This window comes from Camelus dromedarius, chromosome 27, assembly GCF_036321535.1.
Source record: "Camelus dromedarius isolate mCamDro1 chromosome 27, mCamDro1.pat, whole genome shotgun sequence".
Taxonomy (NCBI): domain Eukaryota; kingdom Metazoa; phylum Chordata; class Mammalia; order Artiodactyla; family Camelidae; genus Camelus; species Camelus dromedarius.
The window spans coordinates 3908859-4192286 of NC_087462.1; the positions used below are offsets into that span (position 1 = coordinate 3908859).

Here is a 283428-nt window from a genome sequence, read left to right on the forward strand (position 1 = left end):
TTTTCGGGGAACACCTCTGAGGGAGGGACCGTCATCCCCACTTGCCAGGTGGGGGACGGGGACAGAGCCAGGGAAGAACCGAGTACTGGGACTCAAACGCAGGTCTGGGAGCCCAGAGCCCTCTGTAGGGGCTCAGACGGCCTCCTGGGCCCTCCCCTCCCAGCCCACGGGCCAGGGCATCTCTAGCCTCTCTCAGGGGCTCCAAGTCCGGGCACAGGCACTGAGGCCTGGGCATTAGCCCGAGCAGGCACTCACTCCCGGGAGGATGTGCTGGGCGGGGGCCATGAGGAGCCAGCGGGGCGAGGCCAGCCCAGCGCGCCGGGACTCTGCTCTTCCCACGTTTAGTCTCAGCGGCTTAACACCAGGGTTAGTTACCACCTGGGGTGGACAGAGGAGGAAAGCAAGGCTCCGAACTCGGCTTTCAACCATGTCCAGGCCCCTAGGGCAGGCTTGAGAAGACGAAGGAAACAGGACAGGGCCAGACACTGGCGAGGGGGCGTGTGAGGGCTGCAGCCAGCCCAGCCTGTAGCCAGCCCCCAGACCACCTGTAGCGCCCAGATCCCCCACCAGGACCCAATCCTGCCCTTGCCCAGCCCTTCTCCCTAGGGTGGGGCCTGGGAGAACCCTAATTTATGGCCCACTGAAGCGTGCTGGAACATGCCGGGCCTTCCTTTCTGGCTGCCAGGACGGACAGAGCCAGTTCTGCAGAAGGCCCGGGGGCCGGGCCACGCCAGCATTCCGGGGTGGCCTAAATCACTGCGCCTGACAGGCGGGAGCGGGTGCGGACCTCGATGCCCTCCTTTCAATGCCACTGTGGGCCCCTGCCCAGCAGGCTCCTGGTGGCCTGTCACCCACCTGTCATATGGGGATGTGGCTCTGGGGCCAGGCCATCCGTGCCTCTCCGCTCCAACGCCCAGGAATTTGGAAGTGAGCCGTGTGTGGGGCCTGGGCATGTTTCCCACATGCTGTTGGCTTTGGGGGGAGGCCCAGAGAGGGGCCGGCCTGTGACCTGCACGGGGGCTGCAGGAAGGGCTGCGGGTCATGGGGCCCAGCTTCCCGGACAACCGGCCGGCCACCTGCAGGCTCCTGCCCGCCAAGGGAAGTGGCTGCGGCCCGGCGACCCCTGCCTGATGCCCGGCTGGCGCCACCGGCCCTGTAGGGCACAGACCCAGATGCCTTATCTCCCTCTCCCGTCGTCGTCTGCCCGAGCCTTCCTGGTGCCGGCCTGAACCCCAGCCCTCTCTGGCAGGGCTTCGCCCTGGAGAAGGAGGGGAAGGGGAGGAAGACTCACACAGACAGACACAGAATTTATTTTCAGACGAACTTCAACCTGCCCAATGTCCCGGGGAGGCAGCGGGGCTCACACCTTGGGCTCTGCGAACACCTTCCAGCCCTCCAGCTGGCCCATCTTGACCAGGGCAGCCATGATGCCCATGTACGCGCAGCTGGCGGCTCCAATCCCGAAGCTGTGGGCTGCGAGAGCGGGAGAGGTGGCATCAGGTACGTGGTGGGGCTTGCCCATGCCCGTCCCGGGAGCCGGGCTGTGACCCTCAGAGGACGGCCCTCCCTCAAAGAGTGGGCGGCTGGCACGACGGACTCCCCGGGGACTGAGTCCCTGGACCCTCCAACTGAAGATGTGTGTGGAGACGGAGGCAGGCTGTTGGGTCCAGGAGCAGGGGTCACGGGTGACATGTGGTGGGTCCCAGCCCGGGTCTGCCCTGTGGGCCATGAAGCAAAGCAAAGAGCACAGGATGCCTGCTGAGGAGAGCAGGGGGTGTGGGGGTGCTGCCTCCTGGGTGCGGGGCTCACACCCCACCGCAGACGCAGAGGCATGCGCCAAACCCAGACCTCAGCCCAGGTCTCGGAGCAAAGGCCAGGACAGCGCGAGCCTTCTTCCTCGGGGCCCTCCCAGGGGCCGCAGTGGTTTATCTGCATGGCCTCCTTTCCTCCCGCCGCGGCCCGAGGCTGTGGGAGGCGGCAAGAGCGGTGTCTGCTTCCTATTCCCTGTGGCTCCGTTGTGCCAGGCTGGCCTGGGGGCCCCGCCCTGCCTCCCGTCAGGGTGGCATCCTTCCGCTGGTTCCTGGGTGACCCGGGACCACCTGATCCCCGCTCTGAGCCTCAGTCCCTGCACGTGTAAAGTGGGGGTGGTGGGAGTAGCTCCCCAACAGGCTGCGCAGTCAGTCAACTAGCACCGCCATCCCTGTGCTCAGGGGCTGGTGGCGGAGACAGGCAGTGACCTCGTGTTCTCTGACAAGGCGCAGCAGACAGAGAGATCAGAAGTGAGGGCAGACTGCACATCGGAGGGTCAGGAGGGGGAGAGGGAGCTGTGCTGACGTCGCGGGGAGGGCGTTCAGGCAGGGACACAGCTCGTGCAAAGGCCCTGGCATGTTGGAGGAACAGCGAGGAGGCCGTGTGGCTGGAATGGAGTGAGCGAGGAGGACAGAGGGAGGAAGCGAAGGCAAGGAGAGGACGGGGCAGGTCGTGCACAACCCTGGGGGCCACGCTGAGTGTCATGGAGCCACGGGTGCGCAGGAGGTGCTTAGATGGCGGCTGTTATTACTGTCAAACCTGCTGGGGGCCGAGGTTCAAAAGCACTGGGAGCTTTCAGGACGACTGTCCTCCCCTCTGCTGGGGTGAGCATTCTGCACACCTGGCCCCTCCTGGTCCCCAGTCTGGGAGAGAATGGAGAGGGAGGAGGGTCAGCAGAGTCAGGGGTGGGGGTTCACTCACTGCGCGCTCCCAGGGTCAAGCCTCCGGCGCAGCCTCCAATGAAGTAGTTCAGAGGGTCATCGGGCTTCTCTCGGACCTGGGCGCTGATGCAGGAGGTGAGGCCGAATATGGCACCGATGGCGGCTGCAGGGGCAGAAGAGTCCGAGTCAGGGGCCCAGAGGGGCGTGATGACCAGATTGGTGCCAGGAGGACCCCCAAGAAGCCAAGAGGCCCGCAGGCCCGCTCACCTGCGGTGAATGTGTGCTGTCCTGTCCTCGCCACTCCCTCCAGGAAGGAGCCCGGGGGCCAGAGTGCGATGCTGTAGGCAGAGACCATCAGGCCTACAGGACAAGAGGGGTCAAGGGGGTCAGACCTGGGCCTCCAGCAGCAGCCCAGCAGCGGGAGGCTCCTCTGCCATCCTACATGCCAGCTCCCTTCGTCCCCACGGCACCCACCATGGCAGCTCCCAGCACCACCCCTTGGCCAGGGAGGGGCTGTTACAGGGCTCACCCAGGGTCCCACAGCTGCTGAGCTGGGACTCGAACCTGGCTCTTCTGCTCCAAGGCCTGAGCCCTCACCCTCACCCCAAGCCACCAGGCCTGACCAATGCTAGCTCCTGCAGAACACTGCCTGCGTCACCGTCGCCGGCCCTCCGCCGGGCAGCAGCCCAGCACACGGCAGACACAAGGATGAGCCTGGGGCCTTGGCGGCTGGGCTGGCAATCTGGTCCCCCTCCCATCAAAGGCTCCATTCTCCCGTGGGGCCCAGGGCTCCTTGGCAAAGGCTGGCTCCCGGGGCTGCCAATGCCTCCCCCTCATGGCGGCTGGGCCCTCTCTGGGTGGGCAGCTCAGCCTGGGCTCATCCCTCACACCTGGCTGGCTTGGCTGGCCACCCTGGTCAGCTTTTCTGACTCTGCTGTCGCCCTGGCTGCCCTGCCCCTGATGTTGGCTTTTATGTGTGAGGGGCTCTGGTCGAGGAGGCGGTACCTGGAGCCAAGTGCCGGGCGGGTGGCAAGGACCAATGTTCTGCCCAGGGGCATCCTGAGTGAACGCTGACCTGGGCCAGTGTGTGGGTTTGGGGAGAGGCTGGGGCACCCTCGGGCGGCTTCCCCAACGAGACCCTCCTTGGTGGACAGGTAGACCAAACCCACTTGGCTGGTTCTTTGCCACCAGGACAGTCCAACACAGGGCTCTCCATCCGCCAGCTGACCCTGCTCAGGGCAGACAACCACTCCCCTCCTTACAGACCCCCAGTGTGGCCCAGTTGCCAGCAGAGACCCTGGGACTAGCCCATCCCAGACAAAACAGAACTGCCATCTGCCAGGCGGCTAGGGCTCCCACCACCCCATCCACCCCCTCAGGGCCCAGGGGGCTCAGTCTCCTCTTATCTATCACTTGGCGGGAGGGGAGGGGCCCTCAGACATGCAGAGCGACTTGCCCAACGTCACCGGCAGAGCAGCCTGGAAGCCAGGTGGGTCTGATCCAAAGGCCAAGTGCTACCCTTCAGTGGTGCCCAGGGACGCAGGGCCCACCCAGTCCCCAAGACTCTATCTTCTATTGCCTGCAGGCCCCCAGATGACCTTCCCAGCTGAGCAGTGTCCCCCCAGCCTTGGCTGGGGTTCATCTTCAGAGCAACCCTGAGGACGGCCAAGATAGCCCTCACCACTTCACAGATGGGGAAACTGAGGCCCAGGGATGAGGGGGAAGGAGCCACATACACGGACGGCTCCCATGGGCAAGGTGCCCATCTGGGAACCCCGCAGACCTCATTTCTCCCAATCCCACGATGAGCCCTAGGGTCCCTGCTCACCCTCAGAGGGGCTGAAGGCTGGGAAGAGCGTAGTGGGCTGGAGTCTGCTCTGGGGCTCCCTGCCTCCCGCGCCCAGCAAGCTCCCATCCTCAATCTCTCACACGTGCCCCCACCCAGCTTGTAAAGAGACTTAAGTAGAAGGGGCTTCCTGTCCCGCCTGGACCTGGTGAGGCGTGATCTCCAGAGCTGGGCCAGGAACGAGGGAGCCACTGACAAGACTCAGCAGTGGTCCCTGAGCCCAGTCATGCAGCAAGCCCTGGGGGAACCTCATCCACCTTGCCCACACACGCCTGCTGTCCTGGCCAAGGGACGCTCGGTTCGCAGGCCACGCTGGACAGAGAGAGGGCCGCCACCATCCCACATCCCCTCACAAGTCCTCTAACTGGGAGTGGATGACCTGGAAGCCCCGGATTATCTCTGGGTCCAGGACTGTCCCCCCCAACCCCCAGCTCTCCTCCAGCAACCATTCAGTAAGTGATGCCCACCTCTGCTCCAGGAGCCCACCTGACACCTCTGACGCCACAGCCTCCCTCAAATGAGGGTCTCAAACAGGCCCCCATCACCCCCTGAGAAGAATCCCCCCAGCCTCTCCACTTGCTCCTGGCTCCCCATTGGCTTCCTGAAGTGACCTGCAGACACAGTGTGCATTCATTCATTCACAAACAGTAACTGTGTGCCCACATTCACTCATTCATTTATTCAAAGGCACTCATTCATTCTAGTTACTATGTGCTGGGCTTATCATCTCAGGGGAGTTCTCTGGGGTGAGGACCAGGGGAGGCAGGGGAGGGAGGAGGGGCAGGGAGGGGAGGATCCAGGAGCACGTTTGAACCAGGTCTGGTAAGTTGAGTAGAGCTGGCTGGTGAGAAAATGCTGGTGGGGAAAGTGAGCAACACACTTAAAGACCCCTGGGGCACAGCCGGGCTCACGGAAGCCAGTGACCACCCCCAAATTTGAGTCTCTCCACGACTGCCCGACACAGCACCTCTGTCCAAGGTTCCCACCCACATCTGCTCAAACACCCTCCAATGAGCCCCCACCTAGAGACTCCTCCTTCACTCGGCAGTACGCCACTCCTGGGACGCGCTGTCTTCCTTAGTGGCCCCTCAACGGGGTGTGCATCTGTGAGTGTGCACGTGTACTCCCTCTCACAAATGCCAGCCTTATGTCCTTCTCAGTTTCAACATCCCCTAAACCCTTCACTACTCCAAATCTCCCTGCAGGCCCCAAACGCCTCTCAGGTGACGTCCTCCTGCTTTAATCTCCCCTGAGATGCCACCAGGACCCCCCATCAAGTCCTGTGGGGCGCTCCCCAATGTCAGCGTCCCACAGTACGAATCCACCAGAATGACATACTCCGACAGTGACCTCTCCACACACGCTGCCCAGCCCTCCAGGGCTCTTGAAGTGCCCCCAGAGAAGTGCCCCTGACCATCCTAACAAAATGTTATTCCAGCAGATTGCACATAACCCATCCCCTGGGACTCCCTCTTCAGCTTGCCCCTTAAGACCCTTCATATGGACCCAGGAGGCACATTTCTTGCCCCAGTAACCCCCAGGAGCAGATTAGCAGGCCTGGATTCGCAGCCCTGGCTCCAAAAGGCCCCGGGGGAGTGAATACACCTCCCTAATTTTGTTTCTGCCTCTGAGAAATAGAGATGGTAATCCTGGATCTCACTAAAGATGCAGAAAATGACAGGGATGATTAGGTCTACCTGAATGCAAATGCTGCCCAGTGTAGACTCAACTTCTGCCAGGCCCTGCTTCAGGAGCTGGAGACACAGAGGTGGCTGAAACCATCATATCTACACCTCAGGCTGAGACTGGAAAGGAGCCTGGAAGAGGCGAGACCTTGGGGTCTCCCCTGCAGGAGAATGCCAGGGCTGTGGGTCCCCACACACCCTTCAAGGCTACCCTTATAGTAGCTACTGACCCACTTCACCTATCGTTTCCTCAGCACTCCTACCACCCCTCTGGTGGCCCCAGTAAAAGCTTCAGATGTCTCTGACCACCCAGCTCTCCTGGACCCTAAGAAGACTTCACCCTACTCCAACACCTTCTCAAATGTCTCCCCTCAGACACCTCAAAAATAACCCATAATCCTTCCAAATAATCTCAAGTCACCCAGTTGGGAAATCTCAGAATCTTCCAGCTCCTGTGACCTCAATAATGGCCTTGTCCTACTCAACCACTTCCCCAGAGCCTGGTGAGTGCTTCAATGATAAGCTCCACATCCCAGCACCCAGAGATTTTGATGACCTCATTGACCACCTTGTCACATGGACGACGACCTCCCAGTGCCCATCCCCCAACCAGCCAGACCCCCCCCCCACGTCTATCTCTCACAAGAGTTCCCCGTGGTCTCCCCAGACACCCCGACGACGACCACGTATCACTCCACGAGATTCTCAGCCCCATGGGACCCCCTCGGACAGCTCCCAGGGACCCCATGATCTCTCTGCGCCTTCTGAGTTAGTCCGTCATCCCTACAAAGCTTATCTTGCACAAGAGCCCCCCAGCATCCCAAGGCCGCCCCAGACACTCCGACGACAACCATATGCCACCCTGCAAGATCCGCAGCCCCTCCGGGACGTCCCCGTGCAGCCCCCAGTGACCCGGCGACCTCCTGGCGCCCTCAGCCCTCTGAACCCGGCCGGCGCTCACCAGCGGCACCACCGATACTGGTGCTGGCGTAGGCCTTGCGGTGGCACTCGGTGCCTTCGGGGATGTCCAAGTACTGGTGAAGAATCGTCTTACGCATGACCGCGCACCCCAAGTCCCGCACAGCAAGACCCGCCGGCTCCCAAAGCCCAAGGGCAGATGCCGCTCGCTCTCGCGAGACTTCCTGGGCGGCGCGCGCAGCCTCCCGAGCGGGCGGGCCGGCAACAAGCGAGCAACTTTATTGGGCGCCGCGGATGTGGACACGGCTTTCGCTCAGGCGCTGGGTTCGGCTGGCACAAAGGAAGAGCGCGTGCACCCCTGGCCGACTTCTGGAGGGGAAAACTGAGTACAAACAGGATCAGTAAAGACAGGTGTCGCTAGTTCCAGTTCAGAAAGTCTTGGATCAGGAATGGTTTGAGTCCCAGAGGTAGGGCCTAAGTAGGGGCGGGACTATCAGAGATACTAGGCCAATCCACAGGCACGAGATTGTACGAGAGCGCGCCCAAGTGATAGGAGCGAGACGTCGTTATGGGGCGGGACATGGGGAATGCGGCCACTCCCAGCACCAGAATCTGTGGGGAAGCGTGGTCACGCCCTACGGCCCGTCTTAAACGGCAGTCTGAACAGCGTGTGACTATTTAGGGGCGTGGCCAGGCTCAAGGGCTTGACGCGAAAGCGTCCAATCCCAGTGCTAGGATTCTTAGCGGCACGTAGTCTGTGCCCAGTTTGTGGCTAGTCCAACCCCTGGGAGGGATGGAGAATGCTCTACGCTTGGGGTGTGGCCAGACCCGAAACATAATCTGAAGGGGAATTTGACCAATCCGGAGTTGTATAATTGTCTGAGAGGCGTGGATGTGGCCAATGGCGAGAAGCGCAGCCGGTTCCGGGGGCCTTGGTCAGGCTTGTGGGCTCTGACCAACAGGGCGCGTTAGCTTCTGAGTAGGGCGGGGCCTGTCTCAAAGGAGTGACCACTCCTGTTGCCAGAGCCTGAACTGGGGCGCCACCAGAGGACCAGGCCAATCTGGGCGTGGCTTGTCAAGACCTTGGCCAATCTTGGAATTAGGCCGGGCTCAGGGGCGGTGTTTCGAGTTGCCAGAACCAGTGAGGGTGTTTGGGTTTGAGGAAGGCGCGACCTAGTCCTGGGGGCAGAGCCTGATTCAGGGGGCGGGGTTGAGGATGGTTCCTGGCCTCCCGTGGGCGTGGCCAGGCCTGGACTGCGGCTGGGGCCATGTCAGCGCCGCCGCCCCTGCAGATCCGCGAGGCGAACGCACACCTGGCGGCAGTGCACCGGCGCGCGGCGGAGCTGGAGGCGCGACTGGACGCGGCGGAGCGCACGGTGCGCGCCCAGGCGGAGCGCCTGGCCCGCCACGACCAGCAGCTGCGTGCCGCCCTGGACGAGCTGGGCCGCGCCAAGGACCGGTGAGGCTCGGGGCCGGCCAAGTTGACTTCTCGGAGGAGGTGGGCAGAGATGGAGCCGAGATTGGAAAGGAGGACCGGCAGGGGAAACCGTGTGCATTCGCGTGGAGCTGTACTATTGGTGGGATTGCAAAAACAAACACAATACTTGAATTAGTCATCAGTATGTAAAGTTGAGAGTTGTCACACAAACGTGGATACCTAACTTAAACAGGGGCCATTTTTATCACTAGGCAAAATCAGCTGGTCCTGAGTGATGCAGGGACCCCACCAACCACCTGCTATTGGAGCCATGGCAGGTTCTTGAGGAGGGGAGGATGGGATCATATCAGCAGTTTTGAAGAGTCCCTCTAGATGAGGGTTGAAAGAGATGAGACAAGTACCTAGGGAGGAAGGAGGCGCTAAGGATTGGGTGGGAAGTAATTCAGAGCTTGTTGGATTCATTACATCTTCACTGAGCACCTACTATGTGCCATGCACTGTGCTCGGTATTAGGGCACATCTGTAAGACCTATGCAGCCCTGCCCTCAGGCAGACACATTGCTAGGCACTTACAGTCTGGGGTGATCGGGGTTCTGATGGAGGGCCACACGACTCTGAGGGGGCCTGGGGAAGGCTTCCTGGAGGAAGCGCTGTCTAAGGTGAACAACAGGAAAGGATGTAGGGGGGAAAGGGAACTGCAGGAAGAGCTAGAGGGATGGATGAGGGAGTGTGTTAGTCGACTGAGGTTGTCGTTATAGAATACCGCAGACTGGGGACTTAAACAGCAGCAAATTATTTCTCACAGTTTTGGAGGCTGGGAAGTCCAGGATCAAGGTGCTGATGGACTCAGCTCTTGGGAAGGGTCCTCTTCCTGGCTTGCAGATGGTCATCTTCTGTGTCCTCACATGGCACAGAGAGAGCAGGCTCTCTGGTGTCTCTTAAAAGGAAACCCTCATGACCTCATCTAAACTTTACCTACCTCTCAAGGCCCCATCTCCAAATACTACGACATCGAAGGGGTAGGGATTTAACACATGAATCTGGGAAAGCGAGGACACAGACATTAGGTCCACAGCAAGGGGAGGGGTGCTTTATCCTGACAGGGATGGAGGTTGGGGGCAGGGGGAAGAGGACCTCTGGTTCTAACTGCCCCATCTTGCCTTCCTGCCAGTGAGATTGCGGCTCTCCAGGAGCAGCTGCTGACCTCCGAGGCTGCTGTCCAGAGCCTGCAGGCAGCTGTGCGCCAGAGGGACAAGCTCATTGGGCAGCTGCAGCCCCGGGCTGAGCTCCTGCAGGACATCTGCCGCCGCCGGCCACCCTTGGCTGGGCTGCTGGCTTCCCTGGCTGAGGCCGAGCGCCTGGGGCCTTTGCCGGCCAGTGACCCTGGCCACCCACTCCCTGGTGGGCCCAGCTCACCCCTTGCCAACAGTACTGGGGAGGAAGAGGACAGGGACCACCTCCAGCCTGCGGTGTTTGGGACCACTGTGTGAGTCCCAGAGCAGATTCCAGAATGGAGAAAGAGGGCCGTGATGGGGACTTTTTCCACTACCATGGGCATCCTTGGGTGTCACCAGTATCCCAGAGAGGACCTGGTGACAGAGCCATAATCCTGTCCAGGCACCAGAGCCTGCTATAAAGTCACAGGTTTCAAATGAGTGGCCTGTGGGCCAAATGTGGATGTTTAGCCCGGACAGAAGTTTTTTTTTTTTTTAAAAACCTAAACTTTGAATCAATCACTCTTGTTGAAAAACTGGCAGCGCTTAAGCAAAAATCTGGATTTCTGGCTTCAGACTGGACTGTGCCTGCCTGGATCAGAGTCCAGGGCACCCTCTTCAGGCAGAGTGTGAGTTTCTTGGCCCCCTTATCTTTTAGGGCCAGATGTCTGGCTGCTGAAGCATCTGTCTGCGACCTTTCTCCAGTGGAGGCAGATGGCATCAAGTTCCACACCATTTGAGGTTTTCTCCCTCGCCCCCTGTTGCCTTGAGTTTTGTTCCTTCTGAAGCTCTCCCCATCCTAAATCTTTTTCTAGCTCTTCATCCCAGCCCAGAATTGGAACTCTCAAGCCTCAGGACATTTTTCAGGTTGTATGAAGACAAACTTTAAATTCTAGGTATTTTTTCCCCTAATTCTGTCCTTCCCTCAGTCCAGGGAAGAGTGTGCACACGGGATACGTTGAGATGCTGGCTTTGCTGCCCAGGCAAACTTTGGGCATCCTGTAAAGCTTTCTCTGATAGCGTCCTGCCTCAGGGCCTTTACACAGGCTGTTCTCTCCTCCAAGAATGCTTGGCCCCAGATGTCACATGACTGGCTCCTGGTTACTCAGGTCTTTGCTCAAATGTCACCTCTGAGGCCTTCCCCCTGATCACTTTATCTGAAGTAATCCTTCCCCACTCCACTCCCACTGCCCCATTTTATTTTCTTTATGTTAACTTCTTACCATCAGACTGTAAGCTCCATGAGGACAGAGACTTTGTTGTTTGTCACCAGCACCTGGCACACCCTGGGACCTCAGTGGGAACAGGATGGGTCTAGGGGCCCTGCAGGGAGCCAGGGGTCCTAGCACATATGAGATCCTCCCCTACACACCCCAGCCAGTGCAGCTTTTGTAGCAGTAACTGGCTTATTTTTTACATTCCCTAGAGAATCTATTTTTTAACTCCTTATCTCTACTCTGCCCTTCTTGGCCTGAGACATTTGGGGCACTTTGCTTTTATCAAACCAGGGAACCCTGTGCCCTCTGCCCAGCCCAAGTGCCCAGCCTGGTACCAGGACAGCTGTCTCCTGGTCTCCTGAACTCAGGGAATTGTCCCACCAGGAACCGCTGTGGGGCACAGCCCCCTCAGAGCCCAGAGCGCAGCGTTGATCCCGGGCCCCGAGGAGGGTGCCGCCTGCTGTCTAACAGGGACCCCTCAGCATGGTTAACAATGGCCCAGATGTCTCCTCGGGATGAATAAGGATTGGAGCGTGTTGCAGTCTGTACGAGGGGAAGGCAGGCTGGGGCCTGTCTGAGCTCAAGAATAAACCAAATGATTTCCTGGCCTTGGTTGTTCCTTTCTTCCTGGTGCAGGGGCTGCAGGTGGTCCCTGTGCAGTTCCTGGTCCAGGTTGGGGCCCTGCTGGGTGGGAAGACATGAGTTACAGTCCCGGGAGGTTGTGCAAGGCACCCTACTTGCCAGCATACCGTGTATCTGGTGTCCTCAGCCACCCATGGACACAGGCACTGCCCCATTTTACAGCTGTGGAAAGTGAGGCCTGGAGAGGTAAAGTGAAAGGCCCCCAGGGTTGGGAGGGCCCCAGCCACTTCCAGTTTTTTATTGTGGAAGTTCTGATTCTCTTAAAGATGTGGAGATGCCAAAACAGAGCTATCATTATTGTGGTTACATCTTAACATTTGTAATCCTCATAAAAATAACACAATGGACTATTTCTTTGCCTACCCAAAGAATTTTGGACTGCAGCAAGCCACAAGAATTTCTGCAGTAGAAAGACACTGCAGTTTCTCATAAAAACGATGGTGCTGCATCAGCTGTGGCTGGAATCACAGTGCCTGTCACACGTGAGCCACAGCTTGGATTCTGACTGCAGCAGCAATTTTTGACACCGCCTTTGTGCCATGTCCAAGTCCAAAGTTTGAAGAGCCTCTGATGAGCTCTGGGTCTCTGGGTGGTGGGTCCCCCAACAGGGCCCACGTTTTAAGTCCTGGGAAATCCAACATCATTTGTGATCCTGCCTGTTGGTGGAGCGCTCTCAGTTGGCAAAGATGTCCAAAGTCCCCATCGCAGGCGCTCTGGGATGGCGGCCTTGGTTCCTCTCGGGTTATGTGTGTCGGGGGTCAGGGCCGCTTCTCTGTCCAAGACCGCAGCCCCTGGCTCTGCTGCTTGTCACCCACCAAGTGACGTTCTGAGAACTAGAAACCAACCACCAAAACACTCATATTGACAAAAATACCAGGAATTACTCTGTCCAACTCAGCGCTGAGTCTGGAGGGCCCAGCTGTTTCAGCTCAGCCAGCACTGGTCTCAGCACCTCCTGCTGGACGTGGGCCTGTGCCACCTCAAGCCCTTTAAACTCGGATCCCTCAGCAGCTTTGGCTGCTGCCCTGTGAAGAGCAGGGAACTGGTGAAGCCCAGAGAGGGGAGGGGACCTGCCCCAGGTCACACAGGAATTGGGCCTTGCCTCTCTCCATCCAGGACAGTGGTTCCTACAGGGCTGTGGCCCAGCCCTCCTCCCTGTGGCTAGGACATGACTGTCCTCCCCCGCTCCCCCCTCCTCCCCACTCCTAGTCCGGGTCTGGCTCTATCCCAGGCCTGGGCACTGCAGGGCTGGGGGTGAGTGAGCAGGACAGTGGGTGGGCAGAGGTAGCAGCAAGAGCAGTGCCCTGTCCCTCTTGGCCTGCCATAAACCAGCGAGAGGGCTGTGCCTAGGGCCACGAGGCCCTGGCACAGAGAGTGTTACAGCTGGGGCCCCTCCCAGTCTCCAGGGCACTGTCCCTTAGCAACAGTCCTGCTGGGTGCCAGTGTTGGGCAGAGAGGCCATCCGGAGGACTCCAGGACAAAGGCCAGGTGAGTGAGCAGGGGCAGCTGGCCAGGGTGGGCTGGCAGCACCGGCCCATAGCCTGGCTGGCTGAGCAGAAGGCCCCCGGATCTCTCCCACTCAGCTGCCCAGAGATCATGGATGCTGTGGACGCCACTATGGAGAAACTCCGGGCACAGTGTCTGTCCCGAGGGGCCTCGGGCATCCAGGGTTTGGCCAAGTGAGCTGTCCCCTCACACCTTCCTGACCCCCCAGGCCCACAGACTGCTTTCTAACTGCGCCCCCGCCCCCCAGGTTTTTCCGCCGCCTGGACCGGGATGGGAGCCGATCCCTGGATGCGGGGGAGCTCCAGCGGGGCCTGGCTGAGCTGGGGCTGGCGCTGGACACGGCGGAGGCGGAGGGTGTGTGCAGGCGCTGGGACCGCGATGGCAGCGGGACGCTGGACCTGGAGGAGTTCCTGCGGGCGCTGCGGGTGAGGCTGGGCTGCGTGATCACAGCCAAGTCCCTTCACCCTGCCGCCCGGGGTGCCGAGCTCTCGTGGGCTTATCTGTGGCAGCGCTGAGCCTCTGACAGCCGCCCGAGCTCTGCACCCCCGGTCACCACTCCCCCCTTCCCAGCCCCCCATGTCCCAGGCCCGGGAGGCGGTCATCACAGCTGCATTTGCCAAGCTGGACCGCAGCGGGGATGGCGTGGTGACGGTGGATGACCTGAGGGGGGTGTACGGCGGCCGCGCTCACCCCAAGGTGCGGAGTGGGCAGTGGACGGAGGAAGAGGTGCTCCGCCGCTTCTTGGACAACTTCGACTCCTCTGAGAAGGATGGGCAGGTGGGTGCCCGGAGGACCGCCCCCGCCCAAACCACAGGTCCCCTCTTACGGCCTGTCTGCCCCCAGGTCACGCTGGCCGAGTTCCAGGACTACTACAGCGGCGTGAGTGCCTCTGTGGATACGGATGAGGAGTTCGTGGCCATGATGACCAGTGCCTGGCGGCTGTGAGCAACATGCACCCCCTCAGCTCACCCCACCATAGCATAGGACCCCCCCCCACCAAAACCCCTGAGCCAGGGACCGTCTCACCTGGGGTTTGAGCTGAGCAGCCCCCGGCTGGGGGATGGAGGGGAGTGTGGGAGGCTGCAGAACTGGCTGGACTAGGTCTCCGAGGGCTGCTTGGCCACCAGGTGTTAATGGGACAAACGTCCCAATGATGAGTCACTGGCTCAGGACCCCAGGGAGGAAGGCCCTCGCTGCCCACGCTGTGCTGACCCCAGGCCTCACCAGGTGCCACAGGTGCCCCGCACCCCAGATGCCCTGCTCAGTGAACCCTGCCAGCATCCCCTCCCTGCCCCACCCCCATGGTTCCCCGGGAAGCCAGGCAGCACCTGGGTGGGGAAGCAAACGGCTCTTCTGTGAAGCGAGGCTCTGCACGGAGGTGGCCACTCTTGGAAGGCAGCTGAGCTCGGTCACCTGCCCGGGTGTGGAGCGTGGGGCAAAGGCCGCAGCCCACAGGCAGGCCAAGCTGCTGGAGGAACTGCGCCCGGAGGAGCGGAGGCCGTTCTGGGCCAGGTCATCCGGCTTCCTGAGGCCCCTGGGGCACACAGGAGGCCAGCGTTTTAGTTAAAAGTTTTAATGTAGTTCCCAAATACATTTCATATGACAATCTTACATAAATGTTCCAAAACACATGGGCGTTATCTGGTTTTACTTGTCACTAGTTGGCTAAGGCTTAAAGCAGAGACGTGTGACCGGATCTGCTGGGAGGCCCTTTGGTGTCTACCCCTGGCTCGGGCTCGGGCTCGGGCTGACCGGGGCCAACCCGGGGTGTTGGCGGCACAGCTGTGGAGACGGCCTTTTCCTGACCCTCTGAGGGTGAGGCCGGGCAGCTTCCTCTGCAAACCCTCAGAGCCCTGTGCACGGAGACCTCTGCAGGCCTCTCCAGGAGGGTGGTGCCCGGCTGGCTCTCAGCCACGCTCTGGGTAGGGATGGGCAGAGGGCACCTGCTCCTGTGTGTGCTGTGAGCATGGGTTCTGCCTGTGGTCTGGAACCAGTCCCCCGTCCCCTCCTCAAAGGCCCCGCTAGGGTCCCCCTCTGCCTGTCACAGAGGCCCCCAGCCCTGCATGGTCTTGAGGGGCAGAGATGGCCAAGGCTGTGAAGGAAGGAGTAGCCAACAGCAGGAAGCAGGCTTGCACCTGGGTGCCCGACGATGGGTGACCCGTGTGGGGCAGGGCGGACAGGAGGACGGGGCTAGTGACCCTTTTCTCGATAGGCTCTCTCCAGGCCTGGGGCCCAACCCCTCAACACCCCACCACGTCGCCTGGAGGAACCCTGGTGGGGAACAAGTGGGGGCTGGCTCCTCGAGCAGCCCTCTGAGCACCCCCAGCGCAGGGCCGGGGCCGCAGGGTGAGGATGCAGCCCACGGCGGAGCTGTGCTGCTTACAACGCGGAACCGCCTTAATCTAGGAAGCCGGATATATAGCCTGGGGAGGGGAGGAAAGGAGCTACAAGTACAACCCCCAGTCAGAACGCGGGAGATGGGAGGTCAAGGTAGTAGTTAGCAGGACGTCCAGCAGGCCCAGTGTTTACACTCGTGTGGACAGACCCGGTGGCCTGGGCAGGCGGCGGCGGGGAGAGGCCGGCGGCATGGGGAGGTGGGGTGAAGAACACGGTGTCCCAGTCCCAGTGAGAAGCCGTGACAAGTCTTAATGTGCCATTTCAATTCAAAGGGGAAGGGAAGAAATGTTCTTTTTCGCTTTGCTCATCAATATGATGAGGTCTCGTGTCCCAAACCACATTCAGGCAGTTCCCGAGTCTGCTTCTGAACGGGACGTGCGGATCCAGACTGTGGCCAACCCAGCGGGGAGTGTGGTTCCCGAGCCCCGCACCTCGACGCTGCCGGCGGGAGGGGCGGGTGGGCAGGCGGACAGACGGACAAAGCAGCAGGCTCGCGGGCAGCCGGCTCCCGGCGCTATGTGCTCCCGGCTGTCTGCCCGTCCCCTTCGTCGCCAGTGCCTGTGGGAAGCAGTGGCCTCACCATCAGGTCCCCACCCTGGACAAAGCCCCATTCCCTGGGGCCAGGCCCCCCACGCCCAGAGGTCAGTCCTGGGACAGCCCGGCTCACCGCCTCCGGTGGCCCCCGATGGGGCCAGGACATCGTCGTCGTCACTGTCATCCTCGTTGGACGGGGCTGCTCCTGGCTCTGGGGCGGGTGTCTTGGCCTCCTGCTCCTGCTCCACACGGCTGCGCAGGGCCAGGATGCGGTGGTGCAGGGCCGCGTACAGCTGGCCTGTGTCCTTGGAGCTGGCCTGGGGGAGGCGGAGGCAAGTGCCAGGTTACGAGGCCGCGTGGGGAGACCCCCTTCCGGTCGATGTGGTCAGTGTGGCCGCCGCCCCCACCATACTGGGACGCCACAACCCCCAGGCTGGGACTGGGAAGCAGCCTGACCTCTCCTCGCCAAACCTGGGGACCACCAACCGAAGCTCCCTCAGCCCCTGAGCCTGTCTTCCTAAGGGGTTCACAGAGCCTGCGGCTGCGCCAGCCCTCAGTGAGCCAGCCCGACCCACTTGTTTTGGGGACTGGCCTGCCTAGATGCTCCCTCCTCTCCCTGGCCACACCACAGCGCAGGCTGCAGGGTGCTGTGCCATGGAGCTCCCCTGCAGAGGGCCACCCCTCAGTCCTGCCTGGTGGAGCCTCCCTTCTGAAGGGGTTCAGGGGGGCACCACCCTTGTCTGGGGGGCTGTTTGGGCAGCTCCCTTCCATGAGAGGCTGGCAGCAGTGCAGCCTGAGCCGGGGCTGCTCACCGAGATCAGGAAGACCTTCACGCCCTGGTCCTCGGTGTCCATGGCCGTGATGCGGATGCTCTTCTCACTGGCCTTGTCTATCTGCATCTGGGCCCACAGCTTGGTGTTGAGGATCAGCCGCAGGCTGCCCTGGGTCCGCATCACTGCAACCGACAAGGCTGCTCAGCCCTGGTCCCCCAACCACTGCCCACAGCCAGCTATGAGGACACACAGGGTCTGGAAGGGAAGCCAGCACCCCAGGGCGAACTACCACGATTCTCCCAAGGTCCGTGAAAGCCTCCCACCTGTCTGCTGAACAACAGCCTTGGCACCACCCGCTCCCTGGCCCAGAACCAGAGGCCACGCCCAGTGCATGCAGCAGGTCGGGGCAGCTTCCCTGGGGAGGCGGAGAGCAGGAGGCAGCAGGAGGTGCGCTGCATGGAGGTGGGACAGCGTGGGCTGCACACGGGTGGCACGGCATGAGGCTGATGCCCTCTGACTGTCCCCCACCTGCAGGCCAATGCCCAGTCTCTGCCCTATGTTGTTTTTTTCAGGAGAAAGGTCGAGGCCAGCTGCTGCTCAGAGCTCCCATCAGGAGGGAGCAGACAGACTGAGAGCAGTACATGGTGGAGAAAAACAGGGGCAGACCTTTCCTCTCTGGAAATGCATGGGAGACCCCAAGTTCTACCCACAGCAGGCCCAAGGCCAATGTCACCCTGCCCGTGCCCTAACCCCTGCCAACCGCATGGACACAAGTGACCCCACGACTTCCTGCCAGCCCAGCTCTCCCCACTGGAACAAACCTGGAGAGGGTTAGCAATTGTCACCCAAAGCCGGGGCTCCAACTGACCGGATCTCCTCCCACTCACCCCCGAGCCCTCTGAGCCTGGCCCCCAAGCCCAGTCTGCCCCCTGGGGTGGGGCTTGGAGGGAAGGCTGTGTGGGGGGAAAGGAAAGCGCGGCTGGGATGGTCTCAACCAGGGAAGGGGCGCAGCCACAGCAAGGCTGGTCACTGGCTGATGACTGAGGAGGGGAGCCGAGAGCTGGGGCTCAAGACACTGCTCTCCATCCACGTGGGCATCAACAGTCTCGCAAGGAAAAGTGAAAAAGAAATCGAGGGACGTCTACAGGGGGAAAAGGAACGGAGCCCAAACAGAAGGGCCATTGTCATTTCTGTTCCAATCTTGGGATGATTCTGAGCCCAAGTGCATAAAAACATTACTGAAAGGATGCAGTGGGAACTAGGCCTGGGCCAGGAACTGCTCTGTAAAGGCCAGAGGGCAACTTTAACTTGGGAGGGTAAAAAACCAAAAAAACCAGAAACACACACATACATCTCACACATCTACACTTGATTTTCTTTAAATGTGTGTGTATATAAACACCCTCCCCGACACATGCACCCCTGTAACAAACACACTTCTGGGTATACGGTTCACATATAGGAGGCCCCAGGACCACTGTTCACAAGACCAAAAAATTAGGAATGATCCAAATGTCCATCAATAGGGGAATGGTTAAGTACATTCACTGTCAATAGAGTATTAATGGAGAAGTTTTTCAAAAACAGCCACGTTTTAAGGAAAATTGAACGACAAAGGAATATACTCACAAAATAGCAAGTGAAAGGGCAAGAGAAAAATTCACCCCCACTTTCTTAAAAAAGATCCACAAGACAAGAAGGGACTGCCAGAAAATTCTTAGAGATTCAGGGATTTTAGTGGATATCTGACTTCCTCCTTTTCCTTTCTACCGCAAAACAACTGGCACATTTATTATCAAAGACTAAGTTAAAAAGCCATGAAACCCTTTTATCCACTTGCACACTGGGCAGGAGGAGAATCACAGGGGCCCGCAGTGCCCTGGGCCCCCCGCGGGAGCCGGCCGCAGCTCACCCAGTCGGGACTGTAACGTGCCGTCCTCGGTCGAGGCCATGTCGTTGAGCCTGAGCAGCCCCCGGCCTCGCTCCACCCACGACTGCGAGGTCTTGTCAAAGACAAACAGCTTACACTGGATCTGGAACACAAGGCGGGCCTCTGGGTGAGCAGGGGTCCTGGCTGGGCAGATGGACCCTGGGAACCTGCACAAACTACCAGGGTCAACAAGCTATGGTCTGGGGGACACACCTGGCCCTTGGCCAGTTTTCATCCTGCTCTCAAGCTAGAATGGATTTTACATCTTTAGAGAAGAATTAAAAAAAAAGCAAGAATCCTGAAGGAAATGCAAATCAAAACCACAAAGAGATACCACATCATACCCACTAGATGGCTATAACCAGACAACAGACGGTAACAGGGACTGAGGAGGGCATGGAGAAATCGGAACCCTCAACCTCGCTGACAGGAATGTGAAGTGGTGCAGCCACTGTGGAAAACAGTTCTTCAAAATGTTAAAATGCAGTTACCACACGGTCCAGAAATTCCACTTGTAAATATCTACCCAAGAGGAATGGAACACGTTCCACACGGACACTTGCAGGTGAAAGTCCGCAGCAGCACTGTTCTCAACACCCTCAAGGTGGAGGCAAACCCAGTGCCCCCTGACAGGTGAACGGATCAGCAAACGTGGTTCATCACCACAGCCATGCAAAGGGGTGGAACACTGACACACGTTACAATGTGGATGAACCTTGAAAACATGATGCTCAGTGAGAGAAGCCAGAGATAAAAGGCCACGTAGCGCACGATTCCTTCCACGCATAAGAAGTGTCACAGCAGGGGACATCCACAGGGATGGAAAGTGGGTGAGGGGCTGCCGGGGGCTGGGGAGTGGCTGTTAACGGGCACAAGGTTTCTTTTTGGGGGACTAAAAAGTTCTACCTTAGTGGTGACGTTTGTACAACTTGTGAATATACTAAAAACCACTGAGCTGTATGCTTTAAAAGTGAATTTCATAGCATGCACTTTTCCTCGATGAAACTGTTACACATGAGAAAAAAAAAGCAACAGAGACCATATGCGGCCCTTTACAGAAAAAGTCTGCAGATCTTTAAAAGTCACTATCTCTCAACGTGGATGGATTAAGAAACGCCCGTGAGCGATGTAAAGAAATACCACTAAAACTGCCTTGTTAACAGCTCCCTGATGCTGTGTACAAGTGGTGTACAGATACACACAGGCACGTGCAAGAGGAGGAGGAGCAGAAGGAGGCTGGGCACACTGGCCGCACTGCCCCGGGAGAGGAAGGCGGGTGGGCAAGCCCGCAGGATGGCTGGGCCACGGTGACTTCCCCCTCATGACCGAGCACAGTACCCACCCTCGCTGTGACAAGAGCAGCACAGCTGCTGGTTCTGGGTGGTGAGAGCAGGCGTTACCACAGCCCGTAATTCCCTGAACTATTGAGAATGTCTCGAAGAGCGCCTTTTGCTCCAATACAAGGAGACACAAGAAGCAGGGAAGCACCTGCTAAGCTCTCAGCAGAACTGTGGGGAGGTGGCTGAGACGCCCCCTGATCTGCCTCACCTGCAGCACGTTGCTCTCCGCCTCCTCCCCGGTGATGACTTCCACCTTCTCCAACAAACACTTCCGCGCCGTCGCCTTGGTGTAGGCCGCAGCCGACTCGGCCAGGGACTCTGCAATGTTATTAGCTAAACGACATTGACTATTTATTTGGTGGGGGGGAGGATGCACCTCAGAGGACACCAAAAGGGGTGGGTCCGGCCTCAAGGGTGCCAGTGACCCCCGGCCACCACGCCTGGGTCGGAGTGGACCTCGGACATGCCATGTAACCCTGCCTCGGAACCTGCAGGGAGACCACCTGGGAGCGGCCAGCGTGTCTCCAGATTTCCCATTTCCCACTTGGGACAGGACAGAAGTCAGAAAGACTTCTGAGAGGGCTGTGAGAGAAGCTCCCCTCCACTGCCTCAGGGTGTGAGGAACAGGGTGACAACCACCTCAACCCTACCCCGGGTCCCCGGGCAGCAGCATGGGCCTCACTGGTCTAAGATGAATGAGTCCCCTCCCCACTCCTGGAAAACCAGCATGGCTGGAGGATGTCTGGTTCACGTGTGGTTGCTGCCGCTGCGGCCAGGTGGTCCTGTCCCTCCATCCCTCCATCCCTCCAGCGCAGGGTGGGCATGGACAGCCTCATCACTCTGTGCCCCTCCCGTCACTCTGTGCCTCTCCCGGAAGCCAGAGGACGCAGGCATACCTTTCTCGGGGGTGGCCTCCTGGGATGAGGACTCGGACCCAGACTCGGCAGCTGTGTTTTCTCTGTTGGCATCTGAACTGACCTCATTTAGTTTGGGCGGGCTCTGTGGGGAGGGGAGGCACATGGGAGGAGGGCGTGTGTGGGTGGTGCCGGTGGGCGGGTGGCTGCGGAACAGGAAGCCCCTCCTGGCATGGCCCTGCCTGGGTGAAGGACTTCTCTCTGCTGACAACAGCTTCTCCTTCCTAGCTTCTGGGGCCTGCCCAGCCCTAGCTCCACGCTCACTCAACGCTCCTCAAGTGTCGTAAGATGGCCCCTGCTCAACACCTTCACAGAACAAGCAGCTCTCAGTCCTCACAGATCGCCCTGTATGCCATACATGCGCTGCCCCTGGGGCCCCACGTGGGGCCCCTGTGGCATCACTGGGAGGTGTGTGCCACCAGCTGACCTCAGGCTGCCCAGTAATCTTGGCCTGTGAGGCAGGTCTTTGACTACTTCATCGAAATTAAAAAAGGACAGTGCTGACCCTTGAGAGAAGTAGGGGGCTCCTGAGTGCAACACACGGAGACCAAGATGGCAAGAATTAGGTGGGCCCCAAACAGCACCTTAGCCACACTTACCATGGACCCAGCGGGGCCATGTATGATTGGGGAAAAGGAACACAAATAAGGGAGCGGGTCAGCAACCCTAGAAGCCTGCCCTGGGCTGGCTGGGTCCCCTGGGACCAGGAGACGGCCCGAGGTCACCCACGTACCTTGGCTGTGGTGTGTCAGGAGTGCAGGGGACACTGCAGGGGTCCCTCCAAGACCCCCAGCCCCCATTCTGGCTGCAGCCTTGTGGTTGGGGTGGGGCTGCCCCCCTTGATTCCAGAGGTGGCTCAGGGTGGTCCCAGTAGCACATGGCTAAGGACTTCGGCCTGATGGCTGTCCCCACCACCGCTCTTAGCCAAGAGGAAGCGTGACCCTGGCTCCTGGAGGGCCTCCCTGGGCTGCCAGTGCCCACAATGCTGCCCTGGTTTGAGCTGCTTCTGTGCTGGGTCTTCTTTCTCTTACTTTACTTGCAAGACAAAGGGTTCTACTTTCACAGGAGCCGATGCAGCAGCCACACCCTACACGTGCCCTAGACCCAGGGGAGGCTCTGAAAGCCTCCCGGCCCCGAGGAACACCAGTCCCCAGTGGGGCACTCACCAGCACACGCTCGCTCATGTTCTGGCCAAACACGAACTTGCTGCTGGCAGCGTCGGCGCTGTTGGCTGAGTTCTCTAAACTGAAGAGAAGATGTGCTATGAGTGTGTGGTGTCACACAGGACAGCGCCAGGCAGGTGTGCCGCCTGCACGTGCCATGGGCGCACGGTCTGAGTAAGTGAGACCCAGACACCTGGTGTGGAGAGCACAGTCGAGGCCCCACGTGGCCTTGCAGGATGGGCCTGGCTTGCCAGGGACAGGTGCCTGCCCCACCACCTCCCCTGCCAGGCTGCACCGCGCAGCAAACACAGACCCTCAGCTTCCACCGCCCAACACACCGGACACCCGCCTTCCCCTCACCCTCAGCCTGCAGGTAGGGGGCACCACCTTAGAGGCCGAGTGCGGGGTGTTCCATCCATGTCCAGGAGGGAAACCCGCTGGGCAGTGGGCTGGGGCGGTGAGTCTCTGCTGCTCTCTGGCCCCCTCCCCTGGCCCACACCAAGGAGGCGACACCTCCCACCAGGCTGTGGGGGGGACCACATAGGACAGCCTGGGTGAGCGCTAGGCCAGCGGTGGCTGCTGGGGCTGTCACACTTCATCCAGTTTAAGGTATCACAGGCTGCACGTGCTTCCCAATTTGGGAAATGCTGAAGTGCAAAACATGCACCTTAAAATATCTGATGCACTCTGCAGACGGGTCCAGGCAGCCAAGCAGCAAGGTCACTGCTCATGCCAGGCCTCCTGGAGCTGAAGCCCATGTCCTACTGCTCTTTGTGGGTGACAACAGGCTGCTGAGCTGCCACCAGCCCGCTGGGTCGCATTCTGGGCACGAGGTCTGGGTGACAGGGGTCACTCTGAGGGCTAGACTGGACAACCCCACGGAACTGGGGTGTGGCCCCAGGTGCCTGAAGCCCCCCATCCCGGCCCCTTAGCATCTGCACCCAGAGGGGAGGCGGAGGGGCTGGAGGGGGACTGGGCTTCTTCTCTGAGGGAAGGCCCAGGATGGCTCCTGGCCAGGGGCTGCCTCCTCCCTGGGCCCTGAGAAGGGGACAGTGGGTGGCTATGGACCCCTCTGAGGCCAAGGCTCTCCCCACGCAAGGCTGGCACCAGGCCCGAGGCGCACACCTGGAGCTGATATACTGAAGGAAGTAGTTGGTCGCGGCTGGTGTTTCTGAACTGGGGTGTCCAGTGTTCTCCATGTCCGCTACTTCAGTGTTCTCGTTTATTAACTGTGAAGCAGAGAGGAAATGCTCAGTGCTCGGAGGACGGCAGGTCCTGGAGCTCTAGCACTCAGCCTGTCTGCACAACCCTTATGCTGCACCGCAGGGCTCTGTCCACGTGCGTACCCTGGGGTGCGGGAGTCCACAAGGCACTAGGGAGCGTTTTCCATCTTATCTAAAAAAAAAACACACTCAGGCTGGCATCTGGTTGGCATTTTCATCAATGCTCCTGTACCGCGAGATCACAGGTGGCTCACGAATCTCATATTCTAAGGGATTTATTACAAACGCACTAGGAGCAGGGTTTCCTGAGGGCGTCCTTCATGCTGCTGAGCCAGCTCTGTCATGTGCTAGCTGATGTGATTCTCTGGGGAACGCTGAGGGGGGGATCAGACCCTTGTTCTTAGGCAGAAGAGGCTCAGAGGGGTTAAGAAACCATGGCCGCAAGCTGCCCTCCATGGAGAAGCTGGGATGCGATCGTCTCCAGACCCTATGAGACATGGCCCCCGCCCCAATCTCAAGGCAGCGAGGAAGACTCAGCCTGATGGCCCAGGCCAGGCCCCCACCTCCTGCTTCCTCCTCCCGGGAGGGAGCAGCCCTCAAAGGACTCATCATTTTGCTAAAGCTGTGCAGTATCAACGCCTGTTTTCTGCCTCTCAGGGAATCTGTGCTTCTGTCGGACAGTGAGCACCAAAGGATGAAGCATGCGGCATGGCTGGATGCTTTCTCTGCACAGGGAAGGCTTTTGTTTCCTTGTTTCAGGTGTTCTCACCCTCTGTGTCACTGTCCCCAGGCCTGGATTGTTCCCTGAGGGGCCATCCTGGGCACCGTGGGATGTTGCTCAGCATCTCTGGCCTCCTCCATATCAGTGGCACCTACCCCCCCTGTTGTGACAAACACGAATGTCCCCAGACACCACCACTACACTGCCCCTCAAGTTTCCAGAGGAGCTTCTTGCCAGATGAGCTACTGGAAATAGCACAGAAAGACCTTCCGGCCCCATGGCTGGGAAAGGTCTTCCCAGAGGGTCAGGGCGTGGGGTCCAGAACCCAGGTCCCTGCCACTGCCAGATGCTCCCCGCCCCCGACTCAAATCCAGACTAGACCAACACACCTGGGGGCAGCCAGGAGGTGACAGATCCTGACGCCTCCTGTGGGAGAGAAAACAGTATCTTTTCCACCTGCCCTACTTGAAAAAGAGAAGGTGACGGCTCTCAGCTGGGGGTGATTTAGTCCCACGGGGAACATTTGGCACCATTCGGGGACGTTTACAGTTGTCACAACTGGGGACAGGGAGAGCTGTGCTCCTGGCATCGGGGGGAGGTGGGTGGGGTGGGTGCTGCTCAACACCCTACAGTGCTCAGGACAGGCCTCCAGCAACTAAGGATCCAGTCTACACCTTGCTAGTGCTAAGACACAGAAATCCTTCAGTAAGGAAATAAAAATCTCTCCGGTGATGTCGAAAGCATGGGATCTTTTGCTACAAAAACATCAGTTCTCAGGGCCAAGTTGCCCCCCGCCGGCCTGACTCCTGGGAGAATGAGGAAGCCTGCCACCAGGAGCCACTGCCGAGCCCCAGGTGCGGGGCAGGGTGGGGCAGGTGGCTGGGCTGTGTGCCAGGAGCCGGCCAGGGCATGGAAGGGAGGAAAAGCAAGCAGCTGCTGGCTGCTGAGTCATAGGACCACCCCAGAAACGGTGCCCCCCACCCCCAAAATCCTGGGGAGGCGAGAAAAGATCAATTCACTAGGTCAACAGCTTGACCAGCCCCTGGTTATGTACCTTAACTCTGTCCCGCAGGTTCTGCCCAAACACAAATGCCTGCAGTGCGGCCTGCTCTCTCTTCCCACAGTCCTCCTCCTCAGAAGTACTGTTAGATGCGTTCTTCTGGGGCTCCTTCTCCTGGTGAGAACAAGCAAGCACGACAGCTGAGAAGACGGGACAGAGCAGCCTGACAAGCAAGACGAGCCACCTCGCATGACTGCATCTGCCCAGCGCGTCTCCACCGCACGCGCCCTGGGCAGAGGGACCAGCAGGACCCCTGGGACCGGCTGGGCCAGCCCTCTCCAGGGAGGGGAGAGCGCTCGGTGGCCGGGACGCTTGTCACCGGGGACCCAGGTGGAGGTCAGGGCAGGTGGTCTCCCTCCAGCTCAGAGCTGCACGGCTGACTTCCTGCCCTGGAGACCCCCAGCCACCGCTTTCCGAGAAGCAGGATGTTGAGGAAATGACTCTTTATCCAATTCCAGTAACTGTGGTTTGAGGGTGGGGGCTCAGGGACATTTGAAAACTGGACTGTAGACCATCGATTTCACCATCTGGGCCTGAATATCTAAGTGGGGGTGTGGGGGGCACGGGACCTCAGGCAGCAGCTTATCTGCTGAGAGGGGTGGGGCGGGAATAAACACAGGTGCAACCTGGCTCTGTGTACGGAGGCCCTGCTGCGGGACTGCTACTCGGGTTTCAAGTCTGTCTCTGCTGACTGCAAACGCAGGCTCTTCGTTAAATGCCCCTTATTTTCCAGCTGCTATGCAACGCTACAAGAAAACATATGCTTCTGGCCTATATAATCCCAGGGCCCCGAAGGACTTTTTTTTTTTTTAAAACAAGCAATTTCTGAGCTGACTCCCCAGGCACAGTCCCTCTACTAGAAGTAGCACATGTATGCAAATCCCTGAGCCGCTCGGCTGCAGAAGAGGGAGGGGAAGACGCCCCTCCAGGGAGAGCAGGCCGAGGCCCTGTCTGGGTGGGAGCGACTCGAGCCCTGGGCAATCCGGCCCTCCGTGCAGAGCCCTTCTCATGGCCCCTTTCTCTCAGAGCCATGGAGTTCCTGGCAGTCTGGCTACTTGGCCAGTCAGCTGCAGGGACACAGGGACACCTCTGAGCAAATCCAGACGCCTCAGCACAGGCCGGCTCGGGCACTGCTTCGGGCAGCCAGCAGTCCACGTGCTCGGCGAAGCCCTCCCCGCCCCGTCGCGGACGGACCTCAAGCGCTGGTGCCTCGTCAGAGGGACTTCTCCGGGCAGGGTTGTCTGGCGAGGCGGATGCTGTGGCTCCCGGGCAGTCTGCTGGGACGCTGACCCCATTGGTGCCGCTGCTCGGGACTGCGGGCAGAAGGACAGCGGGGTCTCAGGGGCTAGTGCAGTACCCCCTCAGTGCTCCCTCCGAACCCTGGGCCCGTAGTGTAAAGTCTCCTTTTTTAAGGAAAGGATCTGGTATCACTACTGAAAGTCACAAATTCTTAGGTTAAAAAAAAAAAAACCCCAAACTAAAACTGAAACCTCAGAAAAGTGAGAATACCTTAATGCTTATTCCACAAAGAACCATGTGAATTTTCAGTGTATTCACAAACAATAGCATTAAAGGAAAAAAGAAAAAAAGAAGAAAATATATTTTGGGAACAATTACGGGTTTTATAAAACCAGGTTTACTGACAGTCTTTATTTTATGCACTTTCCCTTTTTTTAAACAGTTGAGATTATACAACACGCACAACTTTAAATCTGGCTTTGACTGTTTAAGCGTTGGACCAAAAAATCTCCCAGGTAATTAAATGCTCCAGAAATGTTCAGTTTCTCCCAGGTGGGATGCCACACCGCTTCCGATCAAGGTTTTGAATAGCAGGGGAAGATTAAGAGAAAGAACAGCTTGTCAACAGCGAGGAAACAAGGAAGAACTGAAACCACTCCCTGTGCAAATGTAAGAGACGGGCGGTGCAGGGGGTGTGTCTAAGGCTGCCAAGTAAGATGGCAAAGCACATCTGATCAAATCACTCTTCCAGGCTCTTAGACACACAGAGCTCAGTTTTGCCTGCAAACACATAGGGACAAACCCGCCCTGCTCCGGGGGGGCCAGCCTTCATGATGCCAGCGCGCGCACAAAGCACGTCCCCCCAGCAGCCGCAGCCTCAGCGCTGCAGGGAGACGTGAAACGCCTGTCCCCCTGGCTCGTCAGGGATTTGAGGATCGTTTCCCCAGCGCTCTCCTTCTCCCCCAGAGTGTTTGGCAGAGAGGGCCAAAGCCACCATGTGGAGACCCAACCGTCCCAGGGAGATGCTCCCGGGCCGTGCGATCCCAGGCGCCAGGCCCGGCTTACTCACCGGGCTGTGAGAGTGCCCTCGGCTGAGGGGCCTGGAGCACCGCCGGGCGGAGCACGCTCCGCTGCTGCTCCTTCGGCTTCTGGCTCGGCAGACCTGGGAACAGAGATTGGCGTGCCTGGGCCCTCAGACCACATGGCAGAAAGGCCACCCGTACCCTCGCTGGCTCTCAGGTGCTTTACAGAAAAATCAACCTCAGCAACCCATCTGCTGTCCCTCCTGGGCTGGACTTTCCAGGGAAGCACATTAAAAACAAAAACAAAACCCAAGATATTTCCCTTCCAGACCAACTCTGGCTGTTGCTATTTTTACCTGTGATTAAATGAATCCCCATGACGCTGATCCTGTCTGCAAACTCACCCACTAAGAACAGTAACACTACAGAGGGAGCCAAAGGATAGTTGTTCTCAAGTGTGGGGCTCAGGGTGAAGTGCAGACAGTGGGGGAAACAGTGATGCCATAGCTGACCGAGTTCAGGACTTTGCTCGCGGTCACGTCAAGGTACCCTTTGCACCTGCTTCGCCAAATGCGACTCTGAGAAAATCCCTCTGCCAAACATACAGGACAAGGCCACAAGAAGGCTCCCGGACCTGCACCAGCTTCCCCGCTGGACCTGCTGCGCTCGGACGGCGCCATCGCGGGGCCCTGCTCACCAGCAGCCACTAAACTGTGCACACGCTGCTGGCTGGGGTGAACGGTGTGGCGTGCTGTGGCCAGAACGCTTTGTAGAGGCAGTCTGAACCAACTGAGCTCTGGCCAGGCACAGAGCCCAAATGTCCCACACCAAGCTGAGCCTGCCCCCTGCCACTGTCTCCGCAGGTGGCGGGCTCCCAGGTAGGAGAACCTTCTGGGTCTGACAGGCTGTCTGAGGAGGCTGTCTGGGGCTCACATGTCATCAGGTATATGAGACGACCCAGAGAGAGGCAGAGCCCAGAGCACAGGCAAGTTGAGGCTGCCAGGCCCTGGAAGGGGGCGAGAAGGCCACTCCACGCTCCTCTTCAAAAGCGGACACCTACCTGCACTGGGTGCCTGGCCATGGATGAGTGTGGGCGGCTTCAACCGGAATCCACTGCTCTTTTCCTCTACAAGCACAACACAGAAGATAAAAGCATGCCTGCCTAGGCTGGGGCAGCAGAACTGGGAGAGGTCAGGGGCAGGAGAGGACTGTGGTCTGGGCCTCAAGGGAGAACCAGGAGAAATATCTCCAAGTCAAAACAGCAATGTCGAAGCCCCCTCTGATTCCCTAGTCTGTAAGGCAGCCTGGGGCAGGGGGTGGGGAGAGGTGGAGGGCTGCAGGCAGGGCCGATCAACCCACGGGACACCTCCTCAGCTGCCTGCCAGGGGCTGAGGGGCTAGGAAGCTGTACTGCACTCGCGGGCCCTGAGGGATGTCAGGGAGCCACAGAGTAAAGGTCCCTGGGGCCTGAATCCCTCTGCCGGAGGACATGTCTGACATTAGGAAAAGCCTCTGTGCTACCAGCAGATGTCGGGGAAATGAGACACGCTTTCTGAGGCAAAAGAGCAGATGCGGCAGCCGGGCAGCTCGCCCTCTCCAGGTGTGCCGGCGCGCACGCCTCCCTGCGTGTTTATGAGAGCACAGGGAGGCCCGGGAGCAGGAGGCGGGGTCGCCCGCAGGCCTGTGTCTGGGCTGGCACCCATGCGGGGCTGACAAATACAGGGGCTCCTGGGGCGGCTCAGTCTGGCTGAGCTCAGCCACGGTGTGCACAGACCCCTCACTCCCTACATCTTGGTGACTCTGCCCTCCTCAGAATCGGGCAGTGGGCGGGGGTGGGGGTCAGTCTAACGCAATCCAGGACCAGAAGTATCAGCATAAAAAGCTCTGTGGCTCTAACAGCACAGTCTGCCTCTGGAAAAGCACAGGGACAGCAGCATTTTGCTCCACCAGAGCAGCCGCGATTTTGTGTTAAGGTCTAACTCATGGGAAAAAACCCTTGTCAGGGCTCAGGGAACAAGATCAATACAGAGAAACCAGTTGTGTCTTCCTACATACTATCAATGAACAATCTGAAAGTGAAGCTAAGAAAACAATTCTGGCGGGGAGGATGTAGCTCAGGTGGTAGAGCGCATGCTTAGCAAGCATGCTAAGGTCCTGGGTTCAATCCCCAGCACCTTCTCTAAAAGTAAGTAAATAAACAAACCTAATCCCCGCCCCAAAACAGGAAAACAATTCCATTTATAAGAGAAAAAAATACTTAGGAATAAATTTAACAAATAAAAACTACAGAACACTGGTAGAAGTACAGATTTAAATAAATGGGAAGATACCCCAAAAGGTCACATGGTACATGGTTCCACTGACATGAAACGTCCAGAACAGGCAAATCCACGGAGACAGAACTGCATTCATGGCTGCCAGGGGCGGGGAAAGACGAAACGGGGAGGGACTGCTCAGGGCACAGGGTCTCTTTTTGGAGTGACGACAATGTTCTAAGGTTAATTCCGGTGATGGTTGCACACCTGCGGATATACTAGAAACCCTTCAACTTTACACAGAAGCATACCACAGACACACCTTGTCAGCCCAAACTTTCAGGTATGAAACAAAATCAAATCTGGGTTCCCAATCAAACAAGAGGCCCCCTTCCTGCTGTCTGCATGTTCGTGAGCCAAACTGCTCTCCTTGGGCAAAAACAAGGTCATAAGAACTAACTGCTAGCTTGTTAGTACAGAGGAGCTGAGCCTGAAGGGCTTCCAGGGGCCTGCGCTGGTGGGGTTGGTGTCTCTCCCATAAAAGAGGGGTCATAAAAACCCCTGAGGAGAGTCAGACAGCCCAGGATGCGTGGGAAGACGGGCTGCCAGATGTTCCTTTGGGGAAGGGAAATGCTGAATTATATTTCCAAAGCTCAGGATTACTCAGAAGATGACTGGCAATTTAGAAACATAAAAAAGAATGAGATGAAATTCATAATTTAGGTAAGTTTTAAAAAAAGTCCTTAGAGCCAGCTTTGCAGTGTTCACACTGAGGCTACAGACTGATCTCCACCACTCTGCTCTGATCCATTTGACCCTTGGTATTGACCCAGGCTGACCAGCAGGGGCGACAGGCCCAGACAGTCCCTGCCACTGATCATTAGTCCCGGGCATGGTGCCTGGCCCACCCCACCCTGCAGATGCACAGGAAATCCATGCTGAATGCTGCAGTAAATTGACACACAGACAGACAAGGTGTGCCACACTTCTGATGGCAACTGGGGCCCTGGGACAGAAGGGGCCCAGAGCAGCAGGGAGGTGTGCTTTTGGGGCAGCTGGAGGCCCCCGTTGCAAGCCCCATCTCCACTAAAACAAATGCAGTCTCTTCTCACAGCCTCCGGAAGCTCACTTTCCCTGCAACGCAGTCAGGGTGCAACGAAGAGGCACTGTCTGGTGGCCAGAGCACCACCATGCACGCCAGGGTCACAGCGGTGCAGAGGCCACTGTACTGGGGTCTTCTCAAGGGCACATGCGTGCCCGCCCCATGAACTTGCTGGAGGAGGAAGACACTCCCTCTGGGGCAACCCCTGCCCTCCTCCAAATCATGCCTGAAGCAAGCAGGCTTCTTTCTCAGGGCGCATTTTGCCTGACCTCAGAGACCCCCAAATGACGTCGGAGGCAGGCAATGCTCACCCTTGAGGGAATCCTGGATTAAACCAGGAAGACAGATCAGAATTTAACCTGATGTGTCCCAGAGGTTAAAAAGAATCCAAGAGAAGGCTGTCTGGTGGGGACTGGAGCAAAGAGTAAATGCATTGAGGACAAAGGGAGCCAGGTTTCTTACTGTCAGAAAAGAGAGTTAGAAATATAAAGGGGGGAGCCAAAATGAACCGTGTTGGCACAGGACTGGAAGCATCTATGTGAACCTGGGGTTCCCTACACATGCAGATAGAGAGAGAGAGACAGAGTCAAACCAACTGTCAAAGTTCTAACAACTCGCCTCTTCCCTTGACGGCGCCCTCAAGCCCAGTATGACTTATCTCGCCCTCTTTTGAAGTCGGCAGTGAATTTATATAAGGCAGGTTAAGTTACAGAATTCGGGTGGTTACACTTGCTCATTAAATCTTTTATGAGGAATTTCAGCCACGTGGGAGAAACTTTCAAGAAATCCTGGGGCTGGTTCTCTAGTGAAAGACCAAAAAAGGAAGGCTCCACATTCTTTGGAAAGGATCACGCTGTTTTCCTTAAAGCTTTAAAGCTGTGATTAAATATATTTATCCAAACGGATCTAAGTGATATGAATGAATGTGAAAATTTAATACCCAGAGAATGGGTCTGGAGAATTACACAAACATCAGAGCGGTTACCGCGGGGATGCGGAGCGGGAAATAGGCAGGCAGATACTCATACTCTAAGTATTTCCAATTTTTTAATGATACTAATGTGTTATTTGTGTAAAATTTTGAAAGATGAGTATCATATTAGTGGTTTTTTTTTAAAGGACTCGAAACCCCTCGTACCCAGGCCTGGCTTGCAGAAACAGGAGTAAGGGCTTATGAAGCCTGCCTCACACTGGATTCCAAATCTACGAGCTGACGAGTTAGGAAACATTTAGGAACTGAAAAAGAATGCTGATATCAGACTGCCCATTCCTGTTTAAGATCTTATTTTGCAGTATCAACTGCTGTCCATCCCAGGAAACCCCCAGCGACTGGCTGTGACAGGCAAAGGGATGGGAGGGCTCACCTGGTTCTGAGTCAGAATTGCCTGCAGATGGTTCGCAGAAGGTTGATGGCATAAAAACATTGTTTTTTGATACTGTTGACAAGGAGGTGCAGGCAGGGGAGGGAACAAGAGGAAAAACAGCATGAGTAGGCGGGCAGACATGCACGGGGTCACTGCTCCCACCTGAGGGGTCATCTCCAGGCCCCACCGTTGGGGCGGGGGGTCAGCACTGCAAACCTGGCCTTTAGCTACTTCCAGTAAAAGTGATACCCTGGGACTCTTTCTACAGCAAAAAAAAGTGGGTCTTCAGTGGAACAACCTCAGTCTGTCTGATGTCGAGCAGTCGACTCTGGTCTACTGTGGCCACCTGCCTCGTCCTCGTGCCGCTGTGGGCACAGCCAGGAGGGGGTACGCGTCGGAAATTCTGAGTCTCCCGTGGGGCTGAGCCTCAGCCCTGCTCCTTGTCACCAGCTGGGGCTCACAGGTTGGCTGCAAACCCCCTCCCCTCACCTGTTTAGGGCCTTACTTTACAACCTCAAGTGCTTCCTAGGGTGCGGCCCAGGCAGTAACAGCGGGACTGAAGAACTAACTGTGCAGACAGAGGCAGCAAAGAGGAATCAGAGCGCAGTGCAAAGACCATGCTGTCAAGTGCGGCCCTGCTCATCTCTCTGCTCCCTGATGCCTGAGAGCCCAGTGTCCCCTACACGGTGACACATGAGAGGACAGGAAGAATGCCTGGCAGTCCTTTGCCCCTTCAGCCTATGACCACAGCACAAATCACCTCCTCTCCTCTCTGCCACACCTTCTTGGTGCAGGAAATGTGGTTCCGCAGGGGACAATGAATGGTAGGAATACAGTCAGTGGCCGGAAAGTGGGAGACCCTCCTTCCATAGTAAGGCCCATGCAACAAGTGTGCAGAGACACTTAAGAAAAGGATGTCAGCTGCGGCCTGGACTGCAAGTCGTCTGCAGGGCCCCCCAGGCCACAGCCTGCCCAGCAAATGACAGTGCCTCTCTTCAGGGGGTTGTGAAAGAGGATGTGGCAATGCCCCAAATAAGCAGTCAGGGAAACAGGTATGAAATCAAACTCGTCACAGGGACGATCTGAAAAAGACACTGTCTACACTGTACACCCCTGTGACGTGCACATCACTCTCGTGAGCAGAAACAAAGCTTCCAGGAGTGTCTTTCTCCCTTAAAGGGATATCCTTAAGGCTTACAGCTGTAAATGTTTTACATGAATTCCCAAGAATGATCTTCAAGCTGGGTAACTGGAGAGCATCTAAGTCAGTACTGTGGAACTCATGGGACTTTGGCAGAGGGGACCGAGCCGGGGTAGGGAGCAGAGGGGGCAGGCCCTACTGCAGCTTTCACCCTTGAACGTGCAGAAGCATGCCCAGGCTTGCAGAGCCTCCCAGTAAGCAGCCCCAGCATCTCCCTCTACCCTGGGAACCTGCCTCTTTCCACACCAGCCTTTGTACAAGCCCCCAGGCTGGTCTGCAGGGCTGTGTGTGAGCAGAACTTGTCCCCATCTGGCGCTTCCATGCCCTGGGGCCCGGCCACCTCCACAGGGACAGGGTCCCAGCCTGGGCTTCTCAACTGGGCTGCTGAAGTCTAGGCTCGTGGCTGAAGGGTCAGGAGAACACCCTACTGCCCACACCTCAGTCTCCAGACACAGCCAGCCAGCAGCCTTGCAAGGCAGACACGCACTGGTCAGAGACCTGATGGTCCTTTTCAGAGGGAGGTTAGTCCACTAGGCCCCACCCCTGCACAGTGTCACGGTCCCGCGTGCGGGCTGGGGAGACCTGGGCTAGGCTCGGGCGGCTCTAACCTCACTCCCAGCGGAGACAGAGTCTCAGGTTGATTCTAACTGGATGAGCGCAGGAGACGGACGATGGGTCTGAGACACTGGAGGGGAACAGCAGGCCCACAAACATGGATGCTGTTACTGTCCAGTGAGGGTCTGCAACTGTTACCTGACTGTGAAGGTGGGAACTGGGTTAAAGAGGACGTCCTTTCTCGCTTGACAGGAGGGCAGTAATTTCCATCTTCTCGGTCAGAATCTACAAAATATGAGGAGCGGGAGAAAAATGAGGCTGCTTCCACTTTTACAACCAAAGATGGTAAAACATGTGAGAGATTTCCTCACCTTCTCCACCTTCGGGGCTGGAGCCTCCGGCTGACCTCTGAAATGAGAACACACGTCAGGGCAGTCAGAGGGCCGGCCGCCTAGGGCCCAGCAGCTCCTGAGTCCCGCCACGGATGGATCCAGAAACGGGGTGCTGAGGGCGCACGGCCTGAGCTCAGCTACTCGAGTCACAGATGGACTTCCAACCTAACACTCAAAAGACTCCCCCCGGGAACCTTCCGCGTCTGCCTTACCAGGCCTTGTGCCAAGGAATCCTCTTAATGGCTGGGAAGGCACTCACAGCACCGGATCAGTTTCCTCGTTTCTCCACCAGGTACAGCTAAGTGGCGTGCCACCCCCGAATTCAAACAGGGAAACTAGATTGGATGTGGCCAGAGTTCCTTTTGCCCAGAGCTGGAAAGCGACCCTCTCTCCACTCTGGGGGGCAGCGAGACACTAGCTGTGGTGGTTTCACTCCCTGCCGCAGCACACCCTGCGGTGTGGAACCCTGTTTCAAGGTGGCCTATTGTTTCCAGAGCAACCAAGAGCTTTAGGCCTTGGACCAAAGCGTTCAGAACAGAATCACAGGTACAACTCAAGACTACAGACCCACTGAGCAGTCACAAGCTGAGAAAGCTGGCTAAAGAATTTCCTCCTTAACCTTTGGTTTTAGAATGTGAGCAACCAGCAATTGAGAAGACTTAAAATGAGCACCCCCCGCCCCACCCCAGGATAATGCACAATCCCTCTGGGACTCAAAATTCCTCAGAACCGAGCAGCCAAAAGCAGACTTTGAAGGGTGGACATCATTCCACCGGGGGCACTGGTTTCAGAGCAAGCAGGGAAGCCAATTTTCTTATTTTCAGAAAAGCCCCTCAAGGCTCAAGTTTAGCCAAATGAGGACCACCTGCCTCGAGCAGCTGTTTGGGGTTAACTGAGATGACGCCTGTGAAAGTGCTCTGCTGGCTGCAGGCAGCACGGGGGAGCAGTGACCGCTGTCAGACAGGGAAGTGCGGACGACCAGCCGGGGGCGGCACATGGTCCCCGGAAAGGGCTGCAAAGTATTTCCAGCTCCACAGGCCACATTCGGGCCACGTGTTGTAGATTCTTTATTTTTGTTTTTCCAATCCTTTAAAAATGTAAACACCACCTTAGCTCTCAGGCTGGAGGAAAAGAGGCCTCGGGCCAGATGCGGCAGGCCCATCCTCAGGATGGTGAGCCCGCAGGGTAAGAAAGGCACCCAACTGGTCTCCGCTCTCCCCGCCAGGGACTGCCCATCAGAGGCTGGGAAACACACAACCTCAGGGCCCAAAACAAAGTAAAGCACCCGAGGAATCAAGCAGGCTGGCCCCTGATGGGCACAAAGGGGCAGCCAGAGCTCAAAAGCCGAGGTGAAGGCCTGTGGAGCCTAGTCAGCATCTCCCTGCTCGGCCACTTCCTAAAGATGAACCCGGGCAAACTGTGTCACTGGGCCAGGCTTCCCCTTCCTCCCATGGAAAACGGAGGTGCTGGCGCTTCCTCCGCAGGGGGTGCCACGGGGCAGGTGGAGCAGGGCTGCAGCTCAGGGTGGGTGTGAGGAAGTCAGGTGAGGGACCGGGGCAGGGACTCTCGGAGGGGTGAAGAAGAGGGTCCGGCTCTCTGGGGGCTGAGCCGCACCCCTGCAGCACTGTCCTTCTGCCGGCCACACTCACATCCCGGAGCCTCATCCCCAGAACATCAGGCCTCCTGTCCAGACCTTCCCTGCCTCAGATGACACCCTCAAGGTGAAGCTCCAGGTACCTCCCCCTCCTGAGCCCAGCGATCCCCAGCCCGCCCCCGCCAACAAGCATTTTGACTCTACCAAACCAGCCCGCGGCAGCCTCAAGGGGCCTGTGGGATACGCAGCTTCCTGCATGGCCGAGAGGGGACAGGGGCAGAAGAGGACTGTGGTCTGGGCCTCAGGGGTCACGGGCCTGGAGAACCAGGAAAAATGTCTCCAAGTTAAAACAGAAATGCCGAAGCCCCGTCTGATCCCCTGGAGACGGACACTCTCTCTGGCCTCTGCAGGCACCGCTCCCTCTCCCGCTGACACACTCCTGTCTCTCCACTCTCTCTTCCCGGACCCCCCAGATGAGAACAAACCCTTCGGGCTGGTGGCCTCACGGCTCCCTGAGCTTCTTTCTCCGTGGTCCTTATCCCAGTCATGTGGTCTGTGTCAGGGTCCCCCAGGGGCCTCTAAGTTTCAAAAGCGTCCTGGCCTCCAGGACACTGCGGGGGCTCGCGTGGCTTGGGTTCAGTGAAAGCACGTGGACCCTAGGCACTCCGCCGGCCAAGGAGAAGCAGCCAGGGCACACATCCCCCAAGCTATACACAGAGCAATGGACCTGAGAGCTGTGAGGCCTGAGGCTGGCTGCCCACCACCTCGCTCTCCAGAGGCCTCCTCGCTGGCTCCCTAGGTTCATTTCCACACGTGTGATGATCCCAGGGTTTTTCCTGCTACCGGAACTAAATGTATCATGTCCTGTTTTGTGGCTGAGCAAGTGGCCTGTCCTGGAGCCGTCCCCCATGCCCTCAGGACTGCGAGCTCTGTGGCTGTCAGGTCCTCTCTGCTGCGTCCTGCTTCTGTCTGGACGTTCAGTGTCTGATCCCTGAAACTGGGGCACTGAGTCTCCAACACTGTGACCAAATCCTCTCTTGTCCGTTCCTCCTCCGTGCACTCCCCCACGCTCACGGGCCACTCCAGCCAGGGGAGGCAGCTCCTCTCCACCCAGCCCTCCAGCCTCTCTCGGGCCTCTACCCTGCCTGAGTGTCACAAAACTGGACGCTGTCTACTGTGTCTGTCTGCTGCCGCCGTGAGGCCCTGCCCTATCTGTTCCGCTCGCAGCCCATACACCCAACACTCAGGACACCACACGAAAGATGCTTGGCAAGTTATCTACTGCACGAATGGAGCCGTGTCCTCTGCCACAGCCCTTTGGCCACCTGGAGAGGAAAGGGCACCAGCCAGAGGAGATCAGATGCTCCTAGACCCCCAACCCCAGGAGACCTTTAAACCCACACCCTGAGTCTACTCAAGAACCAGCCCACAAGTCTGTGGCAGATCTCCTGGTCCTGGAAAGGCTGGGAGGCCAAGGCCTGGGAAGGACAACACAGGAAAAGTTCCCTACTGGGAGGACCTTCCAGAAGCTGCTGGAACCCCCTGTGGGGTCTGAAACAGCCGATTCAGAAGCAGTGAGCAAAGTGACACCAGCAAGTCTGCTCAACAGGAACTAGTACAAGAGAGCAGAGAGGCAGAGTGCAAAGCCAGGTCATGTCTGCTTGCCTTTGGAGATGCCTACCCGACAGCTGACATCCTCCACAGCTGCGCCTGCCCCTGCCCTGGCCAGGGAAAGCCAGAGCTTGCCACCCGGGCCCAGCTGCTTCACGCTGCCTTCCCCCAAAGCAGGAAGGGGTCTGGCGTGGCTACCCTGGCCCCACACAAGGCCAAGGCCAGCTCTGCCCGCAGACACAGCAGCCTGGTGGACAGGGCCTCTTCCACGTCACACTCATCTGGGGGCCACCCCTTGCCCAACCAAGGGAGCTGTTCTCCAGGGGTCAGTCTGGAACATGCCTGGACACACATGGGGTCAGGCTCTGCCTGTCCAGCTCCTCGGACCCTAGAAGCCTGCAGCCCAAAGCCCAGGGGCCACACTACAGGGACCCCATAAAGAGGCTCTGAAGAGCAGGCTTTCTGGATCTGCACGTCTGGGAGGAGCGAGGACACAAGTAGGGTGTGGAAGCCCCATCTCCTCCGCGTCTTCCCACCCCAGAAGCCACCTCTGCGAGGATTAGGGCTTCAGGATGTCACCTGGGGGACGCTGGGCCCAGCACCCATTAGGGACACTTTGATGAAAACATCCTTGGTCAACACTTACACGAGGAGACAGAAGAGAAAAAGACCAAAGACAACCCTTGAATGTATTTTTCCGGTGTCAGGACAGCACGAACAAATCAGCACGCCCGGACTGTGTGCTGGGGGTGCGTTAAGCCTGGGGGCGGGCGGGGCAGGCAGCATGCGCTCTTCTCCCCTCAGAAGCCACTGGAACCTCGGGAGGAGCAGCCCATTCTATGAAGTGTGCAAGTCCCTATCGTAAAGTACAAAACAGGGAAAAATGTCTAACCCAGGATGGGGCAATCATAGGCGTGAGATGCTTCTGTTCTTTGTATAAGGATGAAACAATGAAAATGACAATTGTTCAGTTTATTAAGGATTGCCCCTTTCCCCCAAAACGTGGCTCTCCAGGAAACAAGGTGCCAGGCCGGTCTGGGAGCAGTGAGGGTGCTGAGACACAGACACAGACAAACGGGCAGTGAGCAGGAATGAATGAATGGCGCTGCCTCCCTGACAAGACCAGAAAACAGGGCCATGTCAGGGAGATTCCTCCCAGAAAATGCCAGGTACCATCTGGTCTGCCTGGGACCCGGTAACCCCCACCTGGACTGCCTGGGACTTGACCCCACCTGGCCGCCTGGGACCCGGTGACTCCCACCTGGACTGCCTGGGACCTGGTGACCCCCACCTGGACTGCCTGGGACTCGGTGACCCCCACCTGGACTGCCTGGGACCCGGTGACTCCCACCTGGACTGCCTGGGACCCGGTGACTCCCACCTGGACTGCCTGGGACCCGGTGACTCCCACCTGGACTGCCTGGGACTTGACCCCACCTGGCCGCCTGGGACCCAGTGACCCCCACCTGGACTGCCTGGGACCCGGTGACCCCCACCTGGACTGCCTGGGACCCGGTGACCCCCACCTGGACTGCCTGGGACCCGGTGACCCCCACCTGGACTGCCTGGGACCCGGTGACCCCCACCTGGACTGCCTGGGACCCGGTGACTCCCACCTGGACTGCCTGGGACCCGGTGACTCCCACCTGGACTGCCTGGGACCCGGTGACTCCCACCTGGACTGCCTGGGACTCGGTGACTCCCACCTGGTCTGCCTGGGACTCGGTGACCCCCATCTGGTCTGCCTGGGACTCGGTGACCCCCACCCGGGCTGCCTGGGACCCGGTGACCCCCACGTGGGCTGCCTGGGTAGAAAGCTTGTGGGCTGCGTCTGCAGGGAACGAACGCCTGGGGAGAAAAGCTACTCAAGGGAGGGGCCTACTAAGGTGACTTCGTCTTCATGGACTACAGGCCAAGACAATGCTGTTTATTCTGTGACTGAGGGAACCAGGTCAGAAATCTGTACCAAAATGGGAGACACCGAATAAAGGAAAACAGAGGCGGCCTCCCAAGAGTCGAATGTTGGGCAGGGTGGGACGAGGGTACAAAGCCCATGCAGATGCCAGAGGGTGGGGGTAGGCTGTCCTGCAGGGACTCGTTCCAGACTTTCTAAGTTTCCTGGTGGGTCTCATAAACATGTTTTAGGCTTGACAGCGCCTTGGCTCAGAGCTTCAGTCCAGCGGACTTCAGCCAGGCTCGGAGGTAAGCACTGAGAACGCTCACTTTCTCTGGATCAAACAGAGAACTTAATCTGGATGTGGTTTGGTCTCCTTCAAGCTGCCTTCTGGGAGCCAGGAAGTCTGATATATAGAGACTTTTTCCTGGTACTGAGCCTTCAATGGCCAGAGTTCTGATGAGACTGAAAGATGATAAGGGCCCTTTATAAGCAACAACCTAGCAAGCCACCATTTATTACAAAGAACTCGCACCTTTAATTCCCTGGAGGGATGGCGGAATAGAGAACAGACAAGACTTGAGGGATGAGACCTGCTGGGGAAAGTGGGCGTGTCCTGAACTCCAGTGTGGTACAGAGACGGCTCCAAAACTGCTCTGATGCAGAAGCATCTAGCCCGAATTAGCCACAGAAACACATCAACCCCCGAAGAAGCTGGGATCCGGGTCCATCTGCCTTGGTTAATGCCCTGACTGACCTAAAAAACAAAGCTGACTTTGCCTTGAGCAGGCCCAATCAGTAGAGAAGCCAAATGACGGGAGCCGCTAGCAACCAGACAGGGTTTTCTCTACTGAGTGTGTGAGCTGACTCAGAGCTGTCACCAGAGGATGATGATGGCGGGGCTGGACTTGACGGAACTGGGGATTCCTAAAGCTACGGATGTTAAAACTAACCAGCCCATGTGTGTACATCACACACACATGGCCTTGGCTGCTAGGCTCGTACATTCAGAAATTGCTCCCCAGTCCTGTACCTCTCCCACAGTGACTTAAGAACCCATCTCCAGTTCCCTGCCATCACGCTGGACCTTGCATTTGTCAGGCTGGGCACTGCTCGAATTTCTTGGAATTAGAGCTATTGACTCAAAGTCCACAAGAATGGAGAAGCCGAGTTCCACAGGCCAGGCCTCAGAAATCAACGTCTGGCCTGGCCACAGGCAGAAGGTGGGCCCCCAGGGTGCTTCCTGCACAGGCCTCTTTCGGGGTGGGGCCCAACTGCTCTCACCAAGTGGGCATCAGACAGAAGACGGGCCCACGATGGCCTACGTGCCTCTCTGGAAGAGCAGCTGCGTGACACAACCTCCACTTGTTTGCTGCTCTCAACAGAAAACCCCCACCCTCTTCAGCTGGAGATGCCCTGGAAGCTGTGTTTTTAAATCCGGGCAGCAGCAGAAGGCCCGGAGCCTCTCGGGCAGATCCACACGAAGATCATGGAACCGAGAACACGACTTCCTGCGCCTGTGAAGGCCAAAGGCACAATAACCTGATTCAGGAGAAGGTTCCAGGGGCTGCTCTGCCCTCAACCCAAAAAACGATCGCCTCTTAACCCTTGCTGTCAGCCCTCGTGTGAGGGCTGCACTCCCAACACTCTGGTGTAAGCACCTTCTGGCCTGAATCTTCACTGGGCTTCTGAAGACACTTCGCTGCCCCGAACCCACTTCTGTGCCACAAAGGACTGCCCCCTCCCCACCCCAAGCACACAGTAAAGACTGTTTCTTCTTTTTCCACCACACACCGATTTCTCCAAAATATTAAAACACGACTCCAACCTCACCTTGACCGAGCATCACTCCGCGTATTCTAGGGTTTGGTGGCTCTAAGTGAATTTTAGTGGTCTCCTTGAGGACACAGGAGACTGGGGATGTGACACAAGGAATCATGAAAGGCCTGAGGTAAGGCCTGGGGCTGTGACACCATGAAAGGCTGCCCAGGGTTCAGTGTGGCAGAGTGGGGTCCTCTGTTTTCTTGTTAAAGAGTAATTTGTCCCTGTTGTGAGAATGGGGGACTCTGTCACTAGGTACCGAGAGGACGAAGGTTTCGATCCTGAGTGTAGGATAATGTTTACCTTTCCCAATTTATCAAACTCCAAAAACTCAAGACACTTCTTGTTCTCGAGAGTTCCCAATCTTCTCCACCTATAATCTTCAAAAGCCTTCTTAAGACAAAGATAAAGGGTTCAAGGGATTCCCTCTGGATTCAAAGGAAGAGTCTTTTCTTCTTCCTGCTTTGATTGAAGACAAGCAGTTCACAGCCTAACCACAGTCCAAACACAAACGGTCTTGCAAAGCAATCTGTGTCAGACACCTCCCCTTCCTACAGATCAAGGAAGCTGGATCTATTTGCACTTCTAAGGCACTGAACTTGAATGCCCAAATTCAGGGAGAGGAGAAAGAAAAATGGAAGGAGGGAGAAGGGGCAGAATTTGACCTGGACACCTCTAACCTGCTACTCAATTCCTCTTTTGACCCCTCATGTCTCTTTCAGGAAACAGGATTAGCATCTTGCTATGGGTATGTACTCCCACAACGAGGAAAGTCTCAATGTGAAAGGGGACTTGCTCTTTCCCGACTTTCTAGCAGCAGGAATTAAGGGAGCTGAAGAGATCCATGTCGTCTTCTCAGTTATCATCAGCTGCTTACGATCTGGGGTCTGGATCTGAGGGACGCGAAGGGAAAGGCGCTGGTCTGGGTTGGGAGCCCCGGGCCGTGGGATGCCGGGAGGAGGCGGACTTACCCCTGCCAGTTCTCGTGGAAAAGGAAGCAGCTGGGCTTCAGGAGTGCTGGCGGAGGCGCTAGCGGGGGCAGGAAGCTCTAGGGCATGCTCACCAGCTGACTCGGGGTGACCCGTGCCATGGTGGGGGGCCTCAGCCTCCCCCCGAGGCTCCTCTCCCGAATCCGACAAGTCTTTTTGCTCTGCAGAGGACTGGGAGCAAAAAAGACAATTTTCCTTCAATGTAAGTACAGCCTGCAACGTGGGGCGGGGGAGGGGGCAGGGATCAAAGGTCTGGAGATGCTCAACTGTCAGCAGCTCCTGTCGGGGAAGACGGGCCAAGAAAGCCTGCATGTGCCATCGACTTGTGTGCAACCAAAGCAGCCCCCTGGACGGACCAACGGGGAATGGACGTGGACTTGCTGCTGTTGGACTCTGCACGGAGCTCTGAGGTGTGCAAGAAGTCTGGACCCTCGTTTTCATAACTGGAAGGTGGCCCCTGGGGCATGGAGATACTCTGCTGATGGGCAGTGAGTAAGGAAAAACACTCCTGGTGATCAAATTGGGGGCGGTGCCTCTATCAAAGGGGGGACAGGGGCCATATGTCAAACTGTTTCCTGGGGTCAATCACCCATCTCCTCAAAAACATGCAGGAGGGGAGGTGGTCTGCCCACTGGGACGCCACGCGGCTACAGAGCGGGGCACCTAGGGTCAAGGGCTTGTGCATCTCGCTACAGTTCCTCCAGCACCCTTCCACTTTGTTCTGCTTAAACCTGAGATGAAGGAAACACATTCTGGCTTCAGTGAATGCAGGTGTGGGCAGACCAAACGAGCTAGCAGAAGTTCAGCTAAAGGAGGGAGCCCCTTGGCCTAGGATTCTCCCAGGCCCACCCCAAACATCTTGGGTAAGGGCTTATTTAGATAAGAGCTAGGGTGAGAGAAAGCTGGTCCCGGAAGTCTTCGTCCTTGAAAGGACAACACCCCTGGCATCCTTCTGGGGATTCTGGAGAGCCTTCTATGGGCGGACGGCTCTGTGGCCAGGGCTCTTCTTAAGAAGTGGGTTATGAAGCCGGTGTCCTGGAACAAACAGATGGGCTCCGGTCCCCAGACCTCCCACTTGGCATTCTCCAAAGCCTGTTTCTATCATTTTGTGAACCAATGACCACAGGGCCACCCTGTCTCCCTGCAGATGTGGCTGTGTTTCTCCTGACTGTGAAGTGACTGAAACGTCGTTAGATAGGGCTTGGGGACTATTTTAAAATTTGTGAGCCTGTTGGATAAAAGGAACTATATAAAGAGGATTTATGAGAACTTTCAAACATTCTTAGAAAAGGAAAAGTAACACAACGTTAACTCATCCATACATCTTAAAGTCACCCAAATCCACACTCCCTATGCAGGGGAGACCTGCGGACACAAAGACCTCCTCCCTAAGCTGGTCCTCAAGCCTGTCCCAGGGCACCGAGGAGGCCCACGCACCAGTCTGCTGCTGCTTTACGGCTAGAGATTTAACACCCGACGAGAGAAAGTTAGACCCAGAGCTCTGTGGGAAACTGCCGACCTCTAATCAGAACCACTTGAGATTTTTTTTTAATCCCTGCTTTTAGAACATAAATGTTCCTATGCCCTGTGCACGGCAGACTTGCAACGAAGCCTACATCAGAGGACCGAAGAGAAACGCACGTGCCGCTCTAGCACCCCACTGGGTCTGAGCATCTTGGCAAAGCAATGGGCCCTAGAGAACCAAGACGGAGCTTGCAGTTTTTCAGCACATGTGTCACAGTCAGACACCAGGATTTTGGTAGCCTTTGACATCATCCTGAAAGGTATGTGGCTGATAAAAAAACACACACAGAGGAGATGCCTGTTACAGCAGCAGTACGCTTCCGGCATTCCCAGCAGACTGCTGCTGGGGGTGCTGCCTGCCTCGTGACTACAGGGCGTGACCTTGCCGGGCGGCCTCGAAGCCATCCGCCTTCAGAGAAACAAATGTCTGGAAGCCAAAGGAAAGGAAAGAAACGTTTAGTCATCACAAACACTGAAACAACCTCCAGAAGGAGATTCAAATTCTCTTCATGTTGAACAGGAAAAAAACTGTCTCCATTCAAGGCAGTTAAGAAAAGAAGGTTTCACTTTTGGCCCTCGAACACAAATGCAGGGAAGCTCAAGCATTTTGCGGACAGTGCCATCTTGAGGAGGCAGGGGAACACGGGCGGATGTGGAGACAGTGCCCGTGCTGCCAGGCTGGCTCTGGGTGTGGGATTCGGGCATTAGGACTTGAGCTCCAGCTGCTGACTGCTCTCTCCAACAGGGAACAGGAGGGGGATTCGACACCTCGTCCTGAGACTAAGTGATGCCACGGCAGGCCACCGCCACCAAGCTGCGGTTTGCTGCCAACGCAACTCGAACCGTCTGTGGGACTGACAAAAACTCTTGTGTGGCCACACTGCCAAACCAAACCCCAGATGCCTGGGCTGGCGGCCTGACTTTTTCTTTTCCACTTCAAACCTTTTCTCTCAATCACAAATCGGTAATAACAGCCGGGCCTGCGGAGTGTGCATCTTCGGAGGGGACGTGGGCTCTTTGAGTGCATCTCACTGGGCGGCTGAGAGGCCATTTACTGAAAGACGTTAATGGTCCCGCAGTTGACAATGGGACTTCTGGATCTTTGTGGATCAGAAGTGGCTCAAAAAATAGCTGTATGGGAGATTCTGGTGACAATTAGGATAATTTCAATGTGGACTGTGTTGGAGGGTATTTCTGAATGCAGGATCATTTCCTCAGGATTGACAACGGCACTAGGGCCATGGAGAGGGATGGCCCTACTCCTGGGAGATGCCTGCAGGAGTACTTGGGGGAGAACTGTCAGGAGGGCACATCTTACGGTCGGGTGTTCATGATAAAAACGCTAACCGTGAAGCCAGGTGAAGGACACCCAAGTGTCCATGGTACCGTAATTTTAATTTTCCCAAGGATCTGAAAAAAATTCCAAAATAAAAAGTTGAAAAAGGGAGAAAAGCTCACTCAGAAAAAAGACAACAGCAACCTGAACAGATCCTCCCAACTCTTGCCTCCGTGGTGTGAGAAGAGAGGGCTGAAATCGCGCAGGCGAGAGGAAGAAAAGGCGAGGGTCTCAGGTTCACATTTTTGTCAGAAGCGTGGTGGCCGCTCCCTGCAGGTGTGCCTTCCCGTCGCCTCCCCTGACTCGGGAGACACGAGACATGGGGCTCGAGTCTGAGCCGCAGAGAGAGGAGCAGGGCTCCAGTCCACGCAGCCACCCCCAGCCGACGGCTCAGACTCCTCTGGCTCCCGACCTTAAACACAGAGGTTTTTGGCGTCCTTCCGGTGATCATGTCACACGAGCGTGACAGGAGCAGAGGGCTGAGTGTGAGGAGCCGGAGGCCAGTTGTTTTTAGAAGCCCATCTAGAGCTGGCGCCGAGTCAACACTTTGATTTGCACGTTGTGACGCTGACGAGCCCCCTCCTCGCTCTCCCTCCGGGCCAGCCTCGCCCGGTGTACGTAATTGGCACTCACCTCCTGAAGGTGAAATACCTAAGTCAGCGCTGGATCACAAAAGCAGCAGAACCACCTCAATGGAGAAAACAGTACTGAAATAACAATTAGCAACTTAAAAAGGTTTTAAATTCAGCCAAACGTCACATTTTAGTGTTTCACCCTGTTGGCTGTCCCAAAGTCTTCAGGTTTTAAGAATTATTCATTCCTATCACCTGTTTCAAATCTGAGTCGACTAACCTTTTCTGTAAAGGGCCAGATACGAAATACTTTCGACTTTGCAGGCTGTACGGCTGGTCCAAACCACTTTGCCTGCTGTGTCCAGTGTGACAGCAGCCTCAGCTCATGCGCAGGGGGTGGGTGCGGCTGTGCGCCAAAAACCCTCATGTACAAAAACAGGCAGTGGTGGCAGGCCTCAGTTTGCTGACTGACCCCTGTTTTAAACTAAAAGTGGTTCAAAAGATAATCATAATAACATTCAAAATTCGAGTAAATCCTGATTTTACGGAAAATGTCAGAGAAGTGACTTTTGTATGTGAAGCAGAAACCAAACACATCCATTTCTAAAACCCAGAAAAAACGCAGCAGCCCCTTCACAGAGACCGAACTTCAAGAGGACAAACGACAAAACTACACGCCATCACGCTGCACGTGCTGGTCAGGGCCCGGGGCAGAGGAGACAGCGGGGGCTGGTGTATTTTGAAAACAGCACCTGGAAAACTGCAGCAAAATGGGAAGAACACTTCCTTGGGTTTTGTGATGCCTTCTTTAGTAAAAGAATCAACAACGGCACAGACCAGTGTGAGAACAAGCCTAGCAGATAAGCCCGGCTAACACCGAAGGTAACCTGCGCAGGGGCACGGGTGGGGCTTTAGGGCAGCTGCGTCCCCCACCCCGCCCCGCACAGACACACACACACACACACACACACACACACACACACACACGCCCTTCCTGGCACAGCACCTGATCACAGCCCAGGAAAGCAGGGCCGCTCAGAAGAGAAGTCTGGCCTCTCAGACCGACGGACAGGGTTTACAAGCAGAAGCTGGGTGGCCAAGAGTCCCAAATCACCAGGCCAGCGGCCCCAGACTCAGAGCCAGCCACCCTGCCAGGGGACTGGAGATGGACTGGAGCACCTCGTCCGTGGGTCACAAGGCCCGAGCCAACAAGATCCTCAAATGCTGTCCTCGCTAAGATACAGACGGGTTTCAGGACACCCCGCGTCAGTGCAGTCCTCTAGTCACCCTCAAGTCTTGCTAGGGGGAAGAAATGACACCTGCTGTCCTTGGGCATGAGGGGAGGGACCTCCCATGTTTTGGACAGATGGGGAAGTCCTCCTATAAGCTTGGGAGGCATCACCACAGAACATCAACCACTCTGGACACAACCCTGAGGTTCCACACTGCTTGTCAGGGAGGGCCAGAACCCCAAGGACTGCACGAAGCTGGAAGGCACTGCCGCACCCACCAGGCCCCCGACAGGCTGCTGGCTCATCACTAAGACCGAGGCAAGGTTATTTCCAACATGGGCACAATCCAGACGGTTAGAACCCAAGAGGGGGAAGCAACCATCAAAGACGGGTGCTGAGTATATAAAGCAAGCTGACTAGTAATTATTCTAAATGCATTTACGCCAAGTTGGTTGGGGCCAAAAAAAAAATTCCCCCCAAATCTTTAAAGATCTTACATTCCCCTTTCACCTCCACACTCTCTCCTCTCCTTTCCTTCCTTCTTCCCTCCCTCCCTGCCCTCTTCTCCTCCCTCCTATCTCTCCTCTCCTACTGGTTTACCTGAAGTATTTCTAGAACAAATCATCAGGAATCAGAAAGACACTTTCTACCACTGTTTTTTCAAGCAGGGTTTCTGAGCCTAGTCCACACACACCCTGTCTCAACCTCCTGCTATGGGCACCTGAAGGCTCTGGGCCTTTCCCCTCCAAGCTCAGTGTGAAGACTGAGAAGGCAGAGGCATCCTCGGCCGTGCGACCTGGGGAGAGAGGGCTCTGGGGGAGAACAAGTCAGAGTAACCCCGTGAAGAGAGAACATAGCGCCCCTTACCTTTTGTCCTTTATCCTTCTGAAACACAAAGACGGGCGGAGCAATGGCAGGCTTTTCTGCAAAAAGAAAAATTGGTGTTTTTCCCCCCAACACTATATTCGTATAGTAAACACAGCTACATTTGTTTGTAATAAGTTAAAAGTAAAAAACAAACCCAATATAAAACCTGTAACTCGAATGAACATCAGATCGCTTAGAAAACAGTTTCTTGACATGGATGAGTGTAAGTGTGCGGCTTGTGAAAGTTCGACGTGATGGGAGGAAACGTGCACTTTTCCGTGTGCATATGTACATGTACAGATAAGAAGGCTTCAAGACTCACTCAGGACAGGCTGCAGCACTGACGGAGGGAGCGCGGCAAGCTGCAGGGTGCCCAGGCGGCCGCTGCTCAGTGCTGCCAACCGTGGCACTGCAGGAACCAGGCACAGACGACACGTCTTTACATGGCAGCTCCCCAATTTCAAATGCTGGAGACTGGTTTAGGTTTTTAATTTTTACGTTTTCCAAATCTGCAGGCCAGCTGGGGCCAGGGGGCAGCCAGTCTGCAACCTCTGCCCACGTGGTACCTGCTCCTTGGAGAGCTTACTCCCCTCAAGTCAGCCCAGCATCCCACCTGGATCTCCAAGCCAGCGTCCATTTAAAAAGAAATGTACGGAGCTGTGCAAAGTCTGAGAGCCCGCCATGCACAGCTGCTGCTGCAAGAAGAAACACTGTGGGAGGCTGTCACACGGCTGGACCAGGGGATGCGCCCGTCCTTCACAGGCAGCACCATCTGTCTTTCGTCCAGGGGGAGCTGAATCCAAAGCCCTCTGCCGCTGGCCCCTGAGTGAGCGGCAGCTCCAAAGCCAGCTGCCAGCCAGGGAGCTCTGGATGAGGACCACCTTACCTCGCGGGGAGGCTTGGGTGCCGCCTGCCTCACTGCCTTGGGCCTGGGTGCATGAGCCCTGCAGGTGCACCTGGGGCCTCCCTCAGCAGCAGAGCCTGGTGGGCAGAAGGTGGATAGGAAGCCAGGGAGTCCTGAATCTGGGGGCACCTGCACAGCCCTGCCCTTCCCTCAGTCGGGGAAGCTGAGGTCCAGCAGGAACCTACACTCAAACAGCTTTAACAGAGCAGAACTGCCACCCAGGAGGGGACACAGTTAGCCGGCCATGAGAACACTCAGGGATGCGGTCAGAATGTCTGGTCTAGAGCATCAGGGAGACACCCGAGAAGAGGTGACTGTGCTGAAGTCTCAAGGGGAAGATCCTGGAAGGGAGAGGGGCAGGCTCGCACAGTGATGGGGTCTGAGGGGTGGAGGATGGCAATGCTAAGGATCTGGGACAGTTGTAAAAGGAGAGCGGGAAGCACAGAGAACAGTCTGGGGAAAGGGGTGATGTGGGGAGTTCAGTCAGGAGGCAATAAAGAATAAAGAAGATGGGCGGGGATGAGGCTTGAGAAGTAGAAGGGCAAGACTGAGATGGTCAAATGGACCCCATCCCACTCCCCAGCCTGCAGAACCCCCACTCCATGGGGGGGGGTGTACGACAGACGCCTGTCTTGACTCTGTGGCCACAACCCACTGACGGTGACCATTCCCTCCACTGTGCTCCCTGGGTCTTGTGGAGCAGTGACTGCGCGTCTGTGCTGGGGGTGGCTGTTTGGGGAAGCACAGGAGACCCTCCTCCCGTGTAGCACTTTGGTTTCAGATGTCACTCACCCCAGTGTTCGCCGTGGGCGCTGCGTGTGAGGACTGTCATGAGACTCTGCCGGGGTCCCCCTGTGTCCCATGGTACCTGGCACCCTGCAGGGATTCTACGAGCATTTGATGGGGGTGGGTGGGTAAGGGAGGGGGCACTGGAGAAAGCGACTGCCAGGCTATCAGGAGGGACGAGAATGGAGACAGAAGCACCGGGTGCAGAGGAAGAGCCCTCTGTGCTGAGCTGTGAGGGCTGCCTGCCGTGCACAGGTCCTGCCCAGCGCCTTGCGGACGGCGTGGCAGGTCCAGGAGCAGGCTGGCAGAGGTCCCACCTGCAGGAGGAACGATCCTGCACTGCAGCTGGGCGTGCAGCACAGCCGGGGCAGAGGGAAGCGATGGAGGGAACGCGGGGCTACTGAGCTCTGAGAGCAGATCACCTCATTAACTCCGGGCTCCTGTCTCTCAGCTGACCCCTGCCAGCACTGCCACAGCTGAGACCTCCCTTCTGTTTCTGCCTCTCCGCTCACCCCTTTATGTGCAGCCTCTGCAGAGAAGCCAGAACCACTGGTGTGAAACTCATGCTTAAAAGTGGGCAACATCCTCCCAGATGGTCAAAGGCCCCTCAAACAGGCCAGCCCCATCGGCCAGGACTGTGGCACTGAAGAGCCCCCTGTCCCTGGCACATCCCACACTTCTGTCCTGCTTCTGGACTCCTGCCTGGCTGAGTCCCTCTGCCTAGAAGACATCTCACCTTCTCTTCTGTGGCCAACACCCACTCAGGTGCAGACCCCACCCCCTTCAGAAAGCCCCTAGTGTGAACTGTGCCCCCGAAGCACGCTCTGGCTTCTGTCCTGCCTGGGTTACACCAAGGCTACCTGTCAGGGAGGCTGAGAGACCACAGACACAGCATCCGGCACAGCTCTGCATCCCCACCCGCCACCCCGTCGCGCTGGGTAAGAACCGTCCAGTAAACATTTGAACTAAACCCCCCGTACTTCTTCACATGTGTAACACCAGCTGCTATGTAACCACATAAATATTTATCCAGCCCTTGTTCGTGCAGGGCATCACTGGGAAAAGGGGAAGAGGAAGCCGGAGGCAGAACACTTCAGGATAAAACATCTGCTTAAAGGTGGGGAGGGGGGCGGTGTTTGCCTACTTGGCCTGGCACCGTGGAGCCGGGAGGTCCCAGGGAGAGGGGGCGATCTGTTTCCCTGCTCACTGGCAGTGTTTACCCCTGGAACGGAAGCTCTGTAAGAATGGGGCCTCTGTTGTGTTCCCTCTGCATCTTCACAGCCGAACACAGAGTCTCAACCATAAATGTGCTCAACAAGCAGTTAAAGTAAGTGAAACATACGCCACTCAGGCTGGGGCTGGGGAGGCCCGGGCCCTGGCAGCCCACCTCGGCTGCCGTAAGGATCCCTGCTGAGAGAAGGTTTGGCAGTCATGAACTTCAGTCAGTTCTCCACCAAAAACACAAAGCATCAGAGTCATGCGAGTTTCATTTCTGCTCAGCTCCAGCAGGGCCAAGTCCATAAACTGCAAATCAGTACTGATCACAAGACGACAGCACACAGGCACCCTGCTCCTAGCAGGACTGCCCCCGACTCAGAGAAGCCACAGGTTGCTTTTTAACCATCCCACGTCACCACTGCTGGTTGTCACCGAATAAGAAGCATCGTTCAGCTACTGAAACCCAAGTTTAGGGAATGATCTGGTGACGGAGGCAACGAGGCCTCTACGACCTGCCCGAGCTCCCAGCCCCACTGCTTTCATGAGGGAAGGGAAACCACCACCAGAGATGTGGTGAGAGACCCAGGCCAGCACAAAGACCTGAAGTACTGAAATGTGAATCAGATAAATGCTATTTGATCCAGACTCTGTCCACTAGGTGATTTTTTGTGCGTTTTGGTTCTGTGAAATGCTCCATGATCAAATCATCAGTCTGTAAAAAGCAGCCAACCTGGAGCACTGTCTGGACACATTGGCATAGGAGGGTTAAGAAACCCTTCACCAAATGTCCCCCAAAGTTATCTGACCAGGGAAGCCTCCTTTCCAGGAACACTCTTGACAAGGCCTGAGGACTGTGGGAGACTGTGGCCAACACTTGTATGAAGTGGGGTGGGATTCAGACCCCCCAGTCATCCCAAACAACAGCCCTGCCTCTGGGGAGTGCAGGCACTACCGTCTGGGATGCGTTGGGTGCTTGGGCCTCACCTGGACTTTCCGAGGTGCCCGGTGCTTGGTCTGAAGCCCTCTCCTAATCCTCCTCCGCACGCCCCTCCTCAGCTCCTGTGCCCCATATGGCACCCTGCTTGAGCCCAACTGCAATCCCAGATTCCTGCCAGGGAAAGTCCCCTGCCTCCCGGGTTCCCCAGGCAAACAGTGTGTGTGTGTGTGGGGGGGAGGCCGGAGGATGGACCTGGCCAGAAGCTGAAGGAGCAGCCCCCGATGACATCCAGCTCATAGCGCGGGCTCTTCCTCGGGTCCCCTGCCACCCTCCACCTGCCTGTGAGGTCTGGATGCAAACGGGGCAGCTCAGCAGTGATCTCCAAGGACCTGGCCTGTGTCCCAGGTCTGTGTTCCAAGTCCCGGTGATAAGCACAGACAGGTAAGCCCAGGTGTGGAAAGTCGCCGGTCTCTGCTCTTGTTCCATACCTTTACCAGATGTCTGGGACCCTTCCGTACACACCTGTTACCCCATCCTCTTCTGGGCTCCATTCCCAGAGGCACTGCTGACGTGGCTGTGACTGTCAGGGTGCTCCGCCCACCTCACCCAGCTGCACCTCCTGCTGTTCACAGATTAAATCATAACATGCACCTGGCAATTACAACTTCCAGAGATCCCACACATCTAGGTGCCCACTGCGCACCAGGTACCATGCTGGGGAGCAGTGGTGATGTGGAGAGATAAGTCCTCTCCTGCCAGGAGCTGACATAAGGCAGAGTTGAATGTTACAACACAGGGGAAGCCCAGACTGCAGAAAAGGAGTGGATCAGGGAGGGCTTCTTGAAGGAAGTGCCATCTAAGCAAAGGGATGAGCAGCATTTAGCCAGCTCACCTGGAGCAGGGAGGAATGATGCAGTGGAAAGCAAGGAGCACTAACAGACCTGCAAGAAGGTCAGGGTGGTACCACCTGACTCCTGACCCTTAAAGACAGAGGGGAAGCACCAGGGCCACAGGACTGGGTGCCCCTCTCTCTTTACCTGGTCCCTTCACACCTGCGTGGCCTAGTGCAGAAGCTCCTGGAAGGTAAGCACCAATCACACAGGCAGTTCCTTTCCTGAGCAAATGAACCAAAGATGGCTCCAAGGAAGCCAGGGGTTCCAGAGGTGCAGGCTGCCTCCTGACCCAGGGGGCCACACTCCACTCTCCTTGCAGGGAGCAGAGGTCTCTGGGTAAGAAAGGGGTCATCTTTCTCCTAAAGCAGAAGCTACTGACCAGGGGCCCAGGGACGAGGGACAGCCCTCAGATGGCGTGGGAAGTTCTAGAAGCCCCACCCTGAAGTCATTGCCACAATTTGTGTATGACGTCTCTGTCAGGGAGAGGGCCTGAACACTGAATCCTCAAACAGTGGGTAAGGAGGGGCAAAAGGAGAGGAGCCTCAGGCTTGAGAGAAATCTGGACAGTGGGCTTCCTAACACCACTGCTACAAGCAGGCCAGGCTACAGGGCTCAGGGGTTTTGTCTGTCTTTTCTGCCCAGAGACTGACTGGCAGTAAAACCAAAGTGACTCATGTCTCTATTTCAGACATAGCAGGGAAAGGGAACGGAGACGGGTACTGCCCTGAAGCCAGCCTATGAAGGAAGCACCCCCTCTAGGGACAGTGGGATTGGAGAGCAAGGAGCTAGTCTGGACCCCAGAGGTGGCCCTGGGGTGGAAGGGTGTGTGTGCCAACCCTCCAGGATGACAGAGGTCTTGGGATGCCATCTTTGGACTTCCCCGGCCTCTGCCGCAGACTCACTGCAAGGACAGTCCCAGCTGGGGTCTTCCGAACCCAGGGCAGGCTCCGTTTGCGGGCCAGCAGTCAGCGAGCGCCGAGGATTGACAGGCAGGCAGGTGCTCAGCGCTTCACCCACATCGTAGTCCTGAATCTTCACAGCCACCCAAAGAGGCAGGTCCTCAGTTTACAGAACAGGAAATGGAGACTCAGGGGGAGCAACATGTCCAAGGTGGGGCTGGGTCTCCAGCCCAGGTGGGCCTGACTCTGAAGCTCACACCCTTGACTACGCTGTGACTCACACATCACAAAGGCAACAGAGAGAAGTCCTGACCCTGGTCTGCTTCCTCCCATCTTTGCCGCTCAACTGGGCCTCGAGGCAAAGACACCGACACACTCTTCTTTTGAGAAGTGATATCAGGAATAAAGTGGCTGTCAGTTAACATTCTGGATAAACATCTATGGAAGAATACAAACGAGACTAGAGGGCGAGCGATGGGTTTTGGGGTGTGCCTGAGGCTCTCCACAAGTCATGTGACCACCTGCATTGGACAAATGTGCAGTTAAGCCAACAGCAGGTCCTTACGATCCTCAAGGGGAGAATTAAGACACACTCCAAGGTGTCTCTATTTGTCAAACGCATCACCAGGGGATGCTCTGTATAACACATTCACAACCTAGTCCGAAAACACATGTTCTCTGCACAGCACCCTCTCCAAAAAAAACCCCCAAAAAAACAACTTTCCTTTTTCACGCTGTGCAGGGAGCCACGTGCACAAACCCCCTGGGCAGGCCTGCCCTGCAACAAGCTTTGGCACCCCCCTGGCTGCCTCCTACCTTTGTGTCTGTTAAACTAAACAGAAGAAAATACGTGTACCCAGGAAAACACCCAGAGAAGGGAACCTGGAACATCTTTGTCTGCTCTGTTTATTCCCCTCCTAAATGATGACTCGAACACTGGCCAGGAAACAGCCCCCATCTGAAAAGCCACTTAGAATTCTTGACCAAAATGTCAGCCAGGTACTTGTGCAAAATGAGCTTTAATCCTGGGCTGATGTGTCTTAATCTTCTTATCTGGGCAAAAAATATGGAAAGCATTTCGCCAACACAAACAACAGTCTGTTAATACGTGGCAGCTGCTTCAATCCTGCGACACTTACTATCTCAGTTCTTCGAGTCATTTCTTTTCTCGGGAATTATTATAAACAGTTCTGTGCAGCAACAGAAAGGTGAGTTTGTCACCGAAGTGTCAACTGTTCGCCAACTAACTCTCCTGTGAAGAATGAAAGTGATCTCAATCATGCCGTTGCTAGGCGATGCCTCTCTCCACCTCAGTGCACCACATGCCCAGCTAGTGGGTGGTGCGCCCCTTAATTCTTTTTTTGGTACCGGAATATATTTTTCCTCAGACAACTCTCAACTGGTCTCATGGAGATCACGGGAGGGGGCACAGTCTTGGGAGGTGATGGTATCTTTCATTTTACATCTTTCTTTCTGGAATGCTCTTCATCCTGCCATTACCTTCACCTACTGAAAGCCAAGCCACTTTTCAATGCTCTTAAACTCACCCCACATTTCTAACAACAGAGGTAATAAGCAACTCAAAGTTGTTGAATGGTTCTTCTTAGACCTGGTGCAGCGGCAGGCACTTTAAATAGCCTGTCTCACTCAGTGTCATCACAGCCCCATGGCACAGATATTATTTATCATCTCTGATTTACAAATCACAAAACAAGAATGAGAGGCCTTGGGCGGGCAGGTGCCCTGTCCAGTCATAAAGTTGGTGAGTGGCAGAGGTGGGACCAGAACCCTAAGCCTGACTTCCAAGCTGGGGCCTCATGTCCCCTGTGACCCTTCTCAGGCCAAGCCACATCCCACCTCCTTTACTTCTAGAAGTACTGGCCTGCAGCCCTTTCCGACCCCTCCACCCCTCATCCTCCATCCACTCACATTACAAGCTGCTGGGGCAGACCCTGCACGCTGGATACCTTTGTGCCTTAAATCCAGGAGAAACCCCATAAACCTATTAAATAAATCACACAAAGTCAGCAACCTCACCAGAAACTACTGAGAAATTCAGGAAACCAGCACTTCCCTATTCTGCCACTAGATGGCGTGGTATGAGCACAGCCGAGGTGAAGTTCAAGTGGCTGAAGGTTCAGGGGAAAATTCAGTGAAGACAATGGAAAACCCTGCAAAAAGGAAATCTAGGGACCAAAAAACCACTGCCGAGGCTGCAGACCAGCTGATGAAATCCAGGAGTGCGGGCGCTGGTCTGTGTGTATGTTCAGATCGGCCTCAACCTCCTGTGGCTGGGACCCCAGGCCGGGGAACTCACTTTCTCCACACGCTGCCTGTGCCTGTCCGACAGGGTTGATACCTGCCCCCAGTCAGTTTTGAGAAGGACTGAATGGAATGATGCACATCAGGCACCTGGGGAGGGGCTGGCAGGCACTGTCCCTGTCACTGCAGCTCTATGGGGAAGACTGCAGGCACACCAGCACCACCTCAAAGGTATGTCTGGGCTGGTCGCCAGGCCCCCAACAGTGATAACCACCTCACGGTTTGGCCCCTTCCAAGAGCTGCCTGGACAGCAGACACCTCAACACAATTGCTCAGTTACTCAGAATCCCGAGCCCTTCTGAGGCCGAGGGGATCACTGAGCTGAGGTCTGACGGAAGACCAACCAGCCCAGCCACGATCACAGCAGCATGGCTTACTGAGCACCCGCTACGTGCCAGGCCCACCCGAGACAGGATCAGAGGTGGACGAGGTCACAGCCCTCTAGCGGGAAAAGAACAGAAAAACAAGCCAGGAGCCAGAGGCATGCAGGGATAATCAGATGCTTCTGGAGAGAGGAGCTGCAAGGCAGGCACCGCAGGGCGGTGGGAAGCAGTGACTGGGCAGCAGGGGACCGAAAGGGGAGTGGTCAGGTAAGGCCTCTGCGAGGTGTCATCTGAGCCTCAGACACAGAGGAGCGAGTCGGTGAAGGCAGAGTACACCGCGCAGAGGGAACCCCAAGTTCCCAACAAGGTCCTAAGGACAGAGAGAACCTGGAGGCCAAGGGCGAGTTTCCTTACGGGGAGTGGGGAGGTGAGTTTGGTGAGGGGCCAAGCAGGGGGGATGATACAGTCTGATTTGTATTTCCAAAAGATCGCCCCAGCAGTGGTCCTCATGCAGTCCTTTCCATTTCTGTGTGTTAAAAGCTCTGTCATAAGACGCTGGGGAAGGTCACCCTGGGAGGGGCAGGAGTAGTTGCCAGGGGACCAGCAAGGAGCCCTCGGGTTGCGGTCCAGGTGAGAAGAAGTAGCAGTGACAAGGTGGCTCAGGTAAGCCGTGTGGCCTCGGAGATGGCACAAAGTGGACGGAGCCTGCTGGTGCCTTAGTGGAGGGAGGACTGAGATGACTACCACGGGGTGTGAAAGTGCGTCTTGCTCACTCAGCAGCAGACGCTACTGGTGAACACAATTCTCACTCCTCTGATGAGAAGACCCCACAAGCAGGGTGTCCCCTCCACGTGGCACTGATGATGAATAACCAGGCCCTGGACTCTTAGGTCCCCAGGGGCCACCACATCAATGCTGCGAAACACCCTTTCTCCTCTGAGCAAAGGGTAGCCTGCTTTCTCACTCTTGCTACCTGAGAAGCCAAACTCGCAAGGTCTGTTTTCCCTACTCCAGCTCTGCTGTTACAGATGCAACACAGGCATGAATGCAGGGCTGACCTGGGGAGTTTAATTTAGCAAAGGCATTCTGAACTTACTGCAAAAGCAAGGCTGCCTCCTAAACGCGCTCATGGAGAAACCACTGTTGTCTGTCAGTTTTCAGGGGAACAAGTGCCCAGTGAGTCAGCACTATTGACCCACTGGAGGGATGAGCTGGGCTCCGAGACGGGCTGGAGGTGGGCACGCTGGACAGGCTCTCTTCCTGCAGACATGGCTTGAGCTTCAGCCCCTATGAAAGGGCAAGGCCCAGACACGGAGCATCTTGGGAGGTCCTCACCTTGAATTTGGGAACAGTGCTGAAGATCATGGAAAACACCATTCCTCTTTAACAGGGATGTGAAGTCCACGATGCCACAATGCCTACGGCTGCCAGAAAGCCGTAATGGAAATAACAGGTCAGGAGGATGAGCTCTAAGATCTGGCTGGCAAATAATTCATTCCTGGATGGTTTTATTTAATCTTATAACCCAGTAGTTCTCACCAGGGTTGATTCCCCTCCCCACCCCCGCCGGGCAATGTCTGGAAACATTTCTGGTTATCATGATGGGGAGAAGCTACAAATGCCATCTAGTGGATGGAGATCAGTGATGCTGATCAACACCCTACAGTGCACAGGATGGTCCTCCAACCACAAAGACTGATCCACTCCCAAATACCAACTGTGTTGAGGTTGAGAAACTGTGTACTAGTTATTCAGCAAAAGACTGAGTCAGATCCCTAATTCACATTACACACCAAAATAAATTCTCAGTGCATACAAACCAGGTGTGACCTCCACCCTTGACAGCTTCTGCGAATTACCTCCTCTCTCCCTCCCCGCTCAGTTTGTGTGTTTAAATGTGTGCAGCATTCTACGGCTTTAGATCAGATGATTATGTCACACAGAGTCCCTGGGCGGGGTTGGGGGGTGTGTGGTCAATGGAATCCCCTAACTCAGGGGTTCTCACATGGGGGTGATTCTGTCCCCGAGGGGACATCTGGCAATGTCTGGAGACGGTGGGTGCCACTGGCACTATGTGGGCAGAGGCCAGGGACACAATACACAGGACAGCTCCCACTGGTGCCAATGTCATTAATGCTGAGGTGGAGAAACACGGCTCTAACATGAAAGGAGGCATCCAAACCAAGAGTAACAGTCAGCAGTAACTGACACGTATCTGCACAGGCCAGTGGGCCAATCACCCGCCATATGTCCCTTTCACACAACACTCCCCGGACCTGATTAGCACTGTTCCCAACCTACAGATGCAGGAACTGAGGTCAAAGAACCTGCCCAAGCCCCTGGGCAAGGAAGTGACAGAGGCAAGATACAAGCCAAGGATGCTTCCAACTGCGCCACAAGCTATTGACCGGAGCCTGCCGGTCAGTTCCTGTCTAAATCCTTCCAGGCTAGAGACAGGAGAAATGCACGTGGATCTCCCGACAGGCCCCGCTCGGGCCGTTTACACTGGGGCTCCACTATCACATGCCAGTGGTTCCTAAATTTTTGGGCCTTGGGACCTCTTTCCATACTTGTAAATTACTGAGCATCCCCCAGAGCTTTTGTAAATGTGAGTGACAGCTATACTTACTGTGTTAGAAATTAAAACTAAGAAAATGTCAGAAATTAGTTAATTTACTTAAGATAATTACAGTCAGTTTACCTAGATAATACACTTTTATGAACAATAACTATTTTTGAAACCAAAAAACTAGGGACAAAAGGGGTATTATTTTACATTTTGACAGATCTCTCTAATATCTGGTTTAACAGAAAACAGCCAGACCCTCCTATCTGCCTCTGCAGTCCATCTGTTGCTCCGTCATACTAGCACAGCCTCCAGGAAAAACTCCACTGTCCGTTCACAGAATTCCTGTGAAAAGGGCAAATGATGTCTTTGTGTTGTTAGGAAAACAGTTTTGAACTTGTGGTCCCCTTGAAAAGGTCTTGGGGACTCCCGGGGCCCTGGACTGTCTTGCAGAACCACTGCTACACGCTGCTGTCTGAGCACCAACAGTCTGAGGACACTGAATCCTGCATTAATCAGAGACCATCAAAAGCCTTCTGCTGAGGTTCTTGGCTGGTGTACCCTGAGTGCAGGGAACGCCACAGCTAAGAGATGCTACGACAGGGATGAAACCCAAATGCCAGGCGAGGTCAGGCAGGCACTCGAAAAGGAGGAAGTGGGTCAGGTCTCAAGAAACTTGGGGGGGACTGCTGTCCAGGACGGTGCACAGTCTGCCTCAAGGCGGCAGCTGCTCCTCAGTCCTGGCCCATCATTACTGTGCAGGAGCGCAGGCGGAGGCTGGATTGTTTTTCAAGAGAAATCAGAAACCTGGAATATTTCCCCCCCTGAAATCTCAGAATTCTTAAGTATTGGCTCCTAATAAAAAGCAAACAAAGAAAAACCTAAATGGGCCAAATTATACGTGTCTGCTTGCCCCTGAAGCAAGTTTACAACTTCTGCCTGTGGGGTTTTCCCCCTCTTCCATTACAGTTTTTCATAGGATACCTAAGATAGTTCCCTGTGCTATACTGTAGGACCTTGTTATTTATCTATTTTTATGTACAGTAGTCTGTATCTGCTAATAGTCCCAAACCCCTAATTTATCTCCTGCCTTTCGTAACCATAAGTTTGTTCTCTGTCTGTGAGTCTGTTTCTGTTTTGTAAATAAGTCCACCTGTGTCAAATTTTAGGTTCCACGTATAAGTGATGTCATATGACATTTGTCTTTCTCTGTCTGACTTTCTTCACTTAGTATGATCACCTCTAGGTCCATCCATGTTGCTGCAAATCTGCCTGCGTTTCTGACTCTGGCTTCATGTCGTAAAATATCTGTGGGGTCCTAGACACCCTGGGCCTCCTGCAACAATCTCTGTAGTGCAGCCCAGACATCAGTTTTTATTTTCCTCCACAACCTCCTTAAACTTAAGCGTGAAGCACAGTCAGGGTTATGATTCACAGCAAGTGCCATGCAACAGTGCCAAGCGCCACGACAACCAAGATGCAGTGGAGAGCGGACACGCAGGGGCTTTACTCGGAGACCGTGTCCTGTGTGGTTTTCTACCAAGTAGTGCACACCCACACCTGACACAACTCCATGGGACCATAGAAGGTGACTGCACAGAGGTGGCAAAAACAAATCCCCCTCAAACACCACAAGGAACCCCTGCTGCTTGCCGCCAGCACTACTGCCAGATCCCGACTAGACAATGATACAAACCCATCTGCTCCTGATTGCTTCAGAGTACCATGGAGAGCTACCACGGCTCGGCCACGTCAACACCAGCCTCCTCTGCCGTCCGCCTTTCCCACGTAGTTTTCATTATGTGACAAAGGCCCTTTCCAGATCCCCCAAATGCAACCCACTGCTTCCCCCAAGCGGCCCTCATTTCCCACTCAGCCCCAGCTTATTCTCTGTGCCTGAACTCACTAGGCCAGAATTCAACCGGTATCTAAAATGCCCCCTTTGCCAGCCCCCAACACTGTCCGCCCCTCCCAAATGCCATCCTAAGCGCACCTGCTCTAGCCGTACCAACTTCCGCTGCCTCCACTCACTCCAGCTCCCTCCGAGTACAAGCACACAGCAGACCCTGACCAGCCCGAACCCCTGAGGACGCAGGAGGGTAATGGGACTGCGGGGGTGATTCCATTTTCCAGTTAACTGAGAGGCAGGCTAAGCACGTGGTTGAAAAGTTTTAAACTTGCAGAACTACAAGCTTTTGTGTCTCTACACAGGATCCCAGGCAAAACTTAAATTTTCTTCCAAGTGTATAAAGGTTTCTGGGTGGCACCCCAGCTGCAACCAGACTGCACCTGCTACAGAGACAGGAGGCACCGGAGACTCAAAAGTACACATTTGGATCCCAGGACAAACCCCAGAGTTAATGCTTATCGTAACTTCACGAAAAAATGTTAAAGTTGCTTCTCACTTAACCTAAAAATTAAGCTTAGGGCAGGGGAAGAGGGAGGTGAGAATCGAGTGAACTGAGGATTCCAGCTGTCTTGAGTTCTAGCTCATCAATAAAAATCCACTGCATCTCAGCCTCTCAGGGGTTAGGTGAGAACTGAGAAAAGCCAAACTACCCTTGAAAAATCTCTGGACTGATACTTGGCCAGGCCAGGTCAGTGGGTCTCAACTGGGGGCAACTGTGGGCCCCCCCCCACGGGACACTGAGTCATGACTAGGGGCTGGGGGAGGGTGCTACTGGAATCTAGTGGGTCAAGACCAGGGAAGCAGATCAACATCCTACAATGCCCAGTGCAGCCCCACAACAGAGAATTACCTGGTTCCAAAAGCCTGTAGTGCCCAGGCTGAGAACGCATGGCCAGATGATCACGCAGTGAAGGGCAAGACTGGCCTCCCACCCTGGGCGCACCCCAGGGCCATCTCGTTCAGTGGAAGTGGATTCACTCACACTGTTCAGACTCATTTCTTGCTCTCTCTTGCCTTGCTGAGCACTTGAGCTAAATGTGTCTATAACATAAGTCCACCATAGTAAAAATAGCTACCATTTACTGTTTATTATTGTGCTGAGATAGGTGCTAAATAATTTATATGCATTCATTCAGTCAAGGCTCAAAGCAACCATGAGATAAATATGATCAGTTATTCTCATTTTACTGGTGAGGAAACTAAGGCCCAAAGGGGTGAAGGATATGCCCAAAGTCACTCAGAGTTTAAGGCAGAGTCAACACACAAACCCAGATCCCTACAAGGCAAAGCCTGTGCTCCACCATCACGTTACACCAGGGGGTCTCAACTGAGGGTGACTCTCCCCACCTCCTGCCCTGGGACATTTCCCAATGTCCGAAGAAAGTTTTTGGTTGTCATGACCCCTGGGCTAGGGGTGCGGGGGAGGGTGTGCCCTATGGGCATCTTACGTATAGTCAGGGATGCCGCTTCAATGCTCAACAGCCCACAAGGCACAGGACAGCCCCCTCAACAAAGAATCATCTGGTCTAAAGTGTCAATAGGACCAGAGCTGAGAACACTGCTTCAGACTGTCTCTCAGGTTCCACAGGCCAGGAATGACTTGTATGTATGCGGTATCTTTTAAGGCTGGAGTGTAGAATCCATGACTTCCCATAGCTCAGATATGCTTTGCTAACACTCTTCTCAGTCTTCTTTACAAGGGACACAATGCTGCCTTCAAACCTTGATGCTGGTCTACAAGGCAGAATAACTCCAAAGATAGGATGATAAACCACTTTGGGATAGATCAAGAGTGAAATCCCAAGGAAAAGAAATATCTCAAGACACAAGTGTAACACACACACACACTCCCTCTCTCTCTCTCCTGAGAGAGAAGCATTCCAACTGGCCTTTAGAAGTCACAGACCACAGAACTACCACCAAAGGGCTTTGGGAGTTGCTGTCACCATCCCTGAAGAGATCACCATCCAACAAGGGCCAACAAGATGCTGTACTGGATACACAACTGGAAGTGTTTCTTTGTACACAAGCACTCCTAAGCTGTACTACTCAAGCCAGGGTTCTCAACCCCAGCCACATATCAGAATCACCTGCACTGCTTTCTGACTCTACAGATGCCCAGGATTCAGAGGGCCTGGGTGTGAGGAGGGATAAGTTTAGGATCCCAGCCTCCAAAGACAGAAGCCAAGAGGGCATTTGAGGTTAAACAAGAGGGAAAGCACATGTCTGGGGCAGTCCCTAAAGCTTCAAAACGCACAGGCAAGGAAGTCCTAGCCTACATAGAGAAGAAGAAATCAAACGTCCCACTGGGCTGCACTAGCCAAAACCAGATATGGAGCTGAGAAACATCTAACGACCAATTAAAGGATGGCAGAGATATACAAGGCACAAAAAAGCACTAAGATTGGATTTTTTGTAGACAGCTCTGCCAGACCTAGTGTCAAAGGCAAAGTGCTAGATGAGTGTGGCACTCACTACACTTCAAGTACAAAACACTCTGTCTTCTCTATTTTACGTTTACCCATTCAACTATGCGATTTACAATCGAGCCCTCAGGTGTCAGTGTGTGTGCTAGAAATGGTATCCGTGGGACCCAGGAATCCATGACTTTCCCTTTGTGCTCAAAGGCATACCTCACAATGAAGGGCCTCACTGATGAATTCACTCATTCACTCAACAAACACTTCTTGGCTACCTACTTCATGTCAGGCACGAATTCTAGATGTGGGGGAATCCATCAGTGATCAGAACAGAGATCCTCACTCCCATGGAGTTTATATTCAGGAGAAGGGTAGTCAAACAAACAAGTAAACCTGCATGCCAGCTGGCGATCAGTGCTGCGGAGTAAAATAAAGCAGGATAAAGGGGTTAGGGAATGTGGATACAATTTAAAAACAGGTGGCCAGGGAAGTTCTCAGTGATAAAATAACAACTGAGTAAAAACCTGAAGGAGGTGAAGGAGTAAGCCATGGGGGTGTTTGGAGGAAGACTGACTCAGGCAGAGGAACCAACAAGTCCAAAGGTGTAAAGGAGGGAGGAGATAGACTACTCAAGGGACACTGAGAAAGCCAAAGTGCTTAAAGAAAAGTGAGTCAGGGAGAACGGTGGGAGAGGAGGACAGGGAGGCATCAGGGTGTCATGCTGGCTTCCAGCTGAGAAACTGTTAGGTGGGTAAAGGTGGAAGGGAGGCCCAAGCAGGGGCAGCACTGGCGGTGAGAAGTGGTCACCCTCTGGAAATATTTCTAAGGCAGAGCTGACCAGATTTGTTGTGGCATATGAGAGCGGGGAGTCAAGGATGACTTTGAGGTTCCTGGCCCGAAAAATTCAAAGAATGGACCTGCCACTTACTGCAATGGGAAAGACTGTGGGATGGGCAGGTTTGGGTAGAAAGATAGGGATTTTGTTTGATGTGCCTATTAGACGGCCAAATGGAAATGTTGAATATGATGCTGGATGTATGAGTCTTGAGTTCAAGAAAATGAATGGGCTGAATATGCAAATATATAAAGTATGCCATACTGACTCCCATTTATCCAGTCCCCATTCTGCCTTTAAATGGATCTTATGAATGGAATGCCTCAACCCTCTTATAAAAGAGATGTGGCATAAATGGGGGGGGGGGGGGCCTCTGAAGCCAGACCACCTTGATTCACATCCCAGCTCCTTACTGGCTTTGTGACCTGCCTTGGACAAATAACCCCTCTAACTCAGTTTCCTCACCAAGAACGAGGCTAACGGTGCCTTCCTCAGGGAGCTTCTGTGAGGAGTGAGTATTCCTCCAGATAACACACCCAGGACTTGGAACAGGACCTGGTACCATCCCAAATGCTCTGCCAAGGTGAGCACTCATAGTCATTCGTACACTCGTGCAGCTCAGTATGGAAACCTCAGGACAGCAGGGAGCATGGTTTGGGGGAATCAGGGCCAGGCAGGTACATAGGTTGCCTGGAGTTGTGCACCTAGAAACAGAAGGAGCTAAAAATAGGCCTCAGACGTCCGGAAGCTACAGCGATATCAACACCACTGTTGATTTCATCAGACATCAGCTTATGGAGTGCTTTCTCTGGGCACTGTAACCTTGTCAAAAACGCTCAGGTGGGGTGTCAGCGCTCCCGAGAGGTGGGAATCACACAGTCTCTTTCTCTCTCTGGAAGCGCAACAAAAAAGGGCCGAAAAGCAGCACGGCTTTCGGCGGCTCACATCCTGTGGCCGGGCCTAAATGAGGGGAGACGAGGCGCGACTCTCGGGTCGCCACGAAGGATCCTGGGGAACCGGCGGGAATAGGGGGACTGAGCTCGGGTGTGGGGAGTGAATACAAACCGGACCATCTCCATCCTGGGAGTAGGATAGGCCAGCGGAGGATGGAAACCCCACAGGATTAGGGGGTGGGCGGGCTTGGCAGTTAGGCGGGGGAAACGAGGAAGCCCGGGTCCCCCAGAACGAGGGGGCGGGGAGCGTGGCGCGCTGGGCCCACGACCAGGCCCTGTCTATTTACATCCGAAGCCAAGGCGCTGAGGCCGAGCCTCCCGCCCTATTCAGCCCCCGGCCTGGCCTGCGAGGCAGAAAGGCTTCAGGGCCGCGGTCCCGCGGTCTCCCGAGCCGTCTGGCCAGACGGTGGCACGGCCGGGGCTGCCGGGAGTGATGGGCCGGGCCGGTGAGCCCGGCCTGAGGGGACGCAATGGGGAGCGGCTGCGGGGCCTGCTGGGCCGTTCTTCCGGAGCAGACAGGCCCCCCGCACGCCGGGGTGCTCACCCTCCGGCCCTGTGGGCCCTGGGCCTCCCGCCGCCCGTTCCCTGGCCGTCAGCTGGCCCCCGACGGCGCCTCCCCTACCTTCGTTCGCCAGGTCCGCCATTTTACTTCCTTAAGCCCTCCCACAAGGCCCCGCGCCGGCCCGGGCTCGTCTGCTTTCTGCCAGAAAGTCCCGCGCGTGCGCACTTCTCAAGCCGACTCCGAGCGAGGCGGGCAGCTCGCGCCTGCGCGCTGAGCCCGGCGCGGAGCGGAGCTCGGGATCGCGGTCCCGGCCAGGCCAAACTCGGAGCACGCGCCTGCGCATTAACCACCCCCGCCTCCTTTTCCCGCCGACAGAGGGGGCGTGGGCAGGACAGGGCGCATGTGCAGTGGGCCTCGCGCGCATGGCGGGCGAAGCAGGAACCGCCGTTCTGTGAGGCGGTGAGGCCGGAGTGGATCTTGACACTCCTGCTCTCCGCTTGTTTTCCGGTCCTGTCCCCGCGGCGGAAGCGTGAGCCGCCCAGGGCGCTGCGGCCGAGGCCTTCATCAAGGTAAATCCTTGGGGAGGGGAGGCCTACAGAGGGTCGGGGGACACCCTGTGTCACCCGAGGCCTCAGTTTCCCCTTCTAAGGGACAAGTACTTTAGGCAAACAATTTCAGAGGCCACGTGGAGAAGTTGGGGATGGTTGGGAAGGAAGTAGAGGTCAGAGGTTGAAGATCACTGCCTGGGGGGTAGAGGCGGGACAGGTGTTGGTTGGGGGACTTGATCTCACCAAGCTATCGGAATGGGAGCTGCGGGACCCCCAGACCCCGATATCCCGGACCAGACAGCGCCTGGCACCGAGCCTCAGTTGAGTGTCTTTGTCGGGAACATGGGCAGATCAGCGCTGCAGGGCTTGTGGAGAGTATTGGACATGCTGGACTCATTCGCGACTCACCTGCTATGGATGCCTCAGAACATCCCGTGGGCTCTGCCCAGATCCACCCATTGCCCCCAAATGGGCTCTCCCTACCCTAGGCCAGACCTCTTCATCTCCTGGAAGGCCCGACAGCCTCTTCCCCTCTCTGCTCTTTTTTTTGGAAATAGGCAGCACACAGAGGAATCTTTAAAGAGTAAATTAGATCAAGGGCACAGCTTTCCTCAGTGGTTCCAAAGGGCTTTCTGCTGAACTTGGAATAACTTCTAACCTCTTATTCAGGCTTACAAAGCCCCCCTAGTTTTTGCTGCCATGCTCTGCCTTGCTCCTTGCAGCTCAGACACATGGGTCTTTCTGTGTCCTGGAAGCTCACCAAAACTCCTTCCAGCCTCAGGACCTTTGCACTTGCTGTGCATGTCCCATGCCTTACTTAGGTTTGAGTCCCAGCCCCCCTCCTTCTGCTCCAGTATGATCAAGAGCCTGTGGGCCACATCTGGCTTGTGAGCTAAGGAGGTTTTATGATTATTGGGAGAAAATTAAAAAAAGAATAATCGCCCATGATGTGAAAATTGTATGAAATTTAAATTTCAGTGCCCGTAAATACAGATTTATTTGGAAACAGCCATATTTATTCACATAATGTCTGTGTCTGCTTTTGAGCTGCAACAGCAGAGTTGAGTCCTTTTAACAGACTGTCACACCAACAAACTTAAAATATTTACTCTTTATAGAAGTTGGCCAACCTCTAATCCAGGACACGTGTATTTACGTGGTCCTGTATGTGTCTCTACAACCAGTGGTGTGTGGTGGATGTTTAACAACTTTCTCTGGGGAGAGAATGTGTGTTTCTGTCTGTCTGTATTTATTTATATGTGTGCCTGTGTTTATATAGTTTATTGTAAATTTTACTTTTTCCCATCACTTGAGTCTGGAAGACAACAAAACAATAAATTGAACCCTGAAACAGCAGTGTGATAAATAAAACATAAATACATAAAGCGAAACATAATCTCAAAAATGAATTGAGCTATGGATTGTAGTGTTGATTTTCTTGGTATAAATACTTCAACTCTGGCCAATTTCCAGCTACCAACGTGAACGTCACTAACCAGAGTTGAGAAGATGTGCGGTAGGACACTAGAGTTTTGTGTTTTTTTGTTTTTTTTTGTTTTTTTACCTCTAGAGCTTGCTGGGTTTTTTTGCTGCGGTCGCCAGACGGCAAACAAGAATCCCAGATCCCAGCTCAGGCTTGAATCAGAATCTGTATTTTAGCAAGATACCGGGGCTTCCTATGCTCATTAGATCTTGAGAAGCACTCTTCAGGAACTGTTAAATGGAACTTTGATTTATTGCTGGGGATGGGGCATATTTAATATTACTAAAAATTTCCCCAACTTTTACGTAACAGACACCTGATTCCGCTACCCTGGGTTTTTGCCTCCAGGCTATAGGCACAGGCCGCAGAGCTTGAGTGAGAAATTCTCCAGAAATAGCTAGAACGTCGATGCTGGAAAGGACGCTGTGGTCATCCAGTCCATCTGGTTACCTGCAGTGCGTAGACTCAGGTTTCCTCATCTCTTGCTTATGGGTATCACGATCTTCATTATATTTCATTATATATCGCTTTTGGGTAGGTGTTCTTGGCATTTGTCATATATCTGAAGCCTCTGGCCTTTAATAAACTTAATACTTTTCTGTATATGGCTTTTATTTACTTATTAAAAAATGTTTTTAGGGGGAAGTGTATAGCTCAAGTGGTAGAGCACAAGCTTAGCATTGCACAAGGTCCTGGGTTCAACCCCCAGTGCCTCCTCCGAGAATAAACAGGTAAATCTAATTACCTCCCTCACAAAAAAACAAAAAAAATTTTTTTTTTAGTGAAGTATAGTTGATTTACAGTGTCATGTTAATTTTTGGTGTACAGCATAGTGATTCAGTCGTACATATATATTCCTTTTCATATTTTTCATTATAGTCTATTACAAGGTATTGAATATAGTTCCCTGTGTTATACAGTAGGACCTTCTTTATGTTACATATAGTAGTTTGAATATGCCTTTTGATAGTTTTAAGTTTACATTAGATACCTGTAGATCACCATTTCAAATAGAAAACCACTAAGCCATGAATAGGAGATAATTGTGAAAAAAAAATTTGTTTTCATGAAAACAAAAGAGTGTGTTAAGATTCTGGGTAGACCCTGTTGCCTGCCCAGTGCCGAGGCCTAAGCCTGCTTTTCCTTTGATGGGGAGGTTAGCAGAGGATCGGAGCGGGTATTAAAGGCGTATTATCACTCAGCTGAAACTTCTCGACACGATGAGAAGCGTGAAAGAGAACTGAACACGGGTGAACTGTGATCCCTGAGGTTCGGTGCCACTTAACGCCCTGCCTCCACGTCTCCAAAAGCCATGTCATAGCCCACATCCAGCTCCCATCTGGGGAGCCTCCCAGCAGCACGTCATCACTTGCGAAATATAATCCAGCTGTGGTTTTTCAAGGGCCGTCGGGAAATGCTCAACCTGTCAGCCTGAGGAGCCACTAACTTGCCCGCGGCTTCACGGTTCTCATCCTGCTGCCCCAGCTCTGTCTGGTCTCCTCTAACAGATTAACTTAGTATTTATTTATTAAACATATTTGTTGACTACCTAGTGTGGTGGTTTAAAAACATGGCCCCAAACCCTTTAACCCTCTTCCCATCAACAGGGGCAGGCTTATTACTGGTCCATTGGTGGCCGTGACACCATGTGATGTATGAAGTTAGGTCATAACAGTGACAGGATGCATCTTCCTCCTGCTTTGCTGGAACACTTGCCCTGAAAGCCTCCGCTGTCATGCCCTGGGGTCGCCATGCTGTAAGGAAGCCGGAACAGACCAAAACGCAAAGCCCTGAGAGCGACCTAGCCCTTCCCCTTCCTCACCCCCATGGAAGATAAATGACGGTTGCTGTTATAAGCCACTAGGTTTAGGAATGTCTGTGACACAGCAATACACAGCCACTGCACTGACGATGCCTCGGGCCCAGGATGAACATGACAGACCTGCCTCCATGGAGCTTTGCATTCTTTTGTGAGGAGACCGACAGTGACAAGCAAAAATAGTCTGAGATAGTGACCAGGGCTACAGAGAAAATACAACAGCGTATCATGACAGAGAGGGGATACTTTAGATTGGCTGTTCAGAGAAGTCCCCTCTGAGGAGGTGACACTCTAATAGAAGACCTGCAGGAGAAGCACTCTAGCCAGAACAGTTGAGTGCAAAGGTCCTGGGGCAGGAACCAGCTTGGTGAGCTGGAGGGGCAGTGAGGAGCTCAGGATAGCCAGGGCAGAGCGAGCCAGGGGCCATGCAGCTGTCAAAGGAGTATGAGGTTTTTCCCAAGACAAGGGTAGGAAGTGGGAGATGGGTCCAGATGGTTTACCTTAAACTGCGGATCGGCCCTTCTGCCGCCTGCTTCCTCCCTGGCTCACCAGGAGTCAAGTCCGAGGACCCCCATCATCCCCAACCTCAGCCCGGGCTGGGCTCTGAGAACTGGGAACTGCTTTCTCCGCAGCCGAGTTGGAAATGTCTTCCGTAGCTGGGCCCCATAGCTGTAACTCAGCTCTCATCTTCCCACTGCGGGCGGGGGCAGGCATGTGCTGTATCTGCTCTCTGGCCAGCCCCACGCTGAGGGCGAGGACCTAGAGATGAACCAGCTGCGGCTCCTCTCCTCCAGGAGCTGAGTCAGGCGAGGGTGGAGGGAAGCCACTCTGGGCGGCCTCGGCTCAGCACCCTTCCCTGCCCTCCTGCCATCTGCAGGGTCGAGTTCTTGATAGCGGAGTGTCCCTTGTGGACGGACACACAGGCCGAGAGGGGGACCCCTGCCCCAAGCTTCCCTCCCTTTCTTTGCAGCAGCTAAATGTCACTGAGTCAAGCTCCTACTTCTCTCCACATGACAGGCAAATAAATTGAGAGATGAGTTGTTGGGGGAAAAGTGACTTTATCTGGAAAGCCAGCAGACCAAGAAGATGGTCTAGTGACTAGTGTCCCAAAGAACCATCTTGCCCGAGTTAGAATTCAGGTTTCTCTTGCACTAAAAGGGAAGGGAGTAAAGTTAAACAGTTCTTGGCTCCGATCAGCCTCCAGAGGGCATGTGTTAACTTCTTCCTGACCGCAGTCATTCACAGCTGGGCCTGGTTAGGGTGTTTCCTGTGAGCTAAACAAAGATATTTTAGCTTAATGCTCATTACCTGGGAGGCAGGGGTCCCAAAGAATGGGCCATCAAGTATAATTTAAGCTTATAGGCAGCATCCCTTTAGTGATTAACTTGCAGCAAAAGCAATACATAGATTAAAGTAAAAGAAACAGATCCAATATGGAGTCAGATTTGTTCTTTCCTGTTACATAAACAGGGTATGTAACCATACTACGCTTCTCTTACTCTGTTTCATTTGTGATTAGGAAATTTAACTTTTAAAATAAATTCAGACTTAATAAAGAAGTTGCAAAAATCATACCAAGCAATTCCATATAGCCTTCACCCAGCTTCCTCAAATATTAACATCTTAGGTAAACAACATAATGGTCAAAACCAGGAAGTTCAGACGGGTGCCATGCCATTTACTCACGTACATACCTAATCCGATCTCATCTGCTGGCTGCCAGGTTTTGTTCCTGTTCCAGGATGCAGCCCAGGACCCCTTGTTGCATTCAGATGTCATTTCTCCTCAGTGTCCTTTAGTCTGGGTTAATGCCTCTGTCAGGTCTTTTCTTCACCATGACGCTGGTGAGGAGCACTGCCCAGCTATTTTGTAGAATGTCCCTTAGTTTGGGGTTTGTTTGAGGTTTCCTCCTAATTAAATTCAGGTGGTGGATTTTTAGTAGGAATAACACGGAGTAGCTCCTATCAGAGGCAAATGATGTCGTTTTGTACCATTAACTGACAACAACTCAGATCACTTGGAGATGGCCAGGCTACTTTTCTGTTTGTAATCACGGAATATCTTGTGGAGAGATTAAAAAAAATAAAGATACTATTTGAGGAAGAGGAGGAGAGACAGCTGGGGCAAAGGGGAAGCTAGTCCTTTCATTCTGCTGCTTCAGTAAGCAAAACAGCCTCCCTTCTAAGCGAAGTCGGAGCTGGCGGGTTTCCCGGGTGAAAAGGAAGAGGCTGTGCCACACAGTGACCACACGGGGGCGGCAGAGGACTGGGGTGCGATCAAAACTGGGCCCAGGAGAAAAAGCAGTTAGAGCCTCCCAAGCAACTAGACTTGCGGAGACTCAGAGGCGCTGCACCTGCTGAGTTCTGGCACCTTCCGGGAACCAGGTCGGCTAGGCGCTGGCCGGCGTTACTCCCACCAAACATCCAGCATCTGAATTTAACTTGCAACCCCCAACAACACCTCTATCAAATGTAAGCAGACAGGGAATTTGCTGGAAAGCGATGAGGATGCTCACAAGCCCAGGGAGGAGAGATAAGGAACTGGGCAGCCCCAGTGGGTCTGGGGGGCTGGGACCGTGGAGCAGAATCAGCGGGGCGCCCCCCGAGGAGGTTGCTCTCAGTCTTACATTCAGCTCACAATTCAGATTCTGAGGTGTCGGGTGGGTCCAGCATGACGGCACGTGCTTAATCCCTGCCTCCACCCACTTTATGCCTCCCTCAAGAATTTATTGAGTGACAGCCTTTAGCTAGGGGGGTCCAGTGGGCAGCTGTGCAGATGAGGGCTGATGGAGGGGAGTTTGAAATCCACTTTGAGGCCACAGGCCTCACACTCCTGGGCCATCACTTCTAGAATGACACCCCCAGTCCTTGCCAAGATCTAGGAAGCCCTCTGTCTTCCTCCCAGTTCCCCCTCCAGCCCCACCCTACCTCCCATCCTCCAGCTCGCCCTGCACCACCCCACACACCAAGCCTGTCCCCTCCAGCCCCTCCGTCCCTAGCAGCCCCCTCAGTGTGTGTGAGCGCCCTCAGAGAGATGCCATTTGAAGCAATGGGAGACAGGTCGCCCCTCAGAAGGAATCAGGGTGTCATCCTCGAAGACGGTGGAATGGATGCCAGACAGCCAAACCCCACAGGGTGTTCACTACAGAGATTCCCGAAGGGACCCATGACCTTAAAGTAGTGGTGAACCACTCTCCAGCACTGTGGCTTTCAATACGTGTATGTGTTCAATGTTACCTGCATGCGTGCATGTGAATATGCACATATACACTAGATGAAGACTTTACCAAGCCATGTTTATCTTTGTTAATTACACAGACACTCCTGATCTTTTCTTTCTATCCTGGCCTATCAAAAAGAAAAACATGTCCAACCCACCAACATGACTTCATAACCCCCCTGGCCTGCGGCTGGGCCCTCGGCTCTGCCCCACCTCCAACCCCACCACCACACTTCAGTCCGACCCCTCCCCCCAGCTTGTACCATCTTCACAAGGACCTAATTGACCCCCTTGCTTCCATTTTCTTCCTGTGTAATCCATCCACCAGAGTAAGTCTTTCTGAAGCCCAGCTTCTATTTTATTTATAAAATAATTTTGGTGGTGATCCCCTGAATGAATTTGACTTTCTTAATCTGTCCTAGATTTGGGAAATACAGTATGGAGTAAGACAAATCAGAGCAACTCACCCCCAGAGCTTATGGGAAGGATGGATTTGCCAGCCATCACAATAAAGTATGGCACAGGAAATATGGGGTAGAAGGGACTCTATAATCTCAGGGGTCTTCCAGGAAGGCTTCCTGGAGGAGGCATCAATTACGACAAATGCTAAAAAGGAAGGAGTGTGTGTATGTGGGGTGGGGGTGGGGTTAGGCAGGAAGAGCAGTGAAGGTGACAGAACCTGAAATGAGACAGGGAGGAGTTCCAGGAGCAAGAAATCAGAGAGTTGAGTGGGTGAGGGCTGGTGTGGGTACAGGATGAAAAGGCAAGTGATAAGTGACGTGGTTGTCAACATTTCAAAGATGCAGAGAACTGGTAATGGTATTAGCCAGTGGTTCTCACCTGGGTGGATACCGCTCCCCAGAGGACCTGGGCAATCAAGATCTGGAGACATTTCTGGCCCACGCTACTCTGGGTGGGGCACTACTCAATGCCTCACAGTGCCCTGGATGACACCACACCCCCGAGACTTATCCAACCTCAAAGGCCAATAGCACCAAGTTTGAGAAACAGTTGCTGAATGCTTACTTCAGTACTTTCTACAAACCAAAATTAAATCTCACAACACTGCGAGGTTGGTTTTTTCCAGATGGGGAAATCAATCTAAGTAATTTACCTGAGGGCACAGCTGGTGTCCTCGCTCCCTGCTGGGCTGCCTTTCCAGGCCTGTAAAGCTAGGGGAGTGGCAAGGAGGAAGCGTTGTGGGCATTTTGAGAAGGCAGGAGGGGTGGAGCCAATGGGGTGGCCCTGGGTTCCTGGCTCAGGCAGTTGGATGGCCGGTGAGGCGGATACTGTAATGTAGATCTGGGGAGGTCTGGGTGGCCAGATGCTGAGCTCCTGTCTTGTTCTTGGGAGGGCGAGGCACTCACCAACCTCTGAGCAGCGGTGGGTGGGCAGCTGTGGAGCAGGTCAGCAGCACATGGATGAGGCCACTGAGGGTGTGGAAGGGGCAGGACCCAGGTGCCAAGGGGCAGCGGCCAGAAAAGTGGGAGGAAAAGGGGGAGGCGTGACACTCCCAGCCAGGGGGACTCTCCCTTCGTAGCGCTCCTGCAGCTGGTGTGTGTGTGTGTACCTCGCATCTTGCTTCAGAGTTCCTGCTACCAGAGAGTTCTTGGAGGCAGGAACATCTATGGGACCCCCTGCATCCTACCTGTGGCTTACTGAACTCTGACTGGAGGTCATTAGGGTTGTAATGATCACCAGGAACCCAGGTTCGTTCTGTTTCATTGCTTTGCTGTCCTTATTTTATGACATCTTCCTCGAGGTTCAAGATGGCTGTTGGTGCTCCAGCCATCTCACCTGCATTCCAGCCAGCAGCCTTAATTTTCCCATGTGTACAATGAGTTGGGAGTGGGAGTAACACCTACCTTGGAAGGTTGTCAAAAAGAGAAGAATGGACGAAGCATCTAGCGAGAAGCCACTGTGATTAGTCAGAGCCCTCCAGAGGCTCTTGGTAGGATGAGGTCCTCTGTGCAGTGCTTATACCTGGGGCCCTACCTACTCGTTGGCCAGTGGGCCTTCAGCGGGCTCCCCTCCTCATCTCTCCTCCAGTTCCTGGGGCAGGAAGCACATGGGCATCACCTGTGCTCACGAGCCTCTCCAGCCACTCAGATCCCGGGTCCCAACCCTCATCCCACAGGCCAGTCTATCTGTAGATGGGGCCCATGCATCGGCGATTTTGAAACAAGCTTACACACTGATTCTCAGGGGAGAAGTTCGGCCCTGCCCCTGTACCAAGCAAGCTCTGAGAACTACCAGTGTGCTGCCTCAGCGGCTGAAGCGTGGATTTATTCTGCTGAATGAGTCTTGTCTGCTTACAGTCTCACCCTTCCTGGGCTGAGAGTGCCTTGCCCTCTCTGGCCCAGCGCTGGCCTTGCTAAATGAAGCTGGGGAACCCGCTCCTTCCAGAACACTCCCCAGAGAGCTGGAGGAAAGCACCACTGCCTCCCCTCCTGCCCTGTCCTGGGGCCAGGGGACTGCAGGAGGGAAGGCTGCCTCCTCCCGGGCTGCTGGGGGGGGGGGGGCTGGAGTGTGGATTGTGACCCCCAAGACAGGGATGTTCGATGTGTTTATTGCAATGAAAAATGAGAATGGGCTTGGAAAGCTCTTTACTGTCATTTATATTCCTCCTCGTGGAATCCTGCAAAGAACTAGACAGAGCGTAAGGCAGAAACATGTGGAAGAAAAGGCAGGCGTCACAATCCATGAGCTGTGAACTTGAGTGTCTCCTGGGGACGGAGATGTTCGTTTAAAGACATTCCTTCTGTCTGATTTCACCTGAGTCTGGGGCTCTCAGGCCAGACGAACGCTGCGGTCATTCCGGGCTTCTGGTTTCTACAGTGCGGTTTCTCGCCCTCCCCTCGGCTCTCCCCACACACCTGTGAGGGCCCAGGAGCACAGGGAGCTCCTGCCTGTCGGGAAGCAGGCTTTTTAAAGGCCACGTGAGTTTACACTAGTACCTTCTGCATGAATGAGAAAACAACACTGGGGACCGAATGTACTGCAATGTACACATTCATAAGAAACGTTCTAATAACAGAGCACAAAACTATTGTTATAAACATATTTCCAAAAAGAGAAACTATTGCATTTCAGAAGACGGTGCTTCCTAGACCAGACGTTGGTCTTTCTTCTTTGCAGGTGCTTTGGGGGCAGAATTCTTGCATGGAGCTCACTGGTGTGACGTGTTCCGAAGGGTAGATCCGGAGCATTCAGAGGTCAGGGCTGGGCAGGTCCTTGGGCCTCGTTTGTCCCCAGACAAGAGTTTTGACTCTGAGCCATCCAGGACGGGACTTGCTGGGGTCACAACACTCCAGGATCACGACTTCAGAGGCAGGCGTCCCGGAAGGTGCTGTGGAGCGGGACTCGGGCACGGCTGTCAGGGCGCAGACTTGGGACGGCCGCTCTCTGTGGGCGCTGCGGGAACACTGACCTTCCGGCCCCCTTGGAACAGACTCACTTCAGACCTAACGGTTCAGCTTGACGCTGGCTGTGACCTTGCGGAACCCCAATCCCTCCAGCTGCTGCTAATGCTTCTGGGTTTGATTTTTTAAGGACAGCACCACGTCTTGGTACGAGCAGGCCTGTTTCGGTGACTTGTTCTAGGAGCCACGAGGGGCCGAGGGCTGTGTGCCGTCCAGGGACGCGGCGATTGGCTGCTGCCTCTGGGGGCCTGGCCTCTGTGCCTCAGCGACCGGCAGGGCAGAGGCCGCGGGGTGGGCTCTGAGACGGCCCCTCCCCACCACCGGGCACCGGGGGGCTCTGGGGACGCTGGCCAGCTCGGCCTTGCCCGCCGGCTACAGGACATCCCTCCCTTCCTGGGAGCCACGGTGAAAACTGGAATCAGCTGAATGGAGGAGATGCCCAATGTGGTGATACCGACTTGGCCCACAGGGCCCTGCAGGCTCCGGAGGTGGGATGTGTGCAGGGAGGACAAGAACATTTAGAAGAAGGGAAAGACGGTCTAAGTGGCCCAGGTGAGCGCCTGGGCACCGGGCGCCCGACTTGAGCTTCCGGTCACAACTGGTTTCTTTCAGAGGAGCAGCGTGTTCTGGAAGGGCGCCCTGGCCTGGGGCCCCGGGAGTCAGCGTAAAGGTCACTTCGTCTAAGAGGCACGATTGCAATGGAGCTCGGGGAATCGGGCCAGAGCCAGGGAGGCGCCGCCGGGCTAGACGCCCTGCAGGGAGTGGTTGGGGTCACTGCGCTCCCGCTTCACCCGCGGCTCGCCCCGGCCGCGGGCCTCCGAGGGGGCCTCTGCACTGTGGTCCTCACCGATGTCATCTGTGGGGTCAGTGGTGGGGCGGGGGGCACGGGACGGGGAGAAGGGGGAAGCACGTCTTCAGAGGGTACGACCAGGCTGGGTGCAGGGTGCCGCCTTGGCTCAGGGCTGGGTTAGGCCAGTTCACCTGGGGCCCTCCTCCCTGTGCCCACCCTTGGCTGGTACCCATCAGCTTGGGTCAGGTTGCCCTCCATGGTGGGTCCCCTCACCGTGCCGGGCAGGGCATGGGTCCCCAGGGGCAGTGCTCACTGGCCCACCTGCCCGCCCTCTCCGGACATGGGTGCAGGAGGCCCGTGGCCGCCCTAGTCCTATCTATGGCCCTGCTCCTCAGGGCTGGTGGGGAGGTCCCAGGATTAGATGTAATCCAGGAGGAGGGGGCAGGGCCTCTGCTCTGAGCCCTCAGCTGGGACGCCTGCTGCTGCCCATGTGCCACCCCACCACCCCGGGGTGGTGGATCGGAAAGCCTGGGACACACCCACCTTTGTCGAGCAGTGTCAGTGACAGGGAGGCGAGGTCGTTGAACTGAAAGACAGAAGTCCAGAGTGAGGGGCCCCCGCAGGGCGGGTCCCGGGGAAGTCAGCAATGTCTTCATCCACCGTGAAAATGGGCTGTTGCTATGTAAGCGAGAGGGGATCTGCCACGAGAAGTGGTCCTGATGCTGCTGGGTGTCTGGGCGTGTCCCCTCTGACCCTCTCTGGGCTGTGCCTGGGAGCGGCCAGAGGGTGGATGGGTGCCTACCACCCAGGCCAGCAAGGGGCCAGAGGCTGTGGCCTCCGAGCAGTGACAGTGAAAGACCAGCCACTATTCATCACAGGCTCACCGTGTACTGAGAGCTCTAGAGCATCACCTCATCCTCCTCAAAACAGCGCCATCACGACCTGGCAATTCCGTTCCCACGTTTATACCCCAAAGAATGGAAGCAGGTGTTCACACAGAACGTGGTCGTGGATGCCCACAGCGGCACCAGTCACACTAGCCGACAGGGGGAAGTGACCCCAATGCCTATCAACAGAGGGTGGCTGAGCAAAAGGTTGCCTATCCATGCAATCAAATGTTACTTTGCCGTCAGGAAGAAATGCTGATAGGTATGGCCACACAGGTGGACTTGAGGACGCAGTGCTCAGGGAGACAAGCAGACACCAAAGGACACATGGCGTGTGACTCCATGTACGTGAAGCATCCGGAACAGGCCAGTCCACGGAGACAGAAAATGGGTTCCCAGTTGTCAGGGGCTGGGGGAGGGGCTGGGGTGACTTGATCAGGGCTGGTTTTATTTCGGGGGTGAGGGAATGTTCTGGAACTAGAGAGGTGGTGGTTTCACACAAACTTGTTTACTTTAAGGGGTTAAAATGGTAAATTTTAGGTCATGTGTATTTCACCACAATGAACTCCCCACGTGGGGGTGGATTCAGAGGCGGGACGTCCTGCCCGGGTGACACGAGCAGGTGACAGGGGCTGATGGGTCCGTCGGGCTCCCCCACCACACGCACCCCCTGCAAGTGTGTTCTCCCAGCTCCCCCCGCCCGTGCCGGCCCCTCCTCCTGTGCCGGCCCTCACCTCGCCCATGACGGCAATGGGCGTCTCCCCGGTGGCCTCGGCGACGCGGTGCTCCACCAGGTAGAACATGTACTCGTCATAGAGCAGGCGGATGAGGTGGAAGGAGCCGAAGCTGGCGGCGCTGCGCAGGGTCAGGTCCCGGATCACCATGGAGCTGGGGCGGCAGACACAGGCTGGCACCTCCGCACGCCAGGCTCCCCTCCCACCCCGAGCTGGCCTGGGGGCCCCAGACCTGCGAGGGGCCTGCCCGGCATCCTGGCGCGACGTGCACCTGATGGCCTGGGACCCAGGTCTCCTCAAAGCCAGGACCGAGTCCCCTCCAGCCGTAGCCCCACCCGCCCCCCTGCCTCTCCTGGGTCAGCGGTTTCAGGCACCTGAAAACAAGACTCAAGTTCAGGGTGCTTTCACCTCCTTCACACAAAGCAGGGGCTGGCAAACCTCGGCCCCGCCCAGACCAGGTCCAGCCTTAGCCCGTGAGCCAAGTTCACATTCCAGTGTCCATAAATAGACTTTGACTGACCATGCCTGTCATACACGTGTTGTGTGTCGTGTGCCCATAAAACCTCATGACTCGAAAATACCTACTATCCAATTCTTTACAGAAAAAACGACCCCTGACCTAAAGGGGTTATTTACATGGTACCCGACCCAAAGCTCTGGCCTACAGACACCTCCGTCACGCAGTGCCAGACAGCGGACGCCCGTCTCAGAACTCACTCTCTCTGTGACGTCTAATCACTGTGGCAGCAGTAAAAGAAACAGGAAGGGACAAGACAGGAGTGGAGCCACGATGTAACAAAACAAGGGGGCATCGCTCCAGGGTGGCCCTGCTGCCCTGGAGTCCACGCGTTCTAAACCCAGCGGGAGTCAGTGCGCTCTGGCCCCAGGGGGAGACTTGTGCACAAGGGACACAGACGGCCAGCCAGGCTTCCCCAGAGAAGGCGGCCACTGAACTGCAGCCGTCAAATCATTTCCTTCTTTGTAAACCCTCTCTCTCTCCCCCTGGGGGAGGTTCCTAACCACTATGGCTTTGGCGCTGCCCGATTCAAATTGATGTTTGCTCAAAGAATCTTCTGGAAATGTAATGTGCCTTGGTTTCTCTTTTAACAGGTTAAAACTGTTGATGCTTGTGTATTAACAATGGGGCGTGGGGGCAAGTTGGTAAAGACAGCTGACAGCAGATGGGTTTAACTTTCTTTTCGCATCTTCCCGGGGCCAGTGTGTAGACACACTCCGTGGTAGTTTTATTCGGCCCTGGAGAGAGCTGGCTCCAGGCGGCTGGGCTTCGAGATGCCCTGGAAGGGTAACCAAGGAGGGGACCTGGGTGGTGTCTGCCTGCATCCAAATTAGTGCCTTCGAAAGTGAAGGTCACGTGAAGCACGTCCATGAACGTGAAGACGGCGTCGGGGGGCAGAGCGAGCAGGCCCGGAGCTCGGGATGTTCTGCTCAGAAGCTTCTTTGGCTCTGAAAGGCCGACCCCCTCAGCGAGTGAGCGAACATGGACCATGGGTCCCTGGGAAGGGCCCGTCACCCCTCCCTCCCGTCTCTCCGCCCTGCCTCCCCCGTCCATCTGGTGGGTGGTGCTTGGCTCTTATGTTGCTGCGGTATCACAGGCCAGGGAAGGAGCCGTGGGCCAGAAGCCGTGCTCTGAAGGAGACCCCAGGCCTGAATGCTTCGGCTCTCACTCTCCCTTTGTGCCCGCCCGGTGGGCTTCCCAGCCCCCCTTTCTCTGAGGCCCCTCTGGATCGGGCACTGGTACCCAGCGCCCCTACCCTACAGTCCCGGTGTCTGGTGCAAAGCTCTGGCTCCAGGTTTTAGCTTTTCTGAACCATCCTGGTGGTCGCCTCTGCGTGTTCTGGGTTCTCCAAATGGACTCACAGCTTCCTGCGGGGGAACATCAGTGGACTCCCCCTGGAGAGGCTGGCCGTGAGCCTGGCCGTCACCCACCAAGCCGCTGCCCACCGCTCTCCGTTTGCTGGTGGACGCTACAGAAACCAGTCCCTTAAACCTAACAAGATGGAGAGAGGGAGAGTCTGGTCCGGACAGAGAAAAGCACCCCCTCTACCGCAGGACCCCTCTCCGCAAGCCCGGCCCACATTCTCTGGGCCAGGCCCCTCCCGCTCCCGCCTTCCCGCTCCGTCCGTCCGTCCGCTCGGGGGAGCACGGCAGCATGGAACCGGTTTCCCCTCGGGATTCTGACCACCCTGCCCTCCTGCCTCCCAGCCTCCGAGATGCTGAGCGGACGTCTGGCGCTACCCTGGTTCCTGGCCCCGTGGTGTGACCTGCCGTTTTCTCCCCGGAAGCCTTTCCAATCGCCTTTCTCTTCTCCTTGGTGTCCGAACTGCACAGTGAGGCTGGGAACCTCGTTCACTGGGCGGGGAACCCGGCAGCTCTCGGCAACTCCAGCCTCAGTTCTGGGAGACCTTCTTGATGTTTCTTTTTAGTTTCTTTCCCTCCATTTTCTGTCTCTTAAAAAAACCTCTGCCGGCCGGACAGCAGACCTCCCGGGTCGGCCCTTTCATGTCTTTTTCTTCATGCTTCTCTTTTATGAGTTGTGGCTCCCAATTTTCTTTCTTTCTCAGTATTTTTTTCTCTCTCACCTTTACTTCCTGTGATGCTCAGTCTTCTCCGTCAGTGACCGGCGGCGACGCCACCAAACGTCGGTCTGGGTGTTGCCGCGGTTCCCGTCTCCCCTCCGTCTGCTCGCCCTCCCACCAGGGCTGGGCCTCGGCTACTCAGCTCAAGGGCCTTCAGAGCGAAACTGAGGTTTCCCTGAGGAAGAGGGAGCCCCACCCGAGGACAGCAGCATCCGCTCCCACCGGAGTGTCCTGCCCGCCAGCCCACCCTGCGGACCTCAGACGTGCCGGCTCCCCGATCACGCCAGCCGGCTCCCCGATCACGCCAGCCGGCTCCCCGAACCAATCCCCTTACATTCATTCACACCCACACACCAAAGTCATGTAATACAGTGACACCTATCATTTAAAAATCCGTCCACCTGACCCTCACCCAGGACCATCCCGTGGGGACAATGAGACGCTGGGAGCGGATACCCGTCCCTCCCTCCTGCTTGCACCTGGCAGCGAGGGGACAAAGGCTCGGTGGTGCTTCCCGTTTTGCTGGGCTGGCTGTTCCCCACCCTGGTTCCCACCCGCGCTCCTCTTCTCCCTAAACCCGTCCTGGACTCACCGTGGACTTCGCCCCGCGGGTCACACCAGGGAGCAGAAATCAACACCCATGCTCCAGCTGCCGTGCTCCTCAGCAGGCAGGCCCGAGACAAGGGTTTCTGCCTGCGGAGGCCTCTGCAACCCAGTTTGAGACCCCAGGGGGCTCTGGGGCTGCCCCTGGGAGCCCCGGGAGGGAGGCCCACTGGAGGGGTCTGTGGGTTCCTGCCTCCCCTGCCCACACAGCCCTCTGGGAGGTGAAGCGGGCATGTACCTGTAAAAGGACCATTTCAGCAGGAACTGCCGGGCAGCCTTGGGGAAGCTGGGGCTGCCTGCGTGCTGCTTCAGGACCTGGGTGACCACGTTGTCCAGCCAGCTGGCCCACTGGTCCAGGGAGCTCTGCTGCTGCAGCGTCAGCTTGAAGTCCTGCTCCAGCCGCTGTACCATGCTCTCCTCGCACTGGCACACCCACGAGGCCTGCTCCTGGGGGGCGCGGGTGGCCGGCGGGTCAGGGCGGGGGCACCGTAACGGCTCCCGAGGGCGGCCCTGAGCCGGATGCACTGAGCACGAGTGCCTGCCTGCCCTCGGCCTCTTGTAGGGCAAGGTCAGCCCCACTCCACGGGCAGAGACGGATGGACACCCAGAGGGAACCTGCCTGCTTCCAAGGGCCCAGATCCCGGCTGCCTGCCTACAAAGCCCTGACTGTACTGTGCCTTCGCACTGTGTTATTTCTAAGTGGTCCTTCCTCTACGTGTGTGCATTTACTCAGTGGATGAACCCAGGACCGGGCCTGGATGCAGATCTGGTGGCAGGACCCATCTGGTGGCGGCCTGCACTTTCCAAAGCCCTGAGGAGAGAGCCGTGAAAGTGGCAACGGGAAGGCAAGTTTTTTAAGAAAATGGACCAAGGTGTCGGTCTCGGTGCCCAGACGCCAGGGGGACATGAGTGATCTCCTAGTGGAGCCTGGGGCCCCTAGGTGCACTGCAAGGTTGGGGAGCTTCAGTCCAGACTCCTTTCAAGCAACAGAAGCGTGGGCCAGGCATCGGCTCGGCTGTGGGCAGCTTTGTGGGCCTCTGTGCATGTTTCTAGAGGGCGGAAGCCCAGGCCAGCGGAGAGGGCCCCGTGCCTGTCCGGGCCGTGGGGAGCCGTGTGGGAGGTCACCTGCACGTTGGCGAAGTCCACGCGGTTGAGGTCGCTAAGCATCTGGCTGATCTGGGAGGTGTTCTGCAGCACCGCCCGGGCCGCCTGCGCCAGGTGGTTGAGGGACGTGTAGCGCCGCAGAGTCTGGGCGAAGGCGCTGACCACGCCCACCTGTGGCCGAGGGGGGTGCGATTACTGGGCGAAGAGGGGCCCGCCCTTCTGACAGTCTCAAAGCCCCCGAAACAGAATCAGTGAGGGGCACAGGTGCCACCAACACGTCGAGCAGCGCCACAGTGGACGCCGCAGCACAGGTGAGCGAGGATTCAGGATGGCGTGGCTGTGCCCCCGCTTCTGGGATCCCTCGGGCTCTCTGGGGTGGGTGGTAAAAATACAGATTCCCAGGTGCCTCTGGAGCAGACTTTGCAGGGGTGTGGCCCCGGAATCTGCGATTTCGAACAGCTACCTAAGCAATTCCTATGCGTCCCGAAGGTCAACCCCGGGTTGAGGCAGGCAGACCTGCTGCCCGGATCTGGCCCCGCCTGCGTGAGCCGGCTCTGCAAGGATGCTCGAGAGAATGGAAGACAATCATCTCTTTTTCACAAGGAGGCCAGATCTCCACATCTGACATTCTGATCAGTGGCCAAGACTATAGCGTTAAGGGTGATTGTAAGGAGATTAAATCCCCCTCCGAAGATAAACAGAGAAACATTCAATCTGTTCTGAGTTGACCCAAAAGCTTCACAGCAATGAGATCTTCTGTCGCACCCTCCCGGCCAGCGCCTGTCCTCCACCTGCGGCATCCTCGGCCTTCCTGGCAGGACCACTTATCCTCGGGACACAAGGAGCAGCCTGCTTTCTCTGGGGCCCAGCGGTCCTCAAGATCCCCCAGGGCGGAGGTGGGGGAACCCCTCCTCGGACCCACTTCTGGCTCCCTCGTTTCACCGCACAGCAGGGCCCCAGGGGGCCCCAGGCCAAGGCCTCTGCCCCCGGGGACCAGCGTGGTCTGGAGGCCCAGGCCCTGCTCGCACAGTTACCTTGGTCTGGATGACCTGCTGTGGGAAGTCGCTCATGGCGTTCGTCAACCAGCCTTCCAAGCTCTTGGCGAAATTACGGATGGCCTGCGTCAGGGTACCTGGGAGACACGAGCCACGTGCTACTGTGAGAAAGGCAGTCTCGCCGTGAGAATCAGCCTGTGTAAGAGCTGCACGTGCCGTGGGAATGACCACCCTCGAAGTCCGAGCAACACAGAGGAGAAGAGACAGTGAGCTGGTGGTTCTCGCCCAGAGTGAAGGGAGCCTGCAGCACCTGGGGCAGTGGTTCAGGAAGAGTGAGGCTCAGTGCCCCACATCCTCGCATCCTCACCCTCAGGGGCCTGGGAGCCCCAGGGAGAGCCCACACGTAGGCCACGCAGGTGGGGGTGGGGGCAGAGGCCCTGGGACAGTCCCCCAGCGTGTGTCTGCCCCGGGCCGGGTGTAGCCATCGAGGCCCCCCATTTCCTTTGTCCTCTGCCGGAGTAAATAGGACCTGCTCTTTCCTGCTGAAGAGTCGCAGTGCTGGGAGGAAGCTGAGCTCGGCGTCAGGTCAACCCGATGTTGCTGGCGGGGGAGGGCTGTCCCGAGACCTTGGCGCCTCTGGGAGTCTCCTCTGGGGAGGTCCTGGGACCCCTGCAGCGCCGGCACCCCCGACCCCCAGCCCAGCCGCGCCAGCGCAGGCTGCTTACTGGGCACCGGCCGCAGCACGTCGGGGATGAGGATCTCCACCAGCGCCTGGTACAGGATGTGGTCACAGGTCCTCATCCACCTGAGGACGGGGTCGCATTTGCACAGAGACACCAGCTTGTCCTTCGGGAGGACGGCGCCTTCTGGCTCCTCGTCACTGCGGGGGAATGAGTGGCACTGAGGGACACAGATGAGCCTCGGCCTGGCAGCTGGCCGCCTGTCTGGGGCCCGCAGAGCTGCAGGAGGCACCAGCTTTTGTGGAACAAGCTGAGTGAGGCTGCAGGACCGCCCATGCAGGGCTGGGGGGACCCTTGTGGCAGGCCAGCCCCCCACCCCATGATCACCCCTAAGTTCCTCGTGCTGGAAAAAGTGGATGGGGGTTGGAGGGTCGAGCTCAGTTGTAGAGCACGTGCTTAGCACTCACAGGGTCCTGGGTTCAATCCCCAGTGCCTCCACTCAAAAATAAAAAAATAAAAAAACACCCAAAAAACAAAAAACAGGGGACATGCCATATGAGTCACAAATCAACTTGGTGTGAAGACCACACGGGCCTGAGGGGGTCTGAGTGCCAGTTCTTGGGAAGTGGGAGTGCTTGTCTGTGGGCCACAGTGTGGGTGTCAGCAGGCGACGGTCCGCAGGGTAAACCCGGCCTGTGAACAAGGCCTGTCTGGGGGACAACGGGTGCTACCTGGCGGGGAGGGAGGCAGGGCCGTCGCCGGAGGGGGCTTTAGAATTCCAGAAGGAAAGCCACAGCTTCTCGATGTAGTGAAACTGGAGGTTCATCACGACATCTAAAGTTGCCTGGGAATCAAAGCAGCTGGTTAAACACGAGTGTGCGCACACCACGCGTCAGAACACGCTGGGTGAGCGGCCGGGATCCAGGCTGCGGGGGGCCTTTCCAAACCCAGAGAGACCCCGGGAGGGGATGAGAGTGAACGAAGGGGCCCTGGTTCAGAGCAGAGTTCCCATCTGCTCCTTGCAGAGGGAGGAGGCGCCAGTCCTGTCTCCCCTGTCACGGCCTGAGGGACACAGGTGATGTTCTGGCTCTGACTGCATGCAGCTGACCACCAAGGCCTGGCGGAGGTGCACCGAGGTGCCCACGGAGCCCCAGGCCCAGGCTAGGGGGTGGGAAGAGGGGCTGGGGGCGGTCACCTCGCAGTGCCGCCGGTAGACCAGCTGCAGGGCTTTGACATCGTGCAGCGTGATGCTCTCCTGCAGCAGGACGCTGCCCAGGTCGGGCGCTGGGAACTCCGGGAAGACGTGGGACACATCTGGGGGAGAAAAGTGAGCTGATCAGCAGAGCCACGGAGGGCGCACAGGCAGAAGCCGGCCAGCAGGAGGGTGGGCTGGGGGACCTCGCGACAGCGGAGGCAGAGTCTCGGCTCCCACTCGAGGCCACACAACTTTCAAGCCTTGGTTTTCTCAGGTACGGGGTCAGGACACCACCGTCAACTCCCGGTAATGTTAAATACACCCACACACGGAGCACGGGGCCTGGCACCCAGCGTGCGACCCATCCCCCAACACGGGGGGTGCTGGGGCGGTGACACCCTCTCCAGAACACCTAACACAGAGGGTTCTGTCGGGGCTCAGAAGACAGACTCTAAGACACGCAGGCCGCGGATGTCAGCGTGTGTGAGCTTCCCTGGGCATCCCGGCGGCAGGGTCTGGGTCAAGGCGGTGCCGGCCGGGGAGGGGCTCCCCCAGGGAGGAGGGCCAGGCCGCCCTGCGTCGGGGCACCGGGAGGGGACGGGCTGGGCTGCAAGTGCCCGTCGTCTTTTTTCTGATGGGCATTTCATTTTATGTACTAACTGTTCTCATGGTCGCTTCATACATTAATTTTGGGGGCATATGCTGATTATTCTTAAATCTCAGGGATTCCACAAAGAAGGCTTATCTAGAACTTTCTCTGCCATTGAACAGGTGTCATACAAGTAAACTGTCTACCGCATCCCTTTTGGACACTGCGGGGGCCGGAACCCACCCCCGGCGGCGCCCGGCGGCCCCGAGCCTTTGCAGGGGGCTCACCGATGTACTGCTGGTGCTGCTGGCTCTGGGCCGCCATGGCCTGCTCCGGTGTGCTGTGCAGGCTGCCATGTGAGCTGCTGTCCCCGAGGCTGTCCATCTTCTGGGCTGGCCGGTACCTGGTCAGGAACACGCGTGTCCCCATGAGCCCCCCCGCAGCGCTGCCCGGAAGGAGCCCAGGGAGCAGAGGGCTGAGCAGGACTTGGTTTGTGGGGGGTGTACATGTAATTTTCTAAAACTTGGGGTCAAGTAGAAGACATACAATTTGCCATCTTACCCATTTTTAAGTGTACAGTTCCCTGGCTTTAAGCACGTTCACATTGCTGGGGAACCACCAGCCAGCTCCAGAACTTTATCTTCCCAAACCGAAACTCTGTCCCTGTTACACGCTGCCCCCCGCCCCCAGCCCCTGACCCCACCATCCACTTTCTGTCTCTGTGAATCTGGCTCCGCCAGGGACCTCCCTAGGGGAGGGACAACACTTGTCCTTCTGTGGCTGGCTTCCCTCACTGAGCATCATGTCCTCAAAGTTCACGCACGTTGTAGCAAGTGTCAGAACCTCCTTGCTTTTTAGGGCTGGGTGATGCTCCCGTGTGCGCTTGGACTACATTTGTTTATCTGTTCATCCGCTGATGGACACTTGGGTTGCTTTTTGATGTGTGTGTTCTAACGCCTCTCTCAGAAGACAAGTGAACTTCTTTACCCAGAGTCATGAACATCTCACTATTGTATGACCCCAAAGGAAATTCTGAGACTTTCGTTTTGCCCCGAGCCAGACAGCAGTGGGCCGTCTGTCCAGGCAGCAAACTGACGATGTAACAGGGGAGGGCTTCCCGAGCAACGTGCTGCTCCGAGCGCAGAGGGCCGGCCCCGGGGGATGCCCTTCCCCGCAGGCGGTGGGGCCAGGCCCGCTGTGGGAGAGGAGGGCTGCTGCCCAGACGCACGTGGACGGCCTGACAGGGGCAGGGGGGTGGCTCCGAGTGTCGGTGGCACAAGCCTGTCTTGAAACGTGCATCTAAATCTGCTGGGTGTGTAGACTCACAGGGGTTTGCAGGGGCCCGAACCCAACAATGAAAGCTGTGGAGTCCTTGTCTGAGGACAAGCAGGTCCAGGATGGACTGCTGATCCTGGAGAACGTTCCAGAGATTGTCTCCCGTGACTGCCAACTCCCATGTGGTTGGGAGTCACCGGGATACTTCAGAGCAGCTAAAATGAGTTTTAGCCACACAGCTCGGCCGAGGCATGAAGGGGCCACGTGGAGGTGAGGGGCGTGCGGTCCCTGCCCTGGGGCAGAATGGACCCTGGAGAGGGGCCGAGGACAGGTAAGGGCAGGAGAGGTGACAGGAAGGGGCCAGAGAGATGACCTCCGAGTGGGGCCCTGAGCCAGGCGTCTCCCGCTAGGGCTGCAGAGGCCCAGCTCTGTCCCTTGTTTTGAAAAAATTTTTTTGGTGCATGGCCGCACCCACTGGTGTGCAGATGGTCTGTGAGGGGTCTCCACAGACAGAGTCTGCCTGCAGAGCCAAAGACATGTGCCCTCTGACCCTTTCTAGAAAAAATCTGCTGATTCCTGCCTTAAAAGCTGAGTAGGTCTGTAATGCATGGAGAGAACATTCCAGAAAATGACCAGGCCTTTCTAGCCATCAGACCCAAAGGTCAGGAAAAAGCAGCAACTGAACTACAGCAGCTTCTTTCTCCTGACTTCCAGGGTTATGTTCAGTGTTCCTTCTCTTTCCTCTGTGTGGCTGAAAAAAATTGAAAGATCTGTGATTCTAAAAGATCTGTGATTTGCCTTCTGGAAAAGGCAAAACTATGGAGATAGAAAAAAAGATCAGTGGTTGCCAAAGGCTGGCGGGTCCTCACAGAGGATTTCGAGGGCAGTGACCTACTCTGTACGACCCCGTACCAGTGGGTGAGAGTCGTTACACCTCTGTTCAGGCCCGGAGAACGAACAGCACGGAGAGCGAGCCCTAATGTCAGCTACGGACTCGGGGCGACAATGAAGTGTCGACGCAGGTTCATCGACTGTAACAAATGGTGGGGACGGGGGGCTTGTGGGAAAGCGCTGCACTTCCCACCGACTTTCGCTGTGACCCTAAAACTGCTCTTACAAAATGTCTATATACGTCTGGAAAAGAGGCAGATTTGCAAACTCTGTGGCCGGAGGAGGCCACACCCCCAGCCCCTCGTGTCCTGCCGGCCTCACTCCACACCAAGTACCCGTGAGCTCTGGGCTCTCCTGGGGCACTGACCCTGGGGGGAGGGGAGTCTGCCTTCCCCACCGCAGGGTGTGTCTGGTGGCCGAGAGGCGCCCCCCGGCCGCGCACCCACCTCGGCTTCTGGGGTGCGGGCTGCTGCCGCATGGCCATGTACTGCGTGTCCTCCTGCAGCCGGCTCAGGGGCGAGTCTGGCTTCAGACGGATCCCGTAGTAATGGTACTTGGAGTTGCCCCTGGAAACCAAGCACCCAGGGTCAGCTCTCTGCGGACGTCCTGAATGACCAGACAGGTGCTCTGTCCGTGCCCTCCACCCTGGGCTTTCGGGGCCATGTTCCCTGGACCGCGTGGGAAACAATCACGGGCCATCCCCGGGTCAGAGAGCTTCAGGAAATTTGGTAATGACTTCCCCCTCTGGGACATTTCCCTCTCGCATTTCAGTGTGATAAAGGCTCTGAGAAGTCCTGGAAGAACCAGTTCAACTCTGCTTAACCCAGCATGGTCTAATTATTATTACGACCATTATCACCACAGTCTGGGAAACACTACCCTAGTCCATCATAGAAGATGAACAAAGCGCTTTGAACAATTTCGGTGAGAAAACAGGTCAGGGGCTCCTCAGGGGAGAAGCCCTGGGTAACAGACGTGCAGCTGTGCAAACACCCCACTTGTGCACCGTTGTTTCTCCCAAGCTGGCAACGGGGACAAGCTGGGGAGCCCAGGTCCTTCCCGGCTGAGGTGTGAGCCGAGCCGGTGCGAGGAGCCGAGCCCCAACCCTGAAGGCAGCATCTGGAACCCTCTGGAGGGGGAGGCACCCAGGCAGCAGAGGCCGTGTCCCCAGGGACCAGGGGCTCCCCTCCTGCCTCCGTTTCGTGATCTGTCCGACCATGTTCTATAAGGACGTCCTCAGTCAAGGATCCCAAGGTGGCAGAGAACTCTCTGCACCCCGTCCTTTAAAACACACAGGATGCCCGCTTCTGAGAGGGCTCAGGAGGACCCTGACACCCACAGGGCAAGTTTATGGCCCGTGATGTTTCCTGGTTGTCGGCCAAGGGCAGCTGCTGTTGGACCGGTGTAGGCACAGCAAAAAGCACCAAGAAATAGTAAATCCAACTCTACTAGAACATCCAGGGGTGGCTTTTGAAAACGCCTGTTTATTGTGGAAAATTTCAGATGAAGAGAGAGTGGGAAGCCTGTGTCTGTCGCCAGGAGAGAAGCCACCGCAGCCCACGTGTGGCTGCCGCCAATTCAGGGCCACTCCGGGTTCACCCGGACGGAGGCAAGGGCACCCGGACGTGGCAGGAGCGGGAAGCTCACGTCTCCCGCAGCTGGATTTCCATGACAAGGAAGAGAGCGGGCGGGCCTGGGGGCCGCCGGACCCCCCCCCCCCCCACCTACCCACCTGGTGCCCAGCCGCCGTGTCCTCAGGCCCATAAACACGGAGCGGATCAGCTTCCCGAAGGAGGCAGCGTTCACGGGGTCCAGCTTGTGCTCCTGGCAGTGCCGAAGGTAGTGGTTGTAGAGAGAACTCCTGGGCAGGCTGACCCCTTCCGCGGTTTCATAGTTATCCAAGAGCCACTGGAGCTGGTAAAGAGAAACACCAGACGCTCACGCGGCCGCACGGAGACAATCAGGTGCTTTCCACTAACGCCGTGAGGGAACTCACCTCCACTGCCCTGATCGGGGTTCAAGAGACTTGGGGCTCCTTAACGAACAGATAGCTTCTTGCCACTCGCTTATTGATTCCTTCCACTTTCAGCCAGATTTTCAGTCTCCCGGACTTAACTTATAAAAGCCTGCCTGTGATGGGAGAACTTAGGTCCTGCCTTCCTAATCGTCAGAGCGCGCACATGTCCCGCCCCGCACGCCGCTGAAACACCAAATGTTTCCTAAACCTGTGGGAATGGAGGTAATCTGAACCCCGGAGAGAGAGGAAGATTAAAGAAGACTCGGTAGCCCACCAGGACCGCGCCTGCGTTAAGCTAGCATCGCCGCAGTCCCTGTGCTCCTGACAGAGGAAAACAGACGGAAACGGAACAAGACCGAAAGGTCAGGTTTTGTGCTCAGACCTCCCGCTGAGGGGACCAGCCCTGCTCCTGCTTATCCGAGTAGTGGGTTTGAACCAGGGGCCATCGAGCCTCCTGTCACCACGACGCCTGCCTCCTGCAGCCCTGGCGTCCATGCTGTTCCCGAGGACTGTGAGTCCATGGGACAGCTGTCTCCTTGTCTGTTCCTGTGACCTCGCAGCGGGTCCCGCCCCACCAGAGGGTGAAGGAGGGACAACTACAACGGGGGCATGGGGAAGAGGGGGCAGCAGCCAGAGCCCAGGGGAAACAGGAAAGAGCCCTTCAGCTGCCCCCTTTGGGAAAGAACATGGCGGTTTTTTACTTTCCATCAAATCACCCAGATATTTAATTTTCAAACTTTCCTTAAATGCTTATTTTTTGCACGAAGGTGGCAGAGCACCACCTTCTCTCTCCAAGGCTTCGCTCCCACCCAGCGGTCCCACCTTTAGGCGCCGTCTCCTTGGCCCCACTTGTCCTGACCCCTCGCTCTCTCTTGATGCTGTAAACCGAATCTTAACTGTGAAGTTAGTGACGGCCTAATCCTAGCACACGGCACGGCCCCACCCCTCTGCACCCCTCCCCCAGCCCAGGCCACCCTGACCACCCCTCCCTGCCTTGACTCTGGGGCTGAGGGGCTCACGGGGCTGGGAAGTGAGGAAGGAGGGCGCGGGCGGCACAGAGGCACTGGGCCTCTTCGGTGGACGCTTGCTCGGCCTGCTTCACGCTGGCGTGGGGCCCCCTGCTCCACCAGCCACTTGGGATAATTGCCACCCTTCCATTTACCTTCAACTGGTTTGGAAGCCAGGTTGGGGAGGGCTGGTATCTGCTGGCCCCTGAGCTCCCAGGTTTTCCAGAGCACTCCCTGTCTGGAGCGGACCCATCTCCCTGCTGGAATGGGGGCTCCAGGGAGCAGAGACAGAGCGGGGCTACCCATGTTTGCGCCCTATAAGGATGCTTCGAGAAATGCTGACCAAGAGGAGGAGGGGCCTGGAGAGTGGCAGGGACCCCACCACGAGGGGAGCCTCCAGGTTCAGAAGCTAGCGGTGCTTCCTCTCTCGGCCGCCCTAGCTGGAGAGCACAGGCTGTTTCTCTGGGAGCCCTCCGTGGGCAGGAGAAGCTGGGACCAGGGCTCAAACATCTCAGGGGCTGAGCCGGCTGGTGAGTCAGGCAGGCGGGTCCTCAGGCCACAGGGCTGAGGCCAGGTCCCATGGGCGGTGGCCTGGAAGGGCCCTGGACCAGGCCCCAAGCGGTGGAGGCTAAGACCCCATCCAGCGCGCCCCACAACTGGCTGGACGTGAACAGGAAGGTCTGGGAAACACGACCGCTTCTGCTCCTCAACACCTCCGCCAAACCCCGAGACTGAAATGAAAAGCAGGCCTGTCGGGTGATGGCGCGGACACTGACACTAAGGATGGGTGGCTGGCTTCCTCCTAAGTGAGAGCTGACGCCGCCAGCAGCCTCCAAAGGAATAACTGGTTCACTTCCTCCCTCTCTGGCATCGAGAGGTTACCCGGAAGGGAGACAGACTGGAGCTGGACGAAGGTTTATGGGCTCCAGGAAGGTTGGGGCCTTGCCAGCAGGCCGAGCGAGCCACAGCGGGGTCTGCGCCGCACACCGTGCGCTTCCGGGGGCCGGCGCCTGGCTGAGCGTCCGCGTCAGGGATGCCGGACTCCAGAGGCCCAGTCACCCCACCGCACAGCGCCCGCCTCGCCCGCGGCGCCCCGACCTCGGGCCCCAGGCCCTCCATGCAGCACAGGGGAGGGCGGACTCTGAGTGACACTGCAGCAACTTCTGTCTGCTGATATTTGCACCAATTCTATGTCCACACAAACACGAATAAACAGAACTTTTTCCAGTAAAAAGCACGTATTTATCCACATTGGTGATCTGTCAGGACTGCATTCTTCTCAATGAAAACGATCAAATCCCTCCTTTTAAGGGGAAAAAAAGCAAACCTCAACATCCCTGGTGGCACAGGGCCGGTGGACACTTGTCCCTCTAACCTACAAACGGGAGGCAGGGTCTTGAGGGCCAGACTCGCCCACCTGCCCAGCCCCTTCATCTCTCAGGATATTTGCTTCCACTGTTTGGGGCAAACGTGCCTGACCCTGGCCCCTGATTGGCTGGCGCAGTATCATCCGAGCAGCGCCAGCCCTTCTGCGCTTCTACGTTACTCTGCCCCCATAATCCAGCTTTGAACCTGCTGTTTCCATCTATCCACCGCCTGCTCTGGGCGCTGGAGAGACAACTGTGAACGAAACAGACAGAAGCCCCCTGCCATACAGAAATGTCCATTCTCGTGGTGGGGGGAAACCCACGGTAAATAAGTGAAGTGCACGGAATGAGAGCTGGTGCTGAGTGTTAGAGGAAAACCCAGGAGAGGGGGCTGGGAGCTGCAGCGAGGGTGGGAGGGGGCTGGGGGGGATGCAGTGTCCTGAGGGGGCGGGGGTGGGGCCCACGGAGAAAGTGACAGGATGAGCAAAGGTGTGAAGGAGCTGAGGGAGGGAGCTTGAGGGAGGTGTTTCAGGCACCTGCAAAGGCCCTGGGGTAGGCATGAGCCTGGTATGTCCGAGGAACAGTGAGGAGACGTGAGGCTGGAGCAGAGTGAGCGAGGGGGAGAGAGGGAGGAGGGGAGGGCAGGGAGGGGATGGGGCAGGTCATGCAGGGCTCTGTGGGCCGCGGGGAGGACGTGGGCTTTTACCCCCAGGGAGGTGGGAGCCCTGGAGGGCTGAGGGCAGGGGAGGGGCGGGGCCTGACTTGGGTCTTAGTAGGACCACTCTGCTGGACGAGGGCTGGCTAGGCGGTGGCCACAACGACGCACAGGAGCGACAGGGCGGGGCCAGGGCGGGGAGGCTGTGGCTGTGCTGAGGTGAGAGAAGTGGTCTGACTCTGGATGGTTCTGAAAGTGAGGTCAAGGAGCATTTGGCGGGGGGCTGTGGGAGGAGGAGGGGAGGCAAGGGTGAGCTCCCAGAAGGACGGCGCTGCCCTGGCTGAGCTGGGAAGATGGTGGGAGGCCCAGGGGTTCTTGGCAGGGGGGTGTCGGGGCTCCGCCCTGGACATGCGTGTTCAGCAGCCCCTCCAGGCCAGCCGGTGGACACCCAGGAGGGATTTGAGGGGAGAGGCCCACAAGGTTCAGAAGCCCAGGCGGGGTCAGCGAGGCGGTAAGGGGTCGGGGAGACTCCAAGAAACAGCACACTGCCACAAGAATTTGGAGCAACTTGTAAGCTGCCAGCTCTGGCCAAGCCCCACCCATCTGCGGGGCATGGCTTTGTCCTCACACCCCTACCTGAAGGCTAAGTGATCTTTGACTGCTGGTATTTCCTGATTTTAAAAAAAGTCGTATAACCTGAATACAATTCATTTAAAGCAGGCCCTTCTCCCAGGGGTTGGAAATGATAGTTTATTTAGGAGGCAGAGGCCACCTCCCACAAACCATGATAGGGCCTCTCCAGATGGGATCTGGGGGACAGCAGAGGGGCAGCCCTGGCGGGGGGCCTGGCCCGCGAGCAGGGATGCGGGTGGGCGACAGTGTCTCCATCCCCAGCATGAGCTCCTTTGCCTCTAAAACAGTTATTTCTGCCACCCAGTTGCACTCTCCCCCTGTTTTAGAGACAGCTTGAGGACCACCTCCTCCTACGGGGAGCGGGGGGCTTCCACAATAGGCTGGAAGGTCCTTTAAACACACAGACCTCCAGGTCCGAGCCCCGAGGGCAGCCTGGGGAGCTTGGGGTTACCAGGACGTCAGCTGGGTCTGGAAGGCACTGGCCAACCTCCCGGGCTGGGCTGGCAGAGGAGCCGGGGCCACAGCTGGTGACACCGGTCCTAGAGATCTTGGCTGGCCAGGACCATGAAGGGGTCTGCAGGACACACCATCGCCTGTAGCCAGGCCACCCCTGTCACACGTGCCAAGACAAACTCCAGGCGGGTTTTGCGCTGGTGAGTAGGGTCGAGTCCTTACACAGATCTTACTTCTGTCCTCTCTGACTCCAAGTCCCCAGCCTCAGATCCCACTTCTCCCAGGTCCCAGTGGAAGAAAAACAACTCAACGCCACCCTGCCAGGGAGAGAACAGACACGGGGGTTCTTCCTGCTCAGGAACGCCAGCCATTGTTGGGAAGCAGCCAAGGCAAGTCCGCCGTCCAGAGGAGAAGTGTTAGAAAGCCAGTGGCACCCCTGCAGTGGAGGCAGCAGCCCAAGCGTTTCCCACAGACATTTTAAACTGCCCCAGGCCGGCTGCCTGCCTGGGGCTGGCGCCCTACCCTGCCTTCCTCCACCCGCTTTCCCCTCCCCTGGGGCTGCCCCAGCGCCTGGCCCCACGGGCTGCAGCTCAGAGCTGAACCCTGGTCCCCAGAGCAGGGACCGCCGTCCTGCAGGCTTTCTACACCCTGGGCTCTGAGTCTAAGGCTACAGTTTCCCCTCCCCAGCCCTGCCCACAGGGTGACGTGGCCTGGCCAGGATGGACCAGAGGGGACACGACCTGCCCTGCCTGCTCTCCCCCAGGGGACCAGCCCTCAGAGGCTCAGCCGTGGGCTGGAGCTGCCGGCCACGCCTGTGCCAACCCCACAGCCCAGAATTCCCTGGCAGGGCTTCTGTCCCCTCGAATCACTGCCTTTCGGCCAGAACCTCATTTTGAACGTCCGTCTGAATGAAAGCCTTGATGGGGTCGCAGTTGGGGTCGTGTTCGGCTAAAGGGGGCTTCTTCTTAATGTTTCAACTCACAAGAGAGTGTCCAGTCCCCGCCTCAGTGCTGTCAGAAGCACTCCCTGAGTTCAAGATGCCGGGCCAATTTCAGTTATGTGGAAAGCCGGCCTGAGAGCATCTGGAGGCGTGAAGGGCAGAGGGCAGGCAGTGCAGAGACCCCTGTTCTCCCTTCCCGTCTGCCCTGGAGGCGGAGCCTCTGAGCCTCACCTCCTACAGGCCCCTCCTGCCCCACAAGGTGGCCCACCTGGAGGCAGGATCCCTGCCCGGCCTGGGGCCTCCGATTGATCACGGCTTCCCCATCGGAGAAACATTTTACGCAGCTAAATTCAGAGGGATTAGTTGCTTTGCACTTTTCTCAGATTACCATCTTTTTTACCCCAAAGAGCTGACAGCAGGAAATTAACTAAGAATCTTTGTGGCCTCCCCAACCCTGTGTCAGTGTTTGGTTGCTGCTTGTTTGAGCACAAATCTATTTATAATGCTTTTCATCAGTGGGCAGGAGGTTCTGGACGCCAAGCACTGCGGTCCCCTAGCCATCTCCCTTCACTGTGGAAGGATATTTTTGCTAGAATTCTAGGTTGATCTCCCCCCTCCCCTTGTGGGCACTTTAAAGGTGTCGTCTCTTGCTTTCTGTTTGTCTTTAAAATGCCTTTGAAGGTGCAAGCAGGGCAGGGCAGACCAGCAGGTCGACACACACTTACATGGCTGTTGAGTAAACCGCTTTTGTGTGATGTGACCCCTTCACTTTTTTGGAGGTTTTCAATCGCCATTTCAAGCTAAAGAAAATGTGCGCAGAAACAAAACAAAACGGAAAGAAAAAAAAAAAAAGGGAAATCAGATGGTTAGCATCAGCCAAGGTTTTTTTTTTTATTAATATCCAAATAAAGAATCGCATGCCTACAGGGTGGAAACCAGGGTGGAAACCAGGCTGGACGCAGGCAGGGTGGCGGGTGGGGGCGGTTAGAGCCTCGGCAGGAGCGTTACTTCGCCGCGTGGGGAGGAGCCAGGAGCCCATCGGGCACCAGCAGTGGGTGGAGCCACACCGTCACCCCTGGCAGCTGAGCTTTAACGCGAATACTCAGCCTTGCTTAAGTTCAGGTGTGAGCAAAGCCAGCGTAATGACCGCCCGCTGTGCCCTGCCTTGATCTGTGCTGGGAAGATGGATGATCACAAGCTCCGAGGACAGTTGGTGGCACTGACCTCCCTGCCAGCCCGACCTGTCGCAAAGCCCAGGGTCTCCCAGCTGGAGGCTTTGGGGATTACCCATGGGCCAGGACCCCAGCCCTGCCATCAGGAGGCGCAGCCCCGGGACCACTGGACGATCACAGACATAAACTCCCGAATGTTTATGAAGCTGCGAGGGCTTCTGACACGAGTCCCGGACCTCGCAGAGGCCAGGAGGTGAGCTGCTGCGGCAGGCATATACAAAGGAAGAGACATCAGCCAGGGGCGGCTCCCACCACATCCGGCCCTGACTTGCCATGGAAAATGCCTCCTTCTGCTGGGGGAATCACCTCAACAGCCAGCGGACATGAAGACCTCAGAGACACGTGCGCAGAAGCAGGCTGGACGCGTTCAGAAAGCGCGGCTGGACCGCTTCCCCAGAGTCAAGTTCAGGAGTGAGGGGGATCCTGCTTTGCCCATCACCTCCCCTGACCACTGCTGCGAATGGCCACTCTCCCCACTGCTATCCAGCATTGCACTGGAAGTTCCAGCCGGGGCGCCGGGCCGCAGTAAGACATAAAAGGGATCCAAATGGGAAAGGAAGAAATAAAACCACCTCTATTTTCGGATAACATGACCTTTTTTTTTTTTAAACGGAGGCACTGGGGATTGAACCCAGGACCTTGTGCATGCTGAGCAGCTGCTCTACCACTGAGGTGTACCCTCCCCAACGTGATTTTAAATATAGGAAATCCTGTAGAATCCACTAATAAACTGTCAGCACCAGAGTGGCAGGAGACAAGATCCACAGACGGAAATCAATTTTATTTCTAAGTGAGGAACAATATGAAAATGCAAGTATGAAAACAACCCTGTTCACAGTAGTATCAAAGAGAATAAAATATCTAGGAATAAAGTTAACCAAGGGGGTGAAATGCTTGTATGCTGAGAAAAACGATAAAGCATTGTTGAAAGAAATTAAAGGCCTAAACAAACAGAAAGACGCCCTCTGTTCACAGACGGGAGGATGTAGTGTTAAGATGGCCACGCTCTCCTAACTGGTCTACAGACTCAACACAACTGCAACTACAATTCTGTCAAGCTTCCAGCTGCCTTTTCAAAATGGGGAAGTTGATCTTAAAATCGATATGGCGTTGCAAGGGACCCCAAATAACCCAAACAACCTTGAAAAAGAAGTGCAAAGTTGGAAGATTCGCAAGTCCCCATTTCAAAACTTATTACAAAGTTACAGTAACCAAAACAGTGCAGCGTCGGGGTAGGACAGACAGACAGCTCAGGGAGGTAGAACTGAGAGTCCAGAAATAAACCCATACATCTGGGGTCGATTGATTTCCTTTTTCGTTTTTCTTTTTTTTCAATTGATTTTCAACAAGGGTGTGAAGACCATTCAATAGAGAAAGAATAGTCTTTTCAACAAACGGCGCTGGGAGAAGTGGACAGCCACGTGTGAAAGAATGAAGCTAGACGCTCACCTCACAGCCTTTACAAAAGTCAACTCAAAAGGGATCAAAGGTGGGGGGAGGGTATAGCTCAGTGGTAGAGCACGTGCTTAGCATGCATGAAGTCCTAGGTTCAAGCCTCAGTACCTCCATCAAAAAATAAATAAAACCTAATTATCCCCCACCAAAGACAAAACAATCAAAAGGGATCAAAGAACTAAAGGTAAGAACCAAAACTATAAAACCCATAGAGTAAACATGAGGTAATCATGTAAAGTAAGGTTATCTCCATGACCTTGGATTTGGCAATGGATTCTTAGACGTGACACCAAAAGCACAGAAAACAAAACAAAAAATAAAAACTTTCTAACGAGATAAACTGGACTTCAGCAAAATCAAAAACTTCTGTACATCCAAGGACACTATCAAGAAAGTGAGCAGACAAACCACAGAATGGAAGAATATATTTGCAGATCATATTGCTGATAAGGGTCTTACACCCAGAATATTGTAAAGGACTCTCACAACTCAACCACAAAATGACCCAATTAAAATGTGGGCAAAGGTCTAGAACAGACATGTCTCCGATAAGCACGTAAAAAGATGCTTAAATAAAAGCATTAGCCATTAGGGAAATACGAACTAAAGCCACGGTGAGACACCACTTCACACCCACTAGCGGCAATTAAAAGAAGAAAGAAAAATAAGTGTTGGTGAAGACGTGGAGAAACTGGAACCCTGGTCCATTCCCGGTGGGAATGCAAAATGGTGCGGCCACCGTGGTCAATGGTTTGGCAGCTTCTCAAAAACTTAAACACAAAACTCAGCCAAACCACATGACCCAGCAATTCCACGATACCCAAGACAACTGAAAACAGCTGTTCCAACAAAAACTTGTTCACAGCAGCATTATTCATAATGGAAAAAAACCAGAAACACACAAATGTCAATCACAGATGAGTGGATAAACCAGACGTGGTCCATACAAACAATGGAATATTATTCAGCCACAAAAAAGAATGAAGGACTGATACACGTTAGAATATGGATGAGCTCTGAAAACACGACGCTCAGTGAAAGAAATCAGACACAGAAGGCCACGTGCTGTGCGATTCCATTTACGTGAAACATCCAGAACAGGTGAATTCATAGAGACAGCAGATTAGTTGCCCAGGTCCAGAAGAGGTGGAGATTTGGGGGTGACTACCAACTGCTAGAGGGTTTCCTTTCAGGGTGATGAGAATGTTCTGGAACTAGATAGGCTGATGGTTACACAACACGGTGAATGTACCAAAAGCTATTGATTGTACCCTCTCAAATGATTAAAATGGTGAATTTTATGTTAAGCGGATTTTACCTCAAGAAAAACTATATAACTGGTTTAAAACCCCTTTAGTCTCTCTTGTAATTTGAATGAATCTCTTACCCACATGCATGGTTCTGTAACACCACGCCCTGGTCACTTGGAAACTATTGGCTCAGAGTTTGCAGATCTTGCAAAAGCTGACATCTCATCATATGGTATTGAAAAAAATCACATTTGTTAATATCAGTGCCAATCTCTTCAGAAAGATACCAGCTTTCCAAAATTCTATTTCTTTTTGGGTTTGAGAATGCATTGGCAATAAAACCTGTTTTCCTGCGTACGTCAGGCTCACAGACATTCATTTTTGGGAAAATATCTGCCAAATCTCTGAGTCTGAATAGTCATAATTTGTCTATCATCCTTTCAAGGAAAAGCAGCGTTTCATGAAAAAAAAAGTGGCTCATTCTGCTCACAACTCACCTGCACTTGGGCTTTTCCTTGTGACAGTCATCACACCTTGGCAGACAGCAGCAGAACCTTCCACCACACAGAATATTAAAAAGCCGTGTTCTCGAGGGTTGAAATTTAAAAAATATTAATCATTTTTACTGCTTCGTCAGGGATATTCTTGAGTGAAACTGATACTTGGCATTTCTCCTTTCTTTTCTTCTCTTTCTCTCTGCTGTGCGTGCATGCCGCGGAGGGTACAGGGGCATCTGGAGACTCGGACGCGTCTGCCTTGGTGTGTGCCCAGCTGTGTCAATCGTGCTGATTTTGCATCATTGGGGCAAACGTCAACACAGGGAAAAGGGTAACTGATGAGTTGGTACTATTATGAAACCAGTTTTGACCTCGTGGAGCTCCTGAGAGGGTCCTGAGGACACCCAGAAGTTTGCCAGACATGTAAGACTGACTGCTAAAAAGCATGGCGTTGTGAGTATGGTGGAAAAGAACAGAAATGAACATTAGCTGTATAGGAGCATCCTCAAAAACCACAGCTGTTAAATAGTGTCTGAACAAGCCTGCTGATACGTTAAATTAACTTAAAGCACAGCAGAACGTCCCAAGGTGTTCACCGTGTTTTAAAATGAAAGCGTCGGGTAAACTTCTGAAGGCGGTGAGGGTCAGGAAAACATCGAAGATTGATGCCCAGGAGCCAGGCCCGAAGGCGCAGCGCATCCAGCAGAGGGCGCTGCGCCGCCGCCTCCCAGCGCTGCGGTCCAGCATCCTGGGAAAAGACTTGTCAGCTCTTGAACTTGAAGACGGGCAGCTTGAGTGGGAGGCTTCCTTACAGACCTGACCAAGTTATTCCTAGTGTGCAAGCACAAAGGCCTTGATCGGTCCTCTCGGTGCCTGGAAAAGTTCGTGTTTAATCTTTAAATATGCTTAAAATGGAAACTAATTTTATACTTGACTGGAGTTTACTTTTTTGTTATTTAAAAATTACTGAAGTGCTACCTGCACAGGCCCACATGTCAAACAGTAAGGACTAGCCAAGGAGACGCAGCAGTGGCCCCTCCCCACCCCAGGGCCAGGCAGCTTTCCCTAAAATCACTTCTGTTTTCTGAACTTCTGGGAGACTCCTTCCATCTTGGTTGCACACCCTTGTGCCTCTATTTCTTGACTTAGCAGGAGCTTAATCTTTATTTCCGACTGGGTGCGGTGCAGCCCACATTCCTCCTTGTTGGCTGCTTAGTTACGCTGGTCTCGCCCGCGTGGATGAGTGACAGAACGCCTGGCGGAAGGACACATGGGCTTACGGCTCGGTCGGCAGGCGAGAAAACGCTTAATAAGCACTTGCGACGGAAGGCACTGTCTCAGGAACTCGCGGTGCCAGCGGGGCGCCGACAAGTTTAAATCACTCCCAAGTATATTAATTCAGTCCACTATTTAAAAATTTTTTTAAAGGAACTTAAACAATTCCTTTCCTTTCCTGTACAATCCCGGCATAATCTAATCCATAAGGGCTAGACCGTGTCTCCTAAGGGAGGTGAGCTGACTTCTCCTCTGAGTTCATTAGCAGCTGCCCAAATGGCCACTCCATTTATAACATAATAACCTCCTAAAATGACCTGCCAGACCAAGGTCACCCCCGCAGAGGGCCAGCAGCTCCAGGCTGGTCTGCCCTTTTCAGTGTCCCGACCCCGCCTCCTGGGCTAGACGCGGGAAGGGGACGGGGGATGATGCTTCTGAACACGCAGGGAGAAGCAAGGACAAGGATGGAGAACCTGCTGGAGTTAACCTTATGCCCTAAAACAGAGCTGGTTTATGTGACCAGAGAAGGAGGAAATAAAAGTTTACATGGTTTATGAACAACGCTTTTGGATCTTTAAAGAAAATAGAGAGTATTTTAAAAGAACAAGAGCAGCAGGCTGGGAGTTCGGAGGTTAGGGAAGTACAATCACACAGTCCCGCCTGGAGAAAGGAAACGCTGCAGTTAAGGGAAGGGCTGGTCGGAAGATGGGTAGGACCACAGGGCTCACTGCTGGGGAGGGGGAGGGGGGCATTTTCAATCTGTTGGCCCATTTTAATTTAGCTAATGAAACATTTAAACATCACGTAGTAATATCATATGTGCTGGCCACACCAAAACCTGAGTAGCCCAGAGACATCCAAGTCTCTGTCCAGGGCCAGGACTGGGGTGGGGCCCTCAAGGCGCCCGGGCATCAAACTGAAGGAAGTGCTCATTCTCCAGGTCGTGTCGTGGCAGGATCAGCCCGGAGGGGAGCAACTCTGGAAATCTGGCATCCTGGGCACCTCGCTTGCCCCACCCCATCACAGCCCTGCCTCAGCCTCTCCTGGGCTCCTGCTCTTGCCCTTGTCCCCAGCAGCTGGGTCCCAGGTCACATCCACGCTTGCTTTAACGGTTTCTCCTCGGTTGGGGCTGTATGACACATTCAGTTCCGCTCCTTGTGTTTATCACTTAATCTTTCGTGGGGCTCTTTCTGAGCCAGTTCTTCTAGATCAGGAGTTGGCAAACTTTTCTGTAAAGGGCCCAAGAGTAAATATTTTGGGCTTTGTGGGCCATGCGCTCTCTGTTACAGCTGCTCAGCTCGGCCCCTGTAGTTGGAAAGCAGCCACAGCCGGTGTACGAGTGGGTGGGCGTGGCTGCGTGCCAATAAAACTTTATTTACAAAACCAGGCAGCTGACAGGATCTGGCTGGAGGACTGCAGTCTGCTGCCTCTGCCCCCAGAGATTTACTGAGCAAACGTACATCACTCACGGAATTACACCATATAGATTATACTTTACTGCTCAACTGATTTTTTGAATTTTTTCACTAGAGGAGGGATTGCTGCACTGAATGTACTAAATGCTACTGAATTACATGCTTTAAAATGGTTAATTTCATGTTATATGAATTTTGCCTCAATAAAAAATGTAGAAGGTAATGCATACATGTGGTTAAAATTTAAATAGGAAAAAAGGTATTAAAAAAAAACCCGTTTTCCTCTTTTCTTTCTACCTCATAGAAGTAATTTTTTTGAGGGGGTGGGTGGTAATCATTTTTAACAGCTAGCAAATATGTTTAGTTCTTCTTGTAGTTCCAAGAACTTTAAAAAAATAGAGTTCTACTTCTTAATTCGTTAACTTAAAAATATTTTTAACTTTTAGTTTGGAAATATCCAGACTAACAACAAAGCTGTTGTTAAAAATAACGCAGAGCATTCCCACTGCCAGTCAGGTGGCCTCTCCAAACGTCAGCATCTTACGTGACCTGGAAATTAACCCCCCACTGTTAACCAGTCGAATCACTGGAGGAACGTCCTGCTTGTGGACTGGGATCCAATCCGTGGTTGCACACTGATCATCTGCATACACAGCCAGGAAGGAAAATATCAGGAAGACGAGGACCGGGCAGAGGAGCCGAGGAAGAGGGTTTATTAGGGGAGTGGCCCGTTTGTCCGCCGTAGCCCTTGACATGTTCTGTGGGTCTGTGTCACGTACACAGGAGCAATGACTTCTCTGGTAAGTTAACTGACACTTTGCAGTGTAAGCACAAGAGGGCATTCCGGTACGTCATTCTTTAGTTTTGTCACTTACAGCAGAACAGAGACGGAACTTCGGACAGGTCCTTCAAAGGGGTGCTTCTCAGTCAACACAGGCACTGCTCCCAACTTGTAAAACCAGATTCAAAAGTGATGATGTCATTAAATGTGTGTCAAAACCTGCAGAGTGTACAACGCAAAGGGTGAATCCTATTGTAAACCAGGGGCTTTGGTTAATCATGCTAATGAGCCAGTGTTGGCTCACTGACTGTACCAAATGCACCAAACTTATGCGACATGTTAATAACAAGGAAAACTGTGTGCGGGTGGGGTGGGGGTCATGGAGATTCTCTATACTTTCCGCTCGATTTTTCCACATACCTAAAACTGCTCTTAAGAAAAGTCTATTCAGTTAACAAAAAAGTGATGCTGAATATTTTAGAGAAAAAAGCAGATGCACTAGTGGCAAAATTCCTTTATCAAACATTGTGTGTTTGCCGGCAAAACTTCTGCTCTGGCAGCTGGACAAAAGCTCTGATGTGCAGAGGCTGCGGAAGCTTCTAGGGAATGCACGTTATGCATGTGAGCGTGTGGTCCCAGCAGGATGTCCTGAGTCTGCACAGAAGATGCCGGCTACAGAGAAGAGCTGTGGGGCAGTGGACAAGCCACAGTGAGTTGTGGTGCTGCGTGGATGGTGCACCAGCCCAGAGGGCTGCCAGGGAGGGTGGCTGCAAGGATAGAGGGACACGAGAGGGAAACCAGGCCACACGCAGGGAGCCGTGGACGATGCGGAGGCTCCGCCAGCCCTGACTCGGCACAGACGGGAGCAGGTCCTTTACAGACACATTCACTTGGCGCATGGGATGCTGGGACTCCATCCCCACGTGGGGGTGGACGGAACGGCTGGTGCTGTCTTAGGTGTGTCTGGAAATCACATCAGATGCCACGAGCTTACAGGAGTTCTTCCTGTCGCTGACCATGGCCAGAAAAGGACGGAACTGATTTGCCGCCGTCCTCCGAGGTGAAGCGCTGGCCCTTCTGGCTTCGGTGCAGCAGGTGCTCACAGACCAGGTGTCCGGCCCACCTGAGTGGGGTCCCCAGGGCAGACACCCCGACCTCAGTGTGATCAGAGCACCCAAGGCCACGGCTGCCTGTGTGCTGGCGCTTCTCGACCTCCAGGAAATGCGAAGTTCACCAGGCCAGCCACCCTTCACCAGGCCAGGTCCGGGAGCCCTGCTCAGACCCTGACGGCATGTCCTCTCATCCTAAAAGCTGGATAGGTGATTTGCCTTCATCAGCCCCCATTATGTGGCCCATGGGGGCTGCCTGTTTGCATGGGGTGGGGGGCAGCTCTTCTCAAAGCCCCAGGGGCCCCCCCAGCCTCCCCCTGACACGACCCAAAGGGCGGATCTCTCAGCTGGGCATCTCTGCTCCACGTGATCAAAAAAAAAAAAAAAAAGCACAACAGGGAAAGTTATCCAAAACTTACCAATTGGGCAATTCAATTCTAAGATTTAAAACACCAGTGAAACTTTAACCAGAAATAAGACTCAAGAAAATGTGTCACCCAAACTCAGTGGGGCTGCTGGTGCCGATTTGCTCTGGTCTTTGTGCTCCATTTTCGGGATTAACTTGAAATCCCTCGAAACACAACTCTGACATAATAAAATTGGTAGCCGTGGAACGCCAGCTCCAGGAGTCGTCATTTATTGCTGTTGCAACCTCAGGGCTGCCCCGTTCTTGGCTCCTGGAAAGTGCCTGGGATCTCCGCGGATCCTTGTGAGGTGGCCCCACACCAAAAGCCAAAACATCACAACAGAGCAGGTGGAGTCCGGAGGCAGGTGCTCATCCGAGGTGGTCCCCCTCCAGGACCTTCACAGGGTGTGAGGGGTGTGTGTTTGAGAAAACACAGCCTGGTCACAGATTTCCAATCGATTCTAAAACTTGATTCTTCTAATGCAACCCAGATGACCGATCACAGGAACCGGGCGGCCCGGGGTCGGAGCTGCACACTTGTTTGCCACGAGGTGGTGTGGACACTGTGACCTGTGATGGCAGTAGGTCTGTGACCTGCGACCCCAGGTTACTCACTAGTATAAGCTGACGCAGTTTGCTGACGCGGAGCCACCACACTTGTGAAAGTTAATGCTGTCTGTGAGGAACACTTCTGATGACAGTGGTTCTAAACTCAGGTCCCCCAGCCAATTCTCTGAGGGTGGGCTGAGGCCCTGGGGGCACCGAGTGAGGCTGGTGCCCCCGGGATAGAGTGCAGGCACTGCCCACAGTCACGGCTCTAGGGAACAAGTGACTTCTCTCCATGCCTGTCCTCAGAGCCGGGTCCTGGGGAGCACTCTGGACTCAGAGAGAGAGAGGACAGCAAGAGTCCGGGAACCTCTGATGTCAGGGTGACCCCAAAACACATCAGGACCAAAAGAGCAGGGATGAGGCTAGAATGTCACCTTCTGCTTCAGATTAAGCCCACACAGAAATAGGAAGTTATTTCTCAACTGACAATCAATCCATCTAGCCCATCATATCAATAGTCCAAGGAGGAAAAAACACATGATCATATCAATGTTGAAAAGGCATTTGAGAAAAATTCATTTTCCAATTATGATAAAGACTCTCAGAAACTAAGGAATGGAAGGAAACGTCCCCAACCTGAAAAAGGGTATTTGTGAAAAACCTACAGGTAGCACTACACTTAAGGGTGAAAGACTGAAGCTCTTCCCCCAAGACTGAGAACGAGACAAGGGATGTCCACTTTCACCACTGCCGTGGAACATCATACTGGACGTTCTCGCCAGCGTAATAAGGCAAGAAGAAATAAAAATCATCCAGATTGGAAAAGAAGAAATAAAATCATTCCCATCTGCAGACCAAAAAACCCTTAGAGCTAAAAAGTGAGTTTAGCGAGGTTGCAGGAGGCAAGGTCAAGAGCCAGGAATCAACTGTATTTTCACACACTAGCAATGAGCACTCGGAAGCTGAAATTGAAAATCAATACCATTTACAGTAGCTCCAAAAACATGAAATACTTAGGTGTAAATCTAACAAAATAAGCACAGGATCTGCATGCTAACAAATACCAAAAGCTGTTGAAAGAAATCAAAGCTGATCTAAATAAATGGAGAAAACATACCATGTTCATGGATTGGAAGACCCAAAATAGTGAAGATGTCAATTCTCCCCAAATTGATACACAGCTTTAATGTTGTTTAATCAAAAATCTCACTAGGATTTTTTTCGGTAAATATAACTGATTTAAAATTTTTATAGAAAATTCTAAATTTATGGAAACAGCCAACACAACACTGAAGAAGAATAAAGTGAGAGGGATTGCTCCACCCAATTTGAGGCTGACTCTAAAGCTGCCATGATTAAGACAGTGTGGTATTAGCAAAGGGCCAGGCGCACAGATCGACAGAACAGAACAGAACAGAAGGTCCCAAATAGGCCAATGGATTTTTGACAAAGGCACAAGAGCAATCCGATGGAGAAAGTACAGTCTTTTTAACAAATGATGCTGGAACAACCAGTTGTTTCATATGCGTAAACATAAGCCACAACAAACTTTAAGTCTTATACAAAAGTTACCTCAGGATGAAGCAGAGCTCAATGTAAAATGCAAAACAATAAAACTTTTCAAAGAAAACACAGGAGGAAAACCTTCATGACCAGGGGATACGCAAAGAGCTCATAGGACGACATCAAAAGTATGATCTTTTCAAAAAAGAAAAACTGACAAATCGCATTTGATCAAAATCATTGGAAAAAAATTTTCTCTCTGTAAAAGACACTTGTTTTTTTTTTTTTTTTTTGGAACACAAGCACAGCTTTATTCAATGGCCAAAGAATCAAAAGCCACTTTCAAGAGAATGAAAATACACTCCAAAGACTGCAAGGTAATATTTGCAAATCACATATCCAGCCTGGGCCTTGTATCCAGAATATACAAACACTTCTCAAAACACAACAGTAAGGAAACAAACAACCCAGCTAAAAAAATAAACGACTTCAACGGACACATCACCAAGGACTGTCTACAAAGGCAAAAAACATGAACGGAGGCTCGCCACCCATGGTGATTACGAAAATGCAAATTGCAATTCCTCATGTCAGGATTGCTTAAAGGAGGAGACCGATCTGTGGCACAAATGAAAGCACACGCTTTGCTTGTATTGTTTGTTTGCTGAGGGGGAGGTAATTAGGTTTCTTCATTGGTTTCCCCTTGGAGGAGGTGCCGGGGATTGAACCCAGGACCCCTTGGGTGCTGAGCATACGCTCTACCACTTGAGCTATACCCTTCCCCCTGAAAATGCAGATTACAACCACAGGGAGACACCACCATGCGCCTACGAGGGATGCTGACAACACCAAGTGCCTGCAGCGAGGCAGAGCAAGGGGGCCTCACACGTGGCTGGAGGAGCGCGAAACGGTACCACCGCCCAGAAAGCACTGGCGGTTTTGGACAAAGTTAAATGTACACTTAACTGCAGGAGCAACCCCACTGGTCAGTATTGACCACAAAGAAAGGAAAAGCTATGTCTGCATGCGGGAGTCCTTTGAGCTGCTTTGTTTAGTCACTGAAAGCTGGGAAGGGCCCGAGCGGCCCTTGGCTGGCAACTGGATAAACGAGCTCTGGTGGAATGGGGCACCTCTCAGGAGCAAGAAGGAGCCACTGACTCGGAGACAGCTGGGCGGGATCTCTGGGGCCCCACACAGAGCGACAGAAGCCAGTCACAAAGGCTCCCTTTACATGACATTCCCCAAGAAACAAAACTGCAGTGACGGAGAACAGACAAGCGGTTGCCAGGGGTTGTGGGCGAGAGGGGGTCGTGACCGACAAGCAGTACCCGAGGGAGCTTCTGGGTGACACAACCACTCTGTGTCCTGGGGTGGGGACAGGCACACGAGTCCATATGTGCGTCAAAATTCACAGGTCTGTATGCCAAAAACGCCCGTTTTACTCTGCGCTAGTTTAAACAATAAGAGTGAATATGGAAAACGGAGTTTTAAAAGCAGATACAACGTAAAGCAGGTGAGCCCCTGTTTCGGGGTAACAATTGGGTAGGGCCCTGGCTTCATTCAGCCCAGCTTTCCTGCAGAGGGACTGATCTCTGAGAGGCTGGCGAGGGTCACGACGGGTCACCCGTGGGGGACGCCATCCCACATGCCTCGCTCACAGCCGCCCACCGTGGCCATCTGCCTTCTGTCTTGACCGAGGGAGGGACTGAGGGTCAAAGGGGTCGGTGAGCCGGCCCGTCTCAGGCTGGCGGGGCTCCGAGACCCACGCTTCAGGCCGCCTTCTACTCACCGTCCCTGCTGCTGCTGGGAGTCTATTCAGGGCCTAACCTGCCGCCCCCGGGAGCCTCGGCCGTACATACCGTAGCCGGCGACGACCGGGACGTGTGGGCCAGGGAGTGCCTGGTGCTGTCCATCCCCCCGTGGATGAGGTAGGCTCCTGCGCTGGAGACGATGGGGCTCCCCCCGACATCCACGGTGATGCCCACCATGCTGTGGGAGGGGACCCCGGGCGGGGAGGAGCCTGCCACGGTCACCTGGGCGCCGCCCGGGGCCTCGAAGTAGGACGCGGCGCTGCTGGGGGCGTACATCTGGGGCTCGGGGTTGTAGGCGTAGGCTGTCCGCCTGCCGGGAGAGAGAAGGCTTCATGTCAACATGGGAACCCAGGGGGCCCAGCCCACAGGGCAAGGCGGACACAAACTGTCAACAGAGCAGAGCTCATGGCCATCGTCTCTGCCAGTGTTCAGGTGACAGCTGGCTGGTCGACAAACTGCACATGCAGGCTGCTCGCGGGTGCTCCTGGGGGGTGAAGGGCTGGATCTGACTGTGGTTACAGGGGGTCTACCCTGGGGGCAAGACCGTGGAGAGCTAGACACACACGCCCGCGTGCACAAGAGTGTGTAGCGGCCGCAGTGCTGAACGTGACTGACGTCAGTGCCCTGCTTTTGAGACCATCCTGCGGTCGTAGACGATGTCAACACAGGCAGGGGGTCTGGGGCTAATTTTGCAATTTCCTGTGAGTCTCTAGTTTTTTCAAAAATAGCAAGTTAAAAAAATGTATTTACATAATAGAATTTCTAAGTGATTCCAAGAATTCCTCTGATGTTCCTTTAACATCTGGATCAAATTATTAACCATGTCGGTTGAGAATTACGTTTTAAAGATCCAGCCATAGTAAAAGGAGACCATTCAGTAGAAATTTTCCTCAGGGGTGACTACAGGTTAGTGCCATGTCCTGAGGGGAGGCCCGTCTGGGGGGCAGAGCGGCCCCTCTGACCTGCGCTCTGGTCCCCCGACCCCTGGGGACATCCTCTCTGACTGCAGGGCAACCAAACCAGGACGCTGACTCGAAGCCTCCTCCAGACCTCACTGGGGTCCTGATGTTCACCTGCGCTCCTCTGTGTCACTGCGTTATAACCCTCAGGGCTGTGCTGGAGACACTCACCAGCTCCAGCAACCACACCTCTCTAACCACAACCACACCCTCACGTGCAGTCCCAGAACTCACGAGGGGAGTCGTGGAAACCGGAGGCAGAAAGAAGCAAGAGGATGCGCATCTTGAGCGCAGTCAGCTTCTGGGAATCGCATCGTTTTCTGCCCCGAGCATCACAGGGTCCAAAAGCAGAAACCCCTAGACGCCTTGACAAGTGGAAAATCCAGCTTTACCAGCATCACACAAAGCCAGAGGTTAACAGGGGCCAGGAGGATAACACAGAGCTCCAGAAACGGCTCCTGGGTTGTGGAGGTGGAGTCTTCAGATGCGTAAGTTGGATTGCCTTTTTAATGGAGGTACTGGGGATTGAACCCAGCATGACTGCGTGCGTGCTGAGCACATGCTCTACTGCTGAGTTATTTCCCTCCCTCCCTCCTTTTTTTTTTTTTTTTTTAAGACTGCCTTTTCTAGAAGTAGAACTACAAAGGCCTGTGATTTCTGAAATCTCCACTGGGCTGATACTGCTGTAACAGTTGGAACTTGTCACCCGAGGGGTAAGGGAGGGGACTTTGTGCCGACACATCCCCCATGGACCACGTGAGCCTGGAGGAAGGCGGTGGGACGTGGCCCATGGCTGGTTCCCTGCGAGGCCCCTTGCAGGGAGGAGGACACGCACGTACAAGGCTCCGTTGGTGTAGACGGCGTCGCCCCCCTCCACGTACTGCACCTGGGGGGGGTACACGTGCTGCACGGGCTGCACCTGAAACAACAGTGGATACCTGGCGTTACACAGTCTCCTTGTCCACGTTTCCAGATCATTCGGGCACAAAGACCTCTTACTGCCTTTCATGAGCACTGAGGAAGTACCCCACTACAGGCTTCCTGCCCGTGGCCAGCACTTGCGGAAGAGAGTACAGAGATGGTCTCGTCAAGGCACGTGTTCCCGGCAGCCCCGGGGGCTCTGCTGCGCTTGCTGGGAGCTGCCTGTCTCTACTGCGGGGCACGGGGGAGGCAGGTCGGGGCCCCCGTGACGTGCGGGGAGGATGCCTGCCGTCTGCTGGCCACGGGCAGAGAGGCCGGTCCCGCTGGATAGCGGAAGCCAGAGGTGTGGACAGAATGGGGACCTCGGAGCATCGGATCCCCCCACGTCACTGGCAGGGGAGGTGGTCACACTCTCTACCGCCCCCTGTTGCTCCCTGCCGTGGCCCTGGTGCCCCTTCCCAGCAGTGGGGCAAGGGTCCTGGGAGCCATGCTGGAGAGACATTGAAATTCTGAGCAGAAGTGGCAGGAGCGATGTGCCCGGAGTGGGAATGGGAGATGGGGAGGGGGCAAACGGGGAGATCCCAGCACCTCTGGCCTCATCCCTCCCTCATCTTCAGTTCAGAGCCTTGGCTGAGGACCCCCGAGGGACGCTGGCCCTGGGGTGGAGGCCCAGGGCTGCGTGTGCGGAACCTCAGCATCTCACGGCAGAGGGAGGCTTGTGGATGCCTAATTCAACCCCGCTTTGGGTGAGGGGAGCCAGAGTCAGTCTCTCTGTGTTCTCCCTACAGGACTTTGTGTGCAGCAGCGGGACAGGGCCGAGCCCCACCCCGCCGGCAGCCCAGGAGGCGGACGTGCACACGCCCAGCCCTGGGAGGACCAGTCTGCTGGGGAAGGTGCCAGGGTGCACTTGCTGGGTGGGCATGGTTGGGGGGGGGCTGGGTAAAATCCAGAAGTCAGCCCCGAAGTCTGAGCTGCCCAGAGAGAAACAGCTGGGACAGGCCCAGCCCCACAGATGGGGGGAAGCTTCTGGAATCAGAAGCTGTGGTCGCCCCTCCCTTGAGGAGCTAAGGCAGTGCCACTGGTTCCCCGCCAGTCGGCCCAGAGCCTTCCCGGAAACCACATGGCCTCAGACACACATCTCTTAACAGACTACTAAACTGAGCAGGAGTGCCTCGAAGAGAGAGGCGTGTCCAGGTCCTGCCATCTCCATCTTATGTTCAGCGTTACTTTCAGGCAGGAGCTGATTTTAACTCAGCATCTTACAGAGCAGGAGTCGGCAAACCCCGGCCCTCAGGCCAAACCTGGCCCACCCATTCTTACAAATAAAGTTTTATTGGCACACAGCCATGCCCTTCCTTTATGACTTTGGCAAGTGTTGTGTGGTTGTGCCAGGGACCATCTGGCATGCAAAGCCAAAAAACTTGTACAGTTAGTCCTTCCCTGGAAAAGGTTTGCCGACGGCTGCCCCAGATCACGCTGACCGTCTGAGCTGATGATCAATGCTGCTACCACGCAGTCCAGCTTTGTTCTCAAATAATGAATTTCACAAGACGCGCCCGTCTGAGGGTCCAGCACTTGCCTGCGGATGGGTTTGCCTCCCCCGGAGGCTCCATGCTCCTCCAATCCAGAAACCTCCGCTATCTGCCTGCGTGTCTACCGCAGCACCCCGCGCTCTACCTAGGGGCTCGCTTGCGCCCCAAAGGCTGCATATCTGAATGAATGAAAGATCATCAGCTTTCTTGGCTTGTCGCAAACTATCTGCAGCAAAAGATTTTTGTTTGTTTTTAACATAGCTTCCAAACGAACTTTCTGGTAAGGAACTGAACACATCAAACAGAAAGGGAGAGCAGCAACAGGAAAGCATGCATCACGGTTCTGAGAGGGCTCCCGAGTGCGAGTGCCAACCGCATCCCACTCCACCTGCGCTGTGGTTACCTGCTGTGGCACCTGCTGGACTCTGGGGAGGGAGATTGGCTGCATCTGGGCCCCTTTGGGAGCCGAGCCCGCTGCCTGGACCAACACCCTCTAAAAGGGAAGGAGAGAGGACATTTAGGCTTGTCAGAGGCGAGTCCTGCAAACAAACACAGGTTACAGCCAGAGTGACCGCCCGGTTCCACTGTGGCTTTATGGGAACAGGAGCAGGATAGGGAGGGGAGGAGAGGAGAGCGCACGGTCGCACGCACTCAGGTGGATGCAGCGGGGACGCACACACGTGCACGAACACACACGTGCAAACCCGCGCACACATGCGCCTCCACCCGCCCCCAGCGCCTTTGCCTCCTTAGGGTCTGTGGTCAGTGAGGTGACGTGGGCTGAGAGCTGGGGGCTGAGAAGAGCCTTCTGGCCGTCTGTCCATATCTCCTCCCCCTGGATGAGCGCTGGGTCACACACCACAGCTTCTCAGTACACACTGGACCCATCCCCACCTGACACATGAGAAGCCCAGAGTGGTCAAGGCCAGGTTGAGGTCTCGTGGCCTCAGCATCGTGAGTTCTAGAGCCAGACTCAGCCCAGGCCAACTCCGGGGTCTCCACGGCTGCTCTCTGGGCCCCTGTGTCGTCCTCATAGTGGGGCTTTGTCATTGTGCCCAGAGGACTGGTTGGACACACAAAGCTAAGAAAATGTGAAGGATGCAAATGTCCTCCAGAGGTGAGGGGGGGTTAGGAATATTTTGTTTCTGTAAAGCTGGGGCTTCAGAAGTCATCAACTGTGACTGTGTGATTGTCCAGTGTGGACCCTAAATCTCCCTGATCATGGTGATTCTGCAGGGCTTTGCCTAATAAACACCACTATTCTAAGAGAAGTCAGCAGGGACCCAGCCCCCCAGGAGCTCACCACCAAAGACAAAGAGAACACAGATGGTACAGGGATCAGCAGGATGGATGGATGAACACAGGGTGGTCCCTCCACACACCAGAACATCACTCAGCCAGAGACAGGAGTGAAGCACTGACACCTGCTTCCACGTGGACGGACCCTGAGAACACGATGCTCAGGGAGAGAAGCAGACACAGAAGGACACACAGTGTGTGACTCCATGGATGTGAAACGTCCGTAACAGGCCAGTCCGCAGACACAGAGTGGATCTGTGCCTGTCAGGGGCTGGGGGACAGGGGTGGGGAGTGGCCGCTAATGGGGTGCAGGGTTTCTTTTGCGGGGTGAAAACGTCCTGGAACCAGATGGAGGTGGAGGCTGTAAAACATTAGGAGTGTCTTCAGTGCCACGGAATTCACTTTAAAATGGAGAATTTTGCATCATGTGAATTTCACCTCAAATAAACAAGAATAGTAAGGATTCACACACACACGCCCTCCGGCGGAGCTGTCCAGTACGGGAACTACTGGCTGTGTGGCTGTGTGGCCACTCAAATTTAGTTCGATTTAAGTAAATTGTGGAATTCAGTGTCTCAGCTGCACTGGCCACGGTGCCAGTGCTCAGAGCCTGGTGGACGGAGCAGGGCTGAGAGCTGAAGCACGAAGAGCCTGTCACGGGGACAGAGGGGGCAAGAATGCCCCTTTCTGGTAAGAAACTGGGTGCTCACTGGTCAGGGAACTTGGGGCAGTCTGTGGGTGAGAGTGCTTGGACGGGGGGGCAGGTGTGGGGGGGACACAGCCACCAAGGCTGGGGTGGGGGACTGGATCCATCTCCAACAGGGTCGGAGCCCAGGAGCCCAGATGGGCATAGCGGCTATGGCAGGACCTGGGACCAGTCAGACAGCAGGGAAAACAGTGGCCACCCTGGTCCCGGGGTGCCAGAGACTGGGGCTCTGCGAGAAGGACCCGGGGGAGCTCAAAGTGAAGCGCTGGCGGACCAGACTCAGTGGGCACGGAAACAATCAACGAGGCCACAACCGCAAGTGGTACCGCCCTCCTGGCACCCACGCTTGGGCGTCCACGCTTCCAGGAAATAAGCACAGAACATGTCCAACTATTCATTCTAAATTGAATAAACTGCTTCAATGTCTGCCTTTTTGCTTTTGCTGAATTATGGGGTTTTTTCCCACCATAATCAATTCTTTCTTTCACGTTCCTAACTTTCAGATTCATAAATACTAGCTGATCATGTGACCACAGTGGACCTCTGCACACACCTATGATTTCCAGTCTGTTCTGTGACCATCAATTTCATATAGTCTCGCCACTAACTTTATGTTCACATCTACTTTATGGTGTATTTCAATCCACTATAGAATTCAAGAAGTTGGGAGAGGCTGAATGTGAAAATTCTCTCTGCAAATTTTAAAGAAGATACCAATTCTAATGCTAGATTCGGTTTTCAACCACATCCTAAGAATTCTAACTTCTCTTTTGCCTTATGGATAGAAAGTGATATTCTTATCACTTTCTATCCATAAGGCAAAAGAGTCATTTCCAAGGTACAAGAAAATTTCTACTAGCAAATAAGAATGGACTAAGTCGGAGTCGGGGAGTGCTTTCCTTTTGAGTTTGTCCTTGGTGAGACCTTTTAAACAAACAGGGAAAAAGCCAAATTAACGGGGTACAAGGCGGGCAGATGAGGGTGTGGCTATTTCAACAGCTGCAGGCATGGAGCTGAGAAGCCAATTCAGAAAAACAGAGATTCCTCACTCTGCTGATTCCAGTGTTTTTCAAAACCAAAGTGGACGCATCCACGTGGTTGCGCTGTTGTTCCCGGAGCAGCCCGGGTGGCCGGCGGGCTGGTCTGTTACCTGCGGGGAGGCTGGCACCGGCTGGGCCACGGGCGTCTGGGCAGCCGCTGATGGACACAGAGCCACAGAAGCCGGTGAGTCAGATCCGCCCTCTGAATTCTGCATGCTCAGGTCTAGAGAGAGGCAGGGAGAGAGTGAGTGGCGTGGGGCTGCAATCACCAAGCCCAGGGAGGCAGCTTCGGACGCGTACAAGATGCACGAGCAATCATTAACCACAGCCTTCCAAGTTCAAATGCAGGGACCCTGGCCAGACTGGGAGAGGAAGGGGAGGGGGAGAGACACTGCACAGTCGTTCCACAGTGGGGAGAGCTGGGAGAGAGGCAGGGAAGGTTTTCCAAATATAAACCCCAAAAGAGCCCCGCAGGAGTTCCTGAATAACAAGCCGGGATAACAGCTTCTCCCTTTCCTATCTGATCAGGCTTAACTATATTCAAGGGCTCATACAATTTTTAAACTCATTTATCCAGAAAATCAAAAGCTCCTGAAGGATGCTTGCCATCTACAGAGCCACTGCCCCCAAAACTGTAAGCACCTCCTCTGAGGGCAGGGCCTCCCCCTGGCACCGCTGGCCTCAGGGCCGGGCATTCTCCGTGGGACTGTCTGTGCACTGCGGGGTCTTGAGCAGTAAGGTAAAGTGCCTTCTGTTTCTAGAGCCCTTCGCCCAAGAGAAAGCACAAAAGTGTATTTTTTTTCCAGCCAGGTGCATACATCTTCCAAATAGGCAGCTTCAAAATTCTCTATGGAAAGACTCACTTAGCCCGAGCATGAAGTGGCCGAGGATACAAAGTCATTCCAGGAAAATGCTGACAGTCAGACTTTCTTCATTTGAAATAAATGCTGGCTCCCTTTAAGGTTTTGAGAAGCCGCTCCATCCACAAACGGCAGAGAGAGGAGGTGGCTTTATGGTCACACACCCCTGTCCCCATCCCTGTGCTGTCCTGGCCCCAGCTCTGAGCACATTCGCCCAACGTGTGGAGTCCCGGGACTACTGACTCCTGGGGAGGCCTGGACAGTGTGGCACACACCATGGTGCCTGGGACACACTGCCCCTCCAATAAGGAGTGGCGAGTTTTTTAAAAAGCCTTTTTAAAAAAAATGCAAAGAAAAACTGATAATAGATTAAAATAATTTGCCTAAAGGAAGCAGAAAGGGGTGTGTGTGTGTGTTTGAATCTGAGAGTGTTGGCTCAATCCCGTGTTTACTGACTATTCCCCAACTCCCCCTTCCCCCTCCCAGATGCCTTTGGGGCCACGAGAGCCACTGGATGGACCATGTCCGTGTCTGGCGCATTTTTCTGTTTCTCATGACCTTGACTCAGCTCTCACCACCAGATGTCCCCAGAGCCACGCAGTGACAGGTGCCTCCTACTTTCCCTGCCTGTTTCAGAGGAGGAGCTTGTGAACTTCCAATCATCTATTTCCTGGGGCTCCAGCTTTCTCTGTCTTCCTGATCGAATTGACCTTTGGAATTATTCTGTTGGAATTTGTTTAATTGAGGTCTCTTATTTTCAGTTTTTTCTGACTGTTTACACCAGGCATTTGCACACTATATACCACTGTGTTTCCATCTGAAGCCAGGAAGTAAGCAACTTCAGTGGCACCACGAGGAAAGGGACTAGAACTCACTGAGACCGGTTCCTTGTTCCACCAGCTGCAATGATTGTGCTCCACAGCTGGAGTCTTACTGAAACAAGGAGAGCCTGTGAGAGTGTTGGGATAGACAGGGGCCCACGCTCTGCTTCCTGTGGCCAGAACACACCTTCCAGAATGCAAGTTATTTAAGATCAAGCGGCGTTTCCAGGTGAGCATGTTCCCCAGCCTAACACACTCCTGACAATGCACTGTCTGTCGCTCAGTGTACGTTGTTCAGACCAGAGTCAGCAAACTTGTTCTGTAAAGGACCAGAGACTTCTGGAGCCACGTGGTCTCTGTTACAACCACTAGGCTTTCACATCATAGCACAAGAACAGCCATGGCTGACATATAAATGAATGATCCTGGCTGTGTTCTAATAAAGCTTTATTTATAAAAACAGGCGATGGGCCAGGTTTGGCTCATGGGCCACAGTTGCTGGCTGCTGGTCCATGTAATTTGGGTTTGATAAAGTGATGTGGTTTTGGAAGGTGGGTGGAAAAATAAGACTGTCTGGATTCAAAACCTTGAGGCCCACACGCTCTTAGTCCAGTGCATGGTTCTTTTTGGCCATATGTCACCAACATGACAGGACTATATTGGGCCCCGGAGGGTGACTCAAATTGTTAGGAGGATGGAGGGGCTGACCTTTAAAGACAAATGGAAGTAATCAGATGCTGGTCTGAAATGACAACAGTGGTGCTCCTGGAGCTTATTTGAAGTCATGAATAAAACTGATTCCTCAAATCTGGGAGCCCCAGAAGCCAGATGCAGCCCTTAAACCTGAAGATGGGAGTTCGAATACAATGGACAGGTTACTTTGGGGAACTTAGTGGGTTGAGGAGTGTGCCCCCCCAAATTCACATCCACCCGGAATCTCAGAATGTGACCTTATTTGGAAATAGTGTCTTTGCAGGTGGAATCAAGGAAAGGACTGGGGTGAGATCATACTGGGTTAGGGTGCCCTAAATCCAGTGACAGTGTACTTGTAATAGACAGAAAACGACACACAGAGGAAAGAAGGTTCTGTGATGATGGAGGCAGGGACTGAGGCATGTAGCTACATGCAAGGCCAAGGATGGCAGGGCCACCAGCTTTGGAAGAGGCAGGAAGGCCCCTCCCCAGAGGGGTCACAGCCCTGTCGACACACTCCTCTCCAGAACCATGAGAGGATACATTTTTGTTGTTTCCAGCCACACAGTCCTTTGAATGGCAGCCCCAGGAAACTCCCCGGGGCCCCTCTCGCATCCTGTGAGAGGTTTTGATGTCCTGCTTCCACGCCAGGCACGACTCTTGCAGCTGACACACATTTCTCAAATGAATGAAGACTTCAGTGACACCTGAGTATTACCTCTGACACTGAAGTGTGAACATTTATATAGAGCGTTTCAGATAGTGAGTCTACCACAGCACTTTATGAAACAGATAATAATACACAGAATTATGATTTCAAGAGGCAGTACAGCTGGGAGCTATAAATAGGTTCATAAAGTTTCAGAAAATTTAACAATTGACCTGGTTATTTCAGGGGGATCTAGGACTCTCTGACTGCTCTGCTCTCCCCGAATGCATCCTTGATGTTAGGATCAGATAGACAGACAGACGGACAGAGGTCATGTGGGCCAGCTGGCTGCTCTGATCTATGAACATGCAACATGCCTATCCAAAGAGAGCATGGACTCCTTCCTCACCCACCTAAGGTATTCAAGTTTGTAGGTTACACATAAGCTGATCCAGTTTCCTGAAAATGTTTTCTTTGGGTCCATTAATCAAGGGTTCTCAGCTCATCAAAGTTTAGATATTTTTTAAGTTTTTTAACAGGCATGCAAAAGAGCCCTGGTTTTTAGTAATGACGCAGCAAACTGGTTGGACTAACCCTCATTCAGATAACAGCAAAAAATCTGGGCAAAGTATTTCTTTAAAGCAACTATTTCAGGGAACTATATTCAATAACTTTTGATAACCTATAATAAAAAATAATACAAAAAAGAATATTTATATATGTATAACTGAATCACTAGGCTGTACACCAGAAACTAACACAACATTGTAAATCAACTACATTTTAAGAATTAAAAAAAGCAACTATTTAAAGACCATGGAGGGTGATCAAACCAGGCAGACACTGCTGGGGAGCCCACCAGGGAAAGGCTACTGTCAAAAGTCAGACTGGTTGGTGACTCTGTGGCTTGTTGCTTGGATGCACACCCCAATCCACAAGTGCTTGGGTGGCAGAAAGATGCAGCATGGTTGTCTTAAAGTTTGAAAAGCAAGAGTTCACAATGTTGGGGGGAATCCTGGAAGAAGAGCCACAGAAAGAGTGAACCCCCAAATCTGACCACAGAGTCCACCCAAATCTTTAGCCAAATGACTAGAAACCACACATGTGAGGGAGACATGGGGGTCTAGGAGAAAAACCAGTAGTTAGAAGATGAAAAAACTATGAGGAGATTTCAGCTGCTACTCCCTGCAGGAGGGACAGAGTTTGAGTCATGCCAAGTTAAATACCATCAAGAGAAGATAGTGGAATCTAGAGATTCTACAACATATAATTCACGATGTTCAGAACCCAGTAACACAAGAACTATGACAAGAAATAGGAAATTGTGATTCATACTCAAGAAGAACAACAAAGGAGTCAGTTACAACCCAACCAAGATAATCCTGGTGATGCAGATAAAGCAGCTACTGAAAATACGCTCAAGAACTTAAACGAAGTTGTATGCACAATGAATGAATGTATGGGAATCTCAGTGGAGGAAGAGAAATTTTTAAAAAGAGCCAGGTAGAAATTTTGGAGCTGAAAAGCATAGAAACTAAAATGGAAACTTCACTGGATATGCTTAACAGCTGATTAGAGATGGCAGAAGGAAGAGTGAGTGAACCTGAAGGTCGATCGGAGAATCCAATCTGAAGAACTGAGGGGGAAACATGAAGGAAAATGAACAGAACATGCAGTTTAACATACTGCCAGTCCGAGAAAAAAAGAAGAGAATGGGAGAGGAAAAAAGACATATTTGAAGAATGGCCAAACATCTCTTAAATTTGGTGAAAGACATCAACTTACAGGTCCCAGAAGCTCTAACAAACCCCAAGAAAGATAAATACAAAGAAAATCAACTTAAATGTATCATAGTGAAACTGTTAAAATAAAAAAATAAATAAAAATAAAATCTTTAAAGCAACTAGAGAAAAATTCACATTATATTCAAGGAAACAACAGCTTGGATGACAGCCAACTTCTCATCAGTAACAATGGTGACTAGAAGACAATGGAATGACATCTTTAACGTGTTGGCGAAAAAAAAAACTGTCAACCCAGAATTCTGTATCCAGTAAAGCTATTGTTAAAAGGTGAAAGAAAGACATTTTATGCTAAACAAACCTTGAGAAATTTTGCTGCCTACACTATAAGAAAAGCAAAAAGTAGTTCTTCAGGATGAAGGGAAGTAACACCAGATGGTAAACGTGGAGCTACAAGAAGAGATAAAAACCACTTGAAGTGATAAATATGTGGGCAATTACAAAAGACTCTACTGTTTTCTTTCCTTCTCTTAATTTCCTTAAAATATCTGTATCTATTTAAAAAATTTGTAAGTCTCTTATGGGATTTGTAACACATGTAGATGTAATCTGTGTAAGAGTGGCAGCACAAAGGAATGGGCGGGTAAATGGCTCATGTGAGGTATTTTACATGATATAGGAAAATATTACCTCCATCCAGTTTGTGATAGAGATGCATATTGTAATCCCTATGGTAACCTCTTCAAAAATATAAAAAGATACAGCTTAGGAGCTAATAGAGGAATAAAATGGAATACCAAACATAACTGATTATCCCTGAAGAAGGCAAGAAATGAAGAAGAAAAAACAGATGGAACAAAAGGCAACATGGCTTTTCTAAATCCAGACATATTAATAATTACAATAAATTTAAATAGAGTAAACATTTGAATGAAAAGGCAGAAATAGTCAGTCTGGATAAAAGACGAGAGTCCATTATATGCTGCCTAAAAGAAAGCCTCTTTAAATATAAAGGCACGCATAGGTGGAAAGTAATAGGGTGGAAAAAGACATACCACGCAGACACCAATCTTAAGAAAGCTGGAGTGGGTATAAGGATCAGAAGAATAGACTTCAAGGCAGGAACATCACCTTGAAGATACCTTGAGATAATGAGGGACATTTCACCATGATAAAATGACCAATTTATCAGGATGACATAATCATTATAGATGCACCTAGTAATAATACAGCTTCAAAACAGAACTAAAGGAAGAAATCAATAAATATATAATTATAGTTAGAGATTTTAAATACCCTTCTCTCAGTAATTTTGATAGAAATTAAACAAAAATGTCAGTAAAGATCCAGAATATCTGACACTATCAATCACATTGATCTAACTACTATTTCTAGAACACAACCACCAAAACCTGCACATTCTTTTCAAATGTACATGGACTATATTCACCACGATGGGTCATATTTGAGCCTAAAGTCAGTCTTCATACATTTCAAAATAACAAAATTATATAGAGCAGGTATGTGCTTTGACCATAATGGAATAAATTAGAGCTCAGTAGAATATCTAGAAAAATGCCAAAATATTTAGAAAATTTAAAATACACTTCCAAAATAGCCCACAGATCAAAGAATAAGGAGAAATTAGAAAATATTTTAAACTAAATGATAATGAAAACATCACATATCAAAATTTGTGAGATGCATCTAAAGCAGTGCTTAGAGGGAAATGTTTAGCTTTATAAACTTCTATTTTTAAAAAAGGCTCAAAATTAATCATTAAGTGTTCAACTTTAGGATGCTCTAAAAAGACAAGCAAATTAAACTTAAACTAAGTAAAATGAAGGAAACAATAAAGTAAAAATTAATGAAAAAAAATTAAACCTCTCCAAATGATGGAGAAAATGAACAAAACCAAAATTTCTTCAAAATTGAAATTTCTTCCAAAAGGAAATGAGCTACCAAGCCATGAAGAGACATGGAGGAAACAGCAAATACATATTACATTTGGCCATTGAACAACTCGGGGTTAAGGCCACTCCACATGCAGTCAAAAATCGGAGTATAACTTCACAGTTGGCCCTCTGTATCCACAGCGCTGCATCTTTGGATTCAACAAACCACAGACCACGCAGTACCGTAGTATGTATTTATTGAAAAAAAATCCACAGGTAAGCGGACTCGTGTGCTTCAAACCTGTGTTGTTCAAGGGTCAACTGTACTAAGTGAAAGTAAATGTGCTCATACTGTATGACTTCAGCTGTATGGCATTCTGGAAAAGGAACAACTACGGAGACAGTAAAAAGATCTTTGGTTGCCAGGAGTCAGGGAGAAGGAGGAATGGATAGGAGCACAGAGGATTTTTAGGGCAGTGAAAATACCCTGCATGATACTCTACATTTGTCCAAACCCATAGAAAGTACAGCAGCAAGAATGAACCCTAATGTAAAAACTGGACTCTGGGTGATGATGATCTGTTATGTAGGTTTATCAGTGTAACAAATGTACCTTCTGGTGGGGGATGTTGATATTGGAGGAGGCTACGCATGTGCAAAGGCAGAGGGTATATGGGAAATTTCTGTACCTTCCTTTCAATTTTGCTTGAATCTAAAACTGCTCTTAAAAAAATCCTAGAAAAAAACAGAAAAGATTGACAACCCCCTCCATTAAAAAAAAAAAAAAAACTGACAAGAATGAAAGAGAAAAGAAAAAAAACACAAATAGCCGATTTCAGGAATGAAATGAGATATACCACTACAAATCTTACAGAAATCAAAATGATAATAAGGAACTATTATGAACAACTCTAGCCAATACATTAAACAATTTAGATCTAATGAACTCTTTTTTGAAAAATACAACACACTAAAACTGACACCAGGTGAAATGGAAACCATGAATGTCTACATCTAACAAGGAAATTGAATACATTATTGAAAACCTTCCTACAAAGAAAACTCGAGGCACAGTTTCACTGGTGAATGCTATCAAACACTGAAGAAGGAATTAACACACAAATTCCACCAGAAAATAGAGCAAGGGATACTTCACATCTCATTTCATGAGGTCAGCAAAATGCTGACACTAATACTTGATAAAGATATCACAAGAAAAGTATTTAGACCAACATCCCTTATGAACACATATGCAAAATCATAAGAAGAAATTAATAAATTAAATCCAGCAATATATAACCAATATAACTGATACTTGTGTTGTCAATGATTTTCTTTTCCTAGTGAAGCCCCAGCTCTCTTTCTCCTCAATGATTTCTGACAAAGGTGCCAAGACAATTCAACAGAGAAAGGAAAGTCACTTAAACAAATGATTTATCTATATGGGAAGAAAAGAACAAATTAACCTCAATCCCTACCTCACACCATGTATAAAAATGATTTGTAAGTTAGATCACAGACTTACACATAAAAGCTAAAGCTATAAAACTACTGAGAGAAAACAGGCAAAGGTTTCTTAGAAGGGGTGCAGAAAGTAATAAACGTAACATAAAAAAACATGATAAATTAGATTTCATCAAAAGTTAAAACTTCTGCTTATTAAAAGATTTCATTAAGAACAAAAATTGGTAAGCTGTAGTCTGGGAGAAAATATCTGCAAAACATGTATCTGACAAAGGACTTTTATCCATAATATATAGAAAGTTCCTACAACTCAATAATAGGAAGACAACTTTATGGGCAAAAGACTTGAATAGGCACTTCAAAAAGATATACAGAGGCCCCAAAAGTACATGAAATTGTGCTCAACATTGTTAGTCACTAGGGAAATGCAAATTAAACCACAATGAGATGCCACTAAAGACTCACTAGAATGGCTAAAATAATATCTGACAACAACCAGTGTTGAGAGCACACAGAGAAACGGTAATTCTTACACTGGTGGGGATGTAAAAAGACACACCACCACTGGAAGAAGGTTTGGCAGTCTTCCAGACCATTAAACCTACCCTTCAACCCAGAATTCCTTTCCTACATGTTTATCCAAGAGAAATGGAAACATGGCTTCCAAAAATTTGGAAAGCATGTTTGTAGCAGTTTTATAGCCAAAAAGTAGAAAGAACCAAAACGTCTATCATCAGAGGAATGAATGAGAAATTCCAGATTGTGGTAAGTTAAACATGTGCAGGGTATTCCCTCAAGCAAACACTAAACACACACACACACAGCTAAAAAGCTGATGGGGGAATACTACTCACTGATAGAAGAGTGTGAACTACTGAGAAACATAACTCATGGCTGAACCTCAACATCATTGCACTGAGTGAACGACAATGAGTCCGAAAGAGGACATACATAATACAGAACGGGCACAGCTAATTAATTTAAGGTTAAAAAAATCAGAAGAGAGTGGGCGTGGGGACTGACGGGGAAGGGACAGGTGGGAACTGAAAGGTGGATGGACACATTCTCTATGTGATAGCGTGTGCATTACATGGACTATCCATCTGTCAGAACTGGACAGCTGACATCTGCACATACACTGTCCGTAAATCTTAACTGAGAGAATCCTTTACTAACAAGTGGAGGATGGGGAGTGGGTGTAGGTAAAGGGAGCCAGGATGCAAATAACCATAGAGGGTGGAGGTGACTACTGGGGGTTCAGTCTCTGGCGTGTGGATTTTGTTGATGTCTGAAATTTCCATAATAAAAAATTAAACCCCAAAACCCATCTGGCTATTAGCTTGCAGCCACAAAGAATGTGCAAGCACGCTGTCCTTCTCAGCAGGGCCTGCTCTGCCAAGCTGGCAGCTCTTGGAGGCCAGGCGACCAGCAGTTTTGGGAGTCCTTCCTTCTGGGACTTGTGAGACTGGTTCAGGGTGATCCTCCCCCGGGGGTAGCAGGACCTGGGGCCAGGGCACCAGTCAGTCCCCCACAGCCTGAAGTCCTCTGCTTCTCCTTCTCTCGGCTCAGCTGGGACAGGCTCCTCAGTGCTCACAATCACCTTGGACGGCTGTGCTTCTGCTCCGCACTTGAACTTGGTGATGGGACTGGGAATCATTCCTTGCTGTCCTCCCCACTGGTCCTATCACATTCCTTTGTCCCTTCTCCTGTTTTTCTTCCCCAGGCAGGGATCTGAGCTTTCTTTCTCTGAGTCCCTGCATCTCTGGCTGCTCTGGATAGGGTTCCGGGACCCAGCCTGACCAGGTTGGCCCAAAGCTCTTTGTGGCTCAGAGACACGCCCAGTGTGCTGTTTACAAGCTGAGCACAGTTCATTTGCCATCTGGTCCCAGATAAGGGCAGACTTAAGAAATAAAGCAGGGAGGAGCAGCCACGTTGGCACAACTTCCCCCACTTGGCCGGCACAGCGTTTAGGAGGCACATGTGACCTTCTGGCGATGCCACCACCGAGTCACACCCGCCCCCAAGAGCATGGGCGAGGGTTCCTAAGTGTCTGTGAGGGGCAGAGGAGAGACCCTAGGTCAGCGGCCCTGGATGACAGCCTCGATGAATGAATCTGCCCGAGCGCAAAGGGAAGAGGCTTCTGTTTACAGGAAAATACTCCAGTTGCCTAGTAACCAGTAATGACAGGAAAGGAAATGCAGAAAAAGCGGAGGGCAAGTTCTGGGCCGGGTTCCTGGCCCGGGCTGACTCACAAGGACCTGAAGCAATCTCCCTTCCATTCCTGCTCCTCCAGAGGCGAGGCCGAGTCGGGGGTCACCTGCCTCACATGGGTCGGGCTGGGATTTAGGAAGCAGCTTGTCATGTCCTGGTAATTAGGGAAGAGCAAGCCGAGGGGGTTTTCATCCCTTTCGTTCTGACTGGCCAATTGACTTCCACTCTGGGCAGACGTAGGCCTTTTACTTTTACTTGGGGGAGGGACACACGGCCTCCTCCAGACATCAGTGCGTGCTCTGCCGGTACCTGGTGGCATCTGGATGGCACCAGGGTTCATTTGCCCCCAAGAAGGCAATTCACTTCCCCCCTATGAACAAGAAGCAACAAGTCCAGAAGGTTCTCGAGAGCACAGGTTGTTGCAAACCCCGGGGTCTGCCCCAATGCCTGTGTTGACATTCCCAGGGTTATTAGGGGGACCAGAAGAATCAGGTCCCTTTGCTTCTCTTGGGTCCCCTGTCAGTCTGAGGCCAGATCAAGGGAGCAAGCCACGTGGGGGTTAGATTCTGTCTCAACTGACAGTCCCTGCTGGCGTGTGGCCCCTGCTGAGTGCCAGGCCCCTGGGGGCGACTGGTACGCTTGGAGAACGAAGTGTCCATCTCCTCCCTGCCGAAGAGTGGACTCTTCAACTTCCCACGATGGTAGAAACCACATCCTTTCACCTGGATCATTGCCACGCATCGCTCTCCACCCTAAAAAGGCACGGCTGCAGGTTCCCAGGCTGGGCACCGCGGACGCTCAGGCTGGCCCGAGCACTGTGGGTGCTGACGGGACCCCCCCCAGCCCCCACCCACCAGATGCCAGGAGGACCCCATCCCAGTCTCCAGACAGTGCCCAGTGTCCCTGAGGTGGGGGGCAGGGTCACCCCGACTGAAAAGCACTGTTCTCAGCGAACACGCAGTGCCTGGGACAAAGGGTGCGTGGGAATAAACTCACAGACAGATTAAACTCACAGAGAACAGGGAAAAAGGACCACCGCGGTGATCTGGGCAGGAAATCGCTGCGATTCTGCTGGACGAGGAGTGCGGAATCAGAGGGGAAACGATTGGGCCCTTTAAAGTCTGCCCTCTATGCCCAGGCGTCACAATTTCAACTCTCATCCAGGGGGACCAATTGTTCCTTCTTTGCCTAAAGCTTTTAGTTGCCCTGACATTCCTCAGTCACTTTTCGGTTTTTCTCTTTTGCAGCAGTGGCCTTTGAAGGATCAGAGCTGGCTCCGAGTCGCCCTGGAATGAAGTATCTGCAGAATTCAAATTCCTTTTTCTTTTGGTAAGAACTGGGCTTCTGTTCCTGTTTTCTTCTCAGGAGCCAAACTTTCCCTCTTTCTCCAGCAGAAGGAGGATCAGGCCCAAGTCCTGGAAACTGGCCGTAGGACGGCTCTAAGCACGAAGCAGGGGGCGGGAGGCAGCAGTGCTCAGCAGCCCCAGGGGTGGGAGAGGCCACTCAGCTCCAAGGATGGTGGTCTTTTCACCCTCTTGGTTTCCTCTTAAAGAGACATGATTTGACTACTCATGTAAAAATTATCCAAACTAAGGGATAGTTAGCTTGTCTCAGATGTCTGATTTCAGTTGCCACTGACGATGTAACAGCTTCAGGGGAAAATGTGAATTAAGAAACCACCCAGCCTGCACTGACACTTTCGCCCCACAAATGTGCTCCTGGCCAGCGACCTGCTCCCAGCGCTTATTAGTAGTCACTTCACCGCCACAAGACTTGGGTTCTGGGAAGTGGAAATTCTCCCCTGGGTGGGGGTGGGGGTGTGTGCTCTGAAGTTCATCACATCAGCCCCTTATTTGTCCTGGGAGAGTAGGCACCAGGAGTGTGTTGTCCACTTCCTCATGTACACACGGACACACATGCACTCACACCACACACATGTACAATCACGCGCACACACACACAGCCACACACCCGTGGACACACAAACACACATGCACACACTGAGACACATGGGGGCACACATACACACAAACACACTTACACAAAAGACATACGTGTGTGCACACCCACTACAGGCTAATGTGAGAAAAAAATGGCCCGAGGGAAGGGTAGGGCTCAGAGGCGGAGGGTGCGCTTAGCATGCACGAGGCCCTGGGTTCCATCCCCAGGACCTCCATTAAAGTAAATCAATAAATAAACCCAACTACCTTCCTCATTCTCCAAAACAAGAAAAGGAAAATGGCCCAAACCACTCATAAGGCACTGTTGCCAGTTCCTTACTCCAAGTGAGTTTCTATTCAACTAAATGCTGACCAGCCCCATAATTCCAGCAGGAAAATATAAATGACACTTACAGTAAAAAGGAAGGGGATCTATGTTTACATATTTGCACCCATGCACATAGGGGGAAAAAAAATCTCAAAATCCAGGTTTTTCTCTACAGATAACTTGCTCATCCTGGGACTCGGCTCAGATATTGTATCCCCATCACCCCACTTCCTGACACAACGTCCTCCTCCTCCTCCAGCCCAGATCCCGACCCCAAGTGCCCACCCCTCTCTTCCTGGCACCCTCCAGCCCCTTTCCTGCTGCAGCCGCAGAGCCGAGTGGCTGTGACAGAGATGCCAAAGCCGAGACGCGTGGCGGCCCTCCTCAGAGACAGCCTCCGCGGGCTCCATGCAGGGTGCAGGTGCGTGTCCCAGGGCCCGTGGCTCCACAGGGGCCCTGGGCTTTAGTTTCTGCACAGGTCCAGAGTCTTAGGAGGGCACCAGACTCGAGTACAGGGACTTCCCCAGGTGGTCAGTTCTCAGGCAGCTGCTCCATGATCAGCCTTCAAGTAAGAAACCAAAGGCTGAGGCTCAGAGAGGTCAAGCGATGAGCCAAAGGCCACACAGCACGAAGTGGTGGGGTTGGATCTGAACAGGGTCTCCTTCCTTTAACAGGAGGCACGAGTCTGTAAAGACCCGAGTCCCCCGCTGTCTGTATCAGGCAGAGCCCCTGTTTCCTTCCCATGTAAATTGTTCCCCAGCCCCCACGCCAAAGAGCATCCAAAATAAGAACTTGAGCTCAGAGTTTTGCTTTAAAAGTCGGTAGAATTTAGCTCATGTTACCGGAGCTCTGAATCATGGCCACGGTCCGGGTGAATCCACCCCGGGCCGGCTCACTGGGCTCCCCTAGCTGGGGCTTCACGCCTGCTCAGTGACTGGAAGGGACTTGTAGAAGGCGACCCTGACATCTCTGCTCCCACCGTCTCTTTCCAGAAGCGGTTGCCCGAGTGTCGAGCTGGGCGGTGTTTCAGAATTTACAGCCCCCTGACCGACTGCGCATGTTTGAAGCCAGGGTTTACTCCCACCCCTGGAGGGGGCCACCTGCGTTCCCTGGTCTCCATCTGTGTCACTCCCTGCCCTCTTCCAGCGTTTCCTCTCCATGCGGGCACGCGGCGCCGTCTGCGCCCACCCGTCCTGCCCCTGCTCCCGCACACTTCCGCTGTGGCTCTAGGGAGACAGCCAGGCTGCCCCGATTCCTGACGGAGTGTTTACATGGGATGGCCTCCAGACCCCTCGGCTCCTCCAGGCCAACCCAGATGGAACTCAGTGTGCCGGGGGGTTAGCGGCCTGAGTGAGTCCCCTGCCCTGTACTGCCTCCACCCTGCAGGGCGAGGTCTTTGCAGGATGAGGGCAGCCAGTGTGGCTCCAGGGGTCCAGACCCGTGGTGGCAAGGCGGGCACGGCGTGGAGGCTGGACTGGTGTCCCCAAGAGCACTGAGGTGGCATCTGCCAGGTTGGGACTGACGGACCCTGTAAAGCTGGGCCGAGGACGGGCTGGAGAGCGCCAGTCCCTCCAGGCCCCCTGCACCCCGACCCCGCAGCAGCTAGAACAGAAGGAAACCACCAGTAGCTGCAGCTGCAAAGTGGACCAAGAACCACAGGGAGTGGCAGCTAAACCCCGCCATCATGGCATCTCATCACCTGGTGCAGGGCTTCCCTGGCTTGGCGCCGTGGCCACTGGGCAGGGTCGCTATTGGATGTGGGGCGTCCCGGCCACTGGAGGGTGCGGAGCAGCCTCCCTGGCCACGCCCACTAGATGCCAGCAGCACCTCCCAGTCTGACCACTATAAATGGCTGAGACATCACCCAGGGTCGGGGGCAAAGTCAGCCAGGGATGAGAGGCACTGCTTCCCATTTTCTGGAACTGCTCATAAATTATAACTGCATTTTAACACAATTCCCAGGAGGCTTGTATGCACATTAAAGTTTGAGAAGCGCTGCTCTAAGCCAGGGTGTCTTCCTCTCAGCACCAGAGGCTTTCCAGGAGGGTCATTCTCTATGGGGGGCCGTCTCGGGAACTGTGGGGGTGTGGAGCAGCTTCCCTGGCCCCACCCACTGGATATCAGGTGCACCCCCAGCTGTGACGACCAAAGGTGTCCCCAGACATGGCCCACTGTCTCCTGGGGCAGGACCGTCCCCAGGGGGAACCACTGGTCTAAGGCCACAGCCTCGCTAAGCATGGCACTTTCAAATCAACCAAAAACCCTTCTCTGTGCTCATGGTCTTGGGACATACCTTCAACCACACAGCTGTGCACAAGTTTGGCCTCTGGACCAGGCAGTCTTCCTCTAGGAAACACAGTCTGGGTCTTAGTCATCCCTGTGGTCCCCTCCGAGCCCCTAGCATATGATCCCCCGGACATATCTGGAAGTGAGCGGGGGAACGAGGGCCCTGCTGCTGGGGCCACTGCCTGCACTGTCCACCTTTCCTGAGCCGGCGCCGGCCCCTGGCCCAGGTTCTCGGGGGTGGCTTCAGCAATGTCCTGTACCACGGTAGGTGGGGAATACGCTGATTTAACTTGCCCCCTCCTCCCCACCACCTGAGCCTTCGGAGCGCCCCACACAGCAGGGAGGAGGAGCCGGGAGGGGTGACAGGTGACAGGCCGGGAGCTTCTTCCTCAACAGCATCTTCTGGGTCTGAGCCAGGTGACAACCCAGCAGGAGACAGTGCTGCCTGGTGACAGGCCACTTCCTGTCCCCCTCGCCCTCCCCAGACACAGCCAATAACCACGGGGGATGGGCAGTGCCTCTGTGATGGATTCGGGCAGTGGAGAGGCAGGCTTTCTTCATCCTCCCACCACACACACACACACACACACACACACACACGGTACCTTCCACTTTACTACCCCGTCCCTCTCGTCCTCACTTTACCCCGGAATTTAAAAAGCAGACAAACAGCCTATCTATAAATGGAGACCTGCCACTTGAAATCACAGCACTGGAGGGGCCCTAGAGCAGGGGAGGGTAGAGCTCAGTGGTGGAGCGCATGCTTAGCACGCATGAGGTCCTGGGTTCAATCCCCAGTACCTCCATTAAAATACATAAATAAATAACCCAATCACGCCCACCCCGGCCCCACAAACCTCCTAGCACAGGTCTTCCAACGACGGATCATTTTTTTAAATGATCAATTTAAAAGAAAGTTTTAAAATCAGGCTACAACTCCTGAAAACTGACTTACCGAAACTGGGACCAGGTAGGAAACCGTTTTCTGGAATGCAGAGTCGCGTTTCTTTTGGAAGGATTCGCCTTCCTCAGAATGGAATGATCTACAAGTCTCCCACAGCCACGGGCTGCAGGAAGAATCATGTGTGCCAGTTCATCTTTGGGGGAGTCCTCGTGTTAAGTCAGAACTTACTCGTTTTGATTCCAGCAACACTCAATGTAATTGCACCTTAGTTATTGCATCTAATAGGGATGGTAGCTAACAAGCTTGTTTTTTGTTTGCTTTACAGCCTGCTTTTATTTGTTCTAAAACACAAATGACATCCCATTATGAGTTTTGGCTGCAAAAGAATCTTGGGAAACTTGTTCAGATACTTTAAATTGTCCCAAGGCATTAGCTGGGAACACTGGCACTAAAGTGCAGTGCGTGTGTGCTCGGGGTACCCAGCCACAGAGTGGGCTGTCCTTCAAAAAGAAACAAAAATCCATCCAACTAAGCAAGTCTTCCTGCGAGAGCTGTTGACTGACCACCCAACCACGGGCTGCCGTGCTCCGGTACAGGCGCACTTTTGCAGTTGCTGGGGCCTTCGTCAGCCAGCCTGCACTCAGGTTGAATGAGGCAGGATCAAGTCCCCACCAAAAACCTGCCCTGACTAACACGGCTCAATTTATAGACCTGCTTGGGGGGCGGGGGCGGGGGGTGGGTGGCGCAGGGAAGAGGGAAAGAAATGTGTCACCGGCTTTGAATGAAGTTCAGGGGCAGTGTTTACCTAAGCAACAAATGCCGGTAAACAATCGCTATCTCTGGCTGGTGAGGAGGACGTGGGGGGTGGGGGGGACTGTTCTGATCAAAATCCACCCCATGGCTGCAAAGTGCCCCTCACCACGGTGAGGATTTAGTGGGAACATACCCGCTTCCCCTAATAAGCATGATGTATACGTTCCCCTGAGGGTCACCTGAGTACCCGACTTCCTAAGAGGAATATTGAAGAACCAGAAGGTTCAGGCTTCAGTTTCTATCACCAGCCAAACTTGCACGCGAGCGTCTTTACGTGTGAGCTGTCAGGGTTCAACACCTGGCTCTTCTGATATTCTTGTACAACAGGAATAAAAACATCATGCTGAAACTCGCCCGGGAAGTTGCAGCTTCTCACTGACATAAGGAAGGTAGACTGGACAGGTATTGATTTATAAACACAAGGAATGAGATCAAAAAAGACATTCAACAGAAGACTGAAATAAGTCTCTAGTTGAGAGCAGTCTAAGACATATTCAAATAGCTCAAAGTATTTTTTTCCCTCCCCCACAGCTCCTCTTGGTTTATACAGGATGAAATGTCAACACGACAACACACTTTCTTCTAAGTAGACCCCAGGTGGACCCAGGTCTACCTGTCGTGGCAAATCAAACTCAAAACGTAATTTCACCAGAGGAAAACATATGCAGATGTTCAATTAGAACCTGGAGTCTGCGGTCCTGGCGCTGTTTGCCAGCCCTCATTGTTTGCTGAGTAACAACGGTTGCCAGGGACAACGTAGTCCACTCCCGTCTCCAAGAGCCTGTTGCCGGGCAACGGTGAGAATACTTCCCAAACCAAACAATGTCATCCCCGGAGCAATCCCCTCTATCTCACATTAACCAGATCTAAAAAAAACCCTCCCAAATATGTAATCTATTATTTTCAGAAGCCCGAAGAGAAAGGCAAATAATCTCCTCTCTATAGTAACCACGGGGAAAACAGTTTACCATATTTGTTCTGAAATAACAAAATCCAAGAAAGGACCAACTGTCTCCACGGAAAGCATCACTGGAGGGACTTCTGCGATCCTTCCTAGTGCTGGGAGGAGAAAGTGCCTTTTTCTCCAAGAAGAAAGAATTTATTTATCATCAAGCCAACAACGTAGGGTAGCTCATAGCTGCACACGGGTCTTCCGGGCAGTGACCAGAAAAAGTGAAACAGCCTGGGGAGTCAGCTATTTGAAAAACACGTAAGAACAGAGGAGTAGATACCCAACTAAAAAGCCTTTTGAGAATGTCAAGTGCATACGAAATAGGTGCAAACGGAACCGAGGACTCAGCATTAGAAACGCCTCCTGGGGCTGGGCCGGAGGAAACTTACAGCTTGCGGTCCCGGTGCCGGCTCTCCCCGCCCCGCGCAGGGAGGGGACTCTGGGAGAGGAAGCCAGGCCACATCAGGGCCCCCAGATGGCAGGAAGCACAGGGAGGGACACGCAGCCCCAGAAAGAGGTGGCAGGGAGGTCCCGAGGGTTGGCCAGTCTTGACCCACAGAGAAAAGAAAACCAGCTGAGCTCAAACCCTGCGTGAGCTGGGCTCTGCGGAGCCGTGCAGGCGGCGCGCCGGCCCCCGAGGCTCCGGGACGGGGAACGGGAGCAGGCAGCACTCTTACAAGGCAGGGCGTTGAGTTCTAAGACATGGTCTGGTTTTGAGGGGAGTGTGGCCAGAAAACCTTAAAACATGTTGACTGAACGGCAAGTACATGGCTCTAGCCGCAAGGGCCCGCGTTCTCGATGACGGAGGCGCAGGACGCTGAAGACGTGCCCTGGCAGGAGCGCACCTTTGAGCTCTTGCCTGAGGTCTGGCCCCGGGTACGAGTTGTCAGAGCTGCACACTAACTTTGTTTTCTTAAGATCTCATCCAGAAGGGGCTCCTAGCATAAACTGGACAAGATCAACGCGAGTCTCTGAGAAGAAGGGAAGGTGGAGTCCACGCTGTTAGGAGCTGAACCTGGGCTCCGGAGAGACCAGGAATTTGAGGCCAGACTCTTGGGCCGTTAACCCATGGCTCAGCGGTAGCGTAGAGCAGTCACCAAGCTGGTCTCTAATCCGAGGGGAGACCGCGAGCGGCCAACATCATGGGAGTCGCCAGGGGACGCTGCTGAGTCTGCCTGGACCTCCCCCCCCGACCCCCGCCATGCGAAGGGAGGCTCTGACACGCAGCCTGAGGACCCCAAACCCCATCTCCGGGAAGAGGACTGACGCAGAGGTCCTAGTTGCTTTAGTCATTGATTTCAATCAAAAACTACTTCTTGAATGCCTAGCATGGGCCAGGTATTGCCTGGGAATCAAAGCAAACCAAATTGCCTTCCTTTGTGAAGCTTGTGTCCCAGTAGATAATGGAGGGAGGGGATAGAGACAGTAAACAAAAGAAATAAGAAAAATATATCCTATGTCAGATGGTGTCAGATGCAGAGATGGGGGCTGCTGGGGTGGGGTGGGGAGGGCAGCAATTTCTAAAGGGTTGTCACATGTCTTCCTGAGAAGACTCACTAAAGAGGTGAGGAAAGGGTGGGGCAGAGCCATTCAGATAACGAGGGGGAAAGCATTCCTGTGGCGGGAACAGCCAGTGCAAAGGCCCAGTGGTGGGACCAGATCTGGCTGGTGACTAGAGTGGAGAGAACCAGGAGACCAGGAGGAGAAGAGGTTCATGCAGACCATCACACGGGCTTGGCTTTTGCTCAGAGTGAAACAGAAGTGACCAGAGGATTTCAGCCCAAGAGTGACCTGCTTTGACTTGTGTTTTAACCAGGTCCCGCTGGCTGCTGGGTTGAGAACAGGTGAAGAAGGAGATGGGGGGAAGTAGGGAGAGCAGTTAAGAGGCTACTGTGATAATCCAGGTGAGAGATGGTGACATGGCCTCAGTGACAGCAGGGAAGGGGTGCAAAGCAGTCAGATTCTGGATAAATACTGGGTGTGGAGTCAGCAGGGCCGGCTAAAGGTTGGATGTGGAGTGTGAGGGAAAGGAGTCAAGAGCGTCTCAAAGATTTTTTGTAATTAAAAGGATGAGATCATGAAAACTGCAGGAGAAGCAGGCCTGGGGAGCACCTCAGAGTTGAGTTTTAAAGGTGTGAGGTGTGAGAGGCTCAGACATCCAAGTTGGGATGCTGAGAGAGCAGGTGGATATGTAAGTGAAAGTCTGAGGGGCAAGGAATAAGCTGGAGCCATCAGTGTATAGATGACATGGGCCAGAGTCATCCTTGTATAGAGGATGTGGGTTGGAGCCAGCAGTGTATAGAGGATGTGGGCTGGAGCCAGCAGTGTATAGATGACCTATTTAAAGCTATGAGTCTGGCCGAGCTCGTCAAGGGAGAGCAGAGGCCCAGGGCCATCATTCAGAGATCCTAAAGAAGAGGGGATCCAGCAAAGGAGCCTGAAAAGAGGAGGCCAAGGAAGTACCAGCGAGTGGTGTCCTGAACACCAGGTGATCGGGGGCTGGGAAATGACCTCTAAGTTCAGACAGAGAGGTCACCATGACCATGACAGAGCAGTTCCAGAAGAACGGTATGAGCAAAAGTCATAGAGATTGGAGTGGGTTCAAGAAAGACCAAGGGTCATAGACCTGGAGAACCAGGAACAGTTAAGTCTTTTGAGGAATCTCTGCTGGAAAGAGAAGGAGAGGAACAGAGTGGCAGCTGGAAGGGGAGGCCAGTTGAGAGAGGGTTTCTGAAAGTGGAAGACGGGACAGCAGGTGTGTATCGTGATGGGCAGGACCCAATGGGAGGGAAGTGACACAGGAGGGGAGAATTCCTGGTGGAGCATCCTGGCACAGGTGGGGCAGGACGGGAAGCCCTGCAAGAGAGAGGAAGGGCTGGCCAGAGCCAGGTGCATGGGCGTCTGTCCACCAGTCCCGGACAGAAGGCAGAGTGTCTGCCAAGATGCAGGTGTCACTGAGTCACAGATGGGTCACCCCAAACCTGAAAGTCCCTTTGGGGAGTTCTTGGCCCCCAAACCCATTCCTCAGTCATGGGTTCCCTTTGTTACGATTCCAGGGCCTCCCAAGTCTACTCTGGGGTGGGACTTGGGCATCACGCATGACAACTCACTCAGGGCTACAGACTCACAGCAGAAACTCCAACAGACCCTGAACTTGGAAGGGTGAGCCAAGAATGAGCCCACAGACAGCCTCCCTGGGCCCCAGGCTTCAGGGCTCCCATTGACCATGGTAGGAGGTGGGGGCTTAGGAAGGTGCACAGGTCATGGGGGTGGAGCCCTCTTGAACGGGATTAGTGCCCTTCCTTATAAAAGGGACCCCAGAGAGCTAGCTCACCCCTTCCACGTGAGGACACAGCGAGATGTCTGTGACCCAGAGAGGGTCCTCGCCAATCATCCCGGCACACTTGATCTCAGACTTTCAGCTTCCGGAACTGTGAGCAACACATTTCTGTTGTTTATAAGCCGCTCAGTCTGTGCTGTTCTGATACAGCAGCTTGAACGGGCCAGACAGACCAACACTTGCTCCCCAACCCCATGGCTCCCCCTCCGCTGTCTAATAGAAGCCCCGTCCTTCATGAAAAATAAAGGCGTATTTCTTACTAGGTCATGCCTGAACTATGTGAGATTACCAAGAAATCTAACGTAAGCTAAACGATTGAGGCCAAGAATCTCTCTGTGAGAGTTTTGAGATCAGAGGTCGCCCGCTCTGGGCGTCGCACGGCCCTGGGCCAGCTTGCAGAGTCCTCGCCTGCCTTAGGAAGGGAAGGACCTTCACGGCTTGCAAGTGGTCACCTGTCTCTGGGCGACAGATATCTCTCAACTGGCTCGGGACTGAAAATCTAGTCTGAGATCCCTTTGGCACCACCCAGGGATCTGAAGAAATGAAAATGAAGCAAAGGAAGGCAAATTAGAAATAGTGATCGCAAGGGGGAGGGTATAGCTCAAGTGGTAAAGTGCATGTTTAGCCTGCATGAGGTCCTGGGTTCAATCCCCAGTACCTCCTCCAAAAATAAGTGAATAAATAAATAAACCTAATTAACTCCCCCTCGAAAAAATGTAAAAAAAAAAAAAAAAAAAAAAAAAGAAATAGTGATTGCATCTGCCATCAGCCTTCTCCTCACCTCAAACCCCTTGTCCAGTCCTCCCGGAAGAAAAGGACACTCTCTTTCTGGCCACAGGGAAGTTTCAACCCCCAAGCCAAACCTCAGAGTGCCCTGACAAAATGGAGAAGACCGGGGTTTTCGTTGTTGCCGTGGTTAGACCCTTTATTCTAATTAAGCCCAAAGAGAGAAATCTTGGAGGTGTTTTAGGTTTTTTAGCCAAATTAAGCCTAATTCAGTCCAAGAAGAGACACTAAAATCGATTCCATTTTAGAAAGGCTTTCTCATCAAAAGCACGGCAGGAGGAGGGGAGTGTTACTTTTGAAATTGAAAAAGACACCATCAGACCTTGAGAATGTTTTAACTGACTTTCCTGTTACATCATGACTTGAGATGTGGGGGAGGGTCTAGCTCAGTGGTGGAGCGTGTGCTTAGCATGCACGAGGTCCTGGGTTCAGTCCCCAGTACCTCCATTAAAATAAATAAACCTAATTACTTCCCTCCACCCCAAAACAAACAAACAGAAAAAGACTTGAGATGAGTCTTCACTCCTCTCAGCAAACACTTTCTACAGGCGGGCGTGAGCTTGGGCAGGACCCGGACCGGGAAGCCAGCAAGCAGCTCATGGGACCCGGACAAATGCCCAGCTTCGTCTGGTTCTGTTTTTGGCCTCTTCATTCCCACCCTGTATTAAGTCAGCTCCCAAAGCAGAGAAAAAGATAGTCTGGAGAGAAAAAAATGGAATAAAATTTTCTAGCTCTGCTTGAAAGGTGGAGAAACAGACAGGTATCCTGAAACATGGCTTCCTATTCCCCTCCCTCTCCTGTCTCGTCCAGAACGAACGACCATCAACTTGGACAAAGAGCCACCTCTCGAACCCTCCCACGTTTCAATCCTGCTTCCAGTCCCCCTTGCTTTGAGAAGTCCCGGTGGCTTGACCACCGTGACAGTTGACAAGCATGTACCACTACTTGGGCATAATTTTCAAAAAGATAAATATTTGACAGATTTCCATCCAAACGGAATTTGAAACTACTTGAATAAGGAAAAAGTAAGATCGAACCGGGGGTGGGGGGGTGGGGGGGGCGGGGAATGCCCTCGAAAGCTTACCACGGGCTGGAATAATGAAGACACGTTTGCATTTCTCTTTAAGTCAGATCCTCCTTTTTTCTGGCGCAAGTGTCACGCTGAAGATGAGATTGAATGTGGGTGGCTGAGCTCAATAATTTGGGCTGCATGCTCCTCTTTGGGGATCTAAGCATCTCCCCAGGATGCTGCTCAGCCCGCACTGATTAGGAGAGCACCCGTGAGGACGCAGGACGCCGGCAGAAAGCGGCCAGATCCCTCGCTCTCTAGCACACATGAGGTGTGCATCTCACCCTTACACAGGAATGACCGTGGACAACCACTCAAGGACTTCCTGGCAACCTCTCGACAGGCCTGCCCAGACAGCAAGGGCTCTGGGCAGTGCCCAGGGCAAGGTCGACATGCAGGAAGACAGAAGATGGATGAGGGGCAGCCGCGCCCCAAGTGGCCGACCTTGGCCAAGGGACGTGGGCTGCTGGGACCACAGGGGACAGATGTGCAGCGGGGGAGTCTCATCTCAGTGGAGGAGAGGGAAAGCATCCTGGACCTGTGTGCCTTCCCCCAGACATGCAGCACAAGCCAAGTGACGATGTCCCAGGAATGTATGTAACACAATGGCTGAGAGCAGGCACCTGGATTGGAATCCTGGTCCCTCCATTTGCTGGCTGGGTGACCTTCAGCGAGTGCCTTAAACCTTTCTGAGTTTCCGCTTCTGTATCCATAAATGGAGGAAATAAATCCTGTCTGGCTGGTGAGTCATTGTGTTAAATAAAATGAAGCCTACAAAGCACGGGGCTTACTTGCCGGCCCCGCACGTAGTAGGTGCTCAGTAAGTATTAGCGTCGTGGTAAGTCGCTCCATTCGAACGCGACCAAGATCCACTGCTGGGTTTTGCCTGTTTCAATACCTGAAGCCCTAAAAGCCTCTGTGTGCTTTCTTCTTTGTGATTTCAAAACAAGGGAGAGAAACTCTCCGGGGAGCGCCCCGTGCTGTGTGCTGTAGCCATTCCAGGGAATGTTTGTGGGGTTCGTCATTCTGGCCAAATACTTCACACTTGATTCTCTCCCAGCATTGCTCCTTCCAAGTGAACACGGCCGCGCTGCTGTTATAAAAGCGTCGTTTCATCCTCAGCCCCCTTTCCCTGCTCAGAAATCCCGTCCTTCCACAAGACTACCTGGTGAGTTTAATTCCTCATCAGGAGATCCTTTTTGCTTTGGCTCTTTTGCCACAAGTTTCCAGGGTCTGCCTCTAAACCAGTGGCCTAGTCTCCAGCAGGTGACGGTGCCTGCGGTGTCCCCACGTGTCCCCATGCAGAGGTGGAGCCGTGCAGCACTGGTGCTGGGGGTGGGCACGGGGATTCTTGTCCTAGAGCAGGGTCTGCCTTTGCAGAAAATGACCCCTGAGCATCCCTTGAGACCTAGGATGTGTTTAAACCCACACAGCCTGAGGATGAAGAGCTAGTTGAAAGCAGCATCTCTTTTCCTCCACTCTCAGAATTTACCCTACAGAAACACACGTTGGAAAGGTATGTGGACACACACTGTTCACCGAGTGCATAACAGCATGATTCTTAAGAGCCTCAAAGTAGAAGCAACTCAAATGTCTGTAAGCTGATTAAGCAAAATGTGGTCCATCCATACAGTGGAACATTACTCAGCCATGAAAAGAAGCTCTGACACTCGCTACAACATGGATGGACCTTGAGAACACAATGCTCAGTGACAGAAGCAGACACAAAAGGACATACAGTGTGTAGTTCTATGTGAAACATCCAGAACAGGCCAATCCAGAGAGACAGAAAGTGGATCTGTGGTTGCTGAGGGCTGGGGAAATGGGGAATGGAGAGTGACTGTTAATGGGCACATGGTTTCTCTTTGGCATGATGGAATGTTCAGGAGTTAGTGGTGATGGCTCTACAAGTCTCTGGCTATACTGAAAACCACTGAACTGTACACTTTAAATGGATCAACTTTACAGTATGTGAACTATATCTCAATAAAGTTGTAAAAAAAATATATGGGCAAAAAAGAACAAGGTACCTTCCCCAAGACAGATCTCCAAGACACACAGTGCCTGGCCCAGAGCAGACTCTCAAATACTTGAAGAATGAATCTATGTAAAAAAAATGCAACTATATATGCTCTAAAATAGGTAAATTCATTAAAAAGGTCTGGAAGGACACACACTGTATTATTAACAGTGCTTATCTCACAGGAGGTGAAGGAGATAGGAGGATGAAGGAGAAACTTCCATTTCTTAATGACTTCTGCAGATGACGGTCCTTTATAGGAGCAAGATTTTTGTATAACTTACATATCATTTAAAGAATGGTGCTACCTCTGTAAGCCCTCGGAGGCACGGGGGCTCGTGTGAACACGCAGCTGTGCCCGCAGGCTGCTGTCTGCGCGGGGAAGCCCGCTGGTCAGCCCGGTGGTCTGCCGGGCGCTGCCGCTCTTATGACCGAAGCCTTTAATGTTCATTCAGCATCCAACACAAAAAGAAGCCTTACTGGGTAAGCCAACTTGGGACATTCTCACGGTGGAGCACGACCTTGCAGTAACAAGAGCAAATCCCTGAAACACACACCAGCATGATGGATTTCAGATGTTTTCCGCTGAGTGAGAGAAGCCAGACTCAAGAGCCACGTGCTGTGTGTCTCTGTGTACGTGACACTGTGATGAAGGCGAGGCTACAGGGACAGGGAGCAGCGTGGGGTGGCAGGGGGACAAGGGTGGGGCAAGGGTCTTACTGCAGATGGCCAGCTCAAGGGACCAGGCTCGGGCGTTGGGGTTGTTCTCTGCCCCCTTGGTGGGGGGTGGTTGCAAGGATCTACGTGTGTGTGAAAACTCACAGAGCGGTATGCAAATATAAACTAGGAGTGAGCCAAAGGAACAGACTGATTTACTGAGGGCCAGGCATTGGCTGAGGCTCTGAGGATTCAAAGGTGATGACAGCTCTGCTCCTGGGGCGCTGACATCCTTGGGCAGGGGAGTCAGACAAGACACCAGTCGCCAGAGACACAAGGTTATTTCAGGAAGACCTGGCAGGGGGACAGAGCTAGGGATGGTGGGGGAGACGGGGGTCCCAACTTCTCGGCAGGCCAGTTGAAGGTGCTGTGGAGGATGGTGTTGATCTGAGAGCAGACCAGACACGGGGAGAGGTGGGAGTGAGCCCTCCCGGCACAGGGAGCAGCAGGTGCAAAGGCCCTGTGGCAGAGGAGGGCAGGGCTGCTGCAGGGTCAGCAGAGAACCCAAGGGCACCTCCAGAAGTCTGGGATTTATTCCAATTCCTGAGGGAAGCCCCAGGTGGGGGCACAATACGATCTGACTTATCTTCCTAAAAGAGCCCTCTTTTTAGATTGTTAGGAGAAAGAGTGAAAGCAGGAAACCATGGAGGAAGCTCCCACAGCACTTACTATTTAAAAGTTTTAATGATAATTAATGCTTAAGTTCCTAATTGAGCTTCTTAAGACCTATATATGGAAGCTGGGCAGGAAAAATACCATTCTATGAAGAAGCTAAGTAACATTCATCCCAGTACATGAAGGGTTAACTAATTAACTATTTAGTTAACAGGAAAGTAAATGACAGCTTCTACAATTTAAATGCAGGTAATTATACACTTTGATCACAGCCCACAAGCATCAGCTGGCTTATGAATCCAGTGTGAATTGTCCCTACTGACTTATAAACACCATTATCCAAAGAAATAAATTCTTTATAAGTGTACACTCAGTTTTTAAAAGGAGCACATAAAAGAGGAGACAGGAAATGAACAAGGCGTTGAATCTGTCATTCGGTTACAGTTACTCACTGTTAGGGATCAGTACAGTACACTGATTTCAATCAGGTGTGGGCCAACTTTCTATAAAGGGCCAGAGAATAAATGTTCGTGGCCCCCACCATCTACTTCCTGTCTCTATGCATTTGACTCCTCTAGGGACTTCATATAAGTGGAATCATACAGTATTTGTCCTTTTGTCACTGGCTTATTTCTCTGAGCATCATGTCCTCAAGGTTCATCCATGTCGTGGCAGGTGTCAGCATTTCCTCCCGTTTTAAGGCTGAGTAATGTTCCACCGTGTGGATGGACTACATTTGGTCTATGCATTCGTCTTTCAACGAACTCTTGGGCTGTTTCCATCTTTGGGCTCCTGTGATAGTGCTGCTGTGAACATGGGTGTGCCAGTGTTTGTCTAAGTCTCTAGGTATTATTCTAGAAGAGGAATGGCAGGATTGAATGGTAATTCCATGTTTAACTTTTTTAGGAACCACCACACTGTTTTCCACAGCAGCTGCACCATTTTATATTCCCCGGGAGCACGCAAGGGTTCCAACCACTCCACATCATTGACGATGCTTATTATTTTCTGGGTTTTTTCTCATTTTTCCAATAGTAGCCATCCTAATGTGTGAAGTGGTATGTCACTGTGGTTTTGATTTTTATTTCTTGACAATGAGTGATGTTAAGCATTTTTTCACGTGCTTATTAGCCATTTGTATATCCTCTTTGGAGAAATGTCTGTTCAAATGCTTGTCCATTTCTTAATCAGGCTAAGCGGGGTTTTTTTGTTGTTATTGTTGAGTTGTAGGAGTTCTTTATATAGTCTGGGTAGTAACCCCTTATGAGGTATATGAAAACATTTTTTTCCCATTCCATGGGTAGCATTTTCACTCTGTTGATAATGTCCTTTGAAGTGTAAGAGTTTAAAATTTTCATGATGTCCAATTTCTCTATTTTTTTTTTCATTTGTTGCCTCCGCCTTTCTTGTCAAATCCAAGGAATCATTGCCAAATCCCACATCGTGAAGAGTTCCTCCCGTGTTTTCCTCTACGAGTTTTATCGTTTTAGCTCTCACATTTCGGTCTTTGACTCATTTTGAGTTAATCTCTGTATGTGGTGTAAAGCAGATAACGATCCCACTTCACTCTTTTGCGTGTGGGTAACCGCTTTCCCAAGATCACTGGCTGAAGCACCTGTCCTTTCCCCACTGAATGGTCTTGGCACCCTTGTTGGGGTCAATTTTTATAACCAAGTAATTAAAGTTAAGTAACAACACATGAGGGTCTAGTCTTGCCGGAAAGAGCACCATAAAGGTGAATTTGTGAAAGAAGCCGACGTAAATTAGATGAATTCTGCTCTTCTGCTTCAATATCGATGGCCACATCTGTGCAGACCCCTTATTCCTGTGTCCAGTGGGGACTTCCTCACTATTATTTCCATCCGGAATTTGAGTGAAGCTGACTCCCAGCGTTCTACAGAGGTACACGCACACAGGAGGGTCCCTGCCTTTCTGTTTCCTATCAAGTGTTCGATTTTGACCTAATTCTTGCGCTTCTATTTTCAAGACCTAGAGGATACTTGGAAGTATGCCTGTTCGCACGATGGCAGCAGGGTCCTGTAACTGGGTCTGAGGACTCAGCAGGGGTTGTACTTCGGGGAATCCGTGAACCTGAACTTGAACGTGAAATTCCAGTCGGGGCTCAAGTGTCTGTGCCTGTTCTTCTGGGAGAAACTCCCAGCTTTCAGCAGACTCTGACAGAGGCCCGGGCTGAAGAAAGGAGAAGAACCACTGGGCTGTACGTTTTTTTTTAAACTTCACAGATTCGAGGAGTCCAGTTAGACAAGCCTCGGATGACCCAGGCAGGTCAGCAGTCTTTAGAAGAAAGTGACACAATTAATTCACTCCCTGGAGGGGGAGGAGTGTTGGCCGTGCCTGCCCCTCCCACCACCACAGAAGGCAGAGACGGGGCCAGACGGCGGTCACAGGAGGGGAGGGTCACCTGCCCTGTCTCTAGCAGGAAGCCACAGCTTGGAGGTGGCTAGACTTTTCGGCCATCACTCCATCTTTTGGGATTCAGACAGTCCAGGAAGGGATCGTGCTGATAATTAGCCCCTCCTTCAATGACCACCTTGGCGGTAATTAACCAACCCACAGGCCACCAAGCCCAGGAATGCCGCAGATTTGAGGAACTCCAAGAGAGAAACCTCGACCAGCAGGTAATTAAGGGGAGAAGAACAATGTTGTGGTTCTTTTTTTTTTTTTTTTCACATCCACCCTAACTGAATAGGACCGAGGAAACAGATATGATTTGGCATCGATTTGGCATCTTTGGTAGCCCTTTGCTAGCCGACAGTGACCAGCCCCACGGCGAAGAGCTCAAGGTGAGTCCACTTAGTTCCTACCCCAGAGAAGCCAGTTCCAGCTCCTCCTGGGGGTCTAGCAGCCATTCCAGCAATGTCTCCATTCTCAAAAATTCAGCTAGGAGCAACGATTTCAAAGTTACGGGGAAGTCATCCCAAGGCAGGTTTTAGCTCTATGTGAATGGGCTGAAATGTGGCAATAGTCAGCTTTCTTGATCTCTAAAAGCTGGTTTTTTTAATTGATTGGCCATTCCACATTTTAATTTCTTACATCTCACTGTTCGAGAGGGTTCCAATACTGAGGCAATGGTTTCAGATGCTGGGTTTCCCACACGAGCAGAAATTCATTTCAGAAATTACTCATGGGTGACCTGACTGGTGCACCAAATTCCAGAGCCAGTGCGATCTGCTGAGAGATACTAGTCCTTGGGTGACAGCCACTGGGGCCGACTGTCGGCAACCAGAAGGGAGGAACCCAAGCTTCCTCGGGAACCCTGAGTGTTGTCTAAACCTCAGCCCGGCTCTCTGGGGCCAGAAAGATGGGGAGGATGCCAGGAGAGATGCTGAATGTGGAGGTAATGCTGGGGCCTGGGAAACGCACCGTCTCACAGATGTTAGGAGGTTAAGGGGATTCAGCCTGCAGGAGAGATGTGGCCAGACCAGGGCTCTTTTAATTATAGCAAACAGGAGAGGATAATACAGTAAACACTGTTCCCTTTACCTTAAAGGAAGTGAAAAGTAGTGTTAAACGTGCTGGGAAGTCACGGGTCCTCCCCTCCAAATCACACCTCCAAACCGGCGTCGGGTCCACAAACGCCTGATGCTGTGCTGAGGGCCAGTCAGACGTAACCTGCGCTGCATCAGACCGGCTGCTGGTTGGCCTTTTCTGTTAAGGGTCCAACAGCCAATATTGCAGGCTCTGAGGTTAGATATTCTCAGTGGAGACTACTCAGCCCCTCCAACGTAGGGCGAAAGCTGCCCCAGACGTTACGGACACAGGTGAGCACGTCTGTGGGCCAATAAACCTTCACTCCTGGACACTGCAATGTGAGTTTCATATGATTTCATGGGTTCCAATATATTATGCTTCTGTTTGGTTTTTTTTCCCCAACCACTTAAAAATGTACAAAATCATTCTTATCTCTAAGAGAGCCTAAAATGATTCTGGATAAACAGATGGACAGGTAATCAAGCAGGCCATGTGATGACAAACTACATTCTAGAAATCTCAGTGGCCAGAGGCTCAAGGACACTCTCAGGGTGACAGCCCACGCCCCTGTCATGTCTCTCCCCCGGAGCAGGAGGACGCAGAGTGTCGGGAAGTCTCTGGAATGACATGCCCACAGGCTAGAGCGGGAGCCATGTCAGGAGGCAGAGGGGACCAGCGCTCAGGTCCTGTGTGGATCCTGACCCCTGCCTCCCCCACGTAACACTGACCTGCACCCCTGAACCTTTATGATTCAGGGGTCTTGTGGATCTGTGGATGCAAGAAGATGGTAAAAGAGGATACCTTTGAACAGACATTTCTCCAGAGGAGGTCTACAAGTGGACAATACGCAAATGAAGACATGCCCAACATGGTCAGTCATTTGGAAAATGAAATTTAAAACCACAACTAGAGACCGCTTCACACCTACTAGGTTGGCTACAATAAAAACAAGGGAAAATAAGACGTGTTGTGAGGTGAGGATGTGGAGAACCTGGAGCCCTCCCACACGGCTGGTGGGAATGGAAAGCGGTGCGGCCGCTGTGGAAAGCACTTGGCATTCCCCCAGGAGCTAAACGTGGAGTCACCGTGTGACCCAGCAACTCCACTCCCAGGTCTACACCCGGGACAAATGAACATCTATGTCCACACAAGGACTTGTCCACAGGTGTTCAGAGCAGCGTTACTCGTAAGAGCCCCAAAGGAGAAACAACCCGAATGTCCATCAGTGGATGAATGGGTAAGTAAATCGTGGTCCAGTCATACAACGGAGTATTATTCAGCCACAAAAGGGAAGGAAGCCTTGTCACTCACTACAACGTACGTGAACTTCAACCCATTATGCTCAGGGGAAGAAGCCAGTCCCAAAAGGCCAAGTGTTCTATGATTCCATTGTCGGAAATGTCCAGAACAGGCCACTCCGCTGAGACAGGAAGTAGATTAGTGGCTGCCAGGGCTTGAGGGCCGGGCGAGGGACTGCTAAGGGGCATGAGGTTTGCTCGGTGGGGGTGAGGGGAGGAAAAGTTCTAGAATTAGAGAGTGATAGAGGTTATGTCGCAGTGTGAACATCCCCAAGAGCTGCATGGTACTTTAAAACAATGCATCTTATGTGAATTTTATCTCAATGACAAGAAAGTGACAGGGCAAGCGTGAGTGAACGCGGGACGAGGAGCAGATGGACGCTGTGCAAACCAATCTGTCCCCACGCTCTCACCCAGGCAGTAACGGGATGCGGAACCGCTCCAACAAGGAGAAAGCTGGGCCCGACAAGCTGCTAGGTCACAATTCTTTACAACACTTTCAGAAGCAAGCTCGGTTAACAAACAAAAACACTCCTCACACGCTACTCCTGAGAGACTTTCTGTTTGAAAACCTCAGTGATGTGGGGTGAGATGTTAGGAAGTCTGTTTTAAAAATGCCAGAACATTTGGTCAAACGTGTCCCGTAAACAGCACCAATCGTGGGGAAGGAGTGAGTAATGAACAGCGAGAGGTAGGTTCTCACCATCAGGAATCTGAAATGAGACTATGTCCCAGAACCTCCCTCTGGAGGATAAAGAAGCGATCGTTTCCAGAAGATTGGACATTCATGAAACTCGAATGAAGGTAAACCAGATCAGGTCAGTGTCTCAGGAGTCTTAGAGGCCATTAAAAAGAAAAGTATGATTCATTAAATTTACAGTGGGGGAAAAGCTTCGATTAAGGATGGTTAACTTGGGGTGGGTTTAGCTCAGTGGTGGAGCACGTGCTTAGCAGGTACGAGGTCCTGGGTTCAACCCCCAGTACCTCCACTTAAAAATACCCAAACAATAAATAAATAAACCTAATTATTCCTCCCAAAACAAACAAAAGAGTTTTTTTTATTAAAAAGGATGAATAACTTTATTCCACTCAACAAGAATTCTGGTTTTAAACCGTTAGTGTGGAGTTAAAGAGGTGTCTACACTATGAGAAGTCAGTGACACAGGGCGACAGAGGTTGGCTCCCCCGGGAGCTGGCGAGGGCAGACATGGCCACCGGAGCGTCAGTCCCTGGCCGGCACCAGGGGACGTGTGCTGGCCCTTGGGGACAGGTCTCCTGCTGCAACAACGGCAGTGTGAATGCTTTGGTGGCCTGTCACGGTAGCAAAGAGGTGAAAACCACGTATCAACAGGGAACTCAGAGGGGTGGGAAAACACCGTTGCTGGGTGAGAGACAGCTCAGAGTCAAGTTGACAAGCATGAACTTGTGTTGGCACAAACCGGCCGAGCCACGGAGCCTCCCCAAGAGGCCCCTGCGGCCACAGGCGCAGCTCGGGGCGACAGACTGGGTCTGAGTCACCCGCATGTGGGCTGTGACGTGGACAGAGCAGGACTGACAGGGAACGAGTTTCAGAAGCAGGGGCTGGTCCAGGGAGAGGCTGCCAGGCATCCCGGAACCTCCCAAATCACAGGCAGAACACGAGGGTGCGTCTGTTGTGTGTTTCCGGAGGGAGGACACACGTGTTCACCTGACCGTCAGAAGGCCCGAGACCCAATGTTCTCTGAAGGGGACCCGGAGTCAAGGCACCTTGTAAAGGGCGCCACGTGGGTAGGGGTGGGGTTGGCGGCGTGGTTTCAGGCAAGGACACAGGGGAACGTGACCTCCACAGCGGGACTGCAGCGTGAGTGTGAAAGGGAGCCGGTGCAAAGGGAAGGGAGCCCTTCCAACCGGCAAGTCCCCTTCTGAGAGTCTGCAAACGTCTCCCGCAGGCGCATAAACATACTCGGACAAGGATGTTTCCTGCAGCAACGTTAGTAAAAGCGAAAAAGGGTAAATGAACTGCCCCTCGTAAGGAGCCAATTAAATACCCCAGGACACGTCCGCCTGGTGGGATCTCACATAGGAATGTGGAAAAGACGCAGCACACACACAGAGGACAAGGAAAGATACAAACTAAACACTAGCTGAAAGCAGCAGGTCGCAGAAAACTGGGCATGATACGATCCTCTCCTTTTTTTTTTTTTTGCCTGCATCAGAGGAATGAAGCTCTGACACACACCACAGGATGGATGAACCTTGAAAACATGCTACTCAGTGAGAGGACCCATCAGAAAAGGCCAGAGTGAATGATTCCACGGATGTGAAATGTCCAGAACAGGCAAATCCACAGAGACAGAGAGTGGGTTGAGTCGGTTGTGAGGGGCTAGGGAGGGGCTGGGGGTGACTGCTCTTGGGGACAGGGTTTTGTCCTGGGGTGATGAAATGTTCTGGGACTAGATGGTGGTGGTGGCTGCATCGCCTTGTAAATATACTGAAAACCACCAAATTGCACACTTTATGAAGGGGTGACTTTTATGATATGTGAATTACATTTCAATTAAAAAATAATGAAGTAGCGCTGAGTATGTTTCATCTGCATAACAAAAATGTCTGAAAGGATCGACTCTGAACTCTGCCAGTGGAGGGAGGGGCAGGAGGAGAGGAGAGGGGGAGCCAGAGGCTCTCTCGTCCCTTTTCACTTTTTTGTACCAGTTGGATTTTTTACAGTGAAAAGATATGACTTCCGTGATGGAAAAGAGGAAGTCAACAGGCTTAGGGGGCCTGTCCATAAGGATCCTAAAGTCCCTAAATGGTCACAAGGGAATTCTGGGATCAAATTGCCCAGTGGCCCGGAGTGGACACCTGTTTGCAAAGTCCAATCAAGATCCTTTGAGAAAATGGCAAATATTCGAGTCGGGGGACCTGTGCTACGCAGCCCTGTGAGCGACCTCAAACTGTGAGGCTGTGAAATATTGAACACGGTAAGCAGCTCAGCTGCTGGCCCTTTTAAAGAGCAGGGATGGGGGGTGGTGACATGAGGAGGGCATAGTTCAGTGGTAGAGTGTGTGCCTAGCATGCAGAAGGTCCTGGGTTCAATCCCCAGTACTTCCACTAAAAATAAATAAATAAAACCTCATTAACTCCCCTCACAAAAACCAAATTAAAAAAAAAAAGATATTTAAAAAAATGGTACCTAAAAAAATAATAATAATACCTTAAAAAAAAGAGTATGGGTGACCTCAAGATCCTGTCTGTCCTCATGTTAACGCTCTTCCCTGCACCGCCGGCCACCATGGCTACTGAGCTCTTGGAATGTGGCCCATCCGAATGGAGATGTGCCATGGGCGTCAAACAGACACTGGGTCTCAAGACTTAACACACCAGGATGTGCACTGTCTCAATAAAAATTGTTTCATGTTGATGCCGTGTTGCAGTGACAATATTTTGGACCTACTGGATTAAAAAAATATATTATTCAATAAATTTCCCCTCTTTTTACTTTGCAAAAGGTGGCTAATAGAAACTTTAAAATTACACACACAGCTTCCATGACATCTCTATTGGACAATCGCAGTTCAGCAGACTCTGAGAATAAATCACCCAACTGTGAAATCACAAATATCTTATGAAGCCTTGTTCTACTGGAAAGTAGGCAAAATGATTTTAGAGCACGATTAGATCTTGATCTAGTAAGAACTGGGGTCAATTCAACAAATCATTACTCTATTTGGTGTTGTGCAGAGACAGTCAGACCTGGTCTCTGTCCTCAAGGTTCTTATACCACATGAGAGAGAAAAGGAGACACAAATAACTCCTTCTGTGGCAAAGGTGACAGGTGCAGACTCCAGGTGGAACTCAGTACCATGAATGATGGGGCGGGGAATATGGGAAGGTCTCACCCTGAACCCAGCTGTCCAGGCAGGACCATCCCACAGCGGGGTTTGGGGAGGAGTGGGGGCAGACGGGGCGGGTGGACTAGTTCAAGAGCTGGAGCCAGGCACAGGCAGGGTGTGTCCTGGGGGTGGGGCAGGTGGAAGGGCAAGTGGGCCGAGCTGGCTGGAGCAGAGGGCGCGGGCTGAGGGTTCTCGGGGGAAAACGGGCTGCGAACGCCGGGCGGAGCCCCTGCGTGCCATCCCCTCTCACAGGGCAGAGGTCAGCAAACCATGGCCCACGCCCAGGCCAAGTCCGGCTCAGTCTGCTGCCTGATCTTGCACGGTCCACAAGCTAAGAATGATTTCCACATTTTCCAATGGTTGAACAAAATACCAGAGTCAAAATATTTTCTGACACCTGAAAATTACATGAAATTCACATTTCAGCGCCCATAAGTGAAGTTTATTGGCACACGGCCACCCCCATTCAGAGCGGGCAGTTGCAGTAGGGGCCGTCTGGCCCACACAGAAGCCTAAAATATTTACTATCTGGTCCTTTATGGAGAAGGTTTGATGCCCTCGCCCCTGCCCCAACCCCAAGTTCCTTGGAATATTAAAAGATTCCACAGGCTTTCTTTGTTCAAATAAAGCAACAGCACTTTTGCCAATTTACAGACAAATATGTGATGGAGACATTTCTCAGACTGAAAACAGTCTGCCCTACAAATATTTCTCAAACCCTTGGTACAGGGCTCCTGTTATCTGCTAGTGAATAGCAGGAAACAAGAGAACACTCCCCACAAGCACTGCATCACTGGGAAACACTCATCAGCCCGTCACGCCTGATTCCACAGCAGAAGACGCCGCAGCAGAAGTTTTAAAAGACGTGCTTGTAGGTGCTACCGTGCCGCAGCATGATCATATTTTAGAATCCAATCATGTATCAATAAAACACCGCGAGCTCACATGATTTAATTAAACGCGCTGGCAGTCAGTGGTATCCCACAAAGACATCACGCAGCTTCCCTCCTCCAACCAGCTTTCAAACCCTTCACGTGGCCAGAGCCACAGCAAAAGCTAAGGTTCCACACACTTGCAAATGGTCCTATAACTCAGCAGAAAGGAGCATTCATTTGCTCCACAAATTCTCAGTCCTGTGTTTTGTTGATGAACTAATTCTAACAAATCTAAGTACATTTGTTTCAAATTGACTTTCAACAGAGTAAAATCTTTGAAAAGTTCCAACACAAACATGAATTGAGCCACTGCAACTGGCTTGACGTAGAATTAGGCATCTAACATCCTCCACTGTGTACACGGCTCCCGGCTACAGGACTGGCAGCAGTCTGGTTGTAAGACCACATCCCGAGGAAGATTCCTGTGCTTTCTGGAAAAGAACTTGACTTGCAGTGTTGGCTGGGTCAAAAGGGGAGTCGACTAACAGTCGGAAGCCTTTGATGAAAACTTCTTTGGGGATTTTGTAAAGGAAAACTAGGTATTGAAAGGGCCAGAATGTTCATTTAGACCAAATCAAAAACATGGAGTTTTGAAGGCTATCAGATCTCAGGCAAGGGTTTCATGATTCTCGCTTTGTTATTTGATGTAGGCCTTGCCTCTGAAGAACGCTCTGGGCCCAAGTGTTTGATTCACTCATGTATGGCGTAGGAAGCCCTAGGGGGAAGTGTGGCAGGGATGGTGGTCCCTGTGCCCCAGAAGCACACAACCAAGAACAGGAAGTAAGACGTGGAAATCACTACCGCCTGCCCACAGAGTCCTGGGGTGCTAAATCTACGTGCTGTGGCACTTCTGGCTGATTAACCCCATGCTCCCTAACCCAGAGGTGATTCTGCCCCCCAGGGATCTGCCACATCCAGAGATGTAGCTGTTGTCACGACTTGGGGGTGGGGTGGGTGTTCCTGGCAGGTGGGAGCCAGGGAAGCTGCTCAGCCTCCTACAAAGCCTAGGACACCCCTCCACAACCGCCCTCCCACCTACAACGATCCAGCCTCAAAGCCAACAGTGATGAGGTGGAGAAACCGGGTCTGGTCTTCTGTTTGCCCCCCTAGCTCATGGATTAAAATCGCAAGATTCCCTGGTGAGAGAGCATCAGAGGAAGGTCTTGAAAGAAGCGTTAAGGTTTTCATCAGTAGAAATGAATTTCAGAGAGAGGGGAGACCAAAGGATAAGACCTCTTTAAGGCAGGGAAAGCCCACTGGGAGGTGCCGTGAAAGACAGGCAATGAAAGAGGAGACGGGGTTGGACCTAGCCCAGCCTTGAACGCCAAGCTAAGTGTGATGAGATTACAACAAAGGGGAGGGGGACAGTCCATCCATCTGGCTACAAAAAGCAGAGAGAAAGAGCCCATCCGCTCCTCCTGAGGTGGCCCAGGAGAGCCCCAGGGAGGTGGGCTGGGAGGGCATGAAGAGATAAGAATCGTGAGCCAAAGGAACAAGGTCGATGCAAGGATGGGGAAGTGACCCCAGAGCATGCTTACTGCTGCTGAGCTAAAGGCTGAAGAAATCCTGCTTCCAGGACAGGAGAGGAGGGCAGGCTTCCCGCGGCAAGGACTCCAGTGGCCACTGGGGTAGAACAGAGAGAGAAGCAAGGCTGTGCAGACCACACACATGGAAGGAAGGAACCGGAAGTCTGGGTGGGGGCCCAGGTCGCTCCTGGACGCCACTTCTACCCTGCCATCCTGCAGTTTGTTAGATCAGAAGACTGCTGATGGGTGAATCTCTTCTGGGGTGGCTGAGACTCCTCGGGAGCACAGTCCAGGTGGCAAGAGCACTGCCAGCGATGAATCCAGCCGTGCAGGGCTTCCAGAAATACCTTCTATTCACTCCTGTTTGTCACTTGAAGAGCTGACAGTAAAACCAGACGTGATTTACACAACCGGTGTGGTCCTGAATGGTACCCGCTTCACGCCTGAACTTCTGGCCAGAACGTCAGTGGCCAACGGTTGCGGACAATTTTAAATTTCTCGAGCATCCTCTCCCCTCTTAACCTCCTACACAACGCTATGTGCACACACTTGGGTATCTGACTCATGGTAAGCCCCTCGCATGTCTGATATTTGGGGGCCACAAATATTTGCTGAACTGATGGAGACCGAGAAGGTTCCTCACAGAAAGGAGTCCCGAGTAAGGTGAATTCTTCCAGAAGTTGAAGAAAATCGAAGCACATGCCTGAAACTGTTTTCTGTGGGTCTGGAACCCAAGTTTATTTTTCCTCCAGGCAGGCTCCATCTGTACGCATTCTGAGGAAAAGAGGAGAGGTGGGAAAGCTCTGGGCGGTTTCCTTTGGGTTCTCCCTGGACCGGGTGGAGCAGGAACACATTTTTGCGGGCTGGTAATTTTTTTTTTTTTTGGGGGGGGGGAAACTGCTTCCCAGGCCTTGCCCCACAGGGCACCTTTTGGACGGAAACGGATCCTGGAAACATGGCACTGTTTCCCAAAGATGAGCAGTTTGCATTTTAAAAGTATAAGCATAGTTAAGTGTTGCTGTGACTTCAGGAATGGACTGCCGCGCCATGAGCGTGGCTTCAACAGCTTTCCAAAAGGCAGGTGCTCGTGAGCCAAGCCTTCTGCTGCTCTGCGGGGACGCGTGCTTTTTCCCTTCTGCCGGGACTGTCCCCGTCTGATCGCTCTGGTCTCTACAAGCCCTCACACCCCCTGGTGCTCAGTTCTTGAGTTACTTCCCTCTTTGCCTTCACAGCCCTTTCCAGGTTTTTCCTGGGACCTGAGAGTCCCTTCAAAATCTCCTCTGTCCAGCAGGGTTCACAACAGCCAAATGTGAAAGCAGTCCCAGTGTTCACTGAGGGATGAAAGGATAAACAAATGTGGTCCATCCACACGGTGGAATATTACGCAGCCTTAAAAAGGAAGGAGATTCTGACACCTGCTACAACAAGGATGAACCCTGAGGCCATGATGCTCAGTGAAATAAACCAGACCCAAAAGGACAAATACTGTCTGATTCCACTCATGTAAGGTCCCTAGAGGAGTCACATCCAGAGAGACAGGAAGTAGGACGGTGGGGGCCAGAAGCTGGGGAGTCAAGTGTTTCATGGGGAAATGAAGTTTCAGTTTGGGAAGGTGAGAAAGTTCTAGAGATGATGGTGGGGATGGTTGCACAACACGTAGTGTGCTTCATGCCACCGAGCTGTGACTTTAACACTGATTAAAACGAACATAAAATGATTGTTATTATATTTTGCCGTGAGTTTTTAAAAAACCACTTTCCTCTGATTCTTCACTGGTTTCATGCTCCTTGAATTTGGATGGCTCTGCCTTTGGCCTTCTCTGCTCCTCTCTGCCTCTCCTTGAGTAAGTGCATCTGTTTTCATGATTGAAATGACCGATCACATGCTGACAGCTCAGAGATCCTGTCCTCCAGCCAGGACTGCCCCCCAACTCAGCTCCAGACCCCGAAACCCACACTGCCCACACTTGGCGGTCCCGTACACATCTCAAGCCCCCCAAGCCCACGCCTGAGCTCCTGATCCCCCCACCCGACATCGGCGTCTCTGCTCCCTGAAGTGGCCTGTTCCACCTGATCCCCAAAGTTAAGACACCTGGGAATCGCCCTGGACTCTACCCTGCCCTTCGTCCCACAGCGAGTCACCAGGTCCCTGAAGCCCCCGAGAACCTGAGAACCCTGCAGCTCTGTCCTCCTCAGCATCCCCGGCTGCTCTCATAGGCCCTGGTGACCTGGACCATGGCAACATCGACTCTCCATCACCAGCCTCCAAATGCCAAGCCTTCTGATACATCTGCCACAATCCCATGTGCTCACCAAGTGCTTCCCCAACAAACCTCTCAGCCCAGCAGCAGACAAGCCCCACCTGTTCAGCCAGGGGTCAGCAAACTTTTCCCTTAAAAGCCCAGACAGTAAGTATTTTAGGCTTTGTGGTCCATGTTTGGCGTCTGTCGCAAATAGTCAGCCCTGCTGTGGTCTCAAAACAGCAACCAGAGATGGCATGTAGATGAGCTAGCATGGCCGTGTCCCATCGAAGCTTCACTTCCAAAAACAGGCCGTGTTTGCCGACACCTGCTCCCATCCAGCCTCATCTCCTCTCCTCCCTGCGATCAGCTTCCAGAGGGCACAGCCACGCCGTGGCTCTCCCCACCCGTCTGCTGGCACACCACTCCTGAGATTCAGCTCCAGCCCCCTCCTCCTCGGCACCTTTCCTGGCCCCTCCAGGGAGCGTGGCCTCCCTCCTCTGTGCATCACGCTGCCCTAGACAGACCTCCAGTACATCTGCATTTTGAAACATCCCCCCCTGAGTTAGTCTTTAGTCTCTGTAATCTCATAGGAAGTGCTTGGCTCAGAGAGAAATGAACCAACGAATGAATAAACGAACAATGGAGAAATAGCAGAGGCCCAGGAAGCAAGTCTTTCAACAAATGACCCGATGCCATGGCTCTGACAGCTACAGGCAGAGGTAAAATTTACTGAAAACCTAATTCAGACTTAAAACAGCAGCCAGACTCATCTCCATGGCCTCCAGGGCCCTCTGCCTCTCCTTCTTCTGCTCACCAGCCATCAGCCACACAACCGCCCTTCTCTGCCTTGACCAGGCCCAGCTGATCCCTCCTGCCACAGGACCTTTGCATCTGCTGCCCCTTGCCTGGAAGGCTCTTCCCTCTGAACTGCACAAGGCTGTGCTCTTTGATCAGTTCAGTCTCAGCTCAACTGTTAGCTCCTGAAGAGCTTCCGTGGATGTCAGTAGCCCAGTTCTCACACACACACCACACAGACACACACACTCTCTCCAAATAACTGCAGAAATCTTAGTAGAAATAGGCTCACTGCATATAGCACATCTGGGCTTTGTTACATTGTAAATGATAAACAATCACTATATCAGGCCATTACATGTAAGTTCTACATATTTTTAATGGCTTTCTATGTTTCTTTTTTTCATTTTAAAATATGGATTATGGCGTGTATAATCTGATTCATGGCATCTGAAATCCACTTGCTGTATGCATGTGTATTATCTGTAGGCTTGGGAAATCAACTATACTTTTTGGAAAGTCACAGAATTCATAAAAATTACAAATAAGGTTGTCAGGGCATAAAACCGTGCTTTAAAATATCCAAAACCTATGTATCATAAAACAGGAATGCATTTCAGGAAAAAAGAAGTGAGGTGTAGCAAGGAGTGGGGCCAGGCGGTCTGCTCCCGAGGGCTCAACTCAAGTCCTGGCACGAACGCCAGGCCGGTTCACACCTCCAAGTGGCTGATTTCCAGACTTTGACCAGATTGGCAGCTAAGAGCCAGCGATAACAGAGAAGGGGAACCCATTTTTAAATGTTCTCCTCTGAAAGTCCTGCCGGCAGAGCTGGCCTCTTGGCAAAACCCATCTGAGCGTGTGATGCTGGGGACTCATTTCAGATAGACCTAGACCTGAACCGAGATGAGTGGCTTTGAGCGACTTTTCTGGGTGTTTTTGGTTTTGCCCAGGCCCTCACGCTTGGAGAGCACCATATTTGGACCGGAGAATTTCTATGCAATCAAAGGTTATTTCCCACCTTAGACGGTGCAAGGCTCACACACTCAGTCAAGCAAGACGTATTTACTGAATGTCTCCTCTGTGCTTGGTGGTCAGGAAACCAAAATTAAAAAGTCAAAAAACAAAATTAAAGAAGCGGGGGCAGCTATAGCTCAGCAGTAGAGTGTGTGCATAGCATGAACAGGGTCCTGGGTTCAATCCCCAGTACCACCATTAAAATTAAATAAGTAAATAAATAACCTAACTACCTCCACCCCCAAAAAACAAAACAAAACAAAACAAAAAAATCATCTCAGGCAGGCCACACTGCTCATTTGCTTCATTCTAATAATAAAAAATAGCAACAAAAACAATAGCCCCTCTACTGCACACCTGTAACGTGCCCGGCCCCGGGTGAAGCAGTAATAGACTCGATTTCTAACATCAGAACCACACAAGCGAGTCTCGGTCTCATCTTGCAGATGCCAAACCTCACCTGGAGTCTCAGAGCCAATGTTAACCCCTTCTCTGCCGTGGCCCCGAAGCCCGCACTGGCAGCATCTGGTGCTATGACCCGTTATTTTCCCTTCACTCCTCCCTCCGGTCCTGTTCATCCAGTCTGAGCTGTGCTGAGCCATGTAGATGGTGCTCCATGGTAGATAAGGAGCAGCTCTTTATTTTCACATAAGCTTTCCCCATAAGTGTGCAGGAGATTGTTTATTTACTCATTTAATAAACATTGAGTGCCTACTCAGTGCCAGAATTAGTCTCAGCATGGGGGACACCGAAGTCCGTAAAACACACCAAACTTCTCACTGAGCTGACATTCCAACAACAGCAATAATAAATCCATGTAACAGACAGCGTGTTGGTGATAAACGCTAGGGAGAGCGAGCGAGCAGGGAAGGAGGCTGGCAGCGTCATCCCTTGCAGGTGAGTAGATGGCCTGGGAGTTTCAGGGAAGGCTTGAAGGCAGGGAGGGACAAGCCCCCAAAGGCCTGGGCCAAGAGCTTTCCGGGGAGAGGTTTGAAGAGCTCCCAGGAGGCCAGCGGCGCTGAAGTGGGGCACGTGGGATCGCAGATGAGGCCAAAGAGGAGTTGGGCTGGGGAGCCCGGGTGGGGAGACTTGGGCTTTTGCGCTGAGGGAGACGGGATCGGGGGAGAGCTCTGAGTGAGGCACACACAACAGGACACGATATGACTCCCTGGTTAACAGACTGCAGTCACTGGGACAAAAGGCGCCCATGGCTTGGACCAGGGGTTGGCGGTGGAGGTGTGGTCAGATTCTAGGTCCCTCTTTTTTGGTGATGGCCTGAGAGAGAGAGGGATGGAGGACGACTCCAAAGTGTTGGCCAGAGCAACCAGGAGAGGCCAGCTGACATTCACCAAGGGAGCTCGGAGCCCAGGAGGAGCAGATTTAGGGGATTAAGAAGGCTGATCAGGACTGACCAGAATCTCGGTCTCCACCAGTCAGTGAGGCTCTTCCGGCTCTCCTCCCCAACCTCTGCACCCACTCTGTCTCCCACATGCCCCCTCAGTCCTCGGTCCCCTCCTGAAGTTCTCCCTTTTTTGTCTTTTCCTATAAGAATTCCTTTGGTGATCTTGGGGTTTCTAAGAAGCATATAGGTGGTTTTCAGTTTTCTCTCTAATTCCCAGTGCATATTCATTCATTCATTCATTCATTCATTCATTCATTCATTCATCTATTCAGTACGGCCTGTGGGCCAGGCACATGTCTAAAACACCACTGCCTGTCATGGAGCTAATCGCCTTGAAATTCTAGAAAAGAAGTCAAAACACCTTTTTTTTAAAAAAAATACAGAAGCCGATAATCCCTTATAACAAGGCCAAATCCAAAAATTCTGAAATATGGAAGTTTTTTGGTAAATTTGGCACGACTTGTTCAGTGACAAAACCTGACCTAAACTGGCTTGTGGTTGCTTATAGTCCTTATCTACCCTGTTCAGTGTGACTAGTCACACAGTTTTGTGCAGAAAAATGGATGTGCTTGTTGGGTGTGCCCTGGGCTGGGAGTTTCAGGCACCAGACTGGTACTTCTCTGCCCCCGCGTTCAGTGAGGGTCCCAACAAACAAGACGGTTTCTCTGAGAACTTCCCCTGGTTTTACAGAAGTTTCACATTTTACAAATAAGTGCGCATCGGGGAACATATTACTTCAACAAGTGGCCAACCTGCATTAACTAGAAAGAGTCGAAGATACTATAAGATATGGTTCCTTCTGGCCCTGAAATTTTACAAGTAAAACAACCTCATGTGGCTATAAAAATCCTACAAATACATTTAAAATTTTGACTCAATTATCATACTAATTAAAATTAGATTAATTAAATGTTGATTACCACTAATTAATTTAAACTCAAATCTGAAACTACATATTAGATCTAAGGGATAAGAGCCAGATAAACAATTTCCCAGCATCTGCACTCCTAGTTCCATTCTGGGAGTGCTTCAGTGACAAACATGGGTAAAAGATGAATATTAAGGTAACGTGCACTCTGCACCCAGAAAGCAAATACCAATTGAATTTCAAAGGACTTGTCTGTTACTTGGAGTAATTAATAACTCCGTCCTTCTCCGCCTGGATTCCCCTTCTGAGCATCTCCGAGGTTTATCTGGGATGAGAAGAACGCATAAAGGTCTAAATAATTCACATTGCTTTTACCACAGAGGCAAACTATTTCTGAACTCATTCCCGACACAGATCAGTTGGAGTATCATAGGCGCACAGAACCAGTTATCTTTTCCATCATGTATTGTGAGAAGTCTTTTTAAAAAATGACTACCAAGTCTCTTCCGATGTTTTACCAAGCCTGTTGGCAAGATTAGCGCCAGTAATTAAAGAAATTAAATTCCTTTCCAGGGGTGGGGTTTACCATACATTCTTTTTCTCTGGCCAGAGTAGGTGAGTAGCCATTTCTAAGGTTATTTAAGAATTAGTTCAAGTTTTTAAGCTTGAGTGGGAGAAAGAACAGGTAACCTGGTACTCCCCAGGACAGAGGGGAAAGCTCTTTTATTTTTTTAATTTTGGGGGTTGGGGGGGGGAATTCGATTTATCTATTTATTTATTTATTTTAATGGCGGTGCTTGGGATTGACCCCAGGACCTCCTGCATGCTAAGCACTGGCTCTACCACTGAGCTACACCCTCCCAGTGCCAGGAGTCTTTATATAAGCAAACAAATAATATTTCCGATTATGAAGCAACAAGATAAAACTATGTTGACAATATGTGCAGGCAAAAAAAAGGTTATGTTGTTAATGTTTTCTGTTGTTATTTTGTTGGGGAAATCCTAGTTGAAATGGAGAGCCCTGCACCAGGTTTGATTATTTTGGATTTGCAAAGATAAAACTTATGGGGAGGCAGGAAAACTCATGAAAGTCTGTACTGACAGTTAAATGCACAAAACAAGAAAATAACTGCGTGTTGGGGCGGGCGGGGGGGTGGGGTGGGGGGTGGGGAGGCTCATAATAAAATCACCCAGAAGCAGGAATGAGGTCTCGGGGAAAGGCAGCCCTGGACTCGCGCGCTGCATCCTGCCCTTCTCCCTCATTCCTGCGGGGCAACCAGGAGGTTAAAATTAGGACCGTGAACCACCCCCGCCGCCGCCGGAATGGCAGGGGCAGTTGGGCCCCGGGGGCCCTCGAAATAGCCACTAGGATCGGAAACCGAGCTTTCCTAGCGCCGCGGCGAGAAAAACCAACAGGCACGAAGCCGGAGGGAGCGCCGCAGCGCGTCCCAGAGGGAAAAGGACAGGAATCAGGAGCATCTGCGGGGGGTGTGTGCATTTACTGGGGTCTGTGTGGGGGCTGGGTTCACAAACACACACACGCACTTGCACAACCCCCAGAGAAAATGCCACCGAGCAGTTTGGGCTACAGGTTGCGCTCTTTAAACTAAATAATAAATTACTAAATTAAAAAAAAAAAAGCCCTTTCGGTGAAACTTTCCTTGCTTCGCGATCAATCCAAATAGGGGAGCTGCGGGTGTACGAAAGGCTTCCTGACGGGCGTGGAAAGGCTGGCGGATCCGGGACCCCCCAAACTTAGGAATGCGGGGTTAAAAGGGAGAGTGCAGAGGAGTGTCCGAGGAGCCCTGAACACGAGGATCTGGGGTGGGGGGTGAGAAACGGGTGTCTGGAAGACCGATTCTTGATTCTCGATTATCGGGGAATTCGCTGGCAAAAAAAGTGAGGAGGGAAGTGGTTCTTCTCTTGAACCAGCGCACCGACATTTGGTTAAAAAGTGAGAATTGGGGTTATAGAGGGTCCTCAAATTCATTATTTGGAAGCGGGGTCAAAACGAGGTCATCCCCGGGACACCCCAAATCCAAGAATTTGTGGGGAAGGGTGAGAACGGATCTTTTAGGCCCTCCCAATTCAGGAATTTGAGGGTAAACGTGAGAGAAGGGTCTCCGGGGTGCCCCAATTTCAGAGATTTGGGGGGTAAATAGGAGGAGTCCCCAGGCGCCTTCAGTTCAGGGAGTTTAAATGTAAAAGTTCGAGAGGCATTGTCAAGGCGCCCTCAATTCAGGGCGTTTGAAGGAGTGAGAAGGGGGTCCCCGGGCACCCCCAGCTTAAGGATCTGGGGAATAAAAGTGAGAAGAGGTTTCCCAGGGGCTCCAAATTCAGGGAGTTTAAAGGCAAAAGTTTGAGAGGGGTTCCCTGGATGGTCCCAACTCGGGGATTTTGAGGGTAAGAGTGAAAAGGGGGTTCCTGGGAACTCCTAACTCAGGAAGTTTTGTAAAAAGTGAGGCGATGGGTCCCCACCTTCCCCCGAGTTTGGTTAAAAGGAAGAAGGGGTCCCCGGGAGCCCCAAACTCGGCCGCGCCTTCGGGACTCGGGGTGCGGAGGTAGGTACCGCGGACGCGCCATCCAGGACGTTAGAGGTGAACGGCAGGGACTGCGCTGCCCGCTCCCCGACCCCCGGATCGGGGTCCCCGCCGCCCCCCGCACTCCCCGGCCGTGTTGGTCGCATCGGTCACCTGGAGTTCGAGCCGGGAGTTCGGGCAACGGCTCCCGCGGCGGCGGCGGCGGCGGCTGCTGCTGCGTGTTGGTCCCCGTTGGTAAGTAACAGTCTCCACGGCTACAGTCTCTATGGCGGCGGCGGTGGCGGCCGCGGCCGCTCCTCCTCCCGCTCCCGGCGCCCGCCCGCCCGCCCGCCTCGAGCAGCCTGCCCGCCCGCCGCGACAGGGCGGGGCGTTGTTATCGGCAACGGTTTCCAGGTTCCACGCCCCACCGCCTCAACGGCCCGCCCACGCCCGCCTCCAACGGGCGCGGCGAGGGCGGGGCGAAAAGCCTCGTGACTTTCCATTGGCCGCCTGCGGTGCCCGTCAGAGGGGGGCGTTGCTCGGCGAGGAAGAGGGCGACGCCCAGCCAATCGCCGCGAAGGAGGGCGGGGCTTGGAAGGAGGCGCGCGCGAGTCGGAGCGTTGGCAGTAGAGGCGCGCGCGGGCCGGGTGCCGGTGGCTCGGCTCCCGGTAGGCCGAGTTTCGGGGACCCAGGGGCCTTTGCTCATTACACAGACGACTGTCGGCATCCTGGCACAATCTGGCTCCGGGGTCAGCAGATTCCGACCCGCGGGCCACATGCGGGCCACATGCGGCCCACTGCCTCATTTTCATGCACCACAAGCTGGGATTTTTAAAATACTTTTTGAGTGGTTAAAAAAAAAAATCAAGAAGCTTTTGTGACATGTGGAAACTATATAAAAGTCTATCTTATTTTATCGAATCCAGTATTTTCAACTCAAGGGTTGGCAGACTACGGCCCTTGGGCTGAATTCTGCTCCCCTGTGTTTGCAAATAAAATTTTATCAACACAGTCTCCCCCATTTCTTTAAGGGACCCAAGTCTGCTGTCATACCACTGGGACAGGGTTGGGTAGTGGAGAGTAGGGTGTTTGCACAAAGATGGGATGGAATAAGCAAAGTCTAAAATAGTTATTATCTGGCCCTTCACAGAAAATGTCAACCTCCTTCCCTCCGTTTACTCTCAGGTAGTAGGTTCAAACAAAGGACCCTCATAGAGTTTTTATGGGGGAGGGGTTGACAATAAACAGAATAAAAAAGCAAACAGTTATTTGGGAGAAGGGGCTGCAACACCAGGAGAGAAAACATTGTCTGAGAAGAGGCAGGCAGAGCAATTTAAGGGAAGATTACATTTCAGCCTCATTCATTCAATGAGTAATCATATTGGTCAGCGTAGACTAAATTATTCTTTTATGCCAGCAAGTGATGTAAGCATTTTTCATATGCTAACTCAAGTTCAAGCTCACAGTCACATCCTGAGAAAGGAACGAGGCATTATATATACCCATTTTAGAGATTAGGAAACAGAGGCCCAGAAAGAGTAAGTGAATTTGTAATCAAACAGCTTCAAACTCCTGCAGTCTGGCACCAAATCTCACACCCTTGACTACTAGATGGGTGGTTTTCAAACATTTTTGACCACAACGCACAGCAGGAAATACATTTTACCCAGAGGCCCACACACACGTATTTAACTAAAATAAAATATTCATGACATGGTACTTCAGGTGATTTTTTTCTATCTTGCTTTGTTTTAACGAAAATGCTGATGGCGGCTCACTAGCTTTCTAATGGATCGCTTCCTGCAGATTTTCATGTGATGGAATCTTAAGCCTGGGACTGCGGGAATCTGTTTCTGTCCTCCAATTATTAATTTAGTCAGAAATGTTTACCAAGTGCCTACTATTTGACAGGCCTTGTTCTGGGTGCGAGGGGCACAATTCCCACGCTCACAGGAAAGGTGACACTGTAGTACCTGGGGGTCAGTAGGGGGGGCTTATTTTGGACGGAACAGCCAGGGAGGGCCTCCCAAGTGTGGCCAACCAGGATAGCCGATTATGGGGTTTCCCAGGACATGGGACTTTCAGCGCTAAATCCGGGAAATTCCCAGGCAAAGCCGGAAGAGCTGGTCACTCTAGGCCTCTCTGAGGGGGTGACATGGGCCAAGGTCAGAATAACAAGGAAGAAGAAGAGAACATTTCAGGAATTCAAAATCACTGGGATGGAAACTAGTGTGGAAAATACAAAAAGCAGGTCCTTGGGTGTGGGTGGAGCAGAGTGGACAGGGAGGGTTTGGGTGGGGGTGGCGAGTCAGAGGATGGAGGGGGTCATTTCATTTGAGGCCTCATAGGCCATTGGGAAATGGTCTTCGTCAGATTGGGAAGCCATGGGAGGGTTTTTAAGCAGGAGCAGATGTACTCTGATTTGTGATTTGTGATTTGAAGAGCTCACTGTATGGGGAACAGACTGTCAGAGACAAGAAAGACAGAGAAGCTGGGAGTCTGTTCCAGTTCTCCTGGACTGAAAAGTATGGTGGCCTGGATCAGGGACCTGGCAGTGGAGGCAGAGATGAGTGGGTGGATCAGGGGTACATTCTGGAGAACATTCTGATGGACTAGATGTGGGGAGGTGAGGGGAAAAGTCAGAGTAGGACAGGAGGTGCCTTGGAGCCCTCAATGGATAGATGGATAAGTAAAGCATGGGAAAGCCACATGGCAGAATTTTATTAGGCAAAAAAAAAAAAAAAAAAAAGGAATGAAGTCCTGACACCACTAGGACACGGGTGAACCTTCAACACACGATGCTAAGTGTGTTGTAGGGGTTGGAAAAGGGGAAATGGGGAGTGGAGGTGACTGCTCAGAGGTATGGGGTTTCTTTCGGAGGTGATGAAAATATTTTAAAACTGACTGTGGTGATAGTTGCATAACTGTGTATATCCTAGAAACCACTGAATTACATGCTTTAAAAGGATGACTTTCACAGTATGTGAATTATAGCTCAATAAGGTTATTAAAAGACTGTCACCATATTAACTAGATTCCTTTTCCTTTTTAAGCATAACTCACTGACGAAGTTTTGGAGTACTGTCACCTGAAGTCCATTTTACCACAAGCCAGCCCTGCGTGTTTTATCCTGTAATTTTGCCCAGGGCGGTGATTTTTAGGAACACGTGCATCACATTAGAGCAGAACTGACTGTACAAAATAAGTTATTTCAGTTCAAAGTTAGAAACCAGGAGCTTTAACCTGGTCAGGTGACAGTCGTCCTTCACAAAAAGACAAGACAAGGTGGGGAGCCTGCCTGGTCAGTTTTTAAGAAAATCGAATAACCCTCAACCCTTGAGTTAAGGGCAACCTCCTTGGAAAGGCAGCAGCAGTCCGTGACATCACCACTCTCTCATCCAAGGGCCTGATTCTCACCCGGGTCTAACAGTCCTGCATGTCTCTCTTCCTGCTTAGCTCCTGGGAGAAGACTGAAGTCTTCGGAGAAAGAATACAGAGCTGCACCTGCCCCTGTCCACCTACGTGGAAAAGGCCCCTTGTTTGAAAGTTACTAAGAATTTCAAGATGTCAACAGCAGAGCAATAATAAATCAAGTGTAGGAGACTTTGAGAAGCTGTCCTCGGTGGGTGGGTTGCCACCTGCATTCCCCTTTACCGGGCCAGACTCACTACACTGACCACCGCTTCCTCTCTCTCCAGTCCCTAGGAATCGAGGCACCATGTCCTGCTTATCCTCTGGGGAGGGAAGCCAGAACAGGCTTCAGGATGAGATCTAAGATGCCCCCATGCTGGCTCTCTGAGCACATCTCGTTCCCGAGAAACACACATCTCTTCCCAAACAAACCCACTGTTTGCAAGCCCGTCCAGATTTAGCAAGTTGCCTTGGCTCGGCTGCCGAAACAGCCGGCCAGCCCGCCTCTCGTCCTGCAGCATCTGGCAGGATGCAGATACCAGTCCAGCACGCCTCGCAGGAGCGCCAGCATCACCCACTCCCTGCTCCCAGCGGGTTTCCTTGGAGCCAAGGCATGCCCTTTGAGTCCCCTCCTTAGGATCAGAGGGAGGGGCAATCAGACCCCACTGTGCACTCAACCCTCCACAACCCCTGGACATTCTCGGCCAAGACATCCTTTTAAAAAGTTCCCTTCTGATGGTACCCTCCTGTTCCTTCTTGGTAGGTGAACAGCCTTTCGAGTTGGGAAACCCTTTCTCAGTTATTTCCTCTGAAAACCTGCTCTCTAGCCTGGGGTCCCCAGGGGATATTCCATATCTTTGTGTCTTGGGGACCCGGCTGAAATGTCAGTTTACAGTCCTGTTTCATTTGCTTTTCTGTGTGCTGCCTCTCCCCCGTCCATCCTCCAGTCTAAGTTAACTTCCATTAGGGTGAGGACCTCTTCTGTCTACTCTCCTGGACCCCGAACATCTAAAGCAGAGGTTTTAAGCCAAGAGTGACTCTGCCCCACAGAGGACATTTGGCAATGTCTGGGAACATTTTTGTAAGTCAACTAGTGGGGTGCGGCTGGCAGCTACTAGGTAGAGACCAAGGATGCTGCTCAACACCCCACCATGCACAGGACGGTCACCATCACTGAGAATTTATCTAGCGCCAAATACCAACAGTGCCTAGACTCAGAAACCCGGCATTAACATTCTGGGAAAGGACTGAGTCTGACCCCTGGTTCGCACTGTGCACCAGAATGAAGTTCCAATAGGCTAAACTATGTAAACTAGGGTGCCCCCCCACCCCTCAGTTTGCATATTTCAATGCACGCAGCATCCTAGGGCTTCCGAAGGTCACATGGTTATGGAGCACAGAGTCTCCTGGGGGCCCACGGGATCCTCTAGCCCAGAGGGTCTCACCTGGGATGATTCTGCCCTCCATGGGACACTGGGCGATGTCTGGAGACATTTTTGATGTCACAACTAGGGGAGGGGAGCTACTGTCATCTGGCGGGTAGAAGCGGGGCAAGCTGCACCCTACAATGCCCAGGATGGCCCCACCACAGAGAAGGATCCGGCCCCAACGCCAGCAGTGCCGAGACGGAGAAAGCTGGGCCTAGAGTCGGGCTTGGAACACAGCTGTTCCTCAGTAAATTACTGTTGATTAAATGGACAGTGGAACACCAAGCCTGCAGATGCAACCTCCTTGCCAAAACCTACCTTAAATTTCTTTTAACTGAGATAAAATATACATAAAATTTATCATTTAAACCACTTATCGGTGCACAGCTCAATGGCATTAAGCAGATTCACACTGTCTTGCAACCATCCCCACCGTCCATCTCCAGGACTTTCTCCTCTTCCCAAACTGAAACTCTGTCCCCATGAAACACTCACTAACCCCCCCACCCAGCCTCTGGCCCCACCGTCTACTTCCTGTCTCGATGAATTTGACTCCTCCAGGAGTGGAATCAGACAGTATTTGTCCTTTTGTGTCTGGCTTCCAGCATAACGCCCTCAAGTTTCATCCGTATTGTGTGTCAGAATTTCCTTCTTTTTAAAGGCTGAATAATATTCCACGTGGATGGACCACATTTTGTTTATCCATTCGTCCATCAACAAACACTTAGGCTGCTTCCACCTTGACTACTGTGAATCATGCTGCCATGAGTATGGTTGTACAAATAATCTCTCTTCAAGACCCTGCTTTCAATTCTTTTTTTGCTCCAAATCTCTTAAGGCTAGATGGGCAAAAATGCTTCCGTCAGGAAAATGCAAATGAAAGGAATGCATATATGAAGGGGTTTAAGACTCCGATTACAATCCAGGGAAGATATGGAAGGGATGCTCTGCGATTCACCCTTAGCTTTTCATTGCAGTCCCACGATTTCCCACTCAAACAGTGGTTCTATGTTATGGCAGGGCGGGAGGAAATGGGCGTGAATTTCCAGCAGGAAATCTCAGCTCAGGACTTACCCTCTGTTCTGTCGCTCTCAGCTCCTCCGTATTCCTATTCTGGCCCAAATGACCCCTTATCACGAAGTGCTGGGTCCCTGCTGACACAGGACACCCAGGGCTCCTAAGTGGATGGAGGAAAAGCTGACATTTCCCCTAGTGGAATCTGCTTTCAGTCTCTTCCAGCGGGAAAGCTTTGCTTGCTTAAAGAAGCTACTCAAACCACATAGCAATCTCTGGAAGATGAACAGGGCACAGTTTGGAGTGGAAACAGCACAGCCAGTGTCTGCGGTACAGAAAGTCACAGAACCAGAAAAGCTGGGTAGCAGTGGTGGGAAGGGGGCATACAGAAGGCAGCATCTCGACTGCTGGGTCCTCTTACCTACGGAACCGGGACAAGTGGCAACAAGGAGGAATCACTTATAGGGAGGGGCCACTTGTCCTGGTTTCCCTAGAACTTCCGTGCTACTAAAACTGAATTCCAAGAAGTTAAACAGAGTTACTGTACAACCCAGCAATTCTACTAGGTATAAATCCAAAGGAGATGGAAACGTTCATCCACATGAAAACTTGTCAACGCACATTCATAGCAGCATTACTCATGTACAACAGCCTCACAGTGGAAAGGACTCACATGTCCGTCGACGGATGGAGAAACAAAATGTGGTATATTTACAGGATGGACTATTATTCAGCCATAAAAAGGAATGAAGCAATGACACATGCTACAACTCGGATGAACCTTGATAACATTCTAGGAAGTGAAAGCCAGACTCCAAAGGCCACATATCGTGTGATTCCACGGATGTGAAACGTCCAGAATAGGCCAATCCACAGAGACAGAGAGTGGGTTTGTGGTTGCCAGGGGCCACGGAGGGAGGAGTTGAGGGACTGCTTAATGGGTCTAGGGGTCTGGGTTTCCTTTGAGGACAGTGAAAATGTTCTGGAATTAAATAGTGGGGTTGGTTGTACCACACTTTTAATTAAAATCACTGATTTGTACACCTTAATATGATGAACTTCATGTTATGAGAATTATATCTGAATGATAATAATAATAATAATAACAGAGGATTAGGTGTCTGGAGACCTGTGTTTGGAGTCAGACTGGTGAAAAGGAAGCAGTTTTGATCACAGGCAGGGGGTGCCACAGAGCACCTGGCCTCCCAGAACTGCAGTTTGAAACCTCAGCACTGAATGATTCCAAAGATGGGTCTCTTCCACCTGGAAGAGTCCATGACTGAAAACATCACAATTTAAGGTGGGGCACTGAGACAAAATGAACAACAAAAACCTTGAAACATCCCCACCAATAAAGGACTGATTTTATAAAGCAGCATTCAGCTAAACAATGGAATATTATACAGCAGTGAAAAAGAGATGACGCTAAGGTCCTACTATAGAGCATAGGGAACTATATTCAATTTCTTGTAATAACATATAATGGAAAAGAATCCAAAAAGAAAAAATATATGTATGTGTATGTATAACTAAATTCTTGGCTGTGTACCTGAAACTAAAATTATAAATCAACTACACTTCAATAAAAAATAAAATTAAAAAAGAGACAAATTTATGTGTGAAGATGTAGGAGAATGGCTATGATCTACATATTAAACAACAAAAAAAGTAAGCGCAGAACATTGAACACTGTCTACAGGGTTTTCCCATTTGTGTTTTTCAAAGAGGATATTTGTTTACAAAGGGGATAAAGTTACACATGTACTACCTTTTAAAGTAAATATGTAAATATTTATCCAGCACTTACTCTGTGCCAGGTAGTTCCCCATCATTTGCCAATATTAACTCATTTCATCACCACAGTAACTCTTGTATTATTCGTCTCATTTTACATATGAGGGAGCTGGGTGTGTTAGTCATCTCATGCTGCATATCAAATTGTCCCCAAACTGAGCAGCTTAAAACAACAAACATTCATTATCTCAGATAGTTTTTGTGGGTCAGGAATCTCAGTGTAGCTGCACAGGGCGGTTCTAGCTCAAGGTCACTCATGAAGTTGTGGGCAAACTGTTGGCTGGGGCAGCAGTCTCATCAAATGGCTGGACTGGGGAGATTCTCTCTCTCTTTTGTTCATTCTTCCTTCTTTCCTTTCTTTTTTTCTTTCTTTCCTTCCTTCCCTCCTCCATTCCTTCCTTCCCTCCTCCTTTCCTTTTCTCTTTCTTTCTAAAGTTGTGTAAGAACAGTTAACATGAGATATTCCCTCTTAACGAAATTTGAGTGTACACCAGAGTATTGCTAACTACAGGCACAACATTGTTCAGCAGAACTCAAGAACGTATTGATCTGGAAACACCGAACCTTTATACCCATCCAACAGCAACTCCCCAAGGGAAGAACTCACCTCTAAGCTCACTCCCGTGGTTGTTGGCAAGCCTCAGCAACTCGTTGGCTGTTGGCTGGAGACTTCTGTTCTTCACCACTGGGGCTTTTCCATAAGCTGCCTGCGTGTCCTTCTGATGTGGTGGTGGGGACATGGCAGCTGGCTTCCCCCATGCACTCAAGATGGAAGCCACAGTCTCTTTATAACCTAATCTCGGTGGTGACATCGCATCAATTCTGATGCATTTGTTAGGAGCGAGTCAGTAAGTCCAGCCCGCACTCGGGGGAGGGAATTACATAAGGATGTGAACACAGGGAAGTGGACACCATTGGGGAAGTATCTCAGAGGCTGCCCACCACTTCGCGGGGTATGGAAGGGGTCAGTGTCTTGCTCGAGCTCACAGAGCCAGCTAATGAACTGCAGAGCGGGGGTCTGAACCCAGGAGGTCTTGCCCGCACGCCCTTGTGCTTGACCTCTAAGCTCTACCACGTCTCTTCCGTGCTCTTCGGCAGCGTGCTTGTATATACAGAGAATATTCCTGGGAAAACAATAAATACAGAGTAAGGACACGCCTAACAGTAGGAGGCAGGCTGTAGATCTTTTCACACGGTGCAGGCTGCCTGCCTGTCTGCCTTTGTGTGTGTTTACCAAGTGCAACTATTACTTTTCCAATCAAGTTTTGGGAGGTCAGAAACCGCAGAGGCATAATAAAATGAAAGGATCTTTTTCTGCTAAAACATAAAAATCAAACCTCCCCAAAAGTTTAACCATATGTTTACAAGAAAAGAATTAGCCAGTAAAAAAACAACAACAACAACAAAACACAGGACCACTAAAGTCTAGATGAGTCCAAGAATGTGGTAGCTTTCCAAATCTCCTGGATAGGATTTACCCTCCGTGGTTGTTAAACCTTTTTTTTTTCCCCTCCCAGACGGGCTGCTTCCTAATTGACTGTTTTTATCTAACTAATGACTGTTAATTAACCGGTGCAGTTAGAACTTTATAGGCCATTTAAGCATCGGTGGGTGGTTTCAAGAGGTGCTGATTTGGCGCGGACCTGAGTGTGAGCATCTGCTCCTTTCATGGGCAGCATAAAAGGACAATTTCCATAATGACGGGGTTTCTGAATAGTGGGTCTTGTGTGGAGAGCACCTGAGTGCCACCAAGACCTTTATTTTTTCTTCTGCCTTTCTCGCCATTCATCACCACATTTCTCTGAGACACCAAATCATTTCCATAGCAAATGTCTGTGACCTCCAACAGCCTTCAGAGGGGCAGGCTGAATACACATCAGGCACATTAAAAAAAAAAGTCCCATGTTTTCAGCCAACTATATTAACCACTTCTAGGCAACTGAGAAGGAGGGAAATAGAATGTTTGTGCCTATATTCCATACTGACTGCGAATGGAAAGAGGAAAGAGGAGAAAAGAGAAAAAAACAGAGAATTGGGGGGAAATGAACAGGAGAGAGGAATGAGAAGGAAAGAAGTTAAAAAAAAAAAAAACAGGAAGAGAAACACTTCAGCGACAGAAGCCGCCAAGAATTCTTACTGCCCACTTTACAGAAATGGACCTAAGAATGTCTGCTTCTTAGCTCATAACTGCAAACGCGCTAGCTGCAGCGGAACATGGGTTAGTTAACTAGGCAGGACCCGTGCAGGAAAATGAGTGACTTTTAGGAAATTATACTAGAATCTGCCTAATATATTGGCAGGGCCCACTGATGAGGGAGGGGGCGGCACTTAGCAGCTCCTTCGCATCTTCTCGAAGGACACTGGTTGTCCACGTTACCTGGGGGTGGTACCACAGGTGAACTCGGTCCCACATTCAGCAAGAATGGGCGATCACACATCGGGAAAAGAATACAGAATTGCATAAACTACATGAATGGGTACATGGAAGGAGACATTTACATGGGCGGACTAGCCCTTCCTCCGAGTTTTCAGATGGACGCCCCTGTGTGTGTTTGTTTTTCTCTCCCAGACCATGGTCGTTTCAGAATATCCACTTTTCGTTCTCTGGGCAGTCCTCCTTGAATCGACAAAGCTGAGAGACACGAGTTCCTTCCTGGGGCCACGAGTGAACGGATCCACGTTCAGGACTTCTGGGCTTCACACAAACATGGAAGAAAACTCCTGAAGTTCTTCAAGTTGTGGCGGATTGTGGTTTTCACCTGGATTTTCAGTTGAGGGAGTGCTATAGTAGAGGGAGTGCTATAGCAGCCTCTTTCAATTCCCATCAGGATGTATTCATTTTATGCTGTTATGAGGAGAGGTAATAGAGATATTAATTAATGTAAAGACATGGATGAAAATCATCAAAGAGCAAGGCTGTAACAGGAAGCCGGAAGGTAACGTCTAAAACTGAGGCTCAGGGGGAGGGTACAGCTCAGAGGTAGAGCACATGCTTAGCATGCACGAGGTCCTGGGTTCAATCTCCAGTACCTCCATTATAAATAAATAAACTTAATTACCCCCCCCCAAAAAAACCCAAACAAGTTTTAAAAAAATAAAGGGAAAAAACCTGAGATTAATACCAGAGAAAATAGTCAGTGTTACCAGTGGCTGGCTCCTGGGGGAGGGGTATTTGTGGAACTGGAAGAGGCACAGGTGGAACAGGGCGTTGCCATTTTGTTATAAACCTTTCTGATTTTTTTTAAACTTAAAAAAATTTTTTTATCGACGTATAGTTGATAAACAAGGTTGTGTTAGTTTCAGGTGTACAGCAAGGTGATTCAGTTACAAGTAACTGAGTCACTTTTCTGCTCTTTTTGATACTCAAACAACAACAAAACAACGTGTATGAATGACCTTAATAAAAAAGTTCAAACATAAAGAAACTACAGACTGAAGTCAGGGAACTCCACGCCGGCTGCCGGCTGTAGGGAGGCCGCGCTGTGGTCCCTGCAGCCGGGCAGCACAGATGGCAGCTCCCACCAGGGGGAGCTGTGAGAAAACTTACAGTTCTCTGGAAAAATAAAAATGAGAATCACTCTGGGGACTCTACCGTGGGAATCGCTGAACTACCCATTGCGTCTGAACTATTGCTTGTGTCAAATCTGGCCCTCTGCCTGAATTAGTGGGGTTTTTTTTCTTTTTTGCTTCGCTGTTTTTTAAACTATTTTTATTGTGATATAATCAACATTGTATCAGTTTCAGCTGGACAACATAAGGGTTCCATATTTGCATACATTGCAAAATGATCCCCACAATAAGTCTAGTTAACGTCCATCACTTCACAAAGTTACAATTTTTTTCCCCTGGTGATGAGAACTTTTAAGATCTACTCTCTTAGCAACTGTCAAACATGCAACACAGTATCCTTAACGACTGTCACCATGTTGCACACGAATCCCTGGGACTTACTTACTTTATAACTGGAAGTTTGTACTGTTTGACCACCTTCACCCGCTTCCCCCATCCCCCACCTCTGACAACCATCAATCTGTTCTCTGTATCTGTGAGTTCGGTGTTTTGTTTTGTTTTGATTCTACATGTAAGTGAGATCATACAGTATTTGTCTTTCTGTCTGACTTCCCTACGCATAATGCTCTCAAGGTCCCTCCATGTTGTCTCAAATGACAGCATTTCCTTTTTTGTGACTGAATAGTATTCCATTCTACACATATACCTGTGTGTGTGTCTCACACTGTCTTCTTCCTGTCATCTGTCAACGGACACAGGTTGTTTCCATGTCTTGGCTGTTGTAAATAATGCTGCCGTGAACGTGGGGGTACAGAGATCTTGTCAATAAGTGATTTCATTTCCTTCATAAAGACCCAGAAGTGGAGTTTCTGGATCATTTGGTAGTTCTATTTTAAATTTTTTGAGGAACCTCCATACTGTTTTCCACAACAGCTGCACCAATTTACATTCCCATCAACAGTGCACAAGGGTTCCCCTTTCTCCACATCCCGAGGGAACATCTCACTGCGGTTTTGATTTGCATGTCCCTGATGATTAGTGATGGTGAGCACCTTTCCTTGTACCAAATAGCCATTTGGATGTCTTCTTCAGAAAAATGCCCATTTAGGTCCTCTGACTTATTGTGGGCACCCGGGTTCTTTTACAGAGTTGCCCTCAGCTTCAGTGCATTTTGCCCTTGGCCTTGGAGGAGGGGGAGTCTGCCGGGGTCAGCTGGGTTGGGGTAGATGGATTTTGCCAAATCAGGGTTTCTCTTTCTGCAGCTGCTGCCTCTGTGCAATTGTGCTCTCTATTGTCAGACTTTTCTCGATGAAAATGTGCGCGGTGGCCTGGAATAAACTCTGTCCCTCCGCTTGGAGGAGGGGCTCCTCAACCACGCGGACAGCATGGTCATTGCTGAGAGCCAAGGCTCCAGGACAGTGACGGCAAGGGAGGCGCTGCGGGGGATGCAGAGTCCCTCTTGCTGTCTTACCTGGGCCAGGTAAGACAAAGGTAAGACGAGGTCAACGGAGGGATGGGAGTGGGAGACAGTTACTGCTTTTGCTGCACGGCAAGCTCATTGGGGAGAAGAAGCGGGGAATGGAGCTTGCAAAAGGCTTATCTAGGGAGCACTCTAGTGGAAGGGCAGGAAGCAGGACAGGGCTTCAGAGGGAGAGAGGAGTTCACCTGCCTCCAGGGAGGCTCTGCAGGTGGGAGAGCCTCTCAGAGTTGCCCCGAGTTGGGTGACGGGTGGGGACGCCGTGCCCCGACGCCGCTGAGGGCCGCCCTGGGAAGGGGACGTGACCCTAGACGAGGTGGTGCTATTCAAGGGAGGCTGATCCCAAGGGACCGACAGCAGAGGCCCGCTTCCGGCAGCACTTCCGGAAGCTGGAGGACATCCTTCAACTGGGTGAGCATTGCTGCGTCTGTCCTGCCCGAGCCCGCTTCAGATCCCAGCCTTCCACTGCAGAAGGGGGCGCCACCGCCTTCCCATCAAGGGCATGACCCCAAAAGTGACCCTCATCACCTGTGTCCACATCCCATAGGTTGGGATTTAGCCAGATGGTCACACGTCGCAACAAGGGGCCCCAGGGAGCAGTCGTTAGGTGAGTGGCCCGGAGAAGCAGGGGCAGAACGGCTCGGGGCGGCTCTCCCGGCCGCCGCGGCCTCGGCGCTCTGCGGAGTGAAGGCTGCTCCGCCACAGGAGCGAACCACCCAGGAGGCTCCAGAGACAGTGGGACGCTCCTTGTTCTTTTCTCTTGGGGGAGCAAACTATCTGGTTAATGAACCTGTACTGCACACCTGCCGTGTGCCCTGCCGGGCACTGCTGTGGGCACTGGGGACGCAGCAATGAGCAAAACAGACCTAGAGGAAGGGGCGGCAGACTGAGGACGCCCAGAGCAGGGCAGCGGGACCGAAAGTGGGGAGGGTGGGTCTGACACCCACCAGTGGAAGGCTGGGATCTGAACCTCTCCCGACCTCCCTGCCTAGGTCAGCTCCCCCAGCAAAACCTCTCGACCAACACACGCTGGGTGTCTCTGCACACGTAAGCTGGCATTTGCTTGAAGGATTCTAGGTCCCCCTGCTGTATCCCTGAAAGGACTTCATCTGGTTTTGCACATCTTCGTGTCCCCCACATCCAGCGTGATGCCCGATGTAAGGGCTGTAGTTCCATAAAAATTTCACAAACACGTGCAGGAGTGCAAGGCATGAACGAATGGACAGGTGGAAAGAGAACAGCTGTCCTCCCGCCCTGGAAGCAGTTTCCTCCAGGACTCGGGGTGGGCTGGGATAGGGAGGCAGGGACAGACAGTGATGTCACAAGAGGTGGCTGGGAGGAAGGTTCCGGAAGGCTGAACAGGGTGGAAGGGCTGTTGGGAAGGGAAACTGCCCACCTTCCTGCCTCTGTCGCCACCGCCATCCTGGCTGGAGTCAGACAGCAGGGGCCGGGGAGGGGCAGCACATGTTCACGTTTCCAGGAGTTTGTGGAGGAAGGAAACACCCTGCGCGCCCAGATGTCCCAGGAACCCAAGACTTGCTGTGATGGCCAGAACCATGCCTGGTGAACAGTGGCAGGTGCCAGTGGTGTGGGAGAGGGGCACACGGGGGTTCCCGGGGACTCAGAATCTGACAAGCACATTTGACTTTCGATGCCAGTGTGACATTCAGGCATATTTCGCAGGGAGCTGGACTCACCACAAACACACAGTTTGGCCTTGAGGTCCCTCAGGAGCTTTTTCTATTGCATTTCCTAACTGGTTGCTGCTGGTGCACAAGAAAGCTACTGGGTTTTGAATATTAATCTTTTACCCAGTCAGCTTACAGAACTTGTTTAATTTCTAATAGCTGTTGGTTGATTGAACAGTCTAGGTAGTTGATCACATTATTTGCAAAACGGCAACGCTGTCTGTTTCCAGTCTTTATTCCTCTCACTTCTTTTTCTTATCTTACTGCGTTGGGTAAGGCCCTCCAGATCAGCGCTGACTGGTAGCAGCGACAGCTGGTGTCTCCGTCTTACTTCTAACTTCACGGAAACTCTGCCAGTGCTTTTGTTGTTACTGTTAAGTATAATATTTATTGTGTAGTTCTGGTAGTTATCCTTTATCAAGATAAGGAAATGTCTTCCATTTCTTCTTTGCTAAGGGACTTTCATTTAATAGTGGATATTTCATCAAATTCTATCTTGAGGAGATTATACAGTTTTTCACCCTTGTTCCTTAAATTCATTGTAACCCACGCTGATAGATTTAATTAAATGTTGAATAACTTTTGCATTGCTATCAAAAACCCCACATGGCCTTTCAAAATTGTGAAATACATCTTGTGTATAAAATAACACACAAAACATTTTGATGGATCATTAACGCAGAACTTAATGAATAGCAGTAAGTTTCTGTGTACCTACTTCACTTTATGAAATAGAGCATCACTAGTAACTTAGAAGCCCTCTGTGTCCTTCCTTTTCCTCATGCTCCTCTCTCGCCTGAATGAGGCAGCCCTACCCTGAAATGCCTGCGGAATTTTCCCTCCTAGTTTTACCACCTAAACAAGGACTAGTTAATGTTGCCTGTTTGTGAACTTCATACAAATAAAATCGTCACTGCCACCTGCTTCTCCATCAGCATCATGGCCAGGAGAGGCATCCAAGTTTTTGTGTATGTTCCTACACTTCCATCACTGCATCGTATGCCATAATGGACCTGCATCCACTCTCCTGTTGACAGACATTTGGGCTATTTCCATTTTGAGGTTCTTGTGAATACTGCCACTTGTCCGTGTCTCCCGGGGCAGACACGCAAGAGTTTCTTTTGGGTATATGTATCTGAGAGTGGAAATGCTAAGTTAGGGACACACACGTGTTCATTTTTAACCATTAACACCACTCTGCTCTCCCAATGAGGCATGCCATCTTTAGCTCCCCCAGCAGTGAAGGAGAGCACCCACTCTTCCTCTCCAGCATCTGATGCATTTTTGCAAGTCTGCTGGAAGTGAAAGGATGTCTCATTGTGGTTTTAATGTGCATTTCCCTGATTACCAAGGAGCCTGAGCATCTTGTCTGGGGTCTATAGCTCATTCACCTTTCCTGTTCTGGGAATTGTCTGCTCCTGGTTTGCCCCTATCTCCCAGGGGATTGTCTTTTTAAAAAAAAAAAAACAAAGCAGGAGGTCTTTGCATATTCTGTATGTGAATTCTTCCCTGGGATATAAACACAGCAAATATTTTGTCTTGGTCAGCAATTTGATTTGCTACTTTCTGACGTCTTGATAAACAGACATTCTTCATCTGGTCAAGATTCTTTTAATCCACAGCTGGATTCGACCTCAGCTTTTGGAGAAGGATCATATCATCCCCACTTAAAAGCTGCTCACGAATGATGAGTTGGTCGCAGGATCAGAGAGAGAGAACTCCACTGTGACCACAGGCAAGCGCACCTTGCCGTGTTCTAGTTTCCTCGTTGGTAAAATGGGGGACAGCAACGGTAGCCACCTGAAAGGGTTGCTGTGAAGATTACACGAGTCCGCGCGCGCAGACCCCGCAGAGGTGTGCCTGCAGAAAGACCCACGTCACCCGCTTTTAGTGCAGTTGTCCTTTGGTATTAACCACAGTTTAGCTCTTGCTGGTTTTACAGGGAGCCTCTCAGCCCAAGAACACAGGGAAGTGTCTCTCTTCGGAGGGCTCCGGGCACTACTTCTGTGTATAGAGAAGGCTCTAACCGTGCTTGCTGGTTTCATATTGTAACCGCCTTGTCTAGGCTAAGCTTTCTCAGTGTCGGTGCTTTTGACCTTTGGGGTCGAATAACTCTTGGTTGTGGGGCGCTCTCCTGGCCACTGTAGGATGTTTAGCATCATCCCCAGCCCCTCCCCACTAGATGCCAGGAGCCTCTACCCCCAACTTGTGACAACTGAAACTGTCTCCAGACACTGCCAAGTATCCTTGGGGGCGATCCACTGGTTGAGAACCATAGGTGTACTGAATCAATTATTTAGGTCTGTATTCATTCAGCTAATATTGACTGAACCCCTTTGTGTACCAGGCATCCTAGGTGTTAGGGATACAATGATCAACAAGACAGTCACACACACACACACACACACACACACACACACACACACACACACCTGTACACACACATTTCAAAGCCAAATCCTGCAATGTAGGGAGAGAAGGTGGAAGGAGAGGGTGGAGGGTTTGGCTCAGCCTGGGATAACACAGGATGTTTTCCCTGAATGGACTCAAACAGAGGCTGAGTTTGGGGAGGAAGCGATAGATGAAGATGATTGAGAACAGTGTTTGGAGCAGAACAGACAGCACGTGCAAAGGCTCTGAGATGCCAAGGAGCTTGGAGTGTGTGGAGGGTGGAGAGAAGGTCCCAGGAGCTGGAGTTGAGGCGATGGGGGCGAGTGGCATGAGGCGGGGCTGTCTCTGTATTTCTTCACCTCTACACGCCCCTAGCTGCCTGGAGACCAGCCACAATGCACACTTCTATACCCGGAAGATGCCGAGCTGCTTCCCACCTCACGGCCTTTGCACCCCCTCCCTGGAACACTCCTTTCCAGTAGGACGCCTCATCCTTCAGGTCTCAGCTCAGATGTCACCTCCTCCGAGAGGCCCTCCTGACCACCCCGGTGCTCTCCACCGGAGTGCCCTGTTCTATTGTCTCCATTTTGGGCATCACTAATCTGAATTTTCTTTTTTGTCATCGAAGGGAGACCCACAGTACACAAAACTCCCCATTTTAGAGTGCACAGCTCGGTGGCACTCAGTACATCCACAATGATGTGCAACCTTTCCCCCATCTTGCTCCAAAATATTTTCAGCACCCCAAAAAGGAAGCCATACAGTCATTAGCCATCCTTCTCCATCCCCAGCTCCTGGCAACCAGGGATCCACACTCTGTCTGTGGACTGGCCTGTTCTGAACGTTTCACATGAAGATAATCACACACTGTGGGACCTTTTGTGTCTGGTTCTCTCACTGAGCATCACGTTCTCAAGGTCCATCCACGTGGTAGCAAGTGTCAGTGCTTCTCCCCTTTTTGGGGCAAAATCATGCTCCACTGAGTAAAAGGACCACATTTTGTCCATCCATTCGTGCACTAATGGGCGTCTGAGCTGTCTCCACTTTTCAGCCACTGTAAACTGTGCTGCCGTGGACGCGGCTGTGCACTCCTGGTGTTTTTCACACAGCTTTAGAATATTCCACCATATGGAGATTCCACAGTGCGTATTACCAAGTCCTCTGTTGCTGGATGCTTGCATTCCCTCCTTCCTGCCGCTACTCGGTGTTGCAGTGGCCAGCCTCTGTAGTTTAAGTACCCGTCAGGTGAGTCACTCTTTGGTGTTTCCAGTTTATTTTGGTTTGTCTTCAGCTGGGAGTTCTAGTCCTGATTTTATTTTATTATTTTTGTGGAAACAGATAGCTCCTGAAAGTCCTTTATGGTAGCCCCAAACAGCTTGTCACGGTGCCTGGCCTGAGGTAGCACTTTTATTACATGTTTGTTAATTTTTTATATTTTATCATAAATTTCACTTTGGAGTAGGGATATACAATTCTGGTACACAGTACACCTTTTCTTTTTCAGTATGCCAAAGGAAACCTTTATTTATAAAACATTAATTGAGCAGAGGAAATTTTTCTCTTTTTTCCTCTTTTTTTATTCTTGTTTTTTATTGAACTGTAATCGATTTACAATGTTAGTTTCAGATATACAGCAAAGTGATTCAGTTATATGTCTACATGCATATATATGTATTTTTTCAGTTTCTTATCCATTATGGTTCATTACAAGAAACTGAGTATAGTCCCTGTGTTATACAGTAGGTCCTTGTCAATTTTATATATAGTAACATATGTCTGTTAATCCCAGACTCCCAATCTATCACTCCCCCCACTGTCCCCCTCGGTAACCAGTTTGTTTTCTATGTCCGTGAGTCTATTTCTGGTTTGTAAATAAAATTTGTGTTTTTTTTTAGATTCCACACATAAGCAAGATCATATGATATTTGTCTTTCTCTATCTGACTTATTTCACTTAATAGGATAATCTCTAGGTCTATCTGTGTTGTTGTAAGTGGCATTATTTCATTCTCTTCTATGGCTGAGTAGTATTCCATTGTATAAATATACCACAACTTTATCCAGTCATCTGACGATGGACATCTGGGCTGTTTCCATGTCTTGGCTATTGTACATAGTGCTGCTATGAACACTGGGGTGCATATATCTTTTTAAATCAGAGTTTTCTCCGGATATATGCCCAGGAGTGGGATTGCTGGATCACATGGTAAGTTTATTTTTAGTTTTTTAAAGGAATCTCCACCCTGTCCTCCACAGTAGCTGCACCAATTTACATTCCCACCAATGAAATTTTCTCTAGGCTGATAGAATAAAAATATAGCTGACTGTAAAAATGCTCTCGCCAGGTAACACGTATTTGGAAAAGTGATGAAGACTTTCCAACAATTAACATGTAACTGACATATTACGCACAAGACGTGAGTCTGTATCGAAAATGAGATGTTACAGGTCATGTTATTTTCTCCTTATATTTTACCTCCAGCAATACCTGAAGGCCCCATGGATTAGCCAGAAAGTATTTTTAAATTCTCTATTTAAAATGTAGTACACTTTTTTTTCACATATTGTAGAATTCTTTTTTTTTTTTTGGTAGACAGTTCTATGAATTTTGACAAATGCTTAGACTCATAAAACCGACAACACAGGCCGTTTCCCATTCCCACTCTCCAAATTCCTTCATGTGCCCCCATCAACTCCACTTCCCACTTCAGCCTCTGGCAACCACAGATCTGCTCTGTGTCACGACAGTTTTGCCTTTTCCAGAAAGTCACGTAAGTGGAATGACAGAGTAGGTGGGCTTTGCCTCTGGCTGCTTGCACTCTGCGTCATGCCTCTGAGACTCACTCAAATTGTTGCATCAGTAGTTTGCTCCTCTCTGCGGCTGAGTTTTGTTGTGTGGATGTACCACGGGGAACGGACGGGGCAGGTCAGGCTGGGCCTTGTGGGCGGTGGGGAGGACATGGGCTTCTGCCCTGAGGGAGCTGGGAGCCCTGGAGGGCTGTGGGCAGAGGAGGGTCGCGGTCAGACCAACATTTCACTTTATTCTTATTTTTTACAGTTTTTATTATGGGATGTTTCAAACACACAAAAAAATAGAGCTGGCAGTGTCATGAGCCACCCCCAGCCCACAACGCACCCACTGCCTGGGTCCAGTAACTGTCAGCGTGGGGGAGGGTGGAGCTCAGTGGTAGAGCGAGTGCTTAGCATGCACGAGGTCCTGGCTTCAATCCCTAGTTCCTCCATTAAAAATAAATAAATAATCCTAATTACCCGTCCAAAAATTTTTTAAAAAACAACTGTCAACGTGGAGTTGACCTTGTTTATTTCCATGCCTTCACACCCCTGCTGGATGCTTTAAAGCCAACCCTACCCAGCACATTACTCCAGGTTTCAATGCCTTAGCGACAAGGATTCCCTTCTCTAACTGAGTCCCAGAGCCACTGTCCCACTCTAAAAAGCATCCCTTCTTCATGTCACCCGAGATCCAGGCAGTGTTCAGGTCCCCCACTGCCTCACAAACATCTTGTTTGCATTAGGATCCAGCCGGCACCTACACAGGGCACAGATGTTGGGCCCCACCCTTGACTGACAATCCCCGGCGCCTCATTTGGGTTCATTTTATGATGCACCTTTTCCTAGCTACGTGCTTCCACTGAACTACAAAGCTGGCATCTGCTGGCGTGGAACTGGGTGCAGGTCCTGGGGCGCCACTCGCCAGGTGTTTGCCTGCTGTATCCCTGGTTCTGGTGGAAACACTTGGAGTTGGGAGAACACTGATCACAAATCTAGAATTTAGAACAACTGCTTGATTCTTGTATCCAGCACCTTGTTGATCATGAACAAAATAATACAGTTTTCCTCCACGGAAACCACCGAAATGTCACTTGCAATCAATGTCAACCAGCTCTTTTGCTCCCCAAATGGACAGTGGAAGGTGTCTGGAGACATCTTTCGATTCAAACAAATTGATATGTTGGATTTGTGAGTTAAATTACATGCTTAAGGGGGATCTGATTAAGGAAACATGTGTGGCCAGTGTTTTTATGTTTGGGAAATTCTGATTCGTTAAATTCACAGGCTCATTCAGCATCACTCTTTTAGATGTTTATGCAACTCAGTTAGTCTGCTTGGTCCGCCGTAACAAAATGCCACAGAACAGGTAGCTTAATAGAGACTTGTTTTTGCTCAGTTGCAAAGTGCTGAAATTTGGAGATGGAGGTGTCAGGAAGCTGGTTTCCCAGAGGCCTCTCTTTCAGATGGCTGGCTTCGCGCTGTGCCCTCCTGTGTGGAGACAGAGAGCTGGTTTTCTCCTCTTCTCAGGACTTCAATCCTATAGGATTAGGGCTCCACCCTTATGACCTCATCGAACCCCGACTACCACCCTCAAGGCTCCGTCTCCAAATACAATCACACTGGGGATTTGGGCCCCAACATACAGATCTGGGGGAACACAATTCAGTCCATGAAAATAACTATTGACTTATGTTATGCAAATGTCTAGGAGAAAGCTGTTTAATAGATTTAAGGATGAACACATTGAAAGTCAAGCAAGGTTAAGGAGGGGTGGTTGTCCTTCGCTGTACACAAAAGGCTTCAGGCAGTTCATGAGTGTGTATGGGCCCCGGGCAGCCTCTGGAATCTGCACTGCCCTCTACCATTGGGCTAATGACCATGTGACCTAAAGTCTGATTATTGATGAATGTCCTGTAATGTGGCTGCACTAATTCTGACCACAATATATGAGAGCACCTGTTTCCCCACATCCTTACTAATATAAGGTCTTCTTCAACCTTTTTGGTCTTACTGAATCGGACAGGTGGAAATTGTGTCATATTTTCTACGGCATTTCGCTCTTGACTGAGAGGGAGCATGTTTTCCTGTTTTTAAAAGCCGTTTTAAAATTTGTTTTCAGAGAACTGCCTATTTCAAGCCCTTTGCCCATTTTCTCATGGGTTATTAGTCTTTTTATTATTGATTCATTGGAGGTTTTTACATATTAAGGACATCAGGCTTTTATTTAATAGATATGTTGTCGTTTTTTTTTTTTTTTCAGTTCACTGTTGATCTTTAGATTGGTGTTCTTTGCTATGAGGAAAACTAAAAACTTTTTATGTAGCAAGATTTACTCTGTTTCTCTTTTATGCCCTTTGGGTGTTCATGATGTACCATCTTTACGGCAGCCAACCAGAGCAGAATTCTCCTGTGAGAGTTGCTTTCCTGCAGGAGACTTCAAAATGTTTTCTCATCCGAATGGGCCCGTATACACTTGGCCCCTATATTCGAGCTGTTTAAGAGTCTCCTTCAGAAACTCACAGACTACTCTGGATTTTACAACTGCTCTATGATCTGACATACAAACCACTCTCGTCTCCTCCTAGGCCAAGGACAGGCATGACTAATCAATCCCCGGGTATCTAGGTAGACATGGGAGTTGGCTTCAAACCTGCAACCCCTTGGCCAGTCCTGCTAAGTTCCCTACTTTGAGCCTTGCAGGACCATGAAGAATGGCCTCTGTGGACCCAGAGGGGCTGAAACCCTGATGAGTCAAGACGAGGAAGCTGAGGATATGGAAGTAGACATAAGCCAAGAACCAGGTAAGTTGTGTGTGGGAGAGAAAGGTGCGCTGACTCAGCCACAGCTTTTTATGAAGGAGTCTGGGCCCAGAGAGTCCAGCCACTCCCTGCCCTCGGGGGCCAAGTCTCTACACTCAGTGGGGAGTGGAGGTGGCAAGAGCAAGTGGGAGACAGCTGGCCATGTCGTTCAGAACGGAGCTCCGCTAGCCGGGTGACAGTGGGCGAGTCACTTGCTCTTTCCAAGCCACGTCTGTATCACTGGCTGGGGGTGGGGGACACTGATAACAGCACCTCCCTATTAGGATGGGGAGCCTGTGTGGGTAAAGCACGTACATACGTAACAGTATATGTTACATATCATATATTATATATAGTGCAGATGCAGTGTGTGTGCATATGTATGTGGCAGACACAGCAATATGTAACAGTTAACGTACTGCAGATATGATATATACAGTGAAAATCGTATCTATATAGTGCAAGTCTAATTATACACATTCATGGTGTAGATGCAATTATACATACGGCACAGAAATAGTTATATATGGTGCAGATGTAACTGTATATACGTTGGGGCAGATGTAATGATATATGTAATACAGATACATGTATATATAAAATAAACATAATATAAACAATATGGAATTCTAGTTAACAATTCAAATGCTAAACGTTGATTCAAATCAAATGATCCACGTGTTGAAGAGTGGGATGGATGGACAGAGGCAGCTTACTTTGAAATGTATCAAAAGGACCACGCTGTGAAGGTTGGATACACAGACGGATGGCTGGGTGGAGATGTGTTAAGGCACATACAGCAAAATGCTGGCAGGTGTGGATCTGATGCTGAGTGCGAGGGCATTTGCTATGCAATCCAACTTTTTGTGTGCTTGAGAATTTTCATAGTCAATTGTTGAGGGGGTAAGGAAGGGGTAAATAGGAGAGGGGGAGCTTGCATAGACCAGCGCTGACCATGTGACTGTGTCACTTGAGGAGTGGGGTTCTTTCAGGACAGCCCCCCACCAAGGTTGTTAAATTAACAGAAGCGTCGGTCACCTGACCCTGTTTGCAGTTACTCTAAGGCTATGGACCATTCATCGAGACGGAGAAGTCCTTCTGAGGCTATCGAAACATGGGCCAGGCCATGAGATCCCCATGACCATCCCTGAGTTTTTTCAGGAGTCAGTAAACCGATTTGGGATTTATCCAGCCCTCGCATCAAAGAAGGATGGAAAGTGGGAAATCCTGAGTTTCAATCAGTACTATGAGGCTTCTCGGAAGGCTGCGAAAGCCATGATCAAGGTAAATGAGTCATTCCTTCCTTCCTTTATTCGCTCGTTCATCCTGTATTAAGTCATTCATCTACACATACGTACAAATGGGACAAAATGCACCAGGCAACCCAAAGGTTAACTGGTGAAAAATTTCCTTCTAATCTTTGACCCCTCTTTTATGGAGGCAGACACCATTTGCAGTGTTTGTATGTTCCTTCAGGGAATAAGTTATGCATATATATTACATAATTCTGTATATGCACATTTTTACATCCACAGTAGCATACTATACCCATGGATCTGCATCTCGCTTTTTTCCCCCACTAGCATAGTATATGTATGTATTAGTTAGCTACTGCTGCATAACAATTGCTCCAAAACTTAGTGACTCAAAAGGACACAGATTTATTATCTCTTGATTTCTACGAGTCAGGAATCCAAGAGTGATGCTGTTGGATGTTTCAGGTTCCAGAGCTCTCATGAAGTTGTAGTCAAGTTGTCATTTGGGGCTGCATCATCTGAAGGCTTGACTGGGGCAGGAGGGTCTGCTTCTAAGCTTCTTTACAGACAGCTCTTGGCAGGAGGACTCAGTTCCTTGTTCTATGGCCTTCTTCAGAGGGTTGCTTGAGTGTCCTCAAAATATGGCAGCCTGCGTTCCCCAGAACGAGTGATCCAAAAAAGAGGGTGAGCCAAATGGGAACTGTGATATCTTTTACAATCAAACCTCAGCAATGACATCTGTCACTTCATCCACATTCTATTGGTTACACAGACCTTGACACAGCACAGGAAGGGATTGTACAAGGACACAAATACCAGGAGACGAGACTCACTGGGGGCCATCCTGGAGGCTGGCTGCCACATTCGGAGATCCTTCCATATTGACTTACTTTTTTTAATCCATATTCTTTTCAACTGCAAACACATGTGTAACAGTAGTGACTACCATACATGGTGCCACAGTGGACTTCCTTTGTACAGTGAAATCCTACAAAAGAGTGCCCCTTTATGGTCACTGACAACATGTGTGAGCATCTCCTTACCTATATTCTTACCGACATCATCATTGTCAAATGTTCACCTGGGCCAATCTGACAGGCGTACTAGGCGGAATTCTCAGGTGACTCCTCTAAGATTCCCACCCCTTGGTGTGTTTATGCTGTACAATCCTCTCCCTGTGACTGTGGGCAGGACTTGTGACTATGATGGGATCTCCCTCCTGTGGTGGCAAAGGCGAAGAGACTTCTGCAGATGTAATTGAGGTCTCTAATCAGTTGACTTCAAGTTCATCAGAAAGGGCAGGTGCTCTGGGTGGACCTGACCTAATCAGGCGATCCATTAAGAGAAATTTTCCTGTTGTCCTTGAAGCACACTGCCATGTCACGGAGCAGGCCAGGTAGCAGGGGAGGCATACAGCCTCCAGGAGCTGAAAGCAGTCTTCAGCTGACGACTAGCAAGAGAACAGGACTTTAGCCATTCCATCACTGGGAAATGAATTCCACAGGCAACTTGCAAGCTTCAGGTTGCAGGGGCCCCCAAGCTTCAGAGGACATCACAGTCCCCACTGATACCCTGACTGCAGCTTTGGGAGAGGCAGAGAACCCAGTTATTCTGCCCCTAGGCTCCTGGCCCTGTAGAAACTGAGACAACAAACGTGTGATGCTTTAAGCTGCTCTATCTGTGGTGAAGTGTTATGCAGTCACAGATGATGAATATAACAGGCATCTCATACTGTAAAAGGGTATCTCCTGCTGGTTTTGATTTATAAGAAATCTGATCACATTTTGACCAACACCTGAGTTTCTCTCTCCCCTCCTCTGATGCTCATGGGTCTTCACTGAAGGACTGTGAGAGGTCAGAATTAAGAACCATCTGCTTGGGCTGGGTTTCTTCTTGGCTGCCCCACCCCAATGCCCTAGTGCCCTGGTTAGTTCACCTCTCCTGAAAGACAACCCTCTTTAGCTCTGCCCTTAGTTCTGGAGTTCCAGGGCCCTTGCTCTCCTAAACCTTGGAGATCCAATCAGAAATAAGTCTATCTGCACGTTAGTAAAGACACTCTGTTGACACTCTGTCTACAATGAAGACAGCCTCTATGCCACTAAGCAGAAACACTTGGCATTGTGTTCTGAAGCATCAGCAGGCAGATGCCTTCCAAATGCCTATGTTTTTCCTGAGAACAGCAGGCCACTGCCAGCCTCACCCCGGATGACTGAAAGAGCCAACCAAATTGGAATTTCCAGGACAGAAGGGGGCCCTCACCCCCGACGATCACCTGCATGTCCAGGCTCCCCAGTTCATCCTCAACCACGTTCAGATCAAGGCTATACCTTTAAAAGTAACTTGTCACCACTATAGGGTATCATTCTTTGAGTACTATTATTCAAAATAAAAATGAATTCAATACGAGGCCTTAAAAAAAAAAAAGAACAAAATAACAAGTGCTGGTGAGGATACGGAGACACTGGAGCCCTCATGCACTATTGGTGGGACCCTGCAAGACAGTCCGGGTAATTTTGTAACAGTCTCACAAAATTCAGCTCAGAATTACCATATATGATCCAGCAATTCCACTTCCTGGTACATACCCCAAAGAATGGAAAATAGGAACTCAAATAGATATTTGGACACTCATGTTAATAGCAACAATGTTCACAAGAGCCAAAAGATGGAAGCAACCCAAGTGCCCATAGATGGATGAATAAACAAAATATGGTCCGTTCATATAATGGAATGTTAGCCTTAAAATGGGGTGAAGTTCTGACTCATGCTAAACATGGATGAACTGGGAACATTATACTAAGTGAAAGAAGCCAGATACAAAAGACGAATATATGATTCCACTTATAAAAGGTCCCCAGAGGAGTCAAATCCACAGAGACAGAAAGTAGACAGTCGGGGCCCAGGGCTGGGAGAGGGGGATGAAGGGTCAGTGTTTCATGGGGACAGAGTTTTGATATGGGAAGATGAGAAAGTTCTGGAGACAGATGGTGGGGATGGCTGCACAACAAACTGAATGTGCTTAATGCTACTGAATCGTACACTTAAATCATTAAAAATAAAATGCATAAAATTAGAATAAATAAATGGGGCATCACGTAGAGGGAAGTAAACCAGCCTCGCAAGAGTCACAGAAAATATCATGCTCCAGATTTGAGCGTCAACACTGGGTTTTCCCTACGTGACCCCATGGGCTCTGGGGTCTGCTCCCACCCACCCAGAAGCAAACCGCCTCTGTGTTTCTGTTTTCCGTTTGTCTGTCTGTTTTTCTGACTTCCCAGCTGGGCTTGGAGCCTTTCCACTCAGTCGGCATCCTTGGGTTTAACTCCGTCGAGTGGTTTATTGCTGCTCTTGGTGCCATCTTAGCGGGGTAAGACCGTGCGCTCGGTTCCCTGTGAACGCTGGGTAGCTGCTGCTCCGGGCCCGGCAGCCCTGGGCTGGTTCCCCCTGAGCTGCGGACAGGGATTTCAGACACAGCCCTGGGCCAGCAGGCAAGATAGACACACACCAGTCAAAGGACCTCAAATGCATAAGGTACTTCTTCAGCTCAGGAATGAAAATACAAAAGGATTTTAAATGGGCAAGAGACTTGATCAGAAACATCATGAAAGGAAGTAGCCAATAAGCACTTGAAATGATCCTTGAGGTCCTTAGCCAGCAGGGAGATGCAAATTAAAACCACAACAGAATGGTTAAAAGCAAGAACAAAAGGCTGTGAATGAAGGGGACAGGTGGCTGGGGTTGGGGTAAAGTCCAAATCCCACCTCTTATTTGCTTTGGGACCCTGAAAAAGTGACCGCCCTGCCCCGAGAGCCTCAGTTTCCACATCTTTAAAATGGGGTGCTGTGAGGGTTCCATGATGGATGTAACAGTGACCTTACGGGAGTCGACACTCTCACCATCACTGTCATTTTTGTTGACATCATTACTGTCAAGTTGTGGAGGGAGGGAAGCTGGTGCCAAGGCTGTAGACTCAGAATTTGCCTGCAGACTCTTCCCCCCCCCCCACCTCCCTGGACATGCTCAAGGTGTGTGTGCACATGCACATGTTTTCTCTTCCCAGGGGCCTTTGTGTTGGTATTTATGCCACCAACTCTGCGGACGCTTGTCAGTATGCCATTGCTCACTCCAAAGTGAACATCCTGGTGGTTGAGAATGAGCTACAGTTGCAGAAAATCTTTTCGGTAAACCCTCTACCCAGTGCTGCCCGCCAGTCACCTGGGGGTGGGGAGGGGCGAACCTCAGGGCTCTGACCAGGTGCCCTGTAGCTTCCAGGGAGATGATAACGATCAGATGGGATGGTGGGACTTGCCCCAAGCACAGGTTCAGTACCAATCCCCACACGACCACTTTTGGAATAACTGGCAAAGCCACTTTGTAGGGGAGTAGGGTGGAGTGGACAAGCTTAATTTCCAATTCATATTAATTTCCTACTCGGCTTCCATTTAAAAAAGGTGTCTGTGTATTATTCTATATACAGTCCACTGTTTATTATTTTTCTTTTAGAAATGTATATCTTTGAAGCTTTGCAATCCTTATAATCTTCATCTCTTACAACTGTCTGCATTTCTGAAATGTTTTTGTCTTTCTCTTCCATTTCTTTCCTAAGTTCTACCACTCCATTTTACTTCTGACGTCTGGCTCTCCCCCAGGGTACTTGTATGTTTGCTTTGTGTTCTTCCTAACCAGCTGCGTTTACCTCATTACATCTTACATTTTATGTTGCAATACTGGGTGGTAATTTTTCTTTGCTTCGGGGTGACTTTCCTTGGTGTCCAGTGAAATGTGACTCCTCCTCATTCCTTTTTTTCCCCTTGCAGTATCTTTGTATGGATATTGTAGCAATGTTTCTGATTACTTGTGTTTGAATGAGCTGCAGCTGCCTGAACCAGCTTTTGGCAGAAGGACCCTAAGGGGCAGGGGGTCCTGGGAAGGGGTGAGCCTAGATGACCAGACTCCTTGCTTGGCCTAAGAGCCACTGTGACAGTTTCTTTAATACCATACTCCATCTCTTCTGAGTTAACATTTCTCCACTTTTTAACATCCTTGGAGTTGAGATGTGTCTTGCCATCTGTGGCATCCTAACACTGTTGGCCGTGTGTTTTCCCACATTTTAACTTCTCTGGAATGCAAGTAGATTTTCCAGACTTGATGAAATCCAGCTAGACTCACTTTTTCATTGGATTGGCTAGAGATGTCACAGACGCAACTCTCCTTCCTTTGTATGAACAGGGTACAAGAATCCCACAGGCCTGGCCACTTGAAGCTCACAGTTCTAGGTTTAAGTAGAGTTCTGAACCTGCCCCGGGTTCAGCCACCTTCATGGAGGATTTTCATGGCCTGACTCCAACTAGAAGGTTAGCTGGATCTTGGCCGCGTAGTGCAAGGTGCCAGGTGAGGAAGAGCTGGGAGGGACATCCTTCACTTCACCAACCAAGACCCACACGGTGTAGCTGAATTCAGGGGGCTGTTGTCCTCATCCATCTTTAACAGCTGCAGTCTACTGACACCGACCACAAAGAACCCAGTGGTTCTAAGAGCAGGTTGCTTAGTGTCAGTCAAGACAAAGAGCAACGTTTCAGTGTGCAAGGGAGAGGAGAGAGGCTGGGGTCCCTGTGAGAGAGCGCTCAGGACCTGCTCTCCCAGGGCTGGGTTGCCAATTAGATCCACGCAGAACTTTCTTTTAGATTCCGAAGAACAGGATACAGACCCTAAAAGCAATCATCCAGTACAGACTGCCGGTGAAGGAGACCAAAAATTACGACCTGTACTCTGTAAGTGTGGGAGGGGGCACTGAGCAAAGGTGAGGGCGGGGCCTTGAAATGGAAGTGGGCGGGGACTCAAAAGGAAGTGGGTGGTGAGAAAGGGAGAGGGCGGGGCCATTGAAGGGACATGGGCGGGGACTCAAAGGGGAGAGGGGGAGCAAGGAAGAGGGCGGGGCCATACAAAGGAAGTGGGTGAGGCTGTCGAGAGGATTTTTCCTGGCATTAAGGGTCTTACTTGTGGGAAGGTGTGTTTTCTGGTTATTTATTGCTGTGTAACATATCAGGCGTGTTAAAATTCACATTATTTTAAGTTCAAATATTTAATTTATATTCAAACCAGAATTTATTATAAATTTATTTTCCTGGCTTTAATAGACACAAAGTTATTTTTTTATTAAAACCATTAGCCATTTTTAATATATACAAATATGTATATAGGGGTGCACATTTCTGCTATGGCTTGGACAAACAGCCCTGTTGGAGCCTGTCTTTATTTAAAATTATGATGTTTTGTCCACCACGGATTTGCTTTGCTTTGACAGTGACTTTAAAAATATTGCATTAAAATATTTATCTTGATTGCCAGGCGTCTTTTTGGCATCCCCCCCAGTTTTGCACCCAGGAAGCCCCTGGTCCTCACTCTGGTCCCGACACTGCTGTTGGGGCTCCTCCAGCACGTTTCTGGGTCTCTTTGTGGTGTCTCCATGCGATGTCTCCAGTAGGATGACTTTAGGACCTCTGGACTCCTTTAGTGGCTCAGATCTCCAGAGAGGATGTTTTGAGGGAGAGAAATATCCAGGGGGAAGCTGTCCTGCCTTTAATGACCTATTCTTGGAAGTAGAATATGGCCCATCAAGGCCAACCCATGGACACAGAGTCCACCTCTCACCAAGGGAGGGACAAGGCTTCTGAAGAGTGCGTGACACCATAAATGCTGTCACAGTCAACTTTTTGAAAATTCACTCTGCCTCAGGGTCTTCAACAGTCAGAAGATGTTTGGGTGCAAGCAACAGAGGCCCACTTATGACAAAGGGAGGGTTTTTTGTTTTTGTTTTTTAAGGATACAATGAGTTAATTCACAGAAGCCAGGGCAGGAGGCCTGTGACGGGCCAAGACAAGCTCCGGTTAATTTCCATGAGGTTACTGGGCCATGAAACCCACTACCCAAATCAGAAGCCCTAAAATGTCCTGGAGTTTATCTGGTTTGCCCTCTGCGCAAGTGGGAGGAAACTTGTCAGTGATCCTTTCTGGCCAAAGCACTCACCAGCTTTCACACATTTCAGAAAATATTTGAATATTAAGACCAGAACGATGACTAATCAAGTAAGGCAACTGATCAGAATTGTAGACTTTTTAGAGGTTAAAATGACCATCACAGCAGCATACCTTAAGCCGGGATAACATAAATAACTCATTTGTCAGAAACAGTAGTTACAGCAGGGGTTCTCAACCTCGCGGGCAACTGGCTGGAAGACTCTTTGTGGGGGGCTGTCCCGTGCGTTGCAAGATGTTGAGCAGCGTCCCGGGCCTCCACCTACCAGACGCCAGCGGCAGCTCCCAGCTGAAACAATCACAGCTATCTCAGACGTTGCCTAATGTCCCCTGGGGGGGGGGGCAATATCGCCCCTGGTTGAGGACGATGATTTATAGGGGAGTTTTGTGACACAGAATAGTATCCACTTCTCTGCAAGGGTAAGTAGAACTCACCATATTTTGATTCAATCTAGAAAAACATTCATTACAAGTCAGAGAAGAAGAAAGAGCCTGAGGAGGTAAAAGGTGAAGTTTGGGGGCAGAGGGACGGCAGATAAGACAATTAACTGGGTGGGTTGTGATGCCTGGGACTGGACTTGTGACCAGTTTTCAAGAGAGAGGATTGGACTGGACGAGACTGGGTCTGGGGTCTACCCAATCCATCATGTGTGGCCATGGGAGGGCGGGGTTCTACACAAGCCACCGGGGAGCACTCTTTGTGGGGAGGGCTTGGGGCACCTCTCAGAGGAAGGACAGGGTCCCTCCGAAGGCCTGTGTGTGCTGCTCTCACCACTGCCCTCCCCATCAGAGATGCGCTTTCAGAGGGGCCAGCGTTGCCCTGAGTAGGCTGCAGGCCGTGCTGGCCGTTTCCAGAGGACCTGGACTGCCCTCTATCTTGCAGACAGGACATTACCCTCCAGAGCCTCATGGGGCGGCTCAGAGGTAGAATTTTTGCAGGGCCCAGGGTAAACGGTTCACACAGTCCAGCAGTTCCTTCCGAGGCACCAAATTCTCAGGTAATTAAGAGCAAAGGCTCTGGAGTCAGACCACCTTGGGTTAGAATGCTAGTTCCTCTACTTGCTCTGTGACCCTGGGCAAGTAACTTACTACCTCTGAGCCTCAGCTCCTTCATGTGCCACAGGGAGAGGATGTATCTACTACCAGCAAGGGTGCCTTTGGTTGCAAATGACAAAAGCCTGACCCCCAAATGGCTTAAGCTTACAAGATTACTTGTTGGCTCATGTAACTACAACCCAGGGTGTGGATTTCAGGCATGGCTAGAACCAGAGGCTCGACTAATGTGACTGAAGCTCCAGTCTCCTCTCCTGGTATCCTGGTTCCACCCCAGCCTTATAGTCCTGAGATGGTCCGGCAGCCCCTGGGGGTCACACCTTCATGTTCAGATGATTCATTTGTGTCCTAGCACTTCCTGGAAAAGCCCTGGCCTTCACTGTGACTGCACCACCCAAGGTCACAAGCCCAGACCGAGGCAGATGGGACTCTTTGGGTTAAACCAATCAGGGTTGCCTTCAGCCACATCAGTCTGGTAATGAAGGAGTTGGAGGTGCCGAGTGGAATCTGGGAAGGCAGAGAACAGACAATACTGAACTCCACTGTTCTGAGCACTTTACTTATATTAACTCACTTACTGCTTAGAACCACCCAAGGAGTTGGGTTCTGACGTCATTCCCATTTTACAAATGAGGAAACTGAGGCTCGGGGAGCTTAAGTAGCCTGGCCTGGGAAGTGGAGGAGCAGAAGCAAACATCTTAGGGCTTTTGTGAGAGGTACCAGGACTGGCGCAGCCCAAGCCTTTCCTCCTGCTGAGAACCATGCTTCAGGAAGGGCTGCTGGGGCCAGATGGGCCTGGGGAAGGGGAGCTCCCAGGGTGCTGAGGTCGCTCCCACACCCCCAGGGTACCCTCACCCTGACACCCTTGTCTTGCTTGTCTTTTCTTTCCACAGTGGGACGATTTCATGGAACTTGGCAACAGCATCCCTGATTCCCAGCTGGACCAGATCATAGGGAGCCAGAAGGCCAACCAGTGTGCTGTCATCATCTACACTTCTGGGACCACGGGCCACCCCAAGGGAGCGATGCTGAGCCATGACAACGTAAGTGCTGTCTCCGGCGACAGGGATGAACTGGGCAGCTCACAGAGGCCCTTCACTCTGGAGCAGTGGCCTTCAGGCTGCTTTCATTCCTGCCCCACAGGGACACAGTGGCATTTAGGGGCCCAGCACGCAGTAGGTCCAGAGCCCGTGGGCTGTAGAGTCATGCAAACAGCTCCCAGGGGACGGCACGGCGCAGGGGTTGAGATCAAAGATGCCAGAGCAGACCCAGCTCTACCCTTTTGCCCCCAAGCCTCAGTTTCCTCATCTGTAAAATGGGTGTGATGTAACAGTCCCTGCCTCATGGGTTGTTTTGAAGAGTAAATGAATTAATATCCAGAGAGGGGATGTTAAACACGTTAAAGCTGGTGGATGAACACTACGCAGAGCCCAGTGAGGTTTTTGTTAAAAACTGAAAAATGGCAGTGAGCAGTGTGCACGGTGTGAGGTTTCAAAGCAGGAAAGCGTCCAGTGGGACGTGCGTCCAACACGCTCCGCTCTGAGTCAGAAATGCTGCTGGTTTGTTGGTTGGTGGAGTTTTGTAATTAAGTTTATTTATTTTTTAATGGAGGTACTGGAGACTGAACCCAGGACCTTGTGTATGTAAGCACGTGCTCTACTACTGAGCTATTCTCTCCGCCAAGACCGCTAGTTGAAAAGAAGCATTTCTATTTTGTAAGAGCCTTCCCCACCAGCCTAGCTTAATAGTTGGCATCACACACTGGACTTTGCACTGGCTGTTTCCTCTGCATAGAATCCTCTTTCTCAGAGACTACATGGCCTGCTCCTTCACTTCCTCCGGGTCCCAGCTCAAACGTTACTGCCTCTGGGAAGCCCTCCCTGACTTCCACGTTTAGAATAGCAAACAAGAATAAAACACCCCATGAGTCCCTGACCCCTCTTTGGCTATTTTTCTTACACTGACATGTTATATAGTCACTTGTTTATCATGAACGTCAGCGCCTTGAGGGCAGGGGCTGTCTGTCTTGTTCACCGCTGGGTCTCCAGCGCTTGGTGTACAGGGTGACACAATCCATTTTGCAGAATGACTGAATGAAAAGGAGCTGACTAGGCCCTGCCCCATCATGGCCAGTATCCACGCTCCCAGTGGCTTTGTGTCTGGTGAGATGCTCCCCTTGCGTAGGAGGGACAGAGGCAGAGCCCCTGGAGGGAGGCTGCCTGGATCTGAACCCTGGCCCTCCCACCTGCTACCTCTGTGACCTGAGAAGATTTCCCTAACTTCTCTGGCTTTGGTTCCCCATGTGTGAGTGGCTGCTGCCTCTCATAGAGTTGCTGTGAAGGTTTCCTAAAGTGTGTCAATTAGCGCTGGCTGTGTAACAAACCATTCTAGAACTCAGTGACAGAAGACACCAGCAGCCTGCTATGTCTGGGTCTGGAATTTGGGCAGGGCTCGGCAGAGGGTCTTATCTGCCCCACCAAGTGTCAGCTGGGGTCACTTGGCTGGATTCAGCGGGCACCCAGGCTGGGCTGGAAGATCCCAGAAGGGCTTCTCTCACTTGTCTCACGTGGCCTGGGCTTTCTCACTGCACGGAGGCATCAAGGGTGCTGAACTTCTCAACACGGCACTGGCTCTCCTGAGGGCGAACATGCCTTGACCCGAAGGCAGGAGCTGCAGTCTACAAGGGCTCAACATCAGAAGTGACCTGGTGTCACCGAGCTCCACTCCGTTGGTGAAAACAAGTCACAAGACCAGCCCTGTGAAGGGAAACAGACTCCAGCTTCGGACAGGAGGGCTGGCAGGGAGTTTGCAGCTTACTTAAACCTCCCCCATACACATGAGGAGCTCAGAACAATGGCTGGCACGCAGCAAGCTGCAAAGATCTCAGCTGCTATTATTTAAAAATCACCATCACCACCTTTCCAGCAAGTTAAAGCTAGTCCCATATTCTCAACACATGTCCACAGCACAAGGTTTCTCCCATGTATAGGCACTGTGCCAAGCTGAGATAAACACATTAACCCCTCCCAGAAACCCCACGAGGTGAGCCGAGTCATGAACCCCTTTTACAGGTGGGGAAACTGAGGCTCAGAGATGGGAAATGACTTGCTCAAGGTCAGAGAGCAGAGAAAGACCTAAGCCAGGATCTGAACGCACGAGTGTCTGAACCACTGTAAATTAGGGTCTCCACACACCCAGCCCCTTTTCTCAGCAGATGGGTACTGGGTTCCACGGACCACAGAGAGTGACAGTGCTTATGGGGGCAGAAGTAAAATTCTTCCTTCCTGAGGCCCAGAGAAAGAGGGGGAACGAACCTTGAGGGCCAGTTACTACGGGCCATGTGCCTTGCATGCTTCATTGCACTTAAACGTCCCTTTGATTTCCTCATTCATTCATTCAACAGAAGTTTATTGGGCACCTGCTATGTGCTGGGAAAGCAGCTTTGGACAAAACAGACCCCATCACGGCCCTCGGGAAGACAGACAGGGAAGGAACAAATAAAACCCCTCGGGTTGTGGCGAGCAGTACCCGGGGGGTTAGACAGATGCTGGAAACATCAGTCTGGGTGGTGTGAGACAGCCTCTCTAAAGAGGCAGTGTTTAAGCTGAAATTTAGCATCCAAGGAGGCAGCTGTGGAGAGGGTTGGAGGAATAACATCCCAGGTGGAGGGAACAGCCAGTGCAAAGGCCCTGAGGCAGGAACTTGCCTGATGTGTTTGGAGGAACAATGCAGTGGCCCGTGTGGCTGGATTAACCAGGTAACTATTCGCCAGTGATTTATGATACCAGTAAGAAAATAGAGATTGTAAAATGATAAATATGCTAAGAGTTTACTTCAAGGTGTGCACTGGAGAAAGAAAAACACTGATAGGCTAATTGTTGGGGTGTTTACATGACGGGATTATGGGTGCTCTTTTTGTTTGTGGGACGATGTTTGTTTCATAGTGTTATGTTGGACAAGAGGAGCCTCTGTGCTCATTTCACAGATGAGCGAATAGCAGCTGCAAGGGATTTTAAGCCAATAGCCCAGGGTCACTCAGCTGGCAAACGGTGGAGTCAGGATTCAATTCTGGGACACAGACTGAATCTATCAGATTTTCTGACTTTCTGGGTAGACATTCCGACTCTAGGGTTCTGCTGTTGGATCCTAGGGCATCTGGTAATTCCTGAATTTCACAGCTTCCCACGAACCCTCAGGCAAGCCAGTTAACTGCTCCGTGCGTCCAGCTCCCCGTCCATAACATGGAGAGAACTGCGGTCACCCACCGTAGTGCATTCAGACGGGGACCGGCTGACTCAGTCTTTATAATGCACCAGAGCAGTGCCCAGCATGCAGGAGGGGCTTTGTGTTTGTTCAATAACTGCGTCTTCACGCCCTTCCAGCGAGGACGAGGCGCCCTGGGTCATAAGCCTGACTTGTGTTCCAGATCACATGGATGGCAGGGGCGGCGGCAATGGAGTGCAACCTGTCTTTAGCTCCCAAAAAGCAGGAGGTGGTGGTCAGCTACCTTCCGCTCAGCCACATTGCAGCTCAGATGATGGACATCTGGATACCCATGAAAGTCGGGGCTTCCATCTACTTTGCTCAACCAGACGCGCTCAAGGTATTAAGGTTAAGGGCCACGTGGATGGGTGGCTGGTTCTGTCAAGCCCCAGGCCTAGGGCTCCTTCTCTAGCCTCACCTCGTGCTCCCAGTTAGCAGCATCTGAAACCACTGACCGCTTTATTTTAGTGTTCGTCTTCATCCAAGTCACAGTACCCACGTATGGCTGTGCAGACTGTACACCGAACAATCTAAGAGTAAGATGTGAATGGTACTGAAGGCAGAATGTGTATGCGTGTGTGTAGTTTTCTTTGTTTGTTTAAAGTCAGTATTCCCAACTGCAGAAAACTCCCCAACCAAATGCTTTTGGCAGTTAAATCTCACCATGACTGATGTGGAGCTGTCTGTAGTCTTCATTTTATCCCACTTAATTGGGAATCTGCGTCTCTGCAGAAATATTAACATGATGGATGTCAGCCAGCTTGCCCAGACACCACTGTGGGATTCATGCAACACATGAAATATGCACCATGTTACCTTTCTGAAGGCCAGATAACTCTAAATTCCAAAATACACCTGGCCCCAAAGGTTTGAGATAAGGGAGCCTGGACCTGGTCTAATCAACCAAGAGAAGGTTCTCCTGGGATGAGCTGAAGTGGCTGAGAAGAGAGGGACCTCTGCGGTGCAGGTGTGGCTAACCCAGCTCTGTCCCCTGCAGGGCACCTTGGTCAACACTCTGCAGGAGGTAAAGCCTACTGCCTTCATGGGGGTGCCCCGAATTTGGGAGAAGATGCATGAGAAGATAAAGGAAGCTGCTTCCAAATCTTCAAGCTTGAGGAAAAAGGTGTTTTCATGGGCAAGAAATGTTGGTTTAAAGATCAACACAAAAAGGATGCTGGGGTAAGAGATGGATCCAGTGGGGCCAGGCGTGGGGGGCACTGGGGTGCGCTCAGCCTTCCCCAGCTCTCCATGGCTGCAGAGCGCTCCCTGGCATTCGTGTTCACAGGGCTCATGACACGCCCATGAGCTACCGCATGGCCAAGGCCCTCGTGTTCAGCAAAGTCAAGAGCAGCCTGGGCCTGGATCACTGCCACATTTTTATCAGTGGGGCCGCGCCCCTCAACCAAGAGACATCGGAGTTCTTTCTGAGCCTGGACATACCGATAGGCGAGGTGTATGGCTTGAGCGAAAGCACGGGGCCCCATTCCATGTCCACCCCGGAGAACTACAGGATTCTCAGGTACCTGCCTCCCGGGCGGATTCCCGCTCCTCCAGCAACACCGGGTCAAAGGGATGAAGACGGCGGGCGGGGCGGGCGGTGGGCCTCTGGGCTAAGACGAATCCTGACTTGGTGTCTCCAGAATGACCCCTGTTCTCCAGCCTCCAAGGCCCCAATCTTCATGGCCGTGGGAAGCCCCAGTTTGTCCCAGAGCCCATGGACAAGGGGAAGGGCTCTCAGAATGTTCTGTGGACTCTCCCCTATTTGTCACTTGCGGGCTCTGTCTCCAGACTGCCCACCCCAAGCTCGCCTCCTGAGGCTGCAGGACCCTTCATCTCCATGATGCTTTATCTCAAAAGCATCCTCAGGCCCTTTCTGGCTTTCTTCCAAGCTCGGCTCACCTCAGGCTGCAGGACTGCGCCCCGTGACACTGACACAGTAAGACTACCAAAGGCAGGTCCACTCTGAGTCTGAGAGCCGTGTTTCCTCCCAGGACCTTCTGGTTGTGTCCCTCCCTGACCCCGCCCTGCGGCCACACCACAAGTCTCACTCTCCCCTCCTGCTTGGCCAGGTTCCGGCTGCCTCTGAACTTAGCAAAAACGGGGCTCAGTCTTCCTAGTCCGGCAAAACCACCTCCTGCCCCTTATTTTTACTCTGCACATCAGTCTCTCCCCCTCCGCTCCATAACCTTATCTGGGTGTTTTCTGCAGAACCCAAATGCCCACTGGAGTTTTTCCAGAACCAAAGAGTGGTCCTTCCTTAAAGAGAAGAGACACTGTCCCAATCCTGGAGGAAAAGTACACATTTCAGCCTCTATCTTCAATTATCTTTTTCCCAACAAGGAATACATGCATATGTCAAAAATATACAGATCAGAAGGTATGAAATGCTAAGAGTGAAAGGTGCCCTCCCTCCCACCCCACAGCTCCAGTTCACTTCCTGTGAGCTTGCTAGGGCTGCTGTATGGAAGTTCCACCAACTCCCACAACAGAGACTAGAAGTCCGAGATCAAGGTGTTGGCAGGGCTGGTTCTTTCTGAAACCTGTCAGGGAGAATCTATTCCAAGCCTCTCTCCCAGCTTCTGGTGGTGTGCTGGCAAGCTCTGGCATGCCTTGGCTAGCAGAAGCATCGTCCTAGTTAACTGCCTTCATTGTCATGTGGCCTTCTCCCCGTGTGTGTCTGAGTCCAAATGTCCTCTTTTATAAGGACACCAGTCATACTGGATTTGGGGCCACCCTATTCTGGTGTGACCTCCCACAACAACTCTATTTCCAATAAGGTTACATTCTGAGGTATTGGGGATTAGGACTTCAACACAGGAACTGGGTGGGGGGTGGGGAACGGGAGGAGCAGACACAGTTCAACCCACGACGCCCTCCCAGGGGCACAGCAACCACAGCATGCTCTTTTGAGTTAGCCTGGCCTAAGCGGAGCATCGCTTTACACACACACGTACTTCTATCCCACATGGAAACATTTTCCACATAAAAATGGACACGAACTCTCCCTTTCTGAACTATTGCTTGCTGTCTGGAGCTCAAGAACCAAACGCACTCAAATAGCATGGTAACCTAGACTATCTGGATTAGTAACACAAAATTCCACTCAGTCCTAACTCACGCTATCCAAGCTCAGGAACCAAATGGATTTAGTTACTAAGGGATTCGTATCTTGTAGGGAATGTTGCGTAACAATGCAGTGCTGCCTCATTTTAAACAGCCGCGCTGTATTCCACTAGATGGATGTACTACGATTTTATTTAACTAGGCCTCTTACTTGTGGATACTTAGGACTTTTCCCCCAACCAACCGTCACTGTGGCTGATGCTAAAGTGAATGCTTTGTATATGCACCAAATATTTTGCTAAATCAATTAGTAAAAAATGGTATCTCAACGTCACTTTCATTGATATTCCTTGTATCATGAGTGAAGCTGAAAAAATTGTTTCCTAATATAAAGGCCATTTTTATTTAATGTTCTCTGAACTATGGCCATGTCATCTGCCCAAGTTAAACACTGGACTCTCAGTCCTTTTATTATTGGTTTGTTGGCACTCTTTATGTCTTAGGAAACTCAGCCCTCATTGTCTTTGCTATAAGTGGCAGATATTTCACCCCTAGGTTTGTCATTGGTATTTTGGTTTTAGTTAAGGAGTTCTTTGCTGTCCAGATTTTTTTTTATCTTTACCTGGTTGAATATGTCAAACTTTCATAGATTCTGAGTTTTTCTACATTCCTTGAAAAGCTCTTTGTTGTAAGGAGGCTCTTAGTAAATTTTAAACTTCTCAGGCCTGCCTTCTTTTTTCCTGCTAAGAGAATCCCCACACTTAACCCTAAAACCACTGACCCTTCTCACTGCCAGTAAAAGAGATCTCAGCAAGGCAGTAAGAAAATACTTCCTTTTCTGCCAGCCTCCTAAGCGTTCTCTCTAGCAGAAGCAATTTTAAAGCCAGATCTTGGGTTGCGCTGTTCCGTCCTGTGGAAGGAACTTTAACCTCTAGAGAGATTCTGGTTGGTTGTTTTACTTAATTCAGCTGGTCACAGGGTACAGGATGACATATCTGCTTTCTGAAAGATGAGGGGGTTCTGCTGCTGTTTTTAAGCCAGGAGTACTCTGTCCTTCTCCCGTTTATGTGAAGATAAGAGCAATCTACAACTCAGCTGGGTTTCCCAGTGATCGAGACTTTGCCTCACTTGATTGAACAGGCCCTCCCTCCTTCATTCAGCAAACACCCCCTTGTGCCCACCGGGTCCAGGAGAGGGTGAGAAAGCAGACCCACCCAGGCCAGCTGAGCAGGGTGTTAGGTGCCCGGGCCACAGACCCAGGCTGACTTGGGTGGGTGACCTCGTCTCTCCGAGCCTCAGTGCCTCCTTCCCCTCCCCTGGCAGTTCCGGCAAAGTCATGACTGGGTGTAAGAACATGCTGTACCAGCAGAACAAGGAAGGCATTGGGGAAGTCTGCCTCTGGGGCCGGCACGTCTTCATGGGCTACCTGGGAAGCGAGGACGCGACCACAGAGGCCATCGACAAGGAGGGCTGGCTACACTCCGGGGACTTGGGCCGCGTGGACAACAAGGGTTTCCTCTACATTACAGGCCGCATCAAAGGTACTGGGGCTTGGCTCTGCGAGGGCCTCCTGTAAGCAGGCCCACCCTGAACCTTTAAGGCTCCCAGCCTCCACCTTCCATGGGAGACCTTGCACAGATGTACAAAGACAGCCCAGTCCACACTCCACCTCCAGCTCTGTCCCTGGGCCCAGCACTTGACTCTCGGCAGGATGGACCTGGGAAAGATGCCCAACACTGCCCTGAAACCTCTGTTCCCTCCCCTGTAATTCAGGGATAATAACTGCTACAGAGCTATAGTGATTAAATGAGGAGTAAATGAAATTATGCAGAACAGGGATCAGCCGACTTTTCCCATAAAAGGCCCAGTCATAACCATGTTTTTGGATTTGCCGGACATGGGTCTCTGTCTTAGCTGCTCCACTCAGCTACCGCAGTACAAAAGCAGCCTGGACAGTATGCCCACCAATGGACCTGGCCGCGTGCCCGTACAAATTTCATATGATTTTCATGTGTCACAAACAGTATTCTTCTTTGGATTTCCTTCTGACCATTTAAAAATGGAAAAACCATTTTTAGCCCCGGCCATACCAAAAAAAAAAAAAAAAAAATGGCAGGCAGAAGGCTAGATTTAGCCCTACAGAAGGCTGCAGTCTGCCAACCTGTAATGTAGAGCACTGGGCACGGAGCCTGATGTAGGCAGTAGCTACATTATTCCCATGTATAGTAATGTCAGCATCATTTCCATGATAAGCAACAGAAACCCCTTCTTAAAACAGGTTTGAGTTAAAAAGGGAAGCTATTGGCTCAAAATCAGAAAAGTCCAAAAGGTCTTGTCTCAGGCATGGCTGGATCCAGGTGCCCAAATGACATCACAAGGAATCTCTGTGTTCTTCTGTTACCAAGCTGGCCTCTGGGTTGATGCCATCCTTGAAGAGGCTTTTCTAATTTGGTGACAAGTTGGCTGCCAACTGTCTAGTCTCATCCTGACCCCCAGGGGACAAAAAAAGTGTATTATTCCCAACAGTTTCAGCAAGTTTTTGGCCTAATTCTCACTGGATCTTCTGGGGTCAGTACCCCGACTCAGAAGGAATCACTGTAGAGGATGGAAGATGCTGACTGGTCAGACCTGGTCCCATGCTCAGTCCTGCAGTCCACCCCACCCAAACCACATAAAGATGGGGAGTGGGTCCCTAAATAAACCCTGAGGAGGAGTCAACCTCCTGGGCAGAAAAATGCCAGAGATGTCCATCACATGATCATATCGATTATCACTAGTGCTACAACGACCTCAGTAAGGGCGACTGCGAGATCGTGGGAGGAGATAGAGAGCGTCCGAGTGGTGGGACAGGAGGCAGCAAACATCCTGGGAGGAAAGAACAAGTAAAGAATGTATCTGGGGCAGGAGGAGGAGCTCTGGGAGAATTTTAGAGGCAGGGGGAAAAAGTAACACACTTCGTTTGGAGCTTGCCAAAATGAGGAGTGCTACAGGCGCTCCCAGGGTAAGGCTGGACAGAGGTTCTCCGGGGATCGTCAAATGAAGGAAACAGCAGGAGACAGAGAGGCAGGGCATGGTCAGAAGCATCTGACGATCCTCCAAGCAAGACACACTGGAGAGTCTGGAACAGGGAATGGGGGACCAAGAAATGGGCAGTGAGTTAATAAGACCCTGTCCAAGTGGAATTCTTGATGGAAATTTGAAGCAACTGGAGGAGCAGGGGCAGAGTGACTTTGGCTCTGAGGCTTGGAGCAGGACACAGTGAGAGTCCTGGCCATGGGCAGGGGCCCTCCTCTGCTTCCGGAGTTTTCTAGGTGAGTGGTTGCTTGTGCCCCTCTGTGACCCTCAGAGGGGCAGGGCTTTGGTACTGCCTTGGTTGAGCCCACCACCAGCTGCGCTTTATTCCAGAAATTATCATCACTGCCGGTGGCGAGAACGTGGCCCCCATCCCCATCGAGAACCTCGTTAAGGAGAAGCTCCCCATCATCAGTAACGCCATGCTGGTGGGAGACAAGGCCAAGTTCCTGAGCGTCCTGCTGACGCTGAAGGTGATGTGGGTGTTCTGGGCAGGGGCGAGGGCCCGCTGCCTGGTCCTCAGAACAGGCCGGGCAGTGGGTGGGGATGCTGGGTGTCGTGACGGGGTGTCTTGGAGCAGTGTGAGGTCGACAAGACAAGCGGGGAGCCGCTGGACAACCTGACCTGGGAGGCCATCAAGTTCTGCCGGGACGTGGGCAGCCAGGCAAGCACCGTGACCGAGATCGTGGAGCTGCAAGACCCCCTGGTCTACATGGCCATCCAGAAAGGCATAAACGCTGTGAATCAGCAAGCCATCTCCAACGCACAAAAGATTCAGAAGTGGGTCATCCTGGAGAAGGATTTTTCCATCGGTGGAGGAGAGCTAGGTGAGTGGCCTGGGAGCCAGTGGCCTTGGCCCTTGGAAGCCGGTTCCTTGTTAGTGTCTAGTGGCATGTGGGCTCTGAGGAGATGCGTCTTCTTCTGGGAGTCAGAGGGGACCAGCCATGGAGCAGGAGGGGATGCCACCTCCAGCTGACTAATGCCCGGGTCCCCCAGACCACACACACACACGTGCCTCAATCTTTTTATCTCCAAGTTGTAAACGCCATCCTCGCGGGGTGGTCCAGGACACCTTGAGGGAAGCCCAAACCCCCTGGTAACCGGAGCCTGGGGAACGACTCCCGAGGTCACGTGTTCACCCCGCCGTGGACTTGCTGGGTGACTTCAGAGCGACTGGCCCTCTCTGAGCCTCACCTATTAAATCGGGGGGTAGGGGCCCCCCTCGTTGGGTACATGGTCCTCAGCAGGGAGACTTCGGCATGCCCTCCACCTCCAGGCTCGGAATCCTCCCCACAGCCCAAGCACAAAGTGGGGCTCTGTCAGCCCCACTGATGGCGAAGGCGGTGCATCCCGGAGGTCGACGGCAAAGCCGGCCCACAGCCCAGCCCCAGCCACAAGGCCCTGCTGCCCGGTCACAGGCAGGGCTTGTGGACTCTTATTTCTTCCCCTCGACTGAACTGGTCTCTCCTCTTCTGACAGGTCCCACGACAAAGATGAAAAGACATTTTATAATCCAGAAATATAAAAGGCAGATCGAAAACCTCTACCACTGACTTCTTTGGCAAAGCTGCTCCGGGCTGCCCCGATGGTAAGACTGGCTTTGCTGGGCTGTGCCTCAAACAGGTCCAGCAGAGGGGGCCCCCCGAGTGGCAGGCGGGTCTGCGAGGTCACGTGCACACGCGTTCGGCTGCTGTGGGTTCTGGATAGTGTCTGCCCTCCACTCGCATTCTGCCAGGGCTGGCAGGGCACGCGGACTGCTTCCTGGCTGGCTACCAACACTGCTGGCTGCGTTTTTCACTCATCTCATAGAGGGAGCAGGGCAATCTTCCCACCTAGGACCAGAGCTGCTGTTTCTGTTTTTTTGCCAAATGCCCAAATGTTTCCTTGCGGCTTATTTGGCGAAGGCCTTCAGTCAGAAACTTTGGTGGGGGAAGATCCACCTGCTGGGAACCAAGGAATGAGGTGTGTCAGCCCATCCCAGGGGGTGACGGATGGAAGCCTGAGCTCCTTCCACCCCTCCTTGTGCTTCCCCCAAAATCTGGGTCACAGAGAGCCCACGTGATGCCAGGAGTCACTGATAGGATTGTGGGAAGCCAGCTAGAAGTACGGCGCAGGCAGAGAGCAGAAAACATCTTCAGTTGTCTCAAGGGCCACCTGTAACCCTCTCATGATCCAGTCATCCCCTTCAGATGCCCCAAGCCAACACACCTGTGTCAGTTTACCAGGACTGCCACAGAACAAAGTACCACAGAGCGCGCGGCTTAAACAACAGGAATTTATTTTCTCAAGGCTCTGGAGGCTGGAAGACACCAAGATCAGGGTGTTTCTGAAGCCCCTCCTTGGCCTGCAGACGGCTGCCTTCTCCCTGTGCTTCTGGGTCTGAATTTCCCCTTCTTCCAGGGACACCTGTTGTATTGGATTAGGGCTCACCGTAATGACCTGCTTTCAACCTGATCACCTCTCTAACGACCCCATCTCCAAATACACTCACATGCTAAGGTCCTGGGTGTCAGGACATCAACATATGAATTTGCGAGGGGGGCATAATTCAGCCCAGAACACCACCATACTCGTTTTCTGTTCTTCATCATTAACTGATTTAACTCCTCAGCACCTTCATTTGTCCAAGTCTCGTGGGTGAGCCCAGCAGTTAAACACACCACATTCATTATTCTGCATCTTTTGCAAGACTCCCAGTTTCACTTTGCAGCTGGGTAAGAGACCACCCCACACTGGTGCTGGGGGGCAGACGGGCCCTCCGTACCTGTGCTGTCCACTACAGCAGCCACTGGCCACGATGTGGCCCAGCTGGGTTGAGGTGTGATGTGCGTGTACACACACTGGGGTACGAGATAAAGTAAATTATCTCATTAATATTTAAAAATATCGAATGAATGTTGGGATGACGCTATTTTGGACATACTGGGTTACAGTAAATATAGTACCTAGCTCAATTTTACCAGGTCCTTTTTTGTGTGGTTACACAGGTGGCTCACGTGACAGTTCTCCTGGAAGGCACCACACTCTAAAGTTCACGGGAGGGGGCGATGGCTCAGTGGTGGAGTGTGTGCTTATCATGCATGAGGTCCTGGGTTCAATTCCCAGTACATCCATTTAAAAAAAAAAAAAATATATATATATATATATATATATGTAAACCTAATTACCCCTCCCCCAAAAAATAAACAAACAAAAATAAAGTTCATCAGGGAGGGATTCCATTTCTTTTGTAATTTCTAAGTGGATCTGTTCATTCAGGAATATTTCCATTTTACAGTGACTTGTGGGGACCCAGGGAATGAACACACATGCATCAAGGATTCCCAGGTGATAACCTGCCTTTTTCTGCTCTCCAGCCTCCAACAGGAAGATGCCATCGCGATGTGATCTGCTGCTCTGGGTGGGGACTGGAGTCTCCCTTATTTCTGAGAAGCCAGATTCCCTCGGGTCACTCCTCCTCGTCCCCCTGAGGAAGAGGCACGCCCTTTCTGACCTGCCCCGCCTTCAGCAGCAACAGGCCAGTCACAGATCTTTGAGTTACTATGAAGCATCAGGGTGTGATCCCGGGGAAGCTCACAGGGAGGTGTCTGAAGAACTGCCTGTTTAGAAGATCTGACCTTATAGGTTCCAACCAGATGTTTTTCCTCCCCAGAGGGTTGACTGAGACATCAGAGAAGAAAAGCATCCACAGGTCTGAAGAAGAACTGGGCCCCCAAACCCACTCGCCTTCCTGGAAGCAACCTGGAAAGCTGTCCAATAAGTTCCAACAATAAAGCGCTTCAGCATTCCATGCCCTGGTTTTTGGCCAGATGCAAACATCTTGGCCTTTGTTGAGAAGCTCAGACTCTGAGATCAGTTCTGGGTTCAAATTCTGACTGTCCGTGTGGGTTCAACCTTCTGATTTGGGGGGTGGGGTGGGTTTTATCTGTAAAAGTAGACCCCCATCTCACAGGGTGGCTGTGAAGGTGCATCGAGATGACAAATGGGGAGCAGTTGTCTGATGCCTCTCGGCCCCCACACGTGTTCACGGTTTTCATCGAAGCGCCATGTCAGTCCTGGCTGAGAGCTAGGGTTCTCAATGGCCTCTGTCTTTTGGGAAAGATGAGTTTGCTATTGTCACAGGGTCTGAAACAGCAGAAGTTTGCAAGATGATAGAAGTTTCTTGTCCGACAGTCCATGCAAAGACAGATCAAAGCTGACAGGGCATATCCAGTGTACATCCCTGAAAGAATATAGCTTGGGGGGAGCCAGGGTAGGGGGACATCTCCTAGCACAGAGGGGGACAGCCCATCAGGACAAGAGGAAGCAAACTTCCAGTGTCCCCAAAGGTTCTAGACAGCCAGACGGACCCCTTTTCCTTTAACTGCCTTTTTAAAATGTAAAATTATATACACCAGAAATTAACACCACATCATAAATCGACAGTACTTCAATAAAAAAAAATACAATAAAATTATAAATAGATCAGAAATGTATGGAGACATTCTCCTTGCAAAAAGGACTTGATGCAGATAAGGCTAAAGCCGTTACTTGGTGGCTCTCCTCATCTACTTGGTAAGTTCTTTATATGCAAGTATAGTCAATCCTCTTTATTTGCAGATTCCATCTTTACAAGTTTGCCTGCTCACAAAAATCAATTGTAACCGCCCAAATATGCTTCTGGCAGTTTTGTAGCCATCTCTGGAAATGCACGGAACAGTGAAATTTTTAATCGCCATCGTGCACGTTCCCAGCTGGATGTCCAACGAGCTGCTGCTCTGCCTTCTGGCTTCAGTGCAGACTGTGATCGCGTGTCTCCCTGGGGGTCTATTTAGTGCTGTGTTTTTCGCATTTTTGTTGGTGATTTTGCTGTTGAAACGGCCCTCAAGTACAGTGCTGAAGTGCTGACTAACACTCATGAGTGCAACAAGGCTGCGACGTGCCTCCCTTGAGGCATGAATTATATGCTGTTGGCCATGAGTTCACCACTAAAGAATCATCAACATACACTGAATAAGGTGTCCCTGAACAGAAACACACAGAACACAAGGTACACACTGATCAGTGGATAAAAACGTTGACAGGGAGAGGGGAACAAGCGTGGAGTAGGAGCATGTGGAGATCACCTCCACCCACGAACACATCAAAAATACATCTCAGCGTGGAACAATTCTCACAGGAAATTGACTGGCAAGTGGCAGATCTCTCCTACAACCAATGCTGCAAGATCTCCACGTACCCAGGTAGGATGGGAAAAAAAGGCATCAGGACCCTTGAGGGATCTGTAAGGCAGCGAAGGTCCATCCGGGCAGACTCGCCCTAGGGAGTCCCATACCTGCAGGGAAGCCCGCTGGGACAGACAGGGGCTGAAGAAGCCTGGACCCTACTCATGAAAAGTACACACTGCAGCTTGCTAATAATCAGGTCGGAGAGAGACCAGCTCTGGTGGCTGCCCCCCTGCAACTTCTAATCCAAAGGGGCGGATGCCCAGCCCCCCCAGGTCCACACTGCAGCCTGGTGTGAGATCAGGGCAGAGACCGGTCTAGCTGCGCAGAGACAGAATGGGTGTCTGGGGTGTGATGCGCTCAGTACACGCACTGGGCCACGGGAGCACGCAGCGGCTAAGTGCTGAGTCTCAGACAGACAGGCCCTGGGAGGGACTTGACCCAGCTGTGCAGAGACAGCCCGAAAGCCTGGGGTGTGGGGGGAACCGCGGAGCCTACTGTCAGCACCGAATGGCGCCACGGAGACGCACGGCAGCTGGGCGCTGAGTCTCAGGCGGACACGCCCCGGGCAGGAGCACACTTCCCGGGAGAGCCCCAGCCCGCCCGCCCGCCCTGCACGCAGCTGGGAGCTGCATCTGGGGCAGACAGCACCGCGGCCCCTAGTCCCAGCCTACTCCACATCACAGCCTAGCACTAGGTCAGGGACGAACACAACAGAGAAAGGGACACAACTGTAGGCTGCTTCTGGGTGGAACTGCAGGCACCTGCACGGGCAGCACATAGGTTCACGGTGACCACACGGGCCTCACCTGCTTCAGTGGTCACCTCCTCTGGGGCAGGGTGTACATTCAGGGCAATAAAGCCTGATCGAACCTGACCCTCAGGGCTTCTAGTCCAACAACCAGGGAGCAGACCCCACCCTGACAGGTGGGTGACAGCCATGGAGAAAGAAGAGGCCCTGACAAACACCCAGCACAGGCTCTGGACATCCGCCATGAAGGGGATAACAGCCCACACACCCTGAGGAAAGACGCTGCTAGCATCCATACCAAACGCAGCCCTCACTCCAAAAATACTGAACTCACAGGTCTACCCAGGGACACTCCCACATAAAAACACCCCTTCAAGATCACAGTAGATAACTGTTTCTCTTAAATTCATAGAGACAGAGAAAGCTAAGTAGAATAAAAAAGCAGGGGAAGTACTCCCAGTTAAAAGAACAAGAGAAATATCCTGAAAAAACAAATAGTGAAACAGACCTCAGCAGTGCACTAGACCCTGAGCTCAAAAAAGAGGTAATAAAAATGCTACCAGAATGAAGAAAGGCCAGTGACAGGAATACAGATCACTGTAACGAGGAAGCAGAAACTATAAAGATGAACCAATCAAAATTAGACAATTTAACTGCTGAGATTAAAAGCCAATCTAGAAGCAATTAACAGCAGACTGAATGACACAGAAGAACAAATAAGTGACCTGGAATATACAAAATGGAAATCACCCACCCACTCAGAAGAGCAGACGAAAGACAAATAAAAAAAAAGGAAAAAAAAGCAACATAAGAGATCTACGGGATAATTTAAAGCGTGCCAACCTGCACATAATGGGGGTTCCAGAAGCAGAAGAGAGAGAGAAGGGATTCGAAAAGTATTAGAAGAAATTGTGGCTGAAAACTTCCCAAACCTAAAGAAGGAAACACATATCCAGGTACAGGAAGCACAGAGGGTCCCAAACAAGATGCACCCAAATAGACTCATACTGAAAACTGTCATAATTAAAACAGCAAAAGTTAAATATAAAGAGAAGATTGTACAGGTAACAAGAGAAAAACAAACTGCCAGTTACAAGAGAACCCCTGGAGGGCTATCATTGAATTCTCTGCAGAAACTCTGCAGGCCAGAAGGGAGTGCATGATATATTCCAGGTCCTGAAAGAGGCAAACCTGCAACATAGGATAAGGTGCCCAACAAGATTATCACTTAGAGTAGAAGGAGAGATAAAGGACTTCCCAGCCAAGCAAACTAAAAGAATTCAGCAATACTAAACCTAACATTAAAAAAATACTGAAAGGTCTTCTCTAAATAGAAGAGAAGCAAGAATCTATAGGAAAGAGAATGATAATTGGAAAGGCAAATATGTAAGAGGGTTGAAGATCACTAAATAAGCCAGTAATCGATTAAAAATAATAAATTATATAATTATACAATTATAACTACAATTAACAGCAGAAGGATAAGCATGAAGATGTAAAACAGGACATCAAAATCACAAAATGTGTGTATGGGGAGTATAAAAATGTACATCTTTTAGAATATGTTTGAACTTGAATGACTATCAGTTTAAAGCAAGAAGATATAGTTTTGAGTCAACATACTTGAAATCCAGGGTAATCACAAATCAAAACATACAACAGACTCACACAGAAAAAGGAACCCCAGCAAACTACAAAAGAACACTATCAAACCACAAAAGGAGAGAAAAAAAAAAAAAAAAGAAACGAAGAACTACAAAAACAACTGGAAAGCAAGGCTTAAAATGGAAGTAAGTAAACCCCTATCAATGACTACTTCAAATGTCAATGAACGACATGCTCTGATCAAAAGATACAGAGCGGCAGACTGCATTCAAAAACCAGAACCTACAACACGCTACCTGTAAGAGGCTCACTGAAGGGCGGAAGACAGCACGGACTGAAAGCGAGGGGACGGGAAAAACATTTCATGCAAGTGGGGAACAAGAAGAAAGCGGGGGCAGCAACACTGAAACCACACAAAACAGACTGTAAAATAAAGTCCATGGAGAATGACAAGAAGAACAGCATACGATCATAAAGGGATCAGTACAAGAAAAAGATATTACACTTGTCAACATTCATGCACGGGCAGGAACTCTCGAGGCTGACATCTTGCTGGGGTCGCTGGCACCTGGACCTGGCCCCACTCAACAGTCTGTAGGTTCCAGTGCTGGGATGCCTCAGGCCAAACAACTAACTAGGTGGGAACAGAGCCTCACCCACCAGCAGACAAGCCACCTGAAGACTTCCTGAGCCCACAGCCACCTCCAGACACGCCCCCAGGCACAGCCCTGCCCACCAGAGGGACAGGATCCAGCTCCACCCACCGCTGGGGGGGAACCAACCCCTCCCACCAGGAAGCACAAACAAGCCTCTAGACCAGCCTCACGACTAGCCTCAGACACCAGAAGCAAGAAGACTACGAGCCACAGTCCGTGGAACGAGTCCACAAACACAGGCTAGACTTGACCCTGGGACCAGCCAGCCCTGGCCATTGGCTGACAAGAGAGGAGTGCACTGCTGGGACACAGAGGACGTCACCTACAGAGGGCCACTTCTCCAAGGTCAAGAAACATAACTAACCCACCACATACATAAAAATACAAATAGAAATTTAGACAAAATGAAGTGGCAGAGAAATATGTTCCAGACAAAGAAACAAGATAAAATCCCCAAGGAAGAACAAAGTGATGTGGAGAAGGCAATCTTCCTGAGAAAGAGTTCCAAGTGATGATCATAAAGATGGTCAGAGGACGTGGGAGGAGAATGGATGCACAGACCAAGAGTTAGTTTACGAAGAGTTAGAAAATATAAAGAACCAAACAGAATGAAGAATACAGTAACTGAGATGAAAAATAAACTAGGAAGAACCAATAGTAGACTGAGTGAGGCAGAAGAACAGGCCAGTAAGCCAGAAGACAGACTAGTGTAAATCAATGCCACAGAAGAGAAAAAAGAAAAAAAGAATGAAGATAACCACCTTCAGAATCCAATCCCATATACCATCCCCAGGTTTTCTGCCCAGTAAACATTAGCCAAATCTTGTAAGTCATTCGCAAGTCTCCAAGGTCTGACTTTGCAAGTGGCCTCCCGGAGCACCTGAGACTTGATTCCACTTTAGGTGTGGAAGCAGGGGGTAGGGGGAGAGGGTGAGAGAGGAAAACTGGCCCCGATTTGCAAGGTAAACAGCTCATTTGATGGCAGGACAGGTTGCTTTTGCTGGAGGGAGGCTGAGTAGGGATGGCTGAGTCCAGGACACTGAAGTCACCCATGTTCTCCCAGATCATACCATTCCAGTTCTCAAGGTGCCTCTTGTCTCACATAATGCCGAAACTTTCACACAAAGACCTGGCAAAGCTGTGAATTCACTCCACATGACAATTCAGCAGCCTGCAGCTGGAAGAGGGAAGAGGTCCCAGAAGGCAGCCACGGAAACAGATTCCCTGAACATGCTCTGAGGTGAGAGCTTGAACTCAGGGCCTGTCATTTTTTCAGTCCCCACTCTTACCCGCTCTCATAAACAGCCTGTCTCCTCAAAAGTCCCTGTAATTCCAGAGTCTCCCATAATGACCTACTCTTCCCGCCCCTCAGTCTACCAGATCCCTGCCTTTAATTAAAGAACAGAGATGGAAGACTTTCAATTGAACGAATAAAGCTTTGTGATCAAGACAGTGAGGCACTGGTGTAAAGACAGACACATTAATCAATAAAACAAAACAAAGAGTCCAGAAATGAAAACTCATGTTTATGGTCAACTGATTTTTTGATAAAAGTTGCCAAGGTCATATCTCCCGAGAAAACTCTAACTCAAAAAGATACATGCACCCCAATGTTCGTAGCAGCACTATTTACAATGGCCAAGACATGAAGGCAACCTAAGTGTCCATCTACAGATGACCAGATAAAGAAAATATGGTAGATAGATAGAGAGATAGAGAGATAGAGAGATAGATAGAGGAATACTACTCAGCCATAAAAAGGAATGAAATAATGCCATTGGCAGCAACATGGATGGACCCAGAGATTACCATACTAAGTGAAGTAAGACAGACAGACAAAGATAAATGTCAAATGATATCACTTATATGTTGAATATAAAAATATGATACACATGAATTTATTTACAAAACAGAAACTGACTCACAGACACAGAAACCAAACTTATGGGTACCAAAGGGGAAGGTGTGGGGGAGGGATAAACTGGGAGTATGGGATTTACAGATGCACCCTACCACATACAACACAGGTAAACAACACGGATTTATTGTATAGAATGTAGAACTATATTCAATATCCTGTAATAAACTATAATGGAAAAGAATCTGAAAAAGAATATATGTATTTACACACACACAGACACACACACACACACACACATATATACAAAACTGAAACACTTTTCTGTACACCAGAAACTAACACAACATTATAAATCAACTATACTTCAATTTTTAAAAAATGTTGCCAAGGCAGTTCAATGCAAAAAAGACAGCTTTTCAACAAATAATGCTAGATATATGCAAACAAATTAAATAACTTAGAGAACTTAGAACTTTACTTCACATCATATACAAAAATTAACTCAAAATGTATCAGACACCTAAAATGTAAAAGCCAAAACTATAAAATTGCTGGGGGAAAGAAAAACATAGGAGAAAATTTCTGTGCCCTTGGACCAGGTAAAGTTTTCTTAGACGTGACACCAAAGGACAAACTACAAATGAAAGAAATGACAACACTGAACTTCATCAAGATTCAAAATTCTTGACCTTCAAAAGATATTATCAAGCAAGTGTCAACTTTGAAAATGTAGACAAAAATATTTAAGAATCATCTATGTGCTAAAGGACTTATAGTCAAAAAGTACAACGAACTCTTACCATTCGACAATAAAAAGACAAATGATTCAACTTACAGATGAGCAAAGGATTTGAATGAACATTTCTCTAAAGATATGCAAATGGCCAACAAGCACACGGAGAGATGCTCAACATCTTTAGCCATCAGGGAAATGCAGAGTAAAATCACGAGATACCGCATCACACCCACCAGGACAGCTAACACAAAAAACCTGAGACTATCGAGTGTGGCTGGGGGTGTGGAGACATCACCCGTGGGAGTGTAACACTGTACAGCTACTTTCAAAAGCAGCTTAGAAGTTTTTAAAATGTCTAACATGGAGTTACTATGTGACTCAGGAGATCAACGCCTAGGTATATCTATATACATGCCTGAGAGAAAGGAAAACATTCCTAAACAAAAACTTTTACGTGAATGTTCATAGCCCCGTGATTTATAATCACCAGATGCTCAGGAAAAGTCCAAATGTCCATCAGCTGATGAATTGGTTGGTACATCCAAATAACATGATACTATGAATGAACTATGGATACATGCGGATGAACTGATGCTAAGTGGAAGAAGCCAGACACGAAAGACTCAATGTTGTATTATCCCATTTATGTGAAATTTCTAGCAAAGGCAAAACTATGCTGACAGAATGCTGATGAGTGGTTCCCTGGGGCTGGGAGTAGGAGCAGAATGGATTTCATACAGGCACAAGGGAACTTCTGAAGGTGACGGAGGTGTCCCTGAACTAGACTGTGGTGGTGGTTTCATGCTGTATGAATTTATTCTGAAACTGTTGTACTGTTACAAGAGGTGATTTTAAGGTTTGTAAATCATGGCTCAAAAGAACCTGGAGGGAAGAATCATTGGTGGGGCTGGAAGGGCACATTCCAAGCACCACCCTCAGTCCGCCAGTCCAGAAAGCTCCGTCGTCTCTATGGCAGCTGACTCAGCTGTGACCGGGGAAACTGCGTGTGCCCCAAGCCGCTGAGTCAGGAAACTACCGGCCAAGGCAGAGAGCTGAGGTCACCACTGCTGGCCCCAGAGCCACCTGGTTTCTGCCAGGAGCCAGCCTGGCCCTCGCCCTCACCTGTGTCACTTCCAACTCAGTCATGGTTAGTGGAACCAAAGTTATGCCCAGACCCTCCCCTGCATGGCTTCTGGGGAATCCAGTTTTTAGCTTTCTAGCTTCCACTTGTTGGACTGGGGTTGGGATCCGTCATCCGCCAGGCCAGTAGGGGCTGTCCCCTGGCTTCTGCCACGTGGCATAAGTTCATCTGTGTGTATCAACAGCTCGTTTTTATGGCTGAGTCATATTCTGTATCTGAACGTACCATATATATCCATATGTGGATCCTCTCTGGAGAGATGTCCATTCAAATTCTTCATCACCCATTTTTGAACTGAGTTCTTTGTCTTTTTATTGCTGAGTTACAGTAGTTCTTTATATATTCTGCTTCCAAGTCCTTTGTGCTGTTTTAGTGACTATACCTTTATAAGATGTTTTGATTTTGGCAGAATAAGGCCTCCTTAATTTTTTTTTTCCCTGCACTTTACTATCTATGTAAACTTTAAAGCCAACCTAAGTTCTGTAAAAATTCCTGTTGGGATTTTGACTGAAATTGCATTTATATTCATTAATTTGTGAAAGAATGATGACTGCAATACTGAGCCTCCTCATTCATTAACATGATGTCTTTTCCAGTTTATTTATGCCTTTTCTTTAGTAAACCTTGATAATTTCATCTATAATTTTATCTATAACTATCTCGTCTAATTCTAGTTTATAGTTTGTGTTTCTGTGGTGGAATGTGATTTTCCCCTTTTCTAGGTGGTTAATGCTGACATACGGGAAACCTGCGGTTTCTGTATGTTAGTATTATATCTAGATATTTCACTACCAACCTATTTCTCAAAACATATAGGCTTTTTACATAGATGAATATTATCTTCAGCAATATTTCTTCACTTCCTTTTCAATATTTACCCCTCATCAAGGCAAGACATATAGCTGATTATACTGTCCTTAAAAATGCTCCAACTCAGCAGAGAAATATATGTACTTTCTCAGTGGTTCTCATCCTGGCTCACTGTTCTCTTAAGAGCTGTTCTTTGAGAAATGAAAAGAGGCTCCTAAGTTCAGAAAGGCTTTTTTAAAAAATTATTTTAAAAATTGGTAAACAAAACTTACCATTTTATGTTAACTGAACATTTTAGTCATTTAAAAAAAATTTTTTTTCATTTTTAAACAAATAGCTCAGCGGCATTAAGTGACATCACTGTGCTTGCCGTACGCCTGGAACTCTGTGCACATTGAACAACTCCCCGTGCCCCATCTCCCCTGGCAACCACCATTCTACTTTCTGTCTCAATGAATCCAACTAATTTAATTACCTAATATGAGTGGAACTGTAAGAATATTTATCTTTTTGTGGCTGGCTTATCTCACTGAGCATAATGTCCTCAAGGTCCATCCATGACGTAATGTGTGTCAGAATTTCCCTTCTTTTGAAGGCTGACATTCCCCTGGACCACATTTTGTTTATCCATTCTTCCCTTGGTGGACAATGGATTGCTTCCTTTTGGCGACTGTGAATAATGCTGCTGTGAACCTGGGTGTGGTCCCTGCTGTCAATTCTCTTGCATATACACCCAGAAACGAGATTACTGCGTAATAGGGTAATTCTATGCTTAATTTTTTGAGCAGCCAGAGAGGCTTTTAAATGATTTCTCAGTTTATTAACCGCAACAGCATTCAACAATATTTGAAAATGCAGTTGTCCACACATCTGGCAGACCATTCTATCTAGAGACCATGCCTGGTAGGCAAATGAATTCATGAACCCCCAGGCAAAACAACTTAAATCCTTGACCTTTTGGGAGCCCCGGGTTCTGCTGACCCTGCCTTGCTTTTTGAAACCCTCTGCTTCCTTGGCCCCCATGACATCACACGTTCTGCGCCTGCCTCCACCATCTCACTACTCTTTTTCAGATTCCCTTGGGAACTCCTCCTCTGAAGGCCAACAATGAATGCTGAGCAGTGCCTCTGCAATCCCTCCAGCTGTCACACCTGTACACAAGACTTTGCTGCTGGCTCCTCCCTGGGGACTGTCACCTTGGGAACCAGGGGCTGTAGGCGCACAGGGTGAAGGGCCTTCTCGGGTGGACGCCAGCCCCCTAACACTGGCCTCTGGAAAGGCACAGCAGGCTGTGTTGCCATGATGGTTCCGGACTGCGGAATCCACAGTGACGTCTTAAGGGCTGGCCACAGGCAGGAGTGTTCTGGACATCCAGGGTGGAGACTGCTGCCCCCCTGTGGCTAGAGCTGGGGCAGGGAGGGCTGTTTGTGACCAAAACTGAAGGAAAGAAACCAGAGACAGGAGTAGGCCATGTCTTGCTGATGACAGAGAAGGGTGAAAATGTGTTGTGGGTGGAAGGCAGGGGCTGGGTGCTCAGACATTTCAGCTTCTACCAGGGATGAATCTCTGCACGTGGGTGGGGGATGGGCACAGAAAGTGCTGAAAAACTATTCTTTACTAACATGGCCAGCAGGATCCATGTGATCTGCCCCTCCCCACCTGTCTTGTTTCATCTCCTTCTGCGCCCCCGCCCCCTTTTCCTTATCTTCCAGCCCCGGCAGCCTACATCACGTTTCTTCCTTCTCAGATGCTTCTCCCTCTCTTCTTAGACTGGTCAACTCCTACCCATTGTTCAGAGACGCCCTCCCTGACCACCTGGTGACTAGGTGGGAGCCCTGTGCCTCCACACTGCTGGACACTCCCTGCCCTCTACTCGGCTGTGACTTTGTTTATATGAACATCTGTCTGTCCAGTGCTGGGAGACCAAGTGCCCCTTGGACAAGTGAGAACATCAGTGAAAGTACTTGGGACACCACATCCCCGCTCCCAGATACTGAGTTCAGTGAAGGAGAGACTTCATCCCGTAGAAATGAAAGCCAGAGGCTGGGGGCTCCTTGGGCCCTGGCTGGGGTTGGTAGGGCTCCCAGAGAGGCCAGTTTGAGGGTGGGGCTGGCTGTTCAGGGATGACCGAGGGTGTCTGAAACTGTGCTGGGATCCTTGAGGTCCAGTCAGGACCGTTTTTTGGGAGGGAAAGGAACACTGTCCCTGTGGCTGGATGCTGGGCTGGAGGTACCTGTGTGTGCAGGTGGTCACCTGTTGTCAGAGGCACCTGAGCCGGGGGCAGAGGCGGGGTGGTGTCCAGAGGAGGGGCAGTGGGATTGAGCTGCCTGCTTGCTGGGGGGTCTGCTGCTGTCCTCTGCCCTGTGGGCCAGTACATCTGTCTGTCCACCTGTCCTTGAGTCCTTTTCTGTGTCTCCCTGTTGGTCTCTACCTTTCTTCTCAGCGACCCCGTCTTTCTCTATCCCTCCTGCCTCTCCCCCCGCCCCCACTCTCCCGTGACTTTCTCTGCCCCCTCAGTGCCGCACCCCCACCTCGGTGCCCCTCCTCCCCCTCCCCACCTACCTGGGGTCTCGGCCTGTCCGCAGGTCACCGCTACTGGACAAGGCGTGACGGCGAGGTGCGCCTGCGGCAGGAGGCCTCCCCCACTAGAGAGGCGCCCAACACTTCCCTGCACGAGACGATCTGGGACACGGTCATCAGGTACGGCAACTACAACGCGCTCGGCTCCCAGCACAGGAACGGCCGGCACCTGCTCACTCACACGGAGTACTCGCACCGACGTGCCGCCAAAGCCTTCCTCAAGGTACGGCGTGCCTCCTGAGCCTGCGCACCGGCCCCTTCCCCTCCGCGCCTGCGCACTGGCCCTTGCCCCCTCCTGCGCCTGCGCTTCACACCCCGTCACGCCACTCTTCCCCTGCTGCGCCTGCGCTGTTTCCTCCTTCCTGCACGGGGCCCACGTTGCCTTTGCATCGTAGTTTGGCGGGTTTCTTCGAGGCAGCCTGAGTTCGCGGATTCAAATCTCACCTCGACCTTACCCGCGTGTTTTTGCTCAGATTCCTTAGCCTCATTCATCAAGATGTATACATTAAATGCGTGAGATTTTTTGTAAAAAAAAAGATTGGCTTGACTGTGCCTCAGTTTCCCCATCTTTAAAATGGGGGGGTGTACAGATAGATATACATTACTATATATAAAATAGGTAACAAGGACCTATTGTATAGCACAGGATACTATATTCAATTTCTCATAATAACATAATGGAAAAGAATCTGAAAAGAAAATACGTATATGTATGCATATGTATAACTGAATTGCTTTGCTGCACACCTGAAACTAACATTGTAAATCAACTACTCTTCATAAAAAATTAAATTAAACAAATTTTAAATAGGGGTTATATATAGCCATAAGTCAAATTAAAAAATTTAATCATGAACATATCCACTTTTATTTTATATTAAAATTAAAATGTATTTTTATATTGGCCTTTTCACATAAATATATAAAATGAAATAGACTTGCTACAAGGCTTCAGTGAGTTTGTACATATCAAACAGCTCCTGGCATACACTAAGCCCTGCATCATTAGCTGTTATTCTTACAGTTGCTGCTATTCATGGTGTCTCTTCTCCAGTGAGTCCCATTTCCTTCAAGAGGTCTTGATCACGCTGACTCTCCAAACTCACCACCCAGCTGCTGCTTTCTATCACACACCCGTTTAAAATGTTCTGCCCAACTCTATTGGTTCCCTGCTACCATGGTTTATCATTTATTTGTTTAGTTAGTCAATTCCATGAGGACCAGGGGTTGGCCTACCTTTGAGACAGGCTGGGACCCAGGACCCAGGACCCTGTGTTGTAGTGCTTGCACCCGGACAAATGTCTCCTCAAACAACAGAATACAGAGAAACCATAAGGAACTAAAAATAAATACAAAAAGATCAAAACCCAACTGCTACTTCTGAAGTGTCCAGAGCAAAAGTAGGGTACTGTGCGTGATCCCTGCACACAGGACCGCCAAGAGGGTGGGTAGACCCCTAAGCTATCCCTCCAGCCTCACCTACCCATCTTCCCCTACCCTCACCCTATTTAAGGGACCAGCTTGCCCCCCCACACCTCAGGGAATGAGCAAAGGGACCTGTTGTTTTCACTCCCTTCTGCTGTAGCATGAGTCCCAGTAAAGCCTTGCCTGAAATTCTCATCTGGCCTCTTATCAATTTCTACTGATTAAAGAGTCCAAGAACCCCAGTCAGTAATAGCTCGTGCTACATGGGTCCCCATGCTTTAGGACGGCACAGGCCCTCGGGCATGTGCTCAGTGAATGAACACCCACTTTTCGGACTGGGAAAAGGGAAATAAGAGACCCCAAGGGGCTTGTCAGGTCAACTTCATAAACAAATTAGACAGAGATCAGGAAAAAATTTACACATGTAAGGAGGTAGACTAGCCAGGACTGGGGCTGAAATTTAACACACAGAGAGCCTCTCTGAGAAAGAGATTTCAACAAAGACTTAAATGAGGTGGGGGAAGGAGCTACTGTGAGTATCTGGGGGAAAGTATTCTAGGCAGAGGTAACAGGCAGTGCTAAGGCCCTAGGGCAGGAACGTGTCTAGCAAATTGGAGGAACAGAGAGGAGGCCCAAGTGGCTGGAGCAAAGTGAGGGGTGGGGGGAGTAGGAGGTGAGAGCAGGGAGGGAACAGGGTGGGGGGTGCAGTCTTGTGGGCTCCGGGGAGGACCTGGGGCTTCCCCTGGCTACCCTCATCTTGGAGGGCTGTGGGCAGCTCAGGCAGGGACCTGACTCAGGTGCTCACAGCCGTCCTCTGGTGGAAACATCATTAGAGGCTGAGGTGAAGAGTGCCAAGAGCTCTGGAGGAAGAGTTTCACGTTGAGGGCTCTGAAAGAGACAAAACCCAACATGGTTAAGCTCGTGGATTTCTTTACCTTGAAAAACACTTGTGCTCTTTCAGTGAGACGCACAGGGGCTGCCGCGCCGGCCTGTCATCCTCTTGAGAGACGGCGCAGGAACACCTCCTGGCCACTCACGGTCACCCTGAGGTGCGTCTGAGGAAGGGATGCCCTGAGGCCAGCTCCTGTTTATATACCAAGGGGGCCCGGCTGGGGTCAGGGGTTCACACCCTGCACCCCACCCATAGGAAAGAGGTAAGAACTAACCAATAGGCAAGATCATGCTGCACAGATGGGCCTCAGACTCAGACCAGGGTGGGGGGCACAGCTGAAAGCAAAGCTCAGAGTGGGCTGATGAGGCTGTCCTGGCCCAGGAGAGGCTTGATGGAACCCCCTTCAAGAATCGTGCTCACAAACAAGAAGCAGGAACTGTCGGGGGAGGCTGACACCAGGAGCCAGAGGTGGTATGCAGAAGAGCTGACACCCGAGGAAGCAGAGCTGTTCCCATGAAGGAGCTGGGAACTTGTGTCTAAGAGACTAACATGGGGAGTTGGTGAAAGCGAGCCACTTGATAAAGGACTTGGAGGTCATTGCTTCTCAAAGAAAATGCTGAGAAACTGGGAATCAACCACTCTTCCTGGATCTCTCAGTGAGCTGAGGTCACACAGCAAACTGCTACCCTGAAAACAGGAGAGGGGGGGATACACTCAGCTTACCTGGAGCAGAAACCATGGCCTGGGCCAGCATCCGGTGGGAATATGAGGGATAGCTGGCTCGTTGCTGGAGACAGAGGGGGACTAGCTTGAGAGGTGAGAATGCCTGGGGACCCGGCCTTGGGGTGGGGGTAGGGGTCGCCCATCATGATTTCACCTCCAGGAACCCCACCAGGTTCTCATAGTGAAGATTTGAAAAGAAAAAACAAAAAGAAAACAAAAAAAATCTCCAGTGTTTCCTGCAGGAAGCGGAGGAAGAAAGCATCCTGTTCTCCTTAACAAAGGCCTGCCCTCCTGGGAAACTGTTTTACCAGAGCCTGACCAAAATGGCTTACACTATGGTTTAACTGACCTGGAGGAAGGGAATTACACAACTCCAGCCCTCTCTAGACTTCCTATCACCTAAGGATATAAAAAACAAAACCAAAAGCCGAGGAGCACTTGTGAAGGTCGCAGTCCGAGGGCACAAGCTCACTGAAAGGTGGACACCACAGGACGCTTCCTACCACAGCACCAACTGGGCTCCTGTGTAATAACAGGGGATTACAGATGGAAGGACTGCAAGGTGCAGATTCTGTTGTAAAAGGAGTCACCAGCGAAACCATGATGACAGGGGAGACAAAGTCAAGGACACCTACAGCTAGAGCAAACAGCAAATTCAGACTAGCTCCTAGCCAGAGGAACATAAAACCTCGCCCTCAAGGGCTGTTCACCTCAGTTCCTTACACCCAGGATGCCATGCCCAGCTTTCAACAGAAAATTACAAGACAGGCTAAAGGGCCAAAAAAAAAAAAAAAAAAAAACAAACCAAAAAACCCACAGTCTGAAAAGATGGAGCAAGGGTGAGAACCAGACTCCAGTGTGGCAGAGATTTTGAAGTTTTCAGACAGTGAACTTAAGACAACTCTGATGACTGTGAAGAGCATGCCGTGGGCCCTAGTGGGGAACGTGCAAGGACAGATGAGTCATGTAAGCAGAGATGGAAACGCTAAGACAGAATCAAAAGGAAATGCTAGAAATCAAGAACTAGAATGGAAACAAAGAATGCCTTTGAGTGTCTTGACAGTAGCCGGGACACAGCTGTGGAAAAAATCAGGGAGCTTGAAGATATGTCAATAGGAACTTCCTAAACTGGAAAGCGAAGAGAAAAAAAGACTGAAATAGAAAAAGAAAAAGGAAAGAAGGAACAGGATATCCAAGGACTGGGGCACAATTTAAAAAGGTGTAACATACGCATAACGGGAGTTGGTTAGCGATCTGAAAGGTGAGTCCCAGAGGCTCCAACTGATGCACATTTTTAAAAGTCAGAAACAAAAACAATGTTAACGTGAAACTTCAGGACAACAAGATCAAAGAAAATATTCTAAAACTTCGGCTGATTAGGTTATGTGGAAAAACAAACATACAAAAATATCTGGGAAATTTCTTTAAGAAGAATATTGATGAAGGCCAACTAGCCCTACCAGATATTAAAGAAATTACAAAGTGGCAGTAATTAAGACCTCAGTGATGGGGCAGAAACAGGCACACAGAAGAAAGCCAGGGACAGACACAAATATATGCAGGAATTCAGCAATGTTACCAATGGGGCCCTACCTCACAGCAAAACAAATCCCAGATAGAACAAACTCAAAGGTGAGATGAAAAAAAAAAAAAAAAAGAGAGAGAGAGAGGGAGGGAAGAAAACATGAGAGGACTTAAAAAAAAATTCTAGACAAGAAATAAACTAAAAGCCATCAAAAGAAAAGATTACAGCATGATGGGAAGTGGCATAAGCAAAACCTATGGGCAGACTGGGGGGTGCAGACAGAACACACCACAAAGGCCTACATCTCATATCCTACAAGAAGCTCCTAAAAATACAGAGACACACAAGCCTGCAGACACAAGCACCAAGAAACCTGGTAGAAAACAGGCAGGTCCACTGCCAAAGCTGTTATCAGAGACGCAGTCACCCACCTGCATGCATGCAGTTGTGTAGTTACAGAAGTAAATGAGGGAGGACGGTCTAAAGGCCCACCAGCAGGACTAGTTACAGAAACTTTGGTGCATTTACACAACACACTAATTTGGAACAAACTCTTAAGACGCATTAAAAAAAGGATGATATGAAAATGAATATACGTATGTTCCTATATGACTGAAGTACTGTGCTGTACACCAAAAATTGACACAACATTGTAAACTGACTGTATTTCAATCAAAATACATTAAAAGATTAAAAAAATTAAAAAAAAAAAAAAGATGCACGTTTGCTACCACTTATAAGGGAACTATGTCTTGTTCACACACAGATGGCTCCCAAGAGTTACATAAGAAATGGATAAGGAAAAGAAACAGGAAAGGGGGCCACTGCTCACTGTGTGCACGTGCCCTTGGAAACTTTGTGTTGTGCCTGCATCACCAAAATATAACTTTGAAATTTGGAGGAAAAAAAATTGAGAATATTCAAGCCAAAAATATTTAAAAGGAACAGAGATGTCATCTTGATAAAAGAAACAAATCACTAAAATATATGAAGCTGTTTCCAACTAAAAGACCAAAAAAAAAAAAAAAAAAAGCCTCAAAGGCATCAGATGAAAGCCACATGATCCCCAAAGGGGCAACACTGAGCCTTGACGGCTGACTTCTCCACAGAAACCACAGATGCCAAGAGACGATGGAGCAGAAGGTCAAAAGTGGGGGAAAGACACAACTGCCAATCTGGGATTCTATATCCAGCAAACATATCCTTACAGAATCAAGATGAAATGAAGATGTTGATAGACGAACAAGAGCTGAGAGAATCTATCACAGCACTAAATGAAACGCTAGAGAAGATTCTTCAGGCTTAAGGAAGATGATTCCAGGTGGAAACACAGAAATGAGAGCACCCCTGGCAGTGATCATGTGGGTAAATACAAGGAAATACTGACCGCTTGTGAACAACAAAATGAACACATACCTGGTCTTGAGTCTCAGGAACGTGCCCACTAGCTGTCTCGTTGTAGGCGGGTCAGCTCCTGGAGGCTGTCTCTTCACCTGTCGGCGGGGATTCTGACGGCAGCACCTACTTCATCGAGTGGCTGTAGAATCTGTGAGGTAACTACTAGCCCAGCGCCTGGCTTGCAGTGAGCCCTACCATATTTGTACCTATCAGTCGTCCTTCACTGTGTGGTGGGGATCTGGGAACTGTGGGGATCACTCTGGACCCTCTTCCACTCACTAATTAAGGAGCTCAGATGAAAAACTGTCCCAAAAGGCCTGCAGAATCTTACTCTGGTAAGAAAGATGGGGCAGGGAGCCCATGGCCCTGATGCTAGAAATGGAAATTCTGGCTACTGACTAGGAGAGAAATGCTCTGAGTACCCTGGGGTGGCCAGCCATCTCTCCAAAGGAGCTGCCAGTTGACAAAAGTGATCTTAGTCAGCTGCAGCTGTTGTGGGCAGAGTGGCCACAGGGTACAGGCCTGCGATGTTGACCACTCAGGAATGAAACTTCTGCTCCTCTCTTGGGCCTGGAGCCCAGAGAGTGGACCTGAGAAAGCTGTCTCCTTGGGGTCCACTCAGCTCTGTCATACCAAGTCCAGAGCAAAACCTAATCATGGACAAACTGGCAGACAAGCACCCTGGCTCCTGGCAAAGGATCTCTTTGCTCACATTTTCTAGCTATCTGGCTGTCTACCCACCTATCCATCCTATCCACCTACCCACCTATCCATCCTATCCACCTACCCACCTATCCAGCCTTCCATCCACACACCCATCCTCCCATCCCTCTATCTCCCCATCCATCCCAACCCCTCATCCACCCATCCACCCATATTGTGAAGTCAGGCTTCCTCTTCAACCCAAACTTCGCCACCTGCTTGCAAGGAAAGAACACACCATCAGAAGCAGGACCAGATACTGAATTCTCTGCCATCTTGCTCCCCTTAGATTTCTGGTGGTGCCTTCTCTATTCCTGCAGGGTGCCAGCCTTGCTCACCCTCCCCGTCCCCACTCCTAATCCCCAACTGGCCTGGTCCCAACCCTCCTTTGTCTTCCTGGTGGTTGGTCTGGAAGCACTGGGACAGGGAGAGAAGACCAGGGGCCCCATGGTACCTCGTGCCTCCACCCATTAACTCCACAACAAGAGGGAGGGGGGCCAAGCGGATACACAAAGCTTGACACATCAGTCTGCTTCCCCATCTGACTTTATTTCACTTTTTTCTATAAAACTCCTCCATAATTTCACAATTTAACAAAAAGTTTAAAATCCAGGACAGAAACAATCCTGTGACATATTACAAACACGATTCTCCTTTATTCCTTTTACCCAGGAGTTGGTCTCGGGCCGGTGAGTGTCCTAGTTCCTAGTGAGACACATTCTTTGTAAAAACCCTTATGGGTAAGAAAGGTATTCGATACCTTTCGCTTTCAGGCGTCGGTTTACATCTTGTTCAGGAGATAGCGAAACACAGGGATTTGCACTGGGGGCAGGGGCTTAACACTAAACACGCGGCCATCACAGAGTGCTGGCCCCTTCCTATGGAAGCGTCCCCAGAGCCCTGGTGGGCCCAGCTGCCGGGCAGCTGGGGGTGGGGTGGGGGAGCAGCTGGGAATGCCGCGGTCGGGGCCCTGGCTGCCTGGCACATCCATCAGGTGGTCACAGGGCCAGTGCTGGGCCCAGAGGAGCTCTGGAGGACAGCGCTGGGGCCTTCTGGCCAGAGGAGGTAACAGAAGTGGGTCGGTGCTTCCGAAGGCCCTGGAAACAGCAGGAAGGGCCAGATACTGCTGCTGCTGCTGTTGCGAAGGGCAGGCCCGAGAGCTGGGCCTTCCTCTAGCTGCCTCCAGGGGAGAGCCTGGCTCCTGAGCAGAGTGCTGCTTGAGCCACCAAGACGGGAAGGCCTACAGCCTTCCCAGGAGGTCCTTGGGAAGGACAAAGACCAGCGCCCCTGGGCTGAGGCTCCCGCCTGGGATCCCCAGCGGCCTCTGTGCATAGGGGGCCAGGCAGCTGCTGCCCTCAGGCCAGTCCTTTCTGTCCAATGTCTTAGTTTCCAGAGAAGAAAAGTGCCCCACTTTGGAGTATTGTTGGCCTGCCTGGGGAAGGGGACGGTGGCAGCACGGAGCCGGCCACACAGGCCTGCCCTCTTCCTAATACCTCAAGGCAGCAGGGCTGGGAGAGAATCAGAGCAGATCCGCTGAGGAGTCACGGTGGTTTCCTCTGAAGGTTCTCGGCCTTCCCCAAGTCCCGGGACCTCACCAGGAAGGCTGGCGTTCGGGGAAGCCTTGGAGGCAGGGCTTCCGAGGGAGTGTTCAAGGTCTGCCTGACAGACGGAATCGGAATCGGAGCAGGAACAACAGTCAGGGACCACAGGGGAGGGGAGCTGGGTGCTCCTCATGTGGGAACTCACGAACTGAGGGGAGGGGCTGTCTGGCAGTGGGCGGGAGGGAAGGTGAACCCAGTTCCGGGCCGTCCTCCTCTCCCGGAGCCAGTGGGGACCAAAGGAGCCTTGAGTCGAGGTCTGCAGGAACAGAGGCTGAGCAAACAGGTCCCCAGCCCTCAGGAGCCCCACGCAAGGCGGGCTGACTCCGCGGAGGGGTTCTGGCCGGAAGGGCGGAGGAGCTGGCTTGGCCCTTGGAGAGTCTCAGGCGTGCGAGGAGTTGGGTCTGGCCCAGACCGGCGTGAACCACAGGGGTGGGAGGGCCTGCCATCGGCCAGGGCCCAGGCACGAGGGGCTGGCTCTGAGTCCTGACGCTCCTCAAAAAACTCCACAAACTATCCCGTCTTATTTGGCAAAAGCTCGTTTTTTTTTCAAAGTTCGAAGACTCAGTCAACAGGAGGAAGAGGATCCTATGGAAGGAGGAGGAGGAGGAGGAGACCCGGACACCAACATAGTCACGGCCTGCGGCTGGCTGGAGCCCGGAGGCCTGCTCCTGCACACAGCGCCGGTCTGACCAGGCGGCCGACAGCGCAGGCTGGGGCGCTTGGGACCCTGCCGCCCCGTCGTCGTGCTCACTGGCCCGGGAGGAGGAGTGTCCTTGGAGCCACCTAGGGAGGATTCCTCCCTGCACCTGGAGAGGGCCCGCTGGCGCTCCGGCCCAGCCTTCAGCCCAAAGACAAGACCAGTGGAGACATCTTAACCTAAAGTCCCACCTTACACCCCCCCACCCCCCACGTGCACTGCTGCCACGGAAACGCACACCCGGAACCCGCTCTGGTACCTACAGTGCACACACATATATATAATAGAGAGAGAGCTACACAGCACGGAGTCCCAGCACAGTGAGCCAACAGGGGACTGTGTCCGGCTTGCACAGAGGATGAGCCGGGCCGGTCCTGGGGCGCGGTGGGTGTGTTCTGAACCGTTTGGGGAGACTGGAAGCAGTGCCCCAGCCACTCAGCGGGGCCTGGGCAGTGAGGCTGTGCCCCACGCCCCATGGCAGAGCAAGGCCCCCCACTGGAGGGCGTGTTCCTTCCCCTTTGGGAGTGAGGCCTGATGCTGCCTTCAACACAAGCCACTTCCAAGGGGGGGCCCAGGTGATGGCCCCTGAGTGTCAGGGGGCAGCAGCGCCGGCCCAGCCCCCCTCGGCCCCCGGGCTCCCGACAAGGAAAGTGCAGCTGGCCGTGTGGGCCGAGGACAGGGCGGTCACTAAGGCAGTGCTGCGGGTGGGCGAGTCGAGAGAGGAGGGAAGGCGGGGCCCGGACACAGCCTCCCAGGACCCCGGGGACGGGGGCTCGGCACCCAGCCCAGGGTCATGTGGCCACAGCCTCCAGGCAGCTCTGCAGCTTGCGCACTGTGGTCTCGTCCAGAGAGAAGAGGTCAAAGTCGAAGGTGGTGTTGGTGACGTTGAAGTGGCCGGTCTCCTCAATCAGGTTCACGATCTGGAAGGTGGTGGCAGAGTGACTTCAGGGGACAGGGTAATGCGCTGGGGAGGCCCCGCCCTGACCAGGCCCTCAAAAAGAAGGGAGGGTGGCTCCTTGGGGCTGCCAAAGGGGGTCTGGCAGCCCCTGGCCTCAGGGGCACCCCGCCTGGGACTTCTCTGGGATGCTGTGCCCTCAGCGGGGCCGCGGGCGGGCTCCAGCCAGTACCTGCTGCAGCACGTTGCGTTCCCGCAGCGCCATCAGCCTCCGGTGCAGCTCCACCAGCTCATCCGTGTAGGCCTGGGTGGCAGATGGGTGCTCAGAGGGCAGCCTCAGCCCCTGGGTGGGCCCCGCCCTCCAGAACACCCTCCCCTCACCCCGCACCCTGTGCCCATGACGGCCTGAGCCCCCACCTTGTCGTAGGCGCCCCTCTTGAGGATCTTCTCAGGCTTGCTGCAGGGCTCCGGGCTCCGGCGGCCTGATGCCTGCTAGTGAACCAGGTCTTCATGAGCGCACCTCCGCGCCCCTCCCTCTAGCCCCCAGCTGACGGCGCAGAACTGACCTCCCCCTGCGCCCACCCACCTCACCCTCGGATCCTTGGAGAACCCCAGGCCCCGCCCTCAGCCCTGCCTCCAGGGTGTTACCTTGCTGTTGGGCGGGGGCGGCTTCTTGGGTGGAGGGGGCTCCCGGCCGGGCAGGCATGAGTCTGCGCTGTTATCGCTCTCACTGTCACTGAAGCTCAGCCTGAACGCAGACACGAGGACTTCGTCAGACCTCCTCCGCCCTCTGCTCTGGGGACATCCAGCAGCCCCCACCCAGCAAACACCACTCCAGGGCTTTGGGACAGGGGCTCTCCAAAATAACACTCAGTGCCTGCCCCCTCCCTGGGCCAAGCATATGCCCAGCACTCCCCCTACAGCTTTGGAGACCAACTGCACTCAGCTCTGCCAACCTCAAAAAAAAGGAAAGAACACGCCTGAGGCGCCTTCAAGGGCAAAGAGCCCAAAGAGCAGCACTCGTGCCCTGACAGGCCCGGGGCCCGCGGGGCTCCCTGCAGCCCTGGTGTGCTCTCCTGGGCCACTGCAAGCCAGATCGGCTTGGGGTCCCGAGCTTACTGCTGCGTGGGTAGAGCGGCCTGCAGGACAGTCACTCGAGCACCGGAGCCCAACGCCATGGGGCACAGCAGGGCCCGGACCCGGACCCGGAACCGGTGTGTCTGGGGTTGGCTCACTCCACGCCTCCTGGTGGCGCAGGGCCCAGGCTGGGTCTTCGTCTCCGCCTGGACTTCCTCTCTGAGAGGAGTGGACAGGGAGGGCCACTCACAGTCATCACTCTCCGAGGCGCGGGCCCCTCTCTCGGGGTGAACCCGTTCCAGCGCGCCTGCCCTTCACAAAGGAAAGGGAGCTCCCTGGGGCTCCCGCCGGCTTCTCGGGATCAGCTGCACCACACACTGCGTGCTTCGCGGTGTCCACCTCCGCCACCTGCTTTCAACTGGCTGAAGGCAGTGCAGGCCACCACCCGTCCCTTTGGATGGTGCTCGTCCGCCTCTCAGGACCTCAGGACCCATATCCCACTGCTGTTCACCCGGAACCCTCTCCACTTGGGCCTTCAAAGTTCTCTACTGAACACGCGCCACCAACACCAAGAGCTACACCACTTGCGGCGGCTGCGAGGCTCACGGTCTTGGGAAGCATCCGCGGGGTTCAGGCAGCGCCCGGGGTGCCACCCCCGCAGGAAGGAAGGCACAGCCGCTGGATGCTCAGATTCCCCAGCTAGCCGGAATCTAAAAGCCGCTCCTCCCTGGTCATGTTGCCCTCCACCCAGACAAGACATGCTGGTCCATTCCTTTCAGCTTTTCCAGAACGTCTCGCAGCTCAGTGAGGGGGGCACAGAGGGAGCACTTCCCCAGCTGCCCCCCAACCCAACTCCTGGGGAGCCACAAGCAGCACCCTCAGGCAGGGTCTCTGCCCGGGACCCCTCATTCCTCACTCCGGTAAGGGGAGCCCGACAGCTGTCACCTCACCACAATGTGGCGAATCCCGCCCGCTGCTCCCTCCTTCCGCCTGAAACAGGCTTCATCGTGAAGGCAGTGCCGGGAAGCCTCGGTCCTGAGGGACTCCCTGTCTTATGTACCCCCGAGATTGACCGTTTCCTTAGTAAACTTCCCTCACAATGTGATGGGCTGCGGGGCCTCTGCTCTCCCCACGAACAGCCCTCCCCTGGGCTGCAGAGCATCGGCGCAAAGGCAGGCAGTCGGTCTCCTTGTTGCCCAGGCGACACTACTGCGTCAGCCAGGCCCAGGAGTAGCCAGACTGCCCTGCATCTGCCAGGCAGCAGCTGGGGGTGATGGCGGACCCAGGCCCCTGCATCCGAGGAGCTGTGGCGCCAGCGTCAGGGCCCATGTGGCCCCTTCCCTGACGATGGATGTGCCGCCGCCCCCCCCCCAGCGGCCCCTCCCAGGCCCACATCCACCCCTAGAACAGGGGCTAAGGGTCCTGGGATGTTCGGCCCCTTACCACCATGTGGAGAACAGGATGCAGGCTGGCCAGCCCCTCAGCTCCCTGTGCCAAACATCCAGCAGGACCATGCTCAAGGTCTCCAGCCTCAGAGTCACTGCCCCATGCCTCCCCACAGTGAGTGCCTTCCCTGCGCGCTGGGAGCAGACCCAGTGACCAGCCCATCTTAAAAGAGACTCTGGGCCGCAGGGGGCTCCACCCCATGGGGAGGAGGGGCTGGACCCGGACCGGCTGGCTGACCCAGGCCTGCCCTTCTGCAGCGTTTGCTCTGGGCTGGAGGCTGAGAAAGCACAGCCATCCCTGAAGTGGGCTCACTCTGAAGGTCTGGGGGTGTCCAACAGAGGTGCCTCCGCTCACCTCACTCCGGGGGAAGGCCACATGGCGCCTGCCCTAGGCCAGCGGGTGGCCACCACTGCTCCCCACAGGGGATGTCTACGGGTCTAAGGACAGTTCTCAGTCTGTCCTTGCCCCACGCCACACACGTGGGGAAGAGGGAAAGGACTCCTGGCCCAAGAGCAGAGGGACCAGCCCCCTCAACATCCCAAACAGGAGAGGACCAGGCCCCTAGACCCACCTCAATACCCAGGCAGAGCACCACCTGGTGGACTCCAATGCTCCCCATCACCGCGGGGACTCCCTGTCCTGGCCTCCTGGCAACCCCACAATCAATCACAACAGGGCCGGGCAGAGCCGCCCCAGTGCCCCGACACCCGCTCGCGCCCCACCAGCCCAGGCACCTGGAGTCCCTCCCTGCGTTCGTCTTGCCAGCGGCCTCTTCGCCTGACGAAGAGTCGTCCTCATCAGACTCCTCGGACTGCAGGTCCTCCACCATGGAACGCAGGGGTCCTGGGGAGGGCGACAGGGAGGAGGGAAAAGGAGTGGGTCAGGGCTCTGCCTGCGCCCAACAGCCCCTCTACCCCCGAGCCACGTGGTGCTTCTTGTCATCACAACCCCCAAAACTCACCCATGCAAACTCACCACAGAGGTCCCTCTGGCCAGGTGGGGCCTGCCGCCCACCTCCAAGCACTGCCCCCGCACTACCCCCCTTCTTAAAGGACACCTGGCTCCCCTGCTCCTACCTTCCTGGCCCTGCTCGCAGGCCTCCAGCCCCTGGCCTGAGACAGGAACACAGGGCCCCTCCATTGCAAAGGGAAGGAGCAGCCCTCCTCTGCTCCAAGTGCTGGGGTCAGAGCTCTGCCTGTAGCCAGGACGAACCAGCCCCGGCCAAGAAGGGCAAGGTGGCCCGAACCGTGGGCCACAGAACCCACCCCCGCCAACCTGTGCCCCTCCTTGGGCCTGCCCAGCCCCTTGGCAGCCCCCTCTGCTGCTCCCGGCCCACCGTCCTCCCCTTTCTCCAGAGGCACTCAGTTCCAGTCCCCTACAGACGGCATCTTGGTTTATATTCTTGTTACCAAGGCAACAGAGGGACACAAAGCCCTCAATTACCTGGGTCACGTGATCCCTCACTGCAGGTTCCCCCTCCCTTCCTCACAGATAAGAACCCTTGGAGAGAGTGTGGGCTTGGAGCACCCCATCCCCCAGCCGCCCTCAGGACTATGTGTCTTTCTTTCAGGCCAGACACTCCTGTCCCCAACATGCTCGCCTCCCCCAGCTCTCCCCAACCCCTGAAAAGGGATTCTAGGCCATGGAAGAAACTCTCAGTCCAATCCACTCAAAGAAGTGCTTCTGGTTTGAGGGTGGGCAGGGGTCGGTTAGGCTGGGGGCCCAGGTGCCCTCTCAAACCGGCATCCAACAGGCTGGAAGTGTCCAGGCCCACACTGCACCAGAAGAAAGCCCTCCCTGCTCTGGGGCAGCCAAGTGGGCCTTGTGACCCCTCGCCACAAGCACCCCAGACGGCCTGGAGATTAAAAAGCAGTAATGGAGGCTGCCGGGGACCTGGGCTGGAGCCGCAGGAGCAGAGCACTTCCAGCCCATCCACAGAGAGCAGTGCTGGGCCGGGCTGGGGTGGGGCAGCCGAGAAAAGGGTGTTGTGCTGGCCAGATGGGCCTCTGTCCAAGAGGAGCGGAGAGGAGGGGTCTGGCCACGTTCAGGGCCCAAGTCAGACGGGGGGCCTTCTCCACAGACCCACAAAGCCCAGCTCAAAGCCCCTGTCATACAGACGGGGCAAAGCTGAGGGCTCCGGGGATGGACACCAAAGACCACCGGACGGAGCGGGACTTTGCACAACAGGGTGGCTGTCACGTGACCTGTGCCCAGTTCGCTTCTAAACACAAACCTTTGGACACGGATGTCGGAGGCCCAGTCTGGGCAGGCTCAGGCTTTTCTTTCAGGAAATTCCCCACTAACCCCTGACTTCCCCAGTAGCTCGCTAGCCTCCAGGGTGGGAGAGCCTTTCCACAAGAAACTCCCGGTACGCTTAAAACAAACCCTGTCCTTGCCTCTCTCCGTACGCACCTTGACTGTGGTTCTGGGACGGCTCAAAGTCAGAATCCGAACTGGAGTCAGAGCTGGAGCTGGAGTTGGATGGGCTGGACTGGGCGGACTTCACCCCACAACGGGGCAGCAGGGAGAGAGGACAACAATTATCTTTCAGTCCACAGAAAAAGGAGTGGACGACAAATGCCCTCTGGCAGCAGGGACCACCAGGCAGGACACCCCAGGTACGCACCCAAGAGGTCACTGGAACGCCAGAACCCAGCACCGCAGGCCAAGGCAGTGCCCCTCAGACCCCGATCCCCAGTCCACCTCTGCCCCCACCCTCAGGGCACAGCTGGTTTGTGGTCAAATCGCCAACTGATGACCTTTTTTCCCTCCCAAGGGACTTGAATCTCTAGTCCACACCTCTGCCCGTTCAAGGAGCGGGCAGCGTGTCTGTTGCTGCTCTAGGCCTCTGGCCCCGGCCTTCCTGCCATGAGAGCAGTGTGGGCAGTGAGCAGCTGGAGGGTCTACACAGGAAAGGTGGGTACAGACACTTGGCTTCTCATTCTGCCTCAGTTTGTCCTGAGGCTGGGACAGCTGTGACAAAAAGCTGTCTCCTGCCACCGGGTGCCCCTGAGGTGGTATCAGGTGTATGTGCACATGACAAGCACTACAGGACAGGGTGGACTCCCTGCCCCACCCTACTGTGCCCAGGGCGGGTCCCATCTCCCTCCCTGCCTACAGCCGGCCACCCTGACTCGGCCACCAGGGGGCAGTAAAAGCCCAAACTAGGACCCCAGGCCTTAATACAGGGGGTAAGATGCCTGGGGCGGCAGCTCCCACTTCAGAGGCCTGCACGGGGAAGAGGCCTCTAGCTTCACCGTCCAGAGCTGAGCCAGAACAGGGCGGCCTCTGCTCCCAGGCTTTGGCAGACACCAACAGGCTCTGGCAAAGGCACGTGCAGCAGAGTAAGCCAAGGGCCTGGGGCCGGGGAAGAATGGGCTCCGATGGGCAGAAGGACATGGGTGTCAGTTCAGAGAGCCTGCTGGCCCAGTGTACCCAGGCACTGTCCGAGCCCTGGCCTCGGGGACCGCTGGGGGAGCCAGGCTGCTCAAGCACCTGGGGAAGGCTGGATGGAAAGGCCAGGAGACAGGCAGAGGCACCCAGCAGCGTCTGCTCAGTCCCGGCACATGCCACATGAGAAGACCCCAGCACAGGGGCCCCTGATCCACTGGGGCTCGAGACAGCTGCTCCTGAGGGTCTACGGGCCGAGGGCAGCCCCGGCCACCAGAAAGAGGGCTAAGAAGGCCCAGGTCTCCCCTCACTCAGTAGGCCCAGCAAAGGGTCAGGCTGCCTGCGGACAGAGCGCTGCTTTTCTTGGGTTTACTGCGGCCTAACCAGACCCGGTCCAGGCCCCTCCACGCACCCCTGCTGGCATCCCCTACTTGCTACCTTCACATGGCAAATGGTGCTCCCTGGGAAGCCTTGCCCAGGAAACTGGCCTAGACTGCCATCAACCACGTCCACGTGGGGGTCCACACAGACCAGCGTGACCCTCACCCCCAACTATGTGCCTGGTGGGGCCTGGAGCCACACTGCCACTGCTGCAGGCACATCCATGTTCTTATTCTGGCTCAGGGGTCCTGGGTTCTGACCCTGACTTTCTCACCGACTGGTTAAAGCAGTCCCTGGTTTTGAAGCCTCAGTTTTCCCAACTGTAAACTGCCAGCCTCTGCTAAGTGCAGGTGTGAATCAGCCGCTGGCCCACAGAGGGCGGTGCCAATCATGCCCCCAGCCTCTGGGACAGAATTCGGACAGAAGCCCAGGCTCATCCTGCCCGGCGTCTGCATGAGGGCTCTCACTCGCTGGGGAGGCCGCCAGGCATGCAGGCTCAGGCCAGCAGACTCCGGAAGGCCTAGGGCAGGAGTACCAGCGCCGTCCTAGATGGCACAGGTCAGGCCAGGTGGGCTTCGCAGCTACACGTGTCCCCTTTCCTTCCACACAGATCCAAGGTGCACGGTGAGGGGAGGGAATCTGGAAATGGTCCCTGACGTGGGCCAGTGCTCAGGTCACATGAGGCAGCTCTCCTGGGCCCGTGACTGAAAAGGATCAACTGTCAGAAACCCCACGGGCCAAGGAGAAGCAGTGGGAGGAGCTGGGGGGCTCAGTCCAGGGACTCAGACGAGGAGCTGCCTAGCCCCTCCAAGGGCTGAGGGGGAGGAGGAGACCCCAGTTCCACACAGAGGGCAGAGGTTTCCGGCGGTGTGCCCCACTTGGCCTCCAGCGTGGCATGGCCTCAGGCAGCCAAGAGGGCAGGGGAGGCCCAGGTCTGGAAGGCTGTCTTGCCTCCTTCACCGCAGACGTCTGTGCCTTGCCGAGGTTCCAGGGTTAGGAAATGCGAGGCACCGTCCAGCAGCCCTAGAGAACCCAGGCACCCTGCTGGTGCCCGGGTCTGCCAGCTGCAGGGCTCAAGTGGCTGAGGCTCACCGTTCAGAAGTCTCTCTGTGCACAGGATGCACCCCCACATTCAGGAGAAAACCCTAGTCTTCCTCGAGTGATCCCAGAACAGCAGCGCGCAAGGCCACAGACACTGGACCCGCAGCCAGCCCACTCTGAGCAGCAGCGCCCAATGGCTGGTGCGCCGCCGCTCAGCTGGGGGGGCCGCAGGGAGGCCTCCACCTCTTCCCAATGCAGGTGCATCAGACCTGGGCGCAGAAACGCCTCAACTGGAAGCGCCTGAGGTGGACAGGAGGGAAGGGCACCTGCCCAGAGCTCCGGGTCTGAGCAGAGAGAGAAGGATGCCAGACAGGGCACTATCCAGCACTCAACGAACTTCCAGCAGCCAAGTGGGTGGCTGAGATGGCCCTGGACTAACTGCGGGTCTTCCAAATAAGAGAGACGTCCTGGGGTCCTGCCGTCTCCAGGTTCACAGCAGACAGCATTTCCTGGCTGCGAGAAACACTGAGTGTGTGGTGTTGCCAGCCCCGTGTATGTCTCTAAGCCAGTGAGGATGCACTGTTTACCCATGACCAAACTCTCACCCCCCAGCCACCTCCAACAAGGGTCCCCTGGAAGCCACACACTCAGAACATCAGTGCTATTGACCCAAACCACCTCTGGCTTCATCTCTGGGAACCACTTTCAAAGTCTCCGAGCTCTGAGCAGCAATGCTGGGAGCTTTTGCCTTGGAGAGTGAATGAGTTTGGGAACCATAAAAGGCCACTGAGAGCAGGGGTTTATGATACAGGTGAGGGGAATCAATCATTCACCCATCCATCCATTTATCTAACCACCTATCCATCCACCCACCCATCCATCCATCCATCTGTCCAGGTCCCTGTTCTCCGACCACCAGAAGCCAAACACAGCACTCAAGAGATAACATGGCCATGCATGGCCCAGTGAGGTCTGGCTACCAGGCATCCTGCTGGTGCCTGAGTCAGTCAACAACCTGGCTACTGACTCCTCTGTAGCTCAAGCCAACCCTGATGGCAAACTTCAGAGCCATGTGGAAATGTTGCTGCAGGAGGGGCCTAGGGCCTCTGGCTCCCTGACATGGAGAGTGGGATGACAATGCACAGGGGCACCCTACTCGTGTAGGGAGGGGGTGCCCTGATGGAACCTGCGGTGGCCAGGGAAGGGGCTGACAGTGAGACACCATCGCCCACTCCAACCCCCATGCGGCCAGTGAGACCCTGGCCCATGCAGGGCACTGCCCAAGGAAGAGAGCTCTGAACCCAGGGCCCTAACTATCATGCTCTACCCCAAGCACCGTCCCCAGAGTTCTCATGAGGCAGCTTCGTCACACCTGACAGAATGGGAAACTGAGGCTGAGCAAGCAGCAGAGGCTTGTCCAAAGCCACGCAGAGCAGTTGGGAGCCCAGGGCCTGAAGAGGGAGGATGAGGGCGGGTGGGGGAGAGGGCAAGTGGGGGAGGCGCCACCTCACCTCGGTCTTGAAGGAGGCCTCGTCCTCTGAGTTGGACTCCTCTACCTCTGGGGGCTTTTTGATCTCCCTGGGCTCGCTCTCGGCCTTGACCTTCTCCCCCTTGGCGCTGCCCTTGTCCTTGGCCGGCTTTTTGTCTGAGAAGGAGGAAGACGAGGTGCGGGGTGAGGTGCTGGGGGCACTCCTGGATCCCTTGGAGCTGCTCTTCTTCTGCTTTTTGGCGCTGGGCTTGGGTGAGTCAGCGGCAGCTGGCCGCTTGCTGGAAGACTTGGGCGGGGGTGGTGGCGGGGGGCCACCCTTGGGGGACATGCTCTCCAGTTTGGTCTCCTTCAGGGCCATCTTGGGCTCCTTGAATGCGGCCTTGGGCGGAGGGGCCTTCTCCTCCTTGGGCGGCCGGCCCTCGCCCAGCTTCCGTGCGGCATCCTTGGCACTCCTGGCCTGCTCGCGCTCCGGCTCCTTGGAGGGGCCTCTGCTCTCCGAGTCCTTGCGCGGCCGCTCCCGGTGCTCCTTGGTCGTCTTGTGGGCCTTGCAGGCCTTGCTGCTCTCCCTGCTGGCGTCCTGAAATGCCGGGGTGGGAGGGGGACACGGTCAAATGGCATCTCGCGGCGACCCTGCTCCGCCTCCCCCGACCCCTACAAAGTATAATCCACCTGATTCAGACTCAGCTAGAGAAAATCTTCCATAAAGCGAAAAAGTAAGGCAGCAGGTGAGAGTTTTAAATGGAGCTGTCCCTTTAAACTACTAGGAAGTGTCAGCAGGTCCCAGGCGACTGCAGGCTAAGATTCCCCTCTGAATTGAACTGACATTCCCTGAGGGATTCAAGAAGAGCACACGGTGAGTCAGATATGAGACAGGCAAGCCACGTCTACCCACTCCCACTCCAACGCCTCGCAGTTTCCCGCGGGGCCCGGGGAATGGGGGGCTGCCATGGCACTGGGGACTGGGAGTGCTGGCAGGCAGGCCCCCTCTTCTATCCCCACCAAAGCCTGGTGCCTCGCCAGGTGGCCCCCACCCAGCCTGGATGGCCTGGCTCTGGCCAGGCCCCAACACACACCAGGACACTGCAGTTCTTTGATATCCACAGTCAGCATTTATTGAGCGCCTGCTGGAGTCCCAGGCACTGCATAGGACAAATGGCTCCTAGACATCTTGAAACCGAAGCTGCCTGGGCAGCTGTTCTAAAACGTGCACGATTCCAGGATCTCTGTCTCGGAAATTCAGAGGGTTGAGGAACCCGGACTCTGGTGCTGATGGTGAGCCAGGTCGTGGAGCTCCCACTGGGGACAGAGGCAGCAGGCAGCCCTGCTCCAGCTGCCAGGAAGGCCAGTCTGGGGGCTCCAACCCTGTGCACCTATGCTTCCTCTGAACAGAGAAAGAGCACCCACCTCACCAGGCGATGGTGCAGGGCTGGCACACAGCGAGCGCGCAATCGAGGCGGGTGGTGGCCACTCTCCCCCTGCCCCTACCTCATGGGCCTCATCTCCATCAACGACGCACCACTACCCCGCCGCACACCCAGGGCCACTGACAGTTGCCTGCTGCTGTCAGCTGCCAAGGACTCTGCCCCCAAATGTACCGGACGGCGCACGGCTGGGCCCAGAGGCTCCCCAGATTAAAGCTCACCAGGGAACCAACAGAAGCCAGACGCAGAGGTGGCCCATGAGGGGAGTGCTGGCCAGGGGCTCCCCTGAAGCAGCATCATTCTACCAGCTCAGCCCCAGTGCCAGTGGGGCGGGCGAGCCAGGAGAGCACCCAGCACGTGGGCCTCTGCTTCCTGCTCGCAGCTCCCAGAGGGTCCAGCAACAGACCCACCCGGTGAAGAGCCACAGGGAATGACAGCACAGCCAGCACCCTCCCTCTGCTCTGCTCAATCCCAGTCACCCTGCAAGTCCACAGCCTCACCAGCGCCAGGGTGCCAGGACAGCCCCACGTGGCTCTCACATCACCACGGCAGTGGGAAGGCTGCTTATGCCGCGAGCCCCCAGCAACCCTTCCCAGAGGGGCACAGCCCGGGGGCGGGCGTGTGGAATGGGGCCAGCCTCTGGGGGCTCCATTCCCCAGAAAGCTGCTCTCCCAAGGAGGTAGGCCAAAAGCAGAGACCCCCCACCCCAGGCAATTCTGGCCTCTTCTCACAGGGCCCACGGGCCTCCTAGGCCTCAAAAGCTGACCCCAGTCCCAAGAGGTGGAGCGGGAGCACCCCGAGGGGCACGTCCGCCCACAGCCCCCAGCGCAGCTCCCACTGGGCCCCCAGCCCCGGTCACCGAGCTGCCGCCGCTGCCCAGGGCCTGCCCAAAGCAGGAGCCTTGGAGCAGGGCTCTCTCAAGTCACATACTAAGTTTCAAGCACAATGTAGATGTTCAGTCACATTCTCGAAGCTGTCAATGACCCAAAATGGCTAAGAACCAGTGTTGGAAAAAGGTCCACCAGGCCACTGGCTCATGTAAGACAAGAATAAGCAGGTCTCTCTGAGGCTACAGGTGCATGAGTCCAGGGGCTGCAGGACAGCCACCTTCACACTGAGCCTCCAGGGGTCCCTCTTCTCCTAGGAGGTTCCAATTCCTGCCTGCCACACTACCCTCCGAGGGGGCTGTGGGGCGGGGACAGAACCACCAGGGATGGGTCCAACTCAGGCCAGAGCAGCCAGGCACTCCAGCAGCCCCTGGGCCCCGGGGATCACGTTGGGCGAGGCCCTGCCAGGACCCAGCCTTTCCCTCCCCGCCCTCCTGCCTGGAGCACGTGGCCCGGCCAGTCAGACTCCTCAGGTCTAGGCAGCGGAGAACCCATCAAAGGGAAGGAGCCAGTGCCCAAAGGAAGGCCCTCACCGGGAGGAAAGGGCTGATGACTCAGAGGGCAGGACGTAACAGCAGGCAGAGAAGGCTTGCTAGAGAGCTGTCGGCAGAGCAGGACCTGCCTGTGCCACCTGAGAAACCTGCGCAGGGCCCCTACGTCACAGCGCCCAGGGAGCTGCGGAAAGATGCTGGACGGGGAGGATGGAGACGGAGGACCCTGCCTGCAGGCCTCCCAAGCCTGGCAGACATGTCCACCAGCTTGGGGGCCCCCAGGGGTCTCAAAGACCTTCAGCAAGAGATGCCAGAGCAGCCACTGGAGTGTCCTCGCCACCAGGGAGGGCATCTCTTAAGTGGCGTGCAAGTGACGTGTGCAGAAGAGACAGCAATTCCCACTCTTCCTATTTTGCACGGAATGCCAAAAACCGTGGGTGGCCGATAGAGAAGCTGCCAAGATCGCTAGTAAGAATTTTTCTCCCGTTTAACTTTCACGAGACTCAGGGAAAGACATGCCCAGAAGGCCGGCATGGGGAAGACCCTGGAGCTGCACACTGTACTTGAAGACTCTGGCCTCACACGTCCAGAGGGCTGAAGTCAGAGAAGTCTGAGGATTTCAGAGAGCTAGTGGCCTCGTGAAAAGTGCCAGAAAGATTCTGCCTGGGTGACGTGGCGCTCCTCCAAGGTGGCTGATGAGCATAAGGCTATCAGGCAGCCCAAGAGGTCAACCTGTCCCAGTGAGGGTGCCCTAGGCCCTTAACATCCAATAGCAGGTGAAACAAGAAAACTACAAAGATGAGAAGTGGATAAACTGGCAGGGTGGGTGGCAGACGACAGGGCAGCTGCCCTGGAAGCCAGATGGGGCTCGGCCTCCAGGACTCAGAGCAGTGTAGACGGCTGCAGGGAACAGGATGCAGGCTCATAAGCCTCTATGTCCCCTGCGACACCATCCCAAGGGCTCTGGAGGCCACTCTGGGACAGCTGAGAGGGAGGTCTCGGGGCGCAGAGTGCCGTCGGCCTGCCAAGGCTGAGACAAGACAGTGAGATGCTTCTTCTTGGGGTGAAACAGCTCGTTCACCCATGTCATTCCTCCTGGCCCTTCCCCCAAGTAAGCTCTCTCCTCCGAGAGCGGCTGCCAAAGAAGGAAGCCAAGCCTGGAGCAGAAGAGAGCACCGGGCTGTGACAAATGGGGCATCTTGGCTGTGGCAGAAATGCTCTGTCCACGGCCCCAACCATGCAAGCCCCTCGGACTGTATCTGAGTGGTCCTCGGGGCCTCTGTCTCAGTGGAGGGAGAATGGAGCAGGCTCTCTGCCTCAAGAGGAAGGGGATGAAGTGCCTGCAATGACCTGGTGGTCCGTGCAGCTCAGCAGGGCGAGCCTCCTGACTAAGCGGCGGCGGAGAACTGCCGGGCGGAGCACAGAGCTGTGCTCCAAGAGGAGGATAACGAGGGGGCCTGCAGGGGGTGCCCTGAGCCCAGGACCCTCCACTGGGCCCCCGAGCTCCCATGGGACTGGGCCTTCCGCCTCACTAACCTTGGAGCCGTGGGATGGTTTGGTCTTCTTGGGGTCAGAGAAGGCAGAGAGTGGAATTGTGGGTAACATGGGGTAGTCAGGGCTGGGCCTGGACACCGTTTCTGCTCCTTCGGGCATTACCATCACCTAGTGATAAAGAAGAGACAGATGTTATCAACGAGCAAGGAGGCAGGCTGGAAATCCGATCATCAAGAGGAAGTCCGCCTGCAGGAGCCTGGTCAGAGGCCAGCCTCGCTTCCTTCAGGGGGAGAGAGCAGAGGAGAGCTCGAGCGTCATGTTCTCAAAAGAATCCAAGGTGTTCCCTCCACGAGGGGCTGGGTGCTGAGTGCTGGAGCGAAGCAGGTCGCGGTGCAGAGCCAAGAGCAGCCAGGTCCCAGGATGGCTGGGCCGGCCGAGAAGATGCAGAGCGGGCCAAGAAGCATAAGGAGGAGCCGGGGCCAGGGCTGACCGCGCTTCACAGACCAGAAGCTCAGGCTGGTAAGGCGAGGGGCCAGCCAGACACCCAACCAGGCAGCTGAGTGGCAGAGTGAGCAACTTGTATGAGCTGCGTGCATGACTTCACTGGGTCACCTGTATCCTGGGGGACCAGCCCATGTCCACTCTCGGGCAGGTGAGGTGCACAAACAGGGAGCACGGCGCAGCAGCCAGCTGGAGAGAACTGCATGGGGTGGGCACGGGGGAGGGACTGGAGAAGGAAGGCCGGGGGTCCTGCCAGGAGGTGATCCCTGGGCCACCTGCAGGGTCCAAGCCAGGCCCCCGTGGTGCCCACTGACGGGGAGAAGGCTGGGCGCAAGCTCTTGAAATGCTGGCGCTGCGACCACTGCTAGTGAGCAGTACTAGCGGGCAGCCACTCAGGAGGGGCCTTCCAGCCCGGCGAGACAGAACAGAAGAATAAAGCGCATGGAAAAAAAGAAGAAAAGAAGAACGCATTTAGCTTGGTAGAACAGGCACCATTAATAACCCTGAGAACGCGGAACTCCCCAATGAACCAGAGCTTTCATCTGAGGAGGCTGAGGTCATTCCCGGCCACGGGGATGCCGGGCGGGAAGGAGGGCGGTGGAGCCCCTCACTCCCGGGGCCCCACGGCTCCAAGGCAGTGGAGGCCGAGGCCGTCTCATCAGAGCCGGTGTGACCACAACACTCTTAACCAGGCACACAACCTGCCAGGTGCCCGAGAACCATGCTGTCGGGGAACCACACACCCCACAGCCAGCAAGGAGGTGACTGAGAGCCCAGCCCGGGAGGCCCTGGTTCGTCCACCTGCAGACCTTCTCCTCCTTTCACAGCAAGTTCTCCTCTCTCCCTTCGAATGAACACCCTAAACTGACACTTTCAGGACAGTGCACGCCTTTGTCTCTCCTCCTCTCCATGACAGCCTTTGGAGTGTGTGGCCTCACCTCCACCTCCACCACCACCACCGGGCTTTGCGAGGACCCAACCCACTTGACAGAAATACAGATCCTCAGCCACTGAAGGAGCCTCTATTTCTGTGCAGTTCAATGGCTGACAGCACACAATGCTGAGGGGCCTGGCAACCACCTGCCCAGGGCCGGCCTCTGATCGCCGGGTACAGTGGGGAAGCGGCTCCGGTCACTGCTGAGCGTGTGTGGGCCTCATGTGAGGAGCAACAGAACTCTGGTGACCTTGGCGAAGGGGCTGCACAGGAAGCAATTCTCTAGGCTTACAGCACGGCCTGCTCCTCTGGCTCCTCCAGCATTGACATCCAGGGGCCATCTGCCACCGGATGGCAAAGGCAGCCCCACTGGGACCGAGAGCCCCCGTCCCATAGCCGACCTGGGCAGCTCCTGAGACCACAGCGTGCGGCTCTGCCCTCGGCCCGGGGCTAGCCCTGAAGGCCCACAGCCCCAAAGGGTGAGAAAGTTCCCAACCAGTCAACCAGCTCTCTGGGCGCCCCCACACTGGGAGGAAAGCACCCAGCAGAGACCACTGCGCAGCAGCCGGACCGGCCCTTCCCAAACTGCAAGCTGCACCTGCCCTCCCAACTTCTCTCCCTCGCCTCCTCCTCCTTCCCCGCCCCTCCAGTTTTTATGTGTTTAGATGATGCACACTGAGCCTTCATCTCCTCAGAGCAAGGAAAACATCTTTACGTGGGGAATGGAGGGGTCAGTCCTTTGGTCCTGGAGCATGAGAGGCCTATGGAAAACTGTCTGGGTGTCTGTCTCCCGAAGAAAAGTGACTATGAAACCTTTGGGGGACATCCAGGAACACCTCTGGAAATACTCTGGAAAAGGTCTGGCAGCAAACTTAAAGCAGAGAAGCAGAGCTGGTGGGAGGAAGCGCTGAGCCCCGCGGCCCCGCCCCGCTTCCTCAGCTCTTCTGGAACCCCTGGGCAAGTATCTACGTAAATTCCAGCACCTCCCTGTTCTGCTCCTGGACTCCATCAGCCATCACATGCTAGATTAGAATCACACACTAATCTTCTGAATGCAGCGAACTTAATCAAATGTTCTGCAATGAATAAATGATTGCTTTCATATTTTTTTTAAAAGTTTATAAAAGTCTCAACTGAATTAAATGAACAGGAAATGATTGCTCCCCAGAGCCAAAGAAATCCAGCTCAAACTCCCTGTATGCACTGGGGAGGTGGACCTGGCCCCAACACACACACACATGCGCGCACACTTGCATGCGCGCACTCACTCTCACGCCCCTGGCCCAACTCCTCTGCCCCAGGCACCAGCTGGTACTGCGGCAAACGCTCAGACTCTGGGGTGTCTTGTTGCTCGGCCTGCACCTCCCTCGGCACAGTCCAGTCTGCGCCCCTGCTCCTCCATGACCAAGCATCCCATCCACACAAAGCACCCCACCACACCCCCCACGGGCCCCACCACGCGCTCCCAGCACTCTGCCCCCACACCAGGACTGCCAGCCACACAACTCGCAATGGAGACCTAAGCTCTGAGAGCCGACACTTTAATCTGGCTTGTGTCACATGACAAAACTGCAATGCAGCAGTGCGCATCATCAGGGAGCCCCACAGAGAGCCGCGGCTGCCTCCCCAGATGGCCGGCTGAGCACGGCCTCACCAGTCCGGTTAAAAACCGGCTCCAGCACCTCGCCACGCTGACAGACCAGCCTCTGGCCTCGTGCCCATTACTGCCCCAACCCCACCTTCATGGAGGAAGATGCTAATTAACCACAGCCAACAGGAAGCCGGGGATAACCAGAGACTAGTCAGTCATTCACAGCCGACCACACCCTAGCACAGACTCGGGACACCTGGGCCCCATCCAAAGCTGCCAGCTGCTGCCCATGCACCCTGCCCTCAGGGTCGCGGGCGCCCGACCACATTCTGGGGAGACGCGCCCCAGGGAGTCCAAGACGCCACCAGCACCAAAGCTGCACAGCACCAGGGCCATGTCGGAGCTGCCTGCCCACCCGCGCGCGGCGCACTCACCCCGCCGGCCATCAGGAGCTTGTACCGGAACTCGATGGTGGGGTTGTTGAAGGTGAGCTTCTCACAGCGCAGGTGGTTCACGGGCGGGTTGCCCTCCAGGTTCAGGAACAGGTCATAGGTGAAGCAAACCTTCCTCGGCTCCTCCTTAAACAAAGAAAACAAGGAAGTCGGTTCAGAGGGGCGGGCAGGAGGCTGCAGGGGCAGCCACGGGACAGGCGGACACGCGCCCCACGGCCGGCCCTGCCCCTCCAGGCTTTGCTTGGCCGCTGCTTCTCTCCCCTTGGACCCTCACCTGCTTCTCTGTGCCTGTCTCCTCATCCATCTGGTCACCCAAAGAAATGAACTTACTATTTGCAGAGAACCTGGCAAAGCAGGCTCCACAAGGGAAATGAAGGCCACTGAGAACCATGTTCTCAGACGTTAGTGAAGTGGCCCTGCCAACGATGTGTGCAGCCCCATGCAAACATTTCCCCAAATCCCCGTCCCGCAATCCTCATGGTTCTCGGCCAACAGAAGGCACGCAGCTGCTTTCCGTGACAATGCTGAGAGCTGACCCCAGGGTCAGAAGCCTCAACCTCCAGAGAAATTTCTCCAAAGACATACAAGTGGCCAATAAGTACACAAAAAGATGCTTAACACCACTGGCCACTAGAGAAATACAAATCAAAACCACAAAATACTGCCTCACACCCACTAGGATGTCAACTATTTAAAAAAAGGAAAATAACAAGCATTAGCAAGGATGGGGAGAAACCAGAATCCTTGTGCACTGCCAGCAGGACTGTAAAACGGCAGCCCCTCTGGAAGACTGCATGAGAATTCCTCAAAATGTTACAGAGTAACTATGTGACCCGTATGTCTCCCCGGACACAGACCCAAGAGAAATGAAAATACACAGTCACGTAAAACCTTGCACACCTATGTTCACAGCAGGATTATTCACAACAGTCAGACCGTGGAAACAACCCAAGTGTCCTCCAACAGGTGAGTGGACACACATCCTGGTCCACTGTGGTCCATCCACGCAAGGGAGTGTTACCAGTCATAAAAAGGAGCGTCACTGACATACGTCACAACACGGATGACCTTCAAAGCACGATGCTCAGTGAGAGAAGCCAGCTACAAAAGCCACAGAGTGTGTGACTCCATTTACATGAAGCGTCCAGAGCAGGCACACCCACAGAGACAGAGCGGCTTCGTGGCTGGCAGGGGCTGGGAGGGGAATATGGAAACTGACTGCTAATGTGGACGAGGTTTGTTTCTGGAATGATGAGAATGTTCTGAACTAGAAAACTGAGACGACTGCACAACACTTTGAATGTGAACACACTAAAACCCACCAAAGCCGTGTGCTTTAAAGGGGTGAACTTTCTGATATGTGAGTTATACCCCAATTTTTAAAAATGCCATCCACAGGAGAGAAAAGGTTAGGAGACAAGAGCTAGTGGAGGTTTCCCAGCAGTTCAGAGGAAACAGGTCAGCCAGGGTAGGGAGGTGGGCAGGGCTGCTGAGCCCTTACGCTGGCATTTCCCAGGCTCCCTTCTCTTCCCCCTTCCTCCCACACCCTGGGGAAAGTGCGGGCAGCAGACGGGGCTGCTCCTGCCTTCCTCCTGCTACAGCAAAGCTGGGGCCCTGGCCAGCCACATGCCCGCTTCTGAACAAAGGGGACAAGAGCGAGGTCCTGCAGCTGCACTTGGATGACTCTGGCCCCTCGTTCGGGGCACAAAGGTAGAAGGTGCGCCTGCCATGTGGAAGAGCTGCAGGCCCTGCCCTCCTCGGAGAAAACAAGTCAGCAGGCCTTCCGGAGCCACTGCCAGCTGGTGAGGCGACACTGGCCTGGCCCCTCCCCTAGTGGCCCCCGGCCTTAGGAAGAGGGGTTTCTACCCCAGTCCACCTACACTGGACTTGGAAGTCGGTCCCCTTGTCCGATTGTGGACTTGTGTCCTAGTCTGGGGTGATGAGATAGGTGAGGTCGGCCCAGGGAGAGCTTTCCTTCCCAAATCAAAAACAAAAGTGTGAGGAGAAAGTCTCAGTCTTCCTGCCTTACTGAGACGCAACGCCTGTTGGCCAGCATCAGCCCTGGGACAAGCGTTGGGGAAGCCCAACACCTTAGGAGGGCAGCTCTGGCTCCACGAGCCGCTGCCCCAAGGCCACAAGCCAGCTGCCTCCCACTTCCGGTGAAGGAAGAGAAGGCGACTCCCGTGGTAAGTCACACCCTAAGTGCAGCCAGCACCCCGCCCCATGCCCGTCCACATGTGTGGAGGCACTCGTCACAGTGGGCGTGTGTCCCCTTGGAGGCAGGGGCTGTGGGTATCCTGTCCTGCGCTCCAGCAGGTGCTGGTCTAGGGAGGCGCTCCATATTTGCCAAGAGAATGAAATGGGAGGACTGAGAAGAGCCTGACCCAACAGCGGGGATGGGAGGGGGCCAGTAAGGCCCCCTGGAGGCTGTGACAGGCTTGGAGAACAGCGGCTAAGAGTCGCTGAAGCCAAGCCAGGAAGGGTGAGGGGGTGGGGAGAAGTGGCACAGGCCACAGTGTCCTCTCCAGGTACCCCGAGAGTCTACGGGGCTGCAGCTGGAAGGGGAGGGTGGACAGCAGTGGCGGCAGGGGACCCAGAGAGAAGAGCCTTGGCTGCCACTGGGAGGGGCGGCTGGGGCTCAGCAAGAGCAAGCCCAGATCTGAGTCCCAGGAAACGAACACCCTCTGGCTGGCGGCAAGTTCAGACTGGGAGCAGGGCTTGAAACCAACAGAGGGGGTGGAGGGATGGAGTACTTGCCCTGCTTCCCAGTAGGTAAGCACGCAGAAGATAAGAGGGGTGAACGGCACAAATGGATTCCGGCCAGTATGTGAAGAAGGAATGAGGTGATCCCGATAAGTGACTCCTGACAGGTCGGTAATCGAGGCGCTGTCTGTTAACTCTGCCAGCATCATGAGCACAGACATCAAAGACCCATGTGTCACCTTCCCAGCAAGATCTCACCTCCGGATGCAAGTTCAAATGGTGAGGGAAGACACCAGTGGAGGACTGGGCTCCATACAGACATCACAGGGACAAAAGAGGCAACAAGCCAGAAGAAACCAAACAACATCTGTCCACGGGACACATGGCACAGCTTCTTCAACAGATAAATTGCAAAGAAAAGAGACTGCAGAAGGAAAATCTATAGATTCGAAGAGACTTAAGAGACAAACCCCTGAATCACAGTGTACGGGTCTAATCTAGACCCTGATTCAGACAGTAGATCCTTAAACACCTGCCTTGAGATCAAGGAACTATTAATTTGTAGGCGTGACACTAGAACTGTTATACTATTAAAAAGCAATTCTTATTTTTTAAAGACACATTCTGAAACACTGACACGTGAAACAATGTCTGGGATTTGCTCCAGTGTGACCCCCACGGAGGAGCAGTGTGTTTGAGACGGGCTAAGCATGGCTGGATGTGTCAATGGCGGGAACTGGGTGATGGCTACCAGGGGCTTGTTCCATCACCCCACCTACTCCTGCAGGTGCTTCAGACCTTCCCCATCACCTTCTGAGTGGACACAGGGTGGCGAGGCTGCAGGCTAGGAGGAGGTGCTCAGCTAAGGGCATGTGTCAGCGGGGGCCAGCTGGCAGGCAGCTGGACACCCAGTGACCCCCTCGTAGAGCACAGGGTTCAGCTGGGCCTGGGCCCCTCTCAGTGGACAGGGCCTGCCCTCCTGAGCCTCGTCCTCCTCGCCTGCAATGACATGGGGAAGGTGAGATAACACCACCACAGCGCTCAGCTTGGAGCCGTCAGGAAACGGGGACTGCTGTCTTCACCAGGAAGAGATCAAGGCGAGGCCTGAGGGCACGTGGAGACGCAGGATCGCAGCCACAGCACTCCCCGGGCAAGGACGGGGGCTCAAAGGGACGTTCCTCAGCTCCATTCACTGCCAAACTCGGGTGCCAGAGCTCAGAACCAGACCTTCCTCCTGTCTCCACCTTCTCTGGGTGACCCCTACCCACAGCCACAGCCTGGTGGTGCAGCCCCAAGTCAGGTCCAGCCACGCCCCCTGCCTGTTCCCCACCCCACCCCCGCCCCACTCCTCAGCCAGCCCCTCCTCATCTCCTCCAGACCCTTCGCCCCCCCGAGCCACACAGCTGCTTCAACCCATGGAGTTTAAACTGGCTCATGGCTCATCCCCAACCCACTCCTTTAAAACCTGCCAAAGGCTTCCCTCCAAGAGCCTTGTCTACCATTATCCCCCATCACAGCACTGGCCACCATCCGCAGGACAGATGTCTGTTTTCTGTCCACCCACTCCACTGACAAAGGGATGCCTTTTGTTCCTATGGGGCAGCACTGAGCTAACACCCATGTCTGCTGAATGCACCTACACACCTGTCTGTCCTGACATCAGAACAGAAACCTGATGGCTGCCTGCCATGTGTTCACAGCAGGACTGGGGCCGAGGAGGGGTCTCTACGCTCAGGAAGCCCTCAGGGCAGCAGCGCTAATGACATGACACCGACTGGACTCTACCAGAACTCTGGGGCATCACCGCCGCCAGGCACTTTTCCAAGCACCTAATATGAGTGCTTCATGGCCGGAACCATGGGCGCTCTTACTGCCCACTGCCCCCATTTCACAGATGAAGAAACTGAAACAGAAGCAGGTAACATGCCCGGTGCCACGAGGCTGGCCAGCAGTGAGCCAGGACTCACTCCGGGCAGGTGGTGTTCTCTGGAACCCCTGGCTCTTGGAGCGGTTTCTCACACTCACAAAAACCAAACTGGGCAATGCACTGGCCCGGGCGCGCTGCGTGGTCTTCACGAAGAACTAAGTGGATTACATGTACTGACGCGGGACAGTCCACGGACATTTAGTTGAAAATTGTGTCTCTCTCTCTTCCCCTCCCTCCCTCTCTCACACACATACACACAGAAAAAAATGTGGTTTCTGGAAGGTTACTTATAGTGGTTACTTCAAGGAAGTAGGCTGGAGCGAGGACCTCAATTCCCTGCAACATATATCACCTGTGTAGTAAGAAGTAAGAAAAAATGTTTTAAAGTGTTAAGGAAAGCAGTGCAACGTGGGCTGAACACTGCAGGCTGTGGGGCCTGAGACCCCACGGACGCCGAAGCAGCTCTGCCGCCATCGTGCTGTGTGACCCCGGGCCTGTCACCCTGCCCCTCTGGGCCTCAGTGAGAGGAGGAAACGAAACCCCAGGGTGCTGCGTGCACAAGGAAGGTGGGAGAAAAGGCAGTGACTCTGGCGGGCGGCCGGGCCTCGTGGGAAGACCGGACACTGCCAAGCTGTTGCCAACAGCCAGAGGCAAGCCTCCAAGCTGCTCGCCAGGAAGGGGCCGTGCCTGGAGGCCAGAAGTGCAAGGGACACTTTGCTTCTGGACCTTTGAATTCTGAACACAGTGGTGCACTCCCACTGAGGGTACTCAGACAAAACCAGGTGGCAGCGGACTGACTCTGGAGTGCAGCCGGCTCCTGCACTTGCTGGGTGACACCGAGCAGGTCACGCTGCCAGGTCTTGCCTCAGCTTCCTCACCTGTGAAATGGAGTCACAGACCCACCACAGACGAGCGCTCGGAAACACTGGTCATCATTACACTTGGACACAGAAAAGCTCCAAGTCATGCTGCCCGTGGAGGGAGGAGAGCAAAACCGTGAGCAGGAGGGAGCCCGCTGCTCCACAGTAAAGCCCTACTTACATATGAATGTAAAACCCACAGGGAAATGGTCCGCAGACAGACAAGACACACCACTCTCACCCCTAGAAAGAGCAAAACACTAAGGGACAGAGGGATGGCAAGGGAAGAATTTCAGCTTTTTTTTACTCTGCATGTGTCACTATTATCTGAATTTTTGATACCCTGAATATATCCATGCATCGATAAACAATGAAAAATTAAACCAAGGTAGAAGAGCAAACACTACAATTTAAAGAGCTTCGAACGGAAACAAATATTTTTATGCTTAAAGTTAGCTTCTATTATCTGGAGCCCTAACTTAACGATCTGTCCCCAGTCTAACACCAAAAAGGGTTAGAGAGGAACCCACAACATGAACACACATGTAAACTGGCAATTTGACAAAGAAATTTGGGACAAAACGGACAAAAAAAAAGAAAAAACCAGGCTTCCTAGGATGAGCCTATGAGCACCTGGGGCTGAAGGGGAACCCTGAGTCACTCCGGGGGGCGATATGCCTCAGTTACACAAGCAGGGTCGGGCTGCGCCTCTTCTCTCCCACATTAGTTCTTTCGAGACTTCTCTCCCAGGCTCCACACCACCCTATAGGAAATGCAGATGCATCTGGGGTCCCCCACAGAGGAAGAGAAAGATGCTACAGGGAAAGAAGACTACTGGGCGGCACAGATGGCCAGCATCCATGCGGCTTGTCACAACTCGCAGCCCCCGGCCTTCCCCGGGGTCCCCTCACACAATGCCCTCTCTGTTCCGGCTCCCCGGCAATCCAGCAGTGAGGCCGGCCCCCTTGCCGCCTCAACCAGCAATTGTCCCTGGCACAGAGCAGCCGCTCCACAGAGGGCTGCCCGCCTCCCGAACTCTGCAAAGCCCCAGGGAGCCCGTGAGCCCAGGGAGTGCGCAGGGCGGGCAGTCCCTCCACCAGCCCATAGGGTGAGGGCAAGGGGAGGAGATGTGCTGAACCCCAAGGGTCTGGGTTCTCTGCTTAACCACTCAGCACTGCTCTCCCCTGCCAAGTCATAATTTAAACTGAGGGCAAGTGGTGAAAGCCAGCTGGGCAGCCCAAGGCCACCTCCACTCAGGATCTGGAGGCCCCGGCACCCCCACAACACGTTGCCAGTCCTGCCACACTGCCTACGTCACTGTCTCCCCAACACACGGACATTTCCAAGAAGATGCCTCTGAGAGCGTCTGGCTTGGAAGCTGGCCTTACTTTAAAACAAAACAAAAAGCAAAAAAACCCTTTCTGAATAAAGCCACACATACTTCCCAGTAAAATGTACAAGATGCCCTTTCTGTGACTTCAGCTAATGGCATTTGAGAAAAGTCATGGAAAGTTCGTGATGGTTAGGGCTCATTGTCCAATAATAGCTCACTGTGGGGAGCGGGGCTGGAGGGCAGGGAGGATGTCTACTATTAGCAGAAAACAACCAAAATAAGCTTTTTCGCATTTTCTGTTTCTGACAATCAGGCTGTCTCTTGAAGTCAGCACGCACCCTCGATGGGCTGCTCCTCCTCCTCTGAAGTGTGCTGTTACTGTCGGTGCATCTCACAGCGCAGGGGCAGGGACCACAGGAAGCCACAAGGTCAAGGGCAGCTTCGGGGGAGTTTCTGCACCCACACCCCAAATGGCCCCAGCTGAGGGGCCGGCATTCACTCCCCAGCAAGTGTCCGCAGGGCAAGGAGGGGGCTGCCACCCCGATGTGGACGTGGGAAATGATGGTGCAGGTTTCTTTGCACGCACACAACCTCTCGTCTCCATCCTACGATTAATCCTCTCCTGATCTCACCAATCACTCCAAGCCTGAGACTCAGGACTAGGGGGCCACCAGCTTCAACTTGAAAAGGAAAAAAGTGAGATAGGTCAGCTCCCCGGCACCTGCTCAAGCTGAAACCAAGCCACCAAGCCACACTCTCACACGGACACTTCAGGGCCCCCTGGCTCCTGGACACCAACCCTGCTTTCCCAAGGCATGGACAAGTCCTTCCTGTATGGCGGCCACTGAACTAGCCCCAGGAAAGGTGAGACCAGGTCTGCCTGGTGACGGGGCGCGCTACCACAGAACAATCTGGGACACGCACGAGGCAGGCGCCTTGCCAGGATTCTGAAGCCAAGGCCACAAGATCTCACGGCCAAAGAGGCAGATGAGCCCAGAGGGGTCGGAGGGATCAACACTTCACTGAGGATCTCACAGCACACCCACTTGCTACACACAGGTCTGAGACGTCATTTTATAGAGCACGTGTGATCACACACAGCCCCATTGAACGTCTCCTCCTACCCGTGGCCTCCTTTCTGAACCCAGATGTCCCTGACCTGCAAGCCTCTGCCACTCACCAGGAAGGGTGCCTTCCCGTCCTCTCTGTCCGGCTGACACGGACTGACCCTGAGTCGAGAGTAAGCCTCTCTTCCTAAGGAAAACCTTTCCCGGCACCACCCCCCTTCCAAGGGCAGCCCTGTAGCCCGGGCAGCGGCTGCGCCTCCACTGCAGGGCACTGATGGCTTGCTCTGGTGCTGCCAGCCTTGTCACTGCTTGTTCAGCACCTTGCTCTGCCGGTCTGGGGGCTCCATGAGATGAGGGACCGGATCCACTTGGATCCTCACTGTGTCTAGACTCAGTAAATACCTGCTGCACGAATATATCAATGAAACTGAAGCCAAGAAGGGGGAAAAAACGGGAGAAAAACAATTCCCCCTTCTCACTGTAAATAAATACATTTTTCTAAAAACCCTCAACTGCAAAGAATAAATGAGAATGGCATCCCCTACTAGATACCATCTTCCTACAGGCCATTTCCTTCTGCCTCTTTAAACAGCTGTTTCAGAGCACACTGCCAGTGGGTGGGCTGAAAAAACAAACTCATGGGTTTTTAGATTCCTTTTGCCAAACCCAAAGCACAATCCAGAAATGACAAAAACAATGGTAAACTCAACTGTCAAAATGTAAAACTTTTGCTGGGCAAAAGACACTGTTACGAGAATGGAAAAATTATTGGAAAAAATATTCTCAAATCATACACCGGATAAAGAACTTGTATCCAGAGTATATGAAGAACTATTCAAAATCAAAAGAAAACAAATTAAGATCCCTTCTCTCCCTTCCTTTCCTCTACTTCTCTCCTCCACCATCTCGCCTTCCTCCCTTCCTTTCTTTCCTCTATCCCTTTTTTATCCTTTCTCTTTCTTAAAAATAAATAAAAAGAAAAAGAGAAAGAAAAAGAAAAAGAGAAAGAAAACAACTGACACAACTTTAAAAAAAAAAAGGCAAAAATTCTGAATAGTCACTTTTCCAAAGAAAATAGATGAGTTGCAAATTAAGACAGGAAAGATGCTCAGTGTCATCAGGGAAATGCAAATCAAAACCTAATGAGACACCCTTCACAGCCACCAGCACAGCTATCATCAGAGACAGAAAGTGTGGACCAGGATGCGGAGGAACTGGAACCCCCAGATGTGGCTGGCTGGAATGTAAAACAGTGCAGCCACTGTGGAAAACAGTTTGGCAGTTACTCAAAAAGTTAAACAGAAGATTACTGAAAGACCCAGCAACTCCATCTTTAGGCAAATGCCCAAGAGGAATGAAACACAATGTGCACAAAAACACTTGTACACAAAGTAGCTAATAGGTGGAAACAACCCAAATGCCCTTCAACTGATGAATGGATACACAAGATGCAGTCCAGTCTGAATGGAATATATTGAGACATAAAAAGGAATGAAGCACTGACACCTGCTACAATGTGGACGAACCCTGAAACATTACACTAAATAAAAGCAGCCAGACACAAAAGGCCAGAGTGTATGAATCCACTGATAGGAAACGTCCAGAACAGGCAAATCTGAGAGTGGGTTTGTGGTTGCCAGGGGCTGGAGGAGGGGGAATGGACTACTAAGGGCCGGGGTTTCTTTTTGGAGTAATGGAAATGTTCTAGAATTAGTGGTGACTGATACTAAAAAGCAATGAAATGATACACTTTAAATGGATGAATTACATGGTATTTAAATTGTATCTCAATAAACCTAATTTAAAAAGAAAGAGATACCACTACTCACCCATTAGAAAAGCAAAAAGAAGCAACAGACCTTACCAAGTGCTAGCAAGAACGCAGAGCAGCAAGGAGCCGCCTCTGCTGGTGATGGTGCTCAGCGGCAGCCACCTCAGCCTGCGGTGGGCAGTTTCTTGTGCTGTTAAACACACCTGAACTGTAACACCCAGCAATACCACTCCTGGCTGTTTATGCAAGGGAAAGGAACACACATGCACACAGCAACCTGCCTGCAAGTGTAAAGCAACTTTACCCAGAATCACCAAAAACTAGAAACAACCTAGATATCCTTCAACCAAAAAATGGATAAACAAATGCAGGATTATCCACACAATAAAAAGGAATGAGCTATTCATTCATGCAACAATGTGGATGAATCTTAAGTGCATTTTGCTACAGTGAAAGAAACCAGACACAAAGGGCTACATGTTGTATCGGTCTATTTATATGACATTCTGGAAAAGGCAAAACTGTAAGTATGGAAAACAGATGAGTTTTTTCGAGAGACAGGGTAGGGAGAGGTGCCGACTTCAAAGGGACAGCATGAGGGGACCTGGGGAGGACGGGACTCTCCTCTGCAGTGCTGTCATGATGGATGAGTGACTCTGCCTGTCAAAGACCAGAACAAATTTCACTGAAGACAAACTAAAATGATGATGGTAATAATGACCAGATGAGCGGGGGAAGGGAGCCCAAGAAGGAGCACGGATAAGGACTGATGAAACTGACTGTACTCCAAATGTACAGCCCAGCCACCAACAAAGATGGAGGAAAAGAGCTGCCACAGGTAACCCTGCAGGGCAGCGCTGCACCTGGGTACCGGAACTGCACGCAGACACCGTAAATTCACCTCTCACAGGAATACTGGTTGGAGATTCTAAAACTACTTTCCAGATATACTGAGATTAAACAGGTAACCAAATATACTGCAGGTAAGGCAAGCCATGTTTCTCCCTTCAGAGAAAGAAGTTAAAATAAGAAAGAGGCGGGGGTGCCAGAACGAACTCAGTGGTGCTGGACTGGAGTTGGAGGCACTGCGCAAACTGATGTTTATTTTGATGCATATACAGACAGACAGACACGGGGTAAACACAGGCAGGGGTGGCTAGTATACATGCATATATTTCCCAGATCTGTCATATGAGGGGGCCTAAGAGCAGTGACACCCCAGGAGCAGTGCTCCTAGAGCTTGGTTTTTAAATACCCTTCTCCAATAAAAAGTCAACACCCATTTGTGATAAAAACACTCAACAAAACAGAAGCCATATATGAAAAGCCCACAGCAAACATCACACTCAATTGTGAAAGACTCAAAGTCTTCCCTCTAAAATCAGGAATAAGGCAAGGTGGCCTGTTTTCACCACTTTTATACAACATACAGGAAGTCATACACAGAGCATTAGGGGAAAAAAAAGGTGGAGGGGGGGAGGCATCCAAATTGGAAAGGAAGAAGTAAAATTATCTCTGATGGCAGATGATATAATCTTATATGTAGAAAATCCTACATTACACACACACACACACACCTGTTAGAATAAATGAATTAGCAAAGTTATAAGATATAAAATCAACACACAAAAAAATTAACTGCAAGTCTACACACTAACAATGAACAATGTGAAAAGGAAATTAAGGAAACAATTCCACTTATAATAGCATCGAAAAGAATAAAATAATTCGAGGTTAACCAAGGAAGTAAAGATTTGCACAATGAAAATGTATAAAATATGGTTGAAAGAAATTAAAAACATGAATGAAAAAATATTACAGGTTCATGAATTAAGAAGACTTCATATTGTTAAAATGTCAACACTACCCAAAGTGATCCAGGGATTAATGCAATCTCTATCAAAATTCCACGACTTTTTTTTTTCCAAATAGAAAAATCTACCCCAAAATTCATATGGAATCTCAAGAGACCTCAAATAACCAAAACAATCCTGAAAAGTAAGAATAAACTTGGAAAACTCACACTTCCTGACTTCAAAACTTACTACAGAACAGAATAGAGAGCCCAGAAATAAACCCACGCATTTGTGGTCAATTGATTTACAACAAAGGAGGCAAGAATATTCAATGCAGAAAAGAGAGCCTCTTCAATAAGTGGTGCTAGGAAAACTGAACAGCTACAAGTGAAAGAATGAAATTAGAACATTCTCTAACATCATATACAAAACTAAACTCAAAATGGATTAAAGACCTAAATGTAAGACCGTGAACCATAAAACTCCTAAAGGAAAGCTTAGGCAGAGCTCTTTGATATAAATGTTAGCAATATTTTTTTGGACCTGTCTCCTAAACCAAAGGAAATAAAAGCAAAAATAAACAAGTGAGACCTAATTACTTAAAAGCTTTTGCACAGCAAAGGAAACCATTGACAAAATGAAAAGATAATCCACTGAATAAGAGAAAACATTTGCAGATGACATGACCAATAAGGGATTAATATCCAAAATATATAAACAGCTCATACAACCCAACATCAGGAAAAAAAAAAAAAAAAACTCAGTAAAAAAATGGACAGAAGACCTGAACAGACATTTTCCAAAAGGGACATTCAGATGGCCAACAGTCACATGAAAAGATGCTCAACAATGTTAATCATGAAAGAAATGCAAGTTAAAACCACAATGAGATAGCACTTCACACCTCTAAATGGGCTCAGAATAGCTATCGTCAAAAAAAAAAACAAACAAAAAAAAACCACAAATAACAAATGCCGGCAAACATACAGAGAAAACGGAACCCTTGTACACTGTTGGTGGGGATGTAAACTGCTGCAGCCACTGTGGAAAACAGTAAGAAGGTTCCTCTAAAATACTAAAAATAGAACTACTGTATGACCCAGCAATTCCATCCTGGATATATAACTGAAAAAAAAAGAAACAAAAACCACGTATTTGAAAAGATACATGCACCCCAATGCTTGCGTAAATAACGTAAAGCATTATTTACAATTGCCAAGATATGGAAGCAACCTAAGTAATCATCAACAAAGGAATGGATAAAGAAAATGTGGTGTACACACACACACACACACACACACACACACACACACACACACACACACTGGAATACTACTCAACCATAAAAAGAACAAAAGTTTGTTATTTAGGACAACATGGATGGACTTGGAGAGTACTACGCTAAGTGAAATAAGTCAGAGAAAGACAAACACAGTTAAGATATGTGGAATCTAAAAAATAAAACAAACCAGTGAACAAAACAAAAAGGAAACAGAATCACAGATATTGAGAACAAACTAGCAGTAACCACTGGGAAAAGGGAAGGGGGGGCAAGATAGGTGTAGGGGATTAAGAGGTACAAACTATTATGTGTAATAAGTGACAAGGATATATTGTATAGCACAAGGAACATAGCCAATATTTTAAATAGAGTATTACCTTTAAAAATTATGATCACTATGTTGTACACTTGTAACATATAATATTGTACACCAACTATACTTGAATTTTTTTAAAAAATTAAAAACTTATTACAAAGCTATGGTAATTAAAACAGTGTGAAACTGGGCATAAAGATAGATATACAGACCAATGGAAAAGACAAGAAAGTCCAGAAATAAACCCTCATATACATGGTCAGATAATTTTCAACAAGGGCATCAAGGTCATTCAATAGGAAAAGGACAATCTTCTCAACAAATGGTACTGAGAAAAGTGGATATCCACATCCTAAAGAATGAAACTTGACCCTTACCTAATATCATATCCAAAAATTAACTCCAAAGGGATGAAACACCTAAATATAAGAGCCAAACCTATAAAATTCTTAGAAGAAAAGATACGGCAAAAGCTTCACAACACTTGGTTTGATAATGATTTCTTGGATATGACACCAAATGTGCAGGCAAGAAAAGGAAAAATAGACACATTGGACTTCATGAAAATTCATAACTTTTATGCATCAAAGTACATGACCAACATAGTAAAAAGGCAACACACAGAATGGGAGAAAATATTTACAAATCAGGTATCTGATAAGGAATTAATACCCAAAATATATAGAGAACTCCTAAAACTCAACAACAAAACCCAATTCAAAAACAGGCAAAGGACTCAAATAGATATTTTCCTAAAGAAGGTATACAAATACCCAACAGGCACATTAGAAGACACTCAACATCACTAATCATTAGAGAAATCAAATCCAAATCATAAGGAGACACCACCTCAAACTCTTTATTATGGATACTATCCAAAAAAGGAGAAAGCAACAGGTGTTGACAAGGAGATGGAGAAACCAGAACCCTTGGGTGGTGAGAATATAAAATGGTCCAGCTGCTGTGGAAAACAGCTTTGTGGGTCCTGAAAAAAATTAAAATAGATTTACTATATAATCCAGCAATTCTACTTCTGGGTATATATCCCAAAGAATTGAAAGCAGGGTCTCAAGGAGATATTTGCACACTCATATTCATAGTAGCATTATCCTCAGTAGCTAAAACGTGGAGGCAACCCAAGTGCCCGTAGATGGATAAATGGATAAGCAAAATGTGGTCTATCCATACAACAGAATATTGTTCAGACTTAAAAAGGAATGAAACACTGACATACACTACAACGTGGATGAACCTTGAAAACATTATGCTCAGTGAAGTAAGCCTAATACAAAGGACAAATATTGTATGGTTCTACTTACATGTGATATCTGTAATAGACAAGTTCATACAGACAGAAAGCTGAATAAGGGGCACCAGGGGTTGAGGGCAGGAGAGATTATTATTTAATTGGTACAGTTTTACTTGGGATAAACAAAAAGTTCTGGAAACAGATAGTAGTGATGGTTGCACAACATTGTGCATATTCTTAATGCCACTAAATTGTACGTTTTGAAATGGCTAAAATGATAAATATGTTAGACACACATATACAGCACAAACTACAAATGACAAAATCAATAAACTGAACTTCATCAAAATCAGGACACTAAGCTGACTCTGTGCAGGACACTAAGAGATTAAGAGATTGAAAAGACAAGCCATAGATGAAGAAAATATCTACAAAGTGAAGGTGTTATAAAAGACTGATATCCAGAAACATAGAGAACTCTTAAAAACTCAATAATAAGAAAACAGACATCTCAAATTTGAAAAAATGGCCACTTTGAACAGGAACCTCATCAAAGAAGTTAGAAAGGCAAATAAGCATATGAAAACATGCTCAAAGCCGTAAGTCATTAGGGAAAAGTCCAGAATCAGATGGTTTCACTGGTAAACTCTACCAAATATTCAAAGAATTAACACACATTCTACTCAAACTCTTCCAAAAACAGGAGAGGAAAGAATACTTCCTAACACATTCTATGAAACCAGTATTATCCTGATACCAAAACCAGACAAAAATACCACAAGAAAACAAATTACAGACCAAATTCCTTGTGAATATAATATTCTCAAAAATATACTAGCAAACCAAATCCAATAGCACATATAAAAGATTACACATATAACCAAGTGGGATTTGTCCCAGGAATACAAGGATGGTTCAACCAATGTAATACACCACATTAATAAAATAAAGGGGGAAAACCCACATGATTATCTCAACAGAGGCAGAAAAAGTGTTTAAAGAAATGTAATACCCTTTTATTAAAAAATTCAGTAAACTAGGGATAAAAGAGGACTTCCTTAACCTGATAAAGGGCATTTATGAAAAACTCACTGCTAACATCATACTCAGTGGTAAAAGACTGAAAAATTTTCCCTAAGATCAGGAACAAGACAGGAAAGACTACCTTCATCATTACTATTCAACATTGTACTGAAGTCCTAGCCAGAGCAATGAGGCAAGAAAAAGAAAAAAAAAAAAAAAAAAAGGGCATCCAAATTGGAAAGAAAAAAAGTAAATTATCTCCATTTGCAGATGATATCTTTAATGTAGAAAATCCCCAAAAACCCATAAAAAATTACTAAAGATAATAAACAGATTCAGTAAAGGTGCAGGTACAAGATCAACACACACACAAATCAGTTATGTTCCTATATACCAGCAATGAACATTCTGAAAGGAAATTAAGAAAACAATTCCACTCACAGCAGCATGCAACAGAATAAAATACATGGGAATAAATTTAGCTAAGAAAGTAAAAGACTTCTACGCTGAAAAATACAAAACACTTCTGAAAGAAATTAAAGAAGACCTAATTAAGTGGAAAGGCATCCGTGTTCATGGGTTGGAAGATTTCAATATTGTTAAGATGGTTAGTATCTCCAAAGTACTTACAGATTCAACGCAGTCCCTACCAAAATTCCAGTGGCCTTTGGCAAATATAGAAAAGTCAAACATCAAATTCATATGTAATCCCAAGAGGACTACAACAACCAAAACTATGTTAAAAAACAAATAAATCCCCCCACAAAGTTGGAGGACTCAAATCTCCTGATTTCAAAACTTCCTACAAAACGACAGTAATCAATACAGTATGGTACTAGTATAAAAATAGACATAAAGACCAATGGAATAGAACAGAGATAGTCCAGGGGGCGGGGGGTGGGAAGGGACAGACTGAGATTTCAAAATGTAGAATAGATAAACAAGATTATACTGTATAGCACAGGGAAATATATACAAGAGCTTGTGGTAGCTCACAGCGCAAAAAAAAATGTGACAATGAATATATGTATGTTCATGTATAATTGAAACATTGTGCTCTAAACTGAGATTTGACACAACATTGTAAAATGACTATTACTCAATAAAAAAAAAAGTTAAAAAAAAAAAAAGAACTGAGATAGTCCAGAAATAAAACCAAATATCTGTGGCCAACTGATTTTCAATAAAGGTGCTAAAACCACTCAATAGGGAAAGAACAGTCTCCTCAATAAATGGTGCTGGGACAACTGAACAATCACACGCAGAAGAATGAAGTTAGACCCTGCCTCAGCCCACGTAACAAAAATTAACTCAAAATGGATCACCTATCTAAATACAAGAACTAAAACTATAAAACTAGTACAAGTAAACATAGGAGTAAATCTTCATGATCTCAGATTTGGCAACTGAGTCTGAGATTTGACACCACAAGTGTAACAGAAGAAAAAAAAAAAGATAAACTGAACTTTATAAACATTAAAATAAACTTTCATGCATCAGAGGATATTACTGGAATATAATAAAGCAGCCCCCAGGAGGGGGAAAATATTTGCGTGTCACACATCTGGTAAGAGTTTAATACCTAGAATACATTAAAAACTCTTACAACTCAACAACTAAAAGACAAAAACTCAATTAAAAAATGGGCAAAAGAGGTATACAGCCATTTCTCCAAAGAAGATATATAAATGGCCAACAGCACGTGAGATGTTCAGCATCACTGATCATCAAGGAAATGCAAATCTAAACCTCAGTGGGACACCACCTCACACCCACTAGGATGGCTATAGCAAAACAAAGAGCGATGGAAAGCGACAAGCACTGATTAGGATGGAGAGACAGGAACCCTCCTATGTTGCTGGCGGGAATATAAAATGCTACAGCCAATGCAGAAAACAGTTTGGCAGATCCTCGGAAAAGTTAAACACCGAATTACCACATGACCCAGCAATTCCACTCCTAGGCATATACCCCAAAGAACTGAAGGCAGGAACTCAAACACACATGTCCAAGCACATTCTCAGCAGCAGGGGTCATGGCAGCAAGGAGATAGAAACAGCCCAGATGTCTGCCAAGAGAGAAACAGGTACATGGGCTGTGGTCCAGCTGGTCGTCACTACTTGCACATTCCATGTTTTCATCTTCCTCTATTCACTAAAATTCACTTATAAACCCCAAATCAGTACTTGTGGCTCTCACATCCACTCGCAGACACATGTGGAGTTGTGAAAGGCGAGCTGCCCGCACCCTCGTCTCCAGCTGCTCGGCCTTCTTGTGCGATTCTCACACTAAACAGATGTCCTCCTCCCAGTGCCATTTTTACCGAATGTTTGTGCTTCTGCTATCTGAAATGGCCCCAAGCCCAGGGTTGAAATGCTGTCCAGGGTTCTTAAGTGCAAGAAGGCTGTGATGTGCTTTACAAAGAAAACACGTCCATTAGACAAGCTTTGTTCAGGCATGAATGATGGTGCTGTTGGCTGTGAGCTCAATGTTAATGAATCAACAATGTACAGTAAATAAGGAGTCTTCAAACAGAAGCACCCATGAAACAAAATTATGTATCACTGATTGACAAAAATGTGCCCCGCGGCTTGCGGGAACTTAACCCGTTAGTCCCCTTGTAGCAATGGTTCAGTCTCCACTAATTCAATGTTCAGGGTGACCCGACAGAACATAACTATTTCAGGTAACGAGAACTGACTGCACGTCGTGTATGTCTTCACACAATGGAGCATCTCATTCAGCCATAAAAAAGGAGTGAAGCACTGATACTCACCACAACGTGGATGAACTTTGAAAACATATGCTAAGTGAATGCAGTCAGACACAAAGGGACACATATTGGATGATTCTTTTTGTATGAAATGTCTAAATTCATAGAAAGCAGATTAGAGGTTGCCAGAAGATGGGGGGGAGGGGATGAAAAATCTGAAAGGAGAGCGCTGACATTAGGAATGCACTAAATGTCACTGAACTGTACACCAAAATGCTTCATTATACGTTATATGAATTTCACCTTAATAAAAATTTTATTTCACAATTGTGGTATCATAGAAAGAACTTGGCCTTTGTTCCGAATTCCTGGCACAGATCTCCTAAAACCCCTGGAACTTCCTGAGTGAAGGGGTGGTGGGAGCGCCTTTTGTTCTAATGGGGCAACTTTTGGCCTCCAGACAGCCTCAGGATGGGGCTGGTACCCAGAAAGACACAGTCTTGATTAAAAGTTCGGAACTTTCATCCCGCTCCTGACCTCCCACCTCTTGGTGGGGGAGGGGTGCTAGAGATTGACTTGATCAACAGTGGCCAATGATTTGACCATGTTGACATAATGAAGCCTCCATAAGACATGTGAACACAGAGTTTGGAGAGCTTCAGAGCACGTGAGTACGGAGGTGCCGAGAGGAGCGGGCATGGGAGCTCCACCCACCCCATGCCACATCCCCTGCACCTCTCCCACCTGGCTGTCTGAATTGTATCCCATACAACAAACTCATAACAGTAACTAAGTGCTTATCAGAGTTTTGTGAGTTGTTCTAGCAAATTATGGAACCTGAGGGGGGCGTGGGAATCCCTGATTCACAGCCGGGCTGTCAGAGGTGCAGGAAGCCCAGACTTGTGACTGTCGTCTGAACGGGGGACAGACCCGTGGGGCTGAGCCCTTAACCTGTAGGGCCTGCGCTGACTCGAGCAGCTGGTGGCAGAACTGAACTGAACCCCTGGACACCCCGACAGCACGTGCAGAATCAGAGCCAGAGGAGCGGTGTCGGGAAAGACACTGCGCGCCCGGCGTCAGCAGCGGTGTGAGTGAAGAGCCCCACGACACACGGCTTTTACCTTTACAGTCAGACGACCCTCCTTCTCCGCACTTTCTTTCTCCTCTAGGGGAAAGGAGTGACTTATCTGTAGAGGCACATCCTGCCAGCAGGCCAAACAGGATGTGGCCTCAGATAAGTTCCAGCACCAAACACCACGTGAAACAGAACCTCTTCATTTCACAACCAGCACTACATCCAGAGTCAAGTGTGGCTAAAAATGCCTCACGCTCACACAAGAAAACATCCCGCATCTGAGAAAGCGCCCTTTCTGCCCTGGGTACAGCCTGGACCCCCCAGGCCCAAGGGCCGCACAGGCCGCTGGCTGCACTGACCCCGCTCACCCAACTCGCTGGGACAAGGCAACACCACGTCAGCGGTGACAACAACAAACACGCGCAGGAAACGCTCACTCCGGGCCGGGCGCTAGGCCCCGTCTCTCCCAATCTTCCCACAGGCCCTGAGCAGCAGATGCGACGAGGCACCCTTCTGGTGGACAGAGGAACCGGGGCCCAGAGAAGAGACCTAGCCACAGTCGCTTCCCCTCTGCTCACCATGGCAAAGCTCAACTCACCTCCCCAACAGGTGAAAAGCTGTGGCTAAACCCCCGCCGGAGCCCTTCCCTACATCAGGGCAGAAAAGTCATCAGCAGATTGGCTCATGTTGGCCCCAGTTCACACGGCATCCCACACATGGAGGAGCTGCTTCCGTAGTGACCCAGTACTCAAGGGTACCTGTGTGACCATCACAGAACTTCCACAGGGACCCACGTTCAGACAACATTTGTAGAAGAACATGATACATAAAATAATACTGTCCCTGTCACCCAGAAGCAAGCAAAACCCAGAATCCACGAATGGCTGTCATTCTGGGTCATGGCTGTCTGGGGTATTTAAGCAATGGGCACACGTGAGCACATGTGAACACAAGTGAACACACGCTCTGCTGGCTCAAATCCCAGCTCCGCCAATCATGTGCAGCCTTGGCCAGGTGACTGGGGACCCAGGAGCTCCTTCGTCCAGACGAGTGATCACCGTCCTTTGGGACCTGTCTGGGCACTAAGAAAGCACCTGCTTGGCAGAGTGCCTGGCACCTCACAGGACCTTGATGGGACCCACACCCCTGCACCTTTCCGTGGCGGCCTCGCCTCCCGGGCTCTCGGTGCTGGGCTGCCCTCTACAGCCCTGAGGGCAACACCACCAGGAACAGAGAACACGGGTAATAGGATGCGGGCACACGAGAGCAGATGGCGTCTGCCCCGAGAGGAAGAACGTGGCAGTCCAGCTCATGCGGCGCGGTAGCCCCAGCAGACGGAAGCAGCAGCCACGCACGGTGGCCAAGCATGCTCTTCAGGTGGCCTTACTGTCTCCCCAGCCACCCACGGGGACTCCGCCATCACCCCATTCACACGGTCCCCCATGGGAGCTGGAGAGGCCAGTGCACACCTGCCCCGGGACTCGCCCCAGCCCCGGTCCTACCTCCACGGTGCACACACCCTTCCCCCACCCCCAGAGCACCCAGAGGCCCGCCTGGCCTTGCCGCCCCCAGCACGACTTCTGATGCCCGCCCCTGCCCCGTTCCAGGCACAGCACCCCCCGCTGAGGAGATGGAGCCTGGGACCATGCAGACAGGCCGGGCTCTCCTCCCAGCACTGGCCAGGCACCGGGACTCTCAGGTCCTGATGCCCGGAAAGCTGCGGGGTTGACCCTCAGGCCCCACAGCCAAATACCACTGAGTGGCACCAGCTAAAATGTTACTTGATGCCCAGGGGGCCACACACCTGAGCTCCACTCCCAAAGGCCCCTGACGCCGGCAGTGGTTCTCAGAACTGAGAATAAACAAGGGACTCATAAAGTGGGCAGTGGCCCTGCGGGCCTCCCGGAAGACATCGCTCCTGAAAGACGTCGCTCCTGAAAGACGGCAGAGCTGCCTGTAGTCAGTCTAGCCGGATGAGAGCACCCCACCGGGGCCAAGCCACCTGGGAGCCAGGAAAGGTCACCACTGGCCTCATGGTGGCACCTGGGAGGAGGAGCAGAGGCAGGTTGCCAGGAAGGCAATTTTTAAATGTTAGTTATTGGGCTTAAAAGAAAAAAAAAGCTGTAGTCTGACTGTGTCCCCACCAATTTGTATGTCGACTCCTACGCCCCCAAGTGATGGTGCTGGGAAGTGATCTGGTCGTGAGAACGGAGCCCTCAGGAACGGGGTTAGTGCTTTCAGAAAAAAAGAGTGCACGGACCTCTCACCACCTCCCCACGTGAGGGCACAGCGAGAAGGCAACAGCCCTGAGGCGGCCCGCACCCGCCCGTGACCCAGGGTCGGGGCCGGCCTCCCGAGCCCTGGGCTTTGAGTGCTGATTGTTTCTGAGCCGCCCAGCTGGTGCTGTTTTGTCACAGCAGCCTGAGCGAAGACTATTCCTACTTTTTTTTCACCATAAATGTTCAGAAAATATATATGGAGAGAAATGTGATCCCACCACCCAGATTACCTTTGTTACTGTCTTTTATATATATAATTCCTCTTTTCTACAAATAATATACATGTAACTTGCTTTTTTCACTCAACCACACTAAAAACTCTTCTCCCCAAGGGCATCAAAGATTCCGTTCAGAAGACGCATAAACGCACCTGCTGTTGGACCCCTAGGCAAGCCCCAGACCTTCGCCTCTCTCCCCTCGTGGTGGCCACCCCTCTAGGGCCATCCACTGACTCTGGCCCTGACACAGCATGTGGAGGCTGAGCCAGGGACCGTGCTACCGTCAGGACAACTAATGCGGACATGGCCAGCCCAGTGCTCCTGGAGAGGCCCCGCTCACGTACACCCCCACCTGCCGCCACCACATGCCCCCCTTTTTCCAGCCCCCCGCCACCACAGGAGAGATGGATGCAACGCAATGTCTTTGCTACAGATTCCAACATCTGCCCATCACCCATGCCCCGCCGGCCCCGCTGCCTCTCGTGGACTGTGCGTCCTCCTTGCTGCTACTCCGGCACCCTACCTTGTTTTTGAAGTAGACCTCGATGGGCATGATGAAGCCAGCGTAGCCTGACTCCTCCACTTTGTACGGGGGCTCCTTGCACACTAGAAAGAAAGGGAAAGTGCACCGTCAGTGACTGGCAGCAGCAAGCACCTGCCCTCCTTGCCTTCTCTCTGGGGCCGAGCTGGCTGGTCCAGAGGCCAGCTCCCGGGAGCAGAAATCTCAGGCCCCATCCCATGTCAAAGGGGTCACAGGGGATAGAAGGAGCTGAGCAGGAGAAAGGTGACCCCGCCATGCCACAGTGGGAGAGCAGGAAGGGGAGTGAGAGCAGCTGAGCTAGAGCTGCCAGAGCCGACGGCTGCACCAGTCCAAAAGATTCACGGCAGTGAGCAAGGCCTGGGTCAGGTGCCAGGCCTGGGGCCCTGGCCTGCCAGCAGGGCAGCGCACTCTGCTGCACCCACCTCCTTCCATCGTCCACTCAAACACTGAGATTGAGGCCCCGGCTGGGGTCAGGGACACGACCCTGAAAGATGAAGACAGAGATTCCCCGGTCTCAGCTGGGGCTCGCCTGGGTTCCACCTTAGCACCTAGCAAAAGCATTCCCAAGTGACAAGAACAGACTCGTTAACCCCAGAAATTTAAAAATAAGAAAAAAAAAGAGGAAGAAAGAAGGGAAAAAAAGAAAGAGACTAAGAGGAACAGTAAAATACAGGTTACAGTAACCTCCTGCAGTCTCACACTCCAGGATGAACTGTCACTGTTTTGACACGTATGCTGATGTCAGTAACGTGAAAATACTGTCCTCCCACTTATAAGAAAAAAATCAGAACAGTACAGATCAAATCCCCCCCGTCCCCCGCTGCTCCCTCTCCAGAGGCAACCGCTTCTGGGAGACAGGAAAACATCCTGCCAACTGTTAAAACCTTTACACACATCTTACTACACAGGCAATTCTTAAGTGGGCCAGAAATTGCTGGAAAATAATGCATGGAATATAATGAAATGTGACTTTTTAAAAATTAAAATCTTGTAAGATTTAAAAAGAAACTTCAAATATCATAAACCTCAAATATCTCACATATCTATGCAAACAAAACTGGAGCGGAGGGTGAGTTTAGAATAACTAGAGACCCTCAAGGCCAGTGCTGGCTGGAAGCCTCACGCAGGACCCCAGGCTGCAAACCGCAGAGTGGGGGGGACTTGAGCTCAGGCTCCTGGAGCCCCCACTGGCCCCACAGACAGGAGCTGCAGGGACAGACACGGGTGTGAGCCAGCTATGGCTCCAGGAACCTCCCCTCAGGGCCCCCTCTGGCCACCTGCCTCCAGCCAGGCTCCAGCCCCCTCCCCGCCTCCGGCGGGGCTGTCCCAGCTCCAGGCCCCCGCCGCGGGGAAAGCTCCCAAGGACAGGGCCTTGCACGTGGCTGGGGTTCGAGGCTTGCTCAACTGGACTGACTTCCCCACCAGGGGAAACAACCACGGGCCTGACTGAAGCACAGCCTCCTGGGGGCCAGCAGTGACCCCGGCTGAGCACCATCACCTGACCTCCCGATCTACATGTGAATCACTGTTGCTACCAAACCCAGCAATGACTGCATTCAGTCATTCACCCCTCCGAGACCCACATCTGACAGTGTCAGGTGCTCGATGATGACAAAGGCCAAGGGGACACCTCCAGTCCCCAGGAGTAAGCTCCGTCACCCTCAGTCTGACCAACAGCCCACCTGAAGTAAGGCGTGGCCCTGCCTGTTAGACCACAGGAGGTTGTCCAGGCAACCTGGAGACACCATGGGGGGTGACCTCAGCCCCAAATCTCTATTCTAGTCAGTCTCCTGCTCCTCAGACATCCTCCCATGGGTGCTGGATGGGCACCTCAGATGCAGTCCCCCCAAACTGCCTCTTCATTCCCTTTTAAATCTGCACCTCCCCAGTGTCCCTCAGCTCTGGACCCAGGCTGCCCACCAATCACCCGAGGTCCCCAGGACACCTCAGTTCCTCCCTCTCCTGCAGCTTGCTGTCCCCAGCACCATAAAGTCTTCCTCTAAACATCTCTGGACCACACCTCCACCCGGCGCCTGTGCCTCCGCTCCAGGCCAGGCGCCGTGCCTCTCACGGGGGTCTCTGCCCAGCACCTCACCAGCTGGCCTGCTTCAGGCTCACTTGAGGCATCTTCTGCAGGCAGGATTGTTCTGAATCACAAATCCATGCCTCCTGATGGCTCCCCACTGCCCTCAGGACCGACTTCCAGCCCACTGAGGGGGCCTGCAAGTGCTCCATCACCTCCAGCCCCATCTCTTAACCGCCCAGCCTCAGGTCCTAAAACCCAGCCACACTCTCAGATCGCAGATCACCTCCTCCGGGGACCTGTCTCTGAGCAGCAGCCCCTGCTCTGGGCACCCCCTCGCCCCCCACGCATCCTGCATGTCTCACTCACAGGACTTCTCCTGCTCACTGTGTCCATCTTCCTCAATCCTTCCTAAGCTCCTTCTCATTTAGTGTGACCTCCCCAGGGCCAGGACCAGGGCCAGACCTCTTGGAGACATTCAACAAACAGCTGTCAAATACTGCTGAGAGGGCCACATGTCATGCCTCTGTCAGGTCCTCTACTGAAGTCAGAGGCAGGTCCAGGAACAAGAAGTAATCTGGACAGGGAGGCCGGGTCATGGCCCATCTCTCCCCGAGTCTCTTGATCCTCTCTGAGCAGACTGAGCAAGGGGGTCTCTCCCGCTGCATGAACGCTTTCCCCAACCCCACCAACTGTGAGCGCACTGCAGTCTGCCCTCTGTGTCCAGACTCAGCGCGAGGCCACACACCCAGCGGGCACCTGAATACTTGCTGAACAAATCTGCACATGGGAAGAGGAGTAGAAGCAGAGCAGGGAGGAAGGGCAGCCTGAGCTCACTGCACAACCCCCAACAGAGGGCGCAGGCGAGGGGGCGCCAGGGGGCTTGCCCGCACACCCCACCCCTGCACCCATCTCCTCCCCACCCACTCTCAGTCTAAATCCCTCAGCCATTAAGGCCCGCATCGGGGCCCACCTCCTGAAAAGAAAGGACCTGGTTTCCCTGGACTCTGACCTCTGGTCACTTACACCCGCTGAGGGCAGTTATCTTTCCAAGCATACGTGTCACCTCTGACCTTGATCACTCTGACAACAAACCCCTTCAAGGAAGGGACTCTACTGAGCGTTTCTCAATCTCTCTGAAGGCTTATCACACGACAGGCATTCCAAGACTGAAAAACATCTCATCCTTTCAGAGATGGGACAGAGGACAGGCTTCCAGACGTGGGAGACTGAGCAGATGCACTGGCCTGCTGTCCCCCCTCAGGGCCCACGGAAACCAAAGTGATCCCAATACGATACAAGATAACCAGCAGAGTAAAGAGGGGAGGGAGGTGATGTGAGCAGCCAAGAAATTTCTAGAAGGCAGAAGTAAGTGAGAGTGTGCCGGGCAAGGAACAGGAAGAGGAGGCGGCGGCACAGGTGCCGCAGGGCAGGCGGGAGCCTGGCCGGAGCCAGAGCCCCGGCAGGTGGGGGCTGTGGCATCCACAGGCCCCGTGGAGGGTGGCGTGGGGCTGGGAGAGGAAGACGGGGGTGACTAGTGGCGGGAACAACAGTCCTGGGGGTCCCTCCCGTCATCGCCCCCACCCTGGCACAGGCCGTTTCATCCTTCCTCTGGGAAATACAGATGGTTCCATGTCTTGCGAGAAAAGTCAACCATCTAGAGGAGGCGAAACCTTATCATGTAAAAACTGGACCCCAGAGTAAAGCCCTCCTCATTCAGGAAGTTTGGAGGCCGACCTCCCTAACCAGAAGCCCACTGGTAAACAGAACCCATCCTGCCCTAAACAGAGCACTCGATATGCAATCCCACCTGGAGGAAAGAGACCACAAGAGAACTTGGGAAAAAGAACGAAAAATAGAGCCAATGTCCTCAAATTCAACATGCCCAACAAATGAAAACAAGATACTTTTCAAAAGGAAAACTAAAGAATAAGAAAGGGCTCTTAGATATTACAAACATAGTACTTACAATTTTTTAATTCAACAGAAAGGTCAGAAAATAAAGTTGAGGAAATGTCCCAGAATGTAGAGCAAAAAGACATATTCTTTTAAAAAGGTGAGCCACGCAAAAAAACTCAGCAGATGAAACAACCGTCAACAGTGGCTACTATTTATAAAACACCTACTGTGTGTCAGGCAGTATTCTTAGCACTTGGTACACTATAACTCATGTAATCCTTCCAACAACCTTATGAGGCAGATGCAACTGTTCCCACTTTACAGATGAAAAGATTTAATTGCAGAAAAGTTATATAATAAGCATCCTAGGAAGAGAAAACAGAAAATAAACAGATGGAAAGAAATTGTCAAAGAAATAGAAGAAGAAAACTTACAGAGCTAGAATGAAGGACACCAAGTGTCCAACATGCTGAACAAATAAACAAAAAAGATCCCAGAAACAATGTCATAAAAAAAAATCCTGTATGTTTTCAGAGAAAAATCAAAAAACAAACAAACAAAAAACAGGTCACCTACAACAGAAGGAGAAACCAACAGCACTGGACTTCTCCAAAGACAACGAAGCAGTTCTTCGGAAGCTCTAAGTGATAGTAATTCTCAAACTAGACTATTATTCCCAACTAAACCTCCATTCAAGTGTGGGAGCAGGACAGCAGCACTTCAGATATATTGAGAGCCAGAGTTTACTCCCCACATACCATTCTTTTGAAACTGCTTCAGTAATTAATCTCTTGGGATATTTCCTGAGAAATTACCCAAGTAAGACAGGAAATAAACCAAAACATAGGGTAATAGGTAAATCCCCCCAGGATAATAGTAAAGTCCCACAGAGATGACTGAAGAAGCAGCCTTGAGAGGAGCCAGCTCTGATTAGAGGAGGAAGAGACCAGAATGAAATATCCAGAGGGGGAGAAACTCCACCGAATAAATGGAATGATGCAGAGGATGGGAAAAAGGCGAAGCACCTCTGATGAAGACACAACACAAGCGGGGAGAAGAAGCAAAGGGTGTTCACAAAGCCACGGGCCAAACATGAAGCAAAGTAAACAGGGCCAAACTTTAACCAAGGATGATACAAAGGGCCCATCTGACCTTGACGTGACCTTGAATGTTCTCCTTAGAGTGGCCCAGAGTTCACAGAGAGGATCCGGACCAGCCCAACAGTGGAGAGAGTCAATAGTCAGTGCCCTTTGCTGGCTGCCAACTTCTAGACTTAATCTCCAATCCTGGAGCAGAAGCCTCGAGATTTCCATTGAATAACCTTAACAATGTCAAGTGCAGCTCCCAGGAGGAGGGGTGTAAGGCCCAAGGTGCTCCTGCCCTTCTCTTCCCAGGTGGAAAGTCAGGAGACCTTGGCCAAAGTTGACAGCGCTGAAGAATCCATTTATTCACTCAACAAATATTTAGTCAGCACCTACTGTTTCCTTTCAGTGTCAGGGAAACAGCAGCAAACTGCATGGCAAGACGGGCGGTGGAGGGGGCGATGGACAAGATAGGTAAGTAATACATGTGACACTTCAGCACGATGCAGAGAAAAATGTAACAGACAGAGGCTAAGAAGCACGCGGCTGTGTGGGTGTGTAATGAGCAGAGACAGGGCGCGCGAGCCGGGCAGGTGAGGGCTCCCAGAAAGGGAGACAGAGCCTCCGTGGAAGGCCCGAAGGTAGGTGGGCTCACCTCACTCAGTCACAGAGACAGTGGCCGCAGAACATTATCACTTAACACGAGGAGAGGAGACTGTGGGTGAAAGAGGTCCCAGCTTAGGAGAAAGTCAAACCCTCTATGTTAATAAGTAAATAAAAAAAAAAAACTTTCAATGTGAAAAATCTAGAAATAAGAAGCAAATGGGTTTCTACTGCTTTAAAGTGTTAAGGCAGGACATAACCCAGAAAGGACTAGAAAGGTTGCCCTAGGGCGGTTTCACTGCTGACGGAATGGGAGGTGGAAATGTCCCACCTGGCCCATCTCTGCTGGGTGTGTTACGGGTATAGATCTGATTTACAACATACTTTTTAAGCACATAAAGTATCATTTCAGAGGCTGGAGCAGAGTCCTGTAAGAAACTCACTGGCTCCTTCACCTGATCCATTTTTCCTTGACAACAGTGAGTAGGCGTTTACATTTGACAGGCAAAGCAGCTGCCCACTGTGTACAGGCTGCACGGACACACTGCAAACAAGCACGGTTCAGCTACTAATTTAAACTCTGAAGGCAAACTGACATTTCACAAGAGTGAGCTCCACTCAAAACCCAGTTTTCAGATACTGGGAGACTGAAGGATGTGCCATTTCCACGTGATCACAAACAGGTGCCTGGGCCTCTCTGGACCTCAGTTTCCACATCTACCTGGCTGGGATCCTGGGAGGCCCTGTGACGCAGAGCGGCCACGAGCACAGTACACGGCGCGGAGCGAGTACAGGACAAACAGACGCTATTAGTATTACTTTGAGCAGCTGCTTGGTGATGGAGCCGGAGGGGACGAAGATGAAATAAGCAGGTGGGTGGGAATCATCATCCTGGGCCCTCCCGGAAAGAGCAGGGTGAGGGAGGTGGAAAAGGAACTGGAGTGGCAGCTGCCTGAGAAAGCAGGCGCCCGGGCCAGGACAGGGCACTTGCAACTGCGGGCTCCCAGAACGAAGGGGCGTGGCCCAGAGCCAATAAAAACAGGCAGGCCCCGCCCACAGCGTGGCAGACTCCACCCCCAGCGCGCTCACGGGATTTAAGGCTCAGGCAGCTTAAGGCCCCTGGGCCTGCTTCCCCATCTGTAAAAGAGGGTTGTGGGGAGCAAGAAAACGGCTTCTTAGCAGGACAAGCCCGGTAAGTGGCATGTATTACTGTTACCAAGAGGTGCTTTACAGGTATCTGCTATTGTCAGTAACCAGATCTGCTCTCTCCAAGGGGCTCAGAGAGGAAAGACGGAAAAGGGGAGAAGGTGAAGATTCAGGAAAGGAGAAACAAAGGAAAGGAACAGCTGAAAGCTGATGGAAGAAACCAAAAGCAAAAGAAATGGCTACTGAGCCACTTCGGAATCTTGACTGCCTTCCCTTCTGAACCAGGAGTTCCTACTTCGTAGCACTCGGGGTCTCCCTGCCAAACGGTAAGACGCTGGCTCGGCCTCCTTCCAACTATGGGTAGAGGGGTCAGGGGCCCAGCAGCAGCTCTCCCAGCCCTGAAGCACTTTTCTGGCAAACAGTCCTTCATTCCTTTATCTACACAACCACTGAAGAAATATTTATTGGAGCCCGTGAGGTGCCGGGCTTCAAGAGGTGAGGGGCCCGAATGATGAAAACAGCTGACATGCCCTGGCCCCCCAAGAGCTCACAGGACAGCCACAGACTTCACTCCAAATTCCCCGTCAACTTCCCCAGGCAGGGCTGTCCCGCCCTGCCCGCTGGGCAAGTTCCTGCCTCTGCCCGGCCAGACTGTGGCCACAGGGAACCCAGTTCTTTGTGGACCTCACAAACAAGGCTCTGTGCTTCACAGACGGCAGTCCGAGGGGGGGAGTGGGGAAGGAAGGCAGGAGCAACACAAGCGACTTTTCCAGTTTTTGCCCCCCATATCACAGCTTCTTGAAAAGGCATCTCTCGTCAAACATGGGCCCAGTAAGCTACGTCCTGATCACTCACCAGGCAGGCGTCTGCCACCCTCCCCACTCACTCCCTCCTCTGGATGCTTCTCAGCCCCTCGAGTCTAAGTAATGACAGTGGCAGACACTGTCACCACCTCTGCTGGGTTTCCTCACGGCAAGACCCACGGCTGAGAAGCAGGTGGAGGGCAGAGGCCTGTGGAGGATCAGAGCAGGGCTAGCCTGGCTGGTGGGCTCTCACCTTGTGCTGAGGGGCCGCACCCGGGGACAGGGTGACATGGGCCTTTCTGGGGACAGCGGAAGAGGTTGGTGCCAGCCGGGGCTGGGGCACTCACCGCGCTTGGGCTTGGGGAAGCTGTCGTGCAGCCGGAAGACCACCTTCTCCACGAAGTGCTGGATTTCACACTGCTCGGGACCGCGGACGAACACCATCCAGTCGTGCGTGAACCCCTCGGTGGTGGGCTTCTTGCGCAGTTGGGCGCGGTGTCCCAGCTCTAACTTGACCTGGACAGTGCACTGGGGGAGACAGAAGCGGGCACGGGGTCAGTGCAAAGCCCAGAGCAGGGCCTACAGAGCACAGGAAATGCAGGAACTCCCCAGACCCACCCAAAGCATGGGAAGAGCTCCCTGGGGGATGGGGCCTGTGTGAATGGCTTCCCACACTGGGTCCCTGCATCTCCTCCATCATCCTCCCCTTGCCCCTCCCCAGCCTGCCTCAGGGCCTTGGCACCTGTGGTTTCCTCTGCCTCAGATGATCTCCCCCAGGCCTTCTCAAAGCTGGCTCCTTCCTGTCACTGAGGTCTCAGCCTGACTGTCACCTCCTCAGGGAAGCCTTCACTGACCACCCAGTCTGAAAGCACCCCCTCATCACTCTTTATCACGCTGACTTCTCAGCATTTCCCACGATCGGAAATCATCCCCCTAATAGTTTTCTTGCTCTGCTCTTATGCTGGCGCATCAAAGGTGACTCTTGGTGCAGAGTATTAACCCTCACCATGATCTCCAGGAATACAACAGAGTGACCTGTAATGCAATTACGGTTGTCCCTCAGTATCCCTGGGGGACTAGTTCCCGACCCTGAGGATACCAAGATCCACGGGTGCTCAAGTCCCTTACATAAATGGCTTAGTGTTGGCATATAACCTGCAAACACCCTCCTGCACACTTTAAATCATCTCTGGGTTACTTATAAAACTGGTACAATGTAAATGCGAGGTGAGCAGTAAATACAGGTAAGTGCTATGTAAATAGTTGCTGCGACACTTTTAAGCAAATTCAAGTTTTGTTTCTTGGAACTTTGTGGAATTTTCTTCCTGAATATTTTCAATCCACAGTTGATTGAACCTGAGGAAGCAGACCCACAGATATGGAGGGCAGACTGTATACCTTGTTCTATGAGCGAGGAAACCAAGGCTCCACGAGGGAGCTGCCCAGCGGCACCAGCAAGGTGGCTCAGCTAGGGTGGGCCAAGCCCAGGTGTGTGTGTCACTCCCTCAGTCACTCTGCCATCCTGGCCAACCCACCCAAGTCCGTGATTAAAGTATTTTCATTCTCCGTTGTCCCACAGAGTCTTCTGGAGAACAGAGAGCCTTGGGGTCACCCGAGTCATCTGCATACACGCTGGCTTTCCGTTTTAAAATTAGAATAGTGGTTCACAGTGAGGCTGGGAGGCAGGCATGAAGCCACCTGGGGACAGGGGCTGTGGACCCGCAGCCTGGGCGGCCAGGCTCCTTTCCTTATGCCCGTGGATCCGAGGCAGCACACGCCAGCCCCACTCCACTCCACAAGCAGCCATAACACTTCAAAGCTCCAGTACCACCGAGGCTGGCCAAAGCCACTGTTAGGGACCTACTGCACACACCCACGCTGGTCTGTGAAATCCTCCCCAGACTTCACACAGATACAGCCTGACACCTAGTATCAAAGTCAACAATGTTACAAAGAAAGCACAGGCCAAGTGGACACTTGCTCCTAAGTGCTAAGATAACCAGGAGTGAGTCGGCCGGCGATGTGGATCCCACACCTCCCAGACCAGAAACCTCCCACTCGCGCTTTCCACCCTCCCTCTCACCACCTGGCCCCGGGCATCCCTGGGGCCACAGGCCCACCAGTACCCGCCTCTTCTGTGGAGCCAGAAACTCCATTCAGGCCCGGCCTCCTCTCGCTGCTCAGTCACCGCCGGGGACACAGGGCAGACAGATCCTATCGCTTGCCCAGCTTCAAAGTTTTTGATGGCTTGCTGCTCCCTCAGACTAAACTCCCCAGGCCTCAGCACACCTGCCGTCTCCCACCTGCGTCTCCTCCAGTATGAGATGCTCATTTTCACTCTCTTGCCAGAAATCGGAGAGGATCTTGCAGAGCCTGTGTAAATGTCACATACAGAAGGCCCCCCACCACACACACGTGTGTTCACACACAGAGAAGCTGTTGCTAAGTTGGTGGCTGGACTTCCAGGCATAGAACTGAGGAAGCACAGGAAACACACACCCCTCCACTCCAGCTCAGTCAGATGCTAGCCATCCTGGAACACCCCGGGCGTCCACTCCCGTCCATCTTCGTGCCCCTACCCTGCAGCCCAGGGTGCCCCATGCTGACGTCTTTGCTGACTGCAATTCCACTCGTCCCTTAAGCCCTGGCTGGGTGCTACTCTCTCCAGAGCCCTTTCTGACCGATCACCATACTGGGAACCAACCAGGCCTGGGGTCTCCAAAGCAGTCAATGTACAACCAACTCCATGGTGCCCACTTCATCCCGACCCTGCACCTCACCATCCACTGCTGTCTCCGGGGGCCACATCTCACTGTCCTTTTAACCTCTATGCTGGAACCATGCTGCACAAGGCATCAGCAACACTGAATTTAACTAAAGAGGCTTCCTAGATCAGTGAGTTCTAAGCAGTGCATTCCAAGAGGGAAGGGCCAAGATGACAGATAAGGACAAGGTGGTCCCTACATCTGGAAGAGCTGGCAAGAGACCATGGGTACTTAGCAAGCCAGCTGTGACATCAGGGCAGAGCTCCCCTCTGCCCGCACAGGATGACAGTCCCCATGAGGCTCCTAGGGAAAAGAACAGGGATCGCCGGGACCGGTCCACTGGTGGGAGGGGTGGGGACTGGGATGGAGCACTTAGATTGGACACAACAGAAATTGCAGCCCAGCACATGCAGGTGATGGGTTCGAGGACACAGCAGCTGAGTGAAGGTGTCCCAGCAATTGTGCACAGTCCGGGCTGAAGGCAGAAAAGGACAGGCAGACAACAACGAGCCCGCTGGGAGGCAACCAAAGGAAGTGGCTGGAAAAGGGGCCCGAAATGGGAGTACTGGGAGGACTCAGGGTGGATGGAGGTGAGACCAGGAGACCCAGGCAGCTGGGATGCTAGGATGCCTCGTGGTGGCTGGCCGGGTGGGCAGAGTGAGGAGTATGGGGACATTCGAGGGGAAACACTCACCAAAAACTACAGGTGAAGGACTGAGCGTCTGGATAAACACGTAATGTTCCAATCAATCACAAGCTTCTATCTGCAGAGCGATGTTTATGAACAACATTCAAGATAAACAAACCCAAACAATATTTACATAAATCCGAATAGGCTGTAATCACCATATACACTTACAAGTGTGTAAAGAACTCTGTCTGCCCTTCTCTCAGACCTGTTTTCACACTGAGGAATCGGGAGACAATCCCTGGATTGCGGGGAGGGTTACAGGTGGAAAATCAGACACGCATAATCACAACAATACACTGGTACTTTAGAGTTAACCCTCAGGTGATGAGATGTCACCGCAGATCCTGCTGTTCACCAGCTCAGCCGCCTTCCCGGCATTTCTGATCACGTGGGGTTCCTACCCAGGGCACACGAGCGGCAGAGCAGCGATTGTGAAAGAAGGGAAGACCACAGTTCCATCCAAGGGGGAAAATGGAAGCGCCAAAAAGACGCTCTGGAGGCCAAAGTAAACAGGAAGGTTCTGAAGTGTGATGGGTAATCTTTGCAGCCGGCAGGCCGGGCCTAGAGCTCTGCCCAGGCGGCATCTCTGCCCCGGGGGCTGGTGCCAGCTCAGCCTTGACACTGCCCAGACCCCAGGTGCCAACAACTGCACACCCTGGGGCACTCAGGAGAGGCAGTCTCCCCCAAATGCTAGACTCTTCTAAGAATTAAAGATGGTGGAATAACACAGATTTGGGGACACTATATTTGAAAAGAAATCACTGATTCAGTAAGACATTCAAGCTACACTGAGCCGGAGGCAAGCAAAGCTGAGCCCCCGCCAACTATTTTGACTTGTCAAGTCCCGGTAATTTATTACACGGCTCAGCCAATTCCACCTCTGAGGGTTCTCCCCCCTTCTTCCTGACTCCACCTGGACTCCTCCTCCGTCCATCAGAACCAAAGGACTGAAGCAGATCAGCGAGCTGTTTCTCCAGAAGGGCGCCTGGCTCGGGAGGCTCACTGCCGGCTGGGTTAGTAAGCTCATGGCTGTCTTGGAGTGATGAGTCTCACCTGTCCCGTGCTGCTGGGAGGCACTCGGCAGAACCTTCAGAGTGGACGGCAGGAAGTGGCACCCAGGGCCCGGCCTCAGTCACCACCACATCCCAGCATTTGGGGGCCACTTCGCCACCCACGCCCAGAACAAAGGGGAACATTCCAGGCCTGCTCTGGAAAGAGTTAACCATTTTAATTCTGAAAAATCATCCCTAAGACCTGCAACAGAGATGAAGCGGAGACTCGAGGGCTCCAAGGGCCATCTGGGGACAGTTATGTCTCGGCTGAGGGCCCCAGCCGGACACTGCCCCCTCTCCAGGCCAGCTGGCAGCAGGCAGTTTGAATCCAAGGGCCAGAATCCTACGTCCTGCAAGCCAGGCAAACGGACCCCAGAGGGCGGCTTCCCGGCCACTTCTTCAGGAAGGAGCACAGCTCCCTCCAGGTATGGAGGGGGTGGGGGAGTGGAGACAGAAAGCCAGCCTGGGGCCAACAGCAACTCCCTCCCCAAAGTCCTTTCTTTCTCAGATCCTTCTGGCTCCTGGCCTCAGCCTGGCCCCAGAAGGCAGGTCTTTAACTAGTGAGTGCATCCGTAAGACTTCCCCAGATCTTCTGGTGGGAATTCACTTCAACAGATGCCCTTTCCTCTGGGAATTTGCACTTCACCAAGTGGCATAATTATGCCTGAAATTTGGCTACTGCATCTAATTCCCTCAGATGCTACAATCCCTCCCCTCCCCTCCCAGGAGGGGAAAGCACTGAAAAGTCTTTTCCCTCATCAGCCTGAATTGATTCTGCCAAGTCCAACTGTACCCAGCCTGGGGAGCAGCCACTGAATCAGAATGTGAGAAAGACGGCGAACGGACAGATGTCCCTCCATGACAATCCTCTCAAGTGAGGACTGCCTGCCCAGGGTCAGGACCCTCTCATGACAGTGGCAGGAGACCCTGGTCCTCTAAAGGCTAGCACACAGGGGCTGGTGGTCTGCCCTGCAACCTCTTCTGCCTCCATCCAGCCTCATTCCTTTGACCCAGGGCACAAGATTAATGACAAAGGGACAAGAAAGGGCTCAATGAACGTGTCACTGGAAAGTCTCCAAGGATAAGTGTATAGCCCATGAGGATATGTACACCCACCCACAGTCCTTAGAGCTGTCAGGCTGCTGGGAAGCCTGACCCTCCCCAGGTCTGGCACAGGATGTATACTAAACATGCAGGGAACGCCCACAGATGTGCAGCGGATGCACACACAGCTGACGTGAGGCTGTCTCCAGATCTCCAGGAAGCAGTTTTGGGAGATTTTGAACACGAACAACCCCAATAAAGGCATCTGTCACCAGGCCAGGTGGGCCTGGTGACAGAGGGAGTGATTCCTTCTATTTAACCAACAGTCGGTGAGGCCAAGTGCAAACCTTTGCATTAGAAACTATGACGGACATAAAAGAGATCAGGACTCTGGTTCCCACTCTCAAGGACTTCACAACGTACTTTCCAATTTTAAAACCTGGAGGCTCGACTTTCCAGGTGATAGTTGCAGAGCTGGGTGGGGGAGGAGCCCGTCACCCATGTTGGTGCTCTGCACCCCTCCAATGTTCTCTCTGCAAGGTCAGGGAAAGAGCGAGAGCTACCTGAGCACCCCACCGGGCCTCAGTTCCTCGTGGGGCCTTCCTGGGCCCGCATTTCCGCATCTGTAAAATGGACCCTCACTGTTAGAAACAAGCCTCCCTTCCAGAGCAACAGAGTATGGCCACAGGGAGCTGTCCCCAAACCCAAACCTAGGAGAGCCTTCTGAAAAGTCAGCAAGCTCAGTACAACTGTGGTTCAGCTGGTCGGCCGCCCACCTCGGGAACCGGGCCCGATGGTTCTGTGAAGGGAGGACTCCCTGGTCCTTTGGGAAGAGGACCTCCCAGATGCTGACACCACTTCCAGCTCCTTAGGCGACCCCTGCCCCATCCTCCTTTCCCATCTTTCCAGCATCTTCTCCGTCTGCAACCACACCCATTCCCTCCCCACCATCTTTAGAGATAAACCACATGCCTCCCAGTCATGACCCCTGAGTGAGCAAAGACCTGCCCCTGCAAATACATCATCCCTCCCCCCCCCAAAAAAATACAAATCTCAAGAGGTGGGGGACTCAGACAGGTGGGGTACGGTCAGAGCAAAAGGAACCAGAAGGAGTTTCTCCTGGGAGCCCAGAGCAAAATGCGAAATCCCCCTTCTCAGCTGGACCTGAAAGTTCTAGAGAATACAACAGGAAGGGAAAGAGAACCAGAGCCTCCCAAAGCAAGCAGGCCCTCAGGGGAAAGCCCTGTTAGTCCCCATCACACCGAGGCTGTTCTAGTCTTGGGGCACCGGGGGAGGAAAGAGAGGCTGATTCAAAGCATTATTCTCACACCAGAAGTCATGCTGGACCACTTACAGCCCGCTCACCTGGTGGGACAAAAGACACCATTCTCTCCTGTCTCCCCAGGGGCTGCTGTCCCTGTGAGGAAGGGACACAGTTCCTGGGCCTCTCCCAAATTTGCATGAAAACACAGCCAGGGATGGAGAATCAGACTATGGGGCGGCACATACTTTCCTTTGGGGACAGGTTTCACTTGCAAATATGTGTGCAGAGATCCAGACCAGCGCTGACCTGCGGACCTGCTGCCTCGGTAGAAATGTGCTCTCTGCGCTGACCCATAATGTGGCTGGCACCTCAGTAGTGGTGACTCCCGGGCCCTTAAAATGTGGCCAGTGCGACTGAAGAACTGACTTTCTCATTCGGGTCCGTTTAAGTTGAAACAGTCATGAGTGCTTGAGGCTGTCGCACCGGGTGGCGGGGAGGTCGCTCTCTGGCCCTGGGTGCTCACCACCTCTGCAAGGCCACCGTTTCCCTCTGTCCCAGACCAAGACCACCAACTCTTCTCACCGCTCCATGTACAGGAATGACAACTGCCCAGAGAGCCAGGGCCCAACACATCACAACAGGGATGGACACACCTGGGCCTAAGACATGTCCCCGGGGAACCAGAGGGTGGGCCGAGAGGCAGGAGCCACATTCTAGGCCTGCGTGGTGCCCAATGAGACTTTCCCAGAGGTGGGCTTAGTTAAAAGTGGACACTGAAGGTACATCTCATTTTCTTTCTTAATACAGATCGGAAGCAACAAGCTCTGCCCCTTCAAGGGAAATGAACTCACACCACACCACCATTCAACTGTCATAAACGATTCCTTACCTCTCAAAAGAAAGGTACAATACCAAGGCTAAAAGGGAAGGAAATCATGGCAAGAGGGCGCCACAAGCACAGGCCTCAGCGATCCACGGGTAGCTGGACTGGGCAGGGGGGAGGTCTCTGTCCCCCACCCCTGAAACCCGACTGCCACACAGCACCTTACCAGACAGAGCCGCCTGAGTGGCGCCAGCAGCCAGGGACGCCCCAACCTGCCCTCACTTACGGTGGGGATTTCACTTGCCACCCCCACAGCCCCATACCGCCTTTCCTGGCCCCACGCCCCTGGGAGCCAGAGGCAGCAAGGGAGGATGAAGAAATAAATGATCCAATCTTGGGGGCCAAAATGGTCCTGGGCCTCAGGAGGGGAAGGGGCTTGGGGACCCAAGAGGAAACAGCACAGAGCTGGTGAAGGAGGGACCGGGGGTGGAGGGTGGGCAGAACAGCCTTAGGTTCACCAGGATTAGCTCCAGGTTTCCAGATCAAAGGGAGAGGGGCTGTGGGGAGAGTTGACGGAGGCTGGAGAACATCTTGGGTTTGCAGCAAGGACTTCAATGGAGGCTCCAAGATGCTGGGGAAGGCAGAGAAAATGAGGTGTGTTGGGGGGAGAGGGTAGTGGGTCACAGTCTCAGCATCGGACTGGGGGATGCTGGGAGGAAGCAGGTGATCCTAAACATAAGGAGAGAGGCATAGGGGTTCTGGAGAGACTGCGCCTCACTGAAGGGAGGATAACTGAAGTTAAAGGAACTAGACTGAGAAAATCTGGACTGTGGGAAAATGTGGGGAAGCGTAAACCAGGGTCACGGGTGCAAAGAAGGCCCAAGTTGAGGGAGTGAAGCATTTGGTGTCTGCAGTGTGTGTGGGCTCCAAGGCAGAGCAGAAATTGTCCCTGGGCCCGGTCAAAGAGGAGAGGGTCTGAAGGTGAAGAGACAGCCCCCTGAGGCCCTGGGGTCCACGGGAGAGTGGCTAGGGCTGAAACCAGAGGGGGCTGAGGCAGCAGGGTAGGTCAAAGGAATCTGAGGAAGCCAGGCCCAGGTCCAAAAAGGCGGATGCTCAACGCAGGCCTGGGTCCTGGTGGGAAAAGACCCAGGACCCCGCCAGGGTTTGAGGAGAAACAGGCGCTCAGGTTGAGGCAGGATCAGAGGGAACAGAGGGCACAGGCCTGAAAGAGGATGACGGGAAAGGTTAGGGTGGGCCTGAGTCTGTGGGAGGAGGAGGCTTC

The 283428-nt window shown here is 52.3% G+C and overlaps 7 protein-coding genes and 1 long non-coding RNA gene across 26 annotated transcripts in view; 4 read left to right on the forward strand and 4 right to left on the reverse strand.

The window, feature by feature from the left end:
- Nucleotides 1-1294: 1294 nt before the first annotated feature.
- On the reverse strand, nt 1295-7370 carry NDUFA11 (NADH:ubiquinone oxidoreductase subunit A11). The gene is made up of 4 exons (XM_010983338.3): nt 7183-7370; nt 2958-3050; nt 2731-2853; nt 1295-1473 (listed from the first exon to the last, which is right to left on the reverse strand). The coding sequence occupies exons 1-4, from the start codon at nt 7277-7279 to the stop codon at nt 1361-1363; spliced, it is 426 nt and encodes a 141-aa protein (XP_010981640.1). The 5' UTR covers nt 7280-7370; the 3' UTR covers nt 1295-1360.
- Nucleotides 7371-7476: 106 nt separating this feature from the next.
- VMAC (vimentin type intermediate filament associated coiled-coil protein) lies at nt 7477-11616 on the forward strand. The gene is made up of 2 exons (XM_031437044.2): nt 7477-8598; nt 9749-11616. Exons 1-2 carry the CDS (start codon nt 8408-8410, stop codon nt 10065-10067), a joined length of 510 nt encoding a protein of 169 aa, XP_031292904.1. The 5' UTR covers nt 7477-8407; the 3' UTR covers nt 10068-11616.
- An 895-nt stretch (nt 11617-12511) lies between these two features.
- On the forward strand, nt 12512-14785 carry CAPS (calcyphosine). 2 transcript variants are annotated; one of them, XM_010983340.3, is made up of 5 exons: nt 12512-13138; nt 13234-13329; nt 13404-13581; nt 13727-13933; nt 14000-14785. In XM_010983340.3, the coding sequence occupies exons 2-5, from the start codon at nt 13247-13249 to the stop codon at nt 14099-14101; spliced, it is 570 nt and encodes a 189-aa protein (XP_010981642.1). In that variant the 5' UTR covers nt 12512-13138; nt 13234-13246; the 3' UTR covers nt 14102-14785. The 2 variants fall into 2 exon arrangements, with proteins under 2 accessions (XP_010981642.1, XP_064335870.1); XM_064479800.1 differs by lacking the exon at nt 12512-13138 and having other exon boundaries at nt 13145-13329.
- A 1016-nt stretch (nt 14786-15801) lies between these two features.
- On the reverse strand, nt 15802-65511 carry RANBP3 (RAN binding protein 3). 9 transcript variants are annotated; one of them, XM_064479796.1, is made up of 18 exons: nt 65368-65511; nt 47781-47836; nt 42232-42420; nt 34320-34356; nt 34147-34233; nt 32193-32264; nt 28533-28598; nt 27520-27612; nt 26406-26524; nt 25206-25325; nt 23333-23436; nt 22211-22289; nt 21027-21129; nt 20339-20448; nt 18773-18893; nt 16900-17042; nt 16221-16404; nt 15802-16111 (listed from the first exon to the last, which is right to left on the reverse strand). In XM_064479796.1, exons 1-18 carry the CDS (start codon nt 65387-65389, stop codon nt 16068-16070), a joined length of 1749 nt encoding a protein of 582 aa, XP_064335866.1. In that variant the 5' UTR covers nt 65390-65511; the 3' UTR covers nt 15802-16067. The 9 variants fall into 9 exon arrangements, with proteins under 9 accessions (XP_064335866.1, XP_064335865.1, XP_031292901.1 ...); XM_064479795.1 differs by having other exon boundaries at nt 20339-20463; XM_031437041.2 differs by lacking the exon at nt 42232-42420.
- Nucleotides 65512-65670: 159 nt separating this feature from the next.
- Nucleotides 65671-67881, forward strand: LOC116148387 (uncharacterized). Its single transcript, XR_004131864.2, has 2 exons — nt 65671-65816; nt 67627-67881. It is a non-coding gene; the product is annotated as an uncharacterized LOC116148387 (long non-coding RNA).
- Nucleotides 67882-74905: 7024 nt separating this feature from the next.
- On the reverse strand, nt 74906-161321 carry RFX2 (regulatory factor X2). Of its 7 annotated transcripts, none has more exons than XM_031437049.2 (18): nt 161133-161321; nt 115001-115113; nt 112249-112338; nt 110232-110311; nt 108482-108743; nt 95876-95950; nt 89811-89992; nt 88525-88644; nt 86200-86315; nt 85324-85442; nt 84860-84972; nt 84174-84328; nt 83488-83585; nt 82475-82624; nt 81588-81796; nt 78150-78303; nt 77072-77114; nt 74906-76594 (listed from the first exon to the last, which is right to left on the reverse strand). In XM_031437049.2, exons 2-18 carry the CDS (start codon nt 115103-115105, stop codon nt 76482-76484), a joined length of 2184 nt encoding a protein of 727 aa, XP_031292909.2. In that variant the 5' UTR covers nt 115106-115113; nt 161133-161321; the 3' UTR covers nt 74906-76481. The 7 variants fall into 7 exon arrangements, with proteins under 7 accessions (XP_031292909.2, XP_064335871.1, XP_064335872.1 ...); XM_064479801.1 differs by lacking the exon at nt 161133-161321 and adding an exon at nt 126239-126264; XM_064479802.1 differs by lacking the exon at nt 112249-112338.
- Nucleotides 161322-184397: 23076 nt separating this feature from the next.
- On the forward strand, nt 184398-206661 carry ACSBG2 (acyl-CoA synthetase bubblegum family member 2). Its single transcript, XM_031438190.2, has 13 exons — nt 184398-184544; nt 187795-187883; nt 188577-188697; nt 190201-190287; nt 193497-193646; nt 197030-197206; nt 197864-198045; nt 198152-198385; nt 201253-201470; nt 203335-203474; nt 203582-203828; nt 204481-204589; nt 206358-206661. The coding sequence occupies exons 1-12, from the start codon at nt 184398-184400 to the stop codon at nt 204552-204554; spliced, it is 1866 nt and encodes a 621-aa protein (XP_031294050.1). The 3' UTR covers nt 204555-204589; nt 206358-206661.
- Nucleotides 206662-227430: 20769 nt separating this feature from the next.
- Nucleotides 227431-283428, reverse strand: part of MLLT1 (MLLT1 super elongation complex subunit) — a 56790-nt gene continuing 792 nt past the window's right edge. The window contains exons 2-12 of one of the 4 annotated variants that reach the window (XM_031437052.2): nt 274855-275035; nt 266934-267016; nt 244781-244924; nt 241363-241488; nt 237050-237604; nt 233139-233226; nt 231461-231569; nt 228852-228951; nt 228621-228692; nt 228436-228507; nt 227431-228228 (exon numbers count right to left, since the gene is read on the reverse strand). In XM_031437052.2, coding sequence (XP_031292912.2) covers nt 228100-228228; nt 228436-228507; nt 228621-228692; nt 228852-228951; nt 231461-231569; nt 233139-233226; nt 237050-237604; nt 241363-241488; nt 244781-244924; nt 266934-267016; nt 274855-275035 — 1659 coding nt within the window. In that variant the 3' untranslated portion in view covers nt 227431-228099. The other 3 variants (XM_031437051.2, XM_031437053.2, XM_064479806.1) reach the window with 3 other exon arrangements.

Coding starts and splice junctions, on each gene's coding strand:
- CAPS (XM_010983340.3), top strand. CDS start 13,247: ATGGATGCTGTGGACGCCACTATGGAGAAACTCCGGGCACAGTGTCTG. Junction 13,330..13,403: donor GGCATCCAGGGTTTGGCCAA/GTGAGCTGTCCC, acceptor CCCGCCCCCCAG/GTTTTTCCGCCGCCTGGACC. Junction 13,582..13,726: donor AGTTCCTGCGGGCGCTGCGG/GTGAGGCTGGGC, acceptor CCCCCTTCCCAG/CCCCCCATGTCCCAGGCCCG.
- NDUFA11 (XM_010983338.3), bottom strand. CDS start 7,279: ATGCGTAAGACGATTCTTCACCAGTACTTGGACATCCCCGAAGGCACC. Junction 2,854..2,957: donor ACAGCACACATTCACCGCAG/GTGAGCGGGCCT, acceptor CTGCCCCTGCAG/CCGCCATCGGTGCCATATTC. Junction 1,474..2,730: donor CTTGACCCTGGGAGCGCGCA/GTGAGTGAACCC, acceptor CCGCTCTCGCAG/CCCACAGCTTCGGGATTGGA.
- RANBP3 (XM_064479795.1), bottom strand. CDS start 65,389: ATGGCGGACCTGGCGAACGAAG. Junction 47,837..65,367: donor GGCGGACCTGGCGAACGAAG/GTAGGGGAGGCG, acceptor TTCTTTTTGCAG/AAAAGCCTGCCATTGCTCCG. Junction 28,599..32,192: donor CAATTCTGACTCAGAACCAG/GTGAGCCCTCCC, acceptor TTGTGCTTGTAG/AGGAAAAGAGCAGTGGATTC.
- RFX2 (XM_031437049.2), bottom strand. CDS start 115,105: ATGCAGAATTCAGAGGGCGGATCTGACTCACCGGCTTCTGTGGCTCTG. Junction 108,744..110,231: donor GTCTACACCAACGGAGCCTT/GTACGTGCGTGT, acceptor CTCTCCCGGCAG/GCGGACAGCCTACGCCTACA. Junction 88,645..89,810: donor ACACGGCGGCTGGGCACCAG/GTGGGTAGGTGG, acceptor CTTGGTTTCCAG/GGGCAACTCCAAGTACCATT.
- VMAC (XM_031437044.2), top strand. CDS start 8,408: ATGTCAGCGCCGCCGCCCCTGCAGATCCGCGAGGCGAACGCACACCTG. Junction 8,599..9,748: donor CTGGGCCGCGCCAAGGACCG/GTGAGGCTCGGG, acceptor CCTTCCTGCCAG/TGAGATTGCGGCTCTCCAGG.
- ACSBG2 (XM_031438190.2), top strand. CDS start 184,398: ATGACCATCCCTGAGTTTTTTCAGGAGTCAGTAAACCGATTTGGGATT. Junction 197,207..197,863: donor CTCAACCAGACGCGCTCAAG/GTATTAAGGTTA, acceptor TGTCCCCTGCAG/GGCACCTTGGTCAACACTCT. Junction 201,471..203,334: donor CATTACAGGCCGCATCAAAG/GTACTGGGGCTT, acceptor GCTTTATTCCAG/AAATTATCATCACTGCCGGT.